The 288,358-nt window shown below is 46.7% G+C and overlaps 4 protein-coding genes across 23 annotated transcripts in view; 1 reads left to right on the forward strand and 3 right to left on the reverse strand.

The window, feature by feature from the left end:
• The window catches only part of MB (myoglobin), a 4,914-nt gene extending 3,650 nt beyond the window's left edge, over positions 1–1,264 (reverse strand). The window contains exon 1 of the mRNA XM_009944031.2: positions 1,098–1,264. Within this exon, the coding sequence (XP_009942333.1) occupies positions 1,098–1,192 (95 nt within the window). The 5' untranslated portion in view covers positions 1,193–1,264. The remainder of the gene's footprint in view (positions 1–1,097) is intronic.
• Positions 1,265–24,641: 23,377 nt separating this feature from the next.
• Positions 24,642–196,021, reverse strand: RBFOX2 (RNA binding fox-1 homolog 2). 18 transcript variants are annotated; one of them, XM_075428508.1, is made up of 15 exons: positions 195,580–196,021; positions 160,146–160,196; positions 85,588–85,812; positions 75,209–75,352; positions 62,146–62,199; positions 52,856–52,948; positions 50,076–50,136; positions 47,644–47,697; positions 47,405–47,497; positions 46,157–46,289; positions 40,810–40,849; positions 35,718–35,794; positions 33,214–33,302; positions 32,142–32,214; positions 24,642–30,975 (listed from the first exon to the last, which is right to left on the reverse strand). In XM_075428508.1, exons 1-15 carry the CDS (start codon positions 195,772–195,774, stop codon positions 30,921–30,923), a joined length of 1,437 nt encoding a protein of 478 aa, XP_075284623.1. In that variant the 5' UTR covers positions 195,775–196,021; the 3' UTR covers positions 24,642–30,920. The 18 variants fall into 18 exon arrangements, 14 of the variants coding, with proteins under 14 accessions (XP_075284623.1, XP_075284622.1, XP_075284627.1 ...); XM_075428507.1 differs by having other exon boundaries at positions 75,209–75,355; XM_075428512.1 differs by lacking the exon at positions 35,718–35,794.
• Positions 136,699–148,800, forward strand: LOC142362188 (uncharacterized). Of its 3 annotated transcripts, XM_075428524.1 has the most exons (3): positions 136,699–137,022; positions 139,783–140,006; positions 146,279–148,800. In XM_075428524.1, exons 1-3 carry the CDS (start codon positions 136,908–136,910, stop codon positions 146,492–146,494), a joined length of 555 nt encoding a protein of 184 aa, XP_075284639.1. In that variant the 5' UTR covers positions 136,699–136,907; the 3' UTR covers positions 146,495–148,800. The 3 variants fall into 3 exon arrangements, 2 of the variants coding, with proteins under 2 accessions (XP_075284639.1, XP_075284637.1); XR_012764783.1 differs by lacking the exons at positions 139,783–140,006; positions 146,279–148,800 and adding an exon at positions 137,771–138,544; XM_075428522.1 differs by lacking the exon at positions 146,279–148,800 and having other exon boundaries at positions 139,783–144,202.
• A 13,547-nt stretch (positions 196,022–209,568) lies between the features above and the next one.
• On the reverse strand, positions 209,569–281,369 carry MYH9 (myosin heavy chain 9). The gene is made up of 41 exons (XM_075429445.1): positions 281,216–281,369; positions 266,161–266,513; positions 260,251–260,407; positions 249,799–249,826; positions 248,914–249,007; positions 243,642–243,734; positions 242,884–242,947; positions 242,237–242,335; positions 241,195–241,338; positions 238,858–238,953; positions 237,653–237,771; positions 236,403–236,555; positions 234,391–234,564; positions 233,426–233,599; positions 232,733–232,847; positions 230,161–230,354; positions 229,706–229,827; positions 229,262–229,331; positions 228,150–228,310; positions 227,320–227,428; positions 226,217–226,348; positions 225,397–225,603; positions 224,745–224,882; positions 224,137–224,260; positions 223,162–223,333; positions 222,378–222,590; positions 221,773–221,917; positions 221,036–221,242; positions 219,965–220,069; positions 218,119–218,271; positions 217,509–217,757; positions 216,800–217,012; positions 215,877–216,089; positions 215,366–215,527; positions 214,539–214,667; positions 214,107–214,195; positions 213,781–213,904; positions 212,492–212,700; positions 211,947–212,055; positions 211,458–211,630; positions 209,569–211,078 (listed from the first exon to the last, which is right to left on the reverse strand). The coding sequence occupies exons 2-41, from the start codon at positions 266,491–266,493 to the stop codon at positions 210,961–210,963; spliced, it is 5,883 nt and encodes a 1,960-aa protein (XP_075285560.1). The 5' UTR covers positions 266,494–266,513; positions 281,216–281,369; the 3' UTR covers positions 209,569–210,960.
• Between the last annotated feature and the right edge of the window lie 6,989 nt (positions 281,370–288,358).

Consider the following 288,358-nt stretch of genomic DNA (forward strand, 5'->3'; position numbering starts at 1 on the left):
GCCATGATAAAAAAGGTAAATAAAACAGCTCTCTGCTTTGGCTTGTCTTTGAAAAAGCTTTAAATGGACAGTGGATTTGCCCAGTGGTGTGGGCTCCTTCCTTTAGACATGCTTAAGATGGGGCTCCCCCCCAGGGGCGAGTGCCACATCCCCACTGCTCTCCTCAGTGCCCATACCCTTCCAGCACATCGTACTAAGCACAGGCTGAGGGGAAGATCTGGAGAGAGTCTCCTCCAAGTCTGCATTCCTGCTGGTCTTTAAGGACAGGCTAGGATCCAATGCCCACCCAACGTTGTTTCCCACTCTGCAGCCCTGAGATCCCTTCCAGGTTGCATTTCTGTGACCTGCTGCTGGTGCCCGGGGTGTTCCCCACTCAGGGGGCCAGGTCCGCAAGCATGGGGGCAAGGGTCCTCTCAGATGGAGACCTCACGAGTGCTCCCACTCTGACCCCAGAATCACAGAGGAGGGAAGCAGGGGGAAGGATGTGTCTTGTTTCACACCCAGACCCCCAGTTCATCATCAGGAAGAAGGCAAGTGTTATCACCCAGATTTCTGGCCAAAAAGCAGGATGGGCAGGGCTCTGCCAGGCAATACTGAGGTGGGGAGAGGGAAACACTCAGGTACTTCACAGCTAATTTTACTGAAATCATAGATTCCGAGAAAATTGTCACAGAGGTTATTTTCCTCTCCTCTCCTTCCCTGCCTCCCCAGATCCTTGCTGCAGAGCATCTGAAGACCCAGGGCACACAATTCGCTCCAGAATTTCTCGACTGGGTGCTTGGGCCATGAGGATCCAAAGCAGAGCTTTGCCAGCAGAAGCAGAAGGAGTGACAAAGTCCCATCGTCTTTTGAGAGCAGCACTGGCCTGCTTCTGCACCCATAGACAGATGGAGAGACAGAAGCACGGCCGCTTTACACAGCGAGTAATTTTTAACCCAGAAACCATAGAAATGGAAAACACACCACGCTACAACAAAGAAAACAGACTGTTGAAATAAACACTGCCAAACACGAGCCCCCGTACTAAACATACACCTTCTTTGGTCTCTCACCAAAAGCCCTCAGCTTTACCCTCAGGACGGAAGCTTCTTGCCTACCTGATCAAAACCGCGTGCCCGTGGCCAGGGAGGTCAGTCTCCACCTTTCCCCAGATACTCAGGACGTGCTGCCATTCCTGATCACTGAGCCCCATGGTTCACCGAAGGCAGGTCCCGAGCCCTCCCCGCAGCCGTTTGCCTTTCCCCAAAGGGTGGCTGGAGAGCTCACCCGTGGCATTTATAGCCCCTGCTCACAGACCTACACCTGTTAATCATCAGCTGGACATCTTGGTCTCTTTCAGGCTTGTCTAACCTAATCAGTCTTCCTATTTTTTTCTAGGAAGCTATTTTGGGTCAGGTGCTATTGTGGGTGCCACTGATGGCATCATTTCTGCTTTTCGTATTGGACTGGCGCATGTCCCACTCTAGACAGAAAGGGCACTGCCGAAACACAGTGCCAGGAGCCTGTCCCGGGTGCCCAAGGTCCCGGAGACATTGTCAAGCTGTATGGCAGGAGATTCCTGAAGAGCACTGTCATCTGCAAGGCCACTCCGCCTCCCTCACCGCTGGCCTGCCAAGGGCAGGCAGGAGAAGAGGCAGGCATTGCTGGTAGCGTCGGCTCCACTGCTTTAAAAGCCTTTTCTTTCCCGTGCTGAGCTCACTCTCCTTTTCTGCTGGGGTAATGCGCACCGTTTACTGATGGAGAAGAGCACAGGGCTAGAAGAGACGCGGCCTTAAGAGCTAACCATACCCAAAGGGCCCAGGCATCTCCCCAGCCTCTGCAGGAGGGAGGAAGCGGACAAAAGCTATAAGGGAGCCAGTCACCCCACACCTGCCCACGGGGTCCTTCTGCCTGCCTCTCTGGGGAACGCTCAGGTTTAGCCGCTGGCTGAGCCTGGATACCGGGGCCAACAGACGTACAGCTGAGCCAGGAGGGCAATTTCCAGCAGGCCAGAGACACAAGGACACAGCAGGGCTTCACTCAACATGCACCCAGCCAGGGGTTAAGGTCTCTGGCTGCCTCTGTCAAGCCAAACATCAGTGGCAGGAGGAAAAGCCACCAGGCTGACAGGCAATGTGGGTATGTTTTGGGACACCTCCCAGCCTTTCTCCTCCAGCCGTGTCAGGACTGATAACTTCCTGGCACACTAACGGGGTGATCAATCCCTTCCAGGGGGTGAGCACAGTCAGAGCGCAGCCCGATAACAAAGCCCAGCTCGTGCTGCTGTCCAGAAGCAGGTACCTACCTCTGGATGTGTCCAAAGGGGCAACACACTGCGGGCCTTGGCAGGCATGAGTCATCACAGAATCATTTAGGTTGGAAAAGACCTGTAAGATCATCAAGTCCAACCATCAACCTAGCACTGCTGAGCTCACCACTAAACCATGTCCCTAAGGACCACATCTACACGTCTTCTAAATACCTCCAGGGATGGTGACTCAACCACTTCCCTGGGAAGCCAGTTCCAGTGCTTGACAACCCTTGTCAAGGAAGGGCTGAAGACACCTGCCTCGGGGGAACAGCATGCAACCCCACCACAGTGCTGCAGGACCTGAGGTGCATCACTGCCTCTGCACCCATCCGCTCTCTGCAACGTGGGAACAGTCTCCCTGCTCCAAGCTTGCAAGGACAGAGAAGCGCCCACAGGCAAGGGTAATCAGGCAGTGAGGAGGACTGAAGCACAGAGCCTCACGCCCCTTGGGAACACACAGGTTTAAGGGGAATAGTTTGGGGTAAGAACGGTGGCAAAAACCAAATGGAGGTGTCTGCTGCTGTCCAAGCCTAAATGTAAGGGAATTTCGGCCATTACGCGTTGCAAGCGTCTGTCAACCAAGTCAGCCTGCAACCCTACAATCCTCCCTGTCTCTCTACTTCACGCACCAACTTGCTTCACATCCAAAAATCCACATCCTAAACACTTCAAGGCCAAGATTTCACCCTGATTTACCTGTGCAGACACCAGGGCACTACCAATTACCCAAACTAAGCTAAAATGATGGAAGAAAGCTTGGAACTCCTCTGAATCATTCCTTGTGTTGTTCTCCACAGCCCAGAGCTGAGATGGCAAAGATCGCATTCCTGCAGCCTCACTACCCAAGGACTTCTAGCAGTAACCAAGCATTTGCACCATCCCAGGCTTGGCCTTGGGCAGGATCCTGAATACTGACCTTACTGTTTTACACGCATTTTGGACGTGACAGGAATGTGCTCCTGGTACATGAGAGGCTGCTGCTTGTCCACCGAGCTCTGTCATATTCCCCAAGCTGGAACAGCTTATGGAGTTGCCATAATAACTTCATCTGAAGTTGGTCGACTCTCTGCTCTCTGTAGCTTTCCCCAGGGCTGTGAAGTCAACAGTCTTGGTAGGGACATAAACATTAAACAGTCAGAAGGCTTAAAAAGAGTATGGGATTCCATATCGCTTTGGATTTTTTTTACAAGTGAAGTAGTAATGAAATGAAATCATAAGCTCTTCTCCCTAGAGCTTAAATAGATAGTCTACAGAAATACTAAAGGCTTTATGGAACACCAGCCCTGCAGCCACCAGAAGGACGCAACATTTCAGCATCTACGGGCCTCTCCTCTCCCCCCCAGGGCAAAACCCGTCGGTATCACCCGCGTAACCACCTCCACAGAGGCAGAGGGTTGACGTGTTGGCCGCCCCGGCTCACGGAGAAGGACCCGTCACGTTTCGGACAACGCTGGCCGCGGCAGAGCCGAGCTGACACGCGTGGCCGCGCGTGAAGCGGGGCCACGTTTTGAGGTGCATCGCTGGGGTGATGCGGGTACAAACCCCCCCCCCCCCGGGCGGGGGGGACGGAGGCCACCCGCAGCGGGTACGCGCCCGGGGCTGCCCCCGCCCGGGGCTCCGTCGGCCAGGGCTTGCTACCATCTAGTGGCCACGGGAGAGAGAGCCGAGGGCCGGGGGCCGGGGCCGAGCCGCTGCCGGGGGCTGGGGCTCGGGGGAGGGAGCGGAGCCCTCGGGGGCGGGCGGCGGGGGAGCGGGGCCGGGGCAGGCGGCGGGGCCAGCGCGGAGGAGGAGCCCGCAGAGCCCCAGCCGAGGAGCGGGGTGCGGCGGGAGGAAGGCTGCTGGCCGAGGGGCTGGTTTCTGCCCCAAAATGTCACCGAAGGGGGCTTAGGAAAGGTCTCCCCGCCTAAGGGGCACCGCGGGCAGGGGAAGAGCCGTCCCTGCCACAACGGCGGGTGCAGTCTCACCGCTGCACGGCTCCTCTGTCAGCTGCTGGCAAACCTTCCCACGGGCGTTCACCAACCTGGACCGTGCCACAGTCCCGCGAGTGGAAAAACATCCGCTGGTTTTTCGCATTCCAGAGGAATCAAAGAAGTTCTGCGACTTGCCGGAGCCCGCAGACTCACCCGTGAAAGAGCAGGGCCTGGCTCCCGCGTGTGGCTTCAGAAACACCAGCAGTTTGGTGGTCCCTAACGCGTGGCACGGCCGCCCAGGCAGAGCTGGGAGGCACGGGAGGAATCGCACACGAGCTCCAAGTCTGTTTGGCCACGTTCGATGTTTTCTTGGAGTATCGCTGTCGTGGAGAGAGAAACTCAACCCTGGCCTGTAAGATGAACATCGGAGAGCCCAGCGGTCCCCCACGTTGCCCTGGCAGTTGGTGTAACGAATCACGACAGGTTGACCATGAGCCAGCAGTGTGCCCTGGCTGCCAAGAAAGCTACTGGGATCCTGGGGTGCATTAAGAAGAGTGTGGCCAGCAGGTCGAGGGAGATTCTCCTTCCCCTCTACACCACCCTAGTGAGGCCCCATCTGGAGTACTGTGTCCAGTTCTGAGCTCCCCACTTCAAGAAAGATGAGGAGCTACTGGAGAGTGTCCAGCGGAGGCTACGAGGATGGTGAGGGGAGTGGAACATCTCTCCTAGGAGGAGAGGCTGAGGGAGCTGGGCTTGTTCAGCCTGAAGAAGAGAAGGCTGCAAGGGGACCTAATAAATGCTTATAAATATCTTAAGGGTGGGTGTCAGGAGGACAGGGTCAGACTCTTTTCAGTGGTGCCCAGCGACAGGACAAGGGGCAATGGGCACAAATGGAAGCATAGGAAGTTCCGTCTGAACATGAGGAAGAACTTCTTCCCTCTGAGGGTGACGGAGCCCTGGAACAGGTTGCCCAGGGAGGTTGTGGAGTCTCCTTCTCTGGAGATATTCAAGACCCACCTGGACAAGGTCCTGTGCAGCCTGCTCTAGGTGAATCTTCTTCGGCAGGGGGGTTGGACTAGATGACCCACAGAGGTCCCTTCCAACCCCGAACATTCTGTGATTACCAGTGATCTTTAGCCCTGTCTTCTCCACAGCTGGATCTGCTGCAAGTGGGGAAACAGGTACCCGAGAGAGAGGCAGCAGCACAAATCATAAACATTATTTTCATCTGAAGTAAGTTTGTGGAATAAACTTTGCAGCAAGGAGGAGAGATGCTCCAAAAACCAGTCTGTTTTCCTCAAAAAATAACCTAAACCATCTTGTGCGCTCACACAGCAAAACAGCTCAGAGGCACCAACAGATCTTTTTTCGACCGCGGGAGCCTTTCCCCCCGCAATGCAGCCGAAGAACCCCTGGGAGCCGCCGAGGGTGCCGCGGCTGGGGGCTCTGCCCTGACCCTGGCTTGCAGAAAGCGTGGCGTGACGCAAGCGCGGTGCACACCGCTCTGCCCCGGAGCCGGCGGCGGGAGGCCGGCGCTCCGAAAAAGCCGGGAATATTATATAATGCCAACTGACGTAATTAGCTGTTGCATAATGGCGGGGAAAAGGCCCTCCACGATGCAGCTGTGGGCTCTGTGGCGTCTCGCTGGTACGTGCCTGCTGCTAAGAGGTTGATTTGCACGTTGTTTCAGGAGCCTGCAGCTCAGTCCAGGCAGGCAGGAGGTGAGACCCCACGCTCCCGGCAGCCTTAGCTGGAGAGGTGAGGGCAACAGCGACTGGATCTTACAGCCCCAGCAAGGCAAGAGCGTGGGGTTTACTGCGGCTGTGCCGGTCACTTCAGCAGCCGGCGGATCAGAAGGCTGTCGGAGAAGAGCACCGAACGAAGCTGTATGCATTGCTTATAGGAAACAAGGTGGAGTCTCAATGGTGGTGGCAGTGGCCAAACCCTTTGCGGGCTTGCTCCTCTCTCCCCTCCCTCTTAAACGCTATTCTTAGCAGTGCCTCCAGGCAGGACTCCCGCATACTGATGGATTTCAGCAGCTGAGAGATGACCCCAGCCGCTTGCTTAAAAGGAAGAGGAAGGATTAGGAGGAGGAGATTTCGGCACCAGGACAAGATTTGGGCTGTGAGTTTACAGAGCTGTGCTATGTACTTACCAGTATCTGGGCATGGATTCTTTCAGGGATCATGCCGTAAAGTAAGAGGTAGCTTTACCTTCGGTTCAGTGCTCACAGGATTCAGCCTTTGGTGACTATCTGACAGGCAACTGTATGACTCAGTCATTTTGTTTTCACAGAAGGTGCACAGGATAATGCAGGCATGACCCACAGCTCCCCTGCAATCATCTAGGCATCTCACGGTGTACTTGACACTGCCCAACACCCAGGCAGAACATTTATCTGGGCTAAGCAGGACGCTTATTGCAAGCCAGTACTTGGATTCGGTGGGAGAACAAGCAGGTGAGCAGCGGGGCAGTCCAGGGCTGGAACATTTAGGCTCCACTACAGAAGCTGAGGCTGCCTCTGAGGCTGCATGAGCTCTCTCTGGGGATGCAAACCTCCTCTGAAGGGCTGGGAAACCAGAGCACAAAAGGGCTGAGGATTTCTGTGGGAAACTGGGAGTGCAGTTAAAGGAAGGAGGCGTGTGATTAGAAAACAACAGGCAAATATTAAAGCCTTGCCCATCCCAGGAGCAGAGGGAGGAAATTACTTTTTGTAGGTAAGAACACGGATTATACCAGTGAGACCCTGGAGATCTGTAGGAGTCAGTGGGAAGACAGGAAGGCACTGTGGCACGCAGCAGTCCCTTCAGGTGGATTAAACTTCGTAACACCACAACGGCACACAGGGATTTGTGTACCACGTACCGAAATAATAAAGCAAGAGGGGAATTCCTCCCTCATCCCTCACAACCAACAAAATACCATAGCTAGAGCCTGCCAAGGGACAACTAGGAAAGGCAAGGGCCACAAAAACACTTATGGGCAGAAGAAGTCAAGCGATCAGCGTGCATGCAGTATTGGGTGTCTGCCTGACACCCTGAACCGAGCAGCTCACAGCCGCACGCAGGGAACTGTAACAGAGATGCTTGCGGCGTGGCTGAGGCTGGGATTTCATGATCAGGTTGGACTCAGATCCAGGCAGCTGGAGGGGGTGACTGTTCCCAACAGGGCCTTGGGAATACAAGTGCAAGGGGTACCTTGCAAGGTGCCTTGCCTTGCAAGAGTGCAGGATGCACTTTGGGCATGGCTGGGTGCTGCCGGAGAGGGATTCACACATCTGCAAAGGCAGCAGCAGTCTCAGCATGGTCAAGACCAAAGCGAGAGCAGCATCAAAGGTGATAAAGCTGAGCCCCCATGCACACAAGCAGCCTTTCTGCAGCCCAGCCGTCCTTGGGACACACATACACACGTTCCCAGAGTCTGCAGGGAGCTGGCAGTGCCTGGCTGCTGGTTAAACTGTCTCAACAGTGAAAACTTATGCCCTTCTGAGCTGCTCCTCGAGGAAGAGGAGTTAACCAGGCCACAATGCACAGCACACAGCTCAGCTCCGGGCTCTCAGGCTCCCAGAAAGGTGTGGGAGAGCCCATTGCTGCATGGTAGAATCGGGTGATACAGCTGCCAATCGCCTTGCCCAGCCTCAGAGGGCAGGCAAGTAGCCCTCAAGGTACCAGCAGTTAATAGGAGTCTGTATATGTTTTTAAATTGGATTTGGAGGTGATGCTGGCAGAGCCTCCCCCACCCTGCGATGCTTGCACAGCTCTTTATGAGGGCTTGATATGAACTGGCTCAAGGAACTGGTCTGAGTTTAAAGTAAGGGTGTTTGTCTTTTGGTGAGTTTATTTCTAAGCCAGATCAGTTCTGCGGTGTTGTTTATCACACTGCCGGGCCAACACACGCTGGCAGGGAGGAAGGGGAGGCAGAGTCACTTACTTAGGCATCGTTTGTGAAAAAAGCACCCATCAAGCCACCCCCCCAAACCCCCAGGCAGCGCTGCCTAACCAGTGGCACAGCACACGCAAATCAGGGTTTCCCTTTGCCTGAATTTGGTGGAGTGAAATGCAACAAAACAGGCACAATTTTTCATTCCCTTTGCCTGCAAAATGGCCTCTCAACCACAAAGCAGGGAGATTCTGCAAGATGAGAGCCCATGGGGAAGCCAAGATCTACCCTTCATTTTTATTGATGTTTACACTTGCCTTTTAATGAGGTCCAACAGGTTCTCGCTTCCAGCTGCAGTTGGCCCTTTTCAAAGTTCACGGTCTCGTTTTGCATTATTGTTCCAACGCCAAGCGCTTCCTTAGGGAGGAGAGAGACAACCAAGTCTTCTTCTCTTCTGAGAAGCAGCACCAATTTAAGCAGTCCCTAATCCAATAGTGCTTTCTGTGCTCCATGAGTCTTATGGGGAACACCTGCAGGGAAACTGATCCCTCTGCAAAAAAATACGTGGCAAAAAAAGGTGTTTTCTGCAAGCAGATCAACACTGGGTGGCAGTGAACACCCTGAACACAGTCCTGGTGGCCCGGTGCCTGAGCAGAGCTTTTACCACTGAATTTGGGATGAGGTCTCTGTTCTGCATCTCTTCCCCATTGTTGTCATTCTTGCAATTTCATCTCACTTTCCGTGCTGTGCTTGCAATCAGATCTTTTGACTTGTCCGGTTTAGGCTCCTGCTGGCAAGACAACCACAGTGGTGGGGCTTGATACTGGCTACAAGAAACTGGCCCAAAACTCCAAGTACCGGAAGATTTCACCTGCGCTGAGAATCCTGGTCCTGTGGTTGCTTTGGTAGTGGTACAAGTATAATCACAGAATCACAGAATGTTCGGGGTTGGAAGGGACCTCTGTGGGTCATCTAGTCCAACCCCCCTGCCGAAGCAGAGTCACCCAGAGCAGGCTGCACAGGACCTTATCCAGGTAGGTCTTGAATATCTCCAGAGAAGGAGACTCCACAACCTCCCTAGGCAGCGTGTTCCAGGGCTCTGTCACCCTCAGAGGGAAGAAGTTCTTCCTCATGTTCAGACAGAACTTCCTGTGCCTCAGTTTGTGCCCATTGCCCCTTATCCTGTCGCTGGGCACCACTGAAAAGAGTCTGGCCCCATCCTCCTGACACCCACCCTTAAGATATTTATAAGCATATATTAGGTCCCCTCGCAGCCTTCTCTTCTTCAGGCTGAAAAAGCCCAGCTCCCTCAGCCTTTCCTCATAGGAGAGATGCTCCAGTCCCCTCATCATCTTCGTAGCCCTCCACTGGACTCTCTCCAGAAGCTCCTCATCTTTCTTGAAGTGGGGAGCCCAGAACTGGATGCAATACTCCAGATGGGGCCTCACTAGGCCAGAGCAGAGGGGGAGGAAAACCTCCCTCGACCTGCTGGCCACACTCTTCTTAATGCACCCCAGGAAACCATTGGCCTTCTTGGCAACAAGGGCACACTGCTGGCTCATGGCCTCCCTGCCAAATGCTCAGCCTGGCTATCCCTCTCAGCATTTTGGGGTCTAGGGTTGCATCAATGGATGTCCCAGGCTGGGCACCTTCGGAAACCTCGCCTGTAAGCTTCTTACATACACAGGATCCATGGACAGCTGGAAGTTCATCTAGCCTCTTCCCCCAACAGCACTAGAGGCAGATGCCCAGGAAAAGTGTAAGAAGCAGGAACAGTCCTACTCCATCACAGCACCTTGAGGCTAAAGGACTTCCAAGGTTATATTTGCATGCTTGCGTTTAACAGCCTTAGGCAGAATTCTGCATGAGTTTATAATTTTTTAATCCTCTTATATATGCTCCTAAAAACATATTTCAGACATGGCTGCAGCCTTACTAGGTCAAACTGTTGAAAACAGCCTGCTGACTTGGTGACTCTGTAACAGATTAACCAATGCGCAAAGACAAAAATCTGCTAATCGCTTTCTAACTGTTCACAAACGGTTTCAAGGCATGCTCATCCAAAAAAAAAACCCAATAAAAATGAAGCACCATTACCCTCAAAGATCTCTCTACTGCGCAGGGGTCCCACCTCTGGCGCCTTTTTAACTCCGAGTTCCCCAGACACCGTGATTTTATTTTTTGATCTTCCTGCTTCTGCTAAGCACTGGTGCTGGTGGCTCAGCTGGTCAGATCCAGCCGGTCTGTGGCAGCATCTGCCTGGACATTGCTTATCTTCGCCTGCAGTCCTTGTATTTCCCTCCCCGTCAGCTGCAGCAGAGAGCTCGCTGCATGTGGTGGCTCTCTGCTCTGGATGAATCCACGCTCCTTCTCCAGGTTTCGGCATTAGTTTTCTGTCTGTCTATGAGTTTACAGCAAGGGCCAAATTACACTGGATTTATTCTGCTCCTGAGCAAGAGGCCAGTGTTTATCTGCTGCTCTTGCAGACCTGCAGCTCATAGAACTGAGAGAGGTGTTTTGGCCCTCGCACCAGGACAGACCCAGCCTCATCTGTTTATTGGGGTAGAGAGGGTCCAAATCATAAAAAAAAAAACCAAACACACACAAAAACAGGGAAGGTCCAACACTGGGACCACGGATCAAAACGTCAGGAGAAGAAATGGGACTGCAGACAGACCAGAGGAAGCAGGCAGACCTTTTGTGGGAAAAAACAGGGATTACGAACGTGTCGCCCACTGAGCATAACCTGGGCTAAGAGGGAGTCACTGGAGTCAGGAGGAGAGTGCAGGTGGAAATAAAGGTGGGAACATGGTCAAGTTTTGGTTTTTTTGGGGTTTTTTTTAAAAAAAAAAAGGACTGACCTGAGCAATGTGAGAGGAGAGCAGGGAAGTGAAGTCCTGGCCAGTCTGACCCTCAAGGCGTGACCACGGGACGTCATCGATTCAACATCTCCGCCCTTTTCAGGACGACGGGTCCTGTTACCTGGTGTTTCGCGTTACGGGCAGAGATATGCCCCTCTGCTGGGCGATGAGCCCGATGCCAGGGCACTCCAGGCGTCAGCTCTGCAGATCAGCCCGCTCTCTTGGCCTAATTTGCAGGGATATTTAATAGTGGAGCCATTATGAAACGTCGCATCCAGCCATCTCCTCGCAGCTCACGATAAAGCCGTCAGAGGTTCGAGGCTGGTGGCAGCACGGGCAGCTACCAGGCGCTGCGCAGAGCACGGAGGAATGTCCACAAGAGGGAGAGTCGGTGCCAGTCTCCACCGTGGTTTTGTGATTTTCTGCAAACGGCGCTTTGCTGCCTGGCAATTGCAAGAGAGCTGTTCCCCTTGCTTTGGTTCCCCCAGCAGACATGATTCCTTCCCCTGGTGATTCCTTTTTTCCACATTATTTTCCCACCTGCTCCTTCTCCAGCTGAGCCAAACAGTATTTCACCTTCTTTGCGTGGGGTATGCCGAAAGGCCACACCACACAGGCACTAGACACGGTGCCATCAGAAAGGCGCTGTGATTAAGACGGTTTCTCTGCTCTCGCTGCTGCTTTGCCCCCCTTTACCCCACTTGTTGTGCCGTGCTGGAAGGGCACCCACACCAGCTCCAGCACAGCCATCCCCTCTGCTTGCCCAACCTGCCGCTCGGAGGTGGCTGCTCTGGAGAGCCCCATTAGCCTCCATGGCCACGCATACAGAACACCAGCTGTTCCTGCTGGGCTCTGTGCTTGGCTTTGACACCCCAGGCCTAAACCAGACTCCACTGCGACGTGGCATTTTCCATCCATTTTCTGAAAGTAGTTGATGGCTACCAGCAACAAGAGCCTAGAGGTCTCTGAGCTTCTGCAGGACAGAGCTTACTGTGAGGAAGTCCTGGAAGACACCGGTGGTGTGGAGAAGATGCAGGGTGGGATGGACTGGGAGAGGCAAAGCCAAGAGACTCAATGGCCAGAAGAAGTTCCTGCATACGCACCGATTTTTCTTCATGGGTCAAGGCTTGTGTATGCAGCCGCATCCAAAGAGGGAGGGAGCAAGCCCCCAGGATCATGAGATGACTAATGTGAAGTTTTTTGCATCAAAGATGGTTTTCCAGGGTAAAAAAAAGAAAAGTGACAGTGAGCTCATGTGGAAAATCGGGTGTCCTGGAAGCTGCCTGTATGGTTTAGGGTTGGTGGAATTTTTGTCAGGTTCACATGGGTCTCTAACAACTGAGAGAGCAGCAGCAGCTATGTCCAAACAAAAGCAGAGCAGTAAGCGTGATCCCCACCCAGAGCTGTATTTCCTAAAACCTTCTCTTCATCAGGCTTTTTTCCAAATGCTGCCCTGGTGAAATATCCATGTATAGAAACATTTTGGGGGTTTCAGGTATTGCATAATTAGTTGGACAGGTAATTTTCCCTCTATCTTTATTGTTCCTCTCTATATGTTTTTCTCCTATTTTCTTTCCCTTGCCTTTTTGCCCTCTTCCCTCAATCTCTCTGGTAATGTCTGGAGCGCTGATTAAATTAGAATCAGAGAACAAGGTGAAGCACCAGCCCTCCAAACCCATGACCTCCCTTCCAGCCCATCCTGCCTCAGAGAGACCTCCAGCCTTGGCTTAGTTTCCACCAGCTGGTGTGGGCTGGGGGCACCATGACACACTCTGGCAGCAGCTGATCCCTTCCCTACATGCTTCCAGCCATCCTCGCATCCTCATGGGAAGGAGGCACAGATCGGTGGCTCACCATGTGCAATAGGGGTGACCACCTGCCTGCTGCAGGTCCACGCCACGCACCTCTCCCTAGCCCCTGTCCATACATCCTGCTCTGTGCAGCCTTTCCCGGGGTGAATCCTCCACCCTGAACAGGCAAGGCTCCACGTCACCCTCAGCTGATCTTGCTCTTCCCAGTTCTGCCCTGCTCTCCCTCACTGGGGTTCTAGGGAGACCTTCTCCATTCTGCAGCCTCTCTGGTTGGAGGGGCTCCTTGGTGCTGGCGCAGCATGAGCACCAGCGGGGTTTTCCCTGTGGGATCATCCCACCAGCTCCACAAACAGCATCCCTAAGCTACCAGGTCCAAAAGGTTTCGAGATGATACATTTCAGTTATTTTTTGGTTAGTGATTTAGCAGAAACTGTAATGAAGCTCATAGCATTCCTGGGGCAGTTTCCTAATCCGAAAGCTTAGAGAAGTGTATCCAGAGGAGATTCACATGAACCACATTGCCAGCATCACCCCAAAAACCCCAAGCATGGCTCCCAGCGCCTTGGCCACCCTCTGGCCACCGTTAGCCTCTGACTGCCGGATCAAGCCTTGCTCGTGTCCAGCTGGCCACAGCGTGGTGTCAGCAGCAGCCACTGGTGTTTCTGCAAGCACGTAGGAGAAAGTCAGCTTCAGGGAAAAGGAACAAAGCAGGGGAGCTGCCGGCAGAGAGGCGATGCCAAACAGGGCTGCTGGCTCCCTCTGGAGAGAGGGATTTCCAGCCTGAGGAACAAAGCTGTGGATGCTTCCTCTGAAGCACGTTGCTTCTGCTGGTGTTAACATTTCAGGCATTGCATACAAAACTGCCCTGGAAGGAAGCATTGACATGCAAGCTGATGAGCTCCTCAGTCTGACCACTGGCCAAACAGCTCACCGCTGTGGTGAGCACAGTCCATAGCCCAGCCAGGGGCACTGCGCAAGCAGGGCAAGGACAACTCTGCCATGGCCAAAACAAGGTGATTTATCAGCCCGCCCGTGGGACCTGCCTTTGACGGCGTCCCTACCGTTGTGAAAGATGCTGCACATGGATGGGGAGGGAGGGAGATGCAAATCTATAGAATACACTGCGGGAGCAGAGAGAGATGCCAGCTTTACTGTAAGCCAAAGCCTTAATCGCTCTGCTCCAAATTGTAACTCTAGGACTGGGAGAGCTGATGCACCCAGCCAGCCCTTTAGAGCAGCTTGTCCCACCCAGCGGGTGCAGAAACGCACAGTGCGAAGAACCAGCACTGAATCCCAGCTCCTGCAGCGGGTCGGAGCGTCTCGCTCAGCGCTGCCTGCTCGTACAGGGTAACCTGAGCAGACACAAGAAGACAGCAGTGCAAGCAGCGGCTTAGCAAATACGTCTCACTACTGCAGGCAGCGTATTTTGACTTGGCTTTAGGCATGCTGACAGGGAATAACATAACCCAAAGACATCAGAGGTGAGAAGGTGAGGAAGAAAGAGACAGCCCACCCCTTGGCAGCGGTGAGAAAGCGAGGTTATTTACAAAACAGCCAGTGGATATATGTCTTACTTATACAGGATAAGAAAAATAGAAGTCTCTACTGATAGTACAAAGTTAGCTTATGTTGAGTGGGATCGTTTAATAACATATAATTACTTCATACAGATTAAGATAGAAGTAATTAAAAGAAAGGTTGTGCTTGGAGGCAGAGTTCCTCTGGCACTGAACTTAGGTCCACAGGGAAGCTCTCACTTGTAGACGCTCCCAAAATCAAATCCCCAAACTTCAGACCATTTTCGCTGGCAGCTAAGCTACCTGTTGTGTCCTTTGAAGTAATATTTTAGGTTTAAATTTAAATCTTTATCATCCTTTCTTACATTTAATTTCTCTCTAGTTTATTATCCACACACCCATGAATTTCATAATTCCCTGCCCTCATTAACATGCAAACATCCCCCAGTCTGTGTTATACCTTTCTTCAGTTGGAAATCTAGAGGCAACAGGATCACCAAGAGCCCGGTTTCACGGGGGCAGGGTCCGGGCGAGGGTGCCCCTGGCTCTGCAGTGTCAGGCAGCCGGGATGCAGCCACCACGCATCCCTGGCCGGTGGCTCGCTCCCCACCCTGATGCCGGACCCGGAGGTCCGCGTTCAGCGGTGTGTTCAGGGTTAGAAGGAGACCTGCCCTTGGGACCAGAGCTGAGAACAAGGTCTCTGAGGAACCAGTTTCATCCGAAAGCTAAATGCAACCACGTAGGACCCCCTGATGCACCACACTGCCAGGATCTCTGGAGGCTTTTGGCTTGTCAGGAACCTAAAAGAAATATTTTCCAGCCTGAGTGAGGTTGACATCGACATTTTCTTTCTTTCCTGCCTCACCATGAACTCACAGTCAAACCAGAAGGTCACAGTCAAACCGCAGTTCTGGTCATCTCGAGAGTGAAATTAACAGCAGCAGCAAATGCTTTTCCAATGCCTCCGTGAAGTACAAAACTTGCTCCTTCCTTTCTGTCTTTGCTGACGTGTGCCTGCATGATCAGGCTCCCTCCGTCTCTGCAAGAGCACCACTTTAAGTACTTTTGCAGCAGAAAACCACTATATTAGCCTCGGACCTCTGCCATTTTTCATACCTGCGCAGCACACGCGGGCCATGCCATGGGCCAGAGATGCCTCCAGCACCGCCACAGCACAAGGCGCCGCGTTGCACCCACAGCTGGGGGGGACCCAGACAGCATCCGTGGGCAGGGGGATGCTTTCCCTCTCCTCCATGCACACAGCTGCAATATCCTCAGCATCTCCTGGCTCAGAAACCAATAGAGGAAATTTTCACAATGCTGAACCCGGGGGAAAAAAAGAAAAGGAGAGAGATTTTGTGAAGGCTGAACACCTACACCAGCTTTACAGAAATGTTTTCCTCTCTAGCCATATATTCCCACCATGCTTAGGCAGCCTAATATTGAATTCTCATTCTTTTTTTTTGTTTTTGAGAAAAAAAAAAAGGCATTTGAAACAAAACAATCTAATTACAGAATAAATATTTAGCTTGAAATGAGCAGACAGACATTCAAAACCATTTTCTGACATGACAGATGATCTGAAAGGAGCTGCGCTGCGGGCATTGTATGCTGTTCAAACCCAATTCAAAAATACATGGCACGGTAGCAAAACTAGACATGACCCCAAGCACAAACATGGCCACGCAGACCAACGTCTCCTGTAAAACGCCGTCGGTGGTTCGCGTGGCAGCCGAACCCGGCAGCAGCGTTGCCCCCCTCCGTGGGCGCTGCCATGATAAACCCGTGCGAACACCACTGCAGCAACGCACACACGGTCCCCTAGCAGGCCATGGCTGGCTGCTCCGGTTTGGGGATCCCAGACTGGGTCCCAGCCTTTCCTGAAAACCTAAGGGAAATTCCTGTCCCCTTACGCACATGACCTGCCCTCCAGCCCTTGGTGTACTGAGAGACACTCAGAACGACTCTTGCTACCAGATCTAAATCATGGTGACATCCAAATGACAAGTGAGAGCCAGGTAGTGGGGGAAAAAAATAACCTTTTCACCTTTAAACACTGAGGAGCTTGTGTCCAGGCGTTCACATCTCTGAGATGCTGAGGAGCAGGGAGACGCGGGAGCGACAGCACCCCTGTAGCAGCTCCGGCTCTGAGCCCACATGGCGCACCTGGAGATGGGCCTGCTCCAAAAAGCTTTGCTCAAGCCCTGGTGCTCCTGAAGCAGCCCTGAGCTCGCAGCAAAAGGAGATGGAGGCACGACCCCAACGTTGGCGAGAGGGGCTGGGAAACAGGAGCTCAAGGGCTGCACTCCACCCACGCAGGGGAAAGCCACCCCTGAGGGGCCAGAGGGACCTGTTCTGGGTCTCTGTGGGAGCAGAGGGGTACAGCTGGACGTATGTATGGCTCCATGTGGGAAACACAGCTACCTGGTGCAGTCCAGAGATGAGGGGTGTGAGAGACTTCTACAGACCCACCTTGCTACCCACACTCTGCACCTGGGAGACCAGGAGGGCATTTATGGGTGAAGACACAGAAGGAAAACCCTGAAGGCAGTAGCTGTGGGACGGGAAAACACGACTGAGCAAATCACACAGTACCACTGAGCTGCTGTGCCCACACCCCGGGAAAGACATTAACTGAGCACCGCGGTGTCTCCGTGAGGTCATCCTGATGTCTAACGACCCACACGTTTTGATGTCAGAAATATGTAAAACCACAGTGACGGCAATGAAAACACAAACATCAATGGCTCCTTGCAGAAATGTTCTCTAGAGCATGAATATTAATGAAGCCCACTTCAAGCATGATGTTCTAGCCCCACTTTTCAAATTGAAGTGATGAGCAGGAGGCACCAAGCAGCCACGTGTGCAGGAGGCGGCAATGCCCCCACCCAGAGGACACAGCCTGTGCCCCACCTGTCCTTCCATCCAGCCTCCAGCCTCCTCCCCTCAGCTGTCAGCAAAGCTAACAGGGCCGTCCCTGCTCTCCTGTGCTTCAGCTCTGGGATGAAACTTCACAACCCCCTTCTTCCTGGTCCCTCCTGGAGGCCCCAGTGCCAGGGTGCCTCCCCAAGGCTACCCCTGCCACTCTCGCCAGGCTATGTGGTCCCTGCATCCTTTGGTCACCCCTTTGACTGAATTTTTAGCATTAGGACCACGCTAACAGTCCCTGTCCTCCAGATTTCCTCCCCCTCAGGGACTTGTTCTGTTTGCATGAAGCAGCTGCAATCAACTCACCACCAGTGGGCCAGGTCTGAGACTGGGTCCTGGGTTTGCTGCTCTTCACTGGCTGATGACTCTTACAAAGCCAGAGAAGAGGAGAAGCCAGTCGTGTTCCCAGTGTGACCGCAGACCCTCAGCGATGCAGCACAGCTCTGGCTCTGGAAATGGCCTTCCTGCACATGGAGAGCCAGGAGATCCCCGAGATGTCACAGACCCGGGTGCCTTGCCATGGCTTGGGAAGGTGAGGGCTGACAACTCCAAGCTCTCGGGCCTCTCCAGGCTGTTTGCAGAAACACTAGTGAAAGAAAAGAGGTATTAAAAAAATAAATTGTAAAAATTAATGGGAATAATAACTGTTGTGGGTAGAGGAATCCCAGAAACCTCAAGGCCGTGACTGTCCCGGTGGGTAAGACACATTTCAGTGTTCAGGGCACTGCCAAGTCCTCCAGCCGCGGCGAGGCAACCCGCACGCCAAGCCAGGTGAGAGGGGATGGGCTGCCTCCTGGGAGGCTCTGCTGGTCCTGGCTTCTCCTTTTAACTTTATCCACGTGAGCAGACTGTTAAAATACCACTCAAACCCTGCCTTTCTGCTTTCACTGCCTTGGATCACCCTGTCTGCTCAAGCCCTGTTGTCCCTGCGGGTCATTCCTCTGGGCACGCTCATGGTGCGCATTTTCTCTGACCTAGGCGGTGAAGTGGCAGTCTTCAAAAGCACTCCTGTTTCCCCCAAAGCCTGGAGTGAGATCGAGGCCACAAACATTTCTGGGCAGGAAATTTGGCTCTGGGCAGATTAGGGCTTTGTCGTGAGCGTGTTGCTTGGCTGAGGGAGGGCAGAAGTGGAGGGTTTGGAAGGGAGAAGTCCCACTCTGCAGCACATCCCCAGCAGCCACCTACCACAGAGCCAAGGAGCTGGGGCAGCGTAGCAGAGCTTGGAGCTCGGGACCTGATGATTTGCAGTGCAGAAGGGAGGAGATTCACCCACCGCCTTTTCTCTCCTCCTGGCGACTCGCATTGTGTTTTGGGCACAGATGCTCAGACTCAGTGCTGGTAACTCATCTAGAAACACGTGGCCCCAGGAGACCTGCAGCGGCGGGGACGGAAGGCAGTGGATGCACGTGATGAGCAAAATCTCCAGGGTTCACTCCAGGGTTCACCGTAGCAGCATCTGGCTGTTTTTCAAGATGTGCTTTCCGCAAGCTGAGGTGCACTGTGGGCGTGCAGCCCCCTGGCCGGGATCTCGGCCTTGGCAGTGCCCGGAAGGATGCCGGCACCCTGCCTCCATGCCTTCGGGTCCTCTCGGCTGCAAGGGTCCCCACTAAAGGCTCGAGGGGACACGAAGCCACACAAGGGCACCGGAGAATCAAGTATCTCACCAAGGAGACCCAAGTATAAACCCACTGAGCATCTGCCCAGCTACATGTAGGGCTGGGTGCCGCTGCCCTGCAGGGACAACTGGGCTCTTGGTTCTGCACCACGGCCGCTCAGGACTTGTCCCCAGTGCCATCGTCCATGGGCGGGGAGAAGGACGCTCAGCCAAGGTGTTCCTCATAGGACCCCATTATTTTTGTCAAGGTGTTTCATTTCTAGTGGAGAGGCCGGGTGAAAAACTGCCGCCAGGGACCTGCAAGCAGCATGAGAGCATGCCAAAGATGGGCAAGGCTCCAGAGCACTCATTTGTTCTTCTGCCCTGGCGGGAAAGGGGCTTAGTTGCCTTTTTCCAAGAAAAGAAACCAGGGGAGGCTTGCCACTCACCCCCAGCCACAACTCAAACTCTTCAAATGCTTTTTCTCCCCTCGAAATAAGAAATACTTAAACTCATGGGCAAAGAATGAAAAGTGGTGAACAAAGCTCCCTGCTCACCAAATGGTGATTCACCACGACCGAGAGAAAACCTGCCCGGTCCCCTGCTGCAGCACTGGGTCATGCCTGGCCTGCAGGTCATGGCAAGTTTTCTCCAGGTGCTGGGTTGTACCCCCGAGGCACCTCCTGGGTGGCTGCTGTGGCCCTGAGCACCCCGGGCTGCTACTGGGTCACTGCTCCCACCACCTGAGCAGCTCCAGACAGCCCCTGGAAGGAAATTCGGCCCAAGCCTCCTGTTCGTTGTTTTGAGGGCACCGTTCTGCAGGGAATCGCAGTGTGCTTGAGACCCTCAGACTCCAGGCTCGGCCACAGCAAAACCAGGACCCGTCCCCAGGGTTATTTATGATGCCCCTCGGTCCTAGGTTGCCTTACGCTGCTCACTGTAGGGGGATGATTGGAGCAAGCTCCCTTAGATCTACGCGTGGGGTTTTTGTCCAGTTTCGGTGTGAGGACGCTGGTGACAGCGAGGAAGCATTTCACCGTGCCCCACAGCTTGCCAGTAACGGTGGGGACCAGCAAAAGGCCCCTGGTACTTACTCGTTGACAAGTCCTGAGTCTGAATTGCAGGAGGTATTCAACACCACTGAGAAGCCGGTAAGAATGGCACGTTTCACTCTGCCCTGCGCTTACTCCAGGTATTTGCTCCTTTCAAGTCAAAGCTATTTGCGAGTGCAGAGCTGAAGAGAACTTTTGCACAGCCACCCAGTGACCCGAATCACCAAGCCGGGCTCCGCCTGGCCTCCCCCCTAGAGCTACCAACCCTCTGACCCATATCAGCACCTGGATCTTAACCGGGGATGAGTCGGCTTCACCACTAGCTGTCATCTCCGTTGCTTCAAGGCTGAGTCTCACCCAGTTTGACCCTGAGGAGTGTGTTGGACTCGTCTCTCCGGACCTCTGGCTGCTCCGGCTCTCGGCTCAGCGTTAATGGCAAGCGAGGGTGGGTCAGACCCGCTGCCGCACCACTAACCCCGTCCCCGGTCCACGGAGGAGAAGTGAGAAAGGCTGTTATCTCCAGGTCGCAGCCCTGCAGTCAGCTCAGCCCCCTCCCCAAGGCAAGCACACAAGCTCAGCAGCCACCACCTTTTCCTAAACCCCAAACTGTTTATTTTCCCCCCCAAACTTTTGATTCAGCCCCCCCACGATGCAGGCGTGGAGCTTCCTACCACCTGCGCAAAGTTTTGCATGGGATGGCGCTGGTTTCCCCTTTGCCCTTCTCACCCCCCAAAGCCCCGCAGCCCAGCGGGATGGCGGAGCAGACAGCTTTCCCCGGCGCCTGCCCACCTTCACGCCGGGGCAAGCGGAAAGCCTTCCCTGGGCCTCCCCTGCTCCGGGTACCGGCGTCTGTGGCCGCCCTTCGCTGGGCTTCTCGTGCTCAGCGAAAGCGTGGGGACAGCCAGCGGCACCTCGCCCACGTGAGCTGCGCTCGGCCGAAAGCCGGAGCCGTTTCTGGAGAGCAGCTTCCCCTGGAGCAGAGGCGGCAGAACCGGGGTGCACTGACCGAAAAAGGAAAGCCCCGGCGTTTCCAACGCAAAGCGAGGTTTCCCAGCCTCCGGCCGGGGAGGACGGGCAACATCCCTGCAAAAAGCAGGGCGGACTGCTCCACGGCAGGAGGGCTCCGGAGGAGCGCGAGGGCTGTTTCCATAAAACTGTGAACACGCCAGACCTGCTGCTCTTGCAGAGCTCCGTGAAACCAGTGATTTCTGAGCAGAGTTCAGATGGAGAGCGCTGGTGCTATAAAAAGCAAAGTGACTTTGGGCTTTGACGCTTCCTCCTGACACACAAAAAGGTGATTTGTGATTCAAAAGATGAGGAATTTATCATCAAAAGGAGCTGGGACCAAGCTCGGTGTTTACACATGGAAGAACAAGACGGGCACCAAGAGCAGATGTATTTATAGCCATCCATTAATAAAAGAAGCAAGTCAACCATACCTTTGAGCTAAAGTTAGAGCGCAGCGCTCAGCGTGTCCTTAAAAAGGCAAGAAAGTTTCCGCAAACTGGGACAGCTGCTCCCGGCGCCGGCTCTGCGCATCCCCTCCCCGGCGCACGCCGGGGCTCCCGGCCAAACGCGGCGAGGCTGCTGCAGGCGAGCAGGCGGACTCCGAGCATCTGGTCACGGGCTGGTGGCCACCTCAGGAGCCAAACAGCCCCTGCTCCGCCTGCGGAGACCTGCAGAAGCAGCCTGCCTCTTCACAGAAACCAGAAGCCCTCCGGTTTTGAGTCCCGTACCTTGTTTGCTTCCCCAGCCAGGAGCCGTCACCTCTGCTGCAGAAGAGATGGGGGCACGCTGGTCGCAGCTCGGGTGGGCTGGTCCTGTGGATGAGGGCTGGGTTTGTGGGGCTGTCTCCATCACCCAGCAGAGGGAAGAGGAGAAGCACCCAAGGGTTACAGATTTGGGCTGTCGCTGGAGGGTCCGTGCGAGCCCAGGGTGAACAGAGAGCACCCAAGAGGGTGCACCAAGAGGTCCTGGAATCTCCTGGGGTAGGATTTGATATTTAGAAATGCTTCAGAAATCACTAATGGCAGCAAGTGCCGTAACCCACCGGTAAGGCTGCTGCTGTCTGGATTCACCTTCCAAGGGCTGAGGTGCGTTACAATGCTGCCAGGTGGGAAAGTCCTAGAAAAGCCAGATCTTTGTTCCTTGCAAGGTGCTTCTAGAAAGCAATTAATTTTCCTTCTTCTTGATGAATAAACAGATGAGCTCTGGCAGCCATTTCCCTGTTTCTCCCCTCTCCCCCCCACCACAGCTCCAGCCCCTGAACCACACTGGAAGCTCTTTGCTGAACCGCTCCCGGCACATCTGGAGCCACAGGAGCCAAGCGCCGGATGTATTATGCCAGAAGTGATCATCATGCTTCAGGCAAACCGAGAGCAACCACAAAAAAATACATCTCACCTGAATCAAAGTTCATTGTGGCTTTTCTTCTCCACACCCCAGCGGAAGAGCCACAAGAGACAACCACCCTGGCCTCTGCAGGGAAGGAAACAGGGCTGCGGGCAAGCGCAGGAGGCAACGGGGCCATCTCTCACCTCCCAGATGTGCATTTCACTTCCAAGCTTGTGCTGAAGATGCTACAGTTACATGAACTTGACTGACCTTGGAGCAAGAGGTGGGACTAGACGACCTCCACAGGTCTCTTCCAACCCAAATTATTCTACAACTTCATAATTTTCTGTACGAAGATGGAAAGGAAGCACGTAGATAACCCTCCCTCTCACACCAGCTGCTAAGTGTTCTTGTCAGAGGGATCATAGAATCATTAAGGTTGGAAAAGACCTCTAAGATCATCACGTCCAACCATCAACCCAACACCACCATGCCTGCTGAACCATGTCCCGAAGTGCCACATCTACAGGTTTTTTTAACACCTGCAGGGATGGGGACTCCACTGCTTCCCTGGGCAGCCTGTTCCAAGTCTTTCAGTGAAAAAAGTTTTCTAATATCCAATCTAAAACTGTCCCTGAACCAGTATAGTCAATACCAAACCAGCAGCAAAACCCCAAGAACAGGGATCGGGGCTTCTTCCCGGGCTTTCGTGCTCGGATCTCCCGATGCAGCTTCTCAGCGCAAGACTGAGACACAGCCTCAGCAGCCTCACCCTTGAGCTCTTCTGCAAATTCAGTCTGAGTTCATTTCAGTACGATCCAAACCACGCTTTCCAGCAAACGCTGCCCTTCACTGCCGAACCCCCCCCACGCAGCTGCCGAACACGGCCGCGTGGCACAGGAATCCTCGCTCAGCGACCACGTTGGTGGACCTCGGGCCGGCATCCCGGTTGTTACCAAACCTTTTCCGGAGCTCCTTCCCGACGCGACAGCAGGACCCTCACTGCACACACCGGAATGTGCGCTGTGGCTCGTGATCAGCTGTGACTGACTGACGTGATTTGTCTGTTATTTATTATAATTCTTTACAGCCTGTAGCAGGGGACTGTACTAAGCAGCATTCGCTTCCTTCGCCAACTCGCAGTCCATTCACAGAACCCGCACCAGCTTCCTCTGGCCAGCTTTCGACAAACCCCCTGTTGAGCAACGCAATAATAAATATTACAGCATTTTTAATGACTTGTTAGTGAATTCCAGGATCAGCCATTTTACGGCTTTGCCTTGAAACGAAGGGAGGCTGAAGACCGAGAGCGCCTCTGCTTCACTTTGGAAGCGTGCCTCTGCACCACCCTTCTCCCAGCACAGCGGGGCTTTGTTTGAAGACCTCTCCCAGCCCCACCGACGCAGAGTCCTTCAACCAGCTCTTCCACAATTATTCAGCCCTCATTTACAGGCATCTAATTTTAGCGCAGTTACTGTTGAGCATCCTCTCGAGTTATTGTTAGCATGAAACGAGGATCATCTGACAGGAACACGCCGCAGCTCCCCGGTAAATACCGGGGAGGGATGCTGAAGGAGCGCGCGCACCTTGCTGCATGATTAGCGGCAATCCTGCTGTCCGGGGACACTCCGCGTGCCGACCTTTTGTTCCCGGTACCTTGCAATTCCAAGAGCAATATGAAACCCCTGTGCTGGCCTCCACCGTACTAGGCTTATTTCACTGCACCGCTTCGCTCAGTTATCAGTTTCCATAATTACTTCCAAATTGGCCACAGGGATTTATTATTCATTATTTTTAGGATCATTTCAGCAGAAAAGGCATCTGATTATATGGATATATATTCGCGTGACATCTTTCACTGGAGGATCTCTAAGCACTTCGCAGAATACGAATGAATCTCTGCCCGGCTGCAGTGACAGTTCTTTTCCAGGCAGGACAACAGGAGCCGTGATTAAAAGACATGTCCAAACTCCCAGAGGAAACTGATGCCGAGCACAGGAACACCGGCTCCCAGTTGTGTGCGTTAGCTATTCAGCCTGTGCGAACACAGCCAGCGGCAGCTGGCTACGCAGGCATTACAGAAAGCGCCGACGCCGTGATGTGAAACGGTTGCCTCTCTCCGCACACAAACAGGTTCAAACACAAATTAGGCTCGGAGAGAAGAAAAAAGGCTTCTTCTCAAATACCGAACAACTGGCCCTTTCCTACTAATAAGGAGCGATGGGAAAGGACGGCAGGGAGGGGCGCGGGGTTACGGAGAGCTCGGTGTACCAGCAGACAGGGCTGGGATTTTGTCAGCATGATGCGCCGAGGCTTCGCCCCTTCTCGCTGTGAAGAAGACCCCATCTCCCGGCCCGCGCTTCAAGCCAGCTTCCCCCTTCTTCGCGTCCTACCTGCCAGGGAGGTGCACAGCGAAACCCCTCCGGATGCACTGAAAAACAGACAAGACACGGCAACCAGCGGACTGGTGTTTCTCTCTTTTATTTAAAAACAGTGCTTCATTACCATTTGCAAAGGGTTAGGAAGGGTTTCCCCCCTTGCTTAGAGTTTATAAAAGCCAGCAACATGATCAATAATTTATACACATGGATAGTAATACAAAAAAAAAGAATAAAAGCTAAAGATCTAACTACTCCGACCTTCACAATTCCAGCTACTTGATAATAATAGGAATAACCCAATGAATACTGTATGGTCTGAAAGCTACTATACAATATGATACTTAACGAGGGAGGGCGGGAAGTTAGAGGCTGTCACAAAGCCCTGGGATGCAGATACTGCTTCTCCAGAGTCAGCAGGGAAATGGGACCCTGGGCAAGCGGCTCGGGCGTCCTAGGAAATGATCCAGGGGAAGGGAATGCGTCCCACTGGGGACACGTCCCGTTCCCCAGCGGTACCTGGCAACGTGAGGTGCTGGGGAGACTGCGTGAAGGGGCAAGTCCGTCGCTGCCGTTGGAGGTGCTGCGGCATCTCAGCCTTGCACTGAAAATCTCCAAGTCTCAAGTAGATCAGCCTGTGAGGTCAGTAAAATACTCCACCAGCTCCGTATCGCTCTACAGCCCTGGTTCTCATTTGCTATCAGCCCCACGTTTTAGCTCCAGCTATTTACAAGCAGGATTTATCATGTATAAAAAACAAAAAAGAAAAAAAAGCTAAAAAGAAAAAACCCAAAACCAAATCATATCCCCTGGGATAGAAGAGGATTATTTCGTCACTTGGTAACGCAGCCAAATCCAGCTGCCAAAACTACAACACACGCACACACACAAAATACCGTGAACAGAAAAAAAGATAGAAAACCATGACCAAAACGGAGACCACTCATGTGGGAGGCCTGATTTCTGTAAGGAATTCACTCCTCGGGGAGGCAACAAGCCCGTCCACCAGCAGAGAACTGGGAAATCTGGCAAGAGATTTATTGAATCACCTCATGGGGGGGGGGGGGGGGGAGAAAAAAAACAATAAAAAAGAAAAACCATTCCTAAGATGAACTGGCATTCTGCTGCCTGCCAGCCAAAGGAACACTCAGGTGGACGGCTTCAGACACCAGCGGTCTCCTGGCAGAAGCAGGCCGGCCTTTCGGCCGATGTGCGCTTGCTCTCCCGCGAGCCGAGCGGCAGCACGGGACGCCGGTCTCCTGCGCACGCCTGGACCGGCCGCCGCCGGCCCCCCGCAGAGGACACCTGCCCGCAGCGCTTCCGACCACCGGCACGGAGCTGCCTTCCAGGGGCGGCAGTGGCAACGGAGACGGGACTCGGACAGCCCGGGTCCCGTTTTGGCTGCCACGGAAGCGCGCTGCAAAGGCACAGGGGCTATCCTGCCAGCTCCTGGCTAGAGCAAAGCGTACTGGGGAGAAACCCCCGAGCCGACTTGAGAAGGGCCCCATTTCACGCTCTGGCTATCAGACTCCTGCTTGCCTCGTGGACTGGAGTTTTCATTGCAGAAGAGTAGTTTACCGGGGTTGGAGGGCAGAGAGGGCAGTCAGTAAGGTGGGGGAGGAGGGAAGGGGCTTTTCAGACATTAACATCACCAAAAATAGTGTTTTATGCAACAAAGAATCAAGTCTCACTGGTGTATACTACAAAATGTTTGACATTTTCCAAGAGCATGACAAAATAAAAACACAAAGAAGTTTACATTGGATGTTCATCTTGTTCACTAGGTTGGGTGTGGTTCCCCCCCCCCCCCTCCTATTTTAAAACAGTGCAAACAGGTAACACACTTTCAAAACATCACCCCTCTGCACCAAGGACAGCATTCCCAGCCCCTGCCAGGCCGGAGGGCCGACCGCCACGCTGCCCGCCGGCTGCCCCTTCGGAGCCAGACCCAGCAAAAGCGCTCCCCAGAGCTGTTGTTCGGGTTTCCCTTTATTGAATTCCTAAGCGCTCCCCAAGCCTGTTCTCCACCTGCCTCCTCCGCCAGGGCCGGGATGGGAAGATACAGACAGGGACGGGACGGGGAAAAACGCGGGTCGGAACCGGGAGGCTCTGCTTTGCGTTCCCCGCTGCCGAAGCTCTGGGTGCTGGCACTGAAACCCCAGCAGCCAGCGCCTGGTCTCGTCTGGGGCGAGGAAACGGCTTCATTAACCGTTTCACACCTAGCGCTCAAGCCAGCTGCTCAGACAGCCCTCCTCAGCTCCTGCTGCGCGCTTCACACCCGCGGATCTCAAAACGGGTGAGAACAGGGGGTAAACTTTCACTTCACGTTAGGGAGGGGGAAGCTAAGTCTGGAGCAGTGACAGGACTGCTCCATGGCGACCCTTGAGGATCCCTGACAGAGGCCTGCCCAGAACACAGGTCTCCGACTCCGGAGCTAGCGCTCTCTCGCCGGGCAAGTCTGCTCGCTCTCGGGCACCGAAACAGCCAAGCCACAGCTATTTCAAAACATGGCTTTGTCTATCTGAACTCATGACGCAGGATCCACGTCACCGCTGAACCGGGGAATAGCTGGCTACAGCAGGCTCATCCCCAGCTCCCCGCTGTCTCCAGGTCCCATCATGGCTTTTCTCAGAAAAGCTAACCCACCGACAGCAGCGCAGCCTCCCGAGCACGGGGACAGCGACAACCGTTTGCTAACATGCTGGGCATCAGCGTAAGTTACTCCCGGTAGAGAATACGCTATACCAGTAGAACTCATCTTTGTACCAGCACAACTGTACCCAGAAGGAAAGACAGACCAGCACATTAAATAAAACAACTCTTCAATCCAAAATTTTATCAGTATAATATCACGTGCTTGCCAGACCTATTGCAAGACAGTACAAACAGCAACACTTAAAGAAACATCTTTTCCTCTACATCAAGAGGAATCCTGGATGCCACCAGACCAGAAGGTGACAAACAGCAAGCTATTTGCCAGGCTGCCCGTGCGGTTTCCCTTGGAAAGCCAAGCCCTGCTTTGCGAGGGACCTGTGACTGCAGACCCATCTCGGGGACAAGCACTAGCTGCCATCAGTCAAATAAGCCAGGGCCCAGTTTAATTCATTAAGTGTACTTAATTTTGCATAGGGAGATATAGGCTTTGTCCTCACTTCTTCAGAAGATGGATGTAGCCACGGCTTGGCTACTCTGAACGCATCTCAAGCCAGTTCATAACACATCCGAGTGAAACCAGAGCTGTTGTTTGCCAAGAGGGAAGCAAGGCTGAAGAGCCCTCCTGCCACGGCACAACACTCAAGAAACCTCGCTGCAAAATTCCAGCTGGCGTGCAAGTTTTTGGGAGGCCTGGAACCAGCGATCTACCTCCGTCCCTCAGTCGCACAAGTGTCCCAGCGTCCCCTCTGCAGCTCGCTGCTGAGAGCTGGAAGCCGGGCTGTCAGCGAGCTGCCTCAGCGGGAATCCTGCAGCATCAGCTACGGGTTTGAGGAGGCAGCAGCTGGTCAGGGCACCGGCAGAGCTGGCAGGGAGCAGCTGGAGCGGGGCTCGGAGAGAGGAGGCATCAGGCTGGATGGTCTATAGCAGGTATTACTCGGAGATCACACAGCAGGGGACCGCGGCCCCGCAAAGGTTGGGCGCTTCTGCACTAAACCCCTCACTCGGACTCCCAATACACTCGGGCGGGCTGAAGCTGCCATGCATAGACTCTGCGCGGAGGCAGAAACGGGGCTGGCCTCCCTACCTCCAGAGAGGCCAAGTGGCAGGGGGGGGATCGCTGGGGTCACTGCCAGGGCAGGGGAGGGCACTCGGGGAGGGCGAACCCAGCTTTTAGGAGCTGCAGTCAGAACCAGCTGAACTGAGAGGCAGGAGAGGGGCAGCGGGGCGAGCAGCTCCCCGGCCGGGCTCTGCCAGCTGCGCTCCTCTCGCTCGCAGCCGGCGGAGCCGCTGCGTGGGGAGCTGCCCGCGGGCGAGGGAAGGGACGGCCGCACGCAGCCCCTCTGCCCACAAGTGGGTAGAACAAGGCCAGTAGGGCTTTTGCTGCGTCTCAGCTCCAGAAGTCCCCTGGCTGCCCTGCAGTGGAAATGGCTCCCCTTCAATACGACTCTTTCGACCACAAGTCCTCCCTCTCCTACCCCAGCTCAGGCAGTAGAAGCCCCCTGACACCCAGAGTCCCCCTCATTTCCTAGATTTTGTGAAAGCCCCAACACCCTGTTCCCCCCTCCCCATTTTCAAGCTAACTAAAATATTTATATACAAACAACAAAAAAATTGTCATAACAGCAACAAACCAAACTTTGGCTTGGGAAAAAAAAAAGTTAAAAACCAACAATAAAACCAGAAAAAAAAAAAGGTGGCCAACAGGCTGGCAGTTTGGTGTCCCCTTTATCTAGCTATTCCTTCAGAGAATCAATAGCTTCAGGGTCTCTAGCTTAACTAATGGCTCCCTGTTTGAGGTGCCTCCTCTCTGCGGTGCACGGAGAGGCTACGTGTGTCGCTGGGGAAGGGCGAAAAAACACGCGGCTGGGCCAGGACACCTCCCTGGGAGCTCTGCTTGTTGACTTCACTTAGTGTTAAATGCAGGAGGTTTCCTATCCTGGAGTCAACAGTGGATGGAGAAGCCGGCGTGCGGCAGGAATTGGAGAAGCTCCACCAACAAACCCCCACTCCAAGCAGCCCCTCCTGGACATGGTGAACTCACCCCAGAACCAACCGAGGGAGCTGAGGCAGCCTGACAAGGCCACGCTTCTGCATTTCTCTAACACGTGGTTAGAGAACCCACCTCTGATCACTGGGGTTACTGGGAGCACTCTCAGAGCCAGCAGCTGAGCGGGGAGGTCTCGAGAGCAGCGACCCCTGCCACAGCGCAGCTCACGCAGTCATCTGAAAATGCTGACTCTGAAACACAGCGAAATCACTGTACGTGAGAGCAGAAGGGAGGGGAGGTGGTCTCGAGAGTTATGGAGCCCTCCCCGTAACAGTCTCTCTACTTCTAATATGTAGTGTCTATACGGACTCAGCAGAACACGTGCACAACTTTCTATGAGAGGCTGGGCAAAAAAGACCCAGGGGCTCCAACGCAACTATGGAAGGGCCTGAAATAGCTCATGGTGGGAAGTTCCTATGAATTCAGAGCTTGCACAAACTGCTTCTGCCTCCCTTCAAACTCCTGACTGAAACAAAACTACTTCAGGATTACGTTTAGATGTAAAAGACCCTCTTCCCCCACATAAACCCACGCGCTTGCCCCTTGCCTAAAGCAGCTTATACGTGACTTGTTTTTCCTCACTCGTGTTCTTCAAAACAGATCACTTGCCGAAGCGCCTAAGCGGCTCAGTATGAACAGGAGAGACCTTGCACGCTGGACCTCGGAGCGCCCGAGCACGGCACTGATGCATGGATCTTCTGCCAGCTTTCTTCCTCTGCAAGGCTGCAAGCGCTTCACCTCTGCAAGCTTAATCGCTTGCTGTCCGCAACAGAGGTACTCTGTGTGATGCTGCACTGCATCTGCCACTCCTCGAGGAAAGAAGGGGAGGAAAGGGACAGCAAGGGAGAAAGATCTTGAAAAGGAGGAAGGAAAACTAAGATAATTACAGCCACCAGCAATGGACAACAACCAGCTAGAGTAAGTTGTGTGTGGGGTGGAAAGCTCATCCTCATCAAAAACTCCTTTCAGAGTCTTGTCCCCTATACAGCAGGTAACAGCCAAAGTCTCTGAGCAGGTTGAGGAAGTCTTCTCTTGCCAAGTCTAAAATCCTGACACTGCTGAAAACTGTCCCAAACCTGTGCGCATCAGACGGTGATAAAAACGAGGAAAGTCTCTGCATTTCCCCCATTTCCAAATGTAAATGACTATTTCCCACCAGCATTTAGGTCCCAGCCACAGCCAAAGAGTGCTTCCTTCTGCAGACCAGAAACACGGCAGGTGGAGACTTCTCCCTCACGTCCTCCTGTCTCACAGGCACCAAGCACCAGACCCAGGGAAGTAACTCTGTCTGCATGTTCCTGATTAATTGCATGATATCGGTTTCTAACAGCTTTCCTTATCGCTAATCGCCTTTTCCGTGATTGGTAGGATAAGCTATGCGCCAACATACAGACACGGAAATGCATTATTTTTACCACAGTTAAAAAAAACCCCAAAAACAAAAAACCAAAAAAATGCACAATCTTTGGAACAAAAGAATTAAAGGCAGAAATTTAAAGGAAAAAAAAAAAATACATATTCAAAGAACATAGTGAGGTATAAAAAAGTATTTTCTCTTTTGTTTTTTGTTTTTCCTCCTCGTCTTGCTATAGAGTTCCTCTACTAGTAAATATTGCAATAGCCAGGCCTCATGAACTGGGGGGGCTGTCCCACTCGCAGGGGGCTCACGTCACTTCAGTAGGGGGCAAATCGGCTGTAGCCACCTCGGTATAAACTCGCCTGTAGAAATTAAACGAGAAAAGAAGAGGTTGTTAGGAGGTGAACTGTGAAGAAATACTCAGGACAGCACCCCAATGCTCTCAGAAGGACTAAAGGACACATTCTGGCACTGACCCGTCGCTACTGGCACCTCTAAGAAGCAAGAGAGGAGAACCTTGCCTGCAGAACCAAGGACACAGCTCAGGAGGGGACACGCTCATGACTAGCCAGCTGGATGTGAAGTCTGGCAAGTCTCAGTCGAAGGGAGTTCAGTGACCAGAAATGGGACTCATGAGTCCTAATCTCTGAGTCAGTTGTCTAGGCTGTCTGTACAGGCAGCAGAGACCAGCCCTTCGAGGATGCTCCTCACCTCACCCTGAGGTAAAGTTTAAAACGGACACAAGGACCGGGTATCTTAGAAGCACCTGCGTTTCCTCCACTGACCCTAAAGAGAATCCACATGATGAGCCGAGGCTCGGAGGTGCTATGCTGCGGATATCTGTATTTAAGTGTCTCTTTCTCTGAACACATTTGTATTCCAGCCTTTGCAACACCTCAGATACTGCGCTGGCTAGCAGCAGATGGGTAAGCACGCCTTTTCAGCAAGCTGCTCCACTCCCCTCCGATGCCAGCATACCTCAATTCCTGCCCTTGCGCAACTACTGCTGGCAGGCAGGACACCACATCCTTCCACTAGTGGAAGACAGAACCAAGTGGAGCAGCTTTGCTGCAAGATGTCACAAGAACAACTTACTCCCTTGCTTCCCAGAACCAATTTCTCAACATCCAAAATGAGCCTTTAAGGTTAACCAAAGTGGCAAGAAAGGGTGTCTTGCACCTCTAACTATGGCTGATTTTTGCTCTGTATATCACCTTGATACAGTTCTACTGATTCACCAACAACGTTCTGGCTCCTGACATTTCTGGTCACTCTTCTGCGATCTCCTTTGTACTAGGGGATGTGCAAGACCAAGTGACAACTGGTCTCCTACAACCTGGCTCCTTCCCTAGTGCACGCACACAAACATACAAGTGCAGAACAACTGGGAACCCAGCACTGCAGCTAAGGACCTCCTCAACAAAGAAGTATTTCTAGGTGAAGTTTTATTACCTGATACCCAGTGAACAGCTGTTCCCCATGCTGGAAATGAGAAATGAAAATGCTGGAAATTAAAAATCCCACTTACCACAGCGCCAACTCCGTAGCTAGCGGCAGGGGCAAGGGCATGGTAAGGATCTGCTGTGTACACCCTGCCATAACTGAAGAGAGGGAGAGAAGATATTAAAAAAAAAAAAAAAAAAAAGAGAGAGAGAGAAAAAAAAGAGTCACTTTGCAGGGGCAGAGACCAGCCGAATGACCACAGGCAATGGAAGAAGCAGCATGCCCTCCTACACACATGTATGCACACATGCACACAGGCAGCCCCTCTTCGAAGAGATCCTATGGGCATGCTGCCATGCATCGTATGAGGTGGACGACAGAACGGCCTGCAAGGAGGAATGCGGCAGCGCCCATGAGTTCAACCTGTAGGAAAGAGGTCGGCACCTTTGAAATGACAGCCAGCGCATCCCTTACCTCGCGTGATGCAGTTTAGGAGAAGAGTGACTGCTGGCGCTAGCGCTGCTGGCACAGTAACAGCTGCTAAATGGGAAGCAGTGAGGGATTCTCCAGAACGAAAAGGGAGCATAAACTTTAATGGTCTCGCATGCGCTAGGATTAAAACATGGCCTCGCTGCACAGGGGATGAAAAATCTTAAGGCAAGCACTCTGACAATGATAATCCTTTGCATCTATACAGAGCTGCACGTTCAAGCATCCGACAGTAGTCTATGAGCTGAGCAATTTTTAATTTATGGATGGGGAGAGCAATACACCCAGTGATTAAACAACCTGCCCAGAGTCACAGAGGAAGGAGCTGGCAAGGCAAGCCAGGTCTTTTGACTCTGAGGCCATAACCACGCTGCCTCCTTTGTGCAGAGAATCACCAGGACAGGGGAGAGGCCAGGATCTGTGCCAGCTCCAGGGAAGCGGCCAGGATCTGTGCCAGCTCACACACACCGGGGTGCGACACCGCCCAGGAGCAGAGAGACAAACCGTGCGCTCAAGTCTTTCATGTTGGGTTGTGCATGCACGTGTGCGCATGCGAGCGCGAGTAAGACAAAGAAAGGGGAAGAAGTAGAAGTACTGTCATGGATCAATGCTCCTTGAATCCCTGAGCACAGCAAGCTAGCCCCCACGGCCGCCTCCCCCTTACATACCCATCGCTGTAAGCTGCTGCAGCGGCTGCAGCGGCCGTGGCTGCTGTTGCAGTAGCAGGCTGTGCATATCTGTAGGCTGCGTATCCACCCTGCAGGAGAGAAGAGAACTGACTTTACAGATACCTGTCCACCCACGCAGAGCGTAAAAACTAAAAATTAAAAAAAAAAGTCACACACATCACAAGGAGAGGAAGTGTTTCAAACTGCATCAGCTCCCATGTCATGTCTATCGCAAGCATTGCCCATTAACTCGTGTATATTCCTCTCCTCAGGAGGACCAGGGAGGTCCTCAGGAGGACCTTAAGCAAGTCTGATCATGGTTATATCCCCACAAGAAATTAAATTTGGCATGGAGGAATTGAAAACCAGAGGAGAGCTGAAATCTTGCATCCAACATAATTTTTATGTCCCTTTCCTCTTCTGCTGGGGACATCACAGGCGGGCACTTTCTGTGAAGTAGGTATTTTAGAAAGGCGACCCATTCGTAGAAATCCCTGGTTTTTTTCCCCCCTCTATCTCTTTTTTAAGCCTGGGAAACCCAAAAGGCTAGAATTTCATTTGGTCCAGATACATGAAAGAATCAGTAGCCAGAGCAGCCAAAAAGCAATCAGAAAAAGATGGTCAAAGACAACAGTCCCTGGCAGTCTCAGCGCTGGCAACAGCAAGATGACATCGATACCAACCAGACCGTTTCTCCCCTCCTTCCATGTAGGAAGGACACAAGTTGGGGGAAATTAGGCCAGAACAGTCTGCATTGCCACTGCATTTCTGCCCACGCTATGCACCGGTAGTAAAGGTCTTTACAATGCCTACAGTCATAAGAGGTATTTACTAAAAATGTACTTACATCTGGGTTGGAAAAATGTGAATCCCGACCCAGAGGAAGACCTGGCTCAGGCAGGTGGCTCTGCACACCCTGCAGTGATGACAGACGGAGGCCACCTGCCCTTCAGACCAGGGGCAGAGGCTGCGTGGCAGGCAGGCAGGCAAAGAGGGCTCTGAAGCCCAGGTTAGATCTTTGTTGTACACTTCAGAACACGTTTTTGTTAACTTGGGGAGGAGGGGGGCAATGGTCAATGAACCATGGCTTTGATTTTCTAGAAATACAATAAGCCATAGCATTAGAAAACCCCAGATTGCTTCTGGCTTTCCCTGCCCCTTCCTCCAACTGACATTTCAGAATTTGAGGGACCAGAAGGCACACTTCCGCCCTTTACCTTCAGAATCAGCTCAGCGTACTTCTACCACTTCTTCCCTATAGATCTTTTGCCTGTACGTAACTAAGAGTACAAAATCAGCTCTACTACAGGACTGCGTGTTTGCTCAGCAGTGCTCAGTTTTGGACTCGGTGCCTTCTAAATTAATTATTTTAAATTAATTTTGGTTGCTTTTGCGGGGCCTGCGTTAGCCCCACAAAGGCTAACGTGCTGTCCAGACCATGCCTGGGGACCATTTCCTACTCCGCAGGAGAAGGACTTACAGACTCTTCAATCTTCTAGTTAACAGAAAAAAGAGAGACACAGATCTACGCCTCTGAAACATCACCGCACTGTCTGAAAGAGGTGACACATTACAGTTTTGCCCTTTTGATCTCATCTAGCTGTTTCGGTCCTTACATTTTGGATTGATGGTTTGGGGAGGTTTAGCTTGTTTTTGGCATGCTATCCTTGCACCACCATCATTCCCACCTCCAAAACATGACAGAGACGAGAGGAATGAGGTGCAGCAGGAATCCAGATCAAACCCTCATCAACCTCACCAAACTAAGACAAAACTTCATACCAGTTATCATCAACACCCTTAAGTTTACGAGCTTCCTGAACTCTTGATGGCGTCTGTCACTTGGGCACAGCGTGTGGGCCATTTTCACCCAGCACTACCCTCCACACGGCTGCCGGCTTCAGCACACACCCAGATTCCCCCCCACCCTGTCCCTCACCTGCCAGCCACATTTCGGATCAGAAACTATTTCAAATGTGCCTGGCAAATACTCTGAACATGACAGCGAGATGCAGTTGGAAACCATAAAAGGGTTATCATGTAATTCTCTTAAGTCATGTCTCTCGTAAAGGAAAACGAAACCAAACCAAACCAAAAAAAAAAAAAGAAGAAGATAAGAAAAGAAGGGTTGGAATCAGGTGTGGGAAGGGGAATGGCGTAACATTTATTAATCAAAATTAAAAACTAAGCATGCTGACATCTGGAGCTAGAACAACCAGCAAAGTCACCACGTTCAGACTCATATTGGCTAGTTCTATCCATCCCAGCATTCTCTTGGGACAGCAGTTCGCCCTAGGCTCTACCACAAGCTCAGTGAAGTACACAGCCTCAAGTACTAGAGCGTGCAGCCACAACAACCTGCTATTACGGAAACAGTCAGTCACCACTGGAGTTAACATTCCAACCTTAAGGACTCCCGCAGCCTCCCGCCCTCGCCCCCCAAAATGGCTCCCACCCTAGCCCTGTCCCACACCACAATGTTAATAATTATAACAAGCAATAACCCATCTGTTATATCAGAGAAGGGAACAGAGACTCCACTGAGAGATTTAGAGCGGGATGTTAACATTTCTTCAGTCAACTGCACAACAAACAAAAAAAACAGGAGAAATAATTCATTGGAGAAATGAAGTTAAGAAATAGCTGACATGTGTATTGCTTTTTAACCATGCACTGATGCAAAACTGAAGCTACTGTTAATTTAAAAAAAAGAAAAAAAAAAAAAGGTCAGACGATAGAGGTACACACACACAGGCAGACCCGCTCGGTTCAAAGTGGTCTGCAAATTCTACTTGTGTGTACGTCAAATAAAACCAAAAATGGGGATTATAATGGCCATGGTACGTTCCTGTCATAGGAGCAATGAGTGTGGACAGCTGGGGGATTTCTGACATAGGGATGTATTTAGCATGACCAGCAGGTCCAAATACACCAAAACAGGGTGAAGGAAAGAGGAGGAAAGTTGCGACTATTACTCGTTATTTTGTAAATGCTTCCACCAAGCTCTGGGACCAGCACAGAGCAAAGGACACGCTGTGCAGGTTGCTTTATCCAGCTGATGCTCCTGTTTTCCATAACCCAGGACCCACCTATAACTCCATCAATGGGTCTAAAGCCCTGCTCAGCTTGTCCAATGCACTGGTTATTTTCTCCTGCTATTCTTGTTCACACGCAACTTTAATTGGTACGCAGAGCTCATCCGTAACCTCAGCTTCATGGTCCTACCACCCCTAGTGATTTCTGATCCCACTCACTTTGGGCACTCTAGTCAATACAAACTGTAACAGTGTAGAGCATCTTCAAACATGAACAATCATGCTTCTCAGTGAAAGAAATAATAATAGTAATTAGAACAAAAGAAAAAAAAAACGCTCTTGCTAGCTGTACCACACTCCTCCAGTGCCACAGCCAAACTGCAACAGCAGACACCATCGAGTGGCATAGTCCCTGAAACCCAGGACAGCCAGGCAAACTCCCATGCCACCTATTTAAGTGAAGTGATTCCACAAGGACAGATTTACCCACCTACGTTCAGTTTTTAAAATTTTTAGCCTCATCTCAAAAGAAATGAGCGTGGCTGAGCTTCTGGCTAAGATGTTAAGTCAGAGACGCTTCTAGGAAAGGGACAGTTTAAACACTGCCTCGACACGGACACAGGGGAACTAAGGAAAAGTCTTATATATTTTCACTGGGCAGTAACAACCAAAAGGACTGCCTAAATAAAGATAGGTCCTTTCTGGTACAGTCTTTTGAATTGTCTGGGGAGCATGTGAGAGATGAACACAACCCTAAGCGTTGCGTATCTCTTTCTCTGGATATCCTGCCAGTGTTGCTGGGGCTGTGCTAAACTCCCTTCCCCATGCGAATGTGTAGCGCTTGAGCCTACAGATCTCAGCTGTCAAACAACCTTATTTGCTCAGGTATTCACAAAAGCCCAAATTTAAAATGACTCTTCTGTGATGTTATCATCTTTGGCTCATCAATGAAGCAAGAAAATATTTTCTTTAAATTCCTTCTTTAACATCAGATGACACCTTTTTCATTATTGTCATATATTCTCTGAAATCACACAAGCATAGCAAAACAACATACACAGGAAGCTGCAATCCCAACTAAAGCAGCATTCCAATTACTGAGCATGTCAATGCAGATAAATGAGCACTTTACAACTACACAGTTCAGCTCAAAATAAGTCCGTCTTCTCTTCCACTCTTCAGGTCCGTATTAGGTGATCAATCCAACGTGAACATGAGGAAATACAAAACTACAGCTTACTATGTCAGTGTGTCCCATGGTAAAAGCCTCCCTTTTCTTTTTCCCTTGCTGCCTCAGACTTTGTGTGTTGCTGGCCCTCTTTGGACTCCAAAGAGTCATCACGCCACTAAGACACAAGCGTTCCCATATCCCTGGAGAAATGTGTAATTCACAGTACCAGTCAGATACGTTTGACCACCGCCAGGTTTTGGCAGCGAGCCCAGCCCAATTTTAGGATCTTTTATTTGTCGTATCTCAAAAGTGTCTTCTCCACCCCCAAACTGCCCTGTAACAGAAGTTAAGAAGCAGAAAGGGCTAGAACTGTTTCCAGTATTTCTGTATTAGAAGGGTGGCATACGTGCACCAGGAATGAGCATGAATGAATTAAAAGAGGTGACAGGACAACAGTGTCCATTGCAGCAGGTGCTTCTACATGGTAATGGGACAAGCATGACCTCATTAACCCTTCCATTGAATTTACGTTACTGTTTTTCTTTTTTAACAGAATGCCACTCGCTGTGAAATCTGGACACACGCCGCCCTGCTACAGCGGTGGCTTGGATCACACGTGAGTCTGCGCTGCCCTAAAAAAGCCTCTGTTCCCATCTCTAATGTGGTGCTGGAATGGTTAGTATAATTCAGTTTTTTCCACTGCAATCCACAATCTGATCGGTTGGCAGGTCACACTGGCACTCCTACCTGAGGTATTTTAGCGCTAATGATTGGTTCCTGTAAGACTATTCTATAACAGAACACAGGAAGAGCAGTTCAAAAAAACACAGCTGTGGAAAGAAACAATCATACAAACAGCCCGCGGCAGGGCTCACCAGCCTTTTCTTTCCAGTGGATGCAAGCACGCTTTTCACAGGCAGGAGCAGTCTTCGCACGGGTGGGTTTGTTTGGGTTTCCCCCCCGCCACCCAGATTAACCCCCACTGTAGAAGAAAGATAACCTTTCTTATCATCCAAAATGAAGCCCTCTGCATCCTGGGGCAGGTTGTTTTACGAATTCAGGTGTCTTGCCAGAGTGGGACGAATCCAACAAGAGATGGAATGCCCTCTTCACAGAAGAAATGGCTAGCAGGATGGTTGCCCCAGGAAAGAAAAAAAAGGAGTGAGGAAAAGGAGGAGGAGGAAAATGAGAAATTGGTGCCTAACACGTATGCAGAAAAAGCAGCCTGAAGTTGGGACTTTTCCCCTTCATCTTGCCTAACCACTCCCTGCCAGCCCAGCTCCTTTCCACCCTTCCCTGACACAACCCTACGGACTCAGAAGACCTAAGGGAACCTCAGTTTAACTCCCCCCCGAGTCCTAACTGAAGTGCCCTCTGCCATCCCTTCCACAACCTGTACAAGCCTTACACAGCAACTAGAGGGACGTCAGCACCGCAGTGAAAGGCATGACAAATCAGGGGGGCACAGCGACACTGTAAGCATTCCACCTGTGCCAAGGAAATTGTTTGGAAGGGTAACTTCATGTTTGGATTGTAACCACTTTTTCCCTGAGCTCCGCTGGAGGGCTCCGGGCAGCAATAACATAGGAAAAAGCACCACCATCTACCTTGATGAGTCCCCTCTTCTCTTGTGCTGCTTTCCAACAGCGAGACCAGAGCCACCAACAGCAAAAGTGTCAGCAGTCCACCTAAACATTTCTAACCTGACCTGGGGCTTGGTTTTGTGCTACATGATGCTACCGCACTGCAGCACCAATTAGTTACGGGGATTCTTCGTTACTGGTCTCTGTCCTTAAAACGCATTAAGTAAGCCTCTCCTACCCACCTGCAATGGAAGCTCTGAAGGAGCTTTCTCAAAAATAACCCTGACCAGGCTTCGCTTTCAGCATGACCACCTCCTGTATGCTGTACTCTGAGGGAAGAGGCACTAAGCATTGGTCATTTGCTTGCTTACTTGCTGTAGCAAAGTCAGGGGGCCGTAAAGCTGGTGTTTCAGCAGTGAGGCAGGAAAAACCAGAACCCTCCATAGTCCTTGACACAGTTTTATAAAGGAACACTTGAGTAGGCAGATCAGTTGTTAAAGCACTGTGCACACGACAGTGTATGTAAAAATGAAAGAATCCACACAGTGTCTCTATGGTCAGATAGTATGTCTTCCAACTGCTGTAACCGTGTTGGGAAAAGCACTTTTACAAGACTTGACCCTCCATATAAGACAACAAAATCCAAAAGCTAATTCCATCCATTATCTTGAGTCTAACTCCAGGGTGCTTTTTATAAATGTCAGAGGTAGCACCTTCAAAGGACTGGGGATGTGAAATCCATGCTGACAACTGTGCCGCTACCCAATACAAAACCTCCCCAGCTCCAAAGAGCTACTACCTACACCACCACGAAAGGGAACTCTGCTAGACCTAGGCAGGCCACAAGCTGCGACAGCAGTAGCGGATCTGAACTTTTTGGCTTTGAAGGGCGTACTCCTCCATAGCTGCTCGGCAACAGCTCTCCATCGGAGAGGAAACCGCTTTTCTCACTGGCCAGTCGGAATCCCTCCATCCACGACCCACCTGCCTATACACAGACGCCTGGGAGATCTGCGATTCCGACTGGCTCGGTAGGACAAAAACAATGACAGGACAAAGTCTCCCATGGTATCAGCGCTAATTCCCAGGCAGGAGGAGGCTGCTGACTCTTCTAACCGAACATCTCCACATATTTGTACTTTACAATTCCCCAAGAAGGCGAGAGAAACTAGCCTATTTAGGTACCATTTCTACCAGCAAAATGAGATGTCAGTTTTCACTCTAGCATCTCGGTCTCCATTTTTAATCAGTCCCAGCGTCTTCCCCAAAGGGATAATCTCCACATCCCAGTGGCACATGGAACATTTTTAAACATACAGCTCGCTTGCTTTAGTGTGGGCTGCACAAATCAAACCTGAAAGGGCCCCAAGAGGGGAGAGAGAGGGGAGGGAGGAGGGGCAGAAGGAAAGGGAAGGTCTGAGGCTAAACCAGTCCTGTTCTTTTTATATCCGAATTATGTAAACGAGAGAAGTGTTGAGAGAAATTTTAATTCACTAATCATCTCTCAGGCTGATTAGTAGCAGTGTGCATGTGGGGGACAGGACACCCAGTAAACTGACCCTGGCAATGATCAGGAAACCCAAAGGCTTAGGTCTTGCACCCAGGGGCAAGCGCAGTGACAGAGAAGCATGCTTGCATTCCTAAATATATAAATATATATATATATCCACAAGGAAGAAGAAAATTAAAGTAAATGATATTTAAAAAAAAAAACAAACCAAACCAAACAAACAAACCAAAAGAAAAAAAAAAAAAAGGCTGGCTTGTCAGGGGTTGGGGACGAGAAGGCTCTGGTGTGTGTACTTACATAGAGGTCAGCACCGTAAAATCCGTCCTGGTAAACCACACTGCAGAAAATCCACACAAAAACAAAAAAACAAAAAACAAAAAACAAAAGAACAGAAAACACATTCCGGTTATTGAGGACGGCAGCATGCACATGCGTTTTACACAGGCAGGTGATGTATGAATCCACAACCTGGGCTTTTGGCAGGAGCGAATCAGCGAGAGAATGTGTGTGTGCGCACGCACGCTAGACGGCTCCAAGTCATCTTCCATGGCATGCAAAGGGGAAGGGGCGGGCAGAGGGGGAGACAGTATGCGAAGGAGAGAGGGAGGGGAACCACCATCTTGTACAATAAAAATAGGCTCAAAAAGATCTGATGTCCTGAAGAAGAGAAACAAGGGTTTAGAAACCTCCGCTCTGCTTATTCTCCTGGAACGATTTTAGTTACCCCCCTAAACATATGGAAACATTGGCTTCCTGAAGTGGGCTTGTGAAATCGAGAGGCCCCTCAGCAGGCATCCCACAGGGGCCGGAGTCACCTATGTCAGCAGCACGTTTCAGAGGGTTGTGTATGATTACGTATTTCGAGCTCCACAGGGCTGCGTGACTTTGTTTCAGACATCCATACATCACCTGCTTTTACCCTGCACATTAGACATGCGATAAGATTTGGCTGATCACACAAGCATGCAAAGTATTATTATTCAGCATCTTAAAGAACCAATGCAACACCTCAGGAAAACAAGTCAATCAATTCTGATCAAAGTAAACACAGAGAAATGTAATTAAAAAGAAAAAACCAAAAATACCCACAATGCATTGCTTTCACAAGCAGAGATAATGAGCTAAAAAGGTTAGGTGACTGGTCCAAGGTCCGAGAATTGAAAGGTGCAGTGGGAGTCCCTGGTAGTAACGACCTATTCCATAGCAGAGAGGAGCAACTGGAAGGGTTTCCATGGGATGGTGCTTTTTCTGCTTTAAGCCATAGTTTTCTTTCTCTCAGAACTTCAAGCAGGAAAACTGTTAAATCGGAGCCTGGGGTTCTGAAGCAGCCACTCTTACCAGAGCACTCACTAACGTAGGACTACGCAGCTCGCTTTGGGGACAGGGGTCGGGGAAGGATGAGGAAGGAAGAGAGGGGAAGCCTCCCACCCGTTCGAGTTCAAACTCGTGTGCTTCATACCGAGGAATTTCCTCCTGCTTTGTCCTCTGAATAGCTCCACACAGACTCGCTCAAGGCTTTAAAAAGCATCAGCCCCGCCATCTGCAATGTTCATGGATCTGATGTGCATGACTTACCAGTAGCATTAAGGAAAAAGGAGGTATGGAACACTAGCTTTTCTTTCGATTATCGTTTTTAACTCATCAGATGGAATGTGAAATGATGCCAAGAGCCTGCCACCCTCAGACACCAACCTATTGTAAGGCACGCACACACACAAAAAAAGCCCAGCAGATCTTGCCAAAATTCTGCATGCTATTACCAAAAAATGAATTTAAAAAAAAAAAAAATCCGTTGCAGTGTTAGCTACCGCTTGAATCATTTAGTCTTGCTGTCTTCCCCAGGAAAAGTACACTCCATTCCCAATGGACAAAGTTACTACAGTCTCCAAGAGCGCTGGGAGCAGATATGAAGATAGAGACCCTTGTTAGAGGAAGAGGGGAGCCACTTCAGCAGGAAGAAGCAGGCCATAAGATCATGTTTGTTGAAGCTGAATTTTTACAACCGCATAACAGAGAATTTGTCTCCTGGGGCAGTGACTTACATTGCTGGGTTCTCTATCTAGGACCAGGAGTGTTTTAGCAGTGATACTCCACCTGCTCCTGCAGGAAAGGCAAACGCATGACAGAGGAAGTGACTGTTGGTTTACGAACAGGTTAGCAGTTTTAACAGTTATTCCGAACACAATCAGTCCTGTTCAGAGTATAAGCATTACCACATTGGATCAGGTCACTTAGAATCCTGTCAGCAAGAGATGCTAGCATCAGCTCTCCAGAGAAAACTGCAAGGAACACTAATGACAGGTAAGAGTAAGGCTTCCTGGGTCCAAACAACCAAGCACTCGTGAATCCTCCGTCTCTCCTTCAGTTAGGTCTTGACTGACACCGACTGCCAGGGCTGAAATTTAGCAAGGTTTATTTATATGCTAGAAAATCCGTCTTTGTGATTCTTAATGCTAGCAAAAACTGAGAGAATTCCTTCATCTGAGAATCACAGAGAACATTCTGGTTATGTAGACTGACCAGAAGCACGTAACAGCCCAGCAGCCCATCAAATCTCAGCGGCATCTGCAAAAAGCCCACTAGCTGAGCTAAAACACATCCATGAGAATCCACCAACAGTTGACTTTGTTGTAAAAGGAACCAAAAAAACCACTCTAAACCCCCAAAGCTCCCTACTGCCTTTTATCTAGTCCAACTTTTATCCACTCTTGGCTTCGAGTCAGTGAATCCTCTATATATTTACACACCTAGACTACATTATTCTTTACCATGGCAGGCCTACTCTTCATATAGGTACTTAATGACCATGAACAAGTCAGTGCCTAACCTATAGTTTCAGAAATAAAACTGATCAAGCTTATTTCAAGAGTTTTGCAGTAGGTAAGCTTTTTCCAGACTGACTTAATTCTTACAGCTTTTGGTCTGAAGTATAATTTGTCAGCATTCTTGTTTAGAAAGCATGGCCACTACAAATCAGGACAATATTCCAGCACAGGTTTTACTCCTGCTATATATGAGAGGTTATAATGCCTCCTTACTTCTACTGAATGCCACCTCGGTTGTAAATTGAAGGTTGCATTTGTATTCTGAGGGCAGGTTCAGGTGACTATGTAACGTTCTTTCCAATGGTCTGAGCAATTGCTTTATAAGGTATGAATAGCCTTCCCTGGATAAATGTCCATGTCCGTATGTGTGTACATTCCACATATGCATTAGTAAATCGCGGTTGGAGTTCTTGAAATAAATGTTATAACTATTAAGAACAATATGATTCTTTCCTCTAGAGTATCTAGTGCTAGACACTGCCAAAAGCTTACTCTAACCTGAATGGCCCTCAGCTCTGATGCAGTATGGCAATTCCAACAAGCTTTTATTAATTTGCATTCTGTATTTGTTGAATTCGGCTAAGCTCTCAAAAGCAGTGATGCAGTTTTGTAACTTAAACACCACTGAGGTTTGCGAAAACCATTTCCTTCTAGCAGGTTTGAGTTAACCTGCAGCTTACTTTACACTGTCGTCTTCCACATTACTCACTATGTCTTGACCACTTGTATTGCTGACTGATCTTACAGAGTTATCTCTCCGCTGGCCAGGAAGAAAGCAGATGATGCAGGGTACAGTGTTGGGAATGTGTGCCTGCCCCGACTCCATGGAGGTCAACAGTGCCCAGATGGAGCAGTGGCTGTCCTCCAGGGTACTGCAACATGGAACTGAATAGCACATTTTGTATTATTCCTCGAGGAATCAAATTCCCTTGCAGAGATTCAGACTAAGATGACAATAAGCACCAGAATTAGTTAATTACATCCCAGTCCTTGGGACTAGGGACAGTTCTGGGCCATTTGTGAACCTTCCTTATTTACTGCTGCCCTGCAAATATTTATTGGGTAGTAAGCTGCTCGTGAAGACATGACATCAGTCAGCAGGGTCAGACAAACTCAACGTAATGTAAGTAAACACAGTCACGAGACAGTATTTGGAAGGGATAATCATTGGAGCCTGGCCCATATTCCAAAGGGAAATAAACCTTTACTATGGGACTCTGGCTGGATTTATATCAGACAAGCCTAGAGTCCCTCCCAGCGCGGGACAGCCTCGTGACAGCCTCTTGCTAAGAATGCTCCAGTCGTTACTGCCAAGGATGAAGCACATATCTCCCCTCCCTGGTGCAAGTATTTCATATTCTGCTAGACAGCAGCACTTAGCTCAGCTTTGCTTCTCTGCTTCTCTGTGCACTGTTTGTGGTGCACTTCCTAATAAAATCGGACTGGGTCATTTTTAGAACACCACACAGACATGTTGCAGGTCAGAGGCTATGGTTAGAGGCTGCAGAACATGAACTAGGAGCAGTGGCAAAAAGAGATGGATCTGGAAACCCAGAAGAAACACTCTGTTCAGAAGGCCAACGTGTTCAGACAAGAGGTTTCTTTTAAAGTCTTCTGGTGAATTAAATATAAACATTACCAGATTTGCCAGAGAGCAAAGGTAGACAGATACACAACCACTGCAGCTTGCTTCCTTGAGCGCTACTTTAAATATTTATCTGGACTCTAAAATGAAAGGGCCACAGTAGCTCTCGTCACTTAATCTGCTACAGAAGGTGTTGCAAGCTTATCCAGCATATCAGGCCAGCTCCTTGCACTGATGTGTGTGGCTTCTACCTCTGTTTTTAATAAAAGATTTATAATTAATTTTCTTCCCTTTTGGGGCTAGTCTAAAGGAAAAAAGGGTCAGTCCACATGTCTGTGTTGGAGGATTCGTTCCTACTCCTATTCTTACTGAGAACGTTGCCTGGAAAATACAGCAAGGAAAATTCCAGAGACAGGCAATATGAATAAAGCATCCTCAAAATCAGAATAAAAAAAAGACAGTTTGGAAGGGATTTGCTGATTTATCTGTTGTTCCATCACATTAAAACAAACAAACAAAAACCCAAAACAAAACTCACATACAAACTTAGTTCCATGTACTTTTAAACAGCAGCACACTCTTCTGTAACAGCATCTGTTCCACTGCATTACTAGTCAAAAGCCAGAGGGTAAAGAATCCATTCACCGTTGCTTCATACAACAGAAGAACACTGCACTTTCGTTCTCCTTATATCCCAAACACTCCCAGCTTTAAATTAATGGACTTGATTAATCTTTGTTTTAAACCTTTTTAAACTGTCTCCAACAAAGAAAGCAAATCCATTGTGGGTAACTGGCTCTTCTGTGTCCTACTGCCAGATGGTGAGGCATGAAGGTAATGGATAATATTCCTCATTCCTGGGTATGAAAACACAAATGGAGTGCAAAGAGCAGAACCTTTTCAGAAATTTTAGACCTTCTCTTTGCGTCCTTCTCAGCAGCACTGTAGCATACTGGGACAATGGATGACAAATATGATGTAAACAAATTGAGAAATTATGAGAAGGAACCCATCAGCGCTTTAAGCTGTTGCAAGTGCTGAAAATCGTTTCAGTCAAGAACCTACGTGGAAGAATTTAGGTTTGCCCCCACTGGATGCCATCGTGTGCAGAATGCTCTGGCACTAGCAATATCCTGACTCTCACCATCCAGACAATCTTAGTTATTTTTTGGTTAACCGATTAGCTATTTGACACGGTTGTGCAGAGCACTCTGCTCTCATGACCAGTGCTTACCCTGGGTAGGCAGGGATGGCTGTGGGAGGTACCGCCCGGACTGCCCCATACACTGTCCTTCCTCGGCCCCTCAGATGGGCTCCCCGAAATGCGGCTGCTGTGGTGGCGGCAGTTGGATAGGGGAAGCCTGGAACTGTAAAGACAGACAAGGCGGAGGGTGAAAAGGATCCGAGCTCCTGCCCAGAGAACAACCATCTGCTTCAAACAAAGTGACACAATAGCTCCACAGCGGTGGGACGTTTTGCATCAGTCCTGCAGAGGGGCATGCTTATAACCCAGCAAGCATCCAACATACTTCCTGCTACACCATGGCCTTTGGGGGAAAAGGGGTTGCAGAGAGGTTTGGCATGCAAGAGGTTAATGCTTTGGCATGCCTCACCCATCACAAACAGGGTACAAATCCCCCCGCCTTTTGACACCGCCATGCAGTCTGGTTAGAGTCTGAGAAGCGCAGAGAGTTACTATCAATACAGCAGGCGGCTCTTCCAAAACTGCAGAGGCTCTTTAAAATAATTTGTCAAGAGGCCCTTAAAGTCAACCAACTTACATCAGTCTCTTCCCTCCTTTCCCCTCCCACTCTTTGCCACCCAATCCTCTGTATGTTCATTTTAAAGCCTGAAAGACAAGATAGCCCATATAACAGCAGCAGAAATTTCCCCATAAAGTGCCAGTTTACTGAGAGCCCACCTTCATTTAACAAGTGTGACCAATAACTGGCTCCACGTACAGTGAGGCCTGCTTTATTACGCTTTATGCTCGAGTAAACTGGCTCGTGATGAAATGATGTAAAACCTCAGAGGCATCTGCAAACCCGTAATAAACAGATACCGAGAGGGAAGGAGTCCCAGGGCGTAAACCCAACCCAGCGTGCGTCCAGGTGCATGCCACTAGGGCCCTGCAGATTGGCGGTTTAGCAGCTTGTATAATATGTACTTTAGGGATTTGTTTGGTTGGTTTCTTTGATTTCAAAAGGGGGAGGGGGGCAAGGGAATGGTCTATTCCTCACACACACCCTCCCCTTGTTCTGCAGCCTCCTCATCGCTCAGAAAGACCCAGGTGCCAGTACAGAAACACACTGGAGATGAACAAGTTACAGCCACTGCACAGTATACTTTGGCTTGAAGTAAACTCATTCCCAGCGAGACCCATCCTTTCAAGTATATATTATACAGACTGAAGAGAAGAAGGGTAACAGGTCATCGTTAACTCAAGCACAGTAATAATATGGGGCCAACGGGGGCTACTTACTGATTAAAGGAATGTAAGTGTTAATACCCCCCCTTCCTGACAGGGGCACTGCGGCGTCATTGCCCAGCGAGACATCTGCTTGAAAGCTGGACGCTAATTTAATTTTAAAAAGAATAAAAAAAACAAAAAAAAAAAAACAAACAAACGTAAAAAGGTTATAAAGAAACAGCAGATTGAGAACATAAACAAACACCACTGCAGTTAAATGGCAGAAGTGGAAGTGTCTACTTAAGCTCTACCTGCATATAACTCAGGGCCGTACACCGCTCCAACCACAGGACTCAACTTCCAACCTGAAACAACAAAGACCGCAGTGAATGCCAAAATCTACACCAAGAGAAGGAGCGGGCAGCGTGGGTAGGGGGAACAGTCTCTTGCATGCGCCCCAGCTTCACATGCACAGCTTTTTCCAATTTCTGCTTCACCTCAGTCCCCCTTGGTGTAGATGGAGGCCAACTGCCTTTTGCTAATGTCAAGTTCTAGGTACAGGTCACTGTATCGGAGGGAACAGCAAAACATCAGCTGATCCGCAGCACGGCAGAGGTGCCGCTGAGGGAACGCCAACTACCTTATATGCATATTCGCCACGAGCACTGTGCGACCCTGTGTTCTCTGCATGAACCTTGCTGTCAGCTCCTCCAGCTCCTCTGTGCTTTCACCGGGAACGCTGCAGATCAGAAACCTCTCTAAAGCCACCAGCCCAGGCTGTCATCCCGGGCAAGCCAATTTCTAGCCTTAAATTCTCAAAACACCCTTCTGTCTCATTTGCTAGAGATCTGTGAAAAAGCAACAGTGTCTGAATTTCCTCATTAACTCAATTACACAACTGTGGTGCAGAAAAGCAATTCGGTCTCTTCATCTCACATTTTCTCCTCTCTGTTATTTTAGTATTTCCTGTCTTCTTTACGCTGCTTTTCAGGCGAAAGCCTTCCCCGAGAATTGATTTTAACATTATCTGGGTAATTGGCAAGAACTGCAAATCATCAACACAAAAATGACAAGAATATAGTACTTAAAGATGTCATAGCTGGAGTATGAAGAGGAACACATTTCCAGTGAGATCTAGAAACCTGTCTGTCCTCACCCACCTTTCTATCGGGGGAGAGAAGAGGTGTAAAGCTAACAACATGAACTGGGCTGGCTTCCACAAAGCTTTCCTTTCAGGAAAGATCTCAGCTGTTCAGCTAGCAATCACACAGGTATTTTTATTTAAATAAATCCATACCCTCCCTCTGTCTTGAAGCCCTGATGCACCTACTGCCCTTTAACACCTCTAACCAGCCTAGAAACTGTATGAGCAGCCTTGTGAACTGCAGCCCACCAACACCATCCCTTCCTCTGCTGGCAGAGTACCAACGAGCGATGCAACGCACGCTCCTCTGCGAGACTGGGCACGCTGCTGCTGCGCTGCCCACCCTGACGGCAAAATCCTCACGTGAGCGGTGGCAACGAGGGACGGGATCAACCCTCAAATTTAATAAAAGTTGTACAACCACTCATCAGTATGCCTCAAGCCTGGCCTAATACTAAGTACCTTTGTGTACCTTTAAAGCTGGATTTAAACCCCTGGCTGCAAAGCAAAATATTCCTGCCCATTATCGGGGTTTTACAAGTAAGCCAAGTTTTGTTACCAAATAGTCATACGCATTTTCCGCCCTTGTTTTCAGGACAACATAACACGGCTGCGTTGCCTTCTGCTACAGAATTCTCCTGGTTCCTTTCAGACACCGAGACTCAGAATCGCAGCCTTTCTGCCTGGCCCTGTTTCCCCAGTTTCGTAGCCAAAATGAGATTTACTTGCCAAGAGCCACGCAACAAGTCAGTAGCAAAGCCACAACTAAAATTCATATCTTCTGACTTCCGAGTCTTACGCTGTAATCAAAGTGGATTCTCACACTAGCAACTACCTATACGCAGCTTCCTGCCTCGTTGAAGCTGTCTGGGAACATTTTCAGACCAAAAAGAACTTCTCTGCCCATTGCAGGACAAAGACTCAGACTCAAAATCACTATTGAAGCAGCATTCAGTTCTGTGGGGAGAAGAACGACTTTTTATGCTATATATACCTATGCAATAAAATTACTGCACAGACAGAACCACCAAGATGTCCCGATAAAACAGGATTCTTCATTACCAATACAACTTGGTCTTTCTCTATTCAGGCTCATTGGAAAATGACTGAACACAGGCAGTCTGTAACAAAAAGCGAGCAAACAAGCAGCGCAATGCCTCTGCTTTCCCGGCTGCTTGGGGACAGCCGTACTTTTACAGTTAGAACCTAAAACTGAGACGTATCCAATTACATCTCTTAAGCTATGCTTCTGCAGTCATATTTAGGTATCTACGCGATGGCAAGGAGACTCAGGAGTACAGCACATCCCAGTGCACAGCATCAGCTCGCAGCAGCGGTAGGCAACCCATGGGTCTTTGACTTCCTTACCCAGCTTGGCCATACTGGGCATGTCACTACTCCTCTCTGTTCCCACTTCTCCAGCTGTAAACCAGTATTCCTCCATAAACCCTTAAGGGGGTTTATACTGAAGAATAATGCTATGCATTAGGGTTTGTCGGGTTTTGTTGGTTTCTTTTGGGGGTTTTTCTGATCTTGAGGAGAGGTCATGACTTCTCCCTTTTATCTTTCTTCATCGTTAGTACGAACAGTCTCTCTTACCATTTGCGTACGGTGTGACCATCTTCTTATTGGTCATCACTCGCGCAGTGGCGTTGTTAACCTAGAAGTAAGAAAGGGGAGGGGGAGGAGAGGGAAGGAAGCACAGCATATTAGGGAAAACAGTGGAAAATTCTCAGCTACCACACACACACACACACACTATACTTCTCTGAGCAAAAAAAATTAAACAACTAATTTTACAAAAATGCAATCTTTAAATTACTTTTAACAGTTGCCATTTAAATATAGAAGTTACAGCTAAACATGGCACTTTAAAATTATGCATTAAACAAAAGGCCAACGAGAGTAAAGTGCAGATTCTCCACCGCCCTGCCACCCCTTGGCACGTGCGTATTTTCAGCTCACTGATCGAAAGGGCAAAACTCTGGAGGTTTTGTCCAGGTTCTGTTCGAGAGGCAACAATAATTTCTGCAGCTCAGGGCAGGGGAACTGAACCAGGTGATGCACAAGCTGACTTGTTTCTCCAGCTCACCACTGGGATCAGGGCCCGGCAGGTCGCTGGCAGGCATATTTATTAGATAGAAAAAGGCAGCTGGGAGTCCATCAGCTTTAGATTTGAACTCCCAAGGCTTGAGATTTCTGGAACGCCACCAAGCATTCGGACACTCTACGTTCACCCATTTCTTCCCCATCATTTTCAAATCTTTTTCCAGATTATTGTTTCCTTGCCACAAGTATTAGTGACCAAAAAGAAGAAATACACAGCAGCAGACCTGGGTCTTTATTGGATTTTATTGTGCCCTCCACCCTCTTTACAGAGCTCTGCATAGTTCCAAGCAGTTTGATTGCTCAAGCAAGTGGGGTGTTACCACAGAGATGGTGCCGATAAAGAAAAGATGGACCAGTTTGGAAGCCAAGTTACTGCAGCCCCGTGTCAGACAGCCTCAAAGTTCTTGCAAGGAGGGTGAAGTTTTTATACAACATCAATAATTTATCAAAACCCATGCCAAACAGGAATTGAGGCCAGGGTGAAGGGAAAAAAAAAAAAAAAAAAAAAGGATATCAAAGCTGCCTTGGGCTCTTGAGATTCATGGATGGTGAGAATACGCAGGGTAAGGAGTCTGGAGCTACATTTACTCTCGTTTCAGCCCCAAAACAATAGAAACATTACACATTTAAAAAGAAAGAATGGGAAACAACAATGATGAGACTGAGAGCATGCAGTTAAACACACACAGATAAAAGAAAGAAAAAAAAACAAACCACAATTGATTCAGAGGGTGGGGAGGGGGGGAGGGAGGAGATAGGGTCTCACAGACAATCATTAAGATGGAGCGAGTGCCTGAAATCAGCTGCTACAGCAAAGTGCAACACAAGCACTTAAAGGAAAAATTGCCAGAACCGATCAGAAACCACCAGTCAGCAAAGAGACCAACAGCTGCATTTAATCGAGTAAAGAAACAAACCGGGGAAGAGGGGGGAAGAGAGAGAAAGAGAGAAAACAAACAGTAACAGCTACAAACAGGTCTCAGAAAGAGAGAGCAGCAGAAAGAAGGGGCAGGAGAGAGAGAAGAGGAAATGGGTGCATTAATAAAAACCAGCCAAACTGGAGTTCAGTAACTCTGAGTAAGATGTGCAAGGGGAAATCACCATGAAGTCAGTAATCAAACAGCTCAGACTGCTACAAAACGGTATGTACATCCAAAATCCAGGCGGCATTACTCAACAGCATCGAAAATAAAAGGGGGAAAAGGGGGAAGGAGGTGGGTGGGGACAACAAGTCAAATCACATTTCGTAGTGTTAATGTGAGATGGCAGATGGATTTTTTTCTTTCTTATTTAATTTTGGTTTTTTGTAATTTTAAGAAAAATTAAAAAAAAAAAAGCTTCTTCTCTAGCGCTTTTGTTTCACTTACCGCCAACTCGTACCATCGCCAGCATTGTGTATAGTTACCATGGAAAGAGTGAGTCAAGTGAAGGGCCCTAAACGCTAAACCATTGAAAAGGGAAATAAAAAAAACAAAACAAAAAAAAGCAAAATATGCAGACATCTTACTCAAAAACGGCGGCTTTTTTGTTTTAATAGTTGTACTTTTTTTTTTTTTTTTTTTCTTTTTAAAGAAAGAGGGAGAGAGGGAAGACGCCAGTTAGCCTTCAACACAGTGGAACACCAAACTGGTCAACACCAGGCATGCCCAATACATGGCCACACTGGCCAGCCAACAATTAACCCTTCACTCCCCTGCGGTGAGAGCTAACAACTTTTAGGATTAGCTTTCACCAAGCCAATTCTTGACCACGGGTAGGTCAAGAAACCAACCCCACTCGGGGCTTCTGCCCCGAGTCTCCCCTCCCCTCCCACCACGGGCATCATCTCACACTTGCGTGGAGGAGAACTGGCCTCAGAGGAAAGAGAGGATACTGGCTGGCCCCCTGCTTTCTTTTTTGGACACAGAGTTAGAAGTCGGACAGTACTCTTTCAGTTAGTTTTGTTCAGGCCTGGTAACAGGAAATCGGAGCCTCGCAAACTGAAGCAAAGGAAAAATCAAGACAGCAGAAGGGCAAAAATTTGGAGTGGGTAGGAAAAAAACTTAATAAAAGAAGAAAAGAAAAGAAAAACATACCCAAAACAACAATAAAAATATTCCATAAGGGGTGTAAACTTTTATACATTTCAGTGCAGGGAGGTGAAGGACACAGACACAAACACACACGCACACACGAGACTGGGATCCAAATGTGAAATAAGTGAGGCAAGACACAAAAAGAAATCAAAAGAATAAATATAAAGAAGAAATTGAATTACTGAAGACATGCACCTCGATTTTACGGCCCTCTACCACGGTGCCGTGTAATTTCTCCCTGGCCCTGTCTGCATCAGCACTATTCTCGAAAGTTACGAACCCGAATCCCTGCATGCAGCGGGAGAAGGGGGGAAAACATGCACATCGTTATATATTGAAATACTGATCTCTAGGTAAATAGAGAAAAAATATCACAGTATGAAATCGACATCAGCACAACTCAGCAATAACCTCCTAGAGTCACATTGTTGGTTCATGCATGTTTCATAAATGAAAGAAATTAAAATCGATAAAATAAAAGGAACTGTAATCATAATAAGAATAATAAGAGTAATTAAAAAAAAAGAAAACATAAAAGCAATTGAGGCCAGACCAAAAAAGAAGTACAAAGTTACTCGAGACAATTTTTTGTTTTGTTTGTTTGCTTAAAAACATTAAACCCTGCTCCGACACAGGCAGAATGGTCAAGCCCAAGCGGGGCTTCTCTCCCCTCTGCTAAGGAACACGCATGCTTTGCAGGACCCCCGCCCGCCCCAGACACAGTACGGGACATCGACACTGAGCAGCACTTCGTTCTCTTGAGAAACTGCTACGAGAGCGAGCAGCGATCTGAGTTCACGCCTGGCACCGGGAATTCTGCGCAGCTTTTGGCAAATCAAACACTGAACCTTGCTTTTCCCACCTGTAAAATGGAGACAATAATAATTACCTACCTTAGGAAACTGCTGAGAGGAAGGGCTGTTTGTAAAGCATCCCTTGTAAGCTCTTCAGGGCACAGCTCACGTCTATTCCTATGCCTGTAACTTCCCTAGTAACGCACAGGGCCCTGAAAGTGAGCAGGGCTTCTAGGTGGCACCATCAAATAAACGCTACTTTGCACGAAGGTTTAGAGTAGCACATATTCTGGTTTCAAAATTTTCCTATCTACGAGTACTGTGTTGGACCCGAGTGCAAATCTAAACACTTAAACACCAGTTCATTGGTCAAGGCAGGTTTTGTCTGACACTGCGGACCCACCGCTACTTCCCTCCCACCCTGCTACCCATCTCGCTTGGCTTTGTTCTGGGATGGCAACCTCTGTGCCACGGACAGTACCAAATCTCTGCCTCATCACACCATGAAGTTGGAGAAAAATTGACGTGCCCTGCTTGGAGCAACCACAAAGGCTCGAGGATGGCTAAAATGTCCATTTAGTTAGATTAATTTAGGCTTACTGTGTCCATGCAGGCACATGCAACGCGCCCATCATACACGCTCATGCTGCTGCCAACACATGCAGTCGTCTAACAGGGTAGGGTAAGAGATCATGCTTCCTTCCACAGAGATGAGTGCACTGACATTAAAACAGAGCCAACACAACTAAGTGAATTAGGATTTTGACTAGTAACAAATGGTCTCTTACTACAGACAACTGTGATGAGCTGTTCTTCATGCCATTACAGCGAGTGGAGCCAAACAAAAAGCTTTGTTGCATTCTGCTTTTAGGGTATCTTAAGAACAGCAGTAACTGGCTCCTGTGGCAAAATAGCAGTTTAATGTAGAGAGACATATCTCTGCTGGCTCCAATACCCTCAGGAGCAGGAAGAACAAAGCTTACATTTGACGCAATGGAAACTCCTGATACTCACTGGGGAGTGAGGTGATGTGAGCGATCTACAGCTACGCCTTGTCAGGGCAATGGCATGCTACCCTCGCGGCCCCCTCCGTGCAGCTCAGTACGCAGGGACTAGACCGCCCAAAAAACCAGCATCTCGATTTCTAAGCACTGTTAGCAACAAGACACAAGCAAGCCATCATTCTTCCAGTGCTTTCTATAGGTCTTTACAACATTAATAATCAAGCCGTTTGCACATGCTGGCCTTTATCATCCACAGCTAGGTTTCCAGCACAAAACTGGTACACATTTGTAAAATGCAGGGTTTTGGTTTTTTCTTTCTTCCCCCCCCGCCCGAACAGCAATAATAAAAGAACTTAGCCAAGTACTGCAATGTTGAGATCAACGAGAACGCTCCTTCGGGCTCCAACCCAATAATCTAAAGCTTCAGGTAATTTCATTTCTCCAGCTACAAATAAGAAGCTATATAAATAAACCGATGCCTTTTTCAGAACAGCGTAAGAGTTTTCTATTTAAATGAATTAAAACTGGAGCTACAAGAGATAGGGGCTAATAAAACAGCCCAACCGCATATAACTCTCAAGTACGTTGCAGGGAACCAGGGGGGGTGCCGGGGGTGTAGTAGCAAAGCCGATTATGCAGAGATAGGGTATCGTGTCTGCTTCAAAGAACCCCTACAGAGAAAGGCAAGACTGAGAAATAGAGCAACACCTTTCCCTCTGGTTCTATATAATGGGGAAAAAGCATCTTTAAAAGGCTGGTGGAGGAGGGGAGGCAAAGACTGCAAAAGCAATCTCTATTTCCCTCTTCTCTTCTTACATTAAAATTTCTGTTTGTTCTAGACAAGCCTGTGGAGATCGAATGAAATTTCTGTCTTCTGTGATGATGTGAACTGAAAGCAGGAGAGCAGAGGGAAGGTAATGTTTTAGACATTAATCTGTGCAGGCTAGAACCAAACTAAGACTATTTTAACTCACATTTGTTTGCAATTAATGAAGTCTGTATGGGATTTTAAAAACCACATTATCATTACATATCTTTAAACTTATTAAAAATATTGAAAATTCCTAATCAGTTAACTCAAGGCAGGGTACAATCCACATGCAGACTATATGAAAATAATTAACAATGTGAATTAAAACAGAATTAATCTGATTCTGAACATATGTTATTAACCACAATTTTTGTTTTACTGACAGATCAGTCCTTAACTTGTGCAACCCTCTGAGAACTATTTAATGTCAATGCTGAATTAATGCTTCACACAGCTGACTACGGCAGAGTCAGTATTTGTGCCCCCTTGGTTTGTTTTCTTAATGCACCACTCAGACATTCAAATTTTCATCAGGAAAAATAGGTGAGCCACGCTTGACATTTTCATTATTTTTAAGTTTAAAAACTAGCAATTATATATACATATTTTTGATGTGAGAGAGAAAAAAAGCACATACATATATTTTTAATTCCTTCTCACAGGTGACCTGTAAAGAATAGGGATTAATTTGTACCTAAATACATATACAGCAAACAGTTGTTGGTTTTCCCTTCCAAGGTTGTCTTGCCCATGAAAAAAAAAAAAGAAAAAAAATTTTAAAAAGAGGCGGCAGATGTCCATTATTTACCAGCTTAGCTTTATAGCAGGTACTGGTTTGCTCCATAGTAGTAGGTATGGAGCCAGAGGAAGGGAAGATACAATCCTGGGTTAAAAAAAAAAAAAGACTTAAGGTTTCTAAAATTTAGATTTTACAAACAGCTTGGGTTTAGTACTGCTGTTATGATAACAAGGCTGAAATTTTCAACAATTCTTCTCCACCAGCAACCGCTAGGATCTTCTCCCAAGCAGAACTAAGTTTAAGCCTAAGAATACCCAGCAAATGCTAAAATAACCCCAGCAAACATTTTTAGGACCGGTGAGTAATCTGCAGTGCCAGACTAACCCCTTTTTACCCACAGGTTTATTCAAAGGGCCTGAAGAGACCGAGTAACTGCCACCCTTTTAGTCTGGCCTCAGACTCTGCAATAAATAACAAGCAACATGATGAGCAGTGAAAAAAAGTAATAAATGTATATATATAATAATTGAACGTTTCCATCTCTGAAGAATGAGAAAGAAAATTTACCATGTAACCGTAAAGGGAGAAATCAAAAGCAGACGGTTCTCCTGGGTGTGGCCAGAACACAGAAATTAAACAAAAAAACAACAAAAGTAAAATAAAGTAAAATAATAATAAAAAAAATAAAACCAAAGGAAACTGAACAGAGCCCCTTGAAATCCATGCATTGTTAACTCTTCATTTTGTCATGGAGTTTAGACCAGTCACCTCAGCAGCAGCATCTTTGCCTTGTACCACTGGAGCATGCAGCCAGAAACCAGCCTTGCCATCATCTGCTGCTGTGCTCATTTTTAACCAAGTTTTTTCTTGTCTTTTTTTTTTTCTTTTTTTCTTAATTCCATAATAAACAAACTTTTAGGAGCCTGAAAAAAATGGCCAAGGAGACAGCAGTTTAGGCTGTTTGCTTCCCAGGCTTTTGGAGAGAGTAGGAGGGTTTCAGCTATGATCCACCTGAGATGAGCAGCACTGAACGCACCGACAGAAACACAGCACGAAATTCAGAAACACGTTCTTGAACTCACAGACACAAACGCACGCTTCACATTGGCGAGGGAATTGGTGTAAACCAAGCTGTCCCCACTCCAGCGGCTGTTCCAGCTCCTCCCTGCCCCGTGCCGTGCTCCGAGTGCACCAAGGCACGCACGTGCACAGCAGCCACCCGCGTACCTGCGCAATCTGGCGAACCAGACGCAGGAATTAATCTGGCTAAAATAACCAGAAATGTATCTTCAAAAAAAAAACCTGCAGGGCTATTTTTAAGCTGGATCATTTCCCCAGCCCAGCTTGTTGCGTTGCTCCGCTGCCAATCCCTCCCGCAAAGCGGAGGAGGGGGCAGAGGCCGGGAGCGAACGGTGGGGGCCCGGCCAGCGCCGCTGCTCAGCGAGGGCCTGGGGCTCCAGAGTGGCTCCAGCCAGCTCCGGTCAGGGGCTTCACGGCCCCGCACTGTCGCCGGCTGCGTGCTGCTCCTCCTCCCCTCGATCAGCCGTGGCTCTTACTGTGTGGTCTGCGAGTTCAGCTGGTGAAACCGGCAGCAGACAAGCTCGTTTCTCTCCCTCTCCATGCTGCATCAGTTGTTCACTAATTGAGCACCCTGGATCCAGCTCCCTATGCACCCAACCGAGCACCACTGGGAAGGCACTCCCACAGGAGCAGTAAATCAGCTTATACTATCAAGGCATCAACTTCAGCCTTAATTATTCAAGTTTAAATAAACCAGTTCAGTTTACGGACTAATTTAACTCATTAGTTTAGTACCACACAGTTGAAGGCATAAAACTGTACTTCACCGCGCGGGGATAAAGGGACACAGGTCACGTCTCCTTCGTGCCACTGGCATTATAAAGGGATTTGCTGACCTGAGAAAGCAACACTGGTCGCTGGCACTTTATTCATTATTAAGCCTCTTTGTGTTAGTAACTCTGTTTGTATTTCTGGCTCAACTGACGACATGTGAACAAAAATTATAAAAATAGAATTAAAATGAAAACAAGACCTCTTATTTATTTTATGTAACTGGGGTTTGTATCTATTTGACTGAGTGGAAACTAAGTCCAGAACAAGAGTGGCTCAACTGAAAGCAACTAATCCATTCAGAGAAGAAATAAACACATGAAAACATGGTCTTGTAGGCACAGTTGTCAAACCCTAAATTGAGATTCTTCTCTTAACCTACAGTTAATTGCAAACATAAGAAAACCCAAGTGTTTCCAAACAGCTTTCTGCACAAAATTTTAGTTAGCACAGGTTTACTTACAGAACTCCACTCACCAACAGAAGACAAGCTGTAAGCTACCATGCAACCATTTTTTTAATTCAATATGAAGCGCTTCTAGACACTTCCGTCCTATACAAGAACTTGGAGACCCGGGTCTTCCAAGTGGAAGGCAGTGAAGGGACATAAACTTACACTATCCTGAAATCACGAGCTTGCAATCTGCACCGATATGAACCCTTACCACTTCAAATTTTAAAAAAAGCTCCCTTTTCAGCCAAGATTTTGCTATGTGCTTACGCACTCTTGGTCTCAATGTCATCGAGGGCACATCTTGGAATGCCACACAGTACACAGCTGATGAGCAAAGAGCTTGGATTCCCTTCCCCTGCAGCTTTATGAATGCCACAGGGTACTTGTCACGCTGGCAGACTGCATTAATTCTGCAAATATGTCCACTTGTTCGGCTCAGCGCAACAGTGCCAAAATAGCATCTAGAGGATGCATCTCCACTAACAAAAGGAGCAGGAATCCTCTATCTCAGCTTCCTCTGGAGGTGTTCTATTCACAGTTCAGTGAAGTGCATGGTAAACTGCAACCACGAGCAGAATGCAAGGCACTTATACAGGTCAGAACCAGAAATGTAATGGTAAACAGCATAAATGAAACAAACGCTAGTTTCCTGGAAGCAAGCAAAAAAACCCAAACACATCAAGGGAAGACTGATGGCATTCTATTAAACAAGAACAAAACAAAATGAAATTCAAGGCATGTTTAAAGTTTGTATCTTGTTTCTCATACACAGCAAAGCAGTATCAGTGTGACGTCTACCAGGACCCATATAATCCTACTGAAAAGATTGAATCTGAGCAGAAATCGAGTTAGGAAACAAGAATTCACATTGCTTTGAGCAGAGAATCAGCAAAACTAACTATTAGGTGCCTCCTACTCTGCTGTCGTACAGAAAGTCAACAAATAACATTTCCTAAGCCAAATGCGAGAACCTGAGGGGCGCGGTGGCTGCGACGGGCACACGCTGCTCTCTCTTTGGTCCCCAAACTTCCTAAACACACAGAGATCTTGAAGACGCAGCCAGTTTGAGATAGCTCCCCCAGGTTCTCCTAAGAAAACTGCCTGCTCATCTCAGGTGGATTCGAAAGGAAGAATGCAACCCGCACGCTTCCTCCAGTCCCTCCTACCAACCAGCGCTGGAGCGATCCCAGCAGAGATCTCCTGCCACAGCTCGGCAGGGACAAAGCGCTGCTCAACCCCATCGCACACTGGGTGGGGGCCAACCCAGGGCAGTTTGGGATTTACCACTGTACCTTTCAAATATGTACAAAACATATACACAAAACTCTACAACCCTTAGGAACCCGGGGAAGGGAAGGGAGCATTGAGAACACAGCACAAGGCAGGCAGCAGGAGCATCTGCTTTCGGATTCCCAAGAGAGAGGAGGAGGAGAAGAAGAGAGAGAGGTTTCATATAATTAGATTAGAATGGAAACCACAGGGCAGGAAAATGCATTCAGATTTTTTATTTTTCCTAAGGTGGAGGAAGAACCCAAGAGTGAGTGAGTGGCCTCCAGAAAGATCCATTTCCTTTGCTTCACCATCAGACCACCAAACTGTTGTTTTTCCATTATTATGTGAATACCAGGTGCTTCGTGCAGCTACACCCCACTCAAACACTGGGGCCTCCCATTTTCATGCTAAGCAGGAACAATCTTGCATTCTTTTTAAAACAGGAATTATTTTGCATAGAGGAGGATGCAAAGATACAACAAAATTACTCTTTGGGTGTTTTCTCATTCTGTTCAGATTCTGCCCCATCCCTCAATACGACTATCAGTTTTACAACTGCTTTTTTTTTTTGCTATAAGATGACAAAAAAGCAGTAGAAAACTGCATGGTCAAGGACTGGAAGAACATCTCTTTAAATCGTTTTCTTTTTTCATATATTTATTAAGGGTACAGGATAAAATTCACCAAGGAGCTTTTCAGCAATAATTCTTGTTTTAACTGAAAACCAGAAGCCTTGGGCTTTAGCAACTGCCCAAGAAAGTACTTTTCAGAGTCATAAATCAAGTCTTCACAGAAAGCCTCCAACATTTGTATTGCCTAGAAGGGAAAGGGCAGCCGTGGGCGTTTAATACAGGGCTGTATGGATAGGGGAAAGAATGAAGTTCATGTGTGGAGAGCAAAAGACTGTTCTGGAAAGCACAGGCAGTGGGGGAGATGAAGGATAGAGCTCACCACTTCGGCAGGCCTGTTATTTTTGTTCTTTCTTTTGCAATTACATCCAAACAAGTAGGGATTTGATAGAGGCCAGAGGCTATTCCCAAAGCCAAATAGAAATGACTAAAATCAAGACTAATTCACAGATAGCTGTGGCCTATAAATATCAGAAGAACAGCAGAGAGCAGAATAAATATTTACAAACTCAGCATAGCTGATTGTTTTGGTAAAGCATATAGATTTTTTATCCACACAGGGAAGTAAAACTCTCTAACTAAGCCATATAAACATTTACTTGTTCAGACTGTCTTATTAAAAAAGAAAACAAAACAAAACCAAACCATGGTATTAAGCACAAACAAAGGATGGGGAAAGGGGTAACGCTCTTTTCTTTTGTATACAAATCAACCGCTTTCTGGTTTCCAGCTAATACAGAGACTGAAGAATTTCAGAATGCATCTTGGACAACACAGGTGGAAATTTGCAGAGGGCTCTGAACATGAACATACCCCGGAACATATGTTGAAGCAAAGAGGCCACCTTAAAGACTGTGAACCTCAAATCCAAGCAAAAGGCATAGACTCTAAACCAAAACTGCTTAGCTGAATTGCAACTTCAAAATCTCTTGTGTGCATGCACACATGTGCACACACGTGTGTGGGGGGAGGAGGGAAATTTTGTTTTAATTGAAAATGGGAATCTTAGCATTGATTAAGTCAAGCAGAGTATAGACATGCACTGTGCAAGCTTCCCCCACAGAGCTTTGGCAATGCACCTCGCTCCTGACCTGCAAAACTCCCTGCTATTCCAGTGCTGAACCTCCTGGGCAGAGAGAGAATCACATCAATTTGTCATTGCGGTGATACTGGTTATGTGATGAGAACCAATTGCCAATTAGGACAAAGATCACTGAATCTCTCTGCAGCTGACCTGAGTAATATTTGAAATCTCATCTCCAGAGAAATAAATTACCATTAACCCTCAACAAAATCTCCCTCTTGATATATCTGTAAGATGAAAATAGGTGTGTGAATGCAAATTCAGTGGGGAGAGGTCCACATGGGGCAGGACAAGTGGAATGAGGATGCTTGCATTAAGCATCAACTATCTCAAACATGAAAGGTCAGTATCTCAGATGTGCCAAGTAAGTCTTCAAAATAGAGTAAATAAAATCCTTTCACATATGAGATATGACAGTTATTCTATAGAATTACTTTAATGCAATGAAAGTGTGTGTGGGGGGGGGATTTAGGCTTTGTTCTTCCAGTCTCCCATCACACAACACTGGTGTACCTTATCCTGCTTTCCCCACAGGGACCCATTGCCAGTGCAATGGGAACAGGTTGGTATGAAGGCTCTAGTGACTGACTCCTTGTTTGTTCAAAAGGATGGGAAACGTAGCCCCACTTCACAGACAGATGTCTAGGAGCATTTGTACATGCTGCCCCGAAATGACCATGCTCAGAGTGTGGAGTCAGAGGGAACAGGAGACAGTCCCCAAAATAGCTTTTCCCTTCCCCCATCACACTAATTCCTGCTGATCTCTACAGAGTGTATTCTCTAGGCAATGAACTGCCTTTTACTCTGCCATCAAAACAAGAGAAGCGGGTACAGAAACAGGACTTACCTTGGAGCCACGCTCATTAAAGATTATCTCTACATCAAGGATTTTGCCGAATTGCTGCAGAGAGACAAGGGGGAGGAAAAAAAAAAAGATTTATTTTTGGCATTCCATTTTTCCTACCTTTTGAGGTCTGGCTTGGCGCTAGCAGGAAGGTGAGAATATTTCCATTTCTAGCATACAGGCAAAGGCATAAAATCCCAGTGACATGACCCAGTTCTCTCAGGTTAGATCCTCTTGGTCACACACCCCAGGTTTTCTCACAAAAGTCTAAAGGAAGAAAAAAAATCTCCAGAAGAGTTCCAGGGATGTGAGGCAGCTTCTCTTTCTCCCCTTTTAATCTAAACAATTCTTTCTTCCCTCATTCTACTATTTCATCCAAGATGTGGTTTTATGATTTCCTCTCAGACATCTAACGTCTTTTCTCAAATGGAATTCAGCATTTCATCTTCCTCCTGAAGCGGCTATCGCAAAGAGAAACTTAACAGTGATGTTGTTTCTCTGGAGGGGATAGTCACATAAGACTCCCAACCTCAGGGATTCCAAACTCTAAATCTCCTTCCCTCCCCCTCCCTTTACTTTCCAAAACTTCAAGTCCCCAAAAGAATTAATGGCTGATTCAAAAACCATGAAAATGGCCAATGCCCAACAGTCTGTTTTTCAGAAAAAAGATCATTCAACTTTAACCTGTGACATACAGCAGGCTGTCGTTAACCTATGCAAGTTTAGCACATATGATAGAATTCTGATCTCTGCCTCAGCCTGGAGACCCCAAGGACAGCAGGGCCCCACTACTCCGCACTGTTTCAACAACTGGTTCCAAAGAACTCCCTGCTCAGCACAGTGCAAAAATGGGAAACCAGCGCTACAAGATAGGAAGGAAAATTACCCCACTCTGTGGAACCACAGATGGATCACATCCTTCACCTTAGAACATATTAAAATATTTTTTATTGAACTGGCCAGATTCAAACCAGTAACCTGTAGGTAAAAGCATCACCATTTCAACAGAGCCCCGCAACCGCTCTGTCCTCTAGAAATGTCACTGTTGCACTTCCAGACTGGAGGTCTGCTCTCCAGAAACAGATCTACGATCTCATTTCAGGAGCATACCACACTCAGACAAATGCTGTATCTGAGCATTTTTCCTACCCTATTATTTACGAAAGCTTCAATCAAAATGGTTTTGATTGCAGAAGATTACAAAGGTGGTAGAAAATGAAGGAAGGGTCAACAACAAAAGACAGGATGGTTTCACAGTTAGGAAAGATGATTAACGTAGCCTCCGGGCACTGGGACACTCTCCACTTCGCCACAGTGCTCTTAACATGATATTCGCCTTTTTTTAAAATTACCATTTCCATTCTGAGTCAAATGGGTATAATGCTCATTTTGTGGGTGCCCTGCTGGAAAGACTTGTGGTCACATTTGCAAATATGGAACATTCACAACAGTGAGCCATGATGGCTGAGGAGAAGCTCTGAATACGTAAAGCAATAAAAAGCTATTAAGTCCCTTGAACAAGTATTCCACCACTGTCTTTATGCAAACAAAGTGCTTTCAACAATTTTAGCTATAGTTTCTGTCTGCTTCCATTCTCCATTCTTAAAAAGGAGACAGTTGTATTCTTTTACAAGTGTTGGTTCACAGATGTTGTTTTTACTGTTCTATTGTTTAAGGACAATACTTGATCTTCTATTCATCCCAAGAACAATTGAATTCACAATATCCGACGTTACATGAAGTTTGAATAATGCTAATGTAAACATGCATCTTCCTTGAAACCTCAACATCTCAACAGCTTAGGCTTGATCCATGCTGGATTATCTTTTGACCACTGTCGTGCCAATCACAGCTAAAATACATTTTCTATTTCTATCCCACCCTTGGCGTGGGCTTGTCTATAAAGGAGATTAGCCGCTGATTGCTTCTTGTTGTCTTTGTTGCATTTGGCTCGGGGACTGCCATGAAAGAAATCGGTCATGATTGCTTTCTTGGTAGACTATTTCAGTGTCGTTACATGACAGGGGCAGAACCAATTTAACAGCTTGTGGCTGCTGAAGGGCTGTCCCTACTCCCTTGTCCCTCCTTGTCTGGTCTCACCAGCTTCCTGAAGCTGTCCTCAGTTTTCATTCTCACCTGTAGATAAACTGATACAGCTCACCAACCCTGCAGAAAACTAGCCCAACAAAAGGAATAAACATAAAGCTTTTGGCAATTTACTGATCTGAAGCGGCTTAAAGGGTCAGGTGAGCATCAGGGCTCTGAGGAGCAAAGGGGAGCGGAAAGCAGCACACCCTGCCCGAGAGCAGGATCTGTCCCTGTCAGAGCAGCTCAGCTGCCCAGCCTTGTCACACACGCTGGAACAGCCAGGCTCTCGATAAATGCAAATGCCAAATTATTTTCAGAATGTTCAAAGCCATCAAAAATCACCATTTTCTACCTCATTAGAATCATCTTGAAAGAGAACAAACTGTGCAGCTTCTGGTGCACAATTACGCCGTGCCATCTTCCCCTTTCTCCACACCCAGCTGGGCCTGGATCCTTGGGTATCAGTGCCAGCGCTGCCTGCCAGCCCCGCTCGGCTGAGCTCACCGTGCAGGGTTTCCACACCAACAGCAAAGCCTGCCTTGGGTGTTCAATTTCTTGTGGCTGACAAAAAGCTGGCGGTAACACTGCATGTAAGTGGTCTGACCTAGCTCCATGAGAGGGGGCAGGGCTGCCTCCCTGTCCTGTCGATGACGGAGGTACGTCGCTTCCTAGATGACAGAACTAAGATCATCAAATCCCGTGGCTGCAGCAAGCACATGCTTGACACCTACTGTAAAGAGCCACATCCATACACGCAAACCACCCCAAATCTCTTTTGTACCTAGGAGTTGTGGGTGTCTGAAAAGACAGGAGGGAAGGACCTGCTTGGGAGAGAAGGAACACAGACAACAGGGGCTAGCTGCTGAACTGAGGTTTGCTGGGGAAGGGCTTCCTGCTCCATGAAATTCCCTGGAAGAAAGCAGCATGGCTGTGAGGCAGGAGGACATGCGCTGGGTTCTTCAAGACTCTGCTGTGGCCGTTTCCACAGCTGCTATGACAGCTTGTAACACCAAAGCTCTTGTCCTCACTGCCGCAACGCTTACAGCAGGTCCAGCACTGGAGGCACTTTTTTTTTTCTTCCTGGTAGCGTGCCAGAATTTTCCTGAAGAATGAAAGCAGGAAAAAAAGAACGAGTTCATTTTAACAGTTTATATCTCCTTCAAAGCTGAATCTAATTTAGTGGAACATAAAAAGGCACTTTGTTCTCTGATGGTGCTTCCCCTACCAAATGTCAACAGCCTACTGCAAACAATGGAAGTTTTAAGAGCTCCTTAGCGAAAGGTCACAATTTTTGTATCGAAAATGCTACACTGCCTAAATACAAGGGTCAACACCAAATGCCCCCATAGTAATTTTTAAAAATCATGTATACAGGCATGTTTGTTTTGTCCAGCAGACAGAGGGTCTGGCCAAATAAAACAAGATCCATGCTTAAGTCATCCATGAGGACTAACCCTCTAATCTCTAACCTTGGAGACATGAATCACTGTTCTCAGAGACCCGATTTTTCCACTCAACAATTACCAAGAACTTCTACTTACAACCCTGCACAGCAGCAGGGGAAAAATATCCTCAACAGAGTTCACAGCCTCTGAAGAAACATTGCAAGACTACACATCTCAAATGCTCCCCACTATGACCTAAAAAGCTTACTATGTGACCAAGCAAGCAGCATCCCCAATCACGTCAGGTCGCGCAAGAAGCCTCCTCCATGAACTGCTCATGGACACATCTGGTGATGGATAGATACACACGCACACACTTCCACTCATGCCACAGCATAGGAGCTACAGCATCTTGTTTTATCTTAGTGCTCCATTCCCTAGAGTGACCTTGTACCAGCTTTTAGTTATATTTCTTTAAAGCAGGTAAAGGAGAATCATCTCCTCTACAGCGATAGCAGGGGCTGTTGGAAATAACAGTTTTAAGAGGCATAACGATATTAACAGACATCAGCTACGACCAGAACTCAATTTTCTTGCTTGAACATGACGTACCTTATCATAGGTGCAAGGGCATTGTGCAAGGAAGGGCGTATGCACGCTGTGTATTTCTTTCCATCCAGGTGACATGAAGGCAGCAGCTTTTTCCAGCAGAGGCCATAACTACATTATATATAATAAATTTGAGCAATCTGGCACCAGAGAGCTTTTGCCTTCCAAGGCACTGACAGTTTGGTAGGGCCCCTCCTGTATGCGCTGTTCCAGCTGGCCCTGTCTCCTCTCCCTGTCTAGAGCTTTCAAAATCAGCTCTAAAATGTGCCAGACAAATAAAACTTAACCCTAAAGATGCAAACAATGGGGAGTACAAGGCGAATTCTCTAGAAATCACGGAACAACAAAAGGTAATATGAGTCACCATTCAAGAACCTGACATTCCTACAAGAGAATTCTGTATGCTCAAGCAGCTTTGCGCTGGCCCTACAAAATTCACTTGGAGATGAGTGCAGTGAACTAGCTAAACCTTGAAGGTACCAAACAGTCCATTCTCAAAGATGGTCGATATTCAAAATAGTCAGGAAACCAACCTTCTATGCATGAAACCATTTCAGGTCTTTGGGCTGGAGGTGCATGAGCAAGACCATTTCATATGCAGGACAGATCCATGCTGCAGAAAGAGCCCTTACCCTAGCCCCCAGCTTCACAGGATTCACTTTCAGCTGAGAACAGCTAGCTCCATCACAGTGCGCATTATTCAGTGCTTAAGTTATGGCAGCATGGGGTCTGCCAGAGCTACGCTGCTATCAGTACATGACCTTCCCAACCTAAAGCTGGGTCACATCTCTTCAAAATAGGGGGGCCAATCCTGCTACAGTCAACCCTGTTCAGCCAAGTGACACCAGTATGCTTTGCTGAAGGTGGAAGCATCAAGGATTGATAAACCAAAGCACCACCATCGTTTACCAACAGAACATATCATAAATAAGCACCAACAAGCCCTTACGGGGGCTGACCTGTTGCCCAACAAAACATGTGTTTTCTAAGAAACCAGACTTTAAAAGGAAGCCACATAAAGACCACAGATTTCTAACAGGATTTACAGATCGCAGCCATCCCAGCAAACAAAGTGACGAGGAACTTAGTTTCTCAGTCATTTATTATCCTCCGACTCACAAACAAAAGATTTTCACACAAAACAGTGAGATGGGGGTAAACAGTACTGCAGGGTACCGTTCCAGAGATCTTAACACCAGGCCAGCTTCCAGCTCTACACTTCCAGCTCCTTGTTCCTGCCTTGTGCCATCCCCAGAGGTCTGACAGCACCGTAACCTGGTACTGCTGCCACGGAAAAGGCACTTGGACACATGCCCACAAAAGCAGCATACGTTCAAAGCTCAGTTCGAGAGAACTCACACATGTAGACTGAATCCATGTCAAACTGGGTTATAAAAGACAACTCCATCAAATTTTACCCAAGCCTTGTATCCAAGCAAATCCAGCTACAGCACAGCACTGTTTCCTAAACGACATTCAGCCCAGTCTCACTTCGAGTAACTCATATGAAAAACTAAACAAATCCTAGATAACTGTATGATCTGTCATCGCTGCCTTCCACCAGACAGTCTCTAGATAAGTTTGCATGTCCTGTGGCGTCAGCACACAGTTTTTTTAGAGCAAGACAGACAGTGCAAGAGCTGCCGACAGAAGTACCGCAGTCCCCAGCGCAGCCACGCAAACAAAGGAGGATGCTCAAGCAGCGCTGAGCACACAAGCCCTTTACAAAAGGCGATTCCAGAAATCGCCCTGGTGAAACACACTATAAACAGCAGCACCTCTTCTAGCTCCAACCAACATCAGCAGGAACAAAGCCCTGCCCTGTGACAGGGCTCGAGCTTGCTCTCATTGCGGGGAAAGTTTGGAAGCAAGAATCGTCGCAAAGAGGCCACCTTGTGTCAGAAGGCTTCTTCTCCAGCACGGGCATGTAGGACTTGTTACATGTGACTGGTGGCCAGTATTAGTCAAGAGATGAAGAAACTAAAATACATCTTGATATCCAGAAGACAGTATTTCCTTCAGGTGTCCAATCCACTCGGAAAGCAGAGTTCCTTTCAGCAATATTCCTACTGCTGTACTTCAGTCCTCACTGCATCAATACCTGCAGGTCAGAGCTTGGACCACCATATTATTTATCTACTTGCCTTAACACCTAATGAGTAGTTTTCTGCCATTGTCAATACTTCTGTATTATGAATTACTTCTGTATTTAAATTTATTCACTGGTAAATACAGACTTAAAATTCTACCAAATTCTTGGTGAGAAAGAGCTGTAGTCTAGCTTGTTACTGCTTCAGGCTCAAACTATAGCCTCATGGAGGTGTTCTGCACTCTTGACACCAGAATGAAGTTAGATGAGAAACTATATCTACTGAGATATTTTAGGAAGTGCAAAGTGCCAAAATTTTTCCCCAGAGGCCAAGATCTGAAGGCTACAAGAGCTTCCAAAAATATCTGAGCTCCCAGAGCTGTGTTTCTGGGGTCATATAAAGCAGCGGTCTACCACAAACATACACCATTAAATTATGCTTAGAGAAGGAAAGGGATAACAACATTACCTGCCTTAAAATCCAATGTTAAAAAAGTAGGTACCATTCTGTCACACTTAATAAATGAAGTTATTAATAACTTCATTAACTGAAATTATTAAATGTGACAGAATGGTCACCTTTATATAAAACAGTTATGCATTATTACTGCTGTCGCTGATTATGCACAAAACCCCTTTATCAACTGGGCTGATGATGTTCCCCACCAGAAGCAGTTAACAGCCTACAAGTAGTAGCCATGGAGTGAGTATGTTGTAAAAAAGGCAATGTCTCCATCTGAAGCCAGAGGCTGCGAGAATTCACACCCTGTACTGTGCTATCCCACCTTCACCTATAATCATCATCAACGCAGTACTTATTTTATGTTACACTATCTCCTTTTTTAAAAACAGCTGAAGATTCTTGAGCAAAGAGCTTTTCACCACCCATATGAACTACCAAAACGATCCACTTCGCTTCGTTTTGTGGAGGCAGCTCATGATCCAGCTTGCAAACAGACGAATTTTCCTCTTGCAGGCAGTCCAACTCGGCCTCCATCTTCCCCAGCAGACTCTGAAGTCCAGAAATGACCAGAGTATCCCAGCCAATTTTATACTGGGAGGAAAATTGTTTCTTGAAGCCTAAAGAGGGAAGGACTGAAGCTATCAGCCATGAGGCACAAGCACAGACATTATTACAGCACAAAGTTGAAAGGATTGGAAACATGTCGCGGGAAACATGGGGTTTTCTTCTGCATATGTAGTCCAGTAAGAAAGGGGACAGCTTACCAGTAATTAAGGAGAAGATGACTACCATCGTGCAAGAGTCCTTACACACACTAGCCAAAGAATGTCCCTCAGAAACTGGATAATAAATTCTGAAAAGATTTGCTAACTTGTTCTTATCACTGATGACAACTCTTCTACTCTCTGGTAAGTTGTTCCACTGTTTAAATTAGCCTAAATGACTAAGAATTTTTCTCTTATTCCAAGGTTAATTGTGTTAAATCTCAGCTTCCAACTGGAAAATCTTATTACGGCTGTAAACAAGACCTAAAGCCCCTATTAGTAGGTATCATCCATGCATAAGCACCTGTACAGAACAGACGTGTCATCTCCCAACCTCTCTTTAATAAGCTGAGTAAATCACATACCCAAGACCTTACGCAGTTAACAGGCCACTCATCTTCCAAACCCCAGATTATTTTCTTGGTTCCAAACTGATCTCAGAACTGAACAAAATTATGCAGTCACAGTCTTCTCAACTTTGAACATGAGCAAGATCACATCCCTCCTTCAGCCTGATTATCCCCTTTGCACTGTTGAAGCAACTGTCTTCAACCATCACTAGTACTCTCCCAAACTGGTGTTTTCCAAAGCAAGCTTTCCAACCTACAAGCACAGCCCGGTTCCCACGTACTCGCTACTCTGCGCTGAGCTGCATCAAACATGTTTTGATGGACTTATCAGTTAACCAGGCATTTCAAGTAATTCTCTAACAGTAACCTTATCTTTCTCTTTCCTCCTCCTCAAATAGTTTTTTAACTGAAAACCTTACCGGCAAGGTTTTTATAGTACTGTCTCCATGGGTCGATACAGATAGTGAACAGGACTGTGACAGAAACAGATCCCTGGGGAAACTGACACTAGAAACAGTCTTGATCACTGATGTCTCCCCAACAACCACCACGTTTTATTACCTATCATGAAAGAAGTTTTTAATCTCTCTAATGTGCGTTGTTTTTATTTGAGTATTCTTTTTCTTAAAAATCAGCACTGGTCACGTGGACAAATTCAGCTGGTTGAGCAATGTTCAACTATATCAGTATTGCTTTGCACAATCTTGTCAAAACAGACAAGACAGTGTTTGTATGCAAAGATGTGTATTACCTTATACATCGTCACACTTAATAGATATTAAACAATTTCTTCAGATTCTAATGTTTTTTAAAACTTTCCAAAAGTATTTTTGTCTTGGATCAACATGTGGATAGATAAGTTTGTAGCTCTTTGGGTCACCCCTTTCAATGTTTTTAATAGTGTATCCCGGTGGGCAGTATTCCTGCCTTCTGCAACTCCCCTAAGCTTACAAGAAATGGCTAAAAATTTATATTAATGAAAAAAAGAGCTCCTTGCTTTGGCTAGTATCTTTGGATGTACCTTATATAAATCTGCTGGCTTTTAAACATTAGTGAGCACTGTGTCATCCTCCTTTGTTATAAATTATATACAAAACCAGATATGGTGCAAATACCTCCTCTTAAATCATGAACACAGCAAGATGGGGTTTTTTGTTGGTTTTTCTGTTTGTTTTTTGTTTGTCTTCTTCTTACTGGGAGGTTTTTTTCCTGAAAACACTCAACTACTTCCTAATTTTATACTGTACCTACACCCAGAACTTCTCTCCTTGCATGTAAAAAATTGATGCCTTCACCTCTAAACCCACATCATCAATATCTCCATGATCAGCACATCTCCTTTCTCACCCGCTTCATTGTTTAAGTTTGCAACTCTATTTGCTGCCATTTACTTCCTCCTCCTCTTCATCTCCCCTGCCTAACGTGCAGCATGCTTTGTGTTTTATTTACACAGTTGCAGCGACTGTGGAATCATGCCTTTTTGGCCATCAGCATGATTTTGTTGAATACCTTACAGTTTCCATTAACACTTCCCTTTTAAAGGTACCTTCCCTGGCAGTTACCCTGCCAATTGTTTAAACTTGAAGAAACAGACTCTTCTAAACCTCCTTACATTACTGCCTGATGCCATATTCTGCTTGTACGAAGTAAATACAGACAAATAACAATCACTGGTACCTAGGCAACCGTGGGATTTCAGGTCAGCTATTAACTCTTCTTTATCTGCTAGAACAAGGTCAACTATTGATTTATTCCACAGTGGGTGCGGTACTGTGTGCATTAAAAAATGACCTATTCGTTCTAGAAGCTTTCTGGAAGTCTTTTTATTGGCATCATGAAATGTCAAGTAAATATTACCTGTTTTAAGCAGCCTATCTTATTTGCCTCCCTATAAGAAGCATATACATAAGGAAATGTTTGCTCCACTCCTGAGGATATCTCAGGGACCTGTCAGAAACACGTAATAGGCAAGAGATGGTTTAAAACCCAAATAACTTGAATTTGTCAAGAAATCCTTATGTCTGCAGCTCTCACAAATGGTGAAGGTTTAGAAAGTGTTATGTAATATCCATTTAACCACACATGGGACAAGTCCACCTCTGCTCAAGTCCGGATGAAAGCATTAGCTAATGTTCTGCGCCCCAGGACTGGGCTGACCTCTTGCATGCTGTTCCATCCTCAGGGGACGACTTTACTGCCTCCCTACCATCACATTTATTTCTTCCTCCACGGCTTTGCTGTCTACCCAATTCCTCTCTTTGTATAGTAGCTCGGGAGAATCACTCCAGGCAAGGATTTTGAGTCTCCCTGATATGACGTTGAGGAGATGCGACCTGACACACAGAAGGGAGAGGGAGAAGACTGGGGTTACAGGCTAGCCATAGCTGAAGACTCAGACAACTATGAGTTTCCTGGAGGAGAAAGGGTTGGTTTCAGCGAGTCACCCAAGGGAAAGCATCCTGATCCTGAAAAAGAACTAGGAACAAGGAGGATTCAGAGAAACGCTCTCCTGCTCGAGGCTCTGAGCAGGGTGAGAGAAGCAGCACTGAGAGAAAAATGGAAATGTGCAAGAACCATTGATTATTTCCTTAGCAAAGCAGCAAAGTTCTCTATTACACGAAAACAGCACATGTTTTTTTGGGGCCTAAAAAGACAAATGCTCTTCTGGTAGGCATACCTGTCGGCAAACACAGGACCAGGTGAAGTAGCAAAAGGTTTTATAGGGAATATACTATTTATCCCAGTTAAAATCATATCACTGCTGGAACTTGAGATGATGTTTAGAGAAAAAACAAACTAACAACAAATAACTTGAGGAACAGAAGAAACCAATTCATATAGCGTATTTCCACACCCCTTCTGTGTACAAGTGGCACCACAAGGGCCCAAAAAAGGACAGGAAACCTTAATGGAAGCAGTTAGGCTGCATTTTCTGCAAGTCACTTCTCAGGATAGCAGTTCATTCAAATTGCCTAGGTCTCACAATCTGCAAATCAGAAGTAAGAGTCACCAGGACAGGGACATTCTTGTCATTTCCATCTTATCCACGTCCCCCACACCAGGGGCACAGTTAGGAACAGCATCAAGGTGAACGAGCATGAAAGGGGCCGGCTGTCAAGCCAAGCACCAGCCCCAAGGGAAGGGGCAGCAAAAACGTGGAACAATTTATGTAAGCGATGCAGCTCCCAGGAGAGGAGAGCAGCAGCAGCAGCAGAGCAGGACGTGCTAAATACAGATTGTAGCAGGTGGTCTAAGAACTGGCTGTGATTTCAGCAACCGGTTTACCCAAACCGGACGGAACTGCCTACCGCATGGCCCTGCAACAACAAAAAGCAAGCTAAAAAACACAAAAGCAGAACAGGCAACTGAGAAGATTCAGCAATCACAGATTGCCAGGAGATGAGTTTCACCCTGAAAACATTTCCACAGATGTCAAGAATGTGACAATCTAACATATGAACAACACGGAAGCAAACCCAGGCCTCTTGCAACAGAATCACAGAATCATAATTTTGGCTGGGACCTAGCTCCAGAGGTCATTCAGCACAATCCCTGCTCAAAGCAGGTCTAACGAGGTTGGCTAGGCTGTGTCCACTCAAGTCAAATACCTTCACGGACGGAGGTTCCACACCCTCTCTGAGCAACATGTTCCACTATTTACCCCCTCACAGTAAAAAAAAATTATAAAAAAAAAAAAACATCTTACAGATACGTAATTGAAACTTCCAACGGTCCAACTTGGGTTTGTTGTCTCTCATCTCACCATTACACACACACAAAAAGAAATCTGGCCACATCTTTTCTGTATCCTCTGATCAGATAGTTGCAGATGACAAAAATATCCCCCCTCTGCTTTCTCTTCTCAAAGCTGAACAGTCCCAGGTCTCAAGACTCTGCTCATACGCCACGTTCTCCAGCCCCCTGACCATCTTAGTGGTGCCCACTGGGCTTGCTCCAGTATATTTCATTTAGATTAAGTGCACTTCTTGCACTGGGGAGCCCAAACTGGAAGGCTCACTCTTGTTGAGTATCTCAAGATTCCTGTCAGCGCATTTCTCTAGCCTAGCCATGTCCCTCTGAATAGCAGCCTTGCTCTCTTGCTTTTTGACCACTCCTCTCCGTTTTGCCTCATCCACGAAACAGCTTCTTACGGACACAAAAAGGTTCAAGAACAAGAAGCAAAGATCTCTCACAACATATAGCAATTGGAACTCTTGCTGAAAACCATCAATGAAATTTTTAACATTTCTGCACATTTCGTTCACTTTGTGCTGTCCAAGCTGTGAACAGGTAAGCCCCATTCTTCTCTCATTTACAGCAGCCTAAGCTTGAAGTCCATGAATTTGACACGTTTACAATACTGTAACACCACTCTCCATGTGAGGAGACATACATACACACCCACACAGATGGCTCAAGAGATGCAACAACTGAAACAGGAATACTGCAGAATTTGGAGGAGTAGCCGGCTATGCAGTTAGGACCAAGGTACATGCTCAAAGCCTAAGGTAGCAAGAGGAACCTTAGTTTTGGTCTGTCCTGACCTGAGTCCTCTGCACTGCATCTTAAACAAGCAGCAACTGTTAACTTTATAAATAATATTTCTGAAGACTTTAAAACATGCTACCATCAATAAGTCAAACATTCCTGATGGCGATGATACATAGATAACTTCACCTGAAGGTTAGGTCACGAAGCACCTAGCTCATTTCTCTCTGTGTTCACATGGAATGAGTCACCACCCATACTCATGTGAGCGAACTCTTCCTCAAAGAGCTTATAAATTGAGAATGATGAATAGCTGAGGAAGATTAAGGAAGACAAATTATTTGGTCAAAAGAAACAGAATGTATATCATACACAATGTAAAATACCATATGACTTGCACTAGCTTTTCCACATGCAATTGCTGTGGAATTTTTCATCACATGAGTGGATCATGAGGAAAGACATAAATATTTCAACAAGTTTCTAAGCAACTGAAAAACAGTGCTTTGCGAGGGATATATTAAGTCAACGTTTAATCCTAGTCTTTACTAGGAAGTAAGGTGAAGCTTCGTTTTGTTGGGTTTTTTTTCCCCCTAAACCAATTGTTAGGTTACACTGAACATCTTGATATGAACAATGCAGTTGTAGTTTTCATGTGTATTTACCAGCTGAGGTAAACACTACCAATTGTCCTAGTCCTGCAAATATTTTACAGTGTGCTGACTAAATTGAGGGGAAGGGCTTTTTATTCACATGAATACACCAGCACCACATGTCCCACCTGTGGGAAAGGAGAATCTGCCATGCCTTAAAAGGCGCTGGTGACTTACCCCAAACATCTGCCGAAGGTCAGGATCTCGAAAGCGGAAGGGAATGTTAGACACATGAAGCCGTTTTGGAGTGGATTTGCTCTCGGTATTCTCACTGCTCTGCGTCTGTGATTGCTGTCCATCTGTCTGTGCCCCTCCTTCTGTCTGCTGAAATCAGAAAGACAAAAGTGCGTGCGTGAACAGAAACCACACAAATTCCTTCCACATGCTTTGCCTGTCTCTTTTTAGGTATTAGTACTACACTTGCAATTGTGTTATCTAGCACCTGACAATTATTTTGATAAAACCAGTAACAATTGATCTGTTGTTCTTCCCCTCCCTTTCTACGAGTAAACAGTAATGAGATCTCAGCCTCCCTCCCCTCGTATCACCTTTTAGCTTAGCAGATTTGCCTTTGGTTTTCTTAAATTGCTTCTCTCTTTTCGCCCGTTCTTCCTCACTTCAGCTACCACCATACGAAAGCTCTAATGAAGAGGCGGATCTTTCACATCCTGAAGCTGGGAGGTAGTACCGCCACTCTAATCTCATGTGGCAGGATGTTCCTGCAATCATCAAAATCCCACAGCTGAAGTGGCAGCTCTTCACTGGGCCAATACCAGAAATGCATCCCCAGGCAAAACGGCATCTGCTCTGTCAAGCTCCCTTCAGAGAAACACTACCCCAAAAGAAGATCTATAATTAAATAGTAAAATCCACACATGAACAGCTTACGGATGTCTTTTGTAAATGTACAAGAAAAGTTAATCAGTCAGCCCAGGGACAGGAAACAGCCATTACCACCGCAGGACTTCTACAAACTCCAAGCGTTGCTTTCTGCTACCAGTTCCACAACTAAAACAAAGAGAATTTGTTCCAACATTCCCAGGTACCGACCGGTACAGCAAAGCCAGGTCAAGGGGTTGGCCAGGGTTACTCGTGCACAGAAAAAGTACAGCAAGCAGGCAGAGGAGTGAGGCAGACCAGCGTGCCAGACAAGAGACCCAACGCCCCCACAGAGATGACTGGCAGGGGAGAAGAAAGGAAGAGAACCTCAGCCACTCACAGTGGGCTTAGACCAAGAAGTGGTAAAATTTGAGCACAGCACTAAACAGAAAGGCAAGGCCCCTTTCCAAAATGGCTTGATGAGAAAAATGGTGCATTTCACACTTTAGTCAGAAAAATGACCTCAAAAACTCTGAGGTACAGAACAAAGCAGGCTACAATTTGGTCAGTTTTCTTGCTCTGCCCCTTCCCAAGAGCACGCTTTGACAGGCCAAGGTATTCAAAGAGCACCCACCCACTCATTCTATCTCCTGCTGCTTGCCTCAGCCTCCTAGCAGTCATGCTTTGCCCACCTGTGTGATGCACTTTAAGTGTCATTTCATTTCTTTAGACACCAATCCGACTCCTTCCTTAACCCATCAAGTGAAAAGAAGTTCTGTGAGAAAGCAAGGACCATGTAATTGCTAGTCAGCCTTTTTTAGGCACCTTCAAGTACACATGCAGGCCTTAAAAATCCAGATTTAAGAGTAGGTGGAGGGGTTTTTTCCTGTTTTGGAACCTTTTTTTTTTTTTCTTTAAATACATAATTTGTGTACCAAAGAGGAAAGAAATCTCAGGGGAGTTGCCCACACTGACTCCCCAACCACTGACTGGACTTGCTAGACTGCTCTGCACATCGTTCAATACACAGCACTTCACGAGTATTTGGAAAGAAACCTCTCTCCACAGACTAGAACTAAACTAGCGACATCCAGAGAGCTGCTTCTGGCCAGAAATGTCTCTTACAGACACGACCTTGAACTTGCATATTGGTTACGAAGCACTGGCAAGAGCAAGCAAACAGTAAGCACTGGAGTCTTGTCATGCTGAGCAAAGCAGTGGCAGCTTTCCATTCTATTTTAGCAGGGCTGCGCAGGCAGCACAAAACATGTTTTATCTGGTTAATATAAATACCACCCTGTGAATATCTCTACGTCCCACAGCCATGCAAGCTTCAGGAGAATCCTAGCAGGATGAAGTATTTTTATTTGGCTAAGACTCCTCCATCCCCCAAACATCACATTTTCAAGAACCACCTCAGACACTTCCATTCGATCATATCTCAAAAGCTGCCTCCCTCTCTCCAAGTTCCCCCTCTTCTCCTACCCTCACCCCTATGCCAAAATGCATCTCCAAATATACAGAGAGTGCACCCCAGGGGAAGAATCGATGCAGCTGGCTTGTGATTAAATCACACCATGCTGTTTGGTGGTTTTATTTTTATGGCTCCATCAGAGACCTTTGCTCCTCAGGGCAAATCTGTCCAAGAAGGACAAAACACCGGAGGAGCCCATCCATCACCACCATTCACAACACCTCCAAGTGAGTGCTCCAAAATAACTCCCCCAAATCATCAAGACTCCTGCCAAAAGGGATCTCTACAATCCAGTTTGGAGCCCTGCTAGTGCAGTTTGACAAACCCTATGTTTTCTAAGGCTTTGCACGGAATTGGCAAGTGGGCAACCACCCGTGCACACAGCTACATCCTAAAACACACACACTAGCGCATCTTCCACAGCGAACGAGGAAAGGCATAGATTCTGAACAGTGCTGACAAAAACGTTTTAGTCTTTAAATTCAAATATAGGCTGCACAGGACTGGATCTGCCACTTCCACAGAGGAGGAAGCCGGGAGGTCATCTGCACTCCTCTCCCATCCATTTGTTCGCAGGCAGAGGGCAGAACTCCATTCTTACCAAGGGTGCGATGTATCATGTGCAGAGGCCTGCTCAAAGACACTCACAGCTGTTCCTGCATATGGCAGAGTGCTGCTGCCACGCAGGAGCCGTTCTGCAGCACGTGAGATGCGTACAGCAAGCCAAAGGCTTCACAGAGGAGAAACAATAGAAGGAACAGGGGATCTCGGTCCACTCTTAGCTTCTCGACTACACTAAGAGTCCCTAAATGCTGTTCAGGCTTTCACATAGCCTGATTTTTCATCAGTAGTTTAACATTAAATACCTTCTCTCTCTGGATGCTGTAGCTCCCTCATTTCTATCATCCATGGCCTTAAGGTAAGATTTGAACTTTCAGCCACTATAACATTATCTCAATACATTTGTCTACTGCCACACATTCACCTACAACATAAATGAAAGAAATAGTCTCCTCAGATCTTGCCTTTTTTTTTTTTTCCTTTTATAGTTATTCCTTGTCTTAATTCATTACGAAGGAGATGAAAGGAAGGGCCTGGAGCCTGTTCTCAGGCAGCACATAATGGAGACTGGCAGCAGCGCTACCCTGACCAAGCCAGATGATAAAAGCCCGCATTTCATTGAGTGCCCACTCCCCACCCCGACTCCTTCCCCACCCCAAGTTTCAGCTCCTTATTTCTGGCCTCACATCAACACTTCACAGCACAGAACCAGCCCTCTCCCCTCGCTAACAGCAATTCGGCTGCGAAGGGAGCTGATACTTGTTCCCCTGTCATCAGGCAACACAGAGACATGCTGCGGCAAAGGTCCTGCATTTAGAAACAGTATTGGATCCACCTTACCCCCTCAGCACAGTCTGCGTAACATATACTTTGCAGGTGATAATGTCATTCAGGCCCACACATGCAAGCTTTGAGCTCTGCTGAAGGTCACAGAGAAAAGCATCAGAGCTCAGGACACGTGCAATCTGCGCTTCATTTTTAACTACTTGCTGCCTGTGCCAGCTCCTCCCTTACACCCGATGGCTGTACAGAAACCCTAAGCAAGAAGCGGCAGCCGCAAAGAGGAGCATGGGTGTACACATGTGAAAGGGGAGAAGGACACCTGGCAGCACGAGGATGTTCTGACAGGTTTGAGGGCAGCTCTACAACCATCTTCCCACCTCTCGACTAGACTCTTCTGTCCTAAAGCAGCTGGTGAACAAGCAATTGCTGAGGCTTTCTCCTCGGTGGGAGAGAGGCAGGGGCTCCAGCATCACCTGAGCTCCAAGCAGATCTCCATCTGTGTGGCCAGACAGAGGGCTACCTCCCCGGCGAGCCAAACACCAGTGCGACAGGCCAGCACAGGGACTATTAATACCCAGCACATTCTGTTTCCATCTCCCACTTGCTTCTAGAACTGGAAATGCTTCAGGTCCATGCTATAGAAAAACAAAAAACAAGCCCCCGTCCTCTCCCCCAGGAAGCAGGCGGTCCAAAACGTTGTGAATCATAATGAGGAGGTTAAGAGCCATAAATCACTGCAAAGAAAATATTTACAAAATACAAACTGTAACTAATAACTATATTTAAAAGGGGACTTGGGTGGCTTACAAAATCTGGGAAACAGACTGTGCTCACTCTGCTTCTAGACCAGTCTTGAATCAAAAAAAAAAAAAAAAAAAAAAAAGACCTTGTTTGGCTCAAGAGCTTGAGGAACTGTGTGACAACAAGGACTGAAAGCTATGACTGGCAGAAGGCTATCTTCCCACTGCAAAGGGGAGGGCAGACAATGCAGGAAGATCTCTGCAGCTTCCAGTGAAGAACCCCATGCCAAAACAATCAATCACCCATCAACGAACAGATACCCACTGAGCAGCTTTGGTGGAAAAACGAGTGAAGAATTAGGCACCAGACACAACCACTCTCTTGCCCCACCACACTCCACCAAAGTAGGACTGAGGTCCTACACACCCCAGAGCAAAAGGCATGAGAACTTCTGCTGCTTAAACAAGACTTGTTTAGCAGACAGGTGACTGCAGGGCTAATAATCACCTTTCAACAGCAGCAAATATAATTTTAGAATTACATTCATGTACTTGATTTTTCAGAGGTGCCAGCAGTGTTATATTAAAAAATTTTTGGGTTACACTACAGGCACAATTAACCACATGCCCAAGTACTTTGTATGCCAAAAACCAAACCAAAAAAATTGCAAAGGACGTACCAAATAACTTCTGCTAGGCTTTTAACTACTTTCAATAGTCAGCTTAATTCAGGGCATGTTTTTTCTGATTCTTAGTCCTCAGACATACTGAAGCTTAAGCCATTTTGTTCACTTTCCTCATTAAATAAAGATATACCCCACCTGAAGTGAGAACATAAACCTAACACAGGAAAGCACATAGGAAGCTTTGCTACCTATCCTGCACAACAAAGACATCTCTGGTGTGTCAGCTGACATTTCCCATGTAGTGACGTTCAAAGTTACTTTGTTTTTCTGAGCAGTACTTTTTACAGGGTACTTTGGTGTTTGTTTTTTTTTTTTTTTTCCTTTCAATGAAGTGGTGAAATGAAACCCCCTGAAAGGCCTGCTCTGCTGGTCACAATGTCAAACCCTTTGTGAGCAGTTCCAGCCCGTTCCTCACAAAACAGGGATACCCTCACAAGGGGAAGGAGGCAGCAATGGAGCCCCTGGACCACTCCATTGACAGTGGCAGAAGAACAGCCACACAATGACAAACTAAGATTCACCCAGCCCACTACCTTTTCTCTGACAGCGCCCAAATCTGTGGCATTTATGAAAGAATGTAAGAACACGGTAAACATTTGGTGATTTTTCTCCAGCACAGCCTCCAGCGAATTGAGCCAGCTGGTGTCTCAACTTCCAAAGCATCCTATGGACACGAGTTCCAATGCCAAATTCTTCATTATATGGAAAAAAACAAGAAACAAAATCCTGTTTTTTTCATATGTGGCACCCCATTATTTCCTGTGTGCATCCTAGTAAATGAAAATTGGAATGTTCCCTATTTTACTTCCCACACCATTCAAAATTCTATGTACTTGTCATATGCCTTCACTCCTGTCAGCTCTTTTCGTAAGTGAAGACTTCTTCTCATAAAGAACCTTCCACATCCCTTTCATTATCACTATTATCCTTCCCTGTACTACTCTAGATCTGCTACAACCTTTGAGATATGCTGAAGTACCACGGCTGTATACTCTAACATAATGATATCTGCTGATTTATTTCCTGTTTCTCTTTTGAAATAATTTTTAAATCTGCCTCACTAGACACAAGTCTACAAGTGCTGACAATAATCTGCCTCAAGCTCAAAATAATAAAATAATCTGCCTCACACTCAAAGCAAATTCCTGATGTTAAATGTCAGAGTTTGCTACCCCAAGACAGCAATTTCCAAGCTGAGGTGGCCAAACGATCAGCAGCTAGCTACTTATTTGAAGCTCGTTCTTCCTCATGTCTATCTGCTCAGCAGTATCAAAAGATAGGTGAGGACATTCATTAAACATATTCTTCACCTGAAATAACTCACACGAGCAATTGCTTTAATTACTGAAGTGATGAAAAATAATTACAGAGGAAAATTCTGCAATCTCAGACTAGGCAAGAAACACCCAAGGGAAAGTCATTATTATAACATTATCCATGTGTTACAAAAGTCAGTTGAGGAACTCTTGGTGCTGTTGGCTCCCTTCTTTCCAAACTCTTGCTAGGTATATGGGGCACAGCCAGATGACCGAGCAGCTTCCCTGTCTTGCTTCTGAACATGACACACAGGTGTTCCCACCACAGATGTGTCTCCTTTATAAAAATCAGAAAGTCAATATCCCTTGACGGTATAGCAGATGAGTTAAATATGCTTCAGTACGGCACATCGAGAAGCCAAGAGACACGATTCTCTGTAATTAAATAATGCTTTATATTGGTTCATGACAACGTAACACCAAGGCGACAGCACCTGCCATTTTCATGCAAAGTAATTTACATAAACTTATTCCTCTACTTCTACACCTCCAGCTGCATTCCATAATTTATACAGACACACAAATTCTTCCCTCTGACATTAACAAGAGAAATGAGTTGAATAATCAGCTCACAGTATTAAGTGCATTGCCTTTACTATCAAGCAAGCTTTTTTAGTTCAGCGGATGATTAATCTTCCCTCTGCGGGTAGAGTACCAGGAGATGCAGAGAGCTGACAACTCTCTCGGCTTCTGGCCATGCACTCCATACGCTTACCTTGCAACAGCAGCATTTGCTGGATCCCTCCAAGAGCTGCTCTAATTCATTAACCCAGCAAAAGAATTGGACAGCTTTCTGCCAGGTCAGTGAATTAAAGTGGCTCACGTAAGGAATGCCAGAGCCAGTAAACAGGAGTGGGAGTTTGCGCTTGGAGCCAGATCTCTCCTTTCTGACAGCAGTGAATCTTTAGATCAGCTCAGCTGCCAGAGGTACTGCAGCCTAATTAGCATCTCCGCTCGCAGCTATCTGTGCTGGGTGTCTCCATCAGGGAGAAGGGCACTAACGTAAACCAAGAAGGGGGAAGAGACCGGGCGACCCAGCACCATAAGAAGCGAAATGCAGAGCGCCAACGGTTTAAGAGACAGGCTGCAACAGGCAGACCGAGTAGGCCAAATATGGTCCAGTACCTCAGTCTATTTTTAATCCAGGTCTTTCAGCTGTGCTTTGGGACAGTATCAAAAGAAAGGACAGATGCCTGGAGATGAAGACTGGGAGACCTAAATGCCAGGCAAGAAACAAAGCCCCACAGATGAGGCTCGATCCTAAAATAAAAAAAGATTCCAAAATATTAAGCTGTTTGTATTACACCACCTATTGTGCCAATTTCTTTTCCATACCCCTGCTCTGAGAGCTTTGAATGCTTTCCGCTACACTCAGACCTCCAGAACCAAGCTCATCTGTAGCTGATGACACCAACCAGCCATTCTCCTTTGCTCAGGGCTTTTAGACTGCATAGGAAGGCATGGAATTTGACTCTCAAAGTTTATTTTACTTCACTGCTGCTGTGTGACCTCAGGCTTCCAGACCACCGTCTGTTACCTCAGACACCACTGCTCATCTCTAATCTGACTTGCCCGCCAGAACCTGCCAAGTTTCTATGAAAAGGTGCTGCCACCCAGCGTGTCAGGGACCCCATTATAGACCCCATTACGTTGCTGCATAACATCTTACCAACCGGACAAAACTCTCCTTTCCACGAGGGACCTCTAAGCTACCCCCATTCTTTGTTACTTTTGGGATTATCCTAAAGGCTACCAGTCTGAAAAGCAGGGAAGCCCCACCATTTGAGCACACCTTTCGCTATCTTGCTCTGTCCTGCCAACTGGACCAACCACAGGCCTTGTTCTTAAAAGCAGGGAGAGACCTTATCTCTCTGGCTGAAGGAATTTCTGAATCATCCCTTGGGAGCACAGGCTTCAAGTCAGCAGCTAAAAAATCCACCGGCTGTTCGGCCTGGGGTATCGCCTTCACACACATGACAGCAGCTGCGCTTGTCTGTCGCAGGGATGGGAGGGAAGGATCATACATCACCCACAACGATTTTTTGCTCTCTTAAAAGTTAGCACTGTTGTTTGAGCAAGACAACAAAAAGGTGAAAGGAAAAGATGCCTGAAAGCACAGCAGTCTCGTCCACGTGGACTGAACATGTATGTCAAACAAGTAATAACCAGCTTATGTGATGGACAAGCTGCTTGACCTTAGCTGTAGATGTTCAAGGTGAAACCACCAATCTCTTTTGCTGTTAACTTTAACAGCATGCTTTAGCTTGAGTAACTACTGTGGCTTCTTCCTTCCCCTAGTTCCTACATCATTAATCAGCATACTGAGAAGGAGAAAAGTTACAAGCACTTACATCCCAAAGCGGCCCACAGAATCAAAATAACTTCACAGAGAAGGAGTCCTAGACAGAAAGATAAAAGGGACTCATAACATCCAGGACCCTGCGCCTGTAAAAGTCTGGCACATGAAAAGCCCTTGGCTGAGGCGCCTTCCCCCTCCCGCCGGATTTCTCCATGTGCCACCATCTGGGATCCTCTGCGTCCGATCAGTCCCAGCCGTAGCAGGCGCAGCAACGCGCTCGTCTGTGCCCTTACCCTTTCCCAGCTAACTAACATCTGCGAGCCCGACTCTGCACTCTCAGCTCATGTGTCCTTAACCACATCAAATGGTCAGACCAGACGTGCCCACCTGTTCCCAACAGCCAGCACAAGCACTATGTGTTATTCAGCCTGTTTCTTGGATAACCCCTGCCAGTCAGGCTCCCTCCACAGCCTCCTGGCAACACCGCTGCCTCCCAGCAGTCTCCCAGCAACGCTCCCTCCCGCACAGATGGGCTCCCAGTCCCTCCTCGCAGGCTAGTCAGCCTCCCTGCGCGCTGCGGGCTCCTCGGAGCCGGCATCAGTTGATGAAACACAGAGCTCGGCCCTGCAGTGCCACGAAGATGGCTCCTAATATGGAAGTGGAGCGGGAGGGTTGGCAAGAGCTTACATCCAAGGTCAAGGCTCGCATCATTTCCATTAAAAAGAAACGCTCTTAAGCTCTGGGAAAGGATGGGAACAGTGAAAATACATGGGGAAAGCCACTGCCCTGTTTTATTCCCTGTTACCAGCTCTCCTATCCAACTGGCAGTGCTCAAGATAGCTGTTCGCTGGAGACGGACAGCCCAGATCTTACACGTTGGAAGGACAGAGGACAATTGGGTATTAAAATGATGACTTGCATTTCTGCACGCTGCACCTGCTCCAAGTTTTATTTCCAGTCTGGTCTCTTCACATCTACATTTGTGTTTGCTCAGAAAGGCACCTGAAGTTCCTTTTACGCACTATCAAAAGTGCTTTACCGTGTTTGCATTCTTTTTCTTCTTCAAGGTGCTAAAGTTGGGGTGTTGCCAGGATGAACTCAAAGATATCTCATCAAAGCCATAACTGGTGTTGCCAACCATGCAGCCACTGCCCACTGCAGGAACAGCAGCGCCGCATGCCAGGAACCATGCAGACTTGAGCTGGCACTATCAGTTCTTCCAATCATTGGCACCGAATCCACTCAGTACGTACGGGGGGAAAAATATCATCTACGAGCCAAACACCCAACTACAAGTAAAACTGAAAGCATTAACAGATTAAATCCGCCCCCTGAGCCCCAAAGGCTCTCACCATAAGGCTCTTTATTAGGAAGTTAAGTCTTAACAAGTGGCTTAAGGGGTGGATAAAGCTTTTCCTGGTATTATCTGCCAGCGTGTTGCCCAGTGCCTGTTCCAGGCCATGGGAAGAAGAAAGCAAAAAAATAGAAGGTGAAAATCTTTGTTTGGCAGATGGATGCCCAGTAGCTGAGAGGTCCTCTCCTATCTTTGCCCCATGAAGCTTCCTGCCGTCTTCAGAAAGTCAAATAAAAGTATTTTTCTACTCTGTGAGCTTCCTGAAAACAAAACCACATTGGGATTACACCTGCAATGCATGTGCTCACCCTAAAACTTTGTGCTGTCAACCTTCCAGAATTTGCCTCCATCACATTCACCTGAACCATTCACCAATTAACTCAAAGTTTTGTTTATAATTCTCTCCTTTTCACAGCTACCACTGATTCACTGCATACTTAAGAAACAGTCAGCAATCTAACCAACGGCTGCTTTTTCCCAAAGCACTGTGCTGCTATCCTGGCTCTGCACCCTTCTGCACTTACTGCAAGAGATCCGTTCTGCGTGCTGGCCGTGTTCGTGCTCTGCTCTCCATGCGGCTGCGTGCTTCCGTAGAGCGTCAGATTGTGCTCGCTGGTCTGGCCTGCATAGTCCTGAGTGTGTGGCACCCCATACTCTGTGGGAATCCCGTTCTGTGGGGGTGGCGGAAATGGGATTGTGGTGAATGGCTGCACCATTGCATCAGGAGTTGCTGCTGGCTCCTGGTTACCCTGAAAAAAGGCACAAGGAGAAAAAAGCTTTACTACACTACAGCAGAATCAAAACATCAGCCTGAGAAATCATCCACATCATCCACATCCATGCTGCATAGAGTTCATGTAAATATCCCACCTACAGCCACCATAACATTGCACAGTCTTCTACTACCTTCTCTATCAAAAAGAGCACGCCTTGCTCCTCTGAGCCATGACATTGTTTTCTTCATCTTTTTTTGGAAATCTTCTCACTACCGGGTGGCATGCGAAGAACAAACTAGGGGGCTTGCAAATTGCATACCCCTGTAATCCCACACAAGGCTTTACGCACAGTAAGGCATTATTTCAGAAGGGGCAAGAGGCACTGAAACGTTGCAATGGAGAAGGAAACACAGACAGAGTAACAGGGTTCTTTAATAACCCTGAAAGTACCGTATCTGGGTCCATCTCCTCCAGCCTGATGCTCATGGCTCTGCTCACAAGCAAGCATATGGTGTAGTTCAGAGCACTTCTCTGCTGTGTTACAGTAACAGAACAGAAGTACACTCTTCAAAACCCATTTGCGCAGCAGACCCATCCTTTGCTCTGGCAGCACTGAGTACAGAGCATGGGTGCTCAGGTATCTAGTTGCTGGAATAGCCCACTTGCTTCTTGCTGGCTGTGCAGACAACACTGAAGAGCTATGGGGAACTGAGTTTAGATCACAAGCCTGGAGCATGCTCTCTCTCTCCCAGTCCTGAGCATCACTACCATCACACAAGGCATTAATTACCCACTCCTCCCTCAGCTTAGGGTATCTCACAGAGACCTCTATGCTAGGGCAGTGGACTTTTTAGCAGCTTTCAGCACTGCCTTAGATGTAGTTGACACCAACCAGACGACTTGGAAACAGACAACTGACCATGCAAAAGATATCCCCAAGAAACACTAAAAATTCTACCCCACCATGCCTGAAAACCACCCGAAGCAAACACAAAAGCATGCAGCCCTGCAGCCACCGCAGAGATCTTACCGAGGGGAGAGCAGGGAGCTGCATTCAGCCACCTCGGGCAAAGGAGGACAGCCTTGACATTGAAACCCAGCCCTGGGCAGCCCAGGCTGCTGCACCACTCCTACCGCTTCCACTGCCGCAGCAGAAAAAAAAAAAAATCCACAGAAAAGATTTATGATAGGAGGGCTGTTTGATTTATGTGCGTGTCAACAGACTAATCCTGACTTTAAATTTTGGCTGCTGTTCCAGCCCCGGGTCCTCCCCCTCAAAGCCTGGAGGTGCTCGAGCTCATTCTGACACCAGCATGCTTAAATCAATGGAGTAAAAGCCAAGCAGACCTTCCCCCGCGGATAGGAAAGGCAGAGCGGGAATTACCAAGCAGCCTTTCAGCAGAGAGCGTGCAGGGGCTGACGGACCTCCAGCGAAGCCAGACCAACCTTGCAGCCCCTTTATCAGCCTACCTGCAGCCCTCCCTCCCGGGCGAAGGAAACAACGACAAACGCGGCGCACCTCCAGCCAGCACTGGGTCATTCAGACGCTGGCTGAATCCCAAATCTGCTCTGACATTAGTCTCTCTGGTCTGCCTCCCCTGGGGCCCACGTGGCCGCGCGTTCCCGCAGCTGGGGAGAAGGAGAGCGAAGGGCGTTCAATACCACTTAGCGGGGCCGAGATGCAGCCTTGGCCCGCGCCGAACGACGGATGGTTTCATTAGCTAAAGTCCAGCCGCTGCAAAGCCTTGCTGCCTGCAGAAACACAAAACTCCGCAGCCTTATTGGAGAAAGAAAAATTGAGGCAAGCATGCCAGCCACGGCCAGCACTTGGTTCCTTGCACACACTGCCCTGAGCAGTTGCAGCCCTGTGTCGCGTGCTTAGCAGCTCTGCGGAGGGGTTTCTTGTTTGGTTGGTTTGTTTTTGAGCACATTTTGTGAAAGCAGGACAGGGTATTTCCCCAACCCCCCCCAAAATAGGAGGGCAGCTCCACCAGCCCTCCACTTCTGCTCACTCCCTTGCTATCCTCAAGCTCCAAAACCGGGAGCTTCTGACCAGACCCAAACCATCATCAAGATCTGCAGGGCGAGTTTTACAAGCGGGAGGGAGGAGAGGCTGGACGGTAGCTACCCCACTGCAAACCAGGTATCAGCAACCCCATCGCTCACCTACTCGGAGTACTGACCCCCTGTCAAAACAGCTCCGCTCCGTCCGCATACTGCCTCCTTTCCAAGCTCTTTGCTTACAGTATTTCATTATATTCCATTGTCTGTGTGCTTTCATACAGCCCACGTTGTCTGCCCATTTCTTGTGTTTAAAATAGGAGGTAAATATGAAACTGATTTTTTTTTATTTCAAAAATTGGTAGGGCAAGCCCAGGAAAGCTGCAGTAGCAGAAACTATTTCCAATTTTCTTTACAAGCCGCTAGTACCCCTGATAGGAGGAAGAGAATGCTAATTAGCCACAAACAAAACCTATTCTGCTTTCCTCACCACAGTGCAGGGCTGCTCCCCAAAGGACATACTCCAGCGTTTTGTTTCATCTCACTCTTAGACTACTAAAAATGCCAGCCCGTAAACCTTACATCATCTTATTTTCAACATTTTTACCCTTCAGTTAATGCTGTTCCTTCCAGTTTAAACACATTTCAAACTTTTAAATATTTCCTCTCCCTTCTTCAATTATCTACAAATGTCTGAAGGATGAAAAATGCTTGCTCTCTCTTCTGTTACTTGTGAGGTTTCAATAATACCTATTTATTATGAGCTTAATCACACCTCACAAGCCAAAACACCCTGGTAACTTTATTTATTACTTCACTCTGATCTTCCTAAGATTTTTCAAATAAGGGATTTCTGGTGCAGAATGAAACGTTTTTAACACCATTGTCACTTCCCCCCCTCCCCCCATCGCACTAACATGCAAAAATCCTTTTACTATAAATGTATCCTTAATTTAAAGTCTCAGGTTATCTGTAGATCTATCACCATTATGCTTGTCCAGCTTTCATCATCCCATGGAGTATCTGTATCTCAAGTTATTTTTCTCTTGATACGATTATGCACATGTTTCCCGTCTGGGTTTTTTTCTGTAATTTTAATTTCCTTTGCTGCTTTAGAATTACTTCCCTTCTGTTTCCACTAGTGTCTACAGAAAAGGACTCCTGATGAGATCGCCGCACGTTTCACAGCATACTGATATCCTCCAAACCCAGAGGAGATTCTACCTCTTCTGTCATTCTACCAAATTTCAACATTTACAGTACACTTCATATTTTCAAGAACTAACACACACCAAAAAAAAAAAAAAAAAAATCCCATTTATCCTCAAACACAGAACCTGAACTCCTTTCCCTACTTCTAACCCACCAGGGAAAATCCTGCAGTCAGAGGCACTGCTTTTCCCACTCCTCTCAGGAGGTACAAAGAACATGGAGAAACCCCCAAACTTCCTGGTGAAGGTACGTCAGCAGCAGGAGAGACTCAGCCAAAGTATTTTATCTATCCAATCTTGACCACATACCTCACTGCATTACCAGTCCTGCCTGTTCTACCCCATGAAATTCTCTTAAACATTGACACAAATGCAACAACAGACCAAGATGGGTATGTCCAAGAGCAGTCACCGTCCCCAAACACAAGGATGCTATTATAGTACTAGGAAAGCCTGCCTTATTCCAATTCCCTCCATGAGTTTGTGCTGCCATGCACCGACCACGCTAGCTGCCATCCCACACTCACCAAACTGGGAAAGGCTGTTCAGTGCAACTGGAACTCAGTATAATTAACACACACTCCTTAAAAAAAGGAAAAAAAACTTCAGTACAATATATGGTAACCTATAGTTCAAAGAAAACCAGTAATTCCTACATTTTGTCCTCCTTCTGTTGCCCCACTCCCACAAAAATCACTCAGCCACAGCAGGCAGGAATTCAAAGCAGCTCCCCTCTTGCAAAATGTTGACATCTGAATCACCAGCACCAAAGCCCTCAGGGCACAAGAGGGATACCGGATACTCCTCTGGGCTCCCCTTTCAAGCCCCTACTCTCGGCCCTACTACGGTCCAGCCACGTCCTTGCAAGTACCAACTTCCTTCCTTAGGCCAGAGTTTTGCTTACACAGCTCAGTCCAAACTAATCCCACATTTTGTTGAAAAAACAAATTAGCTAAACCATGGAAAAATCCCTAATGGGGACAGATTACTAAATTTTTTACTTCATTAACAAACTTTGTAGCTCCAAGCTAAGCAGAGGAACGGTAAGTAACCACACGCAGCAGTACCTTGCAGAAGGGTGGGAGCTGGGGACGACATCTCAACAAGCAGCAACGTGGTTCAGCAAATGCAACGTAGGATGAATTCTTTCAGCAGACAGCAGGTGGTGATCCAAGATCACGGCACCGGAGCGCCAAGCACGAACACCAGACATGCACACAAAGGCCTCCTACTTCCATAAAACCATCTGAGATCGGTCTGTTTTGTGAAGGGCTGGTTTTGTTTTGCTCATTAGAAAAACGGGTGTAATTATAGGGATATGAAAGGAGCCTTAGAGCAATGCAGCTCCAGACCCCTTCTGTATTGGTACGCCAATATATGGACTGATATTAAAGCATAACCAACCAAATAAAAATTATAATCCTGGTAAAGCTACATCGGTACAATCTCTGTATAGACATTTGCATGCCAACTGCCATGAGGTAAATGGTCTCTGCTGTCCATAACCCTGCTGCGAGTCACAAGCATCAGAGAAAGGTGCAGAGAAACGCTACAGCACAGAATTGTCGCATAATCTCTTAAATATGCCTTTCAGCTCCGGTAATCCCCAAATCATTGGGATGGATGCGAGTATACGCCTACTAGTGGAATGGGGTTTCTAATAGCTATGCCTTCTCTGAACTCATCTTATAAAACCTTGAAGCAACTGACTTGCAGCTAACGGAAGGCAATTAACCTGTTTGTGGAGACCAGTGTGTTCCAGGCAACGACTGTTTGCTCTCAGCACTAACCTAATCCCTTTCGTACACAGCAAAAATGTCTGTAGCTGGGATCTGAAAAGAGTCTGGCGCAACCATTCAACCTGGAGCCGCTGCCTGCCCTCAGCTCTCCGCATGAAAGGGATCCTTGTGAGCGAGGGGGACACGGGGACCGCGCCGTGCCTCCTCCAACCCAGGTCACAGCCGCCCATCAGGAAGGCAAACGTGACACGCCGCTCCAGCAGAAGAGGCCAAGCACCGCTCCCCAGCTGTACGCAGACAAGAAAGGGCCCACCATGCAACGCTGCTGCCGCAGGTCCAAGAGAACAGCAATAATAACAGTAAAGAACATGGGCTGGGTTTTTTTCTCCCTTCTCACAGCTGAACACAAATTCAGGTTGCTGCAGCAGGCTCCCCTTCCAACACAGCCTCCTCTCGCAGGAGCCCCGGTGGGACCCAGGCTCCGGAGGGGCTCTGGCCAGAGCCGTCACCGTCCCATCGCCAGCTCTGCACTCCTGCCCTCTCCCCCTGCCAGCCACCGCCCACCCTCCGCTGAGCCGCTCCAGCACATCTCCCAGGAAAAAAACTACTCGCTTTTTATCGCCAGGTTAGTTCTGTTCCCAGTTAGGAGTGCTGAAATGGCTTGGCAAGGAGCGGGAGGAGAACCAGAGCCAGAAAGCAGAGGGGGTGGAGGAGCTGGGGAGGGAAGGGCCATGGGCAGCAGCTCTTGGATAAGCTCAGGCTGCCGGGAGCTGCAGTCTCCAGCGTGCAGTAACCCTCTCTCCAGGCAATCCCACTGATGATAACAAACGTATCAGCAACCAACTTCTTTAGAAATGGGAATGGATACAAAGCAGCGTGAGGGATGCTGCAAGACCCACCAGGAACTCCAGCATCATCCCTTCTAGGAAACCACAGGCTGGGGCACTACACCAGAGACAAACCCCAACCTACGCTGGTAGCTCTCACAGCACACGGAACCTAAGCCTTGACTTTCAAAATCATGCTTCTGCTCTTTAGAGTCATGAAGGTACCTGAACACAAGCCAAAGTGATGTATGGGATGACGAAGTGATGGCTTTCCAGCTCCCCAGTCATGCCAAAACGGTGACTTGGCCATGCTAACTCTACAGGTGCCCACAAACATCATACAAGCTCTTTACACCAAAATGCAGTAATAACACTTTCTACATTGTGGCCATTTCATTACTAATTAGTTTTGGAATGGGAAGAGTGGGTAAAAAGCCTACGGAAAGGAAGTTTAGAGGTGAAAAGGACATACAAAGAATATAAACACCTTCTCATGTTCTTAATCTTTGTACAAACCTTCTCCCGGATTCAGAGGGGTGTGTGACCCTAACCTGACACCCACAGCCACAGTCTGCACTACAAAGGCATTTTTGTTACTCCAGAGAGGGAGACTGGCATGCCTGTCTGTCTGGTGACCCAGACTGATAAAAATCAACACCCTTTCTCTTGATGTGGGTTGATCATAGAAGCACCTTGAAGAGGATCACAGTAATAAGGGGGTTTGTATTTCACCTGCACGTCTCCAGCTTGATCTTCATTTGATCTATGACATACTGGGATGGCAATAAAGGATGCTGGATTTTGCCTCTACCACCATGGGCACAAGAGCAATTCCTCCCAAATCCTCCAAAAAGCAGCACTCCACCTACAGGTAGTTTTGCGAATGTTTGGTGGAGTTTTATGCTAGTTTTGTTAAAAAGGAGGAAAGTTTATATGTAAGTGTTCTTCCTTTGAATTTCGATCGGATGCAATCATTTTAGGAAACGCTTTTTACACTGGGTTACCTTCAGCGTAAACAAGCTAATCGTAGAGCTGCACTCCAGCCCACACCTCGCGAGCCATTTAAAGGCATGTTTTCTTCAACTTCCTGGTGCAGGCTTGCACTAGATTATCTAATCTTGCCCTTCCTTCTCCTAGATATGTAAAGCAAGGGAAGAACAAGTTATCTTCCAATATACTCTCTATCATGCCAGGCCACCAAAAACTGTTCCATAAAATAAAACAGCTGGCCTTTTTTTTTTTTTTTAAATGCATTTAAGAACGAACTTTACAGGGAAGAAGGTCAAGCCTCTCTTTTGTAGGAAAGGATGAAAGAAAATTACAGTCTTATCTTACTCTTATACACAGGAAGCACTCACTCATCCCCATGCTGTCATTATTTCCAGTAATGGTCAACTTTTGCTCTATCCCAATGCACAAACGCAGGCTCTCAGGGCTGAATGTATACACACTTAATTAAGAAGCCCCTGGGCAACCTGCAAAGAGCCTGCCTGTCGGATGTAGCCAAAGCTTTAGAGTCACGCAACATCAATAAGGCCACATCTACTTACCAGCCTAAAAGATACCTTTCAGATTTTAAAAACACCGATTTGCTGCTCCTGAAATCTACATTATCCTCCTTCCCCCCGCCCCCGAAAAAAAAGTTACTGGCATGAAGGCGTCCCAACAAACGCTTTCAATCAATTCACGCTCTCTGGGGTTGATTAGGAGGAGAGAATTGTGCTTCAAGAGACGACATTGAGGTCTTAACATCTGTTTCCATTCCATATTAGGAATGAAACTACCTCCGAGAATTATTGGGGAGAAGGGGGTGGTGGTGTGGAACAAAGGAAAAAAATCACCAGGGTGGAATACATCCTCTGCAGCAAATCCAGAAGTTAGAGAAAGGCTCAAGCTCAATTTTTTGTTCCAGATCGGGTCTTTTAGCACCTATCCTGGCTGTGTTCTTCCCACCTCTGCAATATTCCAAGTGAGTATTTTCCACTTCACACTCGTAGTCAAACGTTCTTAGGAAAAAAGATTTCCATAAGACGACTAGCTTTCAACAAATCAGTATGAAAGTCTCAAAATATTACGAATCTAGTCATGCCTTCATCCAGTGGGCACCCAGAGCGGCAGAAGCATCTCCCACACAAGTGAGACTACTTTACTCTTGGGCGAAGAGGGTTAAGTTTCTTCTTTTGGACCCGAATTCAAATGAATCACAGCTAAGAAGCAGTGTGCTGCAGATGTGTCACGTATGTTTAATCCAAGCTAACCGCGATTAGCTTTCCAGCGGATTAGCAAACCGATCACACTCACAGCTGCATCACTGCAGATCCTCACGCAGGGAGGCAGCAGGAACTAGAGGCTGGTGGTGGGGAAGGGGTGTGGGAATTGCTCTTTCAGGAGTGGCCCATGGTTGCATCAGGGCACCTGGGCACTGATGTACATGACACTAAGATGGCACTGAGGACCCACCTGCGCTTGTTTTCTGCTTTACTCCTGACCACTAACCAGTGGTTCCTGGTGCTGCTCAGTAAAGGAAGGGCTGCAGAACATGGAAATGTAACAGGGAAGAAAATCCCATCTGGTCCTGTGGTAACTCTTGACCGGACCGTCAGGGTAGCATCACAGCTACTGTCACCTCAGCTAGATCTGCCATCAGGTTGCTCAGTTCAGACAACCTTGTTTCAAGGAAGATGGTAGCTCTCCAGGTGACATCGTATTTCTAAAAACCAGCATCTGCTTCTCCAACCCCCATCAGATACCTGAGCTGGACTGATAAGCAATTTTTCATCCCATGTCCCCGGCTCTGCGAACAGACTATCTGCAAGCACATCACCAAATCTTCGTGAGTGCGGAGAGTTGGTCCCGCAAGCTGAAGAATTCAAACTGCCTTCCTGAATGTTTAAATCCTCATGAAGCTCATTCAACCCCGTAGAAAGATTCGTATCTACTTTAGTCACAGGAATTTTTCAAAGCCCTTATTATGCGATGCAGCTACCTGTAACAGCGTCTGCCAGATCTCTCTATATATCCAGTGCTCTTCTAGGAAGGATTTTGCAGATCACTTTTGGCATCAGGCTTCCCTGCCCACCTCTCCCCTGCTGTGAGGGGAATGCGCTGAAGGCAGCACAGAGCTGTGCAGAGGTGCTGCTCTGAGCTGAACCGGCTCCCAGGGGATGGACAAACCTCCAAGCCCCGCCAGCCAGCTTCCCTCACACAGCACTGACACAAGGCCCCTTCAATTCCCCCAATTTCAGAGGCCAGCAGGAAAGTCGTCCTGCCTGCCCGCGCTAATTCCACCACCTCACAGGGAAAAAGCAGCCCTGCCTCCGCTGCCAGCGCAGGAGGAGGAGGAGGAAAGGAGAAAGCGCCGGGAAGGGGAGAGCACATCTGGAATCAATTGGAGAGAGCGCTGAATGCCTTGGAAAGAACTGCAGAGCTGGCAGAAATCATAGCGAGGAGCCGTGCGTTCGGACGTGACTACGGAGCAAAGGTGGGGGACGAGGCGTACGCTGCATACTTAAAGACAAAACCAGAGCTCCTCTTGGGGCTTTTTTTTTTTTTTTTTTAATGCAAGCAGCTAAATGTCTCAACCCTGTCACATTTTCACTGCCACTGGCCTGTGGTGGGTACGGTCAGAATTCAGCACACAAGGCAGGGGATGAGACGTGCACAGCCCCAGCCGAGGTAAGCGGGACTCATCTGTGACTCGAGAGCCAGGAGTCAGTAACGCAGCAACAATATTATATCAAGCTGCTCTCAGGGTGCGGGGCGGAGGAAATCTGCGACTGCCTTGGCACACGCTCAAGAACAGAAATTTAACGGTTTAAAAATGCAGATTTCTTCCCACAGTGACTTTCCATTCCAGCAATGAATTCTCCTATCTCCTACTATTCTTTTGTTCCAAGAGGAGTTTTCCATTTTCAAGGAAGCCTCCACTATGTGTCCCGGAAAGCAGAGGTTCTGGAAAGGAGCAGAGGGTCACAGAGAAGCAACTCACCAGTACAGCAGCCTGGTACAAGGAGTGACTACAGTTGTTCAGATACGTTACCAACAAGTAGGACGTGGGAAGCGTTGCTACTTTGATACGTGGCCTCGGTCAGATGAAAAATAAGACAGATGCTTCCACACACAAATTTTAAAAAGGGAACTAAAAAACTCAAAAGGGAACAGGAAAGAGCCACAGGAATGGCCACAAGATTGGAAAAAGCTACATGGCTGTACACTGAGAAGCTTGAAGCGCCCAATCTATTTTGCTTATCATTTAGAAAAAGAAATTAAGTGGCAACTGATTATTTTGTGAAAGTATATTAATGGTGAGCGGACAAAAAAGTAGGCACTAATAATATTTAATCTAATGAACAAAGGCGTCAAGAAAACCAATAGCCAGAAGCCGAGTCTGATAAATTTGGGTCTGGTAAAAGACATCATTTTATTTTGTTTACTGATTTCTAAATGACAGCCATTAAGTCAGCTGGTGAGAAGGACTCGGTCCATCTCTTCATGCCTTTGTGCTGAAAACATTATGTCATTCAAAACAGAGGCATCTGAGTGAGACATAATGGCCTACAACGCACATATGGCCAGAAGAGACGATCTAAGGCCAGATCTACAGGGCAATATTTTGGAAAGCTAAGAAGAGCTGGCCGAAGTCGACGCACATAAATTAAAGCAGATTAAACTAAGCAGCAGACACGTTTATAAGTAAAACGACTTCACCTTATGGAGAGGAACAACCTCCTGAGACGTGTAGGTGCAGTTCCGTGTACCATCTAATAAGATAAACTACCAACTGGCCTCGGAAGCAGTGGCTCTGCTTCCCGCCCCGGCTGTTGTGAGATCTAGTCATGGTCAGAGCCAGAAAATTAATCCAAACAATAGTCATCTGTTTGGTCATAAACTGAACTGTCTCGCTTTATATCTGCCTAAACACGATGCCCAAAGCGGTGAGGAGGCTGAACATATGGCCAGGGCAGAGAGACGAGGGGGACTATTCTTCTCACAGCAGCCCACAGTTACGCTACATTAAGCGCAACTCGAAAACGCACCTGAAAGCCACTTCATCCCAGAACAAGAGGTTACAGGGACATTCAACATATGTTATTGCCACTACCTGCTTCGCTTATGCTTAACTTCTAGAGTGTCCCCATGTAAGCCAACATAAAGGTGGTTTATACACAGTGAATTCATCAAGTACCTCAGGAAATATTTCCCCTTTCTTACAAAATCCTTTTAAAGCCTCTCTCCCCCAGGCCTTCCAGCTAATGTATGTTTACCAAATTCCTGCTGTAACCATGAACCAGTACAGACTTCTCCCCTACACAGGCCACCTGCACAGCTCAGAGGTGAAGCTCGAGGTCAACAGCGCATTCGACCACCTTTCGATGGCTCCTCCTGGGCTGGGCGTCGTCCCTGTGGCTCCTGTAGTCCCCGTGCTCAGCAGCATCTTTGGAACCATGCTGCTCTCCCTTGTCACCACCCCATCAACACCTTGGTCACATAAAACACGCGTGGGTTTAACAACAGCGATGTACCAAATATTCACATTAAACCACTGCGTATTACTGGTAGTCCCACTTTTAAACTGCTCTATTTTACTGGAGGTAAATCGATAAACCTTAAAAGCTAAACTGATATAAGAGCATCTCATTTCGGTGGCACGACTGTCAGCATCTGCAGTTCCATTAATACATTACTGCGTGAGTTCCCGTGAAATTTACCCCTCGGTAATTCCCAGCAGACCTCCACCTTTCACAGCCAAGTGCACTAAAGGTCCTTTTTTTTCTCCCCTCTCCTTGTTCTATTTCTCTGCCCACACCTACAGAAAGGCAAGAGAACAGGCTACGCAAAACTTCAGCCCTTTCAGCCGGTCGGTCTCCCCTTCTGTACATCCCCTTTCACGCACACAGCGTCAGGCTAAACAAAGCCGCTCGCCCCAGGAGACGGGCTCGGAAAAAAAAGCATTAGCATCTGGCAACCAAGAGCAGCACCCCGGCATACGAGCCTGCGAGCAAACACGAGTCTCCGGCACCAAGAGGAAACACCGAGATGTACGCCTGACTGCTCCTGTCAATCTTGCAGTGGGGGAATGCCCGATTATTTTTTTTTTTTTTTAATATATTTTTATCATATTACTGAAAGGAAATGCCAGGGACTGCTGCAGCCCCTGTCCCTTGAGGCTCTGCTGCTGCCATCAGGCTGTGCTGCCTTTGCAGCGATGAATATTTAAACAGGGCAATAAATATTTCAGAGCACATTCATCCCAGCAAGAAGTCTACTAGCGTTAAGAGAGATGCAACAGCCACGCAGGGCTGGGGCCGCTCCCTGTCCCTGTTCTGCCCCTCCAGCTCCCGCACCGCCTGCCCTCCCTCGGCTCTCCCTCCCTCAACAGGCACCCAAGAGCCTCAAACATTCACGAGCGCAGCTCCAGTTGCCTTCCAAACAAGCAAAAACACCGTGAAGAAGTACAAAGGTGCTCTGCTCTCCAGAGAGGTACAAAACCCAGCTGCCGCGTGCTTTGCTGTCACCTCTTCGGGGGCCTCTGGCTTTGGGGTGTAGCGCTCACGCTCAGGGAGAAAATAATTTGCTTTAAGATCCCGCAGGGTCTTAAACATTTAATCTTGCACCTTGGAACCGCAGAAAACCAAGACCACCAAACCCAAAAGCTCTACGTGAAAAGTGTGAAAGCCTGTCTCCCTCCCCCCCAGCTCCCTCCCTTAATTTCAGCAGTGTGCTTACACAGGCATTTCTCAGTTGCTAGCAGCTCCGCTGGGCGCTCTGTGGGATGCCAACAGATGTACAGAACTTGGCCATCCCTGGCACGAATAAAATCGGCTAGACAACAGGTTTAGGACATACCAGAAAATGCATTCATTTACTCAGCTGTCATCTGCATGTCGTTCAGGTACTGGGGGCTATTTTGACTTTCATAGTGCTAAAAGCTCAGGTTTTTAATTAGGACCTTAGCTACGTTCTCACTTATAAAGAAACTTTTTTTTTTTTAAAGACAATTTCAGGGGGTAACTAAAATTTTGCAGTAAATTTTGAAGGAAATCAAAATCACATAAGACACTTGTTCAGGATCAAATTTACAGAGCCATAAAATCCATGGCCACGTTGAAAACTGGACTTTCGTACCAGCTTCCACCGCATATCTCACTAGGTTCAAAAGACGTAGGATATTTGCTGGTCACACAACTTATGGAGAAGCCTTCAGAAAACAGTTAAGCCTACTCTGAGTGAAGGGAAGCCAAAAAGACACACTCACAAAGAGCAGCCAGCAGCCAAAGGGTTATCCGAGGTGAAAGGACCACGCTAGTCAGCCCCGGCTAATTGAGCTGCACCAGGGCATCTCCTTTCCAGGCAAAAGCTGTAATTAATAGTACATAAGAAGTGAGGCATCTCTGCCTTTCCTAGTGCCCACATTTTAAAATTGATGGTAACTAAACCCCACTCTCAATGCGTCACATGCTCTGGAAGATGCCTCTCGGACTGCACAAGGAGAAGACACTCCTCGTACCTGGATCCTGGCCCAGTTTAAGGTACAAGCTGGGCACCAAATGGTTCAGCCCCACCACAGCTTGGGCACGGCAGGGCGCATGCAAGGGTATGCGACAACTCAGCAAGGTCTGCAGATGCACAGTCTTGGATTAAACCACTAAACTCCCCTGCAGTCTCATTTCAGCTGCTTTCAGACCTTTGAAGGGGAACAGCCGGCTCACTGGTATGCCCAGACAGGGCCCTGCAGCACATCAAGAGTGTCTTTCCTACCACAAACCAGAGCTCCTGCTATTTCATCCATAGCCCTCACGGTCAGGAGAAGAGACCAAGGCAGCATCCCAGCGCTGCACAGCCTGCTCAGGATGCCCTGTTGATGAAGCTCTCTCTCATCCCCCTGCTCTATGGCACAAACTGGCTCCAAAGTGAAGCACCAAAGTGTCAAACAGCAAAACTTCTCTCCAGATAGCATTCCAAGGAGGAGCAGCTGCCTACTGAAGAGGTGGATCGATCCCCTGCCACGACCCTGTGCCCCTTCTGACCGAAGGCTCCTGGAAGAGCAGCGGCATCCCCCCTTCAAGACTGGCCATCAGCCACACTACCAAAAAGATGCTGTTTGTATTAAAAACATAAAATATAAATCACAGCAGTGTAGTTCAGAGAGTGACAACAATCCCGCTGCTTTGCCAGCAGCGAGTCCTGGGATTTTACATCTCGGCTCCTAACCGCCACCCCAACTGCCACTAAAACGAAAAGATCCAGTCAGAAGTTGGACCCAACTTGGCCCAAAAAACACCTTGTACTTTCCTATCCTGTTAACAGACCTCATACACAGAGGAAGCAAAATATCCTGGAAGATGAGCAATTACCTCACCAAGTAATTTAGAGCAGGAGCCACCATTTTGCAGCAGACATCAAAATAACGAGTGCTCTTCTGCTGACTGTGCAGCTCCGCGTTATTCCCATGATGGGCTGCATACCCACACTAACACGGAAAAAGAGGGCATCTGATCCCAGGCACGAATGAAAAGATAGTGTTTGCTACAATACAAAAAGTGTTAGGGAAGAAAACAACATTTAATCCTGTGGCTCCTGAGGTCCTCTCATGACTCAGAAAATAAATGCAAACAGATGAAAAAGTTAATTTGGATCATATCAGCCCCACTGGCACGCAAAGGGCAGAGCAGGCACCCTGGGGAGAGAGAGGGAAAGATTTGCCATAGCTCAGGTTACTACCACTGACAGCTGACCTAAGACACCACAAAATTTCAGCAGACTCTGCCAGTTCTTCTAATTTTCAAAGGTGCAATTGCCTCCTTTACGAGATGAGATGTGTGAAACGCTAAGACTGCAACTGAGGTCAGGGAGGAAGGAGATCCTGCAGCGCAAGTCTAAGCAGCCAAGATGATAATCCTCACTGCTTCAGAACAAGCACGATTAACCGAAAACAAGAAGAAAGCAGAAGTGAATTGTTCCTTTGAAGATGTAAAAGTTTTGATCCAAAGCAATGAGGACTTAAGAAACGGGAATCGTTTCTCATCAGTTTCAAGCTACTACATGGAACAGACAGACAGACAGACAGTTGCTCTGTCCTACAAACACGCTGCTTTGGAACAGATGTCCCTCTGCAACCCAGCACACCCTCGGCTTGGGAGACCCGGCTTGCTGGATGGGCTCCATGCAATCATCCCCCAGATGGGCCAGCACAGCCCACAGAGATGCTTCACCACTGCCAGACCCAAGAAATGTTCTTCAGCACAAGCCCTCAGCACTTGGTTTTAACTTCATCTCATTTGAGGGGATCTAAACCGCTCCGTTCTGCTAGAAGTGAAGGGTAGGCAATGCCGAGAACTTACAGTGCTAGCCAGAACTTACAGTTCTAGCTGAACGCAAGAACAAATCAGTGCTCTGTAACCCTTTTTTCTCTTCTGGGTGATCTTTCCAACTTCATGCATCCAGGCCAGTAAAGCCCATCACACACTAAGCATTATTTGTGTCCTATTAAATATTTAGGAAGAGTTAATGTTCAAAAGTGGCCAATGACAGCATGAGTAGCAGCCCACAGCAGCCAACATTTATTGTTACCTGAAGTACCTTCACTCTGTTAGGCCTTCAAAATGCGCTAGAAGATTCACAGGAAGACTGACACATGCGAAAAACTTCTTTTAAGTCATTTAAGATGAAAAGTGCTCTTATAGCCTCCCCTCTCACGTCCAGGACATAAAGCCTTTCCAGAATCCCAGAATCCCAGAATTCTGCACCGCAGGGTACGATGACCACCCGCATTTTATAGCTGTGGTCGATCTTTGTTGATTACAGAGGGAACGGTTTGAGGAACTGCCTCTAGCTTTGTGCTCTGCTTCCACTGGGTACCACCACCATCACACCTAATTAACAGACTCCTCTCCATGCACTTCAGCAACTGCAGGACTCATACACCTGACCTCGCATGGGTGCAGAGGAGCAGCTCACACCGGCACAGTAATCCATGGCAGAATGTTGGGACAGACACAGCTGAGGGCAGTTCCCAAACCACTTCACAGCTGGATCAGCTGCAGGACACCTGGCCCCATACTAGCACTCTTCTGCTGGGATTGCCAGAATAGTAGCCAGGAGGCTCATCACAGCTCTGCATTTAAATCATGTCAATCAAACGTGGTTCTTTCCTGCCACCAGCTTCTTTTCTCCTAGATTTAGGCCAGATAGTATCTCAGAATAATTGTATGGTGACACACAGAGCCTCACAGCTAACCTAGAGGCCTACTACACTTTTACAAGCCACTACAGACCTCTATAAAACCCCTAGAAGAATGAGATTTATCTTCCTTTACGCTCCTCCAAAACAATAAGAAATTCCTATTACTCAGCTCTAGCTATTCTTCTTCTCTGTGTTACAAATAGCATCGCTCAGAGTTTCCTACCCACCCACTAAGAAAAAGCCATTTTGGCTTTCTGAATACTTCTGCTTTATGCAGAGGTCTGGCTGGGAGACGCGTCCTTGGCCACGTGGCTGAGCTGCCAGGGAGGACCCCGGCCACCCATCGGGGAAGGAGGCTTGGAGCTGGCAGGCTGCAGGCAGGAAAGGCACGGATCTCAATGGGGACAGTCAAGTCTGCAGCCTCTGGTACAACTTTCTCCTGACTTGTGCGCCACACTTGCAGGAACCCCTGCAGCTCATTGTCAAAACCAATTAAGAGTATTCCCAACAACAACCAAAAAAAGTCCTGAGAAATCAAATTTGAGCAGAAAGGGACAGTAACGTCACCGCCTCTCTCACCTCCTCACAGCAGGACCTTCGTTTTGTCTATGGACAAAGTTGCCACCGAGCTGCTTAAAACTACAGTTTCAGACTTGATGAAAAACATGGCTCAGGAATCTTTAATCTGCTTTAACCTGATTTGTTTAGATTCATCTCGTTGAACGAGACAAGGCATTTAGAAGTCCTGCTTTCTGACAGAGTACCGAGATCTCCGCAGTATTTTTTCCACCTTTCCGAATTTATCTGGTAACACGGACTTCATTCTCACACCCCTTGGAGCATTTTGCCCAAAAGAAGCTTTGAAGATCCAGAGTCCCTCGGAAAAATTCTTTTAGGATGAACGTTTGCACCTGGCTTTGGATGACCTAAATCCTTTCTGCCACCAAGAGGGTCAGTCCCTCCTTGACTACACTTCTTCATCAGTCACACTCAGCATACGCTCATTCACAGTCTGTCACCCACGTCCCTGTGAAGGACACCTGGAGCAGGGAACTGTCCCCAGGTCTCACCACAGCCTTCAGTCACCACCTTCCTCATTCCTGTTTCTCACCACACTACATTCTACCACAGATGGGCTCCATCACATGGTCTAAAGTAAACCCCAAAAAACCATCAACACCACCCCCCAACCCAAACTTACATAAGAGGGTCACCTAAAAGTACTCTTCCTCTCCTTCCCATTGCTTTGAGGGAGAAGAGAGCTTCATCCTGGAACGGGGTGGAGGCAGACAAGAGAATGGTTTTGCAAAGCAAATTTAACAACATGAAACAGCTTCATATCACACACACAAAGAAAAGCAAAGGGAAAAGTTAAAGCAAACTAATGCACATTAAGTATCTGAACACTAAGCAACCCTAGCATATCCAGTACCTTGTAGTCCAACCAACAGTCAACAAATGGACTAATTCACTAATTTCACCAAATTACCACACTCTTCCTCTTCTACCTCCTGATTCAGGCTGGAAGGATCCTTTGTATGATAACACAGATATAAAGCTCTGCCTGTTGGAACTCCAAAATCCTCTCCCCTGCTGCTCTATTTATCTCAACAACACTTTACAAAGCAGGAAGGGACACATACTGGAAAACAAAAGCCGTTCTTACTCCTGCTCCCTAATATTCCTAAGTACTTTGCATAATTGTTCAGTTTTGACAACCTCCTTTCATATGCTGCAGTAGCAAAACTAAAGAAAGCTACAAAGAACAACAAATCAGATTAAGGGTTTCACTCTTCATGGAGGGTACGTGAGACAAAGAAGAACTAGTACTATCTAAGAAACCCAAACTCCTCTCCAAGGTATTTTTAAATTGGTCTTTTTCACGTAATTTAGAGCAGGTTTTGCTATTAGGACTGGAGGGAGGCCACAGGCTTCAGATAAGGAGCCTCAGTGAGACCCGATAGGTGAATGATGGACTATGCACTGCACAGGTCAAACTCTAATTATCTAAATCTTGGTTAATCAAAAGCAATTATCTGAAAGTCAAATATGCCCTCCAAGTCAGACAGCTTGGCAAGACCAGGACTTATAAAGCACACAGAAATCCTAAACTCCACAGGACCTAAACTACAGAGACTATGAATTTTAAGCAGGATAACCAGGAGGACAGTTCAGAGGGTTTTAACCGTACTCAAGATTCCCAGCCCAAGGGCAGTCTTCAAAAGCAGCTAGAAGATTACCCTTGCAATTACTCGGACATTTTTGGTGTCTCCATGCACCCTCAGATTACAGGCTACTCAGAGCACAATTCCAGTTAGGTATTTAGAGACTACTCAGGGTGAAAGTCTCCATTACAGGCAGGGCTGGTAGAGCCAGGCTGGCGGATGCTTCCCATTGTAAGACCTGCCTGTAATGTTCATGCTATCTGTATTTGATTTTAGGGTTGGTAATTTTTTTTTTTTTTTTTTTTTTTTTTTTTTTTTTTTTGTTACTTCAGCTGTATCAACCCAACCCAAGAAAGAAGTAGGGGGAATATTTTGTCTCTTTTATGGGGGGGTGGGGGAGGAGAGAAACACCCCACACACTTGAAAAGCCTGCAAGGACTTCATATTTAACAGAAAAATTTGCATTTCAGGGATCTGTATTTAGCAACCATACTAAAAAGCCACCAAAATCTGACCAACATTATAGCAAAACTATGGAAGACTACAGTGCTTCTCTTACACTTTATCAACTAAATCCACTAGTAAAGCCATATATGATGGTCTAAAAAGGCTAAAAACAAGAAAAAGAATTCCAGTATGCAAAATCCGCTGAAAAGAAAAGAACCAACCCATTCTTCATATTCATCATGGAAAAAACAAATGGTGGCAACAAGCTTTATGTTTAATATTAGGGAAGACTTAGCAATGCTCAGAAAGAAAAGGACTTGGATTGTCAAGGCTGGCAGCAGCATCACAGATGTTTTTAAGGTGCCATCAGAATGGTTTAGACAGAGTTTGTTCTAGCAGGAAACAGAGACGCTCTTGAGGGTGGCTGGCAGTGCCACTTGCACCCCATTTTCTGTGATTTCATGCTCTTGTTCAGGGCTCATCCACAGCTTCACAGGCGATACCAGCCATGTCAGATGCAGGTCTGGAGATCAATGGCAGCAGGGAGACGACTGATCTCCTGTACTTTGCACCATCCCCTTTGTAGGGACCAAGTAACATGGAGCACCAGTTACCCGCCTCAAATCCAAAACACCAGGCCTGGAAGTGTAGTGGAAGGAAAGCAAATGGGGACAAAAAGCCTGAGCACCAACAAGACAGACTTGGTGATGAGGGGAAAATGGATAGGTCAGACGAGTTTGACTGCAATAGGAGCAGAAAAGGCAAACTAAATGAGGGGTGCAAGGAGTGGGTAGAGAAGTTAAAAAAAGCCTGCGACAAGGAGACTGTAGTGAGGACAGGGAGGAGGAGGAGAAGCAGAGGAAGAATAAGCAGGCCTAAAAATCAGCTGAGAAAGAACCGAAACGATCAAGGTAAAGAGGCAGTGTGCCAAAACAGGATGAGATGTAACTGGAGAGGAAGGGAGACAGGGACACCATAGATATGGACTTGCATGGGACAAGTTACTGAACAGGGAACATGAGGAGAGAGTGAGAAGACAACCACCTGTCCATCCATCCACGATGGATGGCAGAGGTGAGAGAAGTTCACGCAGGGATGGAAGAGATGGGGAAATGTGCCTACCAGTAGACACTCCCAAAGCCTAAACCAGAGCCCATTATTGCGAAAAGTCACCATTCCTCTGTTGTCAGCAAATATACGAAACCAACTGGCAAACACAGACCAGGCTGGCCTGCACAGAAAATGACGGCTAATTACACATTCAGTGTAAGTGGCAGAGGCCTGGGGGATGCATCTGGGACGGCCAACCCCGCTACCGATACTTGCAGAGGTCATCGTGCTGCCGCATATACTGGAGCTGATGGGGACGGGTGGAGGGTTGTCTGTTTTTTCTTTCCTTTCTTGTGGAAAAAATAGCATGCAATCATGTGATTAAAGACTATCATAAATAGACACAGAAATAAGGAGAACAAATGAAGGTTTCTTTCACAACTTAAAATATGGAAATGCCCCGGAACTGAAGTGCCTTCCCATTACCATCTTGATAACTCTCAATTCAGTTTGTGAATAATATTGCTCAATGGACAGTTTTGCAAAGGAGGAAAAAAAAAAAAAAAAATCAGATATTTTAAACAAAGCACACTGTTGAAGAGGCCCAGCATTTGTCCTATTTTCTTTTACACAGGCAAAGCACACTCTCCTTTTTTCAAAAAAGCTTACAGCTGAGCATTAATTGCTGTAGCTTCCACGAACCTTATAAAGCCAGGCTACACATCTCCAGCCCTCGCTGGTCACAGCACAGTCTCCAGTAGCCCAGCAAAACATCATCCTGCACAGCACAGGATCATAAATAACTCTACAGGAGCAAACCAAAATACTTTTGGTAGGAAAGTTACTATTTCTCTACTCTGATTCCAGGGAATATGTCAGATGAGAAGAATACCCGACTACATCCTTTCAAGTGATATCTGAGAGCAGACCGAGGTAAATCAACCACCTCCTCCCTGGTACTTTGACCTCCGAGGGATGCCCATTAGTGAATTCTGTGACTTTGCAGCTGGGAGACAAACAGGTTAAGAAACTCCCTGCAAAGGGGCAGTTAACTGCACACATCATCTGCTGAAAACGTATCTAAAACAGGAACATCAAACATTTTACCTGAAGCAGTTAATTAGACTAGAATCCAGGTCTAAAAAACATTAGCCCCCTCCCCCTCCCACTGCAGCGCCCTTCTGCACTGGTGTTAGAATTTTATAGTAGAAGGCTGGTCAATACTAATTAAGTGCAATGGAGCCATCATGAATTAATAACCTGCAGGGAAAGATGTTGCTGGTTTTAAGGGTTTCCTTCCTCCTCAACCTTCAACTTTTAGTATTTTTTCGTAGCTCACTACGACCTTTTCGCTAATCTAGATTCTCCATAAATTAATAGCTCTTAAAATAACAATAAAACAGTATGTTAAATTTACACTGCTTTGTCATCCGAATATCACAGCGCGTACTGTGGCAAACTTGGGCATCCTCATTTCTCAGTTCCCAGGTACCTGGGGATTAGTTACCTAGTCACCTGCAGAAGAAATGCATTAGGGAGCAGCGAGGTTATTTCTAGGACAGGGACTTAAGGAAATGGCACTGCCGTATCAAGTTCCCTTTTCAACTGCCATCCTCCCTAGGCAACGCTGAACACAGCTTCTGCCACCCCAAGGCTGCTCTGCAAGCGCCTACAGCGGTTCGCTTCTACTCCAACGCATCTGAAAGTGCTCAGCAAAGGTAATGAAGAGAAAGGGACTTTAAAAACCACAAGGTTCTGACAGACCCCGCTGATTTTTAAACCCTTAAGATTACAGACGCAATCTATAGGCCCACCTCAAGCGACCACGTCCTTACATCAGGGAAAGTGAGCTGCAGATCCATCTTTCAATTCCCGGAGGAGATTCTCCTGGAAAAGCAACAGGCCAGGATCCCTCTCACATAAACCTCTGCTGCTGACACGGTAGAAGAGAAGCAGAAACTGGGGGACAGGCATAGGCACAGAGTCAGGTACCACATAAACAAGCACTGCTTTTCGAACAGCAAAAAAAGCAGAGGAGCAGAAGGCCGTGAACAGAGAAGAGAGCGACCCCCTTCAGACAGCTCATGCAAGTTTGCGAGAGTAACACCAAACTGAGGAGCACACAGCAAGGACACGTGGCCTGAAAGGAAAGGGAGATGCAACCCTCAAAGCAAGGAAAGGGGACAGGAAAGTAGTGGTAGCTCCTAGGAGAAGTCAGAGAGAAGAAAAGGGAGGAAGCCTTCCCCCATGCATAGGAAAAGCTCTTTTTTTTTTTTTTAATTATTTCATTTAGGGGGGTCAGAGGAATCCTGCAGCATCCTGCTTGCCTGGAGGGGAACAGATCCTAAAGCCGACCTAAGGGGACGGGAGGGGGGAGGCTGTTCTGGGCCCCGGTCTCCTTGCAGACAGTTCAGACAAAGGAGGACGGACGGTCTCCTACAATGGGACGCATTGTACATTTTTAGCTAGCACAAGGTGGCTGTCGTGACAGGGCTCCCCGTTTCCTGGCCTCTCTCTCCCCTCCAAATACGCACTCCCTGCACGATCCCAACGCGGAGCGCAGACAAAGATCCATTCTGTCACACCATTACTGTAACAGGAGGTAGAGAAAGATAGGGAAAGGGAATGAGGCAGAGGAACGGAAAGGAGACAGAGAGGCCTTTAATGAGTCAGCCGCTGCTCTGATTTAAATAAGATCTCCATTTAAGGAGCACTGCGTTTGTTTTTTTTAATTAAAAAAAAAATCACTGACTGAGCGAGCAACTTTTGCCTGCACAACGTTGTCTCACAGCTACACACAGGGCCTGGGAGGGAAAGGGTTATGGAAGGGGGAAGGGAAAGGGAAGAAAACCTCTGGAAAAAATGAGGCTGCTTTGCTGGTTCATTTTAACAAGGACATAAATTAGTCTCAAAGCCACAAACGCCATCACCTCCCCGAGCCCTGGGCAGAGCGTAGCAAGTCAAACACGTGCCAAGATAAACGGCGCTGGCTGGAGCCTCCGAGGGGTGCTGGGGGGGACAAGAGGGGGCATGCTGGCAGGCAGGGCAGCAAAGATGCTTCAAACGGTGCCACAAAATGGAGACTGGTGATCCTACAGCCTCACAAAAGGGGACCTTCAGATGTTCCTGCCTACACCCACATCAAAAGCTGGGAACTCCAGATGGAGAAAGAGGGAAGACGGGGTGCTGCAGTCGGAAAATAGCAGCTCTCCCCAGTCTGGCTTTAATTACCACGAGCAACCCTTCCTCCTCCTCCTCTTCCCACCTTGGAAGCAGGCCCGCCGGCAGGCAGCAGCCCAGGTGAAAGGCTCCATGGCCGGCAGGGCAGCAGGGAGGGGAGCAGACAATGGCGGGGTGATTCATTACAAAGGCGTACCTACGTACATACACGCACACACACATGCTCGCTCGGCACTGCCGGCTGCCACATGGGCTGGCGGGACTCCTTAAGGAGGCAGCAGCTCCCTTCCCACTCTCCGAGATGCTCGACACCTTCCCCCTCTCCCAGCCCTGATGGGAAACAGATTCGGAGGAAAACGCCAGCAAGGCACTGGGCTGTCCAAGAAAGGGAGGGCTTTGTGCTCCACGCAAGCCAGCAACCTCACCAGCACAGAGAAAAAGCCTCTTAGCATGTAATTCCCATACACCAAAGACTCTCCCTTTTATCTGCAATTAGCACATGATGTATTGGGTCTCGTTTAACACTCATTTTCACTGATTTAGTATTAAGGGGGATAAGACCAGGGTACTTTCTGTTAATGAATCTGTGCTCTTGCTCTCATTAGCAATTTTGGTTTCCTCTTTTTCAAGCACGATCCTACCTTCCAGCATCTCCTATTTCTTCCCATCACTGTTTCTAGTCTTCCCACCCCACACGCTCCCATTTTGTTTTACCAAGCCCCTCACACCTATAGAGAAGGTGATCTCCCAGATTTCCAAGGAAGAAAGGGTGAACTTGCTCCCTAAAACACAACAGAACTCAGACCAGGCAGGCAATGCTGTCAGGAGACTGAACCAAACAGAGCAAGACACTGTAGCAATGCTGAATTCATACCATAGCAATTACCAGCTTAACATACCAACAACGTTCAGTTTTCTTAAATAAGACGGAGCCCAAATGAAATACGTTCACAGGCTGTGAGTAAGGCCATTCCACTGCTTCAAACAGCACTGCAGAATGAGAATAACGTGGCTGGGGATACTGTCCTGGATGTGCCACGCTCCTTCAGCCCCACAGGCGGCCAAACCTGCAGTGAAGCACTGCGAAGGACCAGCATAGCGAGCCAGATGCTCCCCCTGCAAGAAGCACCCCTATGCTACAGCTGAACTCACCTTCGCTGTCTTCCTCAGCTCTCCATAAAAGGGGTCTCTGCATGAACGGCGATAGCCCAACTGAGACACGGTCCGAGCTCTCCTCCCCTACTGGTTATTTTAATATGCATCCTCTTCAGCATCAGCATGTCAATATGCAGCACAAATCCTGAAAACCTACCCCAGATAGTACACACTCTCAAGACAGTCATAATTCAAGGTCAACCAATACTAATAACGCATGGTCTTGATGCCTCCTTTGCCATGTCTGTAAATTAACAATTTCTGTGGAAGACCGATTTCCCTGATGTCTGTTAGGATATCCCAAGTCTTTAAATGAGTTTATACCCTCCCCTGTTTCGGCCCATGCTCCAACAGAATCCCATCCTTCCTGGCTCTGCCCATCTCCAAGCCAACCGGCCCCTGCTTCAGAGTGCTCAGCCCTAGGCATGCACAAACTACACACACTTGTGTACCAGTGACCCAGGCACCTTTCTGCCCCACAGAGACACAGGCTCTGCACGCAATGGTTGTGGCTGAGAGCGCACTGCAACACCAGGCTGTGCAGAACTGCTCTCCGAAACGTGCCCGCGCCAAGCTGTAGCTCGGGGGCACACACCTCCATCTAACCGGGCACATTCTGGGCACGCAGCAACACACAAAGGCACCCCAACTGCGGAGACACAGCTTTTCAGCATCACTTGCTGAACTAAATATAGGCATGGAAAGCCTCAGGAGATTTCTGCCAAGCTCTGCCATCTCAAAACAGCAAGCGCTGGTCCGGATAAAGAGGAATGGGTAATGGAAGGGACTAAATAGCAGAAGCAGAAGGTGGGGCTTGGGAGCCTGGGAAGATACCTTCAGAGTGGACAGAGACCTGTTTTTCAGCCACTGACAATCAATGCGAGAGATAGAAAGGGTCAAAGCGGGTGTCAGTTCTTGCAGCAGTTTCATTCGGAGCCAGGCACCCGCGACAGCGCTGCCCCGTGCAGGGGGACACGCAGGACCTCGCCAGCGGCTAACGAAGGGGACTTCAGCCAGGGCTAATGAAAGCCAAGGAGACAGCACGCCCCTAGCCTAAGAACCTGCGAAGCTCTGCAGCAGAGCAGCGCTTGCGACGCCCAGGTTGGAAGAAAAGTTCCCTGGGAGCGCCCTTCCCTCCACCCGCCTCGGGAACATCCCCCGAAGGCTGCCAGCTCCGCACGGCACTGCGGGGCATTATATAACGCCTAACTCCGAGGGATGCTGCTCTCCTCCTCCTCCTCCTCCCTTCACCCCCTCCCTCCGGTGGCGACTTGCAGATACTATGCCAAAAAAATAATAAAAAAATAAAAAAATTATAAATCCCAGATCACTCAGCAGCCTTACAAGGCGAGCGCCGTCCGACAACAGCCCCTGGCGAGGTGCGGGAAACGCGACGGCCCCGGGCGCGCTCCCCGGGCAGCGCAGCCGCCTCCCCCCGGGAAGACACGGGCAGCCCCGCACCGACGGCCCCCGGCCGGGGCTGCCCGGCCCTCCCGGCCACCGGGCGGAGAACCGGCGGCGGGGACGTTCACCCCGCGCTCAGCCAGCACCGGCGATCCCACGGCGGGCTCAGCCCAACTCGGGAGCGGGGTCTGCAGGAGCCCCCTCCCCAGGGCGCCCCGCCCGGCGGGGCTCCCTCCCGCCCCAGCGCCCAGCGGGGAGGCGGCGGGGCAGCCCCGCTCCCAGCCGTCCCGCACCGCCCAGACAAAGCCGAGCGGGCAGCCGCCGCGGCACCAGCAGCCCAGCCCGCCCGCCAGCCTTACCTGAGTTACCATTTTCTTTTTCTCCATAAACCAAAATGGGGGAGCCCGGCCGCAGGGGAGGAGGAGAAAAGGAGAAAAAAAAAAAATCAAGAGGGAAATATAAAATAATAAAAAAAACCCAAGGGCAGCAGCCCAGTGGAGGCGGGCGGCGGGTGCCTGCGCTGCGCTGCCTCGCCGGCGCGGTGCCCCCCGAGCCCTTTTTCCTCCCTTTCTTCTCCCGTGTTCCTCCCTCCCTCCCTCCGCGGCCGCCGCTCCCCCGCCGCCCCCCCGCCTCAGCCAGATGGCTGCGGGAAGCCCCGCCCCGAATGCCGAGGGTAATTAATGCGAGCCGGGACCGCCCCCCCCGCGCCCCGGCCCCCCCCGCGGCCGGGACCCCCCCCCCCCCCCCGGGAGCGCAGGGGCTCGGCGGAGCCCGGGCGCCGGCTGGAAACAAAAGCGTGGTGGCTGTTCCCGGCCCGGCGGGACCCCACGGACCCCGCTCCCGCCGTGCCCGGGTCTGGCGGACCCGACGGAGCGGGCGAGGGCAGCGGACGATGCTCGGGAGGGAGCTGCCAGCCCGGGACAGCCACGGCGGGGAGAGCGGGCGGGGGGCGCGGCGCGGCGGGTGAACCGGAAGCAGTCCCGGCGCCGGGGGCCGCGTTTCGCTCGTCGGAAAAACCGGAGACCGCCCGTGACACCGGAGCAGCGCCCGCTCTCCCGGCGGCCCGGTCAGACGGAGCGGTGAGGGGCTCCTCTCCGTTTCTCCCACCGCCGCGCCCGCGGGACGCCGGGGACGGGGCGGCGGGGGGGGGGACGTCGGGTCTGCCGGCCCCTGGCTCGGACACCGGGGCCGTGCTGAGGCTGAAGCGCCCACGGCACCAAGATGGGCACCGAGATGAGCCCCTCGGGTCGCTCCCCTCTTGGCGCCTGGTGCTCAGGAGCCTGCCCAGGCTGCCCCAGCAGCACAGCCGAATTACGGTGCAGCAAGGCCCTGCACCCCCCGCGTTCTCCTCTGCAGGAATGCGCCCAGGTACGATTTACCTTAAAAAAAAGAAAAACAAAAAGCCCAGTGGCTTCGCTTCGCGGGCTTCTGCTCCTGCGCTGCTCTCCAGGCAGCCCGTGCTGACCCACCGCGCTTTGCCTTTTCCCAGTTCCACCCACCGCCGGCCGAGCTCTGGCTCCCTCCGTTCAGTCCCCTTTCTCTCCCAACCCAGCAGGCGGCCAGCAGAAGCGCACAGCCCGGCCCAGCTCGCTCCTCCGGCGCGAAAAGCCCAAGGCCAAGACCCCGGCGAGCCCTCGGGTCCCGCCAGAGCAGGGAGGCAGCAAGCCCTGGGCCGGCCGCCCCGCAGCCAGCCGTGGTGTGGGCTCCGCCGGGAAGCAGCCCGTCTCCAGCGGGAAGGAGCCCCATCTCCAGCACCGCGGCCCGCAGGGCACTGAGTCAGAGCCCACACTTCACAGAATCACAGAATGGTAGGGGTTGGAAGGGACCTCTGTGGGTCATCTAGTCCAACCCCCCTGCCGAAGCAGGGTTACCTACAGCAGGCTGCACAGGACCTTGTCCAGGTGGTTCCAGAGACGGAGACTCCACAACCTCCCTGGTCAGCCTGTTCCAGTGCTCCGTCACCCTCAGAGGGAAGAAGTTCTTCCTCATGTTCAGACGGAACTTCCTGTGCTTCAGTTTGTGCCCGTTGCCCCTTGTCCTGTCGCTGGGCACTACTGAAAAGAGTTTGGCCCCATCCTCCTGACACTTCTCCAAGTAATCTCATCCTCTCTGCTAACTCGCATCTTACGATACTACAAGTTTACAGGCAATATTGCAAAACCAGGGGAAATATTATATTTTATTTTTTCCCCCCTCCTCTATTACAAACCTGAGATTCTGGGTCAAGTGCAAATTCCATTTCAAAGCAGCAAAAAACACAGTGACCTCCTCCTACCTTCGCCACGACAAAGCGCCCGGTTTCGGCAACGCACATCTCATTCACCAGAGCTCTGCAAATCACTCCGGATAATCTCCTTACTCTCTCCGCTTAAATTAACTGCTGCATTCAGTCTCCTCTGCCATGGGGTGGCAGCTTCTTGTCCCAGATCCAGGGCTGTAGCACAGACCTTCAGGGCAGAGAAACGACACGCCACCATCCATCATCCCACCACTGTCAACCAGGACAGCATCGTTTCTAATCCATTTTGGCCTTCACCTTAGGACCCTCTAGAAATACTTGCCATGACATATTTGCCTTTCTCTAAGGAAAAAGAGGTGCCCAACCGCGCACCGAACCCTCACTCGCACTGCCTCCCACCACCCAGTGGGCACAACTGCTTTGCTCATGTGCCAGCAGAGCGGGAATTCCCTTCGGGGTGGTCTCCCTCTTTCATCTCCATTGTAGGCCAGAAAGCATCTCCTCTGCTGTGCTTGGAATTTATCCACCTTTGCTCCTTTTGAGCTAAAGAAAAGCCCCAGTTTCCAATGGATGTGCTTGGGCAACAAGAAACACAGGTCTGCAGGAGCTCTGATTGCCACAAAAACATCTGAAATGAACATCTGATACAGTGTTTCAAAAGCTTCAAGAACACCATGGAAAACATGATCAGACTTCATAACACCTGAGGTCTTTGTTGGCTTGGGCTCTACTGGAGCCCACAAAGCAACACCTGATAATGAACAAGACTGATAAAATTATTTAGTGAATCTGTGTGACCCCCCTTTTCCCCACTGACGGCTGGGGGCTCAGATGTTGTCTCATGGTCATGTGAAATAAGTTTGGTGGGCCTCCACTTCGCTTCTCTTATGTGCAAATCATAGAACCACGGCCCAATTTACCATCACCGTTTTCCACCCTCTACTGAGGGAAACCAAAGACTCAAACTGCAGAGCACGCTGCTGAAAACAGCAGAGACACAAGCGGAGCTGAAGGCTGGAAGCCTGAAGAACACACAGCTCAGAGCCATGAGATCATCCCTTCCTACTTACTGCATTTATTCAAAAAGCAACATATTCAGAACTGCTCTAGATGCCAACACTTAGGAGTTCTCATGGCTTCTTGTGCCTCACAGGCACATATGCATTCAAACTTCATTACCGTGCTGTAGAAGTAGCATTCTGAAACAACTATGGGCAAATTTAACTATCTGCCTCTGCAGAGCCAGGGCACAGCTTATCATCCTTACCATGATGCCAGGCAAAGCTCATTGCTCCCACCTGAGCATGTCTGCACCACTTTTATTTTCTCTTCTGTGTTCATCTGGATGTACAGGATGGGTTTTGGTTAGCGCCTATCATTCCAGTCCTAGTGGAAAATAAGCTGGAGAAGGGTATTTAAGTAGCAGGACAAGGCCACTGAAATCACACTGGTGAGAGCACAGACGAAGAATAACCTCTAGTTTGGCGAGTGGTCTACATGAGCACTTTCAAATGCTTGGGTTAGTTTAACACTCATAGGACTCACAGAAACAGAAGGAGGAGAGGAGGAAGCTACAAGTACTCTGCTTTCAGTGAGTTTCAGGATTTGTTTTCCTTTTTTTTTCACTATGCCTATAATTCCCCTTTGCTGCTAGGGTGGAAAGAAAGCACAGCCTTCGATTTTAACATCCCATTACCTGCATTTCTCTGCTGGCTCAAGTTTAGATGGAGCAAACCTGCCAGCTGGATCAAGGCCAGAGGTAGGGGAAAAAAAAAGTTTCAAGTGCAAAGAACCAATTTATCAGGAACAAATCTTAACAACCAGAAGACACACTTCTGCTCGTGGATTCTATTCATGTGCGTAATAAAAACCCTGGTACAAGGTAACCTAACAAAACACTCTTTAGTGGCTATCTGACATATCTCAGGGTAGATAATCTTCAGCCGCTAGTCTACGTTTCACGTTTTCTGGATAAATTCGGTGCCTGTGAGGACAAGGAATGCTGACACTGAATAGCCAAGGACTGCGCAGAGAACATCACCTTTCACTTGGCTCCGAAAGTATTCGAGTCTGACCCACGGCCTCTGGCTTCTCCAAGACTCCACACGCCGGGCCAGCAAATCTCACGTGTGCTCCAAATATAGCCCCCTCCCCCAGCAGAGGCTGCAATACAGGCTTCGCCCTGCCCCAAGAGCCGCTCTCAAACCCACCAGTTCCTATCGCCCTGGACCTCCACAAGTGAAAAGGTGACGAACAAGGCTTTGTCGGAGGTTTTGTGTGTGGTTTCAGAGACGGGAGGAGGAAAATTGGTGCAGAGCCGCTCCTAGTGTCTCGCCATCCCTGCGGGACGGACTGCAGTCACACGTACAAGTCACATGCACCCGGACAACGCAGTAAGGCACGCAACAACACACTAGTTTGCAGAGCACGGCAATGCTGTCAGCTCAACTCCCCTGCCAAAAAAAAAAAAAAATTAAGAAAAACAAAAATGCAAACCAAAACACACAAGTCTGAAACAACAGAGTCCTCGGAGTTAGTGTCAAACGGTACCGCCCGCGTGCAGGAGCCTCCAAGCCCTCCGCAGAGCCCGTGGGTTGCCCAGGCCTGGGACACACCAAGCCAAGGAGCCCAGCATGGAAGCAGCGTCCTTCTACAAAACCAACACATAGGCTCCAGTTTTGTCTGAAGAACACACAGAACAAACACCGAGACTCTACAAAGTTTCCACTGTCATTCTGCTTACCTGGACGACTGGGTATTGGTAATCCATACAATACACACCATACATAGCCAAAGATCCTCCAGCTAAAGGCCAAATGGACACAGGACTGGAAGCTTCAAACCCGAGTGTCTGTCTTTCAGCCTTGTGGGAAGGACTCTGGCAGCCCTGCGCAGTGCTTGGCTTGGGCCTCTGGGGCCACTCAGGTTGACACTCGCTCAGCTGAAAATAAAAAGGAGCTGCCTGGCTTGGCTCAGCTCAGCCCCTCTCTTCTGGGATCCAGCAAGGCAGCGCTCAACCATAGGCGGCAGAGGCTCCTAAAATTAGAAATCCTCTACTGAAAACGGCCCTGCAAGCCTCGACTGAGGAGCGGCCTGCAGCTCCCAGGCAGCAAACCGAGCGACTGCCGGGAAGAGGGGGACACGGGATCTTCGCAGCCACCGCCGCCGGGGATGGGAGGAAGCAAACGGCATTCAGGATCTGAAAAGAGCATATGTTCTGGGCTCTAGGTGCGTCAGAGGGAACGCTCCCAATCCAGGACAGCGAAAAACATATGGGACTGTTCCTCCCCCACCCCCATACCCTTCTTGCCGTCCTCAGCAGGGACAGGTGCTGGGATTAGCGTAGTAAAACCCTTTGGTGTCAGGGAGGGAGGGAGAGGGGAGAAGCCACATTGATATCTCACACTGAAGGGATCTCTTTCACGAGGGAGTATGCGCCCGTATCGTTTAACGCCTCTCCCTCCCTCCACGCTTGGGGCGGGCAGGGACAGCTGCCGGAACCGGGGCTGGCGGGGGGAGCCGGGCCCCGGGATGGCCCCCACCACCCCAGCCTCGGGCCGGCAGGCTGCCCCCCTCAGCTGTTCCAGTCAAACCGGGGGTGGAGGGGGGGGGATTAACCCTGCCACAGGGGACGGCGAGCAGTGGGGAGCAGGGGGCAAGGCTGGGCAGGGCCAGTTGTCGTGCCCGTTTTAGGAAGCCCATCCTCGCCGTTGTTCCCGGGGAGGAATCCGCTCCCTGACCGACGGGGACAGATGGGGAGCTGCCTGGACAGAGCCCGGCAGGCTCACCCCGCCGGCCCTGCGTGCCGGGCGCGTTACCGGACACCCCAGAGCGCGCTGCAGATTCTCAGAAGACACACTGAGGCTGGGGGGACCGACCTCCCGTAGCAAATCGCACGAGGTTTCACCCCTTGCTACACCAAACCGCACCAGGTCGACGTCGGCCCAAGCCCAGGCTCCCAAAGAGTGAACAGCCCAAAACCACAAAAGATTCGCACCTTCCTCCAAAGGGCAGCAGTGATAAAGCAGCTTCTTCCGAGGTTTCAAAAATAAGGATGTTACAGTGATCAGACCCAGGAAGGGCTACCCAAATTCCAACCCCCCACCCCCATTTAAATGCATACAGTCAGGGTTGCATTTCTAATGTTTAACTTCTCTGTGGTGCTGCTGTGCACCACTAAACAGTGACTTCAGCCTAGCTCTGGGGTAGCAGCTGCCTTCCCAGCGTTACTGATGATTTCCTCCCCCTCAGAAAGAGTTAAGATTTTTTTTTTTTCTCCAAGAGGTTAAATACGTGGATCATTATCTAGCACAATCTGCATGTGTGGCACTTTGTAATTCAGGTAAGAGGTGCCTAATCCGCAGCCCTCTGACCCAGCCAGCCTGGCAGGACAGCCCTTGGCTCATCCTCTGCTCCTGCTGCCCTTTCTTCCCGAGCCACCTCGGAGAAGGACAGCGCGGAGCTGGGCGAGTGGTTCCGGCAGCTGCCGCCCACCCTCACCGTCCTTCCTAGGGCCACGGGGCCGCTTCTTCCTTACAAAAGGAGCGTGGCCAATTTGGGGAGTATAAAGCATGACATTTCCTACATCTAAAAAAAAAGAAAAAAAAGTTTCTCTAGCCATTGTTTCTGTGCGAAGATTTGCACAGAGAGAGACATTAACTGCCCATAAATGGGAAAGCTCCTAGATCTCTTCACTGGGGAAAAAGTATGAGGCTCCCACAACGACCTTCCATCTCCTTCTGCCTCTGGCTAGTTTATTTCACCCCGGACTCTGACTAGCTTTCTGGAGCTCGCATGATGCCGCCTCCTCCTCATCACCTTCAGAGGGCTGTTTGGCCACCTCTCAGCACTCTCCTTGCAAGCCCTGCTTTGGGGCACAGATAGATGGTATCTGGTTTCCTCTGCACGACCAGGACCTTTTTTCTTTTTTTTTAAACTTCTCCTTTCTGTAACGACACGTTCAATAGGTGCCTGCCCTTCATTCTTTTGCATAGCTCATTACTACGCACTCAAGCAATTTAGTATCTCCAATAACATCTTTTTATGAAGAGGCATTAATTTATAAAAACCTGAAGTCTGGTCCACAGCCAGTTTTCGCTACTCAATATTACTGCCCCAGGTTTTAAAACCAAATCCCTAACTAAGTTAAAAACCTTACACTTATTCCACAATTCAATTCTTGTCATTTCCAGCCAGGCCTCAGGGGAATAAAATGTTTCCAAATCCTAGTGCAGATATCTTACTATCTATAAATAACCACCAAATGGGCGAAACAAAACAAGGAGGGGGAGCAGGGAGCATCACCTAAGCTCCTGTGTTGTTTTAACTACAGATCCAGATAGAACTGCCATGCTTTAAAGTTTTTGGTGCAGATTTAAGTATTCTGCCTTAACCAGCATCGAGATACTTGGGTGACACTTTGGTAACAAAGGCTCACAGCTCCTGTGTCCCACAGAAAATTAAATGACAAAACCCATTTTTAAACTCGTATGTGCCAAGATGGATACAGCAGGAGTTTATTGACCAGTAATAAACTACTGAATTTTCTGCAAGGCTGGCCATAATGGCTGGTTTACTACTGCACACTGACTTGCAACAAATATTAGTCAAATATGAGATGGCGCTGCACTCCATAATTTTATTCTGAGATAAAGGCCAAACTGCATTACCATATAACTTGCTGTGCATATGCATTTCCAGTAACACAAGTTAGGTAAGCGTTATAAAATCATAGCCTTGTTCCTGCAACTGCTTAGATATACAAATAATTTTAAAATTACAGAAATATTAAGACTGGAAAAGACCTTCTGACACACAGAATCAGATAAACTGCTAACACACAACATCATCTGATCTATTCCTAAGGTTTATCACGCTACATCTTAGAACCGGGTTCTGCAGCTGCACTACCCCGGCCGAAAGGCTGCTCGGGCACTCCCCACCAGCCAGGATCTGCGTCCATCTCCAGTTTAACGTTATTCCTGAGCAACTTTTGTTTTTTCTTTGTTCTTGTGCCAGTAGCATCCTCTGGCTTAACTGTATTTTCTTTCCCTTACAATTAACCTTCCTCATGTATCTCCTCTCTACCCATCTAAAGGAGCAGCTGTTCTGGTCTTTTGTCACGTGACAGGCTGTCTATTCCCCAGTCTCTAGAAGCCCTTTCTTGCACCTGATCTAGCCTGTGCTCATCTTTTTCTTTTTTTATTTTTAAAGACATTATCCAGAACAACACTGTTAGCTCCTAATCCATTTCACAATTCCAGCACTAAACTGCATCTTCACTAGCCTCATCAGTAGTTTCCTCTGCAGCATCACATCAGATGCTGTAGGACCCATCCACAGTAAGACACATCATCCCATTAAAAAAATGCATGTTATCAAGTTAAGAAAACTGATTATCTTACATAGGCTGATATGGCACAACCCTATTTTGATAGATTTGTGTTGCCTTTTTTTCGCATTTTTCATTTGTGTCCAGGCCTTTCATTAGCATTTGTGTGTCAGCACTCAGCTGAGGCTGGACCGACAGGTCTGTGTTTACTCAGATCATCCCCCACCACCAACAGGGCTACTACGCTTCCAGTTCTCCAAACACATGGTAGCACTCCTGATCTGACAGATTAAAACTTGTATCAGATCTGCAACTTCATGAACTGGTTCTTTTACTTTCAGGAATAGGTATCACCCTTCCCCAGGTAACTCTGCTCCCCAGCCCAGCCTGCGTGCACTAGGGTCTTTGAAACGTCCAACGTGGTTGCTTCTACAGGAGGTTCATGACCGTTACTCATCCTGCCCTTGCTCCCACGATCAACTCTACCTTCAACAACAATAAAAAAAGATTTGCTCAATTCTGTGATCACAACAAGAGTATTGTCATTAACTACCATATCCTCAGCACTAAGCAGCCCCACATCTTCCCTTCTCTCTAATTTTATTTTGAGAAACTGTCACCCATTTCCTTAGCAACATTTGCAAGGTTTAAGTCAGCCTGACTTTTGCCAGTTCTCATTTTATCCCTACTGACTTTAAAGGCACAGCAATCTCTGCTGATAAATTCTCTTTTTGCGCCTAACAGCCATTATAAGGTGATTACGCGTCCAGTTAGGCTGAAGTTTCTTCTTACAAGTTTTTTTGCCTTTACCTACATCATCAAGGATTCATATCCAAACTGCATCTAACAAAAAAAAAACCAAAAAAAAACAACAAAACAACAACACGCCAAATGCAAACCACACACTTCTATATTCAAGTCTGAGTTTTCAATCCAGTTCACTGACTTCATTAAATATTTTGCTTCATGTATCAAAGTTTGTATCGTGATCACCCCATCCAAAGGTGGGGACATGGAGGCTTCTAAACAGCTTATTTTCCTATAATAGTCATAGCACCAATAATTCACTCACTGTCTCAACAGCGGGTGATGATGCTACAATGATGAAATCTTTTGACCTTATTATTATTAACAGCATTTATTCTCCAACCTACATCTAAGAAATTAAAATTTCTCATAGCAATATTTATCTCTCTAATGATACTGTGAATAATATCATTTCAGAGCTTCAAGTTTGTATCCAAATCCAGTCCTATGAGGGATTACAGCAGACTCACAGCACTCCCTCTGGGACCTCTTTTACCATTCTTCCCCACATCAATTTTGACCAGAAACAGATCCTGCGTTATCAGTATTACTTTTCTTTCTTTTTTACACTCTACTGCCTACAATACAGCCTATCACCTTTAACATCTACCCTATCTGAACCACACATAATCTTGAATGCATGTTAAAGCCATGATTACTGTTCTTGCAGATTGATATTATCCCTATAATATCCAGTTTCATGTTCTGCACCAGTAGCTCTGGTTCCTCTACTTGTTATTTCTAATGCCAGGAGCCTGAAAAAAAAACCCTGATATGTTTGCGCATTTACCGATCACACAGCTCCCAGCTCCCTCAACTAAGAGTATCACCCATCTAGTTACTGCAGAATTTTATTATTCTTTTCATAACATTGAATGTTATTCTTTATCTCCTACCTACCCATTGCTTTGCCTAGAGACACTGTTTTACATGCTACTGTAGCAACATTTACCTGATTTTCCTTTTTCTGTGTACTAAGCAAGGAATGGAGATTACACAAGTTTTTCCCAACGTTCTCAAAACCCAGTATTTTGCTTCACATGCACTGCTCTCTTTGATGTCTGTAGACTGAGGAGCATTTTTGGAAAATGCAAGACCACAGCTCTGGGCTTTGCTTTGTCTCCTTTCTCCAGACTGCTTATGGCAAGCATGCTAAGTCACAATTACAAGTACAGCTATAAGAACATACGCTAGCCATAGCCTGCCTATGCTTGAAGTGCAGCCATGGTAGTTCCAGACATTTTCTATGTACAATTTTTTTTTTTTGAATTGCTAAAAACTGTGGTACTGTGTGGACACAGCTATACAGCATGGAGTCTGAGATATCTCCATGCTGCACAGTCATTACACCACATTGATCTTTACTAAGGAAATTACACCAACAGTTTCATTTTATAAACTGAATTTATAAAATCTTTCGTATAATTCTCTGTTCTCCAGACAAATTAATCCAAGCTTTATCTAGTTACTCCCACTAAAGAGCTCTTACCTCCGCTGATTCTAACTCTTCATCGCTAGAAGCCTGGCTGATGCTCTTCCTCTCACCCACCAAAAATGGCATCTTTAACAATTAGCCAATCACTACATCTGCTAAACTGGGTCATCAGGGATCTGATGAGCGGCTTACAATATGTCTCTGCTTTTTAAAGACTGATGTAAATGTAGGAAACATGCCAGCAAGCAAGGATGCATTTTCTGGCTGGGTATGCACTGATTTCCATAGCAGCTAAATAGATCAAGCGGCTCAGCCAGCTCGTACCGGTGTTAGACAAACAGCACACGGCACCAAGATTACATCTTTAGTAAGTCCTATGTCCTGAGCACGAAGGTGGCTTTCGCTCACTCCAGGTGAGAATTTATACTAGAAAGCCATTGTTCCTCTATAGGGCTACATTTTCTGGGCTGTATTGCTTGTTTGGTTCAAATAGGTGTAACGTCTTTCTAAAAGCTGCATGGTTTTTTTCTTCACAGTTTTAATATAACCAAGGACTAGAAAAATTACATATGGTCTAGTTGTTATTTTGACCCTGAAATCATTAGAGATTCAAGTGGGGAGGATATAAAACGTAGGCAGAGCATGCACAGGAAAGCTCAATATTCCAAAATGGCAAGCAGAAGCAAAGATGATAACAAATAGGTAAGTGCATAAATTGATTTTGCTCCCATTTCAGAAACCTGGCAGTTTTACATAGGTGTCCTGATCTCAATAGCAAGAAGACCTGGTGGTGGATAAGCTATGCAGAAGAGCAAACAACTCAGCACCAAGCCAGTGTGTTCTTTGCAAGTGAAACATGTTAAGCATGCAAATGCTGAAGATCAGGAATGAGATGCATCCAGCAGAAATGAAACCAGCAGTTCTGGGGGATGTGGAGCAGCAGCAGAAGCAAACGAGAGCGTGTTGGATTAGCGTAATAAGGACATCACAGGAAAGAATTTGAATGTGTTGGTAAAGCCATAGGAGCCACTGCTTGCCTGAACCCAGTCTGATTAGTTAGTGCTACTGACTCCTCCTGTTCTTTAGGATTAATGCTCCTAAAACACATTAGCACAAATGAAATTACCAAAAATACACTTTGAATCCAAGGAAACTAAAATCCCTCTGGCAAAAGGCCTAGGAAGCCCAAAGCTAGAGAAAGCAGCAAATACCAGGTTACGTGCAGCAGAGAATATAGCCCAATCACACTCACTGCTTCTGCCAAGGAAATACTTCAGGCAGACAATGGAACCTCAAGCCACACTCCAGTTTTCATGCATAAAATTAATGATCTCAAGAAAATTTAAGAGAGAAAAACACCAAAGACAATATTCAATAAACAGAAGCTCTGAAATTGCTCCTGGTCATGTCCTTCCCCCTCAAAGGGCTGGAGATCTCCCTTTTCAATTTTCTTCTGCGACATGTTCTCCAATTGCAAGGCAATTTACTTACGAGTGATGGAGTTCATTTGCATCTGTTTCTACCACTCTAAACACTCCCCAGCCAAGCTCTGTAGTCCTGAAACTCATCTAAAGTGGCTTAACAGCTAGGCACCACGCACACCCTAAATTCTGGACATAAGATACCTGCATCCTGTTACCGCCCTCAGCTCTTCACTGCATCATCTACGCATAGCTATTAAATATTAATGGTTTGTCTAGACTGGAAAACTAGCACAGTTTAAAAGCACAATTACAAATACACAGCATAAAAGCACAGGTCAGAATCAAAAATAACGATTTCTGAAGTACCACTTCTTTTCAAAGCCTCAAACTCTGCTTTAGGGAAGGGCACAGAAAATGTAGGCAGAGCAAGGATACCACGCCAGCCTGCTAAAGCAGCATACTGCATGACCTTTGCTTGCTGGACAACTGCCTTTTTTTTGGTTTGTTTTGTTGAGCTTTCTTACAGCCATCCAGTAGAATGGTAGTACTAGCAAACTCCAAAAACCATCAGACCCGAACAGGACTCATGAAATCACAAGCCTGGATCTTCCACAACCAGAAACCAAGCTCTCTGAGTACCAAATCTATACAGTCATGGCTGTCAAGAGAAATAAAGACTCTCCGTGAAATTGCAGGAGAGTAAAGACTCTGGATCCTGAAGTTAGATCAGAGTAGGCAGTCTTCGTGAAGTTGGAAGTACAGATCCTGCCCACACAACTTCAGCTGCCGGACAAGGACCCGGAGTCAATTCAGGTAAAACTCAAGACTGCCCAAAGTCTGTCTTCTGAAATTATTACAAAGGAAAAACATAAGGCAGCGATGAACACCCATCTGAAGTTTGAAAAATCCTGTCAAAAGACTGTGTTCTCAGAGCTGAGCTTTTACACATGCTAGCTAACAAGCCGGCTCCCAGGAAGGCAACCTTAACAGAACAACTCACAAAACTATATTAGCGATTAAGTTGCAAAAAAAAGCTGGCAGCAGTCTGGATATACCAGCAGCACACAGAAGACACGACTTCAACTTTCATTTCTATCGCAACCCATCGCTTTACATGCATTACGAAACAGGTTTTAATTATACTATCTTGAAAAAACTCCAGCACACCCGAGTATAACACACCAGTCCAAAATGAGCTTCTGAAACCAGACAGGTTCCATCGCCTTTGCTATTACAACAGGCACAGTATAAAGGGGGAAAAGAAAGTACACACAGATTTTCCAGGAAAAAAGTGTCCGTGTGTTGGGCCTGAGCCTCCTTTCAAGGAGAACTGTAAGTGCTTGGCACTGCTTCAGGAAGAAAATAAGCGTACTTTCGGGCTAAGCCATTTGGCAAAGAAGGTGATCGCAGCACAGCTTTCTTTTGGGACCACTTGTATATGCACTGATCTTGGTAATGCTACGTGTCCATCAAAATGCTTTTTGCCTGTTACATGAAAAACAAAAAGGTGTCCAAATGTAGAATTTCAACACCAAAGAAGAGAAGGAGTTATCTCTTGGTAGTTTAGACATCACATGACAACCACACTGCCTTTCTATATTCCTTTGGGGGCAGTGGAGAAAGGGAAAACAGAAAGAACAGAGTGGAGGCAGTTTTTCCTTTGCTACAGAGGCTGCTAGATCTATCAGCCAGCTCCAGAACCTCAGTCAGAGAAAAGCTTTGCCCATTTTGTCTCTCATACTCCCACTCGGTTTTTCACTTCACCACCAGCAGCAGTTCAATTAACTGATCCTTAAGGGGACAACTTTTATACCTAGACGGTTAACGGGGAGATCCGAAAAAGACACTTGACTCTTCTAAAAAAATACAGCAGCCTGAGCCTGAGCATTTTTCCAGTTCTATGGTAAACCTACAAAAATATAAGGTTAATTCCTTAATTAAAGAACTATCTTCCTAAGAATAAGTCACCAGATGGTAGTATCAGAGATACTCTCACTGAGTATTTTTAATTGAATGAATCACAAACTAGGACTGGACCGCACTGGCGATTGCACCCGTAGTGTAAGTATAGCTACGCCCTTATCTCAGGCCCACCAGTGTGTCACCACGCGGCAGCCACGGGGCCGTCGGTGACGCCACACACATTCCCAGTCTATCCCAGCAAAACCGCTTTCCGCCAAGCGTTTGAGCTAACACGTTTTACCTTGCCTTTGCCTGGGGTGAAGGGAGCACATGATCAACTATCGCGGAGTATTTCAGTACATGGCCATCTAGCTGAGTGCTGGCTCCCTAACAGAGACGGTTTTGGTATGGATTTTCCTCCCCACCTCGCCTCCTGGCTTATCAAATTGCTTCTACGTGACAAACTAAAATAGAAAAAGGTACTTGTTCCAAGTTAGAGGGTGTCCACACAATAAATTATACTAGTATCAACTTAAATTTATCCCTACCTTCGAGCAGTGTGGCTTCCCAGCTACACAAACAAAAGCAGAATTTGGGGGAAAAGTTTTCTCAGGCAGCATTTTGTTCTTCTGACACAGGAGCAAAAGCATTCCCTGCCCAACTTGGTTCAACCAGAACAGCAGAGCAGCTGCCCACACACTGTAACAGTGCAAGTAAGATACAAAACATGTCAAAAATATTAAACTAAACTCTTACTTGAGTGGAAGTAAAAGAGAAATAAAAGGCAGCACAGTCTACGTGAGATAGCTGGGTCTGAGACTGCATTACTGGCAGGAACTGAGGAATTGGAGAACATCATGCAGGCAGGACCTTTAGCTGCCGCAACAGCAGGTCACCACATAAATCACAGGAAACCATTTGGAAACAGTTCCAGTGTGGCAATATACAGAATATGACACCTTCAGCGTAAATCCGCAAAGACAATTTCATGATAGAAGAATTACATCTGTCCATTAACTTCTGGAGGCCTCAGTTCAAAATCCCGCTCACCTGGTAAGCTTCAGATGATGAATCCTGCTTTTTCCTATTTCCCGTTTGAAAAAAAATAATCCCAAACTCTGGCAGCCCCAAAGAGATTCAAGAGCAAAATACCAGAAGTGTTGCAGTTAAGCGTTTGGTGCATTTGCTGAGTGCACAGAAAGGATCCAGAAATAGCACGCAAAGCCGAGGTTTGGCAAGAACGCTGCAGTTTACCCTGAAAGAGGAAAGTCAGACATGCTAAATGAATGGTGACAGCAGCAAGTCACGCTTCAATGTAGGGAGTGACCCCAGGGACTACTCTTGTTGGGGCAGAGGTGCCAGTTATTGCTGTGTCCCTCCTCCGGTGGTTTTAGTGGAGAAGTAGCAGGCTGTGGTGGAGAACAGAAAAGGTACGTTGAGCCTGTGACAGCTGTTAGGCAAGTAGTCTTCACATCACGTTCTGACTCAGACTAAGACAAAAAATAGTATAAGGCAGCAAACACCTAGATTTTGTTTGTTTGGTTGGTTTTTTAAACCTATCTATTTCAGAGAAAGCAAGAGTGATCAAAATTCTGGAAATCACCTTCTACTCACAAAGTCCAGAGGCACGGGCACAGAGGTCTGCTATGGGCACATAAGCTACCTGCTACCCACACGTCTCCCCGAGAGCACAGAATAAAGCCAGACGTGGCTCAGTGCGAAGCCTTTTCCGGCGGGCTAGCTTCAACTCCCAGCAAGTTCTAAAACAAGCCACAGCAGCTGAAATCCCTGGACAACAACCATCAAGGGCTTTCTCCAGTTGTACCATCTGCACAATCAAGATACCTGCTCTTCTCAGCAGCTTGCTGTCCTTCACAAAAAAATTCACACACGTTCATTCACCCCAATTTGCCACTATCTGCATCCTCTGTCTCAAAACCAGGAAGCTATAAAGGTCGTTTCCTGGCTCCCATGAAAACCCTTATCTCTGTTTGCTGTCACTATCAAGAAATCTTCACCAAAGACTTGGCTCATGTTCTCTGCACATCTCTCCAGTTACTCTGCAACGGAGCTACTCTCACTTCGTGGTAACAGGACTACCAATGCAAAAATTAACCACAACCCCTCTGCATTATGAGCTTTGATATCAGCAGCACTCGAACTTCAGCCTCTATGGCTTTATGGGTCTCTCAGCATGAATTTAAAAGAACCATTTATCTCAGGCTAGAGATTCGTGCATAGGCCAGAGTTAAAGTAGGGCAATACTTAAGCTGCATCTCAATCTCACATTGTAATGAAGCAAAAGCTGCAACTTCAAGATCTGAAGGGGCACAGCAGGCACACCTCCTGCAACTGCTCTGAATTAGATAGCTTCTGAGAAACTTGTACGAATCTTGAAAACCTAATACGGCTCGACGGCCTGCGACTGAACTGCTTTAGGAGGCAGGTCGAGCTGCAGCATCCTCTTTCACATACATTACCATATCCTCAGTACGGTGCTGGGAATGCGACTCTTTTCTGCAGCAGAGGAACGCAGTAGATGCACAAAACCTGCAGGAAGCAAACTTCAGAACGGCAGATTGCCAAAGGCATCTCTGGGCAAAATGAAGAAAACCGTCACTGCCACCCAACTGCCTCAGATCGTCTGCAATAGAACAGGAAAATACGTAACTGCCATCAAGACGAAAACAAAGAAAATAACAGCCACATAAAAAAAAAACCCCATGCTTTCTGCACATTCTGTTCCTGACTTACCTTCTTTACAATTATGGGACACATTTAATAACAGCCCCTAGAAATCCAGCTGTCACATTTTGATAGCTCACTGATTGCCCACAGAGATCTAATTACCTTGGCCAGTCCACATGCCTAAAACCTCACAAGGGCACGGCCATTCCTCAGCCTCATCCCGCCAGAGGTCTGGAGAGTGGAAGCACGAGCAATGCTAGGATGATCAGATGGTTTTTGGAGCCACCAAGGTCAAAGCATGGGGATGAGAAGAAGGGAAACAGCTGCTCTAGAGCTAGAGACAACAGAATGCTTAAAAACCTAGAAAAATAATTAAACGAACTAATGAGCCATAGTTGGCAAAGGAAGCACAGGTCAAGAAAGATACAATTCCTCAGTGGGGGGGAGAGGTGAAGAAGGGGAGAAGCTCTCCCATGTCAGGGCAGAGAGAGAGCAAATTAGCAGTGCCACAGCAGAGCTGTGACAACGAGGCAGAAAGAAAGTGACATACCAAGAGAAGAGGCGATTTAGTCTGGAGTTTCAGGGCTGGACTGAGCAGTGGAGGATGAACAAAAGGGAATGTCTGTGGTGGATCCGAAGAGGAGACAGGCGTGGGATGGCAATGCCACAGGGTTTCTTTTGTTATTGGGCTTGTTTGTTTTAAAGGGAAGTTAATAGAAAAACACCAGCAGCTTAAAATGCTCCACGCATACAGCCTGCCACTCATCCCAGGTTGTGACAAAAACTCCCGCCCTGTAATGAGAAGGGCTTCTTGGGATCCAGCAGCCCTCCGACTCTTCACCCCCGGCTGGGGAGCGGAGGGGGTTCCCATATCAGCGGCTCGGCAGCATGGAGCTCCCCATGCTGGCACCGGCCGCCTGCCCAATTCAGACCTGTAATCTCCCTCGACTTTGATTTAATGCAGCAATTACTGGTAATGTGGTTTGAAGGAGATAAATGCCCAGTACAGGGCTGGCTGGCACTGACGCTCATTCCGCTCATGATGCGAGAACAGTTTTAATTAAAATCCCCTTTATGATAAAGGAGCTGCTTGACTGGATGTTTCTGTGCAGCCCTGATACGGAGCCTCCTCCAAAGCGGATTAGAAATCAAAGTTTCCCCCTTCTCGCTACTGGCAACACACAAAAATAGGGAACACAGTCACCATGTCACCCCTCTGCAATTTCCTTAACCCTAGAACTGCTGGGGAAATACCCACGCTTGCTTGAAAGCAACTGCCACCTCTTGTCATGGCTCTAAGTGTTTTCCAAAAGCTAAGAATCAGGGACGCTTTAATTAGAATAAACACATCCAGAGTGCTCATCCCCCACGATCCAAAACCGGTTTCCCCTCTATCTGGTTTAAGAGTGAATCAGCTCGGCTGCTTCTACGGCAGACCTGTCCCTACAGCCTGCACCCTGGCAAGGAGGGAAATCAGAGCCGCGGTGCGCTGGCAAGACGGTAGGAAGCGGTGATCTGGCTGAAAGGCTGGAAAAGCAGAAGCCTGTGCTGGGTAAGGCAGAGCGGCATGGACAGGGAAGAGGGAAGGAGCAGCGCTGCAAGATAAAGGCATAACGTTTGGCAGAGCCGTCAGGATCCCAGCACAGACATGTTCCAGAAATGATCTGTCAGCTCTCGATCGAGTTACAGCAAATGTAGGTGCAATTTTGGGTTGGTTTTCTTCCTTAGAGTATAGGAAATACCAGAGATGAATACATTAAGCACAGCTAGTTTCTATTATTGCAAGTGCCAGGAGCAGATTGTCACAGTGAGAAATTGGCCTTGTGCATTACACAGAAAAGGCAGCACTGGGTTTTGAGGCCTGCAGACAGTGCAATGTGAAGATAAAGAGCCTCGAGTCTGAATGCGCATTATTCCTCTCCTTAAGCCACCGAACACACATAAACATAAAAAGGCTGATTTAAGCAGCTGAATTTCTCCATAACCTTCAGAATATATCCGTCGACCATGGGCCTGTCCTAGCCTTCTCCTGGGAGCCTTTGCCTTATCACCCTAGCGCTGTGTACCCTTCCCCAAAGCCCTCAATGCCAGAGTCAATGGGATTCTGCTCCAAAACCCCTTTTTCTTTCTAATTTCTTTCTTATTTTAAAGTCTCTCTCATGTTTCATGATTCCCCGCCCGCTTCAGACAGCAAAATATCAAACAATGGATTAAAAAAAAAAAAAAATCCTGATTAGAACCAGGAGGGACTCGGCACAACAGCGTGACTAGCTGACTCCACGTGAGTCTGAGCAGCAGACACCGGACCACCAAGGGCTGATGTGGCACTGCTGTAATGGTAAAACCAACCTCCAGGAGCACCTTGCTCCTCAACAGGATGAACAGAGGGTAAAAACACCTGGTCAGAGGTGGCAACGTGAAGATTTGATGTGGTTTTGCTGGTCCACAAGGGAAAAAAATGAAATCAAAAAAGGCCTGGTATAATTAACAAGATTAAAGGGGGATTTAGGATCAGGACAGAAAAGCAACAGGCCAGATTGATCCTTACAGGATTAAAGCTGGAATCCTACTAAGAGTCCAGTGGCTGAGAGATCAACGCACTGTAATGGGATTAAATCAACATCAGCTTTTGTTTTTACACAACTGCACCCTAGCACCCGCGCTTTTACCGTTTCGGGTAAGTGGCGGAGAGTTGACTGGTACCTGCAGACAAGCAGTGTGTAGGCCAGCCAGGCGCTTCCCCCTTCAGCCCTCTCACAGCAGAAGGGCAACAGGGACCGCCACTTTCAGAAACAAAGGGCAAAAAAAAAAAAAAGCAGTTTATAATAAATTGTTGAAACAACCAAGAAAGCTGAGGATTTACCAAGGTCTGTGTTCTGGCCAGCTCTAAATTAACTGGTATCAAGTGTGATGGGATCACCCCAGGACCGACGGATGGGAAAGCCGGGGGGACGGTCCCAGCTGCATTCAGACATGCTGCCGACAGGCAATTGGATTTTGATATTGTCTCTTGCTGGCGAGGAACAAAGGACACAGTATACTCTGGGAACATATCAGCAAACACATTTAAGACAAATTGTCGCATGTCCCTATTGCACAACAATATCCAAGAATTACAAAAGTGAGAAAAGCCTCTTTCAGCATCTACAATTTGCATTACAGCTGGTGCAACACATGCAGGCCAGCTGCACCTCTATTCCCCTTTGCCCCAGGTTACCAAGGCTTGCCGGTAATTTGAGTTGGTGGGGGGGAAGGGAAGGAGGGAAACAGGACAAGGCACTTGGTTCTTTCTAGATATGTACGCTATTTTTAAAATTTTTATTCTTGTAGGAAAGAAAAACACGCACGTTTAAATGAGAGGGTATCCATCACCACCCTGCTCAGCTGAAGAGGCAAGGGGTGTTTATCGCACACCTGTTTGCAACAGCTAAACAGCTGCATTGGAGAGCAACACTCCCCACGCAAGGAACAAGCATTAAAGCATCTCATATTTCTACAGCGCTCCTGAGTCCTAAGCGTGTTTAAAAACAGCAGCTACACATACACTATATACACTCCAGCAAAGTTTTCACTGCAGAAGAAAAATTTCCCCAACGCTACAATTTTAAAATGCAGATACCGCCCATTTCTTAAAAGGTGCCACTATCAATAGCCTCACCTATGCTGAATGTTCTTCTTTTCATCTGCTTAGACCAAAAAAAGTAATCGGCCTTCACTGCTCCTCCTCAGTCAAGCAGCAGCCAAAATCTCCGTGTGATAAATGGGGGCGGGGAGGAAACAGCTGAAACTACTGCTGGATCCAACAGGCCTGTGAGCAAAGCTGCTCTGCAGCGTTCCTGAGACAGTCCTGATGGAGTTACCTACCCCACTAATGCTGCCAGATGGGCTTTGCCACCTTCCCGAGAGGCGCTTCGTCCTTACTCAGAAGGGTTCTCCATCCCAAAGGTACATTATGGATGCAAGCAGACGTCACCGTAGTGATTGAGGGTGGGATAAAGAGTGAGGCCATTACAACAGAAATGAAAAGTTGAAAAATAGCAATAGGTAGATCACAGTGCACAATTTCTATTTTCTAGCCACATACACATATTTGAATTTCAACTTTTTTTGCATTTAAACTTTGTTTCAGCACTAGATGATTTACAAATTATAAAAAAAGTACAGAGGAGCATTCCAGTACCATCCTATGGCAGCTCCTTAAAGCATGATGAATAATAACCCCTAAGAATATCTAAAAAAACTGTCATCTGGTCAAAATATTTTCACTTCATCGTTGTCTTAATGTCCAAGATTCAATTAGAGCATTGTGTGGGGGACAGCATGTTTCATTTGAGGCAGGAGAAGAACTAACTGCCTTTGCCCTGGATTCAGCTACAAACCCAAGAACCATCTGGTAAAAAATCAGCCAGAGCATTGTGCAGGCAGTATATTAGTCATGAGACACAGGACTCCGAGAACAATGAAACCTAAATTTAAGGGACAGACAAGGGAAACTTAATTACTTGGTTAAGCTTCTTCACTGCTTTGAGGAATCTTTAACACTTTCAGTAGAAGAATGGAGCACTGGAGGGCACAAAGCACATCCTCGATTGACTTCTTAATTTTCTGCAAGCCCGTTTTCACTTCCAGCATGGAACTGCAGATACAGACAGCAGATCCTCCTCCAAACTGACAACTCCCTGAAGAAAACTTTTTGTCCAACCCCACAACCTGACTCAAACTCCTGCTGTACTCAGCAGGCCTCGCTGAAGGACGAAGGGATCTCTTCCAGCTAATCACACATGTCATCCAGTCAAACTTTTGGTTAAGCATGCATGCATACACAGTTGATACTTTAGTGACTGCTTAGAGCTGCGGCAAAAAAAGCCATCCAAATTCAGATCCACTCAAAGACCTTTCCTATACCATCACTGTAACCTTGAGGGTTAGGACAAGGGTAAAGTTCTGGCACTGCTGAAATTAAGATTGCAAATAAGCACCATGGGAAGTGCAGGAAACACAGATGTTCAGTCTCAAATCGCTATTATCTGCACTCTTCCTCAAGTTTTCAGCTGGAAACCAGGAAGGCTGAGGTTTATTCACTTCTTATTCTCTTACGGTTTATTCTCTTCCTTCCAAGATAAACAGGCTGTTTGGTGAAAAAGTAACTTCAACAGGACCCGGTCCCCATCAGTCTCCCAAGACTTGGACAGGCTTACAGCAAACAGAGTCCCCTGTGCTCATCGCTGTTTGAACAGGTGGGAATAGAGCAGACAGGCAGAAGGGCCACTGCAGAAATTCACACCGACTCAGCCAGACTACATCCCTCTAATTCTTTTGTTTAGACCCAAAAGGGAAGGAAATTCCTGAACGTGATGGCAATGTGCTGGGCACTGATTTTATCTGTTTTTGTACCAATCAAATGTAGCTTAGAGAGTATACTATCCTGATCTCAAATCTCCCTTCTCTGAAGCCAGTACCTTAATTTGAAATGCCTTCTCTTTTTGAACTCCACTGGGCTTTCTTGTCTCAGTAGTGACCTTGGCATCTTTCAGGATTACAGGCCTGCAGGAACACAGAACTGGAAAAGTTCACCTGGATTATCAACTCTAGTCCTCTAATAACACAGGCGGTCACATTATATAATCTCTTTCATAAACTCTTCTTTCTCTGCTTCCCAAATCTCCAAAGCCTGTATAAAACCCTAGATGCAAACAGATGCAAGTTGCTCTGTCACGCTAACCCCTAGGGGAATGCAATGCAGACATCCCCAAACCAGCCGTGCACAGAGCAGCTCAGGTGTGGAAGCAGTATAAAAATGTTCAGAAGGTGCTGCACCAAAGCTAATAAACCTTATCGAGCAGTGGAACTCATTACCTCAGTTGCAGTGCTGGACAAACATTACCAGATTACTTCTGGATTCAAGCTGCTACATATGCATGCCACAGTATGGCACCGCGGGGACTTGCGGCTAGGGAATCAGCTCACAGGCTACCAGCTCGGGGATCTTTGCATGAGCTCCATTTTACGATTTTCCAGGGCTTTCCTGCTCTGGAGAAATAATCCAAAATCGCTGTTTATATTAACGTGAAGTGCCTTTTACCATACTCACAGAAATTCACCCAGACCTGACCTCTGGTTCAGGAAAACCCTCCTGCACCCTCACAGCCACAGTCTCCCAGAGGCTACCACATCCCAACCTCTCTTCTCCCCGGCTGACCACACCGTGCGTGCACCTCTCACACACGGAAACTGCGCGCGCTTCTCCATCCCATCAGAACTTCAGCTGATGGCTGACATGTTTATTTGCCATTCCTACCAAACAGGTTCCAGCCAAAGACCTACAGGCACAGCCAGACTTCCCCAGCAATAGCTGCCTCAGGTTTGGCACCAGAACAGAGCAGAGAGGCAGTTTTCCCTGGATAGCCACTCGCTCTGCTGCTATCAAATGTATGCTTTGAAAGCCACGCCATAATGACCATACTTTTCACTGGCAGTAGCTACTTCTGAGGAAAAAAAAAATCCCAAACAAATAATAGAAAGACGTGGCGTGAGGAAGAGCACATTGCTACAAACCAAGTTTGGCAGCAGAGTTGGGTTTCCTATCCCTTGGTGGTAAAGCTGATGAGCTCGGAGCCTAAAGGGAAAAATTATTCCAGTGAATGCAAGGAGAGGCTTTTCAGCGACAAAAAGGCAAGTAACAGGCAGGTCAGGAAGAAAACCAACAAAAAATATTTCAAAATGAGCTTGGCAAGCTTACTAGCACTATTCTTGCTTGTATGGTAGATAATTAGTAGGTCTAGGTAAGATCTTCACTTTCACAGGGCTCTAGAGAAAGAAATCATTTCTAGCTGCAATAGGCAGCCAGCCCTCTCACAAACCCTCAGCATGCACTCTGTACACGGCTGTGAGAAATGAGGAAATTATCTATACCCACTATAATCTGAGATCAGAGCAATGAATCCAGTGCTCTCCTACCAGAAGCCTAGCAACAGCATGGACCTCCCCTACCTTGGTCTCTCCTGCCTTTGATAGTTTCAGCCGTCTTTGAGCTCAGGAGAAGGATAGTTGATAAATTGCTTGCTAGGGCTGCTGCCCCTTCCTTTCAGCCTTTCTTGTAACAACAGACCTCCAACAAGGCAGCATTCATACATTCAACTCTCAGAACACATCATGCTCTTTAAAAAATACTCGGAATGAAATGAGTCTAGATTATATCTTATGAGTCACAGTACACAAAGATTCATCTGCTCATAAATTAAAAAAAATAGGTCTTTCTCATCCAGCAAATGGTTGCACACTTTTCCCACACTCAAACCACTGTGCTCCTGGCTGTTGCCAGCAGAACGCCTGCCCCCGTGTCATCAGCACACACCTCCCTCCAAGCAAAGACCCCTCTCGCCTCCGCAGCCCACATTACTCCACGTCCCATCCAGAGAACTGACAACCACGAGCACTCCTCAGCAATTCAGGAGCCCAGACAGCTGCAGGCAAACGGGGATGAGTGGGAGAAGAGACACAGATAGACTTAAATGGTCCCCAACACACAAAATACTCTTGCTGTGCAAAAACAGAACTCCCGTATGCACCTGCTCTACCTAAGGCAAAGTACCCACCTTGAGTTTCAACACTGATGATCAGATACATGTGCTCCCAAAGGTTTGCAACATCGGGAAGACTATCGCACTGCCTCTGCTTCAGAACAACTTTATACAACTGCATCCTACACAATAAAAGTGTTAAGATAAATAGCCTCTCTTAATATTTAATTGCGCAGCTAGTCTGCCGCCTTCACTCCCCTCACGACGCCAAGCATTAGGTCACCACGACAGATATTTTAAGTTTCCCACTCTCCAGCTCTCCACAGCCCACAATTCCCTGCAGTCTACAAGGCCCTCATTTAAGAGTATCCTGCAACAAGTTTCACCCGAGGGAATACAGTTCAGCGAGCAGGAATGTCGGTCTGAACCCAGGCCACACCACCACTTCATTTCAGAGACAGCATTATAATCGGGGACCGTGATGCTGCAGGTAACCTGTACTTTTGGGTTCGGAACCCACACCATAACACAGCTGCAGAGGAAGGCGCATTTCTCCTTTTTATTTTATTATTTGTCAAATGGGACAGCATTCAATCTTGCACAGTCTCTTCAAGGCAGGTAATTCTGTAACGTGCACCCCTGGGGGGGGAGAAACATTGTTGCTGTGGGAACCTTCATTCTGGATTCCAGGACTTGCATATTTAAAACTTCAAATTTAACATTGCATTAACGTAGCTTCATGCATCGAATTAAGAAATGACTCAGAACAAATCTCCATGCATCTACTGAAGTCCTACCGTTCCAAGGACAAGAGGCACAGAACAGAAAAAGCACAGCACAGGGAACAAGGAGTGAACGGGGCCGGGAGGGAACCTGCGAGCAGGGAAGCAAGAAACCAGCACAGCCAAGGCCCAGCAAACCAGATCTGCCACTCAGGGCTCCTTGTTCTCACCACTAAAGGTTACGTAGCCCGTCGGGATAAAAAGAGCTTAAAGCAGACACACAAACAGGCACGGAGGAAAAGGTTCCTGGAAAGATCAAGGAGGAGAAGATTCCCTGAAAGTAATAGGGTAACCTGTACTGAGAAGGGAAAGATGATACCCAGATAGCTCAAATTCACTGTTTTTTTTTTTAATTATCATGGCACGATGCCTGGATGATGCCCTTAAAACCCCTGCAGCTATTCAAGCATGTAACACTTATTCTCCCACTCCTCTGAAGTTTCACTGCAACGCAAGAGCAGCAACAGTGCTGCCCAAAGTTTAGGGTGCAGGCAGTAGCCGCAGCCCACGCAGGGGTACCGGTCTCCGTCTGCTGGCGAGCACCCCAAAACTCAACCCTCTCTCAATAATCTGGGACAGCGTTTCACCTTTTGAGCCGAAGCTGGTCTTTAGGCAGGCCGACACCTCTGCTTTATAGGATGACGGTGCGGAGCTCGCAAACCCCTCGGCAGCGGGAGGAGGCGAGACAGCCGGGCAACTCTCCTCCTCCCGGGCTCCCACACTCGCCAGCATCATCCTCCACGCTTCAGCCGGGTAAGGAACATCTCCATTGTTCACTGCTTATCTAAAAATCAGCAGCAGCATGGCTGAGTTACTTCTCCTCTTACCCCACCCACCACACGAGGCGCAGATCTTGGCTGAGCCACAGGGCCTGCCCAGCCTGTCTCCCTACAAACCCGCAGCCCGATTCGGGGTCCCGCACGCCGAGATGCGGCGGGGGAAGAGCGGAGAAGGTGGACATGCCGGGCCCACCAGGCAAAACCAGGCAAGTGTGCTTACCCCAGCGCAGAATCAAGTTACCCTGCAACAAAGATAGTGTGTGTATGTGCAAAGGGGGGGGAAGTCAAACCCTTCTGCCTGGGTTCCAAGGCTCGCCCTGTTGCTAAAATAAACCAGTGTTTGTTCCTGGGAGTGATGGGGAGCCGGACTCTAAAAACAGCAGTAGTGAGAGCCCCCACCTTCAGAGCTACGAACAGATTTTTTTTTTTTTTACAAAAACCAAAACAAACACAAACTCGGGCACTGATTACTCTTCACTGCGCGTATCTAGGTAAGGAACCCAAGGGCAAACTGCTGATCCTCAGGGGTGCCCAGGAGCAGACAAAACTACATGTAGATGACTAACTGAGCAGCCTAACAGCTGACTGCTCCAGAGGAAATTCCAGTCCTTGCTCAAAGGCTGAAAATATATATGCTTTTATATATGCTTTTGCTTTGCTTGCTGGATCTATATAACACTTAACACATGTTTTTCCTGACATGATTTTCCATACTCCACCAGAAACTCAAGTAACTGTGTCACTTCTGGAAAAAGAACCTTGCATCCAACTTTCGTTGAAACAGCTTCTCCCCCTACCCCCAAAGCCCCAAATTCCAAAACTATTCCCTATCTGCTCCTCTCAGCCTTCAGTGACTACAGATCCCTTTCAGCAGCACTCCTCCACTACCTGGCATGCATCTCAGTAACATCAAAATCCCATAAAGCAGAGGCACATGGGAACAGTCTTCTGCATGAAAAATGAAGAAAAAAATATATATACAGGTCTCGGATGGCAGACAGTGAGCAGTACTATACCAAAAATTTTGTCTCCGAGGCACCTGCCCAAAAGTATTCTCTCCAGAGGAACTTATAACCACAGGAAAAGCCTGCTCTATAACCAGTTAACAGTACGTGCTCTAAATACTATTTTTTACAAGGGAGAACTACAGCCCACTGTGTGTAGAGGCTGCAGAGAGCTAAGCCCAATGGCGAAGGCCGCTCCTGTTAGTGCAGAGTCCTTCAGCTTTCCATTCCTTATATGTGCAAAGTGTGCAAGCCCTCACACACGCTTCTCTACTCACCCAGAGGTACATCATGTTAGCCTGGGTCCTTCAAACCCAGCAGTGAGACGATCCGGCAACGCAAGAGGCACTTCAGCAAGATTGTCGAGATCGAGGCTGGTTGATGTTTAAAAAAAAAAAAATAAAAAAAAAATCCAAACGGCTCAGTTTGAGGCTTAGAAAGCGTCTCGCCTCCTCCACCCCCCTCCTCCAGCTCTGGCTGCTCTGCGCTCTTCTCTCGCACTTAATCTCTCCCTGGGAGTTCCCAGCCCCGTGTGTCTGTACTGGCGTGCACAGCACACACTCTGCATTCGCCTCCAGGGAATTTCTCTCTGTCATTCTGCTTCTAAAAACACAATCTCGGCCTCACAAGATTCTTGCAAGAGGCAGGGATGGGTGGGGTTAGTCATAAATGCAGCCGGGCTCCCAGCGCCAGAGTGTGCTTACTTTAGAAGAGGGATCTTAAGATGTGAATGAGGCACAGCGCTGTCCTCCAAGGTCACCGGGAGCGAGGACCGGTTCCCCCCACCCTGCTAACTGCTTCTCCAGGAGTCACCTGCAGATGCAGGTGTGCACAGTACCATAGGCAGGTTCTGCACGTCTTCATCTACCCCATTCGCCAACACCCAAAATTCAGTCACAATTCAGCAGCTGTATTTAATCATTAACCACCGACAGGCACTGAGAAGCACAACTACGGGGATCCTGAAACTAAGGAGCAAACCTGTGGTGTGCCTGCCACCCTGGAGCTCCCGCAGGAGAGACAACCACCGTCGCCATGAGCTGGGGAAGAGAAGCAACTCGCGGATAAAGGGGTTAATCAGCTTTCGCAGGTGGCTCTGCAGGAGTATTTTACAGACCTGCATTTTGCTAAAGGGAGAGCAGCAGCTGGCTCCAGTTCCTCCGAGTGTATCGGGTTCCCACTTGCCCGGAGGCAGCTTCCCCCCAAGTCGGACTGGGGCAGGCACCCTCCCGCAGCCTTGCACTCCCAGCCCCGCTCTCCAGTTTCAGGTTTGCGAAGCTGCGCCGGCGGGGCGGCAGCCCCAGCAAAGGCGCGCTGAGCAGAAGACACTCTCACTCCAGCTACCTCGACAAGCTCCAGCAAGCCCTTCCCCGCAGGAGCGAGTCCTCGTCCCATCCCCCATGCCTGATGCCACAGGACAAGTGTCACCTCTCATCTCATTAATCAGTTAAACGGCTCTTCCAAACTAGGAAAACGGGTTTCTCGCCCCCTTCCCTTCCCACCTAAAAATCAAGAATTGACTTCCCTCGCTGGGCTCCAAATGCTAAGTTAAAATTGGCCTCTTCTCAAATGGGGGGGGGGGGGGGGGGGGAATTAGAAAAAAAAAAAATCATGTTTTCATTAAGGCACCGGTCTCCTTGGAAATGAGTTTTGAAGAAATATTTTTATCTCAGCTAAAGATATGGAAATGGTGCTCTTTCACGTATCACCTCTACTCCCTTTACTTACAGATCACTTCATCGCAATCCAGCGGGCTCGGAGCTCAGCGAGCAGCCATGGGGCCTGCCCCACTGCGTCCGCAAGCCGAGCCCCGTCTCCATGGGGCGACAAGCCCATCTGCCTCCCGTGCAGCCAGGCAGCCATCCCTGGCACGCTCTGCGCTCCCCAGGCTCCCCTCGCCTCCAGCGAGCCACAAACGCACCCCGGGCCGGGACGCGGGCCGGGCTTCTCCCAGGTACGGGCGCAAACAGGCTCTGAGGAAATGCACGACTGTCACTGCAGTCCCACACGCAAACCTAGAGAAAAGGCTTATCACCGTGAGCAGGACACAGCAGCCATGGGGACACGCTCCTTAGAGACAGCCAGGGAGCCGCTCGGCTTTCCAGCCAGGAAAACCCAAGCCCTGCTGCTCAGGGGAAGGAGCAGGAGCCCCAAATTCAGGAAGCTCAGATCTCACAGGGTTGTGCAACTGCCACATCTCTCAGGACTCCCATCTGCTCTCACCTTTTGGCATGACAGGTCAGGACTGGAGGGTGAAAAGCAATGTTCCTAAAAATCACTTACTGCACCAAGTCCTATGCACCACAGTCTCCAAAGAGCGAAGCATGTGATCCATAAACCTGTTCTCAAACGCTCCGAGAGGAGCGAAACAGCGGCAACGCTGACATTTGCATCACGGTTAGACACTTCAGTTAACGTTTCAGCAGCGTGGTCACGCCAGCAGTACCTACCAGTTCAGCCAGCCTGCAGGCTCAGGCAGACATTTCGGCTCCAAATAACCCTGATGGCGTTTTCAAGGTTTTCTTCTGATCCAGAATCCTGATCCAAAAATTGTCTTACTATGATTTTAATGAAAGTTGAGATTCCTTGCATGCAGAGAAGAAAGTGAAAAGACATGTGGACTAGGTGAGCAAACCCAAAATAAATCCCACTTCATGTGCATTTCCATAAAAGACTTGAAAAAGATGAGTACTTAAAACTAAGCTGAAGAGTGACCAACAAGGTCCAAATAAAAAAAAAGGAAAAAAAAAAAACCACCAACAACAAAAACAAAACAAACAAACAAAAAAATGATTAAAAAAAAAACAAACACAAAAAAAAACAAAGGAAAAAAAATTCTCCCCCTTCTTCCCCAGGCTCTCTCATCCTTTAGGCTATGCTTCCATGGGAGAGAAAAGAAAAACTTTCAGACTAAGGCTATTCTTTACTTTCACCAATTGGGACTCATTACAAATCATCCCAACAACTCCACAGCTGGACAGGTCACACTGAACCTCCGAAGCAGAAGACGACCTATGAACCCTCCTCGAATCATCCAAATACTGCCTTGAAATTCATCTGCCACTGTTGCTGCTAGGCCACCACCTCTCCATGGAAGGTATATGGGAAGATTACCGAGAGCAACAGACTTCTGGTGATGAAATACCCTCGTCCTGGAGCACTTTTTGATGAACTGCAAGAGCAGGTTTCCCAACGGTCAATATTCTCAAGCAGCGAGAGGAGTACCCGACGGGTTGGAACTGATGCTACGGGGCATCTCTAGAGACATGGCCGCTCTCATTCTACAGAGCTGCTGCTGCCCAGAGGTTCAAACCAACACTCAGAATATGACTTGTATGCCCAAGACTATCCACAGCTGCAGATAATACTGGTGGCAATGGGGTAACCACGTTAGCCTCAGATTATCAGCAAGAAAAAGATTTACTTGGCCAATATAATTATGCAGGAGAAAAAAAAAAAAAAAATCACATGAGCTATTAGGCCTCCTTTACACTTCTATTCAGATCGTATAGATTTTCAGCTACATTACCTGGTATGCAAAAGGTATGAATAGAAGACGACGACCTTTTTTTTCCTGGAAAATTTACCCTAAGAAAACATAGAATATTCTGTTAGTAGCAAGAGGACAACAGTATGTTAATGAGACTAATTCCAGAAAAACAAAGACAGACATGAGTAAGCCAGGCTTCTGAAACAGGTAGCTAGGATCCCCTGCAAATGCCTTGTCCTAATCCTAACAACAGTGCTTTACAGAATATGTCAAAGAGAACTTGGAAGGCTGCTGTGTGTGGAAATACACATCATCTCTTAGGGATCTTTCCTGTCTCAAAAAGGATTAAAAGCAGAAAGAAAAAGATTTTAAAATGAATACATACCAGGCTAAAAGAAAAATGTTCAGAGAGCTATAGCCTAGTGAAACATTGGTCCCTCTTCTCTAATGGGGAGGCTGTTGTGTGAATCAAAGTGAAAGGGGAAGAAAGAAGTCTGCAAAGATATTAATGCTTGTCAGAGAGGTAAGGTGTTAGCAAGTAAAAGAGGAAAGAGAAAAAAGAGAGCAAGTAACCACCTATTTAATATCATATCAAGGTATTTGGCAAAATAAGAGGCACTGGTAAAACAGAAAAAAAAAATCTACCTGCTTCCATACCAGCATCAAAAGCCCTAATTACATATCAGAAAAATTGTGTCTGCTCAGTTATGTGCGTAAATTCAATCCAAAAATATTGCTGGTATATAAGCCTCAAATAAGCCAAATGCTTTAAAAATAATTTACAAAAGTTCTAACCTATTTAGGAAAGATCTGAGTGGGCAAACGGGGAGTACGTATGGCACAGTTTTCAAACTGACATTATCTGTTTCTAGCTGATTGTGTCTCAGAGGCATATGATTTTAAATGCTCATGGATTAACATTCTAGAAGATAAAGCTCATGATGGGGTACGAGCTGGTGCGTCTGCTATACACTGCTGAAATCACATTAGCACGTAGGATGAGTGGCTAGCTAAGCACCTCTTTATAACAGAGGAGAAAAAAAAATCTGATCACCAGAAATCTCAAATGGAGCGAAACTCACCGGCTGCACTGGGGGGCTAATGCCAAAGAACACCCTCGAAATCTCTAAATTACAAAAAACAATTTCTTAGTTCAAGAAGTGTTACACTGAAAATGAGCAATTCCATATTAGACTCCATCTTGACAGAAAAGAGCAATCAATCGTAGAAATAGAATTAGCAGTAGCTTAGGTAAAAATGATTGTGACAATCACATTTTGATATGTGGAAGGAGAAGAGAGACCAAACCTGTGAATCTATGGACGTAACACTCAGCACTTGAGTGGGACCAGAGGTACACCGGCATATTTTTCCTGGACAGACAGATTGCCTATTGGGCTTCCCTGTCACATCCCCACACTTCAACACTTGTATGTATTCTAGCAAGTGAAAAAAATAAATGCTGAGAGGAGGAGGTAGAAAGGAAATTAGGAAGAGGGGAAAAAAAAAAATAAAATTACAAGGGAGTCCTAACAACAGGAGGCAAAATCCACAGTCAGAGCTGGAAAACAATAATGAGTTTTTCAAAGCTTCTCAAGAATAGCAACCCCAGCAATTGAGCTGACCTGCTCCTATGGGGGAAAGGTAGAAACATCCCCAATACTGAAGAAAGAGCCAAAGCATTTAACACGTATTTCTGTTCTATATTTGGAGAAAAGTCAGCTGTTGCAGTCTGTGATAACAAAATGCTTTCCATTCCAGCAGTAACTAAGGAAGATGTTCCAACAGCCACCCAACAAACATCACTGTCGTCCTCTTATCTAGCTCGAGCTTACAAACAGAAGGGATGTAACCAGAAAACAACTGGGTTTTAACCAAACTACAGCTGTGAACATATTCAGGTGCAGACACTCGGAAAGACCTGCAGTCTGCACCGAACGGCATGGCCTGCATTTGCAGCTCTAACAAGCCCTAACTACAGTACTAACATTAAACCTGCTCTAAGGCCAAAAGCACAACCGTGATGCAATGACATCCCCAAATGCAGGTGTTTGTTGGAGCCCATATTATTAAAGCCCTGCTGCTGTTAGCTAAGCTCGGCCAAAAGATTAGAGCTCTGTCAACACCAGAAGACTGCACCAGGAAAGCAGTGCTACCCGTGAAGCCACCAATACCAATTTTTGCAGCATCTGAATTTTCCTAGAAGCATCTAGGTTGGAACTCTTCCACTAACAAGAGTTAGTGTTTAAAATAACACCTCAGTCCTGAGCAAAGCGAAAAATGAAGTGGGGTCTGATAACAGGAAGTTTGCAGAAGAAAGATGCAGGTGGAAAGTCTCAGATAGGGGAGTGCAAATTAAATTGTGCACATGAACACACCTGGGAGAGTGTTTGGATTCATGAATGAAAATACTGACCATAAAAATATATGCTCCTGATGTTTAATACGTCTTCCTGGCAACCTCTCCTGTAAAACCAAACCGTAAACTAGTTTTAAAAAAAAAAAGCCTGAACTCTAAAATAAGCTGAAATTCTTTTATGGTTAGTAAGTGCTACTGAATCTATGTGTTCCTCTTCACTGTGCAGTTCTGCTTGGCTGAAAACCGGGAGGGGAGGTACTCTGAGTTTGGGGCAGGCTGAAGAGGGAAATTTCACTTTAAACCAAAGGAAAACAATTGCTTTCACAGCCAAGAGCCAGACCAAGGTTTCACGTTTTATGCAGAAGCTGGATTCTGACTGAGGACCAAGACTTGATCATTGTCCCACGACGATGAACACTTCAAGGACCACCTACAAAAGGTCTGAGTGGAGATGGGAAGGGAGACATGCTCTGCGGCACTCAGAGGGAAATTTCTCTGACTCAGTGGCTGCTGATCTGACTCCAGCAGAACGTCCCAGGCAGAGAACAGGGGAATCGGACTCCTGCTAGTTGTGGGGTTCGGGTATGCCTTGTGTCTTAGGATTTTTTATTTGGTTTGTTTGGTTGCTTTTTGTTTTGTTTGTTGCTTTGGTTTTTTTAAAGAAGATTAGGGATGGGGCTGGGAGCTATCTGGGGAGAGGCACAGAAGGCAGCCCTAGGCACACATGCAGTTCCTGTGGAGATAAGAGGATCTTCTTTGACATTGGTTTACTCCTTTTGGTGCCGCTGGAGACTACGCTGGTGGGAGAGTACTGCTCATTTGTGAAGACTCCCTCCACTCAGGACCCTGGCATTATCTCTGATTATCAGAATTTCTGAACCACAAGGTAGATTTCCTCTCAATATCCAAAAGGACTCCAGGAAGCCTCTTTCTGCGTTATCCTGTTTGTGAAAGGAAGCAAGAATAATACAAAGTGCATACAATAAATCACCCAGAAAAATACCACAATCCCTTTTAGATGTTTTGCCAAGCAAATAAGCCAAACATTGGCATGTTACAAGAAGAAAAGCCATTTTGTTATAGAGCAACCCATTTCATTACTGGAAAACTGGATTCCCTGTTCTCTCGCCTGCAGGTACGGTTCAGCTACGCAGCAAGAGGCTTCTGAAAAGAGATTACTTATTTAAAAGCAAACTATCAAGGGCTAGTTCATTTTCCACAAAAAGCAGAAAGCCTGAAACAATACAACACCTTGACATGCAAACAAAACCAACAATTTTCAGGGACTGTCCAGTTACTGACTTCACATAGTAATTAAGTCTTTAAACGAACTTCAGAAGGTCTCAATTCACAGGCTTACTGTTCAAGTACATAGCGAAAAAAAAAGAAAACGGGTACCAAGAAAAGCTTTTTAGACTTTGTTTGGGATTTTCCTCTCCTCACAAGTAGACTCGAGAGCACTATTCTGGAAGGCACTGCCAATCCTTCAAGAGAACCGCAATAAGCTCAGTAACTAGAAAAGGTACACTGCTGAAAACGTGTTCCCAGACAAAAATAAACTTTTAAATCAAAACCAAGAACACCCACATCAACAAAATTAAATTGTGAAGCCAGAGAATTCAGAGTTTAACATTCAAGAGCATGCAGACATTTAGATATAAGGAATTCTTATAGCTGCAGTATACTGGTTTGGGCACTCATCTGCAGAAACAAAATGGTGATGCAACTGCTCCCAGGACACAGCAAACATGAGTTTGGGCAGCCAGGTGGGAACTTTCATGAATTACACCTGTCAGCCTTACTATGGCAGAACAGGAGGGAAGTCTGCAATCCTCCAACACCCTCTGAGAAGAAGCTAGCAAGCTTCAGGTCCACAGGAGAACAAGCGCCTCTGCAGCTGTGTTGCCACCCCAGGCTTGGTTTTCAAGCTGTATCTTCTCCATTCTACCAACTTGGACTGAGTCTGAAGTCCATACTGAATTGGCATACAGCAAATATATTTAGGTACTTGGAAGAGGGATCAGAATAGGTTCTAATGCTGGTATTTCAATCTTTAGGTTTTTTAAAGTATAGTTAATGAATAGCTGTCTTAATATCTTCACTAGTAATGTCCAGAGAATAAAGTTTGATCTCCCTTCAATTTTTCCATGAAGTAGCAGCAAGTATGAGACAGCAAACTCTAGTAAAAGTCTACTTTTAGTATCAAATCAGGAGTACAATATCCAATTGAACGGATAAGGGGCAGAAAGATTCTCTATGCCCTAAACTTCTATGTCAGTGCTAAAGAAGATATTTATTTGGTTGCGGATTTTGAAGGGGAAGCCACAGATAAAAAAAATGCAACTCAGCTCCTAACTCAACAACTCGTCTCTTACAGTTCACAAGGAAAGCCATGCCAAAGGATGAACTGATGGCATCCAAGTGTTATCCCATTCAAGGCGTGAGACTTCAGATGGCAAGCGAGAAATGGCTTCAAATACCTCATCGATCGAGCTACAGCATCATTACATCATTTTCTGTCTCCACACTTACCACGTCAAGTGGCTGTACTGCACCAGCAATTCAGCAGCGCAGCAACAGCCCAGCAAATTAAGCAAGGAAATGAAGATGAGACTATTGCAACAGTTCAGAAAGGAGAAGAAAGGGCATAACTCTCTTCCCTGGACCACACAGGGTTGTTTTTTTTTTAACACGCTGAAACTTTGGCTTAGGCCTGCTGCTGATACAGGGGAATACCAACGGAGAACACAACCATCCTGCAGAAAGGGACTCCTCCTGGCTTGTTTGTGCAAAGGAAGGTTAACAATGTCAGCAAGTTATTCAGGAAGTAATGGATACCCCATTGCCCTGAGCAAATTCCTTTTCAATAACAGTAGTAATTTCCTAGGCAATACAGCTACATCAAGGTATAATGGCTGCTATATTTATCTACATAGGCCCTGTACTGCTGGGATCCAATTTACTACGGCGTAGAAAGCAGTTTACAAATCCTGGGATAGTAAAGTTGCTACAGACAGGAATAAAATTCTATCCTGAATCGCTTGCAGACTGGGTTTTAACATCCCTTTTTAAGAGTATAAAATGCATTCCCTTCAACTTGGAAAGACTCGAAGACTAATAAACCCCAGAAGTAGACTGCAAATACACCTATGAGAGGGAAGAAACCAGCTTAACAAATACTACATTGTGCACTTTTTTTTATGCTTATTGTCACAGCTGCTTCATTTCTTCTTTTATTCAAATAACAATCTTTCATTTCACCCTCTGAGAAGAAAAATAATCCGTGACATTACCTAGAAGCCCTATGTACCTAATGAAGACAAAATATGTTAAATCTGTGATGTTTTTGTTAGCTGAATGCCTGAATACAGCTTCAGTATGAGAAATGGCACAAGTAAATAATCAGCAGACAAGAACAGAATGACTTCAGCTAATGAAGAGGTAACACCAATAAACACTGAACACCATCTCCCGAGAAACAACAAAACTAAATTGCTAAAAGACTTTGGTGGAACACAGCACCAACCTGTGATAAGTAAGGGTGGGCGGAAAGAGACCAAACACACGTGTCAGGGGACTGCAGATACTTCCGTTATGTAACGGTGGTAAGAAAATCCAGGTGAAATCACCATTAACAGAACTAAAAGCAAAATATTTCAACAGGGTATTGGCAGTTATCAAACCACATAAAGGAACAACAGACTGTTCAAATGTAAAAGGCATTAATAAAGCATAAGATAAGAGGGATAAACTGATACAAAATATAGAGGAAGATTTCTAGAGGACAGAAATGGTACTGGAAAAATTTAGTTATAAAATACAATATCCCCAACTTCAATTCACAATGATCAGCAAAGGTCAATTGTCAGAAAAGCAATTCTGCTTCTGATCTCATTCTGAGAAAAGCAGTCCTTAACCATACCTGCACCACCACTGTCTAGCTGGATTATTCTCATGACTGCAGCAAACAGCTCCCTCCATCTGACTGGTTCCTCAGGGAATTATGAGCATCAGACAATTTAGAAAAGTGTGTGTATGTAAAGTCTAACCACGCTACTTGTTTCCTGCCTTTTAAGCAAAAGGTAGCCCATTCTTCAGAGTCTTTTTGTGTATATATTTAATATGGGACTTCCAAGAAGGTGTGCAGATAGATAACCTACACATATCTTTTAATAGGGCATCTCTCCATTCTGCAGATCTCGCATGCAGTGAGTACTGGAAACACCTAGAGTTTGTAAATGGGATGTTCCAACAAATTCAAATGTGTTTCTCGGCACCTACGTCAGCTGGCATACTTGAATCAGGGGGACTTCGGCTCTCATAGGGGCAGACCAGCTATAGATCTGGTCATTAGCATCACTGCAGTCTGTGGGGTACAAACATACTGTGACCCTCAAACACCTTCAGCTGAGCTCGTATTGTCTGTTCCACCCTTCCTTCTTTCTCCCACACCCTGCCATGACAAAAAAAGAAAAAATTTACAGTACTGTAAATCCCATTCTGATGCCTTTTCTAATCAAATCGTGGCAAAAGTACACTCTTCTATTAGAGACTGATTGCTGCTTCCTCACTCTTCTGATCCCTTTCTATGACAGACATAGTGAATGAATAGCAGCTTCCTCACATTCGGTTTAGATGAGATGAATGATATGAAGTAACTATGGCCCGTCAACATGTGCAGTTATTGTGCCCTAAGTCCTATGCAATACATTCTCATCTCATCTTGATCCAAATTTAAGCTTTGAAGTGTAGTTATACTGTCTGACAACTACTGTACCCACTAGAGAGGCTACTCAGTTTGGTAACAAAGCAACCAGCAACAACGCATGAAATTCCTCCCCATTCCCAAATTCCCAGAAAGCACCAGTGACCAGAAAGCAATCTGTTTCCATCCTTGTGTGACCTGAAGAAAGCATGTTTCCTTTCAAATAAAGGCCTCGCTATGGTTATCTAATGCTAATGTCACTACAAACTGGATTAGAGACGCCCAGAAACCTCGAAACATGTACATGGATAGTCAGCTGTATCCTAATGCTAAGTCTGAAGGAAATCAAATGCTCCAAATTGTGCCTAATGTAGTTAAGTTTGCCCTTTAGGTAGGATAGACCAGTAAGAACATATTACACAGTGATTAGATTAATTCTTGAGTGAAATTCAGAGGGCTGTCTCTATCTGTGTATTGTGCCAGTATATTTCAAATTATTTCAGAGCCCAGCACTCTTCCCATGCTCTGCTCCACAGCAGCAGCTGCTCAAGAAATACAGCAGTTCTCTGTCTGGGGTGAAGTTGGCAGCAACTGGGGACAACACTGCTGTCAGAGTTCAGCTCCCAGTTCTGAAATGCCATTCTACTGGAAATACCAAAGAGCCTAAATCCAGCTACATATATTGTGGGATGTAAAATATCTCCATCTCAGCTTTCAACAGAAAGCTCTGGAGTCTCATGACATTGACTCTTTTGGCCCCTGTCAGTCTTCCTCCAGACCCTGCAAATAATCGCAGCTAGCTGCCGTAAATAGTTGGGAAACAAGATGTTCTCCGAGCACTTGGAATTGAGGAGCACTGTTTTTGCTTAGGGAGACCACGGTAAGGAGCCAGGGTGACAGGTGCCCCAGAAACAACGATGACGATCAAACTGTTGCCAACATTAGCCACCACAGTCCTCCTGGCCTGTAAGAAGGAAGGATGGACCAGAAAAGGCGAGAGGGCCTATGTCTGCTGGCAGTACCTGAAGTCTCTCCTCCATAAAATCCAAGCGTGAAGGAATTGCAACGGGTCTCATTAGATACAATCCTACCGGTAAACTTCTGTTAGGCCTGGCAGCAAGCACAGCTCAGTGCTGCTGTGACATCAGAGTGCAGGTCGTTGTGATCCACAAGCACCAAAAGAGTTAAAAACGCAGATTCCTGCTAAAACTGCCAAGAGCTACAAACCTTCTCCTGCGTGGGCAGCAGCAGCAACTAAATCTACTCCCAACAACTGGCTGGCCTGCGGAAAGAGGCAGGTCATGGGGGACAGCCCCCCAGTCAATAGCAGCACAGCATCTGCTCAGGTTTTCAGCTAAAACCGGTGAGACAGTTCTCTTCATTTCATCACCAGCCTCTCAAGACATCAGCCTCTGACCTTTATCAGGAAGAGCACCCTTGTCCTCTAATCACAGACTTCCTGGAAAATGCAATCTAGCCAACAATTAATACCGAATGGAGGAAACAAAAAAAAACCCTTCATAACATCATTATAACCATTGCAAGATTTTTAAATGCATCCCCCATCAAAATGGCAGAAGAAATCAAGCATGTTCTCACAAGCCATCTCGCTCCACTAACATTATTTAACAGTACTTATTAAAAAGATTTTCTCTCACCTCTCCCCCCACCAAAAGAAACTGCCCCCCCCCCTCCAGGTCTTGTTTTGCAGATGTTGCCTGCAGCAGCATAGCTTCTTGCTGTGAAAGCTTCAACACAGGTGTGCAGAGCGTAACCTGGGCAGAATTACATGTGCCATTTCCACTGGGAAATCTAAGAGACTTATTAAGCCAGGACAGTGCCGATTAATCTACTAATGGAATGCATCAAAAGTGTGCTCCTGGCCCTTTCCCTTTCACACCCCACAGCCTCGGGGGAGCCAGAACCATCTGGCAAATGCCTGCTCCGAGCAACGTTTTGCTACTGCTGGAAATACCTCTCCCTTAATATTGAAAAGAATGAAACCATCTTCTATAAACCAGCTATTCTCAGGAGCATCTGCGTAGTTTGCTGAAGTAGCCTGCTTGCACACAGCATCCTTCCCCGGGCAATGCAGAGCTGCTCACTCACCATGCAGGAGAAGTCAGCAGAACAGAAAGCGATCCCATTCATTTACTCAGGGTCCTGCCGAAGCAGCCGGCACGAGCAGGGCGGTGAAGCAGTTACTGCGCTCGGTGTAACACGCACAGGCTGCCCTCCCGCAGCAGATCCCAACTGCGGGCAGGCAGAAGCACGCTCCCTGCCCAGACTGAGGAAATAATGCTCCTGCTGAATTCTCTCAGTCCTCTCTTCTAGCAAGGTGAGCTACAGGTAGGGCAGCAAGAAGGTGTTCGTTTATGTTAACTGAAGAAAAAAAGAATCTCCCTCCTCTAAGGCTCGAAATGGAGATCTGGCCAGAGCGCTTAAAGGGAAATCAAGATATCAAACAGCTCTAAGGTTCATACATGATACATGTTGTTACTGTGAGACAGAGGGAAGGACTGACTCAGAGATGCTGAACACCCCGCACCCTTCGAGTAATAAGCAAGCTTAGGAAGAAACAGAGCTATGAGGCAGCTGTCACAAAGAAAGGATCTCTGGCACTTTTGAGATCATACAGGAGCAGAGGAGCCTCCTCTCTTACAATTTAGAAATAAAAAAAAAAAAGAGAGAAAGACCCAAGATAACAGCAGTCTTACAGCTGTGGAATTATGTAGATGGTAACAACTGGCTTTTGACTGTCACAGAGTAACACAAGTACAGGGCAGGGGAAACAAGAGGTCCTCCATGCTCAGAGGCAGCACAGAACATGTTTAGACAAACATCCATCAGGAATTGCCCAACTTGTTATTACAAACTCCTAGAAACAGGAACTCCGATCCCCTAAATTACCATTCCAGTGCTTCACATCGAATCACAAAATGTTGGTTTACCCCATAATATCCAATTTAAGGCTTCCTCAATGCAAATTAAGCTGCTTTCAATGGACACAGTAAATAACCAATTCCCATCCTCCATACTTCTCTACTCTTTCTTTTTTTAAAGAAGGAACAAGCTCAGTATCTTCCTCCTGTATCGGGCTCTCTGAGCCTCCTTTTCTTCTTCTTCCCTGGACATTTTCCAGATTCTGCCTGTGTCTTCCCTGAAGTGCCTAAAACTAAGCACAGTGCTCCTGTACTAAGCTCTGAAGAATAACTGCCTTCTGCAGTTACTTAACACACCTGGAAATGCATTCCAGGTTTTCAAGATCACAAAAAGCAGCACCACATACTCAGTTTGTTATCTTCTATTACTCCAGATCTGTCCTTCTGTATTACTGCTTAGCCAGCTATTTCCATTTTATATTGCATATATACTTCCTTTTGTTAGCACAGCTTGGTTTTGTTTAATTGCGCACTGTCAGATTTCAGACCATTTCTGAAATTTACTGTGATCTTTCTGACGCCTAAATCCTGCGTTCCAAAGGCTGTCAGCCCCTCCACAAACATATACACAGTCACTATTTCATTACCCTGATGTTGGATGAACAACAGTACAGAGGAGCAGAGCAGCCAGGGCAGACCATGTTAAGACTCCAGCTCACCCACACACATAGAAAAGCACAACAGAATTACTCCAAATACGGTTTTCCAATGAGGTGCTCAGCCCCTTCTTAATTTCACCTTTCATTAGCCTAGTTTATGTAAAGGTCATGTGGGACTAGGTCCAAAGCCAGTGGCTTTCTCCATCTGCCAGGCCTGCTGCCATGTCAGAGGAGAAAATTAAATGGATCTGACGTGATTGGTCCTCAGAAATGAGCAATGTATGTCTGTTGTTGCTTTCGTTTCCTTTAGTAAACGAAAGGCTCTGACCATAAGCAGCTGACCTTCTTCAGCATCTTTCCAGGTTCTGTAACTACACTGACCAGCTGTATTTCTTGGGATCTCTAGCCTCCTTTAAAAAAAAATAAAATAGGATGGAAGAACAATATTTATTCACACACACACTCTCTCCCTCCATTCACTTGAGAGCCGTAAGATTTCATGACACGCAGAGCACACACTGGAGACAACCGCTCGCTCAAGCACAGTGACACAGGACATCCCCGAGCCCTCACGGTGGGCCATCGTGCTCTGCCCTGTCGGCAGCAGCGTGCTGCGCTCCATGCCTTCAAGCCCGCCTTCGGACAGAACGCTCTCGGGCCAGGAGCCTGCCGGAGCCGGGACAGCGCGAGAGATTGCCTACCCCTCCCCCCCCCCCCGGCTCCCCCTGCGGCCTCAGCTCTCCCGCCGAACGGCCCGGCCGCCGGCCTGAGGCCAGGGGACAAGGCCGGGGCCGGAGGGGCAGCGCGGCCCCGTGCCGGGCCCCAGCGCCGGCGGGGCGGGGCGCCGAGCGCTGGCCGTGGGCCGGCTGCCCTCTCCCGGCGGCCCGCCGCCAGAGCGGCCCCGGCGGCCTGCTCCGCTCCCCGGGCGCGGCCGGGCGGGACGCGGCCGGGCGGGACGCGGCGGCAGAGGCCAGGCCGCAGCCCTGCCCCTCAGCACGCGGCGTATCCAGGGATTTTTTTTAAAGCAAAGGCGTTATGATCCTTCAGAAAAAAAAAATAAAAATAGACTAAAGGCACACAAACTACTTAAATTTTCTGTTTGTTTTGGGTTTTCTCCCCTCAAGTCAAGAAAATCCTCACCCAGCAGTGCAAGCTGAGGACCCCACACCCCCCTCATCAGAGAGCTTTACAACCGCTTTGGTTTCGAGTTAGCTGTGCCCGGAACAACTTTTCTCCCCGTGAAACATACCTCAAGCGGGAGGAGACTCGCTGCGATAGGATGCTGCGGGTGCCACAGGTTTGGGCAGGCTCAAAAACCACTTAGACAAATTCAGTAAAGAAAAAAAAAAAAAAAATCTATCACGGGTGACTTTAAAAGCAAAAAAAATAACTCTACAGCCAGGAAATCCCAAAGCCACAGGACTGCTTGAGGAGCACAGAGGAGGGGAAGTATCACTGAACCCTGGCGCTGCTCCCTCTGCTTGAAGCGCCTGCCATGAGACACTGCCAAGGCCAGACCACCGCGAGGCAGAGACCTTCTGTCTGACCCAGCAGAGCCGCTTCCACGTCCTTCACTAGGATATCACATCCACCAACAGGCTGTTGTCTCCCAACCGCCTGGTTTTGGTCCTCCACCCGATCATTCTACAGAATACTCCGAACGCACACACAACGCTCTCTGGTGCTCGTCTAATCGTTCAGAAGGCGAAATCCAAACAAGATGCTGTCCCCCTCGCTAAAATAACGGAGGGGCCTGGGAGTCTCCAAGACTCTTGCAGACATCGGGTAACGCTTCCAACGGTCAAAAAGTACAACATAGGAGAAAAAGTGGTCTCCTGGTCCTCTCCCAAGAAGGATGACTCATCTCCTCTCTCTAACCCCAAGCAGTGATGAGGAATTGCTTGAATCAGAGGACTCAAACACGAAAGGAATCTGTATGACATCACCCAGCCCGTTTCCTGCCAACGCCTTACAACCCCGAGCCTTGGCTGGACTATTCACCAGCAAGGTAATCGTTACTCCCCTTGAGAAGCGCTTCACAGGACTGAAGGACCTGACTGCCAGGAAGCCTTCCCACGCATCTGAATTAGACGCACTCCTTAAAAAACTTCTTCTCACACAACTTTGCTCCACGTGGTTATTTCTTCTCTCTTGTCACTGAGTAACAGCGAGGCGTGCATTGGTGTGGAGCTCACTGGAGGTGTTTATGAAAGGTATCCCAGGTTCTGTAAGGGAAGGATTCCCTGCCTTGTATTCAGAGAGGCTACAAAGGCAGCAGACGCCAGGGAAAATGGGAATAAATACACGGCCAGGGTGATCTGCTTGCAAGACTTGTGTCAACTGCAAGACACCGTGCTTCCTCTGTTATTCAAGGGTTTTGACGACAGCAAATTAGCTAAACAGAAAGGAGAGATTTGGGGGAATGTGGCCAATGTAAGCACAGAGACTTTGTTCAGAGTAAAATTTCAGAAAGCAGGTTTATAATAGGCTCGGTTTTAGTGGTGTACGTGTTATAATTTATTCTAATCCCAATTCCTGAATCCTTCCCTGCAGTTTCTTAGGGATGTAGTTTGGGCCTGAGCAGAGAAGGAACCACTTCCTGGTGCTTCAGGAGTTCAACCAAGTGTCTCACCAAGACGGTTCTGGATTCAGGTGAGAAGTATTACCAGTCTCAGTGGATCTTATAGTTCCTCTTCTAACCATCCATGATTGTGGACATTTTTGCCCAGATCACGATTGCTGAAGTGAAGCTTGTTATTTTCTACCGGACACTGCAGTTAGGTCAGTAACAGAACATCCCTTCGGTCCTGCCTAGTACAAAGTGGAAACATCTCACTGCTTGCCTGAAGAGAGGCCGTGGAAGCCAGGAAGCATTAGATTTGGCAGTCTTAACCCTAATTCACCTCATTTTAAACATAAGGAAGAAGTTTAGAACAGTTCCCCCTCATTAGTTTGCTCCCATCCCAAATTTAGGGTTGTTTGCTTTCAAGCAAAGAGGCACTCCTCAGAAGCACCAAGAACACCAAGCCTGGTCTTCTCCATTTCATTCAGAGGACCTCAGACGCTTCCTGATCTTTGTCCTGGCTATTCACTCAAGGAGTAAGGCATTAAAACTTTAAGGCCTTTCTAGAACATCCCTCTGTCTCTCAGTTGTAGCATTTGCATTAAATACACTCTGTTCAAACCAAAAGTCTACATAACAAACAAACCAGAACCCCACAAACAACCCCCCTTTCTATCTCCTGAACAACTGAACACTTCCACTGCCACAATCTCACTGGTTACCGAGCTGGTCAGCATACACACTACAGGGTTTATGTTTATGGTCAGTTACAAGCAGGAAAACAAATTAAAAACCCAAATGCTTTTCAGGAACACTACTTGCAGACTTCAACTCTTGAGACAGGGAGTTTTTGTTCTGAGACCAACAAAGCAGGGCACTGGAGAGACTGTGGCTGGTGCTATCACGGTACAAAGAAAAACAAACAAGTGGCCAAACCATTTTCCTCCAGGTCACTCTTTATTTGTTTTATGACAACAGCATCTCAGTCTGTTAATACTAAACCAAGAGATTTTTGTGGATATCCTAATCCATGCTGAACCACTCAGCTGCTAATCAAGTTGTGGCAATATCCCCAAAGTCACACTTCATCCACGCGACTGAGAAGGAGGAGATAGGTGAAGGAGCCTCAGACCACACGGACAAGCGGACAGCGGTTTCCCCACTCTGAACGCTCTGCTGAGATCCCCACTGCTCAGAGACCACCAACGGAAGCAGCCCCTGACGGGGGCAGCGGTGCCTCTGTGCCATCAGCTCCCACAGCAAGCCCGGTGACCTGCTGTCCTTCCTCCCCACGGGAGCTCACATCTCAGGACGAAGGGCTTCCTTGCCCAACTCCCCGCGTCGAGGAGGGGAAGACTAGGCAAAGAAAACAAAAGGGGAGGGGGGAAGCAACAGGGGAAGCTTCCTGTTCTCACAGACTGCCACCACAACGTTCACTTCACCCAGACCAGCTCATGGCCCGGGAAAGGGAGTGCACACAGCCGCCTGCTGCCTACGATGCCCCAACAGATACGGCACAGCAGCAAACGAATAAAGACCCAGGGGGACAGGCTGACAATTGGAGAGAATTTAACAGCATTTCACCTTAAGCTTGAACTCAGACCAAGGGGATAGTGGTAAAGCTGTTCCTAGCAGTTGCCATGGGCACCCACGCTACCTTGGGCTGCAGGCTCATCTACATACAGGAGAACAACAGGTCAGGCCTGGCGAGTGCTCAGATGGAAATCCAGCCACCGAAATTAAGTTGTTGAAGGAAGTGTCACTTGTGATAGGTAACGATGTTTCCACCACATTAGTACTGAGCCAATGGCTTTAAGAATTGTACTCAAGGCAGTACAAGCTTTTAAAAGACGCTTCAAACCAATATCCTAACCCATTGTGATAGCCGAGGATCACTTTCCATAACAGAAGAGGCGTAATAGCTCTAACATCCTGACCCAGTTCTGGTGTGTGCAATTACCTCCTGCTTCCATAAACTCTCTCCTCCTCTCTTCCATTCAGTGGCAGCTAAACAAGGTGTTCTTGCTCATTTTGCTTCCTGTTGGGGAACAGAATTTATTCTGTGCAGCTGCCAAATTCTGCCACAGAAGTACCAGTATTCAATGCTCAAACAAATTCTAGATATCATGTCTAATACATTTCAACATGAAAAGCACTAGAGCAATATGACATAGGCCTTGGCTATATATAAAACAAGCTGGCCCAGTTAGCATGGAATAGCTTTCTGGAAGCAGAGTATTTATTCTCGATGAGTTTGTCTACAGTAAAAGTTCTATTAGTATAGCTGTACCGGTCATTTTCCATGTTGAGATCAACTCACAGTACCTCAGAGCTGTTTGTCACAGCTTGGGAAATGAAGCAAGGAAGTCTTGGTTCACTGCATTTTAGGCAGGCGCTCATGTTACAAAAAAAGAAACACCATTTTGTTGGCAGGCCCAACAGAGGGATAAAGCACTGAACAGTCCCCAGGGGATAAGCTCTCTTCACCAAAAGACTTGGTTCTCATCTCAGTTAACAATGTTACGCTAACGCTTCCTGTATTTTCCCTTTACTGAGGGCTTCATTTGTGCCATCAGCCTAGCTCTGGGTAAAAGGAGGGGCATCCTGCCATTTCTGTATGTGCATTACATGTCCACAGAGCAAACCTTGAATTCTTGAGAACAGTCCCAGAACGCTCTCCAGCTCCTTACAGGGCAGTAACATAGCCCCAGTAATGCAACACTTCAGCTACAGAAAGCCTTCTCTTTTTAGGCAACCTTATACCGTAATGATTTAGCACACACGCTCCCCGAGCCCTGTCACCACAAAAACTCCAGTAAGACATCACTCTGGCAGGGCAGGAATGGGGGACCTGCACAACAACCCAAAGCTCTGGGTTATCATAAAGCAACCACAGAACACCAGAATTAAGAGGAACACAGCCTTGACGTGAACCCATCTCATTTGCCTCAGTGCTGCTGCCCATGCATGATGGTGACAGAATGCTTAAAGATTTGGGAAGAAATGATACAAAAAAACAAAAAAAAAACTAAAAAAAAACCTCATACTATAGACATAAGCATTCCCATCTGGCCAAAGCCAAGACTCAAATCAATCACATATTTCCACTGGCATGAAGATAAATGACAATAATTTGGAACATCTGGGTATGATTTAACCACTAGAGGGTGTAAAAACAGCACAGTGAAAGGTTTGCAAGTGAAGAAGTAGGATGCTACCTAAGGTGAAAGAAAGGGCAAGTTATATCCACAGAAATTCCAGCAGAACTACTGTGGTCACAGGACAAGATGCCTTGAAAATAAAACTCTGCTTTGCTACTTCTGCTAAGTAAAACATTGTGGTAAAAAGCACAGCACAAGTATTTACAGTAAAAAACTGCAATGGGAAGGTCCAAGATACAGAGACTTACACTCACCTGCTCAAATCCAGCTCCTAATGGGAGGAAATTTGACACAATTGCTCCTGAATCTCCTAATTACTTTGTTACAGGGTCAGGATTGCTACACATATTCCCACATCAGTTCCTTCCTCCTTCCCCAGTGCAGAAAGGCAGGTGATGGATCAGCCACTGCTGTCCCTCCCACACCAGCCCCAGTCTGTGGCAACAGAGGACTTTCTTCTATGCTGCGATCATGTTAGTGGCTCCCAATCAGATTAGCTAAAAGCCTTGAAACCCCATTAGTGAAAACCAAACCTGGATTTAAGCTGCTTCAGGGACAAAAGCAAGATAGAAGGACAAACACCTACCACAAATCAAGATGTTAGCAAGAGCAGAAAAAAAAAAAAAACCAGGCAAAAAAGATTTTTACAAGTATTTGTTACAATGAAAACACTCAAGTTAAACTGCAGCTGCTGTTCCACTAAGAAATTTCAGTCGAATCATTTGCCATCTGAAACACACACGCACGCTGGCTAATATACACTACTTCCTGTGCTCATCCACACAGAGCCCTCCAGGGCTGCCCAGGCTGTAATTCTCATTTCACGCCCTGGCTGCTGCACAGCTTCCCGTGCCCATCTCCCCTGATCTGGTCACCAGTCAGCAACACCAGTTCTGGACTTTCAAATCAGAAGACTTATAAAGGGTTGAGAAAGAAGAAACCAGTGAAGTGGGACATACTGACAGTCACGAAAATGAAACACCCGAAGACACCCCTAAATGGGTAGGTACAGTGAAGCGCAAAACAGGGTGCAGAGGGTGCCACCAGAAGGGTAAAGCCACAAGCGGGTATGAACCGCTTTGAGGATCTGGGACTGGCTCTGCCTGCCAACCTAGCATACCTTACGTAGCCTGGATAGAGTAGGAACACAACTCCCACAGCATCCCAGCATGTAATATTTATTTGTGCTGGTTAAACAGTTTAATATATCCCAGTAGACATTCTGAATAATTTCCTCCTGTATGGAAATTCATACACACATTACAAGCACTGAAGATTCAATCTCTTCAATTGCTGAGGCTGCACTATGCCACACTTCCTTCATAAAAACACCTCCCATTAAGCTGTTGTTGCATATACCCAGGCCTCATCAAGCTATGATGAGACTCACTTTTTCTATATAGCAGTACCTGAGAGTATTAAAGAATTTGATTTTGGTTTTGTTATTTGCTCATTACTGAAATGTGCTGCTTTATTGATTTTCCGTGCATATTAATTTCCTGTTACACTGGTTCACATTCTGCTTTGCAGAAGCACTGCAGAACACTGAAAAATCTTCATTCTAAGAAGGGAGATTTAATGGGCGACAGTTGTATCTTACAACCCATTAAATTTCATTTGTTCCAAAGCATCTCCTCCTTCCGTCGTGCAAATTCATCAACTGGGATTTCTCTGTCTTCTGCTAGGAGGCAAGAGAATGCTTAGAGATGCAATGCACCGAACAGCACCATCTTTACTGCTGTAGGAGAACACTGCATAAGAGCAAGGGGCAGGGGCCCTGCAGGACTTGAAAGGAAGGCAAGACAAGTTCACAGATACTAGCACCAACGCAATGGGACGTGTTGTTCCCTACTCACCAGCAAAGCAGACTCTCACAAAAACGTGGTGTTGTTTTGCTCCCCAGATGCTAGAATTACAGCAATAAGTATAAAACAGGGCCAAGCACGCACTGGCACTGAACATCTACATTCACTAATGTCGAGGAGATATAGCAGCAGCTTAGGACAGGGATTTTAAGTTATAACATTTTTAAGAGTAAAGAATTTCCTGAGCGGTTGGTAATGTGGATCATGTTTAACCCCTTGCCAGGCACGTTGCCACATACTGCTGGAGGCCATAAAAACATTCAATTTACCACATATATCTCCACAAGCATTCCACAATAGAACAAAACAATTTCCACTCCATAACAAGACAGCCAGGAAGCTGTCGGACAAAACACCCATAAGTGTACAGAGACGCATGCACACACATTTACCGCAATCAGACTCTTACTTGATTGTCTCTTGCTGGGTATCCATGATAACCTGAAGTCAGAGTCTCGTTCTGCAAGACAAGAAAACAGAGTGAGTGTAGTGGTTACAAGGAACTGAAACCAAGGAATTGTACGTCTGTCTTAACTCAGCCGAAAACAAGAACCTGCATGGAATGGGGGAAGAATGAGCTAAGATTAAAGTATTCTGCTAACTTCCTATTTTCCACGTAAGCCAATACACCTAAGATTCTTTTTCAACTGTGTACGCCAAATCATGCAGAAGGAAAAGAAAAAAACCAAAGAAATCAAAGCCATAAAATAAGCATAAACTAATCCTACCTTAGCCCCTGTAATTTCAGTTGTGTATAATTTTTGTAATTTTCCGAAGAATTTTTGTATGCAAACTTCATTTACCATCATGAAAACTGAACAAAACAGAACATAAAATTACAGAAGCTACTGCCCACCTTGCCCAGTCTTGAAGAAGTGTTTCCCTAAACATTAGCCATAAAGTGTCAATTTTCTCCTTTCCAAAACTATAGTAATAGTTTAACATGAACTTACAAAGCACTCAGTGTAATTTCAATCACAACAGTAAGCCTGAGCAATACCTCACACAGTCCCAACAGGAAACCAATCCTCTAGACTTTCTTCCTTCATCCCAGAAGGGACTCTGAGCCTACATGTTTTGTGTTATTGGCAGCCCCATCACCCTGCTCTGTGGCAACACACGAACCTCCAATACTTTTGGAATTTCTCCACAAAATTCCCAGACTCATCTCTATTTTAGCAGTGCAGCGGGGATTAAGATAACATACTTCACGATACTTCCTAAATGCTTCTTTCTGTTTCTTGGTATATTTTCTGTTACTTTCCCTCCAACACCACCTATTTGAAATGGGGAGAGGGCGCTCACACATGTTCCACGCGTGCACCTTTCTCTCTGTACAGAGAATGAACAAAACTAGACAAAGCCTACACCAATTCCACCCTGGTACCCCTGCGTGTTCACGAGCAACTGCCTGCAGAATGCTAGGGGGAGGAAAAGGAGGCAGCCACCCTCCACAATCAGTTTTTAAGTCTGCTCCTATCTCTTGTTATGACTTGGGAGGAGGAACTCCTAAGCCAGCCCGGCACTTTCTCCAGCAGCTCTTGGGTAAACGGGGGCGGGGAGAGAGGCCCAAGGGGAAGACCCTGACAGAGCACAGCAAAACAATCCCAGATTGTCAAAATCAAAGACATTCTGGGCATGAAGCTGACAATGTACGATTGCTGTAACAAAGAATTTTTTCTGAGGTGTTTTGGATTTTGTGCTAGGATATTCTGTGATATTCGAGTTAAAATAGGCCAGCTCCTACCAGAGAGAGGTCTTCTGCCCTACACAGGGCATGTGGCCACTGACACAATTTCACAGTTTACACACGGACACATTAACACAACTTCTGCTAAAAAGTAAGGTGCTAATAACTCAATACAGGGATTAGCAATGCTATTTTAAGTTCATATTTGCCCTTCCTCTCTTCCTCTTTACCTCGAACCTACCCAGGGGATTCTCCATGGACACTTGCCAGCAAACATCCAGCCTCTCCTCAGGCTCTCATGCTAAAGCTACAGGAACACGCACAGTATGAGAGCTTCAAGGACAACAAAACTTCTGGCAGCCAGTTTTGGGGATTAACAGTAATTAATTAGGTTGACCACCCTGTGAGTACATTCTCCTCAAATACTAACAGCCAGCAAGAAGGTAAAGCACGAAACTCCACAAATAATACAGAAACAGAAGGAGAGACACAGAAGTTGGAAGAAGCAAGTGAAGACTGACAGCTACAGCACCACGGTCTCACCAAGCTTTTGGGTTTTAACCGCAAACTTAACTAAAACCCAAGCAACATCCTGATGAAAACGCACAGCTAGTACTTTTCTCCCCCAACATAAGCATGTATTTTGATTTGTACTTTGATTGCATTTTCTCCCACACACTACAGTTTACCAAGTTAGGTAAGTGCAATCAATGTCCACCTTGTATCATGAGATATGATCCTCTCCTGAAAGACCATTCCAGGTATGCTTTTAACAGTTCTTATACGCTCACCTGTGAGGTCTGTACATCAAACATGCTTGGATGCCAGTCTCTCAACACCTTGGAAACCAGGAAGATTTCCACACAGAGAATAAGGAATAAACAGAAAAGTTACCACTGCAGATACTAAAGATATGGGCAGGGAATACAAGCAGAAAGTTACAGTTAAGAAAGGAAAAAGAAATTGTTATCTTGAGGATGATGTTCTTCACATCAGGGACTAACAAAAGAGAGTAGCACCATGAGGCTGTGGCAGAAAAGAGACAGCAAACGAACTTTGTGGGATTTCCTGAAGTCAAAGGACCGGCATGCCCAGAAACCATCTCTAGAAACAGAATGGTTTCATAAGTAGAAGCAAGTCACAAGAGTGTGAAAAGGAAGAGAAAGATGATTACAGCGATTTGATGGCAGTCCTCAGTACATAAAAGGTCAGAAAAAAACAAGAAAAATTGAGCGGAGGGAAAAAAAAAAAAGCCACAACACTACAGCCAGCAATCTCCACTTTGTTTTTTGGAATGCAAACCCCACAAATCAGACTAAAAGTCTGAGGGATGTGGTTGCATCAGAAGGTAAAAGAAGAGGTGAGAAAGAAGGTTCCATTAGGAAAGCGAGAATTTGGAGAAAGTAGAGCTTAGAAAGAGAGTAGCAGCTGGATCATTAAGGTCACAAAAAGGCCAAACATATCTCTGCCTTTCATACAGCAACGCTGCCACCAAGTACTGAACTCTTTGCAAAATCCCCGCTGTGCATATCATTGCTCTAATTGAACTTAACTCTCCAAGAGAAGGCAGGAAGCGCCTAGGGAAACCGTCTCCCGCCAATAATCTCCAGCGCTGCTGATTTTACAGGTCACTAATGGTGAATCCAGGGCCTGTTGCATGATTATTCCATACGGAGTTTGCTTTTGTTGAAAACTAAACAGAGCAAGAAATGACAGCGTTGGACTCCTGCGACTGGAACAGGACAGTCCAGCAATGTCCCAACAGAAATCCCCTGTTAGTTAGCAGGCAATCTGAGGCAGCAGAGGCCAGGGATACAGCTCACTCTCCTCCTCTGCCTGCACACGCACAAAACTAATCTCACAAAATGGAAGTGAAAAGAGAGAGAGGGAAGAAATAACACAGATAAATATCCTGCCCACAAACAGAGAGGGACCCTGCCTTCTGGCAGCAGCCTGGTGGGAGAGGGAACCCCCAGATAACTCGATCTCTGTCATGGCTCCCTCCTGCCAGTTACATTTCTCTTTCGATACCAACATGCAACCAGACATTCATACAGAAATTGAGTTAGGCAGTGCAAGACTGCAAAATCAAATCAAACTGCCACTGGGATGTTTCATTACTTTGTTTACCACCGAAAGGCATTTCTCGGGTATTTGCGATTTGCTTCAGAGCAGGGAGAAAAAGAAACAGAAGCTAATACAGCACATCAGCTTTCTGCAACACATATTGGGATTTTACCCAAATGGTATCAATGATCTCACATGTGGGCTTCCACACTTCCGTAGGATGCGTGAGCATTGTGGTTGTACCCCAGCAACAGTCTCTGTGCCAGCCAGCTGGATTCAACACGGTGAAAGTCACAACTCGGTCAAATCCACTCAGCCTTTAACACGCATGCACGCACACACACACACACACACACACCCCCCCCCATTTACTTCAAACTTTCGCCCTTCTTTCATTTCCAAGCTGTGCTAACACAAGTTCTTTTCCACTGGCATTTGCAATAGAAAGGTCTGCTACAAACTGCAAGCCGCAGGTACCATGCTGGGTCACAAAGTAAACACAGGACAGCCATTTACAGATGACTGAAGAGCGAAGGAGATGCTCCTGCACTAGCAGAACTGCCAGGCTTTAGGGTCGTTGGGTTTTTGACAGCTCTCAGTTTGATAAATTTTAGAAGTTGCTGAATTAGACACATCTTGAAAACACAAAGAATTGTCAATAAACCAGGACACCAGTAAGAAATGCTCTGCAGGTGCTATTAACTTATGAAAGGCCACAGAGGACTGGAGTAGGGTCAGTCCTCTGGAGGAAATGCCACAGCTGTAACACATAATAGAAGGTCTGAAATGCCTCCTACCCTTTTCTTAAAAATAAAACTCAATCTTAGCTTAGAGAGGCAATAATGCTCCTTGACCTAACCTGATCCCAGAACAAATTAATTTTGCATCACGGACTTGCCATTTTTGCCAGATGCAAAAATCAGTGAGGTCTTGATTAAGAATTATTTTTTGACAGCCAAACTAAACCTAAAGCCTGCAGATTAAAACTCCGCTGGTAGAAACCGATAGCTTGGTGAGTTCATCCATATGTCTGCAGTTGGAGAACCAATTCCTACCAAGTCCAAGCTTCAGCTTGAAGTGCCGAGTCATTTCAGTTGCAAAGAGAACCTCAGAAACACGACCAAGCAACCTCTCCTCCCTGGGTCTGAGGCACGCCTGCTTTCCTGGTGACGCTGGGAAAAGGGGAGTGAAGTTAATGCAATTCTTTCGAGTTTCACAACCACCTCCCGGGTTCTGAATAACAGCAGTAAAGCCAGCACGAGAACAGCTCATCTGCCTCTGCTCCAGCTGCCGTCGAAAGTTACCAGCGGCGCAGCAGTCTGGTGGCATGGACAGAAGTAGCAAGGGAGCACCCCAGCTCCAGAAAGCCAGAAACCCCTGTACTACTCAGAGCAATGAAATAAAGACAACAAGAAATTACTTGTTCCTCCTGAAAGCAAAATGGGATTTTGAAGTGGTGAGATAGCACTAGCTACACACTTATCAGAAACTTGTGCTAGACAAACACAAGCCGCTTTTCTAGAACACAGAGAATAAGATGTTTACCAAAAAAAAAAGGTTGAAAACACTGACAACTAAGCTATTAATCTGAAAGTGACAGTTGCAAAAAAGTAAAGCTCGCGAGTCAGACAGAAATCCCAGCCGTGTTCACCACAGGCCAGTGGTTTCACCATCTTTTTTGCTTTACTTCTTACATAGCAGGGAATGCAAACCCTGTGTTAGCTTGAAAAAGGCTTTTTAGTACTTTAACTGTGGCAGAGCACTAGTAAATCTGTAAATGTCTTGACATTATCATCTACCAAGAAAATGGGTAATTCTGCATTAGACCCTTACTTGCACAAATTTTTGCATATATGCAAAAAGGAAACACCTGTTTCTTCGCCCAAGTGTATCTTTTTTTCAGCCTGCCTTCCTGATTGTGTGTGCCATCTCCCTACCCCAAACTGTCTGTGGACAAAATTAATGGGAAAAGCAGCATCTAAGTCTGAAATACTGATTATTAATGAAAAACTGAAACAAAGTAGTTTTAAATGGATCTTAACGTCACCCTTGTCCCTCGATACTTACCCTAATTTGGTATAGAGCTCTTGCTAATCACTCTGCAGTTCCAATAACTGAATCTATAGTGTGGGATGCTTCCCTTCAGCTGTCTTCACTTTCAATTAAACTTGCTTCTTGGCTTTGGCCGGTTTCCAGACACACAGACGTCATCTAGCAAAGGACTTCCATTTAGTTGTTTCCTTGTTAGTGTCCTGACATCAACAACCTGTACGATTTTCTGGACGCAAGCGACAGGACTTACATTTTACTCCTTAGTCATTCTTTTTTCCTTTTTTTTTCTGAAGTGTATTTGGGGACTAAAAGCGCAAGATTTTGATAAAAGGCACCACACCAAGTACGCTGCCTGAGGCCGCCCTTGATGGCGGGGAAGACTTATGCTGGCTGGCACGGCCCCGGCTTCCCACACCCGCCCGAACGACTGAGGCCACTTCTTGAGGGACGGAAAAGCAGAGGTGCCGCTGCCAGCACAACGCTCTGGCTGTGGGGGGCCCGGCGCCAGCGGCTGCCCCTGCGCGAGCAGGGAAGCGCCCACGGCCTCCCCGCTCTGGGGCCTGGCGGAGGCCGGGATGGAGGCCCATCCGGCCCCTCTTCCTTCCTGGAATTCTGGCCCCGTTGCTGCGGTGACGGCAGCCTCCGGCCGGGCCCCCACAGCCCAGGTTTCCCCTTCTCCTAAAAATATCGTGTTTTCATGATTCGACATCGGACGCGTAGGACGGGAGAGCTCCCGCGGCAGGCCTCCCGCCTCTTCGCAAGGCCCTGCATCCCCGAGGGGCAGCCATCAGGGCTCCCCACCTCCGGCCCCTCGCCTGCTCCAGCCCCCCAGCACAAGGGGGTCCCTGGAGCAGGAACCTGCACCGTCCCCAAAGCTTTGCCAGCCCACGGCTCTCCAAAGCAGGACGCCCGCCTCTGTAGCAGCAACATGGAGGCCCACGGCCCCAGGCAACTTGTGGCCCGCTGTGGGGCCTGCAGCCCCTCCTCTCGGCCACCATTAACGGCCAGGCCCGCCAGAGGCTCCCCGGGCGGGAAGCCCAGTCACACAGCGAAGACGAGAAAGGAAGGTGATGTCAGATGAACAAAAATAGCTTTCTGCCCCGACCAGAGTTTGAAGAGTTTGGAGCATTTCGCCCAGCCCATGAGGTGGCCAGCAAGACAGAACCCGGAGACTCTGAGGGAGGTCGTGTCCCCGTCAAACTGAGCTCCGGTGAAACTGCCCAAACACATCGGTGCGATTTTCTGAGTTCGAAAAACGTTCTTCCCTTATCGCCAATCTCCTGCCCCTGCTGTTTGGAGAAGCCCTCTATATACTACAGGAACAATCATTAATTGGTATAACAGAAGTTGCAGAACTGTATATACACAAATATGTATCTGACCAAGGCTCACAGGAAGATGGTATTTAAGCTTTCAGGTCTGTTAACAAATTTAGCATGCAACAAGTTTACAAACATACACTTCAGTTTTAAGCTGACAGCATCGATACGAAGTTACAATACAGATGTCTCATTTTGCAGACAGAAGGGGGGCTTCCATACACAGAATGCATTCCACAGCTAAAACAGAAGAGCTAAAATGGAAGTATTCTACAGAGATTCTTTATAATGATGCAGATTCTTCCCTGGCTTTATTTTTTTTAATAATGGAAGTAGCTTTCTAGAGGTCAGAAGCAGCTTTCCACGAACCGAGTTTTTCATTTTCCGTATCAGCCAAGGGGTGTTTTCAGCTTCTCAAAGGGATGAGATGTCATTAATTCAGCCTAATTTAAATGTGCAAAACATACACTTTTTTTGGACTGCATATGGCAGCATCCTCATACTGCTCCCGGCATAAAGGAAATACAGCCTGCCTCTGCTGGTCCATGACCTACGCAGGCAACAATAGATCCAGTGCGAATTAAAGCCCCTGGGAACACTGTGCACAGCGTGACATCTACGATCCAGCAAATACAAGGACACTCTGCATGCACAGAAGTCAACAGCACAGAATATTGATTTCCCTCCTCTTTTAGTAGGCAGAAGCACTTTAAAATGGCAGCTCTTCTTCACTTCCGCTCTTACTCAACAGGAACAGGACAGGGCTCACAACAAGGCTTTAAAATCCAGCACTGGAGGCACTTTCAGATGCCATAATTGTTACATGGGGCTGAGGAATCATTTCACACGTAATTCACGCTAAGCCACTCATTACAGGGCAACATGCTCATGGCGTGAAAATCCAGCTTGCTCAAACACGACGGCTACAAGCTCTCACAAGGTGCAGAGGACTACAGTGTTTTGCCTTAGTAGATGGCTTCATTTCTTCTGCTTTCTCAGAAAACAGGATGCAGAATACGGGAGAGAACAGGACAAGGGAGATGACAGACCTCATATCCAGAAAGGAAGTCAGTTGATCACAAGCTTCTTGGCTGATTTTACAGGTATTTATAGGCTGTTACTCAAACATTAAAAGGAAAGAAGAGTACTCCTACTTTTCAGAACGAAATTATACTCGTTATATTACCTGCAGAAGAGAAGGCTAAAACTAATCTGTTGGTTGGGTGTGAAGAGGCTGTAATATAAAATTAAACCTTCCTTGCTTTTAGGGAAATTGGCAGGAGAAAGAGAGAGAAGCACAACTGCACATGATTCTGATGAAATCATGCTGTATATCAAGTGCTGCAGGCAAATAGGTGCGAGAGAAATCTTCTGTGCCCTGGACATGCTGGCCTGATTGCATAAGCCGCCCCAGATCATTAGAGAAATTATTTTCCCAGGTTCATGTTGCAAACCAGCTTCCCTTTCCCCAAAATCATTAATTTCTTCGAGCAGTCTAGCCAAATGCATTTTCATCCCCGGCGCACTCCAAGTACCCGCACAGCCAGCGTGCTGGCCCCGGAGAAAGGAGAGAAGCGAGGCGTGCAGGCTGAGAGGCAGGAGCTGTAACGGCAAGGGGCTGAAGAGCCCGGAGGAGGGAGAAAGCATGGGGCACAGCGTGAAGAAAAGGCAGGCTTCGGGAGCGCCTGGGAGGCCAGGGCTGGTTCTGATTAAGCCCGCAGGATTGCGGAGCTGCACAGGAAGCGCCGGGGGGGGGGGGGGGGGGGGCGGGCTGAGGGTCTCGGCCGTCGCCATCCCAAACACACTGGAAATCTTTGTCTTCCAGCAGCACCATCTGGAAACAGTTAAGAGAGAAACAACTCCCAGGCCTTCCCTCCCCAGAAAAAAAAAAAAAAAAAATCCACTCTTAAGACCATTAAGCCTGGCCCCTTCATCCCCCTCCTGGAAAGCTCTTCTCCCTGCAACAGCGGGGAACAAAAGGGCATCTATACGAGGGAACAAACCCCATCCAGTGCTGCAAGGGCAGCTTGTGCAGCACTGCAGCCCCTCTGCTCATGAGGGGCATCCCAAAGCAGCATCACAAGGGACAGATAAAAACCGAACCCTCCATCTCCTGGGCAGCACACTGGTTCAGAAGCAGCACTGGTGAAAGAGCATCCAGGACACTAACTGCACCTAGTAAGACCAATATGGGGAAAAACATGGATAGCGAGTCCATCCATACCTACAATATTCCCAAATAAGAGCCGTGTGGGTTTAGGGCCCACCTTGAATTTTGGCCCCTTGGAAGCTCTCATTTCTGCACCAAATATCAGCACACAGATGCAAGAGAACCCACTCCAGCAGAGACTGATCTTCCAGACACATGCAAGAGATTTAATTCTATTGTTAAGAGGATGGAAAGACCGCAATGCGAAGCACATCATCATGGTAATGCTGCCCTGCTGCCTCAGACATACCAAGAATCAGCAGGGCGACAGAGACTGATCCAGCCTTTTCCAGCCCCTAAAGGGCTCCTTCCGATAAGGACTGGGACAGCCCATTAGTGTATCAGCACATGTTCTGGAGACAAAGAGGGTGTCTGTCTCCAAAATGCCATTCACTAGTATTTTAAAAGGGAAAAGGAGAGGTCATGACTGTTGAATTTTACCAGCATAAACCCCCATGCAACAGTTTATTGGAGAGGTACCTCCCTCGCAAGGATTTCTATCTCCATGAGGAAGTAAAGCCTGCAGGGCTTTTACCCTTCCCTCCTTGCCTTTACCTTTATTCACCTCTCCTGCACACATCAGTATTTTTCAGAGTTTTTCTTCTAATTAGACACCCAAGTGCTACACATTTGCCTACAAAAATGTAGAAACATATCAAAACAAAATCAAAGCTAACCTTTCAACATCCCAATTAAGCAATTACATATGGAAAGTACCGTGATTCCTGCTGTAACACAATGCCATTCCACTACAGATAACACGCCTTTGCTTTTCTTCTTAAATCCACCCTGTAACTGAGTGTCATCTCTTTATGGGCCACAGACAGACTGGATGGGATGTGGCCCCACGCCAAGGCCCTCTCTAACTATAGAAACCCTCATAAAAATAAAAGTCTTAAAATAACAGGTTTCCTCAGCCATTGACCACGGACTCCTTGGAATCCACTTCTGTTACACAAACTTCCTCACTGCCCCTGCAAAGCTAACTACTGCTAAACACGATTGCCCAGGAGACGTCAGCATGGCAGCCACGGTCACATCTCTCTACCGATACACGAAAGGAGAGAAGCCCTGCCGAAGCTACCAGAAATACCCACCCTAGACAAACTGTCCAGCATGGCAGGCTATAGCTGATGCCCCAAACTAGCCAAATAACTTACGCGGGAGGAACAAAGCATCCCCGTGCAGGCAACAGTCACAGCTAGAAAGGGGTTAAAACAGGGAGGAAGGGAGCACTAATCAAAGACTCTCCTTCCCTCCCAAAGGAGGAACAACTCCTCTCTGGAATAGTTCTGAGAGGAATTTCGGTACGTGCTTTGTTTTGAAATTTTAAGAGAAAGGAAGAAAGACCTGCCCTTCATTTGGAAGGCTGCATCCCAAAAGTCGTGAGAGTGCTCTGCAAAGAGAGGAAGATTCAGAACAAAACACCACCCAGCCCAGCTATGGGGACAAAATGAGGCATTTACAGTAAGTTACTGTTTCCATTTCGTTGCACACAGAAGCGAGGCAAGCCACTCTGAACACGATTCTGAGAAAGATCGTGTTACTGTGGAGAGCAAAATTATCCAGGGAGGTATCTGTAAGTGGTCTAATTCTCCAGTCTGGCCCAAATGGGAGTGCTAGCCCTGCTTATAGGGGAAAAGCTGCTGCCTGTATTCCACTCAGGAAGGCCAAGAACTTTATGTCTTGATGGAAAAACGAAGTGAGAGACTGCCAGCCGTCTCAGGCAGTGGATATTCTTATACTACTGCACATCCCGTGTTTAAATATGGCCATCAACGACAAAAATAAGATTGCAGTTAAACAGCAAGAGGTCACAGGAACAAATCAGGCCTGCAAAAAGTCAAGAGAGGTGCCAGAGTTCCTTGTGGTGAGCGCGGCATTAAAGCACCAGGCTGCTGCACCCCAGGCACCGAGGGGGCTGCAAGATCCGGGTCTGCCGAACGGGCAGGAGACGGAGCTGCTGCCTGCAGCATCCCGCAAGCCTGCAATGCATTTCTCTCATCTTACCAGCTTCAGGTTTAGTTCAAGCCCAGGAATTCCTCAGAAAAAAGTGGACAACCTCCTCCCAGAGCTTCAGTTCCACCCTATTGTCTTCAGATAGTCTGAAGCCACTGGAAAAGACCCACAGGCACCCCCACAGCAGATCTCCAAACCCCTGGGACTGCACATTCCTGCCAGCACCACACAAAAGCATCAAAGCCCCTCCGTCCCTGCCTGCAGACAATGTAAGAAACAAGCTGCTCCACCAGCAGTGCAACTAACCGAAACTAGTTCCCCGCATATTTGTACCCTCTGCCCGCCGGCTGCTTCTCGTCCCAGCCTCCCGCAGCTACAACCACAGCCCTCCTCGCTATGTCCCCCACCACTGTCCCACCGGGCAGAAGGGAGCACACGCCATGCCCAGACCAATCCAGATCCGGTGGCTTGATCCGTACGGAGCGTGTAACCCACGAGTCTTGACCGCCTTGCCCTCCGTGGGGCACCCGTCTGCATCCCTGCCCTCCCACCACCCCATCACCATTCTTCATGAAGCTTTTCGAAAGGAAACAGCATTACAATTCTAAAAACTTTTAAATGTGATCGAAATTACCACTTGGTTTGTAAGTGTGCAAGCGTGGGAAGGGACTGTCACAGCACATCCACATAAAACTTGTTTCCTTCACAATTTAGGCTAAAAACCACTTCTGTGTGCAATCCCTGGAGGCTTCTTTGCATTAGCAAGTCACTTTTCCCTCCCTGAGCCTACAGATGAAATGCAGAACAGAAGAGATATAAAAACACTTTGCTCCTGAAATTACACCATTGTGTATCTTCTTATACGGCACATTCAGACAAAGAAAACAGCAAAAGGAGCCACCCTCCCACTGAACACAGAAACATCTTGAAATAGGTACAGAGAAACTGGCTGTACAGCAAACTCCTGAACTGGAGCAGACCAAAGGCACCGTGGCAAACAGCAGGAAAGAGTGCCAGTCAAAGCTTCAAACCATGCCAAAGCACCACTGCCTTTTTTGTTTTATTTCTCAAGGTTTCTTTGTTAACACAGCCAGCATTTTCATTGAAAGCTCCAGACAGTTGCAGCGCTATAAATTCAGTTCTACTTGTTTCTTCCTTCTACACACTCGGTAAAAACTACTTGGCCCAAGTATAAAGAGATTAAAACTCAACTCCCTTGAGCTACACAGTGATACGAAACACCTTCTGAGAGAATGGTTTCTAGAGTCAGATTAAGCCAACCTCAAAAATCACACTACCAACAAAGGGAACTGCATATTTTTCCCCTCTTGCTCCCAAGTGTGCATCCCTATCTCACCTCTTGCATGTGCAGTAGGGACCACAGAAGAACAAGGCAGGTCAGATCAGCTTGCCGATCCTCCTGGAAACTAAACCCTCAAAAAGGAGAAGGATTAGTTTCATGAACAAAGGTGGTCACTACAGGCCACGTAATCCCTAACACCTGTACAAGGGAGGGTGTAGGACCATGTGGTTGGAGCCAGGGAGAAGGCAGGGCTCCTCTTTCAACAAAAGCATAGTCTTGGATCAGCTTAAACCAATGACGAAACTGGAACAACATGAGCTTTGCTGATAAGCTTCCTTCTTAGAAACTACCAATCCTTGACTTCCATGCGTTTCAGAGCCTTTTACACAGGCATCTTTAACACTGCTTTAAGATTCAGAGTTTTTACTCCCTTGAAGAACTGATCGTAAGAAACATCCAGCAGTTATCTGAGGCAGCAGAAGAAAGTCTTATTTCTGATCACATTTCGTGGCTTCCCTTCCTCACACCAAAATGTCTCCAACACCGTATGGTGATTCACCAGATATGGGTGATGTCTGCTCATACTTTTCTCCCTTCTTCATCCCTCAGAATCAGGGAGCAACTCAAGTCTGCTGCTGCTCTACCGAAGAGTGGAGGTGCTAAAGTGAGTTTTCATGAGCAAAGGGATGCTCTATAGGTAGTAGCCATGGGTATCCAAAACCAATCCATCGCCGTCGTGCTTGTTCTGTTAACTATTTACAGAGTTGTGAGAATCCAGGAGGAAAAAGGCATTTTTATCAATTAAATCTATCCACACTCTGTAGTTAGTTTTTTGTAGGTAACTGGGGAGGACGCATAAAATCAGACGCTAATATTTTTTTCCCCACTGGATTTGCAAAAACACACACAGACCCCTTCTGTTTTCAGCGCTTTGGATTTGTGACCTCCACGACCTTCAGACAAAAAGCATTACCCTTCCCTACAGGCCCATACACCACTGTCACAAAGAGATATCAAAGATTTGACAAAAATCAACTGCAGAAGTATTGACTGACACCAACTCTAGGGACAATGCTGATGGTAGGATGAGGCACAAGGAAGATTTCACTCTTAAACATCCTAAAAGTACGTATCCTCAGTCATCAGAGCTATCCGTGTTTTAGAAACGTTCCTGCTTCTCTGCCTGACGCTACAGCCTCCAATCTGCACAAGTCCAAGAGCCGCACAAATCCAAGAGCTGAGAGACTCTACATCAATGTGGAATCCACCCTGGCTTCAAAGATTAATGCTTTCATTACCTCTCAGTTGGACTAGACCATGGTGACACAGTGACAGCACCAGACTTCAGTTTCTGTGTCATTTGGAGTTTTCTAAAAGCTGAAGGCGACAATTTCATGCCTTGAAACACTGCAGTTCTCCATACAAATGGCTAAGCATACCTCAGGGTGAACATTTACACAGGACATACTGCAAAGCACGCTACTCTTGAAGCCAAGGAGCATTGCAAACCTCATAACTTTCTAGGAGTAGTAGGCACATGCTCATTTCAAACTCGAACAAAAATATGTAGCAAAAGCTTACATCTACATTAAAAAAGTGAACAGAAATCTTCAAAAAAACCCCAATGCTGAAGGAGCATATAACGCTTTTCCTGAAGAGATCAGGAAAGCACAAACATCATCTGATGATATTAGTCACATTTCTTAATGTATTACAAGAAAACACCTAAACTATGACTGCAGAAGATAAGGTTTGTGTATATAAAATACACACTTGTACACTTTACACTTATCTATATATGAACCTGACCAAAACTGAAATGTAACAGATCCCTAAACTCTGTAGGCAATGACCAACACTAGTGGGGATCCCGCAGCACTAGAACTGTCACAGAAAGGAAGACAGGCCCAGAAATTTGCTGGATTTACAGTGCGTCTTCCTAGTGCCAAAAAGCAAGTATTGAGGCACCAACGCTACCACCGGCAGTGTAGAACTGTCTGTGTCAAAATGACGCTTGTCACCCTCCCGAGTGAAACACCGAACCCCCCAAATCCCATCCCATACGAAGACAGCATTGCATCAGTCAGAGTCTACTGAAAGGCAGTGCTGGTGCCTGGAGGATCACCTACAGCTTGCAAGCAGCAGCAGAAAAAGAAGAAAAAAAAATCTAAAGATGCTGGAATTTCGCACAGATGCTGCTGCTGCATGGGAAAGCTGTTATCAGCTGGACAGAAAGGCACTGTACAGATTCAGGGCAGCAGGGCTGAACACATGCAAATCAGACTGAATGAGATTGCTTCTCTCCCTCACTGCTCTTCAATCAGATCAGGAGTACGAGGGAAGGAGCCGGAAACCTGCTCCCTTCTGGAAACACCCAAAAATCTCCTGGGCTAAGAAAAAGAGAGGGAAGGAAGAAGACCAAGTTTTCCCTTTCTCCTGCTGCCATTAGTAAAGACGAAATGAGTATAAATGAGAAGATCCAAAACTTAAAATCTCTACTACACAAAAATAATATAAAAGCGTACGGTGCCAAACTCTGGCGATGACAATTCTAGCTCTCTCCTGCGTCCTAGAAGCCACATATTACAATAAGGCTTAGCTTCTCAGTGGACTACACGTAGGCCTCGCCATTCAGGAGTCCCAGTCCCTCAGCTTTTGTGTTTACTTCTGGAGGGGCTGAATGCTTTTGCCCACAAACAGATCTGCCAGCCCTGTGTGCTAATGAATCACAGAATCACACAATGTTCGGGGTTGGAAGGGACCTCTGTGGGTCATCTAGTCCAACCCCCCTGCTGAAGCAGGGTCACCTACAGCAGGCTGCACAGGACCGCGCCCAAGCAGGTCTTGAAAACCTCCAGAGAAGGAGACTCCACAACCTCCCTGGGCAGCCTGGTCCAGGGCTCTGTCACCCTCAGAGGGAAGAAGTTCTTCCTCATGTTCAGACAGAACTTCCTGTGCTTCAGTTTGTGCCCATTGCCCCTTGTCCTGTCGCTGGGCACCACTGAAAAGAGTCTGGTCCTGTCCTCCTGACACCCACCCTTGAGATATTTATAAGCATTTATTAGGTTCCTTCGCAGCCTTCTCTTCTTCAGGCTGAACAAGCCCAGCTCCCTCAGCCTTTCCTCATAGGAGAGATGCTCCAGTCCCCTCATCATCCCCTCGTAATGGGGAAGCGCAGCCCCAGACCTTCTCCCGGTTGCTGCACGAACTTCATTGCAGGCTTCACACCTTCGCAACTTGTTCTCTCCCTTCCACTCCTCCAGCTTTAAACGCAATAGGAGGAAGCTTGTTTCAGACATTCCCCTCTCCTCTGCTCACAGGGAATACTATACTTCTCTCCGTTCCTGCCTGTACAAAGGACAAAGCAGGTGACTTTACCCTCTGTTCCCTTTTTGAGTCAATAACCGGTCAATGCTCATGGACACATGCAATGATCTGTGCTTTCCTGAGGTCTGTTTTGCTCCTCTCTTCGTTAAATCACTTCAAGTCCCTTCTGCTCCTTGCTGCAGAGAAGCCACGACAAGCGATACTGCAGCCGTCACTCCAGAGGTAATGGCATCCTCCCTGCTCCAGGGTTAAGAGTCAAAGGGCGGAAAAGAAGGACAGGACATTCTTCTGAAAGACTCTGCCTTTGGCTGAGCGGCCGACGTTCGTCAGGAAAAGCTTGCCACTGGCCAGCAGCAAGGTGCAACCCTCCAGTCTCCAGCATCTGCTCTGGTGTGAAAGGACTGGGTTTCTCTCTGGAAGGGAGCTCCGTTTTCTCCAGCATCTGTCAGACCCTAGGGACCCCAAAGCACTTTATCAAACACTAAAATCCCAGAGGGCTGTAACAGCACAGGACTTAAAACAGAAAAGGCAGCCCCTGTCGCTTTGTACTCAATCATTTACATATCACCTCTACTACAGAAATCAGTTTGTCAGGGAAATTATTGGTCACATTCTGATAATCACACCTATTTTGCTTGTCAGATACACTAGTTTTTAAATATCAAAACAACTACTAAAAAAAAGTTCAACTCCACGTCAAGGCTGATTTTTTTTATCAAAATCACCAGAAGGAGATCCTGGACAAAGAGGACAGGACAAAGCAAGGGCTGATTTACATGATCCAATTAGAGGTGAAAAAACACTCCTCCGTGCAGCCAGGAGGAGGACCTGAAACTCCATCCGACCCCATCAACTGGGACCAGAGAGCACTCCGGTCAAAGGAAGCTTCCCCAGGGACCAGCCACCTGCTGTAATTGCTTGAAAAAGAAAATACAGAGGAACAAAGCAGAGCCGGGGTCAACACAACGACGATGGTACCAAACACACATCCAGAAGTTCTTGCAAAGAGAAGTGATAGTCTCCTCCAAAAGTGTAAAACGTCCCTTTAAGTAGCTTTTACAAGCTGCAATAATGTGAACACTAGAGATCTTTTAAACGTTTAACAAAAAAATTATTCTCATTAGTAAAGCTAACATCACAGACAAATGGGAAATGGTTTCCATTAGGACGATAAAGGAAACATTTCCTCTCAGAAAATGCAAAACATGATTGCTTTTTAGCACCACCACCCCTGAAAACTGTGTGTAAGAAAATAAGGACGTTGTCTGCAGAGAACTCCACGCCATGGAGACGAAACACAGATAAGATACCAGATACCACATATGGAGAGATGGCAGAAAAAGATTAGGACCCAGGAGCCCGGGCAGACCTCAGCACGGCTGCAAGGCAGAGACAGACACAAACCCACGCAAACCTGCCAACCATCCTGCCAGCAGCGAAACGGCTGGCGCCCACCTATGCCGGGGATGGAAAGACCGTGGGGCAACCCGGCACTCACCGACCCCCCCTCCCCGGCCCTGCTCCCCCGAACCCACACGGCGCAGGGTGCCCCAGGGGCAGACACAGCAGCGAATGCATCGCCGGGTGCTGGCAGGGTGCCCCGACACCGGCAATTCAATAGCAACAGCAGGCCGAGGAGGAGTAAATAATTCAGGCACGCTGCTCGCTTACACCCCATCAAGGAAAGATGAAGGCAGCTTGCATCGCCCTTGGCCACCCCGCACGCTTACGTTCGGTGCCAAGCCAGCGTGCGAGCGAGCCCCATGCTGCCCGGGACAGCCGCCGGCTCGCCGAACCGTGCCACATTGGCAGGAGCCGGCGCTACACAGCACCGCTTGTTCCCCACGCACACAGCTCCCTGTGTCCCGCCAGGAAGGAAAAGCCACCGGGAGGGTCATGTGCTCTCTGTCAGCCCGGCTCCCATAGCTTAGAGCAGAAGAGGACAGAGGCTAATCTCCTCTTGCAGCCACCGCTCTGCCCTAGGGAAGGCCAGCGTCGGACCAGTCTATCAAAACTAGGAAGAGCTCGGGGAGGGAAAAGTGGGATAAGGGAGGACAATAGTAAAGTGTTGGTGATATGAAAAACGTTAACCTTCAACGCGACAGGGCTACTGACTCAACATTGCATCATGCAGCAGAGGAAACAGGTTTTGGAAAAAATCCTCTGCGCTGGTCAGCAACGTCTACAGATCACCAGGTGCACACAGAAACACTCGGGAGAGTCTCCCTCTCCGCCACCCAGACTGGGGACAGACAGTGATTACAACTCAGCACACTCCAGGAACACAGTTTCTTCTTGCCACCACTAGGAAAGGGAAAACCTTAGGAGCAGAAAGTATCTCCGGATTTCTTTACTGTCCTTTCCACAAAAACACATCTACTGCTGAAACTGTTCTGCCAGACCTCGAGTTTCAAGGCCAGAAGAGACCTGGCAGATCAACCCAGTGTTCTGGGTGCTGCCATTTTTAAGGCATGCCTCCCCCAGCACATGCTGCAACACGGCAAAAAAATGCCTCCAGAACACCATGAGCATGCTCCCTCCTCCTCCAGCCCAGCAGCCAGCTTTGCCCCAAGACCAGGTACCCCATGTCATCCCACCAGCCGGGACAAAAACGCACACCGAATCGGCCGGGGCACGAACAGAGAGCGGTTACAGCAGCCGACGGCAAGATGCAGAGCCTCACCGCATACCGGGCGGCTGATAACAGCACCGAGTCAGTCCTCACCGTGAGGAGTTCTGCCCATCGCTCCTGCTCTCAGGGACTTGCCAACCGACCGACTCGGGGCCGAGCACTTCACACAGCGGCGGCGGCACCGTCCCAGCGAGCTGCGCTTCCTGAGCATCGTGCTGCGGCTCACGGACACGCTCAAGCAAACAGCGTGTGCGATGGCACCGGGCGAGGCTGAGCAGATGGAGGTAGATTGGGCCCACTGTGCTCAGTAGGAGCCCCAGGGGGAAAAAAAAAAAAATAAAAGTATCTCATGTTTTGTGCACAGACGGACAGGGCAAGGCATCTTAAGGACAGATGTCTGTCCCATTACAGATCTCCCTGGGGCCTGACAGGACTCAAACTGCAGTTCAGCAGACAAAGAATCCCAAACCGAACATGAAGCCCCAAGTAAATCCTCGCAAGCCTGGGCTCCAGCAGCAGCTGCTTTATCTTCACTCCTTTTTTTTTTTTTTTGGCACTCTACTAACTGTCACAAAGGTAATGTTTGGAATATACAAATCTGCACCAAAAACTGTGCAGAGAGAAAACCTTAACAACTATATTTTAGCTGAATACATACTTAGTACACGGCATATTTAGATCAAGCCTTTTGACACTTGAGCTCATACTGCTCAAACGCCTGCAAACCAGTAGCTCTCCTTCTGTAAACAGAGGTGGGACGAGAGAGAGGGGGGAGGAATACGAAGTCCATCTCAATCAAAATCTCTCATTCCTTTTAACAAACAGGAATTACTGCATCATTAGGTTTAGTAGTAGTACTTAAAAACAAATCAGATTTGGTGAGAGGAAAACAAAGCCACTCCCGACTCCTGACGTCTGCAACTTTGAGCGTATTAGACCAGCTCCTCCATTTTTATTTAGTACACCGGTGAAGAAAGCAGCAGTCTCTAATTAAACAGACACAGCATAATCTTTACCGAGGGATCAAACACACCAGAAACCTTCCCCTTCCTGGTGCCACGGCTCCCTGGGAAGCCGGGCTCTCGCACGCTGCGGAAGCCATCCCAGCCGAGTGAGTCACCGCCGCTATCCCAACGGGGCACGATCCCGAGGGCAGCTGGGAAGAGCCAGTTGGGAGATCGACCAAAACAGGAAGAAAAATTCAGACAAGGTCCCGATTTTGCCCACTCCAAAAGGACTGTTCTGTTGTTCTCACTTTGTCTGGACCTTAAGCCTCCCCCATGCCCTCTGGGACTGTCTCCCCACCAGAAGGGGCCACAAACATCATTTTAGCTGCACTGACACTATGACGGACTCCAGAAGCCAGAAGAAACTCCAGCGAGGTGCCTCTTGCTGGCCTTCTGGAAGAGCTGTGCAGCGAGGTCTCAGGCCATTTCCTAGCGTGAGGGAAAAGGAAAGCAGCACGAATTGGAGGGGACAGTGTGTTGAGATTTCGGGGTGCAGGGCTCTGTCAAACATTGACAAAGCAGTTTTTTGTAGCCCTGAGTTATAACAGAAGCCACAGTCTTCAAGCTCTCACCCGCCCCCATCTCAAATCTTTCCAGGAATTTATTGATTTCCTACAGGCTCTTCACTCTAAAATGTTCCCTGTTTTTCCTTATGTTTACACTGGACACAAACAGCGCTGGCACTGCTCTAGCACACACTGACACCAAAAGTCAGTGAACAAAGATAAAGGATGCAATTTTCCTTCAGCTTCAAATTTACTACGAAGAGCATGAAAGTCCAGCATCTGTCCTACGACCACACGACACCTGGGGATACACAGGGGTCTACATACAGGTCAATAATTGCAACGTTCTGGCCTTCTGCTGGAACAGCGGAGCACACAAACCAGCAAAGCATCCCGAAACAAAACTGACCTCAGTTTTCGTAACCGACCCTCCTCACTCCAAGAAAACTGGAGTTGTTTTATACCATGACCTTCAACCTACAGGAAACGGCAAAGTAAGAGACAAGCAGGAATATTTACAGAGAGGAAACAGCTGGAAGGGGGCCAGATGAGCTTCTTCAACGTGTATAAAGTTTTCCAGCTCCTCGTTTCAGTTTCTGGGCCAGCTGAGAGTCACCGAGCCGCACTGCGCTGCGCCCAGCTGCAAACGTCAATCTCAGCCCCAAGACTCCCCTTGACAATCAAAGGAAGGGTGGGAATCTCTCAATGAGCCTGCCCAGGCGGTGGAAACACAGCGTAGTTGGCCAAACCTCATTACAGGGCATCTCTGGCCTTTCTGTCCTCCGCTGCTTGCTCACCGTGACAGCCGATCTATCAGTCACACAGCTCACCAGCACGCAGTCGCCTGTCCCCCCCCTGCCCACACTCTCCCCGTACGCTCCCCGGCATGCAGCAGTAATTGCCTTTCCTATTAGCCCACAGCGACAACAGCTGCCATGGCAACCAGCAATGATTTTAATAAGTTTGGTCTGTTTTCAAGGGCAGCACGCGCGTGCTGGCACATGAGCACGTTGCGGACGCGCGCGAGGTGAAGGAGGGCCCGCCGTCAGCTACAAAGACAGAGTTGAAAACGTGGTTAATCGGAGAAACTGCAGATGAACAAACATTTATTGCCCCTCCTCTTCAGGAGGAGAGGACACCCGCTGTCCCCTAAAGCCGTGTGGGCGTGAGAGAAGTCAACAGCGGCGTGGTGGTACTGAACATGCAAAGGGATCTCCTTGCGCGAGCCGCAGATGCTGCCCAGGCGACAGCAGCGACGTGCAGCTGCACTGTGCGTACGGCGTGCCATGTCAGCGCACGCACTGCTGCTCTCCGCACCGGAGAGACGGGCACGGCGAGCACTCCACGCCACCTTCCCTCTCAGAGGGACAGCAGAGGCAACCCAGCTTCTTCAACAGCTTTTCTTCCTACAGCACTGCCCAAGTCTCCTCTCAGGTCACGCCCTGAGTCTCCCAGGCTCCAGAAACGTCAGTATTAAGGAGAAAAGTTTTGCCATCAAAAAAAAAACCAAAATCCTGCTGACTTCACTGCTTTACTTCAGCCCCTCAACATCTTGGATGACCTGTCATGGTCCCAGCTACAAGCACCTCCCACCCTCCTCAAACATGACCTAGAAGGCAGCCAGCCATAACATCCACCACAGCGGAGTCAGCTGGATTTAGTGATAAAATCCCTCTCTTTGGCATTACTCATTTTCTATGAGATCACGAAAAAGAAACTTGGAGCCAAATGGAGAGCAGAGGGAAAGGAATGCTTCTTTCAGCAGCTGTTTACCCTCAGATCAGCGGAGCCTCAAGGTAAGGTTTCCCACCATGGACCCCACCACAGGGAGTCACTACACAGGGGCTGTGCCTACTGCGGATATCCCACGGACACAAGCCCTTGGTGGCCCAGAGCAAAGTGGAGTTATTAATCAGACCAGCCTACACAAGGTGGTCTGACACTGCTTAACCCAGCAGAAATGATAAACATTTGCAAAGCATAAACGTAATACTACTATTTTTTTTTTCAAAAGCCTTTTGAAAGTTTGGCTTAATCAGCTGTTTGTCATCCACTCATCAGCTGCTATAAAAGGACACCTTCCACTATGCAAATTGCACCAATACCTGTAAACTCCACGCAAAAAAGTTGAATCCAACAGACAAGAAAAGCAAGTGTGGCACAGTGAAGCCCAGATTTCCAAACCAGCTGCGAGACTAAGCACACAGCATCATCCCCGTCTCACAAGCTACGCGTGCTCATGAGAGAGGGCATTAAAAAAAAAAGAGAAATCTGTACAACCTTTTCCACCATACCACTATTTTGCACAAGCCTAAAGAAAACATGCAACATCTCTAACAACAGTTCCATATACGTATTTAATTTTACATGAATTTTGGTGCTAGGGAAAGATGCTGCAGGTACAGTGCTGCAGAGCACACCTCCTGTTAATAGAGCAAGCTGATGCAGCGCAAGATGGTAGCAGCGTGCAGCTCGCCATGCATTCCCAGCACCCTCCAAGGACCAGCCTTAGACGGAGTGGGCAGCAATTTAGTGAGGAGCCTACCAAGTTCAAACTAGGGGAGGAAGGATGGCCCACTGAACCCAGCGCTCTGAGATTTCTACTCCTCCGCAGGTGACCCGGTGGAATTGTTTCACTCCTCTGTGCATTATCTTGCACCACACTTTTCTTCCTAACACAAATGCTATGCAATTACATGCACTAGGATTTAAGAAGGGCTCAAATCCATTATAACAGAGGCTAGGCTAAAGAATACAGGGATATTTAACTGCTAAAAACAGCGGATTAAATCTGTGAACAGGAACCAAGAGGTCTGTTTTGATTCCTGTAATGCTATCTGCCTTGAACAAACTCTGTGGCTACATTAGTCTCTGGCTAGCCCAAACACGACAAAAAACCCAACGCTACCTCAGTCACTCGAGTGGCTGAGCCATGCTGGAAGTGGTGGAGGAAAAGGACTTCTGGAAACCTTCTCTATTCCTTCATCTGACATCAGAGCTGTGACTGCGAACCTCTCCCCCAAGCAATAACACGACTTTACTTGGCTGTACGTTCTCCCTTTCCAAGCAGCACGTGAAAATGATGCTCCGTCCTTGCCAGATTCATTGCTGCCCAGAGGGTTAAATACAGCAGCAATGAATTGACCAGTCTTGTTAATTTAATTCAGCTACATGGGAAATCTGTAAACAGCAGCAGAAGCCATGACACTACTATCAGAGGGCTCTGAACACAGCATCGTGTAATTTGCTTTTGGTTATCGCTGCGAACAGTGCAAGGAAGAAGAAATTTTCCTACTGGACATTTCACATTTTTACTGTTCAAGCTCTTCCAGGTCAGAAGAAAGTTTCCTGCAGGCACACCTTTTTTTCTGCCCTGCCGATTAGCTTCACACACACACGCTGAGTTAGCATTTGACAAGGGGCACTTCCAGCAGCTCCAGCCCAGGGCTAGTTTACCAGCAGACGGAGGTGAAGGGCTCCATCCAGGCACTGGGAAGGCAGGACCACCTGCCCTGGCTCCCCTGGAACAGAGCAGCCCTCAGGAGATGAGTTGGGACCACCTCCCATCCTCCCTTCCCGCTCCAATCTCATTGCCACAGTGCATCTGTTCAAATCCAGCGTGTAAAAAATTAATCGTAATTTTTTTCTAGCAACTTCGTGGAGATAGTTGCCTGCATGACAAGCACTACGTAGTAACCATCTGTAGATCGTCCTGAGAGTGAAGCTAACCATCCAACAGTCTCCACAACCCCAGGAAAATACATACAAGACAGAAAAATACCTACCTAGGAATTAAAGTTGAGAAGTACTCCACTACTTAGTGTGACTGTATTCATCACCAAAACCCTGCCCAGGATGTCAGAGGCAGAGAAAGCCTTACAATGGTAGGAATTCACCCTTGGAGGGGGAACAATGCCACATGTTTACTCCTGCCCAAAGGGCCCAGAGGTTTAGGGATTGTCTTTAAAATCCTATTCTGGAAACGAAAGTAAAAATTGCTAATCCCAGAACCAACCAGACAAATCTACAAACCTCTGAATCTTAACTGCAAACCCCCAAGAACTCAGGCATCAAGAAATTGGTGACCTAGAATTAGAAACTGCTCGGGAGAACGGACATAAAAATTGTATTTCAGAATAACCTTGAGGATCAAGGAAACCACACAAGCCAAACAAAACATTTGACACTACTGTGTCATCAAAGGCTGGTCACTTTGCCCACTGTACTACACCTTTTCCAGAGTATTCATATCATCTCTTTATCAAGCACCAAATCCAAGAGTAGCAACCCCACATAATGCCTTACAATAGACACGGGAGCCCAAGCACAGAGATTTTGTGCTTAAGAGACAAGCGTAGACTACAGAGTTCATAGAGCAGCTTGCTAACGCCTTATCAGCATCAGTGATTGAACAGCCGAGACCAAGCATCTTGGACAATTTGAGCACACACAGGAGTCAAAACCGCCCATCTCCTGCTGCACCTCCCAAGGATGCTCAGGGACAGGCACTACTTTGGGCAGACTATCACCACGTCCACGTAGTAGCCAGCGGGTTCCTCGTTGCGAGGGGACAGGACCACTCTCCCCAACCTGCCTGCAACCCCCACACCAACAAATACTAAAACTCCACAGAAACAGGAACACTTTTATCACAGGATGAACCAGGCCTAGCGAAGCACTACCCATTCCCCATCTACATGTTAAAATACGCAGACTGGCTAGTCTTTTTCCCTATACATAGAGATGCCTCAGATTTTCGGATGCCAGCATGATAACGCAGGAGAACCAGATCACCAAAGGTGACAAATAGCAGCTGGTACAGAAAGCATGGAACAAATACAGACAGGATGAACAAATGCTATATTGAATGCTGCACTGCAAATCAAGCCAATCTCCCTGTCAAACTCCAAGAGAGTTGCCAAACCCTGCCCCACGAAGCTACCAAGACTGTAAGCTACTTCTATGGTAAATCGCTGCAGTAATCATGGGTTCCAAAAATGAAACAAACGCCAAGCTGAAAAAAAAAAAACCTGCAAAAACTATCTTCCTGTGTTCACTGGAAAGGTCATGCCTATTTAAGGAAACCTTCCAAAGCAACATGGACATGCTCCATCTACATCCATCAACTAAGAGCCCAGAGTTAAGTGTAATCACTCATCAAAAAATTCCTACTCCTTAGAGCAGTCATGGTCCAAGCTGCAAATCCAACCCATGCTCCTCCTGGCATGCAAAGCAGTCACGAATACCTGATGCCACTCAAGATTAAAACATCACCTCATGGACCAGCAGAGGAGGAATCCTTACTCACCCCTTTAAGCACTGAATAACAGGAGGAAAACACACACAAAAAGAAGAGTCTCACAGCACCTCCATCTATTCTAGCCAACACCTTTCCCCATGGGAAACATCTGTCCCCAGGAGAACTTACACACTGCTCACCGTCTGGCTGAGAGACATTCAGATATGTTCTCAACTCCATAGACAGAGAGGTTTCAGGACAGAACATCAAGCATCAGGAATTCTTAGTGGTGCTAATTCGTGATTTATCAACAGAGAAAAGTTATTTTTCTGAATCTGCAGTATTTGGCATTGACCATGTGATGCTCCTGCTGAAAGGCAGCAGAGATCGGGCAAGACGGTGAAATGTAGCAAGTCTTTTCTGGAAGGATGCAATCAGCAGACAGAGAAACGCACAAAAAAACAGACCTAATCACAAGCCTCAATTCTATTTCCTGGCATAGACACACACAGACATATATATAGACACATATTATTAGGTAATTGGTCAGACAACATATACTCAAATCACAGAATCATAGAATGGTAAAGGTTGGAAGGGACCTTAATGATCATCTAGTTCCAATTCCCCTGCCATGAGCAGGGACACCTTCCACTAGCCCAGGTTGCTCAGAGCTCCATCCAACCTGGCCTTGAACACTGCCAGTCTCAGTGCCACTCACCACAATGCCAGTCTCAGTCTCATTCACCACATCTAAGCCCAGCACAACAGTCCAGTTCTTGGACAAGACTAGCCCACGGGTCAGAAGTGAGCACTGGAAGAAGAGATGGACAGATGGAAACACTGCAAAGAGTCAAGTCCCACTGTAACCCTATTTACTTGAAAATGAAAATCCACAATTGGTCCATTTCCCTTTTTCTTCCTCTTCTCCTCTTCTGAAGCTTTCTCCAGCCCACGGTTGATGTTTAACCATCAGACAGACAGCACTGTTCACAAACGCCACTATCACCTGCTGCTGAACCCATCCCACCCTGGCAAACAACAGCCTTGGCTCCGCTGCTTGTGACTGTGACCTCTCAGCCCAGTTCTCACAACATGAGGCACTCAGCATGCAGACCACCACTCTCAGGGAAACCTAACTAGCCCAGGAAGTCAGAAGTTACCAAGGAGTGCTTAGGTATAAAGGTGATACAGAGGAAAAGCTGTTAGATACAGCTGGTGACATCAGCACATGCCAGGTCTCCACTGGATTCACGTGAGCACTGGAGTGGCCTCCATCCTCATCTCCTCTCCTCACTTCAAGGCAACAAGAGTTCCTAGAACACACGCTGAGGCACAAAGAAGGCATTGCCACACTGGTCTTTACCTCTTCTTGGGAAAAAGCGGCGGGGTGGGGTGTTTTTTCCTCCCCTACAGCTTGATACTACTTCCAGTGTCACAGTCTGACAATGCCGGCAACAAGATACGTCACTTGGTCCAAAATCCTGGTCATCTTTCTCCAGAGCTCTCTGCAGATGACAGAGACCCAGCCGTACAGCCCATTTCTGGCCCCCTCTTTTCTCAGCGCTGTACTCAGCTAAGAAGCAGAGAACAGAACACCCATGCAGAAGCAATAAGAAGCAGGCAGCGAGGGGATACATCAGGGACGTGTACCAAGTCCATGATCACCCAAGTGCTTTTCCCTGAAGACACCTGAATGCCAAGCAGCAGGCTTGTTTTGCAGCCCAAATGTGTTACAAAGCCCACCCAGCAAAGCCTGGCTGAGTTCGCCTCCCTCTCCTCCCCACTAACCCCACAAGCACCCACGCCGAGACCCGTGTCCCCAGGAAGGGGGAAAGGTGCTGGTCCCCCACGCAGCCAGCGCAGGGAGCGGGTCGGGAGCCAGTTCCTGCCTTTCCCGTCCCCACAGCAGCTTCACACTTGCTAACAGACCAAAACGTGCTTTTAACTCAGAAGGCAAGGTAGCTACATTCTTTCCTAAAACAGCATTTCAATTGCAGCAGTCAAGGGCTGTGGATTAAAAAACACCGATTACAGCTACCCGTGCAACTTCCACTCTGCTTCCTCACGCGCAGGGATGTTACAACAAATCAAGCTCACGTGCTATTTGTTCCCGACTCTCTCTCATTCCAGCCTAGGAAGCGCTGCCTTCTGCGCAGGAAAAAACGTCTGCAGAAACCGAAAGGTAGGCGGTTTTGTAGTTAAAGACAAGCAACGTCCCTTCTACTTCAAAAGTTAAGATTCCAAACCTCGTCTTCCAAGTAAAGTTTCGCTATGATGATAACCGAGTTACTTAATTCAAGCTTTTCCATTGTTTTTTAAGATGAAGACAACATCACTTTACATTTGCCAAACATGACACACTTCAGGATCACGCTGTGGAAGTGGCAGGTATTCGCTGCTGTAGATCAAGAATCTAAACATTACCAAAACACTACCAACTACAATAAAAAAATACAGATAAAAAAATAAATCAGGCTGCAAGTGTCAATGGGATTTTTGCAAAACTGGTCTTATCACCAGTACCTCAATTCCCCATTTCTACAATAAGGGATAATGTACCTTTTCCACCTCTCGAGAAAACTGCAAAAACAAGGTAATGAGTATCTGTGAAGCACCCACACTACAGTGGTGAGTATCACAGAAGAGACCATTAAATATCAATAGGTCTGCATTCGGTGCAAGGTTTAGCTTTTCTGCAGTAAATCTGGTTTGGGGTCACACATGAGATGAAAAGGAAAAAAAAGAAATATTGAGCAGCTCTCAGCCCAAAGCCTGACCTGACACCCATTTTAACTGATAACAGAACTCCCACTAGATTTAGCAGCACCTCCGTGAGCATTATCCATTTGTTGCACTTACGGAGATGAAGTCATCTCTAAAAACATAAAATGTATGACCACATAATTAAGACCTCACACAGTGCCTTCCTGTCACATCCTCCCGCTGGGCACTTGCCGGGTACAACCTCTGTCCCCTACCATGCTGGATGCACCATGTAGTAAATCACCGCCGGTCGCAGGCCACTGCGGCGCTGGTTCCCACTCTGGCATGTTCTCGGGTCTCCTCACCGCCCCACATTGAGGAGACGGCGCCCAGCAGTCTCAGACCACCCACAGCAAATGCCAATTCCCAGAGCACCGCCGCAGCGTAACACACCTCTTCCTAAACGGGGGCATTGAGGGCATTCTGTGTTTTCACATGCTTCAACTTCCACTCCTGGACAAAACAACTAACAGGAGAGGTGGGAGCTTCAGAAGTCAACAGATCTCTCCTGCGGGCTGCCTAGGAGACGCTCAGACCTCACCAAACCAGCAGACACACTCTGCCCTGCCCTGCCTTGCCCTTCCCTTCATTTTTCAAGAAGAACTGGTGCCTACAGGCGAGGGGAAGCAGCTACAAAACATACTCCATCCTGGTCCAGCTTTGCTCCAAGGCTATACAGGGCTTCTAATGTGAAACAAGGATAAGCAAGAGGCCTCTGATGAACCTTCTCTCCAGGACAGGAGAGTACCAAGGGCAATGGAGAAGCCTTTTAATGCGTGCACTTCCCCTCGTTTCTTCTTCCTACAAAATGGAAGAAAAGCCACAGAACAGAATAGCAGCCAAAAGCCGGTCAGAGATGGCTCAGCAGCCCCATCCCGGAGCGGCTGCTCCGAGAGTCACGCCTGGCCACGCTGCCTGCGGAACCGGGCCCCCGGGAGCAGGCGCCCGGCCTTCCCCCGCCCGAGGGGGGCAAGCGGGCTGGAGGAAAGGCGACCTTCCCGCCCTGCTCCCATGAAGGGAATGGCAACCGCAAGCAGCAAATTACAGGCCTACGATCCCAGCTACAGCCTCTCCTCAGCCCATGCAGTACTAAATCAAGGCTTTCAAGTGATGCCTTGGTGGGATTTTTCTTCCCGGGCATCGCCCCCAATGCTGACAACCACCCCGCGCGTCTGCAAGAATCTCCTAGGGAAATAGCAGGGGAAAAGCTGCGCAGAAAGCCTCAGCTAGACAAGCACGCTCTGGTACCCTGAAGAAACCTGAGCTGGGTCCAGATCCCAGAGCCTCAAAGGCCTCTAGGGAGAATATTTTGATATTTGCAACACACAGAAATGCCACATAAGGTTGCTTCTTTAGCGCCTCTCACAAAGGAAATCTAGCTACACACAGCCAGAGGGCAGAGCGCTGGGGTCCCCCCTTAAATGGAGCAGGTTCTTCCTCATCTCTGTACTAATATTTGCATTATTGCTGAGGCAATTATGAGCAATTATGAGCAGAGCAATTATGAGCAGACCTAAGAAAGTCATACAGAAAAAGCAACAATTGGTTCTAGCCCACACTCTTTGACACAAGAATCCGATCCTTCCATAAAACGAGCTCTCCTAGGCAAAGGCAAACACAAGCGACGGCCCCAGGAACGCAGAGCCACTTCAAAAACACGGCAGACCGAATCCCACTGTCCTGCCCAGGAGATGCAAGTGAAAGATCTCATGACCTCTCTTCTAACAGGTATGAATCACGAGCACGCTGCCCACACTCCAAAGGTTAGGAGGTGGCAATGGCATAGCTGACTGAACACCGACGGCGCACCAACTGAGCGGGCAGACACTGCCACAGCTCCCTGCTCTGCCCAAACGGATGCTGGATCCAGCTCAGGTTCAGCTGTTGCCCCTCGTTAAACAAGAGGGCTTTTGTATACAACCTCTCCTACTTTGCAGCTACTTAAATACATCCTATCTTTGCTAAGGAGTCAGCGTCCCATTTCCTTCAGTCCAGCAACAGAGCTGCTGCGGGCGATTTCGATAGATGCCGTACGCACGTGTGACAAGCAAAACGAGAGAGACCGGAATGGTTCACAAGCCTCTTCCCAAACACCCTGGAAATCCCCTGGAACCAAGCACGCAGGTTAGAAACTGCTGCCTATGCCGGGTGCTTCTCGGCAAAGCCCGGCAGACAGCAAAGCTTTCCTGCAGGAAAAGAGAGGTGCCCTGGCACGGCTCGGTGGGACAGCTCGGCAGAGCCCTGAGGAGGAACGTGGTGGGTCAGGACAGTGGCACGATCCAAGCCTGCTGAGGACTGTTTAATACAGCCCCTGCCACCACTGGGCTTGGCTCCTGCAAACATCTCAAACTCAGCCTGGAGAAAAGGAGGTGCATTCAGGAAAGTGAAGCAGAGGCAGGGGGAAACATGCTGGGGAAAATACATACACATATTTTAAACTAGCATTTTCCTGAATTTAGAAAAGATTGCTGGCAAAATTAGATTTACTGAAGAGTAAAGGGAGTTAAGGCCCAAAATGCAGTCAAGCAGCTCTAATCCCTAAACATCGGGATTATCTCATGACAGCTACACTCCAGCGTCCACTCAATACCACTGTAAAATGTACATCAACAGAATGCTTCAATGAACTGGAACTCGTTACCTCTAATTGCTTCTCTCACTTCGCTTCTGGATGTTCCTCCGATCCCCCAGCCACTGCATTTCGAAAGGACACACACACAGAAGGTCAAGTAATATCTGAGACAGGCAAATTAAACGAGAGGTTTCCAGCCGCTCACAACACCTGCCCTCCTTTTTTGCTTCGTATGAGAACTAAGGTTTGCCCCATGCCACGAGACAAATCAGCTGCACAGAGCGATGGGTTTTAAAACATCTTCAGCCAATGCAACTGCCAACATTTTCCAAGGGGCAGAGGTTCCTGTGCAGCAGACCAAAGGCTGCTAGCGACAGGCTTTATTTTTCCAAGCTGACAGGGGTATGTCCTTCAGCAGCAGTCGCCGGGGGGCCGCGGACCACACACAGAACCCAGCTCAGGTCCGTCTCGACTTCAGTTCAGCTTCCTACCACTAGTGCAAATGAAACAGTTTTTTAATTTTATTATACTGCTGCTTCCTTTGCTTCTTCTGTGTTCTGGTACTCCTGCTGCCACCAGCCTCACTGCAGCAGAGCCACTCACTGAAAGCCCTCCGCGCTGTCACGATAAAGCATGAAGCCAGCGCAGCAACACAGCTGCTGAACCTTCAGTGACCAGCACTTCTCCAAGACAGCCTTGAAAACGGAGGTGTGAACTCCCGAGGCAAAAAGGGCAAGGTGGGAGCCCTTCTTGCCAGGTCATGGGAGGAAAAGCCAACGGAGGGTATTTCAGAGGGCGTGCCTGGGAGAGAGGCACGCTGCTCCGAACTCAGCTAGGTGGGCAACCTTTCCAAAACGCAAGGGAGAGCCCAGGCTTTCTGCAAAACGCCAGCAGGCTAATGTTTCTAAACAGGAATTCTGAAAAGGAAAAATAAAAAGCATATGTCTACAGCTGGTACACATATGCAGAAGGAAACTGTCTCCAGTAGAGCCAGACCTCTGTTCAGCTTCCAACCTCACAACTGTGGCTATCACCTTCAAACACAAACCTCTGAAATCCAAAATGAAATACCGACAGAGCCTGAAGGGGTACTAAAGCATTTAGAATACTTTACTCAGGCTTTCTGTTTTCCTGCATACGGCAAGAAAAAAGCCAACATTAAAGTGCTCGCAACATCTCTAAAATCCCAACTTTCAGTCTGTTTGCCAAGCGTTTTCTTTGAACTGGAGATTTTCTAAGTCTTCCCAGACTGTGTCAGGTCTAACTCATAACAGTCAAATATTAAAAAAAAAAAAAAAAACAAAACACAAAAGCAAAAGAGAAATAACAATAAACTTAAAGGTGATTCATCATGTCTCATCACATCAGCAACAGTCTGTCCAAACAGCATCCTAGGAACCTGCATCCTGGATCCAAGGCAGGGGTCAGCTCCTAAAACTTGGAACTCCATTTCTTTTCTAGAGTATCTTGTATCCCCTGTATTGCTCTGCATCTCTTCATGAAAATAGCCATGCAATGAATAATAAGAGGGAGGAAAAAGCTAACTGGATTATAAAGCTTTTCCACAACTTACTGGAACTAGATGTTCTCTTCTGTAGGATTTAAAAATACAGATATCCACAGGGTTCCTCATAGCACAAAAGCTGTTATTCACCAGACCCTTCTCCATTATGTCCCAGTCAGCCCTCTAACTCGTAAAACCCAAACCTGTCTTTGGAAATTATCAGCAGATTGATTTCTTGCCCTCTTCTGGAGCACCACAAATGGGCCACTCTTTGAGCGAGGACACTGGCTGTCACGAAGCACCAGCAATGTCCCTGCTCTCCCCTTTCTGAGGCATGCTGCCGTTCGAGGTTCCCAGCCTTCGTGCTGGAAGGAGTCAGGCTGGTAGAGCGTGTTACAGATCATCTTCTGGCTCGTGGTAGGAAGAGAAACCGCGGACCTTCTTGCGGAGAGAAGACTTATCGTCTATAACATCATTATTTAGTCACAGGGGACTGATCTCAACGCCACCCGTCATCTTTATGAACCTACGCAGACGCGCCTGAATGACAACACAAAGTCACCACTCCTTGCTGCCACTGAAAGTTTACGTGGACCGGATAAGGTACAGACCACAGCTGCATTAACTGTCTTCCCTATCCAGTCGCCTGCGCCTCGGTTGTGGAAGAGTAATTCCCCCAAACACTCAGGGACCCTGAGCACACAAGTCATTCGTGAAAGCGGAACAAGGACCAGCTCTGTTCACACTTTGCATCTAATTCCAACCACATATTACCTATACATATTATTTTCATTCACTAAACAGCCTAGACCCCATAAAAAAAAGTTAAATCAAAACTCAGCTTGGTGACCGAATGAGGAGTTGATTAATTCATTCAACCCCATGCAAAGCAACCGGAAGATATTTTCATAACTTTCTTCAGCAGTGTAAGCTGGCTGGTACACCTCTAGCACCTCAATGGGGAAGACAAACACAGCCCCTGGGAACTGCACCCTTGTCCACGGCTCCGAAGAGAAAGAAGGGACGCTTCCCAGCTCACCACAACATTTCTCGTCTTTTATAATGGGAGGAATGGAGAAGGAGAAAACTTATTGCAAGGGTACTTTCTCTTCCATCTGTGCAGCAGTCAACCTCTTCTGACAAGCAGCAAGTACAGCTCCATCAACAACTGCATTTCAGTGCAGTTTCCCAAGTGACTTAAGCCAATATAACTTTAATTTTTTCCTCCCCTCTGTAAGGGACTGTTTTTACCCAGATTATTTTGCTAATCCAAATTATTCAACTCATCCAAGCCAGCAAACAGAGAGCAAGCTGGTTCCTAGCTAGTATTTATACAGTTAAAAGCAGCAGTACCTTTGGGGCCCTTCACTTCCAAAGCTTACAAACATATCCAAATACTTCCAGGAGACATTCCTGGCCGGTGGCGTTTGATTTTTGCCACTTATGGACCTGAGGAAGCTAAAAAGCAACAGTCTGTGCTGGACCTTTTCCTCCCACGCCACGATTAACTGAAATATGTCCCAGCAGCAGATAGCAGCCATGATCCGATTTGTCCCAATCCCAACTCAAGCAGCTTTACACCACCCTCCTAACGAGATCAGCACTGGCCAAACACCATTTATCCAGCCTGATCAGAGATGGATTAGATAATGAAACCCTAACTGCATAAGCTGTCTGAGCATGCTGGCCTGAGACTGCAGAAAACAAGAAGCCCAGTAAACATAAGGGCTACTTTAAGATTTAAGGCACACTTTGCCCCCAAGTTCTTCATAACTAGCTACTATCTCACCTTGCTGTAGGCCAGTTTTTATCTTTCATGCTAACAGACACAAAAAACAGCTATTAGTTTTACCGTTGTATTAGTAATTTCTACAGCTAAGTGATTTATTTCAGTGTTACAAGCCATGTTCATATCCTGAACCATCAGCAGGCAGCGGTTATGCAAAGAAAAAACTGTGGCGAGTGTGGCACCCCAGGATTCCTTGCTATCAGCCCAGAGACACAAGGTCACCAAGTTTACATGGCAACAGCCTGTGGCTCTGGAACAGGAAGTAGAAAATTGACAGGATCTGCAGGAAAAACAAGGTACAACAGTTGCTGGTGTTATTTCCAGCTTCCAAAAAGTCTCTAGCACATTGGGGGTGGGGGAATATCAAAGAATAGGCTCTTTATTCCTCTTGTAAGCATTACATACAGTTAAACACAGAGAATTTACTAAAAAGAATCCGCTATTCTAAAATAAGGTACTTCAAAGGAATACACTAACTGAACAGAAACCCTCATGAAAGGCAACCCTGTGTTTTGACTTATAGCTAAAAAGATATCGAATTTCCCAAATCTTAAAGAACACGTTTTCCTAGCTCTGACATCATTTGTAAGTTTGGCTTCAAATTTGGTATTTCTTGCTTACAACCACGTGAAGCCACACTCTTTAACAGTGAAACAAATCAAGGGAAACTTCTGGACATAATGGTATATGTGTGTGCATCTACACATACATACAAATATAGATGTTTATTTTCATGTTTTATGTTTAAATTTTGTATTATACAGGGAAAGATTAAAATTACACTACGAATAACTACAATATGGGTATGAATAGTTATACCGACTATTATAAACACACTTAACTTTAAAACTGGACTCTGCTAGTTGTACTTCTCCACCTAATTTCTCCACTGTTTGCCAGCTCGATACGGAAGCAAAACCCAGCTTTCCGCCGAGACCCGCAGTTAACCCCTGCCACCACCAGCACCACACGCTGCTGCGCGCGCTGTCCTACCCCACGGCTGGACGCTGCGATCCCACCACCTTCTCCTACGCACTGAACAGGTGACAAACGCTTTCCTTCATATAAAGTGGAGCCTTCTATGCATAAACAGAAATTGTATTCCTGTGTAGTAAAAAAAAAATGAAATTCAGACCATTTTGCTAAACCAGCTCAAGTCCCTTTCCGGACAATTTCAGCTGATTTACCACCGGCTCACGTCAACACCAGCCAGCCTGACCGCTGGCTGCAGGTAAACCGGCAGGTCCCCTGCAGCCGCGCAGGCCCTGGTGCCTGGGTTTGACCCCCCGGAGCTGGAAGGGCTTCGTGTCACCGCGCTCACGCGCTCATTCACAACTCCCGGCGAGACACGAGGTACGACCGCTCCTTCAACGCCGAGCATCTTCCTCCTCACGGGGACACGCACTGCCCGAGCCACGCTTGACACCTACGCGCGGGAGCAGACACTACTTCGGGGAGTGAGCGAGCGCGGCGCGGTGTCCGCCGGCCCCTGCGGGACCACGGGCGGGGAGCTCCGGCCCCAGCCCAGCTCACACCACAGCGACGCTGCGAGGCGGAGAGCCCACCGCAGAAAGCCGAACCAACCCCTCCCCGGGCACGCAACCTGGAGACGGCCCCGGGTACCGGAGAGCGAAGGCCTCCGGCCGGCGCCCAGGTGAGGGGCGCGGCGGAGCGGGAGGCGCCGGGGGCGAACGGGCGGCCCCGCGGCGCGCCGCGGGCAGGGGACGGGGCCGACGGAGCCCGGCGCTGCCGCCAGCACGCAGCGCCCAGACAAAGGAGCGCAGCAACACCTCGGCGGCATCGCCCCCCCCCCCCCCCGCAGCGCCGAACGCACCTGGGCAGGAGCAGCGCTGCGGGGACGATCGCGGCGGGAACGTGAGACCCCCCCGCCCGGCCCGCTACCTGCATGCCGCCGCCGTCGGCCTCCGCCTCCGTCCGCAGCCGTTTGCTGTGGCTGCCCTCGGCGCCGTCCCCACCGGGCATGGGCTGCTCCAGCTCCGGCTCCCGCTTCACGCCGCGGGCGGCCCCCCCGCCGCCGCCGCCGGCCAGGAGCTGCGGCTGTGGCTGCTGCTGCGGGGGCTGGCCGCCCTCCGCCATCCGCGCCGCCGGAGCCCCGGCCGCCCCCCGCCGCGATCGCCCCGCTCTGTCACCGCCAAGCCCGGCGCTGCCGGAGGAGGAGGAGGAGGAGGAGGAGGAGGGCGAGCCCCGCGCCGCGACCGGAGCAGCTGGCTCCGACCCACCGGAGCGCCTCGGCCGCGGGCTCGGCGGCGGCTGGGGAGGGGCCGAAGCCCCTCGGCAATCTCCGGAAACGCCGGAGCCGCGCGACCCCCGCTCGGCAACCTTCGGCGGAGGGCGGGGCGGGGGCGGGGCGAGGGCGGGGGCGGGGCGGGGCCGCCGCGGGGCACAGGGCGCCAGCCGCCGCCGAGCCGCGCGGGGCGGCGGGAAATGGCCGCCAACCGGCCCGGCCCTACCGCCGCGCCCCGCCCCGCGGCCTCGGGCCCCGCCGCGTCCGCCGAGCGCCCGCAGGTGCCCGGCTCCCTCTTTGGGGCGAGGTTTAGGCGGCCCTGCCCGCACGGGGGTATCTGGGGTGAGCGGTGCCGCCCCGACCCCGCGCTTCGGGAGCGCTCCCGGGGGTGTGCGGCCAGGCCGGCCCCGCCGAGGGGGTGACGGTGCCCCTGCGCAGCCTCCCTCCCCTCACAGGTGCCCACCCCGGGGCTCGCCTCACGACTCTCGAAAGTAGTCTGGAAGCCCTGGCAGCTTGATGGAGAGCTAACCTGCAGCTCAGAACGCAAACCTGCGGTTGGCTTTATTGCGGGGTGGGAGTGGCACTCTGCCTCCCTCCGCTCTGGAGCAAAAGGAGACACCCAGGAACGGGGTGGTCCCTGTGAGTCAACGCACACAGGAGGGAGCCCTGCTTGGCTTCTCGAATATCACCATGTGTGACGAAGCCCGTGAACCCGTTGGGTTGTCTTGGTGTGTCTTTACACATCTGCTGGTTGCCCAGGGAGGCTGTGGAGTCTCCTTCTCTGGAGATATTCAAGACCCGCCTGGACACGGTCCTGTGCAGCCTGCTGTAGGTGACCCTGCTTCGGCAGGAGGGTTGGACCAGATGACCCACAGAGGTCCCTTCCAACCCCGAACGTTCTGTGATTCTGGTCTTCTTTGGTTTTGAGTGGCAGTTACAATACATGACTCCAGTCTTCCCTTACACCACGTTTTTCCTGATCCAAAAATAGTTTTCAAGGCCACGTTAAAAGCTATTTTAAGTGGTATGTTTTGTGCTGAGGTGCCAGCTTGTCTCCTCCAGCGATGGGGAAAATCTCTGCTCAAAATGCTCGCAAATCCCCGTGGAGTGGCAGGCACCCAGAGGACAATTACATGCAGCTTCTGTCTGCTCACCCACCATCGGTAAACACGTGTCTCATTCATCTCGACCGGGTTCGACGAAACGAGCCAGGCTGTCAAACAGCACCGGAGGAACTCTTGGCTCGAAAAGAAGCTGAGATTCTCACGGCTGGGATGCTACTCATGCAGAGGAAAGCAGCATTTCTGTGTTTGTCTTCCTCCTAATTTTAATGAGGGGTTCTCAGTGAGGGGTACGGGTTAAGGTGTTGCCCGTGAGGGGCTGCAGAAGGCTTCAACCTGAAGGCAAGCTAGGACTAAACAGTCTGGAGACAGGTCTGTGTGTGCACTTGGGAGCGCTCCTCTCGCCGTGATCCAGGCGCCTGCCTGACACTCCCCTTGAGGGATGTCGAAAGAAGGGCTTGCTCTGCAGTGCCCAGCCTCCGTTTTTCTCCTCATCTCCCCCTGACCCCATCTCCACCATCTCCTGCCATGCGGGTGCCAAAACTGCTGCCAGGTCCCACCTGTGCCGCCGGCAGGTCCCTTAGCGAGGCGTTTTGGCCTGGCCGTGGTCTGCAGCCTGCCAGCGGGGCAGCCGGGACCGCCGCGGGGCATGGTGCGGGCGGACGGAGCTGAGCCCGGGTGCTGCGCCCTCCCTGCCCAACGGACCTGCGCCTGCCGCCGCCATGCTCTACGCTGTCGTTTGCTCTCTGTCACTGCTGCCGCGGTATTTCATGGTGTTGTTTCTCTGCCTCTTTCCACTTCCACTTAAAAAAGGACTGATGAATTAATCTTCACGGCATGCTTGTGCGATAGGTGTTATCCCCGTTTAACAGACGGGACGTGAGGCATTCCTGAAGTCACAAAAAGACTTTTGAGCTGGGACTACAATCTTAATCCGTCGATTTCCTTTCACACAACCCAGCTGCCTTTTAGGTATTTGTGTGTGACATTGGAGACGCACTGAACAGGCAGCTGCCGCCTCTGTTAACCTCTCCACTGCTGCCCAGGGCTCTTGCCGAAGGCTCCTGCGTGCCAGGGTTTTGTGAACACGTTTGCAGAGCGCTCACCAGTGCTTCATCTTTGACAGATCAGCGAGAGGCAACTGTAAGAAACATTCTCCTTCCAGAGAGCTCCCAGGAGCTGGTCCAAAGATTATAGCTTTCTGAACAGATTCATGTCCTTTTCGAGTAAAGTTGGGGGGGATTCCCCCCAAAAAAGACACCTTCTGAAGGGATTCCTTGGAGGAATGTGTGCTGGTGCTCCCGCTGGGCTGGCATCAGGACGCCAGGTGTGAAACGTCTGTGGAAGGACAGAGAGCTGGGTCCCACGAGGTGCTCGGGTGGAGCAGAGGCAATGACTCACGTGGGTGCTGAGGCACTGGCACGAAGCGAGGCAGAAACTCAGCTGTTAGTCTTTGACCCGAAGGCACAGAAATCGTTCGGAGACGGTTCAAAGCAAACCTCTCCTCCCCACCACCACAGCTGAGCACGGTTTCTTGCTGCCTCCACCATCCAAACGTGATGTCTCATCCTGCTGACCGGCTCCCCCTTACCCTCGCAGCCTCCCACGGCTTTGCCCCTCTCTGTCCCCACGGATTTGGTCTCTCTGCTCAGCGGGTCAGTGGAGGTTTAGTGGCTTGCCCAGCCCTGCTTGTTCCTGCTGTTTCTGTCCCACCAGCTGAGCTCCTGGAGGCAAACGCTCTTCCTCCCGGCAGCAGTACTCCGGCAGGTAATGAAGTGCCACCGAGGTAAAGTTTCAGCCTGCACTTTGGTCCTGCTTTCGCAGGAAGCAGCGATGGAGCTTTCCGTAGCAACGCGCGCGGGTAAATGTTTCTCCCTGCTTATCTGGGGCCAGCCCTTTGCTACAAAATTTTATGAACTGAAGCTACCTTTTCTTGTCACCCCTTAGCACACAGCCAGAAATACGTAACCTATGTCAGCGAAGCCCAAAGACCTCGTCACCTGACTGCAGCCGTCGGCCGGAAGGGTGCCAGTCCCCAGGCGGTGGCAGGAGGCCCAGATCGACGTGCCGCTCTGACGCAAGGGTGCTGGCAGCTGCCAGTCAGTGGGCCAGCACCCGCGACGCACCCGCTCTTTTCCCGGTGCCACCTCTTGCGGTGATGCCAACAGCCGGGGTTCAACCGGAGAGCTCGGGGCAAAACTCCCCTGCCTGATTTTCCGTTGGGCTTCGAGCCTCGCCGCTGCGCGCCGATCGCTGCTGATTGCTGCTCTGCCTGTGGCTCTGCGGGGTGTCGGCGTGCACGGAAGCTGTGCCGTTTCAGGTGTGCCGGTGCTGCTGGAGCGGCACAGCGCCTGCAGTGCAGATGCAGCTGTCCGCGTGGATGCAGTTAGCATAAAAATGCCGTCTGCCTGCGCTGCTTAGGCCTGAAAGGATGGGATAAAGCAGGTCCTTCAGCGCTTCTAATATGAAAGGGCCTCACACTATATCCCCAAAATGTGTAATAATAGGAAACTGTGTGAAGAACGTCTCTGGGAAACGAAAGGTTCTTTGCTGTTGAGGCGGTGGGGCTGACCAACTCAAGACAAATAGCGCGAGCCATGGAGGTACCACAGCGAGCACGTGGGGATGCAGACCAGAGGACAAAAAAAACCCCATGGTCTCTCCCCCCACCCTCCGGGTGCCAGAGATCAAGGAGCGGGGAAGTACCTGGCATTTATTCCCCTTGGCTGCCTGTCATGAGTGAACTGGAGGCTGTTGGAGGCTGGAGTCTGGCGTCAGCGGGCCAGCAGCGATGGCTGTCGATGCAGTCCTCCGGTAGCCTCGCTGGAGCCACGTCCCTGGCTGCGCCTCTGAAGTCGCTCCGGGCTGTGCCGCCCTCTCCTCCCTCAGACACCAGTCCGTAGCAGCTGAGTGGCCGTGACGTTATTATTCAGCCTACGCGGGCACACAGGCAGGCGGTACAGGTCGGTGTTGGCAACCGCTCGTTGCCAAACGGGCTGGAGGCTGCGCAGCTCCAGCCGGGCAAATGCCCTGCCGCAGGCAGCGCCCGGTCCCGGTGTGACAGGCGGACGGAGCGAAGGACAAAGCAAAACCCACGCTGCGGTGGCTGAGCACGTGGCGCAAACAGAACGGGCGTCAGCACGGAACTCCGCTTTCAGCGAGGCACCGTGTGTTTTAGGGCCCCTTAGCTACAACCCAGTTTACTACATGACTGATCTCTGGGGTCAGGGGTGATTCTTTCCCCCTCATCGGTTTATTAAAGCGCATCTGAAAGCGCATTGTTGTACACAAAATGCCAAGCTAAGCTGGTCCTTAACACAACCCAACTAGCAAGAGGAGCTGCCTCCCAGGGCAGAGAATAGCTTGTGGATATTTCTTGCAGCGGTCCCTGTATCACCTTTCACTTCTGCGACTGATGCAGGGGTAAAGAGAGGGTGTGTGGCTGAAGCAGGCCCACACCCTGATGGTTCCCAGCTGCTCGCGCCTTCCCTGGGGACGGCCGCCGTCTGTGCGGATTACAACAGCGTGGATTACGCCTTGGGATCCAAGCCACACGAGTGTTTCCAGGATTGCTCCAGCTTTTCGCTATTCCAAACATTTCGCAGGCCCCTCCTCCTCTGCTGCTAAAGTTTTAGCCCTTTGTGTTCTCTGCGCTCGCAGAGTTTTCCAGCTCCATTCCTCATATTTTCCTTGGTCTCAGCTTTCAGCTGAGATTTCCACGTGTCCAGCCGTGCTCACCCAGCTGCCCAGATCGCAGCACACGCGTTAGAGATGACTCCATCTGCTGGTTAGTCAGCGGCCCAGCGCTGGGGCCGGAACGAGACGCGCACTACTCATTCGTATAAAGATGGTCACAAAATCCTGCCCTGAGGTTGTGTGTTTGCTGCAGAAGTTTATCTGTTTGCCTTCGCACAGAGAAGTGCTGTGTGAGTTCATGACAACATCGTCCCGATAAGCGCTTGCAATCTGACTTCACCCTCTCACGATGCTGTTCGTTGCCGACACAGCACACATTTCAAAGAAGATTTGAAAATATACTTCTTTCTTTTTTTTTTAATGTGGTTTCTCCACTCTGGAAACAGTTACGGCCTCTTTGGCTTCAGATCCACATTAGAAATGGCGATAAAGCACAATAAATACTCTACATGTGAGCCAAGAGGATATTTTCAAAGTTAGGCAAATCCCAATTTGTAAAGAAAATCCCCATACATGCTACATCTGCATAAATACGAAGAGTTCGCGTCAAAACCCACCGCGTGCCCGAACCAGCTGGCAGAGCCAGCTAGGTCAAGAGAGGCGACTCCGCGAGGGCGCGAGGAAATCCTTTTCTGGTGATTCAGCGTGACATTTAAGCACTTGCTTAACTTCAAGCGTGAGAACTATCACTGCGATCAATGAGGTTATTGATGCACTGCCGGGCACGGCGAGCACGCCGGTGCCGGGCTGAGTCGGGGCTGCGCCTGGCGTGCACGGTCAGAGGGGCTGCGTAGGCTGGGGGGGCTGCCCGCCTCTGGCTCGGGACATGTCCCTCTGCCCTGCCTGTTGCCGGTGCTCTCTTATCTCCAAGAAAATGAAATTATTTCAAAAGCAATTTGTAGCCCCCACTGGGAAGAAAAAAAAAACACGCTAACCCTCTCGCTTGGAATCATCCAAAATCCAGACAACGCATAATCCGCTGCAGGAAATATAAAAGCCTAATGCAATTTTATAGGCAGCTGGAGGGTGCCAAGTTTGCTAGCCCAGACAATAGGCTGCAGACTTCTCCATGGAAAACAACGAGGAAAAAAAAAAGGAAAGGAAAAAAAAAAAGGTGTGGGGGGCTGGACTGCAGCTCTTCTCGGGGTGCGCCTCAAACCCAGGGATCTGGAGCAGTGGCGGCTGGCAAGAAGGGGCCGCTAACGCCGCGGTCTGCAGCACTCAGAAACGCAGCCATATTTAGTCATGTTTTCCAGCCCCTTCTCCAGTTCCTGCCTCCCGAACAGCCACGTGGAAAGCGAGCGGGGCTACAAATTCAAACCAAAAGAAAACGTTACCGGCCCGTGCAAAATTCGGAAGGGGATATCCGCAGCGCTACGCAGCCGGGGATAAAACCGTGGTGGAAACCCCTGCCTGGGTGACACCGGCGCTGGCTGGGGACACCAGCCCTGCACCGCAGGGTCTGGCTGACCCAGAAATGGGCTGTATGACCCCGGATCACCACCGCCGCGCTGGCCCCGCTCCCTCCAGAGGCTTGCCTTTAACAACACCACTTCTCTTTGCACAGGTTGCCCTCGGGTGGAGTTAAGGTGGTTTGGGTGACAGGGGTTAAACATGGAGCGGGGAGACTGCGGTGGTCTCCCATGTGCATGCGATGAGATCAGCCAGTTTAGGGCGGAGGGGAAGGCTGGGAGCAACCTGAGCGTATTCTGCAGCAGTGGGAACGCACAGGTAGGGCACCTAGAGAAACGTAACTGCGGTATCAGGCTATAACCGTGTCATTCTGGAGGAGTCCCTTTGGTTTTACCTCCCGGACTCGCTTGCACTGATTTTTTAAAGACATGGTGTCTTTTTCTCCCCCTTATTCCTATTCTCCATCCCTCAGCCTGTCTAGGTGCCTCAGCTGCACGTCTCTTACCCCAACGCCCTTACCGAATACACTTCGCGTGTGACCTCAGCACTGAGTTTCCCAGTTTGCCGTGTGTATTTCGAGGTTAATTACAATATTCACGTGATGGACTTTGCCCTGGATACCATCCCAGCCTGCTGAATGCAGACGTACGTGCGCCTGTTTCCAGCCATGTAGAAGCTGATGTGTACTCGTACGCACACACAAACAAGTCAGCGCTCAAGAAAGCCTCAGCGCTGCTCTCTCCTACCCCTGGCAGGGGGCTGCTCCGGGCGCGCAGGCCTCTCGCCCCTCACCAGTGCCTCTCCCGGGCCGATCGATCCCGCCTGGAGGGGGATGCTCTGGCTCCCCACCACCGTGCGTGGTCCCAGGGGAGGCCCTGGGCTCCGGCTGTTGGAGGAAGGTCGCTGGGGATCTGGAGGCACGTCCTCGACCAGCACCCTCCCGTGCAGCTCCCCACTGGCCTGGACCGATGGGAACTCAAGCGTGGGGGGGTTGGGGGTGCCCACCCCCACTGCAAACCCCTTGCCAACACCCCTACGTCCACTCCAGGGGTTGCTTCCACCCCTGCATCCCTCAGCCCTCCGCTTCTGTGGTTTTTTCTTTTCCTCTCTTCTCTGCAGCAGGGACTTTCCCCTGGGAGCCGTTAGCAGGGGAAGGGAGATGAGCAGAAATGCGAGCCAGAGGTTCAGATCGTGGACAGGTACAAACTCGCCCCTCTGCTGCCAAAACCTCTGCGAAGGCTCCAGAGCTACCGGGAGCGTGAGCCCACAAGCCGAGGGCTCACTGCCCTGCCCCTGCTCAGCCCTCTCTCCCTCAGCACCCTCCGAGGTCTCTGCCACCTACCCAGAGCCCCTGCTCCTGCTGCCTGGGACCATCCTGCGCCACTGAGCCCAGAGCCCTGCCAGCACAGACATCACGCCAGGTAATCCCTCTCATAAACTGCTCGAGCTCCAACTAAAACCTCTCTTAAAGCGGCTTTCAGCTCCTCTACTTCTGCGGGGCGGCTGCTCTAGAATTAGTTTATAGCAAATCTCTCCATTTAATACAACGCTGTTATCAAGCCATTGCTTGGTTTTGAAGAAGACCACCTCACGCTGTCAGCTCTGCGCCCTGACAAAACGCCAGCGTAGGTGTCACGGCACCAAACCAGTCAGAAACAGGCCAAAGAAAAAGAATTTCCAGCTGAAATAATAAACTTTAGCACTCCCAGGCTAGCCGAGAGGCGTGGGATCCCCGACCCTCTGAAGCAGGCCGCTGCTGCTGGGTGCAGCCGGCAATCACACCTCATCCCGGCGCAGACAAATTCCTTCTGCACTTCCTCTGCGCCGCCAAGCGCAGCACGCCCGCCCGGGAGAGCAGATTGTAATCAGGCTCAGCGGGGCTCGTAATCAGCACAGGTAAGTACACACTGCGCCTGGCTGCGCCGCGGAAAGAAAGAAGGCGACCCCTGTGCTCCTGCTGCGCCGTTGATAATTCATGCCCTTCCTCCGGCTTTCGACCCACGAGAAATTTCTTCAGCTGGAACCACTCTTCGTTAATTTTCCGAGATACTTAATTTTTAAACGCATCCCAGTCCGTCAGTCACAGCCAGGGTTCTCCATCCACAATTTCCACATCATCCTCTAAGGCTGTAATTTAGCAGCAGGACCCTACCAGATCCCCACGTCCCCAGATTTTACCCCACAGCTTCTGCGTAAGCCTACACCCAGCCGCAGACAGGGCTGTGAGCATTCGCTAAAGGCAGGGTTTATATTTTCACCGCTGGTCTTTCTCCCATCAATATTTTTTTTTTTTTTTTTTTAATAAAGAGGACAGAAGTTCAAACTGCAGAGCAGAAATTGCCACAAGCGCTTCTTATTTTCTGTGCAATGTGCTATGACTGGCTCTGGCACCAGAGCATTTGCTGGGTAGGCCAGAGAGGAGAGGAGAGGAAGAGGAAAAAAAAGAGAAAAGACAGTAGAGGCCCCATCAGGCAGGCGGGGGGGCTGCTGGGAGCAGCTGGAGAGGTATCAGGGGGTCTCTGACCTGTGCTGGGGGAAACTCGGCGCAGAAGGGAGCCGTGGGCTCTTCTGGTTGGCCGCGGGGCGGGTGAAGGTCCCACCAGCCCGCTACGATTCACAGGGCGCGCTCTGCCTCGGTGGGATGGGGCTGTTCAAAGCTCAGCTTGAGCCCAGAGAAAGGGCGTACGCGGGCAGTGCCGGGAAGTGCAGCCAATGTCGCGTCGCACCCTGCGTGGCGTGTACGCCTGACCCTGCAAGAGCTGGGCGGGAGGGTTCCTATCCTTCGAAACACACCTGGCCCAGGGACACCAGCACAGGGCTCAGCCCTGCGCCCCGGCAAGGTGGACTGCGGCCGAGAGGAGCCCCACGGGCTCCTACCCAGGCACCCCTCTCTGCCCACAGCACGGCCGCGGCCGGGAGGAGAGCCCCGGCCTTTCCAGCCCCGGCTCTTCCTGCTGCGGGGTGTCTCCTTCTTCTACCCCAGAGGTCAGAAGGACTTTGTTTGACAGGGAGATGCGATGGAGAAGTGGGTCCAGGCAGCCTCCCACCACCATCACCCTCGCCTGATCCTTCCTAGGAGACGAAGGAGTCCAGCTCACGCTTTTTGTGTGGCATGAATGTCCCGTGACAGCTTATTTTAATCATCTTGCAGCTTTTAATAGTTCGTGGCAGTGTCATGAGGCATCTCCTGCTGGGCGAGCCGTAGGCGCCGCAGCCCTGCGGAGAGCACCGCTCGCAGAGGTGGTGGGGGGATGTGGAGGGAAGGTTTTGGGGGACTGCTCTGTCAGAGCCTGGAGAGCAGAGCAGGGAACAGCTCCTCTCTCCGCCCAGGGGACCGAGACCTTGAAACCTGGCTTTGGAGAAAGGCTGTTTCCAGACAATCCTGGATGACAATCCTGGAGGCAGCTCTGCCTGTGCCATGCCCTGTGTCCACGCAGCAGGTGCCCACCTCCTGTCTCCATGACATGCTGCTTTGCTCCTCGGTTATGAGGCAGGAGCCACAGAGAAGCTGCAATCCAGTCCCTCTCCATGATTTTCTCCCTCACTTCATCGGCTGCCCAAAGTGAACAACTCTGGTCCCTTCCTGGGGACGTGGTGCCAGGCTTCGCTCATCCTCAGTGTCCCCCCCAGAGCTACGCCGGGGCCGTGCTACGCCCTGAGAGGGGGGGACCAGCCCTGCAGCCCACGCCGCAAGCAGCACCGCATCCTCAGTGGCCGGAGGACCTGCACTGGTCCCATCCGCGTCCTGACTGCCCATCGGTGGCAGCGGGGACGCGTGCCCGGCGCCACTCAGCCCTGCGAATTCAGGTGCTGGTCCCCAACCACTCCATCAGCTTTCCTGTCTGAACAGCTCTGGTTCTCTCACCTTCTGCCCAGAGAAGCAGCGCAGGCGAATGACCTGGGGGGTAGGTGAGGTTTTACTCATGGTGTGGATTTCCTCCTCCGCCGCAGAGAAGCTGTACGTTGCCCTCTCCTGGGACAGGCCTGGCCGTTTCTCCTCTGACTCAAACTGCCCGGCTGCAGCGGAGAGGTGAGCACGGCCCTTCGCAGAGGAGAGGGGATGCAGGGCAGACCAACTCCCTTCAGCATCAGAGCAAGGGCCTCAGTGGACACGGACGGCACGAACGCGGCAGCTTTCCCTCACATGTGGTCCCACCGCAGTTCCTTAACCGCAGATCCTCGCTGAAGCATAAGCTGTGTCCTCGAAGTCGCCTCCAAGAAAATTCCCAGGTGAGAGGGAAATGGTGAGCCAGGCTTCAAGGAAAAGCTGATCAAGAGCTTTATCCGCAAGGACACATCAGGGCGAGACAGCTGGGTGTCTCCTGTTTCCCAGAAGGATGAGCCGGCGAGCTGCGCGCCACGCAGTTACGTCGGCAGCAGAAAGGATCAAAAGCCGGCACAGCAAACCGGTCTGCGTGTTGTTACCTCGTTAAAACCTCTTTTGGCCGCGCCGATACCTCAGCTTCAAAGCCCGCTGCAGCTCCTAGCGACGAGTGCTCTGTAGGCAAGCCCAGAGCCTGGGGCTGGAGCCGGTCCCTCCTGGGGCGGTGAGCCCCTTGCACCCGCAGAGAGGGGAGGCTTGGGGAGGGTCCGAAAGAGCCGGCGCCAAGCTGGGATGAATTTGGCAGCAGAAGCGTGGTGCCCACAGCCCCTGTGCCCCTCTCAGCCCCCACTGGGGAAGTGCTGAGGAGGAAATGAAACCAGCAGCTTCCGACACGTGCCTGCTGGCTGCGGGGCAGCCTGCATCCATCCAGCAGCCTGCAGGGCTGGGGGGTTTTGCCAGGGTCCTCTCAACACCCAGGGACAGCCTGGGAGTGAGAAAAGGGTTCTGGGAGGGAAGAGCCTGGGCTGGGGGAAGGATGCTTCCCTCGCTGCCGAACCAGGAGTGCTCAGTGCCAGGAGCTTGGGGGAGGAAAGGTGAAAGGTGGGCTCGGCTCTGGTGCGATGCTGTTTCTTTATAAGGCAACACGGGGAGATGTTTCCCTGGATACAGCGGGAACGAAGAGCAGGAAGCAAATTTCTTCGTCTCCAGCAGCAAAACTTCTTCTGGCCACAGAGCCCCGCTTCAGCCTCAGCCTTACACGAGGTCAGGGATTTGAGCGACGGCTCCTCTCCCAAAAAGGAGCCGAAGGAAGCGATCCCTTTACCCCAAGCGATATACCCTGCCGTAACACCCTCTTCCGTGGGGTTCCACGCAATTTCCATCAAAAGTCAATTAAGGCTGCAGTGAACGAAGCCATTCACAGTATAATTCCAGATTAATTCGCAGCACACAAGCACATTCCGAGTAACGCAGCACTGTGAGGCCGGCCACCCCATCACCATCAGCTCTCCGCCCCCTCCTTCGCGGCTGGGGAGCTGAGCAATAGCGAAAGCCCCAGGGCAGGCCCTTCCCGTGGGGCACGCGTGTGCCCGGGCAGCACCACGTCCTCGGCCGTGGGCCTGCAACGCTCCTCGCGCACAACAACGTGGTCGCCCAGGCCAAGGAGTCGCTCTGCTTCCACCTCAGCGACTTCTAGGTGTCCTCTGCACATTTCACCCCGATCTCGGTGGGGCAGGCTGCCCCACCGCAGGGAGCCGGCTCGAGAAGGGACGCCAGCACCAATCCTCTCACGTGCCAGACGGTCATCGCTTGAGATGTTTCACGCTTTCCTCTTCTTCTCGCTGCACTGCTGGCTCAGCTGCTTGTTTTGCTCAGCCACGCTGGCTCTAAAGGGTAGTAAGGACAGGAGAGTCACAGATTTAGGACTGGAGGGTTTGTTGGGGTTTGTTTCTCCTTTTCCTTCTGCTTTTGCTCTGGAATCAGAGGAAGAAAAGAAATAGGTCCAGACATACAGCAAGGAGTTCTATGCTAGTATTAGCTACCTGTCCGGGAACTGGGAATATTATCTCTGGCTGAACTTGGAGACGAGGTTCAGAACATCGTGTCCATGGCAAAGTCCAGATCAGGGCTCCCCAGCGAAGGCGAGGCAGCTGGGATCTCCCCTCAGACCCTTCCAGTGCCTACTGGGACCAGCAGGCAACAGACAGCTCCAGTGCTGACTGCCAGGAACAACTCTTTCGCAGGGCCTGCAGATCAGGTCCCACTTCCATCTCTTTCACTCCTGCTTATTACAGCACTTGCAACCGCTCACCTGCTCAGGCCATCCCCAAAGTCTCAGCAAAGCCTGTGCGAGGCATCCGGCAGCTCTGGAGATCCACAGAGCAAAGCTGGGGCCATGAGGAACAGCTAGCTCAAGGTCACGCTACGCCAAGTGGAAAATGCCGTGGGAGACCGATCTCTGGCCTTCCAGGGGGATGCCCGAAGGGTGGAAAGTTGAGGGAAAGCACGGTGCCACTGGAAAGAGACACACAAGTGTCTCTCCCCCTCGCACTGGGCCGAGCGGCACCCAAGCAGGACGCCGGCTCACACGTGGCAGCGCAAAGGGCACCAAGAGCAGCCGGAGCGCGACAGGGTCTGCGTGCAGGTTCTGCTCTGCACCACCGCCCTGCCGGGCCCGCTGGCCTTGGATCGGACCACGATACGACGGGAGAGCAATTTCAGTGTAATTTAAAGGGCAGGATGTTCACAAAAATGCCCTACGTTTTTCTGCAGGACACTTTGGAAAAAGTATTTTTGTAATGAGAAGACTTTTTCCCCGCTCAGCGTTTGCTCAGAGAGAAATCCCACCCCTGGGGAGCGGCAGACACGCCTGCTCCCTCCCCGCTCGCTGCTTCCCAGCACCGGCCTCGGCAGCAGCGCTCGCTGGCTGCGCCCTGCCCCTCGCCGCCAACACCAGCGCATCCCTCCCCAGCGCTGCTGCCCGTGGCCTGGCCCAGCCCCAGCTGCACCCTTAACTGGGACGTCCTCGTCGAGGTTCAGGTCTCTGCCAGCCAGGATGAGAGGGACGAGGTTACAGGCATCGGGCGCTGGCGTCACGCTCAGGTTTTTGACGCTGTGGCTGTAGCACCCGGGGCAGTCTGAGGGGCCAAGGACCGGCAGATGAATACAGCCACAAGTTCCTTATTCGATTTCTAGCAAAAACATACCAAAAAGCAGATCTTCTGGAGACGAGCTGCAAGATGAGCGAAAGGCAATTTTGACAACCCATTGATCAGACAGACTTCTAGACATCTATCACCTCCTCCACCAACCTCGCTTTCCGGCGACTCCAGGGACTGGAAATAAAAGCGAAGAAGAGAGTTTGTCCGCACCGTTGTTAGCTACGGGCTCAGAAATACCATCTTCAGGCCAAGAACAGAACTAGCTCAGCTCGAGTTCCCAGCCTCCCGCTTCGAACGGGTAACCCTCCGGAAGCACGCGAACAAGGTGTGTTACCTTCCTCCGAAATCCCCGGGGGCACGGTAACGCCCCATTTTGGCTACGGAGAGCGGCTCGGTGCTCTGACACCACGGGCACTGCCTCCGGAGGGGACACGTCCGGCCTTCGCTGCGCCGAGGGAGGGAGGGCGGGCGCAGCAACACACGCACACAGACTGCAGCACATGGATAATCTTTATTGGTAACATCAGTGGAGCACCAGTAAACCATTACTGACTGTAGTGGTGACACACAGCTGAGGCACATGCTAAGGCACTTTTATTATATATATATAAAAAAAAATTTAATTTCTTCCGTGACAGCAATTGGGACACGAGGCTCCTGCATTGAGTGCTTCAGGCATACAGTATGGCGCTTCATATTTAATTATTTTTACTTCGCTCATAAGTAGGTCTAAATGCAGCATATACAATATGGTTAATAATACAGGTAAATCCAGCAACCAGTGTACGGTGTAGAAAAGTAAAGACTATCTATATATAACCATGGTCCCAATAGAAAGGCAGTGATAAAGACCTTTATTTTTTTTTCTTAATTACTTATTACGAGAGATACAAAGGCCTTACATATATCTGTGCAGATTAAAGGGTTTTTAATATACTCTTAGTCAATGGTGCACAATAACTAATCCCAACCCCTGGTTACAGAGCAGGTGCAAGAGGCTTGGACACGTCAATAAAAGAAGGATTTCCCTCCCCTCACCCCCCCCCTCTGCCCACGACCCTGTTCAACTCCCCCAGATTCTGTCTGTTACCATTAAATACACTCGGTCCCCCCGAGATTCCGAGACAGGCACAAGGACATTATTCTGCTTCCCCAGCCTGTCCTTAGCGGCTGGTCCACGCTCCCTTAGATGGAACCGCTCAGAGGCAGAGACGCTAACAGGACAGCATTGCACTTCAGAGATCTGGCCAGACAGCACAAGTGAGAAAAGAAAAAGACAACTTTGGCAAGTCCTCCAGGTAACTGGCCCCGAGAGGAGCTTCCCTCTTCACCCCTCCCTGGAAACATCTGAAAGAAGAAAGGGCAAATTGCCATGGCCCAAGCACACCGTTTTCCTGAAACTGCTCCCAAACCACGTGGGTGGGCAGATTAAGAGAGGCAGAAGTCTGAGGTCACTGAACATGATTGCCGAAAGCAAACAAAGAGGGCGGGGAAAGAACACAGGAAGGAGCTTCCCTGCAGCTAGAATCGAAGACAAAAGGAGATTTACAGCAAAAATAATCTTTCCCTAACCCCGCTCCCTCCAAACTGTGTAAGGATTCACCAGCAGACATGGCACGGACAGTTCTGCAGGCCTTTGTCGTGGCCAAACTGCTGGTCAGATTTCAGACCCCCGACTCTTTGGCATTAAATACAAAGAGGATTAGGAAACTGGAAAGAGGAGGAAACTAGGAACACAGATGCCCGATGGCTCCAGATACACAGAGCTGGGCTTGCTCTGCAGATTCCCAGCCAATTTAGGAGGAGAGGGTTTGCTGAAAGTCCAGTGGGAGAGGGGAGGGTGGATGGGTCACTCCACGTGTAACCTGGGTCAGATGGGAGGACTTATTCAGTAGCTTTGGCATCACCAGCATCTGCCTTGCCGTCCACTTCCTCATCGGAGCACTCTCCGGCACCCTTCCTGACAATTCGACGTGTCACGACAAACGGCAGGTCCCCGCGCCTGGGAAGGGACACACAGTACATCAGCAACACAAGACTTCACTCAACTCACCGGAGAGGGAGGGCACTGGGAAGAGGTAAGGAAGCCTTTGAGGGTGGTGAAGCACTGGAACGGGCTGCCCAGAGAGGCGGCAGATGCCCCACCCCTGGAAACATTCAAGGCCAGGTTGGACGGGGCTCTGAGCAGCCTGCTCGAGGTGCAGATGTCCCTGCTCGCTGCAGGGGGGTTGGGCTAGATGACCTCTAAGGGTCCCTTCCAACCTGAAGCGTTCTACGGTTCTGTTCCAAGTACCTGGCCAGGCTGTCTGCTGTGGGCAGCTGCAGTCAGACTACGCCGCAGTGGCTGCTGCCAAGGCACTGCACCAAGCGCTCTGCCTTACCTGAGTTTGCTCTTCAGGGAGCTGACCTCTCTGTTCATTGCATCAGCTGTTTCAGTGGCATCCTCCAGCTCACGCTGGAGCTTCCGACGGGATGCATTGGCTCGCTGGGCCTCCTCTTCCGCCTCCTCCAGCTGGCGTTTCAGCTGCTTCAGGCGCATGTTTGCCTTGTCCGCCTAAGCATGTGTGGGGAAAAGGGATCAGTGTTTCCCCAGAGTGACAGCATGGGAGGTAGAGCAGCAAAAAGCAGTTTCCAAAGCCCCCTCTTCCCTTTCTGAAGGGAGCTGCCCATGAGTTGACAGCCCCTAGCTCCTCCTTAAAAACACTACATTTTCACCTGCATCACCTTCTAACTATCACACTGAGGGAAAAGATGACAAATCCACAGTAAGGTTAATGCTAGAGCCCTCTTAGGTGCAGACGACACCTCGGTCACAGGAGGGAAATCCTCCCACCAGAAGGCTCACCGACACTGCAGGTAACTATACACACCTGATCTTTGAACTGCTCAGCGTTACGCCTCTCATCATCCACCTGCAGCAAGATATCTTTCAGCTTCTTCTCGGCACGGCGCACCTGCTTGCTGGCAGCCTGGCGCTCCCTACACAGAAACACAGAGATACTCGGACAAGAACGTATCTCCCCTTGTCCCCAATAAGACGACCTGACCTGGGCAAGTTAGAAACAAAGACGACAGCAGAAGTCCTCCTAACTTAGAGACAAAGGGGACAGGAGCCAATGTTTCCCAGAAACGGCCAAAAGGCACTGGTATCACACAGATGTGACCCTTCTTGAAGCTACAGAGGGGCAGCAAGTGTATCACAGCTGCAGTTTTAGGAGTGGTTAAGTCTGGACGAAGCTAGCAGTCTCTGCAGTGAAAAACAATGAAGGTTTGCCAAGATCTTACTTCTGTGCTACCCAGAATACCTAGAATGAAGCCCTCACTCGGACAAATCAGAATTTCTTCAGAAGAGTTTAAAATGCTGGATTGGGTGGAGGCTTGCAAAACAGACAGGGTGTTTCTACTAGGAACGTACTTTGTCTCCATGTCCAACTGCTCTTCCAGCTGCGCGATCTTTGCTTCCAAGGCCGTGATGCTAGCCTTGTACTTGGACTTGACCGCACTCTCCATCTCCTGCAGTTTGAGCTTCAGCTCCTTGTTCTGGCGCTCCATCTGCTGGCGAGCGTTCTCATTCTTCTGCGCGTTGCTACGCTCAGCGTTCAGGTCCGCATTCATCTGATCAATCTGCAGAGAGAAGTAGTACTCAGCATATCGAACACTCCAACCTGAAAGGCTGATTTATTTCGCAGACACATGCTGACATGCAAAAAAAAAAGGACCCTCAGGGTGAGCTGAATACCTGGAATAACTCTGACACAGAGGGAGCTCTCTCTGGGCAGGGCATTCCTCAAAGTATCTTCGTTTACTCAGATTTTCAAAGTAATTCCTTGAATAACAGGTTTATCAACCTCCTCTTAGGGCTAAATTTGCCAATCAAGTACAACACACTCTGGTGTGAAGGCCATGGTTTGGCTCTTAACGCAGTAATTATCAGCCTTAGTGAATTACAAAAATCCCAAGGCAAGTGGATCCAATACGTGTGCTTTACTTATTTATCATTTATTTGCTGTCTGTCTACTTCCACTACAAAGCAGCAGCTTAAAAATACTGACTTTCAAAGGCAAAAGGGCATGAACTCAGTCCAATTCCAAGCCAGGGCTCTAGCTGACAGTCAACCAAGTAGAGAACTGTGCTCTCACCCATCAGAATGAACACGCCATTTGGGAAATCATCAGCCTAGCTCCTTGGTTTTGGAGCGCTGAGAAAACAACATGCCTGACTCTCAGAGGCAGACAGATAAAATATGACAGAGAACAGGCAGATTAACATCATGGTTTCTATAGCAGCCTAACAAATTCCATATGGTTAGTCCATTTGAAAAAGCATAGAACTGGCAGAAAAGTCATTTTCCAAACATACTGTGGCACTGTTCAGCATGCCAAGTTGGAGCAGCACGCTGCAGATCATCTTTCTCATAATCCGTTAATACAGAAAAAAACAACCTTCCAGACCCTTTTTTATGAACTTGGGAGCTTGTTCCAGCTACCCAATGATTTAAATGATCAAACCCAGTGAGTTAGCATGAGGTCCGACTGCCCACCCTATTTTCTCTCTTGTGGTATTCAGGTGTTTCACCTTGCTCGCATCTACAGGCCTCTGAGGGCCGGTACCGTACACAAAGCAGCAGCTGGCATTACTCAGAGTGCAGTCTGACAATTTACAGACTAGAGGGCCCCTACTGGCACACACAGCCTGAACAGGTACCTGAAGATTTGCCTTCTTGAGCCGGTCATTGATTATCTCTGTGTTGCCCTGTTCTTCTTCTAACTCCTCCTCCAGCTGAGCTATCCGGGCCTCCAGCCGTCTCTTCTCCTCCATGGCCAGTGCTCTGTAGGATACAGAATTAATAAAGCAGTGTTGGTGGCATTAATGCCTCAGGGAAAACCTGCGGCTTCTAATTTTACAGAGTAAGCTCAGTCTTTCAAGAGCAGAGAGGATACAGCGCACGCTGCAGTCTACACAAAAGTAACAGCCTGCAAAGTATTTTCTGAAACCAGCTCCTCCACCCTTAAACAAGGAACATTACTCACCCTTTACCACTGTTGTTGGCAATCTCGTCAGCCAGCTCATCCCTTTCTTGCTGGGCCTGGCGCTTGGCACGCTCAGCAGCTGCAAGTTCCTGGAATGAAAACGAGACGGTCAGTGATCCAGTGGGAAGCTACCAATTAATGCAGCACAGGAAAAAGTAGCTACTGGTAACTGGTGGTATGGTCTCTAGCTAGATCCAGACTTAATTATAAGACATGGTCTGTTCCCCTCCCACCCCACAGGTTCCTTTGTTTTGCACACTCCTATCAAGCTGTCACAAAAGGGCCAAACTCTGCATTTTGAAGTGGACTTTGTATTTGAGCAGAGCAAAAAGCACAAAAGAAAGCAAATAAGCACTCCAGCTTAGACTGCTACACTTAGTTCTTGGCCAAAGAAAACGAATAACCCCTTAACTTGCATGCATGTTCTATTACCTCCTGCAATTGGATCATCTCTGCCTCCATGCTCTTCAACTTCTTCTCATTTTCTTTGGCCTGTGCCAAGATCTCTTCTCTGGAAGTACGTGTGTCCTCCAGTTCCCGCATGTAATCCTTCATTTGTGCCTGAGATGGGCAAACAATAAAGGATGAGTTTCAGAGCATCCACATTAACAAATTGGGTTTGTTTATCTTACGGGAAGCACAGAGAGGGAAAATGGAAACAGGGATTCGTTACTCTTCAGCTACCAAAAAGGCTGCTGCAAAAAGAAAAGGAACCATCCTTTTCCCATTTAACAAGTAACAAGGAGAAACAGTAACGGAAGCAAACGGGAATGCTTAAATTGCAGGAAAAAAGAAAAATTTGTCAGATACAGGGAGGGTGGGAAGAGAGGCTACAGGAAGCTTTCTTGTGAAGCCATGGAATGGACAGCTGAGGGAGGATGTGGAGTTTTTCCTAGGAACAGATCAGACAAATACCTGTAGGAATTACAAAGGCATAACAGAAGTGCCTTGGGGCAGGAGAAGGTCTAAGTGATATTGAAGCCCCTCTAGCTTTGCAGCTCCACAATCCTTTCCAAACCCACCGATGTGAGGCAAGCACTAGACCGGACTTTCCCTGCAGCTTGTCTCCCAGGGAGCTAAACAGGCAGATCGGGGTTAGAAGGATGTCTGAAACGCCAATACATCTTTTGTGGCAAATCGCTACAAGGCCCTGCTGCTCCTGTGACACTGATGTATGGTTCTCATGAGGTGAAACCTTGTATCTTATTTCCCTGGGTAAATGCTCTACACTGACAGCTAGAACAGCCGCAGCTTCTGACCTGCAGTTTGCGGAGCTGCTTGATGGCTTCTTCACGATTCTTGTTAGCAGTGTCTATATGGCTTTCCAAATCCTTCAGGTCCATCTCTAGCTTCTTCCTGGCAGCCACAGCAATGGAGCGCTGTTTTCGTTCATCTTCCAATTCCACCTCCATCTCACGCACCTGTATGGAGAAATCCAGGCATCAGCATTTCACCTCCTTGACTTCCCAAGAGCCAGTTTTCACATCCCCCTTTCAAACTGTACATAAGCGCAAGCATGTGACTTGTTTTCATTCTTCCTGGCAGGGGGATGAGGTTAACATTCCTCGCTAATAAAGCCACACAGGTTCCTTTGATACACAAAGGCTGTTTGAACAATCATGCACACAAGAGGGAAAGTCTCTCACAGCTTTACAGCGCTGCCTGGAGAGTTACCATTAACAAGAATCTGGATTGGCAGTGTCTGTCTGTCTGCAGACACAAGTGCCTTTGTGTATGGAACGCTTTCAGGATTTACAGAGCAATTCTTACTTGTCTAATCAGCTGTTTCTTCTTCTCTTCATTCTGCTCATCACGTCCCTGGAGGTCCCGGTCAAACTGTGCCTTCATGGCCTGTTGGTTCACTTCTAGTCGCAGTTTGGCATCTTCTGTGGCCTGCAGTTCATCCTCCAGCTCTTCCAGCTGTGTCTTCATCTCCTCCACCTGCTGCTCCAGGGCTCGCTTGGCCTTCTCCAGCTCATGGACCTACAGCACAGTACCACATGTGAGGTTTCCTCAAAAAGTGCAGACAATTTCACCTATTCTAAGAGCAAAAAAAGTCTATGAACAGCCAATCACATAAGACGGGATACAAGAACACTGCATCTGTCCCCTGTATGAGGGCAGAGCTACCCCTCAAAGCCAGCTGCTTGCACACTTGCAAGCTGCCAGTGTACCTACTGGTTATGGTCATGTATGCATGGTGGTGAGGGGAAAGAAAAAAAGCGTTTGTTAGCCCAGTCCTGACTTACTGCAGACTTATCAGAGCTGGACACCTCCAATTCTGACAGAATTCAAGAAAACACTTTTCAGCCTCTGAACTTTTTCTTTTCATTCCTGCTTATAATAATGTGTTTCTTTTTTTGTCATGAAATATTTGGGTTACTGTCTTCCATTGCCTAGCTAATCCCTGTATTTTACGTATCAGGCTCACATCATACCTTTATCTCTGCCACAATGATATCAGTTAATTTTCAGTTTGCCACTACCTCATCTGGGTCATTTCCACACTCTTTCCAACCCATCTTTCCCATCTACTAATGTAATACAAACATAAGACTCACAAACTCACAATGTGTCCAGTATTCTCTGCTACATTACTCTGTGTTCACACTAGCATAAGCTTTTTGTAGTATCAAACTAACAGTATCACCTGTGTGACATCTCCTGCCCAGACATTTTAACTTCACACTTACGCTTTTCCCCACATCATCCTTTGAACTCATCAGGTCTTCCATCTCTGCGCGGAACTGCTTATTGATTCGTTCCAGCTCGGCTTTCTGCTCTATGGCTTCTTCCAGGGCTCTGGCCAAGGAGAGGGCCTTAGTCTCCTTCTCACGGGCTTCCGCCTCAGCACGGTCCCGTTCTTCTGCATACTTGGCAGAGATGTTCTTCTCCTCTGCCAACAGCTAGAAGAGCACAGTATCAGTATTCTGCGAAATTACTGACAATTTTCTATCAAGGTAAACAAGCATCTTTTTGCTACTGAATTCTTAATAGTGTTCTGCCATGGACAGAACAAACCAAGAATATGGACCTTCAAAGAATGAAGCATGTCATCCCACCTTTAATAACTGTGCTGACCCCAAATGAATACGATTTTGACTCCCCAGGCCTCCAATCTAGTACTTCCAGCCTTCTCCCAAAGATGATCTGCAGACAACACTTTGAACTTGATCTTTCTCTTGATATTAACGTTACCCCTTTGGGAAAAGGAGCATCACTAAAATTTTGATGCATGGAACAGAATTAATTTACTTCTATGAAAGCTTATTTCTCCACTCTGTATGCTATGCCTCAGATCAGAAATAAATATGCATTCTCCAAGCAGTATTGCTTATGCATTCTTAAAGCAGACCTGTCAATAAGATGCAGCTACTGAATGCCCAGTGACTGAAGTCATACCTGATCAAACTTCTTCTGCTTCTTCTCTAGATTGGAAACGATCTGCCGCTGATGATCCAGGTCCACAGCGAGGTCATCCAGCTCTTGCTGCAGGCGGGTCTTTGTTTTTTCCAGCTTGTCATATGCAGCTGTTTTCTCTTCATAACGCTGGCTCAAGCCCTCCAAGTCCTTCTGCAGCTTCTTCCTGGCTTCCTCTGCTGACTCAAGGCAGCCCAGACCATCATCCATCTTCTTCTTTGCGTCTATTGCCTGAATGAGAGAAAACATCACACATGACGCCATGCCACAGATAATGCTATATATAGTTTCCTGGCACCAGAAGTTGAGGAAGTAAGTCTGTTCGTTTCTGAAGGTACTATTAACCCCTCAAATAATACTATATGACAGAATTCCCAGAGGAATTCCTGGATAGAAATCCGCAAGCAGTTCATATGATTATCATCAGAGACCTCTTCATTTCCTCTCTCACCCAAATCAGCAGGATCGCCCTTTCCTAAGAAAAATTCTGTTACTACAAGTCAACTCTGCATTTAGATTTTACTTCCTTCAAGACAGACCTGCACCAACGCTTCCTCTCAAAAGTCATTGGTTTATGGGATGCAGACTGTACCTGTTGCTGAAGAATAGAGATCTGTTTCTCCAGGTTTCTCTTTGTCTCCTCCTCCTCTTCCAGCTGCTCTTTGAAACTGTTCTTCTCGTCCTCCATTTGCTTCAGCTTAGTGCTGAGGCTCAGTTTTAGGCGAGTCTCCTCCTGCAGCAGCTCCTATAAAGCAAACACCCCAGTGGAATTCAGCACCACTCCTTGGCTTTAAAGGCTCACAGTCCTCACCCACTCTGTCTCCAGAATGAGTACTTCTGAAGTTGAGTTTAAGTATGCAACTTATTTCATAGATATGACAGCCAAAGCCAGAATTTAAATAATTGTCTCCCAGTGAGTCAGTATAGAAACAAAATATTCAGAAAAGTCCTGTTCTCTCATGCACTTTCATGATTACACTACTTCACTACAGAAGCCATCCACAGTCCTTTCTGGAGTTCTACGAATAGCACACAAAGCATTAAAACCTTTCCCAACAATAGCGTGACTATACTCTACTACATGATTTTCCCATATTGAAGTATCAAAGAAATAGACAACAGGCTAAAATGATTTAGCATGGTTAAAAACAACGTTGGTCTTAGCAGGACTGTAAGACACTGGTCATTTACCAACAACATGCACTGACTTATGCTGCCAGTGCTTGAACTGAAGGATCTGTAGAGACTAATAAGACCAGTCTTCAAACTAGTGCATAATTTTTTGTGTTCTCCACTATCTTTGAGTCTGTTTTTTTTTTTAAAAGAGTAGTAAGTAGACAGATCATCAATGACTGTTCAAAGTTACTTAGTATCTGAGGTCTGTCACGCTCTTCCTTTCCCTTCCAATCTTCTGTTTGGTACTCCATTCTGTACCAAAACAATCATATTAACTATTAACCGTAAATGGTTGTTTTATCCCAAAGTATAAGACTAAACATGATTTTTTCCTGAAAAAATACCAAATTATTTGAGTATCACTTCCTCAACATCCACTGGGATATAAAATTTTCTGCTTGACTTTACAAATTCACCAGAAATCACACACACACAAAACCCCTGTCAAACACTGACTCTGAAGATCTCAAACAAGAACCTAGTCTTCCAGTGCAGTTCTAGCATTAAAGAGCTCTCAAGCAGAAAGACCATATAGGAGGACTTCTAAATCTAAGACAGGGCAAGTTACTTATGTTCCACATACTGAGGAAGTGCAAGGAAGATAAACAGCTATTTTCCACAGAAATGTTTTCAATACCATGCATTATAACCCCTTAGCAAAAAAACAACGCTAGAACCAATCCTTTGAAGTGTTGTATATCCAGTATTTAATGGTGCCCAGAGTGATTTCTCACTTTAAGAATTTGTAGCGGACACTGTGGCTGCACCACACACAGACACCTTGGCTTCCAAAGTTCTCACAGAATCACAGAATGGTGGGGGTTGGAAGGGACCTCTGTGGGTCATCTAGTCCAAACCCCCTGCCAAAGCAGGGTCACCTACAGTAGGCTGCACAGGGCCTTGTCCAGGTGGGTCTTGAATATCTCCAGAGAAGGAGACTCCACAACCTCCCTGGGCAGCCTGTGCCAGTGCTCCATCACCCTCAGAGGGAAGAAGTTCTTCCTCATGTTCAGATGGAACTTCTTATGCTTCAGTTTGTGCCCGTTGCCCCTTGTCCTGTCACTGGGCACCACTGAAAAGAGCTTGGCCCCATCCTTCTGACACCCACCCTTCAGATATTTGTAAGTATATATTAGGTCCCCTCGCAGCCTTCTCTTCTTCAGGCTGAACAAGCCCAGCTCCCTCAGTCTCTCCTCGTAGGAGAGATGCTCCAGTCCCCTCACCATCCTCGTAGCCCTTCGCTGGACTCTCTCCAGTCTCACCTGTGTATCCTGAAGCTGTGATTCCAGAGCAGAGAAGTCCTTCGCTAATTTAATTGATTTGCTGTCGGACTGGTTCAAAAGACCTGTGACATTGTCCAACTCGACCTGAGAGAGATCAGATTATGAGTTATTAAATGTATCAGCAAGCAAGTGAAAAAAAAAAAAAAAAGCCAGGAACAGGTGAGCAGCTACAAGACTCAAAAGTGAAAACTGAGGCACCTCTCAACAGTAAGGCATGTGTATAATCTCTCAGGGGAATGAATGCATCATTTCCAAAGTCCCAGGGATGAAATCTGAGAGGTCGAAAGGAGATTTTTACTTAGGTTCACTTCTGTTGCAACAGCCTGTTGTTTGGTTGGTTTTGGTTTTTTAAGACCTATATGAGATTTTAGACAGCCTGGCAAGAATTTTAAAGACTTCTATTAAACTAATTATCTTCTATTTTATACTGTCTGCTTCAGGATTATATGTAGAGTCTCAAAACTACATTTGCACACTCCAAAAGATAGTGCACACACTGGCAATGCTCAACTTTTAATGACAGCCCTCCATAAAAGGAGAAAGCAGAAGACAATGCTCCATGTGAGTCAAAGGGATTTGTTGTTCCCTTGAAGAAGGAGGAGAAAACCCTAAATTTCCACATTACCATCACCATCAACCACATTTCAAAGCTTCAAGACACTGTCTTCCAGAATAGTTACCAGTCTGTTTGTGCTGCTCTAGGTCCACAAGCAGCTCAGTGTTTAAAGAACCGTACTGTACAGACCGCTGCAGGCTGAAGGGAAGCAGACATGCTGATACTTTAAGGCTTACAAAACTCCAGTGGCAACTGGTTATTTCACCTTCTCAGCACTACTCATGATAAGCGACATCGATCCAAGTGTCCTGCCCTGGCAATGAGTTAAGGAGTTTGCACAGTCCTTGTGAAGCAAGCTATAATTTGCTTTTTCTAGTAACTTTATCCTCAGGAGGAACAAAATTTTTGATCTAGCTATGCAGAGGTACCATCCTACAGCCTTTTCTCTCTAGCCTGGCGTGAATCAGAAGCTAAGGAAAACCCATGCCACTCACCTGCAATTTGTTAACCCTCTCAGCCAGTTCGGTCTTCACCCTTTCACCTTCTGTAAATTTCACCTGCAGTTCTTGGAGCTGAGCATCTACTTTTTTCCGCTTGTGCTCAGCATCCCCCTTGCCTTGCAGAAGAACCTTCACCTCATTGGACAGTTCAGCCCTCTCACTTTCCAGAGCTTGTTTTGCTTTTTCAAGATTTGCTTTCACCTGAAGAGAAGACAAAAAAAAACCCAGCAAAACCCTTTAGATATTAGACTTCAGACATGGCAGGATCCTTCCACTGAGTACTTTTTCCCCTCCCCCTCCTCCAACAAGCAAGCTGATGTTGCATGTTTAGCAGCTAAGTTGTAGACTGCTTACTCAGAAAATGCAATGTGAACAGCCTGCCGCTGATAAGTAGGAGACAATGTAACTACCAGAGAAGACAACAATACAGGAGATCATACTTCCAGATTAAAGGTTGTACAAGTCAACAAGTGCTAGCAGTGAAAAGCATGTCTTGGCTATGCAGTATAACATGCCTGATGGGAAAAAAGAATGAATGTAACTACGTAAAACAACTTCATGTACGCTTTACAATGAAAAAAATGATTTACCAAGGAAAGAAAAGCACACATATCAGCAGCCTATTACCATGAACACTTCATGTTCTTCTGCACCGTTAAGACATGGTCATAGAGCAGCTACCATTTCAGGGAGGCTGACCGCTTTGGCCTTGTGTTTTCTGTTCCACATACCCGTTTGGTTTGTTCTAACTGCTCTGCCAGCTCTTCAATAGCTTGTGAATGTTTCTGCCTCATCTCCTGGATTTGAGCCTCATGAGTCTTTGCCTCCTCTTCAAGGGTCTTCTTCAAAACCGTTACTTCTTGTTCTCTCTTTGACCTGCAAAATTCACAAATTCCATTTAGGTGCCGAGGAGAGAATCAAACAGAGGTGTATATCCACCAACAGCATCTCCAATGCAGAAAAATGCTAATGTCTGTTTAGCCCTACAAGCTATAAAGACATTCTTCAAAGTTAGAACTTAGCATTGCACCCTTCTTAAGCACAAACTGGCAATATTACTTTCAGACTAAGAAGTAATAGCCTAGAAGTATGAATACTTCAGGGGTATCACTAACGCTATGGTTAGGGAGCAAATTAACTTTCTTGCATCAGGTGAAGTTATGCAGTCCTGACTACAGCTTGCACACTATCTCCTTATACAGTCACTGAGGCTGCTAACCAGCCTACCCTGATAAAGACAAAGACTTGCTTTGGTATGAGACTGGATACGGCAGTATTTATTAATAAAGTCAAAACCAAACCCAAGTAAGACAACACAGCAACATGCTAGAGTTACCTGAGCTCTTGCTGAGCAGCTGTAGAATCTAGCGTGTCTTCTAGCTCTGTTTTCAATGCTTCCAGCTCTTCTCCCAGATCCCGCTTTTGCTTTTCGGCTTTATTCCTGAAAGCTCTCTCTGACTCCAGGTCTTCCTGAAGCTCAGTGATCTGGGATTCGAGTTCTCTGATCTTTTTCAAGGCCATGTTCTTCTGAGCTGCCTCTTCTTCCACCCTGTGGTTCAATATAGGGTTCTGGTTAGAGCCAGATTTAAACTGTATGTAAGTTAAAACCACCTGTCCTACCAAGAACAATCAAGAAAAAAGCTGGTATTGGTCAGCTCTACAATATTACACTCAAACTTTGATCCACATATCATCTACAAATTCTAAGTTCTATTTCCCAGTACTTGAGAGAGCACGATTACTTACCTTAAAGAAGGGGACAGAGAGAGACTGACAACAGAAGAAAGCAGAAAAGAAAGCACCATTTTACATTGGAAATTGGACACTTTACTGAATAGATGAATATAACAACTACCAGAAAGACAGTGTGTTGCCACTACTTTTTAGCCCCCTTTGAAATCTTACTGCAGTGCACATTACATTCACAGCCTAGCTCTGTGCAGAGAAAGCAGCACTGAGCAGCAGCCAAAGAACTCTAATGCCAAGGAGATGAATCTTAACAGTTCACAGGCTGAAACACAACAGCCACAGATTCCACTCAGTCCCTGTTCCAAAGTGACACAAGCCAAGAAATACTTCACAACCTGGTGGTCCCTGAACCCCGCCGGTCAGGTTCTCACCTAGCTAAGGCTGCCTGCAGCTCCTCTTCCTTCTTGGCCAGCTGCATTTTGAGTTCTGCAATCTGAGCCTGCAGCTCAGCAATCTGGTCATGCAGATCAGTGGAGTCCCCTTCAAGTTTTCGACGAGTCTTTTCCAATTCTTGCCTCTGCTTTTCTTCACGTCGCAGACGTTCTGATGGAGATGGGGACACATAAGTTACACCAACAACACATACTCAAAGAATGTTGTACAAGCAGAGAAAACAAAACTATTTAAGCAATAGTTTCTTTCATAACAACACAACTGTCCAAACTGTAGTTGGAGTGCATTATTCCATCAAGACCTACACATTCAACCACCCCCATGTTTTGCCCTCAAAACACATCTGGGCAATTTCCCTTTCCCTCATCTTACAGCCAAGATGCACACTTTCCCCCTTTTACTGTAATAAACAATGCCAGTCTCTCCCAACACCCACACCACACAGACATTAAGTGATGCTGAACACAAGGTCTGCTCTCCGTTTACTGAAACTAAATAGGCTGGCTCCTGCTGCGTTAACCTGGGCAGTCTCCAGATAAAGTGCCTCTAGCTTGAACCCTGAAGAACTTGTGCAAACAGGATATCAGAAACAGCACTAACCCTGACAGATTGATGCTGCTGGAAGTAGAAAAGTGGAGACACTTCCACAGCGGGAGAAGAGAGAGAACCAGCCTCTCTTCTCCATTGGCCTGCTGTTTTGGAGAGGATTTTTATTTAGATCAAGGGCTCAGCTGACAAGGCACATAACCTTCAGCCAGCCACTGAACAGCTCTATCAAACCGATCAATAGCATACACACTATAGACTAATTTTTAACCCCTCAGAAACTGGAGAGGACTACAACTCTAGAAATGATACTGAAGTTAAACAAATTTTAACAAGAAACCACATAAAACTAAACAGGCCGGTCCTCTGCGGGATCTGCCTTCAATAAAAAACAAAACCAAAACCACCTTCAAGGTCTGTGATCATGGCCTCATGCTTATTCTTGAGTTTGGCTAAACTCTTAGATTTCTCCTCTTCCTCTGTCAGGTTTGTTGTAAATTCAGACATTCTGTCTTCCAATAGTTTCTTTTCCTGCAGAATGAAGAAGGCAGTGTCAAAGCAGTTGCTGGAATTACATGAGATTTTTCCAGACCTGACTGCTTAAAGATATCAATGTCATGGGTGCTTACTCCTGCTACAAGGAAATTTGAAATGAAAGAAATCCTTTAAGGATTACAGATAGTATTCAAATAAATACTTACAGATTTGTATTTGATAGCCCTTTCAAAGCTGAAAGGGAAGACTGCATATGAAATAACTTGACACTGTTTGGCATAACAATGTAGCAGAAAGTGTTTGCTCATGGATGGTTCCTTATAAAGGCTACTTAAATATCATAGAATATAGAATACAGGCAGGCAGGTAATTTCACAAATTCAGGTCAGAGTTGTCAAAGACAAGATCGAATTCATTCAGAAGTTTCCCCTTAATTTGGGAAAGGTCAACCTTTGGTAGGTGGCTCCAAGAGAAACACCCATGCATCTTTACCCTGCGTAAGAAGCTGCAGGAGTCTTACCTTAGCCAGTTTGAGATTCTGATCTTCCAGAACTATCACATCTTCTTCAAGTTTCTTCAGTTTGGCCTCCGTGGTCACTTTTTCTAGCTGCAACTTCTGCCTTGCACTTTCCTCTTCTTCAAGCTGCTCTTCCAGTTCCTTCACAGCACCCACAGAAAAGCAAGGCATTTGTCAGTGCTGCTCACTAACCAGTGTAACAGCACAGTAGCAATACTAGAACTTGGAAATTTTCTTTACCCTTCTTTCATGGTATTATTAGTACTTTCCAGAAGTGACATCTCTATCATGACTTTATGCAACACACTGCATTGTAACAAACAAGTTTTCTAGCAGAATAAACAATGCGATTTTGCAAAGAAGAATACTACCATTCCTAAAACACCTGGCTTCGACAAGTCTTTGCTTAATTATTTGACAAGTGGCCACCATCGTCATCTTCGAGAACAGAACAGCTCATTCCAGATGTCTGATTGAACGCTTCAGGCTCAGCACCAGATGTGCTGTGTTCTATTGCTATTTCCACAGATAGATTCTTCTATGCTTTTTTCTTTTTGTTCTCTCTCTCTCTCGTTTTCCTCCAAGCTGAGACAAAAGAACGACTAACCCTTACTACCCTCTTCACTGACAAGAGACAACATTCCTAAGGCATTACCTGGATATTCTGTTGCATTTTCTTCTTTTCAGCCTGCAGATGTTGACACCGCTCTTCCTCTTCCTCCACCCTTGCTTCCAGGTCATGACATATCTCCTCCAGTTCTTGTTTCTTGGCTGTCAGGCGGGCTCTTATCTCCTCAGCTTCAGCACAGAGTTCAGTTTCTGCTTGCAACTGTTCCTGCAGCTGCATCTTCTCTGCCATTAGCTATATTGGACACAGAGCCAGAAATAATACAAGCTCCAATTTACCAAAGCACTTAGCAATCTGCGTTAACTGAAGTTACATGCTTCTGTGTTCCACAGTTACAGTCTTAATCATTGCAGCAGTCTCCTGCTGCTAACCAAAAGCTAAGTATCAAAACATAGTTTTTAAATGTTTGTTCTCCTTCACAAACCACACACTGAAACTACATATTATGTTAGCCTTAATAAATTTCTCAAGACCATATCCATTTGAAATAAGGAGATTGTCTAGTTTTCCCCTGCTGTCACCTTCTGCGTTCCAAACAAAAAGGATTCCATTAACGATGATGTTGAATTCAACGAGCTTGCTATAACACACAGCCAAAGGAGACTTTTTCTTCACATAATGGCTATAGAAGGGCAACAAGGTGGTCACAGTACAAACTGACCTGCTAGAGGAACTGAGCTGGGAAGAAGGGCAAAGAAAATTGAACAAGATGGCAGCCAAGTCACATATTCCAGCAAACTGGAATCCTACAGCTTATCTACCAGATCAATTCAGCAAAGGAGGAGGTCTCAAGCAGTTGGGCAGGTAGAGAAAGAATGACTTTTACACATGAGATCTGCAAACTCACCTGGGCCTGGAAGGTCTCCATCTCACTCAGCCTATTTTCTGCAGCTAGCTGCTTCTCCCTGACCTTTACTAGTTCTTCTTCCTTGGCTATCATCTCCTCCTCCTGTCTGCTTACTTGCAGAAGGGGCTTCACCTGAAAGGGAAACCAAGGGAAAGAGATGTGTATAAGGAACAAGCAAAACATGAAAAAAAATGCTCTTGTACTTGATAAGCATTGAACAAAACAACATTTTAAATACGTGTCATATTTGAAGGACTGACCAATTGTTTTGTTGTGAACACTGGGAAGATCAGAGGACTAGATTTCATCTACTCTGCCAATAACACATTTTCTGCCTGCCCAACTTTTCCTCCAAGATGGGATGCATCAGAAAAGGATGGGGTAAATTCCAGACCCTCAAGGGCTAAGCAGCAATAAGCAGGAGAAAGAAAAAGTTGCCATACAGTGGGGAAATTCACAGGTAGGTCAATGTAAACAAAAACCAAACACCACTCATCTCTGTACTCCCCCATAAAAAACCCTTAAGAAGTCATTTCATAGGAAAGAGAAGAAAAGTTTAAACTCTGCTCTCAACTCTCATTTAGCCATGAAGTCTCATGGCTAAAAAGCAAGCAATCCCACACATTTAGAAAAGAGGCCATTTCTTCATGCAATCGTTGTCTTTACAAAGGTAAAACATCTACAAAGTCTAACAGCAAGATCAGACCTCGGTGCCTTTCCTTTGCTCTTACAACCCTGGAGAAAGTGATGGCAAATCATCCCTGCATTAACAATTTTTGTCTAGCTAAACTGACTAGCCATGTAGCAAGTGACTCTTTGAAGTGCCATACCACCAAACCAAGTGATCCTCTTAAGCTTCTTAGGCATCAAATATTAAAAGATGACTTCTGTTTTTCCACAACATTACTTGGATATAGCCTTGCACTTGGTTTATGGAGGCATACTGCATAGCTATAAAATATACTATGATATTCTCAGCCTAAACGAATCAAGGCGTAGCTGCAAGTCAGCTCAATGTAGAGGAAGTAGGTTTTATGCTCTGGTTCAACCCAAGAAGCTGAAATTGCAACCAAACTGTCAAAATGCAAAGGGAAAAATATTACCTTGGTGAACAACCTCCACCATTGCCAGTTCCGCAGTTTCAAATAGGCAGCACAGTTCCTCTGAAGCACTTTCATGGCTGTCAACTGCTGCTGCCGCTTGGCAAAGGCTCTGCAAGATTAAGTGTAGGTCAGACAAAGAAACCCACAGCAGCACGCAATTCTCTCCACCAAGCCCTTTCTTAGATTCCTGTACATTTTTACTTTAGATGGTTCCCTCCTAAAACACTAGCAAAATTTCCAGTGAACTTCCTCTGTCTTTTGAAGTTTTTTTTCTGCTCAGGCAAAAGTGGTTATCCTTTCTTTTATTCAGTTTCCTATTTGATAAAGTTTTTCCCTTATCTGTTCTAATCTGAAAAGCCTCACTATTTTCACTTCAAAAAAAGGGAGATCTGAAACAAAAGTGTGTTTTCCTGTCAATCTGACAGACTACTTTTGCTTTCAGAACCGTACCATTTGCAGTACTACCTAATAACTTAAAGAGAAATCCTACATCTCCTGGATCAGTACTGTACTAAGACCTTTTAATTTTCACATTTGCAGTTTGCAGAACTTCTGTCAAAAATATTGCCTGCTGTATAGTATTGCTATAGAGAGGAATGGACTCTGCTCTGGTAGTATGTGGGATAGCACCACACGGAGTATGGTGTACCAGACATCCAGCATTACAGAGCTCAGTAAACCCTATAACACCATCAACTCTTATATACAATAAATAAATCACGGCCCTTCTAACAAAAATAAAATTCTAGTCAATTGTTTTTTTTTTTAAAAGAGAATCTTGTACCTGAATGGGAGAAATACACATTTACTTTACAAAATATAGTCCTTACTTTCTGGCCAGGTAGCCTCTGCAGCATGCTTGGAAGCCAATAATAACATCTGTGATCTTCAGGTCTCTCTCTTCTTCAAGATGAGCAAGGACTCCAGCTCTGAAAAACACTTTACTCTGTCCAATCCGGTAAAGGTTGGAATCCAGCTCCAATGCTTTGATCTAAAATGAAAGAGAGAAGAATTAATCTCCTGCAAAGACTTTTTCACGTGAAACTTCACAAAACACATTTGTGTTTCATGGCTGTAAGATACCCCTTCCCTACAATGAGTCACTCAGGCCAAAGTTTCCAGCTCCCAATAAAGTCCTGTCCCAGTCAGGGGAATTTGAGCTCAGCCAAGCACAGCATAAAATGGAGATAAGCAGAGACAGATAACATGATAGAAAGTATTGTTTAATACAGCACCACATCAGGTACCCAGAATTACAAGGATGCTGTGAGGAACATATGCCTAGTCCCAAGAGCCCTCTTCCTTTCCTAAAGGAAACACATCAGTTGATCCTTCCTATTTTTCTGCCTCGGTCCTAATCTTTGTCAGAAAAAGGCATCCCAACAAACTTTCCTGTCCTTTAAAGAAATTGCTGTCAACACTTCTACTAGTTAAGAGGAATAAGGTATACTTCTTTAAGACAGAAAAAAAGCGAATCCCTTATAGCCAAATCCAGTTCAGTCTCCCGTAGCTTTCCAGAGCCAAAGCTTTTCCTTTGAAGCAGACGTTCTGCAGAAATTCATTGGAATTTTCACTGACAGCATTTGTCATTGGCAGGCCATTACAAAAAGTTCGTTGAAGTTGATAGCTTAAGCACGTGCTAAAGATAACATTAATGCTTCTAAGCATTTTTACTCCATGAATACTGCTGGTATCTCTAAGTGCATGCATCTGTGGAAACAAAGGTCCTCTTTGCCTAGGATTATTGAACCTCATGCTCGTCAAAAGCCTCCATCTGCAAAACCAAGAGAAAGCTTCTTGCATCCTCCTCCTCTCAGACAAAACATTTGACTTTGGACTTTTGCTCTGTGAGTATAAGATATACTTAACGTGCACTACTCTGATTTCCAAACCACACCCATGAAGTTTATTCATTTCAAGTAGAGTTTCTGGGATGTCTTACCATCAGCACGCAAGCTTGCTTTCCATCCATAAAGCCTTTGGGAATTGCATTTGGAGTTAAGATTTCATATCTGAAAAGGAGAAAGCATTGGACTAGTTACACAAGAATATTTGAAAACAACAACAAACAATCAATAATGTGTTCCTATGGCATTATGAGTTTGACAGTTTACAGTCTTGTTAGAAAAAAAAAACCTGCATCTCTGGTCAACAGAGTATGAAGCTGCAGTCTTAGATGGGGTCCTCTATGCCTCACCTTAACTACACGTTTACTAGAGAAGTCAAAGATGCTTTTGGGAGGCTTTGTGTCAGGAAATACCAAGGGACAAATGTGCTGGCTTTGAAAACAGCGGCAATCTAATTGCAATAAAATACTTCAATTTTTGCACTTAGGTCTTAACTTTGCCAGGGTAAAGACTGCTTCAGATTCTTTTCTAGGCCTTACCTTTGTCTGAACTCCTGGAATACAACTCTGTTGGGGAAACCTTGACGACAAATACGGATTCCCTCCAGCACTCCATTACAGCGAAGCTGGTCAAGGACCAAGTGAGGATCTAGTTTTCCAGCCTTGTGAGGAAAAAGTATATTTTATAAATACCACAAAGCTTTTACAAAATCAGCTTACCCCCTTGACTCCCCTTCTTTTTTGTAACACATCCAGTTCTTTCTTTTCCAGTTAGCAACAATTGAAATCTTTTATGCCATCTTAAGAACTGCAAAGATCAGTCTCCAAAATTCTGGCAAGTATACAGTTATTTAGGATGACCTTAAAAAGACATCCTGAGAAAACAGGACCTCTTTAAGATCTCTTGGAAAGCCTGAGAAAAGATAGCAACCCAGCGACATGCCCCAGGAAGCCCATGTAAGACTGCATGGCTGTACCATTACAACTGTCTTTACCTTTTTCTCATGGTTGGGGATAATGCAACGGACAAAGTTGGGGTTGGTGTTCCTCAAGGTAGCCATCAGTTTAGCCAGCTGTTCTTTGTAGAGCTGTCCCACTGTTCGGAACATACCCTTCCTGGTTTTAAAGGCCCCTGGCAATGCTGTATCTGACATACCAGCTACCTGATCCAGTCCAACAATACGGTCAACTAGAAAGAGCACAAGAGAGGGTTAAAATTCTGTCACAAACAAAGGCAGCATTGGAATGTACAAATAACATCTGGGTAGAACAGGATAAATGAGAGGAGCTGCAGGATCCTTTTTGCTTCATCTCTACACAGATGTCGACTCCTGTACAGAATTTGTGCAGGGATAGGAGCAGGAAGGAAAAAAAAGCAACAGCTCACTACAGGCAGTTTGAGTGATGGAGTCAAACCTACTCCCAAACATATTCTACTGATGCTCTGGATGGCAGCTCTGGAAGAGCAATCTACAAGTGAGTTTCAGATGCTTCTACTTGCTTAGGTTACAATGAAAAACAATAAACCAAGATTTCTAGCTGCTAACCCAGGAGAGTCAACTATTAGTTAACTCTGACCCAGAAGGGATCACACTTAGAGAAAAAGCCCAGCTTTGCTCTTCCATTCCAGGCACTACTGGCATGACCGGTGATCAGAAAAGCCGCATCTACTTGTAAACTGAGCAAACATAGTAAAAGGCATGACAGAAACCAAAGGCCAAGATACCACTGCTTGAGTTATTTTTGGAGTACAAGTATTCTAGGACAGACACATGAACAATACCTCCAGAAGAAAGTCAGAACTCCCTGCCTCAACAGTTTCTCCACTATGCCGCAGTGACATCCAAGCACTGATGAAGCTATCACCTTGACAGGTGTACTCCACAGATCCTTTCTTTCAACGGAAGCCAGCTAGATCTGAGATTAGCAGGAGCAAGAAGAAACTAAAGCATTACTTTTCCCATTGCTCTTGTACATGGAGATAAAAATTTACCCTCTCAATCAAAACCAACTGTATCGCTATAAATTTCCACACCCCTGGCACATTTTTATTAAGGGCTTCAAGCTCCTACTTGACTTTATCTTTAGTGGTTGGCCGATACCTATACTCAGGCTCCCAACACTCACTTCAGAAAATACATCAACTTGTGCTCAACTGGCTTCTGATTAAAAAAAAAAATGCTAAGAGAAACACCTACAAAAGAAGAAACAAGAAAGGATACTCTAATTTATGGCTAATATTAGTTTGGAACTGCTCACTTCTAGAGCAGCTGTTAGTAGAATAGGGTCAAGGTTATCTTATCAGAAAGAAAAGAAGGTTATGTTACTAGACGACGTCACAGGGAAATCCACAGAAGAGCGTCCCAGATAGTGGCTGGAACAATCCTCTTAAAAATCTTGAGCCTTGCAGTCCACATCAAGACAGCAAAAACGACAGTCATTTGCAACAGAAGATCCAGCTAAGAACAACAAATGAGAACTGATAAGCTGTGGTTCAGCTGACATTTCAAGTCCAAAAGGAGTCTCACACAGCAAAGGCCTTGTTAGGCACAAGTTTCCGACAGCCATTTTTCATGCAGTGCAAGTTCCTTTGCCCAACTAACTTTATTTTAAACGATCAGCAGCTGAAGTCAAATCCCAGCACTAGCATCAATGTTAAACTGGATTTCAGTTTGAAGGCAGTCTCAGAAATCTTCCTTCGAAACCTCGCAAGAAATACAGCCTTGCTAGCTCTACATTCAAACAGTTGTCAGGGATTTGCTTTTAGCTGTTCCTACGCAAGTCTTGCAAGAGCAACCTTTAGCACCTGAATATGTCCATATTTTTCTTTTATCCACTTGCAAGGTGAGTTTTGCTTTTGTTTTAAAGTCCGTGAGGAGCTACTAGCACAAAGCAGAGGAAATGAACAAGAACGACAAGCAGGTATGACAAAGGGACAAAGAGAAGTGAACGGAAGCGTTTCTTGCATGGCTCTAGGATGCATTACACACACGACACGACAGCTGGGTTTCTCAGTCACCTGGTTCTAGATGAAGAATAGGAAAGTGTTGATAGAAATAGGCTCTCTGAACGTTCTGCATCTCTGCAACAGACAGAGACATCAAGGAAAACCCACCACAGAAAGTGACAGCAACAGTAAGACTCAAAAGCAGATAAACCCAGAGAAGGTAGAGTAAAATACTGAACAACACTGTAGAAAGAACACACTAGTTCCAGGACTGAAAACAGAGATTCAACCTCAGATCTTGTGTTTGTTGTAGCTATGCAAGCTGCTGGGACATAATGATGCATTCATATTTTATCCTGGCATTCTTGGTTTCAAGAAATAATTGCTATATATGCAGCTAGCTTAAGGTGAGTTGATGCAAGTGAACCTTTCTCTTGAGTTACAGTGAACTGTTAATGCAATTCCATGATCTAAGCAAAAGATGTTCCAGATAATGCTCATCTTGGTGGCTTAATATTCAGGGAAAAGCACAACACAGCTCATCACAGACTTCTGATGATCAAACAAACTCTTCCACATAAAACAAGAGAGAACAAATGAGATTAAGCTTAATTACATACCATCTTTCCACAGCTCAGACACAAACTTATCCGATGACTGGTGGAGAAGAGTAGCAATGTTGTCATTCAGCGGATCCATGTTCTTCATCAACCACTCATCTGCTTTATAATCCACCTGGAGAAGATAAACATGTCAAGAAATGAGGGGGGGGGGAATTTTCTGCAGCACAAGATGCAACAAGATCCTGCAAAGTCTATAAAAGTAGCACTGAGGTTTGCGCAATCAACAACAGATTACCTAATCACTCATGGATTTGCCATCTAAGCAAGCATACCTACAAATTTCAAACCCTAACAAACAGCTGCATGTTCTGCTCTGTCAGTAAGGAGAATGGATTTGCAATGCCAGCTTGCACCACCCAGAGTGTGACACAAAAAAACTACTGCATCATCATTTTTGGTGATGAAGTCTTGATGCAAGGTTTCTGAAAAGTACCTCCGATCTCACCAAGTCACAGAGAACAAATTTAAATTGGTGTCAGTTTGACATGTCTTCAACTATACATACATAACTTGCAGGCAAATCCCCTCAGGCCCGCTAAGGTCCACAGCAACGCAACAACTTGTGAAATCTTCTACGGGTTTCCCATAGGCAGCCATTCTGGAAAGTAGCTATTTCTAAGAAGCAGTCGTTATGCATCAGAAAATGCAGCAGACATTCCAATGTTCACATTTTAGCTTCTAATTCTTTACCTTGCCAGCATAATGTATGATACAGAAGTCGGCTTTGTCTTTCAGCTGTTTTGGCTTCTGAAATTTGGGGTGGGTGCCTTGTTCTTGTACAACTTTTTCCACAAAGCTTTTGTCTGTTGCTTTTGGGAACCAGCACTCTTCATCCAGTAGGGCCAGTATACCGGGAGGCCCAGCCTTAAAGAAAAGAAATGTCAAAACATCATTAAACACATGACTACACCAATAGTTAACACCTTTAGATGGCTAGGAAAAAAAAAAGAAAAGGATACCTAAGCCTGGTCCCCATCACCTTCACCTGTTGTGTGGTATCAGTTCAACTACTTCCAAACTAACAGAAATTGCTAATAATTCTTCAAAATCCTCATCTGAATTCTGAACATTTGTGAGAAGGTCTGTTCCATGACATTTGTGTAGGTTCTTTTACACAGCCAAAAAAAAAAAAATCTTTTTAATAGAATGAACACTATCACACTGTTCTCCAAACACCCAGGTGTCTAAATGCAGAAGACCATAGCAGAACATTTCACAAACTAGTCCTTACTATTTGAACATCTACTACGAAATTTACAAATTTCCAAGTTTCATTACAGCAGAATTAAAGCAACACAGATTCACAGCTTCTCATCACACTTACAGTTACGTAAGAAAGTTCACACTACTTATGGTAAGACACACACATGTCTAGCACCACACAGATCTACAGAAACCAAGACAAATTTTATGAGAGGAAAAAGTGGCTGACTAGATCTATTTTTATGCAATATTTCCTACAGAACTGATACTAACAGATATATTGGTGACTTTCAGACAAAGAGGAAACTGTTTCTTCTAAGCATACCACAGTGTCAGTAGAAGATTATAAAAGCCAGAAAGCTAGTTACCAGTCTACAGGTAGAGGTTACATGCTCAGTGACAAAATCAGTGCAGCCATTTTTTGCTGCTCAATGGTAGAGGAACAAGCTTACCGGCTTCTCTATGAGGTCAATACAGGGCTGCAGATCCAGGCCAAAGTCAATGAAATTCCACTCTATGCCCTCCCTCTGGTACTCCTCTTGCTCCAGAATGAACATGGTGTGGTTAAAGAGCTGCTGCAACTTTTCATTTGTGTAGTTAATACACAACTGCTCAAAGGAGTTCAGCTAATGAAGAAAAAGGTAGAAAGATGTTTGAACAACTGCTTTTGAAGACACACTTACTATTCTCTCAGCACAAAAGCTCACATTTATAACTCAGGAATTTAAGCTAGTGTTCTGTGTGGGGTGCACAGCCCTTTGTCAGTAACCCCCAATTGCTTATGAACTGCCTTTCCTCTCATGTGCCACTGCATCACTGCTGCAATCCCCAGGGAAGTTCATACACACCGTTCCTCAGACTTTGTAAAAGAACGTTCAGTAGTAAACAGCAGAAGAATTACTGAAACTACTTAAGCCAGGAACAGAAAAGACTCCGGTTTTCTCAGACTCAGAGCTGGCAAGTCCTCTTCATAGCAAAATGAAGCAACAGAAGCCTGAAGACAAATTCCTAAAAGCGTGTGGACTGGACAGTCCCTTTTTAATCCTCATATATAAAATCAGACCAATGAAAGGGAGGGAAATTTCATCAACATCTCCAGATTCCTTCAGATTGTAAGGACAAGGCTAATAACCCACAGTGCATTTTCATGTTAGACTACACTAAATATAATGCAGCTGCTAGAGAGAAAGGTCCTGTTCTACTTCCTCCATGTTTCAGTAACTCCTAATCACGTACTTCCACTCCCCTCCTTTACGTAAGATCCAGCAATCACGAAACTAAAGGTAGACTGATCAGAGGGGGGAAAGGAAAAAAGGAAAAAAAAAAAACAAACCAAAACAAAAAAAAAACAAAACCAGAACAACTCTTCTGTATCTTAGTTTTCCATTTCATGAAGGAATTGGTCCAATTCACTTTGCAGCTGCATGTGAGCTAGATCCAGCACAACACAAGTTGATAAAACCTGCCTGGCTGGGATAATGGAAGGATAGTTCTTTTCTGATGGCAGCCTGTGGTTGCTTCAGACTAAGTACAATGCAAAGCCAGACTCTAAAATTGTGGTTTCACAGACATAATGGTTTGGTCTAACAGTTCGCTGCCACCTCTTTTCCATCTCTCCCTCAACTTCCCTTCAGCTCTTCCTCTCCTGTGTTGATCTTGCATCAGTTTTAATTCTCAGATTCCCATTTGCAGACTGATTCAACTATAAAACACCCTAAGAAAATATTTTCCACAAGGCTAGAAGAGGTGAACAGCGCAAACACTTGCAGCTGGGAGCAGCAGAGGGCAAAAGGAGTAAGTTCACTGCTTTTCTGCATCAAGGAGCTGCTGTTACATCTGCTTAGCTGTATGTGAAACCACACTCCGATCCCTGATTTTTCAGGCTTCTTGCAGAAAGGAGTATACATAGGTTAGAATTTATGTTGGATCTGATTTGGTCTACCCTGCCTTTGTCTTCTCCAAAACTCATCAGCAGGAAGAAGAAACCATTTCTAATAATTTTTAATGACACTAATAGGTTTCGGTGGGTCACTCCTTGAATGTTTTGCGACAGACTAATGGGACACAAAATTTTAAGTCCAGTGGTGATCCATAACTCTTTACAAAAATTTCAAAGACTTTTTTGTAGGTTAGCAAACTCTTAAGATGTGACCTATAAAGAATCAAGAACATTTGGAACTGTGAAATTAACATAATTCTAATGCACACGCCAGAAGGGATGTAAGCACCAGAATATACAGCAATGAGATAAAACATTTGCAGAATATGTAAAATACTAAAGAATGAACCACTTAAGTTACTAACTTATCTGACAGCTCACAGCAGCAGAGACGTCAAATAACTAAAGTGGAATACAAATCCTTTCCAAAACGACACTGTTCTTTTCCCATGTCAAAGCGATATCCTTCAGCAGTCTTTGTTCCCAGTAAACTGTGCTGAGTGCAAGGACCTGATATCTCCTTACCTCAAAAATCTCAAAGCCAGCAATATCAAGGATTCCAATGAAGGATGCACCCTGTCGCTTGGTCTTATCCAATGCCTTGTTGATACGCATAACCAGCCACCGGAACATGCGTTCATAAGTGGCTTTAGCCAGCGCTTCAATGGCAAAGTCAGCCTAAACAGAAAAAAGACAAAGATCAGGAGTTACATTATAATCAAAGGAAGGCACAGATTAGAATGCTTCAGCATCTAATGGCCCAACTGTAGTTCGAGATTTTCTTTCCACCACCAAATTCAGTGAACAAAGCTCATTTCAGAGGTTATTCCCAATGAAAAGTAGCTGGCACAGCGATAATTCATAAACAACAGCAAAGAATTTGTCTAACTAAATTAGTGTGTCAAAGCCACATTTCAGGATCCTGCCTGCTGGAGAAACCAATGCCTGGTATTCAAGAAAGAAAAATTATGCCCAGTCACCTCCAAAGACTGTAGTAACATAGCATGTTTCATAGGCCTAAAGAAAAGCATTTAAATTCTTTTGTGATTTAGGATTTATGAAGCCAAATTCCTCTCTCCCATGCCACTACCCTACCTGTGATTGACACAAAAATACTATATACGGTAAGGAATTAAATATCAAAATTGAAAGGCAGCACATGACTATTTCTAGACTTCACTCTCTTCCTAATGCCTTCCATATTATGGGGGCATGTTTATTTACACTGAGAATAAGGATGTGTTCATAAAGAAGTTGTGCAGTGAGTAAACACAGGGGCTTTGCTTTGCTCCATTCAGGAAGCCATTAGCTCCTAGGTCAGGTTTCATTTAGAGCACAACCTGATTCAAGAGCGTTACAAAATTTACAGTTTCAAGGGTGAGCAGCAAATTCTTCCACCCTAGTAGCCGACCTACTCAAAAATGGTGCTTTCTTTATCACAGCAGCTTGAAAATGTTATCCTCGCATACAGCACTGAAGGAACTTACTCCCTTGGGACAGCCAGTCACCAAAATTAGGGGAGTTGTGTTGTCTCTCTCTTTTTTTTTTTTTTTAGATAAGAAAAGGTGCAATAGGGTCAGGGTGATTTTTATCTTAATGTATATGAAGTGAGCAAATACTAGAAGCAGTATGAATGCTACATCATTCAAACGGGTTGCCATACACTGCAGTCAAAGATGGTTATTAAATGCTACAGAAACCTCCAATACATTTGTTAGCGTTGTGGTGGCATGATTAAAGACTAAACTACTTGTTCATTTTTACAGAATGCATACCTGCTCTTTGGTCTGAGCTTTCTGGACATAATCTCGCCCAACTTTGATGCGAGGAGTCAGGATACCTCTAGTGAAATCTGTCACGTTGATACCCAAAAGGTGAGACACTTTCTGAGCAGCTAAAGACAGTAAGAGGAAATAACAAAGAGGTTAATGTTCTTTTGGGTTTCCCACAGAAAGCAATAGAAAAAAAGTCAACATTCCTGCAACTGCCTTCCCAAGAGAGTCATGAAACAGCTTATAAAAATGTTAAATGAAGAACAGGTTGATGAAAGGTATCTTCAAAACAAAAAAAAATCCCTCAGAAACTTTTGCAAACCATACTACAGGTTAACGAGCTTCTCCAGAAGCCACAAAAGTAAATTTGAAGCAATACTCTCATACCACTAAGTCATAATACGGAAGCTTTACAAAGCTCACAGTCTGTAATCAACTTAAAGATATGTCAAGTAACAGATTTCTTAATCAGGCTAATTGTTCTGTCTTCATCTACTGGTCAGTCTTTGAGGTAACTCTGTATTTCAGATTCAGGATCCAAAACCCAAATGGTTTACCCTTCTCCCCAAAATGCCATTTAGAGCCTATTTTCCATAATAATAATAGTCAAAAATATAAACACTTAAAGATAAATTAGCAACCTCTTATATTTCTGCAGTACATCTATAATGAAGGTCTAAGAGTCTTCCAACAGACAGCCTTCTATCATGTGAGACATGGTACTATTTACACATGCAACAATGGGCAGTGCAATTAAAATACGTACACATACTTTATACCCACCACAAAACTACCCACCCTACTCTTACAGTTACCAGCCTACCTACAAAGTCAGCAAAGAACATTCCTTAAAGTCTGATAATATACGTTTGTAGGAGCAACCATTCCCAGCTTGGTTAACACACACACACACACACACACACTACATATTCTAGCAGAATAATGATTTTCAGCTGGTTGTCATGTGTACTCCCTGTCACAAGAACAGTGCCACATTCCCGCCCATGGGTGGCTGCAAACCCACACCTGGCAGAACAGAGTGTATTTGTATGAAGCAGAATGTCAGCTCCTTTGACAAGTAATTCACCTTATAGAAAAACAGGACTCCAGCATTCTCTACATACTGCAATATATTCTTCCACTTGCAAGAACTTCCTGTATTCTTTTTTCTGCATTTTTCTTTGTGGTGGGAAAAAAAGATTGGTTACCTGTATTGTCTGGCATAGAGGCTTGGTCTGTATTGCGCTCCTTCTTGAAGACTATGTTGCCAAGTTGAAGAACACCTGAGATAACCTTCAGCAGACCTTTTAAAGTAATAAAAGCAGCTTAGTGTCAGACACCACCAAAAGCCTTGATACGACCCAGTTACCTTTCCTAACATGGTTAATAGGCCCTTCCCAACATCCCAAAGATCCTTCTGCAATTTATGAAAAAGCACCACAGGTAATTCCTCTGCATGGCTCTCTTTCAGGACACAGGACTTTCCCCATCCCTCCTATGCAAGACTACACAGCCTGGAAATTTACTCATTCTCGATATCACTATAGTAAAGTGGAAGACAGAACTGAGGGTAACGTGCCATCCTACAACATCTATGTTTTTTGATAAAGCATTTGTTCTCTGTCAGAGGGCCAAATATCACTACTTTCCTCAGTCACTACTGTTAAACACAGGAAAGAGACAAGAGTACAAAGCAATGAAGAGAAGTAAGAGTTCCTTTAGCCCCGTATCACTTTCAGCTCCCTGTCCAAGGTCTGTAGTCCATACAGACACACATCATAATGCATGAAGGGCAGCAGGATTTGGGCGAAAGTGCCTGTACGGTAACTATTACTAATTACATACTGAAGCACCCCACCCATTGCTCATGATATATTCATACTCTTCAAGTGGTGTGCATCACAAAAGCAGCATCAAATGCTAGGACAGGAAAGACATTTTTCAATGCCATAGCATCAATTCAGTTTTCACTACGTAGCAACCAAAGCTCATTGTACAATAGCTTCTAGTTGCATTAAGCAGAGAAAACTGACAGTCACTTGCAAACGGGATCTCGTACCAAAGATTTTTTTCATCCCCTAATTTCTACCTGTTACAGAAACATTTGTTTTAAAACAATATCCTTTTAATAACAGAGCAAACAAAGGCTCCATATATGCTACATCAGGACTACAGAAAAGAGACACAGATGTTCCTAGTGGCATGTTATGAAATCCAGCGGTTTGACAGCTGAATCTGGAGTCTTGGCACTTGGACAGACAGCGTGTTTTGATGTTGTCTCATAAATCACGAATAGTTGTTGTTTAGACTTTACATCAAAACTAAGTAAGCCTACCATCCAATCAGCTACTGTATGTATCATTCTTCTAAGCCTACAAGGAACATTAATGCACTTCACACTTTGAACAGCAAGTGCAAAACACTAAAGCTATCTTTGCTGCAGTGGCTGGAACCAATAGCTCATCTACGTGACAGCAAAGACATGCCCTGGAGCATACATTAAAAATCCAGCTCAAAAAACCGAGCATAAAAGGACATCCTGACAATAAATTAGACTGTCAATTCTTTTATTCAGTTTAGGTAAACTTCTCTTCACCTCCATTTAGCAGTTCCAGCCTCAGATGATGCAGGATATCAAGAAGTGTATTAAACTGTGGATAATGACAGCCTGGATTTATAGCAGGCTGGACTATGAAAAGCAGTAGCTAAGGCACAGACACATATTCCCTACAGCCACAAGAGCTGCAGGCTCTATCAGAGGAGGTGGTGACCTCAACCCACCACAGATGCTTGCTTCAGCATAGAGAAAAAAATGTTCTCGTTTCAGAAGACCTTATAAATTCAGAAACTGAGATTCTGCAGAACATTGGTCCCAACCAGTGAGGCAGATCACGAAGGAGAAAGCACAGAGCTCTGGTGAATATGTATCACTGCGCTTTGTGCCGGCTGCACGCAATTCTAGCTTCACTGTCATGGTACTGTGCTTCCAGAATCAGACAACGTTAATTTCTGATCAGCAGTTCAGTGTTAAGCTGGAAAGAAAGGAACTGTGACCAGGCCATTCTCAAAGTACTAATCCAGCAGTGGCTGGATTAGATACTTCAAAGCCACTGCTTAGGGATAGGGGGAGCACACAAGCCATGCATTGCACAAGAGAATGAGCAGATTCTTGTATCTTGCATGAGTTATTTATAAACTGGATATATAGCCCTCAGATTGGGAACAAAAACAGCAAGCAGAAGCATGTTTTCATTAGCTGCTTGACTTCTAACCTTAACTGTATAAACTGAAACTGTGCTGGTAGATCCTGAGATGGGTCACTCTAAAGCCACTATGTTTATTACTTGCACATTGTTCACTTGGGGCCGGGGTGTGTGAGTGCATGTGTGTGAGTGCACAGCCACCAGACAAAACAAAACCAACAAAAAATCCAAACCAAACTAACCAACCAAAAAAAGAACCCCAGAACACAAAGCCTCCAGAAAGATATGATCCGTTTCCTCTTTCATCTCCTTGCATTTTCAAACCCTTCAGAAGATTCATACCTATTTGCTCCTCATCTGGGATGCCCATGATCTTCATTGCCTCCATGGTCTCCTGAAACATATCTTTGTCTTGCTGACCCGGGATCGTAACATGCCCATTAGAAAGGAAGCGATATTTGTTGTAAGGCTCCAGCAGCAGATCAGCTTAGGAAAGAATTGAGAAAGAAGTTACTATGACTGTGTGTCTTTTGTTTGTTTGTTTTTTGTTTGTTTTTTTGTTTTTTTTGTTTTGTTTTTAAGACAGACAACAAGCTTCCACCAAGATCTAATTTCTGACTTGCATATGCTAGCAGTTGCTGGATGAATCTGGGAGTAAGCCCACTTTTGTTGCAGGCTAAACATTTAATGTATTTTAGATAAAATTGGAGGGGTTTCTGCCTTATTATTTCTTCCTCCAGACTACTCCACCAAAGCAGTACTGATCATCATTATGCTCTACATCTCTAAGAAGCAGGGATTAAAGGCACATTCACTTTCAATTTCAGACACCTCATTTGTTTCAAGTCAGGTGAAAGTTAATACATAGCTCTTGAAACAGTAGCAACTATGAGAAAAGTCCTCTCCATCTGTCCTTCCTCCAGATCAATTTGCAGCTCTCACACAACACGGACCCTGATTACTAGGCTGAGCTAGTTGCACTAGGATCCTAGGCTTCTAGAGCTGCTCAGGGGCCAGCAGCTTTGCTCCGTTCGGTTAAATGCCAAGCACATCACAGCAGGACCATTCCTGCACTAGAAGAGTTTACATCATGCAAGATGAGACTAAACACAGGACAGCGATTTTAGATAAGGAAGGGTGTAGAGTCATTGCTGGCAAGGAGACAAGTGCAGGAAGGAACCAGAGAAGTAAGTCTTCGGGAACTGAGAGGTGCAGGGGGACAGCAGAGGGATGTATGAGTGTATGGAAGAAGTGGAGGAGGGGTGACCATATCTAAGAGGCAGGGCCAAAAAACTATGAAGGAACAGGTCTTAGCCTACATGTGTTTTGGACCTTCCATCATTGTGATGAGGAAACTCCATAACTACAACAAAATCATACTTACTCTTCAAATGCTCGCCTGCTCCAGACAGCAGGTAGTAAAAGATGTGGAAGGTTCTCTCCTCTTTGGCTTGACGAATTGCACGTGACTTCTCCAGTAGATCTTCAGAGAGTCAAGGCATATGGCAGGATATACAAATCACTTCGTATTCTCCGGCACATCATACTAGCTGATGTTCTCCTCATTGTTAACAGGGGTACTGATTTAGCAATCATTATCAGTCAACAACCCACTGAGCTTATGGTCTCAGTTCTGCCAGCTTCTGAATGATGGCTATGATGACAGACTTCACTGATAAAAACCAGAAATACAGTGGCCATCCATCTCTGCTTGCCTTGGACAGAAGTGAAAATGGCTTATAAAATTCCAAAGCTATTCATCTTATCACAGTTTATGCTTCCATTTCAGCCTCCTAAGATTAGAATTCATTCATTTAGAAAAGATTTCCACCTTGATCACAAAGGTCACAAAACACTGTATGAAGAAACAGGAGACTACAACAGTAATCTTGCTTAGCATAAATTTAAGTGCTTCCTACCACTATCTCCACCTGACAAACAGAAAGTCAGCCGTGAACAGATTGCTAGGCACCGTTATTGCCACCTCCGTAGCCTTTAACTGCTCTGTTTAAGTGGTTACAGAAAGGATACAGGTCTCAATATTGGCTCCAACAATGTAGCCGTTGACATCAAAGTTGATTCTGATGAACTTGCCCTGAGAGGAAGATAAGAGGCTTAAAATTAGCATTCATTCTACCTGGTAACAACAGTAAACAGCAAAGGTAAACCTTCTCTTTTTAATCTGGGAAAGGAAATTCAAAACAGGTTGGGCAGGTTTTACGCAAAACATAAGGTCAGCCAATAGGCAATGCCTGCTGATCACAACAGCGATTTAACAAACAAGACACCAGACACTTTCAGACATTTCTGACATCCAGACAGCCTACAATTCAAATCATTCTGTTTCAGCCTAGATTTCCCACAACCAGAGTTCCTTCAGCTTCATGTGCTATATGATCTGGACAGCTCCACCTCAACATCAGCTTAAACCATTTTCCTTCAGTTGCAGCTCTAGCTCCCCCATCTGCCTCTCAGACGCTGTCCATTGCTCTCCAGAGCAAGTAAAATAAGGACCAGTATTTGCTCTCCAGAATAAAACTGATTGTAATAAACTTACAATAGAAATTGGCATAGATGACCCTGGCACAAGGCCAGGTTCCTGTATTCCAGGGACCTATCAGATCCACTCTGGATAATTCAATGAATTAAATTCACTTCCCAGATTAATTTGAGGGAAGTCACTCACAGACAGTTTTCCTATCCCTGACAGCAAGTGAACCAAAAGCAGACCCAGTCTTCCCCCTCAAAAGTGTAGAATCCTGTCACCAATGACAGATAATAATACTCACAAATCTTGAGGAGTTGTCATTCTTTACTGTCTTAGCATTTCCAAAGGCCTCCAGGATGGGATTAGCCTGCAGCAACTGCCTCTCTAGTTCTCCCTAGAGAGAAATCAGAAATTAATAAAGTAGGCAGCAGTTTACTGCATTAACCTTGGGTCAAATCAGCACTGAAGTTTCAATTCACACTAGCTTGGCATCTGTTGTAGAGAAGCCATATGAAACCTTAGGAGACGATCCTTAAACCTTCAAAGGAGACTCATTAGTTATATGGGTAAAACAGAAACATTCACAAATATGCCTTATTCCCTTCCTCAACACAAGGGCATCCCAGTGCTCTTTCTGTTAACAAGAAGCCCTTCAAAGCCACTGGGCCACCACATCCCACAGACTTCCCAGGATCAAAGCAAAACACCGTATCCATGATCAGGCCCTCATCCCAGAAGTGTCTTGCCATCTAGGCTGGAAGAGTAAGGAAAACCCCGTCTCGCTACTGCAAGACAGCCTTGAACTCTGCTACTAGTAGGTTAAGAAGCTTGTTTTTTTTAAAAAAACAGAACGACAAAATAAAAAGCTTGCACTAAGAGTCTACATCTTCCAAAATACAAACAAGCAAAAACCTCCTTTGTAAGGATGCACACAAAAAAAGAGAATTAGTGGTATCCCACAAACTGCATGATCGCTTGCATTCTGCTGCCATATTCGCACACTCCTCCCCTCAAGGAACAGAAAATGCTGGAGCTGTAGAAAAAGAAAGTTCAGAACCTCTATCCCTGCCAAGTACTAGACCACTGGAGCATATACACCTTTCCCTGCAGGCTCTAGATATATCCCTAGCTGTCTGTAAAAATTGCTTGTCCTCTGTGCTAAAAGCATGGAGTTCCATAAATTTCAAGATCACCTAAAAAACTTGTAGAGACAGAAAACGATAGTTTTGATTAATGTTTCTTATTTTAGTAGTTATCAGTAAGTACTCAAGACTTGCTGTGCATAACAGATGGAAATGAAGTTTGATTCACAAGAACTGGAATTTATGGGCAAATTATTTAAGGGTATCTCTAAAGGAAAATTGTTCCCATTCATTCTGAAAGTGCATTATAAACCAGATTAGTCCTTACACAGTCTCTCTAAAAATACATGCAACTAAAAAACAAAAAAAAAAAAAAAAGAGGAGGATACATGAGAAACTGTACAAAGAACTACAAGTCTTCATTTCTTACTTCCACAATCACTTCACTTCATGCTTGCAAAGTGCAAGGCCAGATAAGACCCTCAGTCCCTGTAGAACTGCACATACACAGAACGGGCAGATGCTGCAAATGCTTTCATTCACTGTCAAGTACATCTAAGAAGTGGCTTCGCCCTGGGAAGGGAACCTGAGCGGGGAATTCCGCTCTCTCACAACAGAGCCAGAGTGTGGCTTTCTAAGGAGAAAACCTTGAAACTAGGGTTCAGTCCTTGAAACTCTGTAGCAATCACATTTCCCCTTCTATTCTGCACATGTACTGAAGCTGGAACACTCCTCCCTCACCCCATTGCTCCTACCCATCCTGCAGTGAAGTCCTAGGCCTCTGTGACTGCAATCTGTGACTATGCAAGCGAGACACGCCAGCAACACAGCATTTCAACTCAACTATGGAACAAGGAGGGAAGACATTTAAAACAGACCATTTTTATCTCTAAACAGAAGTCCGGCTTTGGCATCAAATCTATTTTAATTATTTGGCTAAAAATAAAACTAAGGTCACGCTTAGCTACACAAAGATCAAAAGTTTGTAGAAATCCATACTACAGATCCTCCTGTTATTTAGTACCTCAGGAAAAAAGAGTCATTAATGTCATGTAGGTGTTGGTAAACCGTGGTTTAGAGGCAGTCAGGTCTCTTGAACCACCAAGGTGGCAATACAGCAATACATAGCTGCTGGGAAAGGAAAATGCTAAAGAGTTGGTCAAGTCAGTTGGCTCTCAAGACTTGCCTTAGCACCATGATATAGAGGAAAGAGCAAGTTCTCAGCATGCCGTGGCAATGGCACACAAGCAGCTGCAATTACTGCAATGTGTCCATTCCTCACCAGCACGCACTGTACACTGTCTTTGTTTAAGAAGACAATCCTTCTATCTTTAAAATTTTAAATAATTTTTTGGGTGGGGTTTGTTGGGTCTTTTTACCTTAAATTTTGACAGTCACCTTTCACTGAAGGAAGAGACTTCATTATTATTATACAATGTGTAATTTTGCAAAGCAAAAAGAATACAACACAGAGCTGTCCGTCACAAGCTTTCTAGAAATTCTAAGGTTCCTATCATTAAGATGCTGCCAATTTTCCGACACCTGTAGCTGTCACTCCTTAACCTGAAACAAGTTTGTTTAACACTTGGCAAGCATTTGAATTATGTACAATATTCCTCATGAAAACAGAAGCGGCAGCAGCCACTGGATCTGTTAGCCTGTTGCTGGGCAGTGCACACTCTTCATTACGCTCTCGTTCTACTGCTCTGAAGTTACATCAATCTAAAGCAACTAAAATCCTCAACATCTATCTTGTACTCTGAATTTTTTGCATCTTGTACACTTTTTGGAATGATTTGTCTGCAAGGTAGAAGTTTTGCTAGCCATTTATTCTTCAAGACATATGGATAAAGGTATATAGAATCACAGCTATCTTTAACAGCATGCAATTAAAAAACCTAAAAGATAAGGGAGGGTGTTTGGGTTTGTTGTCTGTTTTGGTGGGATTTGTTGTTTTGGTGGGAATTGTTGTTTTGGTTTTTTTACACTTTGGGGATTTGCTTTTGTATTCTTCTCTGCAGTCATGCAAGAGATTCTGAAGTAACTGAATCCCAGCAACAGTGGGTTGGATGGAGAAAGGAGAAAGATCATCAGTAACTTAACCTTCACTACAAATATTTAAGCATTAGCAACCCATGAATTTCTGATCAGCTGCAAACATTCTCATCTTGAAAAAAATGTTACGTGATTTAAGGAGTCGGTAGAGAAGCAGAGACTAACATCGATCTCAACTTCCATGAATAAAGCTTCATCAAATGAAAAAAAGTGTTTATACAATTAGATTCAGTAGGGTCCAAAAGCGGCCTTAACGTGCTTAGTAGTCACACCATGCAGCTAGAAGCTCTTTAGCTGAATATACTAATGCACTTGGATTGGTGGAAGGTGACACTACCTCCAAAACAAGAGAGCTAGAGTTGAAGCGCATGTTTTATAAATCTTATTTTGCCCTGATACTTGGAAAAACAGAGGTTTACATCCAAAATTTCTAATAGGTGACAGTCAAGAAACCTTCCCGGTGGACAAAGCACCACTACGTTCCATATTATCAATAGTTAAGTTCCGTGCCTGGTCTTGCAGCATAAAGGTTTAATGCTATCATATTCTACCCTAAAGAAAAAAATCTGCCCTGATCAGTATACCTGAGATCCTAAAAAAATTCAATGTATTCATCTTCAGAAACCCTTATAATCTGGTTCCAAGTTTAAGGTTTGTAAAGAATTGTTGCATATCACACTCACTCCCAATTAACATTCAAAGACTCCAGTTCTAAATCCTCTCTGGTAAGGCCAGTGCTAATGTTTAGTCACAAAACTGGAGCAAAATGTGAGCTGCAGGACTTTTTGGAAGAATCAAAACTGGGGGGGGGGGGGGGGGGGGGGGGGGGGAAGAATAAATCTCAAACTTGGGCAAGTCAGCAACCAGTCCAGCTTAAGGCTGTTTTATTCTCCTAAGCAGACTGTCTGTCCTGCTTTAGTGGTTGAAATTTTGCTCAAGGATAAGCAGTGGAAGAATACTTAACTCAACCCCATGATTCTATTTTCCACACTTAAAAAAAGAAAAAGAAAAAAGGAGAACGTTTCTAAATACAGCTACTGACAGACCATGGAAAAAGCCTTCATATGTCTGAAAGTTTGGCACACAAAGTTTTTTTTTTTTGGTTGGATTCCAGAAGTTATTTATTACTATGTGTGCACACACATAGTATGCCTGCGTGCAGAGATGCCTTCTTACTCATATACTCTACACTCGTAAGACATGCCTACACATTAAGCTACTACAGGAAAACTCTTTTTTAGGGATACAGCGGACACCCTTAGCATCTGGCTTTCATTACACAGCTCACCAGTGAACATTTCCAATGTGTTCAGCTCTGGCTAACAAGCTCACAGTCCTGGAACACCCTGTCTGCAGGGCAGCCTTCCCCCCGACCTTCCTTTGCAACCTGCAGCCACAGCTGACTGCAGGGAATAGAAAGCTAAACACCTATCCACATTTGTCTTACTAGGAACACCACACACACTAGACGCTTCTGGTTCTAGGAAAGCCTGGTCCAGTCCCATTGCCCTGGAGGAATACTTCTTTAATGCTATATCTGGGAAAATCCTACAAGAAAATCCTTAAATGCAAACTAGTATTGAGCACAGAACACAAGTATTCTTGATGTTACTTTAGTCTCCAACTGAACATCCTCACAAAAAGATTACTGTGCACCACACACAAAAAAAAAAAAAAAAAAATTGTGAGTTGTCTATGGATTTGTTTTAGCTGCAGAAAGTGATATTGGTGTGGAGTGAAAAGCTGCTCAAAAAAATCACACAATGGGACAGAAAACGCATTCCTGGTGCAGAACGTGCAGTAAACGTGCAGCTCACCTACGAGGATACAACTGACGAATTCGGCAATAGTCCATCGGGGGAGAGGGAGGGGGAAAAAAATATAAGTGAGACAACTTTAAAGGCCTCCCACCATCATCACCACCCTCCTTCCATGTGCTGCTAACACTTGGCTGTTTTCCACCCTTTTAATGTTTTCCAACAATTTTAAAGTTTTCAGCTGATGTCCACTAGCCCATCACTGTATTCTCCAGTTTTGAGACAGTACATATAATAGCCAGACCTAATCTATACAGGTTTTACACTGCCTGGACTGGTTTTAAGCAACACATCTGTGTGAAGAGATCAGTACGTGTAATGCTTCATTTATAGCATCTCCTGCCCATGCACTTGCCCACGAATTCAAGAGGTTGTGGATGAGTTTATCTCCACTGTAGCTCCACTGAATTCCAAGGAGGTATGACTTAGAACAATGTTCCCTGGCTTGCAATTTTGGCAAACTTTTATTGTTTCATAGTTCACTGTCCTCCTCAGTCCTCTGACAGATGTTAGTATCTATGCTTTTATTGAGCAATACAGCTTTCAGGAACATCAGCCAATATATATTTATTGTCCAAAGCCAGCACAGCAATAAAGCATCATTAAACCTAGGTCTTACCTGGTCTTTTTTAGACTTGTGTGAGGAAGCAACATGAGCCAGATACTGAATCACCTTCTTGGTGTTCTCTGTTTTACCAGCTCCCGATTCACCCCTGTAAAGAAAATCTGCAATTCATTCACAAACAAGAGGTATGGAGACATACTCATATTTCTAACCCCAAAAGGGCTACAGAGCTCCTTAACTGCATTCTGGCCATTGCAGCATCTCCCTCAAAAACCAAGAAAAAACAAGTTGTACTGGTAAGCGGTAGCAGTGCAGCCGGACTGCAGGCTAGCCCTCAGCCAGTGTGCCGCTGGGTACAGGTTCCGTACGTGCGCGCAGAGGAGGGAAGACAATAAAGAACTATGCTTTCTAGCCACTTGGTCATGAAGATTGCCAAGTGGCTGAGGAATAATTCAGAGGCTGTTGTAGCAGCAGGGGTGAAAGGTAATGAAGTGCATCTTTCAAAAAAGAAGCCTCCTGACTGCAAGAAGAAACGTATCAACCCCTTAAGCAGAACTGAGGGCCAATCAATTTTGCTGTGTCTAGAAGAGAAACTGCTGTTTCAAGCCTATCTGTTTCTGTATCAACCTCATCAGTATGAATGTACTTAAAACATAACAGCTGCATCTAATCTGAAGGACTTCTACAAGCCTTTTTCTGTTGACAAAGCTGTATTTCTTTAGGAGTCTGAGCACAGGGGCTGTTTCAAAATCTCCCTTCTTACGAAAATTACTCTGCAGAAAGGATTAAATATATATTGCACAAACTGTAGTGGGACCTTCCTTGACTCTCCATTATTACCTGATTTACTGAGCCTACCCCCAGCACTTAGAGTCCTCCAACTAATAATTTAAAAACAAACTCTGACATCCAGAAAAGCTGACAACTGTAAATACTCACGTGCAAAGGATGGACTGATCCTCTCGATCTAGAATGAAATTTTAAAAAAGTAGTCAGACTAAGACTCTAAAATTACATTTCGGTGACAGAATGAAATCAACACTGAAGACAAAACCAGGAACTACTAAACTCTGATAAGTATCTTCAGAAATATGGCCAGGTAACCCCCTTCTCCAGCAACAGACCCCAACCTCCCACCATATGCCAAACTATAATGGCACCAAATCAATTTAGTTTTCTTCATCCAGAGAGAATATTGTTTGCACTACAATTTTTCCACAAACAATACAGAAGTCTCCAACTGAACGTTTGTTTACCACAGAGCTATAGTTTGATGTACATCTAATTGTTCTTCAGCCTCCTCCCCCCTATTACACTGGGCCCATGCTGACTTGCAAGAGTTATCTGCAGTGGAAATGGAAGGGGGAAGTGGGACAGGAACCCTTACAAATCCCAAAGTGCCAAAACTTCATATCAGACAGGCTTTTGCCCCCAGAATGAACACTGGAAGCTCAGGGAGAAATTTTTGTTACTTATTTTGTACAGAATGGACTTTAAAACTACAACACTGAGCAGCAGCCTAAGCTCTATACAGCTGATTTGTTTGTGGCACCATCCCCTATTGTATTAACACAGCAGCTGGTAATGCCAGAAACCTTTTCTTTTTCACGTTGACATACCAGTAGACATACTAATTCCTGTGTTCAATTCCCAGCTGTGGATGATAATATCTTTCCAGCTACAGCACTTACGTCACCCAGCCTATCCACCATTATCTTCTCCCACATCTTTAACCTCCTTTCAGCTTTCACCTACAATTCCACTTCCTCATACGCAGTCCTGATGAGTCCTTCCACCATGCCTTCATCTCACTGCTCCTCCACTATTTCTCTGTGAACACACTCCCCACTTCTGCCTTGGTTTCACTTTTCATCCACCCCTCCACTCTATCCCATCCTCATCCCGCCCCCCCCGCCCCGGTCCCCTCACATCCCATTCCTCACTCCCTCATGCCGCCAGGAACCAGCTGGGAGCACTGGGCAGACTTGAGAGTGCCTGTGCCTACACCAAAACAGCCTTAGTAGCTTGTTGCAGTCATCACAGGCGCAGCGAGACCTGATCAGACATAGAACAGACTTGGGCACAGCAAATCATTCACAGACAGTCCACAACAGCTACTGGGGCACTCGCAGAACAGACTGTGCCACCAAACTCAAAGTCCCCATTAGTTCGGAAGTTTTCCATGTGGCTGTGGGTTCTTTTTGGTTTCGTTTGGCTTTGGGTTTGTTTTTTTTTTTTAACTGAAGATCAAGACCAGAAGACTATCCGATCATCCAGCCTGAGAACCTCAGTAACATAGCAGTTAGATTTCATCCAGTTACTGCCATTCTTTCCTTTTTCCACATGGAGCCCCAAATTTGTGTTGGACTGAAGTCTAATCTCTAAAGAGAGAGAAAGCAAGCAAGCCTCAAACATCCATGAGAGCATAAAATTCACTGGATTGCTCTAATAAATTATTTTAGCATTGGTAACCTTCATCAGTAGGTTTTTGGATGTGACTGTCCCCATGTTTTAGCTACTGGTTCTTTCTATTCCTTTCTCCAGTAGCTTAGAGAACTCAAGTGCATTCAGTATTCTCCCCACCAGACAGCATTTAGACAATAATTGAGTTACCATTCAAGTTGTTGTGTGCAAGGTAAAGAGACTGAGCCGTAATTAAGGAAGGCTTTATAGTCAGAGTTCAAGTACCTGAAACCACTTTCTATATCCTTAAACACTGCTACTGCAAGTGAAATTAGCATTCTAGTCCTAACGTCAATGCATGCCATATTCATAAAGAAAAATCTCTTATAAACTCAGTTTTATAAACAGAGAAGTATGTCTAGCCTTTGGACACATTTTTATGGAATAAGGAAAGCGGGTAAACCTACCATAATTGAGATTCTATCTTTTCTTAAATTATTCTGAAGCCAATAACGGAAACATTAGGTTCACAAGCTACAGATAGGCAACTCCTGCTCTTCAGCTTCTTTACTGGAAACTGACTGTATGCAGATGAGCACAAAAAATTAGAGGAAAAGAATCTGTTTTATCCCTGTTATTACTGTTCTCAGAAAGAGCTGATCAGCCCTAAGACTGGAAGAGCAAGCAGAAGAAAATCACTGCTCAAATGGTTTTAGCTTGGCAAATTCTTAAGCATTCAAAACTAGACACTGTAGCTTTACTAGCATTGCATATTCATTTTTCAAGTGCTGAATTTTACTAATTGCCTTTAAGATATGCACCCCTTTTGCTGAGGGACAGGCAGAGCACATGCTAGCCAGCTCCAAAGGCCCCACCCATTCAAGGTTCCCAGTGGGTCAAGGGCTCAGCAGGGACACGCCAGCCCTCTGCGTGACTGGGCACTTTGAGGGTGGATCAGGGGAATAACTAATGACTCATTCATGGATTGCCTAAGGAAACATATTCTTCTGTAGTGCGACACCTGGGTGCAATTCTCCATCACAAAGCAGCTATGTGAAAGGACAAGATTGTGTCTCTGAGTAACATCTGACTTCAAAAAGCTTGACTATAAACAAGCAGCCCACTTGTCCTAGAAAAGGTTATACTTGCATTCACGTACTACAGAGGCTCGTCTAAGAAGCCAATTTGAGAAATAATAATAATAATAATAATAATAATAATAATAATAGATAACCCTAAGAAAGGTGCTTCCTATTCCTGGGAGCCAGCTCTGGTCTTGGACTTACGAGCTTCTCAAACAGGCAATGGAGCCTCAAGCACTTGAATAGCACATGCCTTCCCATTCCCTCTCTTCCAGAAGATCTTTATTCCAGCAAAAAGAACCCAAACATTGGTAAGCAGACAAACCGATTGCCCAACAGAAAAAGAGATGATTAACATCAGATAACACTAAGAAGCTCTTTGGCACTGAAGATTTTTTGATAGTGACAAGTTTTGTTGCACTGAGTTGAGCAGCTCTTTTGGAGCCTCATTCCAAAGAGACAGGGCAGCAACAGCACCCTGGAGCGACCTGAGGAAGTCCCAACGGGGCAAGCACGGGATTCTTCCACGCCTTAACACAAAGCAAGGTGTTGAAAGGTGCTCAGGCAGGAAAAGGCTCAGACAGTGTTCAAAACCCTCTCGGCACTCCGCTTTCCTCCCCCGACATACTTTCCTGGTGGCCCGCTGCAGCTGCGTTAGTCACCTCTGCTTTAAGCCAGCAGGAACGTACCTGCGAGTGCAGGCAAGTCACCGGCAGCCTGCAGACACTGCCATAAAAGGCAACATTCCTGTTTGCAATCCGGGGGAAATTCTTTCCCAGGACTGCAAAGCAGCAGTCATTGGGATAGCTGGAATTCTTCTAATTGTGTACAGACAGACAACTCGAATAATGAGTTGAGCAACAGGAAACTGGAGCCGACCAAAGGGCAAAAGAGCTAACCCATACAACGGCATAACTCTTAGATACACTTCCAATTAAGAATTACTTTAAATGTCAATACTAATTCTCCTACAATACTGACTTGTGCCATCATGAATCAGAATTCAGCTGCCCAGACACAAGGCCACCTCTAACCCCTCTTTTTTTGGGGTTTTTTTTTTGTTTTTTTGTTTTAAGAGGATCATTCAACCTAGGCGTACTGCACAACTTCAGTCAGCACTTGCCTTTACTCCATTGTCAGTTGTGCAAGCAACCTACTCAGCAGAAGAGAATGTGCTGGGTACCATAAACTCGGTTGCTTATAATAACACAATCAAGAAACGCCTGATTAAAAGAAATCTGCATCTGCTTTTTAATCCTAAACAGAGTCACTTATTAAAAACAATCCCGAATAACAACTCATTAGTTAATTATAGCAACAGTTCTGCATTTCAGACCAGCTGGCAAAGAAAGCTTTTTATCTAGGCTCTTCTTTAGCTCCCATCACCACAGTATTCATGTGATCATAAGCAGCAGCAGCTTCAAGCATCCAGAAATTCAGGAAGTAAAACATCCTTCAAATTTAAGCTATACAGCTGTATGGTATCATAAGATCAGTAAATTAATTTTATTACACAAAAAACATAATATCTAACTCCTTATTGACTTTTTTCAGTCCAAATATAAAAGACTGCACTTTAGACTGCTTCCAGGACCTTCAGCATACATTAAAAACTTAAATAAACCAAAATTTGTTTTCACAAGAGAGACAGCTAGTACATAGAAAGTCCTCAGCCAAATGTTCTACTGCAAAACAACAAATCTGAATGAATGCTGAACTGCTGTGGCTGAATAAATTGGCATAATTGATCAATTAATAGAGCTCCAAACTATCTGAATTTTGTTTTCAGATGTTTTGGGATGGGAGAAGAAAAAGGCTGGGTGGCTAGAAGAGAATATGCAATTTAAGCTCCACATCTCAGTTACAGAACATCCTAGGAGGCCTTTATCACCCACTTCCTCTGCATGAGTGACTTCAGTTTCAGGCCTGTTCATCTCCATAAAAGGAGAAGTAATATAGCATTCACACAATGGTGACATCATCTTTCCAGCTAAGAGGAAGTGTAGCTGAAAGGCAAAGGCTTGGCTTGCAGTCCCCTGCCTATAGCTGACTCATTAAGGCTAAAAGCTTAACCATCGCTAGATAGTACCACCCACCTCCTAACCACCGAGAGCCTGGCAGAGCTGCGCAGCCTGGCCCTCCAGGTTTCCATTACTATTCTGCTCCCCTGGCACCACGATGAATGCCTGGAGCCTGACTTAGGCAACTAGCTGGCTGACCAAGTCAGAGAGTTGACCTAAAGCAAGAATCGGTCTGAAACGCACGTAAGTGCTTCAACCATGCAACAGTTTCAGTTCTTCAGTCCCTCCTCAAACTTCTCTTCTGACTTCAGCATAATCTTACAACCAAGACCCTTCCCTCAGAGCTCTAACGCAGGAGGAGCCCCAAGCACCTGACACTCTGCTACTCGGAACAACCCCAGTGGCATAAAAATCTAATCTAAGATGTTCACTGGGGTGCTTTAACCTACATGCTGGTTTGAGTAGGATCAAAAACACTCCAAGGGAACACCAGAAGAGAACCCAAGAGCCTAATTTTGCATTATGATTTAAGGAATGCATTAGAGAGAAGTTTCAAAATGCTAATAACCTATCATCATGTACTAAAAAAAAAAAAAAAAAAGAGAGAGAGAGAAAGAAATCAGATGAAGAACAAACACAGCATATCCAAGATAGCTCTCAACAACAGAGCTTCAAGATGTAAAAAAGGAGAAAAACCACTTGAGTTGGCAGGAACACTGCAGTGCCAAGATTCAGCTTTGCATTATCTGGAATTTGAGGACACTCATGAGAAAAGTAAGTTTCATTTCAAAAAATGAAATATATCCTACTGACTCAAATGCAAATATTTATTTCCCCAAGCGCTTTTTTGGACTAGAGCCCATACCCCTTTTCTCTAGCATTCCTTAACTGAATCTGGAGAGAGCAAAACAGGAAAACAAGTTAGGCTGTAATTTTATGATACACAAATGTTTATGAAGTTCTAACAGGAAAGAAAAACTGGTATATAGCCTGAATAAGCTCGTGCAGCTCGTGATACTAAAACAGTGAACTGCAGGGAGACTGACAGCAAGGGCTGAACCATTACATAAGCAACTGCCAGAGAGCTCCTGCTCTGGTTTACAGGAATGAAGCAAAAAGGGTGGGGTAACTACTAAAAAACAAGCGGGCAATGGACTTTTTTTCGCTCCTTGTTCTATTGAAAACCACGTCGAGACACAGATTTTGAGAGATGCATTTAGAAATCCCAAATAATGCAAAGCATGTAAAACATTTCTTAAGAAAATCAGAAACTATGTACATCTTTTCCTGACATTTGTACATAAACACTATCAAAAAGAACAACCTCCATAATTAGCATCCAAACTTAGCGTTGCCCTTTGCATCAAAAATTTGGACACATCTTGGAACCAAACTAGTGAAGCCACAGCCCATATTCTTTCAGGGTTAGCGGAAACAGAACTTGACCTTTACACGCAACTTAAGAGACATCTGTGCCTCTACATAATCTGAACAGCTCTGCCAATGAAGTATCCCTGAAAAGGTAAGCACGCACAGAATATAGTATAGAAAATAAAGACGCACTTTGGGACAGTGCAATATACTGTGCAGCATAGCAGACCAATGCTAAGAAGCAAGCTAAGAAACAAGACTTGAGACCAAGGAAGTTAAAACAGAAGTGTTCTAGTAGCTTGGACACTTAAGAAATAGGTAAACATCTAAGAATTACAAATAAAATACTTCAAGGTCATGTTCTATACAAGCAGATCTAGAGGACTGTTTCTTGTGAAAATTACAACTGGGCCTGAGGTGCACGTGAAGATCTACAACAGCGAGTGATTTGTCTTATAATAGCTAAGACTGTTTCCTCCTTTAATGTAACAAGGACAATAAAAACCATGAAATTACTATGCTTCAGAATTTTTTCTTTTAAACACCAAACACAGAGACTACCTAACTCCCAAGTGAATACCAGCAAGGTGCTGGCTGCACATGCTCCTTTGCAGACTAATCCACCAAGGTCAAGGAGCGTTTAATCACTACACAATGATTTTAAGAGTTCTGTTCAGTGAACCGTTAGAAGCCCTGCGCCAATATGTGGAGAAACTGGATAAGAAAGCAGGTGAAGTATGTCCATTAGCAATGTGCTGTCTGTTCCCTCTCCTACCTCTCTCTCAGTTGAGCTTTGGAGACCAGAATAACCACACTGCTAACTTATTACAGAAGTTTCAGACACTGGCATTAAAACAGCTATCATGCTCCAGACACCAATGAAATTTCTAGCTTCTATCAGTATTTGACACAGAAAATTCCCTATGTGTTCCAAACAGACAAACAGGTGCTGTTTAACACCTTTAAAATATGTTTTTCTAAATAGATCCCCTGGAGACTATGAACTAAGGTAAAGAATGTAGCCCTTCAGTGTACATCTGCTGCATTAGAACAATGATTTGTTTGCTCAAGACACCACTCCACTTGCAGGCACTGTGCTTCAATCATCAGCACCAGAAGAGTAATTTTTCTGAAAGCAGTCAGACCTGAGGCTTCTGGCATCCAGGTTACCCAGGGAACAGGAACATTAAGAAAAACGGTTGTCTTCTCAGAAAAAAAAAAGTTACACTTTGTTCAGAGTTCTGCTCTTGAAGCACAGGAATTCTCTCCAAGTACCGTGCAGCAGAATGTTTTCATCTCATTTCTGAGTCTTAATGTCTTGGGTTGGAAAAAGGAGGAGAAAAGGAAAAAAAAAAAAAAAATCACTTTGAACACGTTCTCTATCATGTTATTGCTTTAAGGAAGTACTTCTGGTGACATTTAACAAAAAGCAATTTAACCTCTTGGAATATATAAATGCCACATGACACTGTCGTGAACGGAGTAATCGGGGTACACACAAAAAGCAGACCAAGCTCACCCATAGTGCATCAGCACAGACGCCTGAAAAGGGTTAAACAGTTTCTGGATTAGCAGAGATTGGAACAAAGCTCTCATCTTCCTCTCCCTTCCCAATTCCTTTCACAACCAACGTCCCTTTGAATGGCCTGCTTATTAGAATACCATAAATTGACTGAAAACCAAAAAAAAAAAAAAAAAAAAAAATCAGAGTCCAAATCAATTAACATGCAAGGCTTTTCCACTCTGTCAGCTTAAGAGATCACTATACCCCGTGCTGACAGAAGTCAGAGTCAACAGCTTGCTGTCCTTCTCCAGACAGGATTCCCAGTCCTCAGGGCTCTGAAAGTAACCTAGGGAAGGCAGCCTAATCCTAAATGCCTCCAGCTCATGTGGAGCACTGGACCCCTTTCATCTTCTATTCTCTCTACAGATTCCTGCCATACCACTGGCCGCTGCACGGAGCCTCCCCCACTGCTAAGCAAAACTGAGGAAGTGGAATAGGAATGTTGCCTTCCATTGCCCTAGAGGCTAGCCAGGGCCAGAGGCACTGCAACAACCTGCTCACCTTCACTCCCAGTGGCAGACATTGGAATGCTACTGTTACCCTTTGCAAAAAGGAAAGAAGGCAACAAATAACGTGAAAATGATCTCTAGGGTTCATGTTAGCACACATATACACACGTGAAGCAACACACAAAAATCTTTCCACACCTAGTTAAACAGGTCAAAGCAGGCTAGTTCAAAAGCGAACTGGGAATGATCTTCACATCCAACAAGCGTTCACTGGGAATATTCACATCCAACAAGCATTTCAAAAAGACAGCGACAAGGTATCTCAAACCAGGCAAAGAAGAGCGGGGGTAAACCTCTACACTGTCAATACTGCTGAGAACACTGCATAGCTAGAATTGTTCTGGGAAAGGTAAACACTCCAGCAGAGCTCACAGCAACTTTCCTGTGCTAGGAGAACAGAGGCAGGGCTCCTATTCGTTTTAGCTTTGTACACCAAAGCAATTCAAATCTGGAATTTCCAAGTTTCAGACATCACTCGAACAGTGGTCTGGAGACACCTTCTCTTTCAAAAGGAAAGAAAATATCCATGCAGATTAATCACTAGCTCCGAATCAACATCAGACCAGGGAAGGTCACCTGTCCCTTCTTGCAGAATTGCAGCTCTCTGGATATCCACTGCCACATACTGATAGATCTGCCAGGGATGAAGGACAAGACGCATGCAGGTGCAACTCCAAATACTTTAATTGTTGTCTGTAGAGGGAAAAGAACTTCTTCAGTCTCCTTACAACAATGCCAAAGAAACTGTTTCTCATTCTACATAGAAAAGATTTATTTTGTAGGGAGCAGTAGCTCTGGTAGGGTTAAGTCAACAGCTTGTTCAAGAAAAAAAATGTATGTTGGTACTTGAGCTGACAAGGAGTGGGCAAGGGAGAGAAGGAAGTAATAAAGGAAGTGAAACAGTGATAAGAGGTTTAAGGACAACCATTCTGCCAGGATTAGTATAGGCAGTGCACGTGTCCTTGTCCTTCATGACAGATCCAGTCTTTGTCCGAGGGAAGTGAAGTCCTATACAGGTCCAGGTCACAGGTGTCTTTTCCTCTGGATACAGCATTCCTTCCACAGGAACACATCAGTCTAGCTGTACTTCTTCAAGAGCTGCCACATCTTCAACAAATTGCATCTGTACCCTGCCAGCAGTCCACTGCAGCATGCCTCTATGGCTCACCCTTCCCCACCCAAGATACAAATATAGCTTAATCAATCCATCATGTTGGCTCTCCCATGTGCTCTGCTCTGCATGGCACCACACTTCAGCAACATTTCTCAGCACTCTCCACATGTAAAATTTGTTGAAAGCCACTAACACAGGTAAGCGGAAGGGGTTTCTCTTGCTCCCTTTCCACTCTGGGCAACAATATCATTATATTCCTTCTATGCTTGGAGGTGGCAAGTGGTAGTGAGGGCAGGGGAAAAGCGGAACTCTTTAAAACTGAATCTAATTAGAATTTTAAAGCATGATTTTATTATGTCTGGCCTTTGTTCAAAAAAGTGAGGCTGATGACAAGACCTAGGAGAGACAAACTTCTTAATCATTGCTAGTCATCACAAAATAAAAGGAGTAACCAAATTCATACAAGCCACGCCAAATCAAACTGTCCATTATAACCTTTAAACCTTACAAAGCATGCCTCTTCATATAACCCATCTACAAACAGGAAGAAAAGCACAAAATACCGCCACACCTGGACACTCTCCAAGCATCCCAAACACAAGCACTGACACTGTAAAAGACCCCCTCTCAGCAAGGGGGATATGCACAGGACATTCACAGCTTCATATTTAAAAATTCTCAAGTAACAAACAAGTAGCAGATAGTATATATGGTTCTTTACTTCTCATTTGTATACACAGGGGGGACACACAACAAATTGCTTGCTTTGTTTTATTCTATGAAAAGCCAACAAATGTATTTAATATTGCCTTCTCATAAATTTTATTCTTAACAGAGTAAGAATGTAACCAAGCAACTCCTGATCAGTAAAACTAACACTGACCACCACACTTCAAAATGCAGGTTATACTAAGCTTGTTTCATCCATCCATACTGTATGACTGGATTTTAAATACTTTTGTTACAAGCCTCTATCAACCAACACACATACTTGTCCACCTACAGCTATCATTCCACAGACTGATCACTGAGAGGGAAAGTTTACTACCTCAGCTCTCCTTGCCCGCTTCTCCAAACCCCGTGCATTCACATCAGTCTGTTCTTTCTATCAAGTTTAACTCTTGCCAGACTCTTTGTAAGGTTCTTCAGTCCATCAGAGTAGGAGACAGTGACTGACCTGAACACAAAAGCTGGTACCAAGTAGGTGTCAACTGTCTATAAGCCAGGGCAGCAGAGGCAACTCTTTGATAGCAGTGAGTTGCTCTCCTACAGTGTATTGACTTGATTTGTGATTTCGACAAGAATCATTATCTCAGTCAGCACTCACCTTGCATCATACTCCTGTAGGCTGTGTCTGTGATGGCATAGATATGAGGGGGCATCTCATGTCTCTTTTTGCCTTTGTACATCTCCACTATTTCTTCCGAGTATATGGGCAGGTTCTTGTAAGGATTGATTACCACGCAGAACAGGCCTGAGTAGGTCTGGAAAGAAAATGCCCCAGCAAATAAAAACAGGAATTAAAAATGTTGTATGCTTGCAGATTTTAACAGTATATTACTTGGAAAGATAAACTAACCAATCAGTCCTTTTTTTAAGCGCTTCTTCCAGTGGTGCCATGTGAGATGCTTCCCACTAAGCCATACTAGAATCTGAGCAACAGCTAAAGTCTTATCAGCTTGACTAGTATTCAACTCTTCCAAGTATACACACAGCATCAACTGACACATTAGTCACACTGATATCAAACTGGCCTGGTCCCTGGCTAATTAACAGTCCACTAGGACTGGCTTTTCTTCCTTTCAGATTTCTTATATTCAAGTCAAGTGTCCATTTCATTACAAAAGGTAGGTGCTAAGCTCCTAGAAATATGCATTTTATTACGTTCTACCTCATGTTTGTTATGGTTTTATCGAGTAATTGATCAACTACAAAGTAATAAAACTTCAAGCCAAAATAGTCACTAAAAGTAAGACCAGTATACTCCTTAGAGGTTTCCAAGGCCACCGGACTAGGCTGAACTCAGCATTGACCCTGCTCTGAACAGGAAGCTGGATTAGATGGCCTCCTAAAGACCCTTCCAGCCTGAACACTTTCATGAGTGCCCAGAGAAGCTGTGGATGCCCCCTCCCTGGAAGCGTTCAAGGCCAGGCTGGATGGGTCTTTGAGCAGCCTGGGCTAGTGGAAGGTGTCCCTGCCCATGGCAGGGGAGCTAGAACTAGATGATCTTTAAGGTCTCTTCCAACCCAAAGCATTCTATGATTCTATTATTTATAATGTAACAAGTATAACTAGAACTAGATTCAAAACTAAGTAGTATAGTTCTGAACTAGTCAACACAGAAAACAATTCTGAAGTATTCCATGCTCAAAGAGTCAGCAACATTTGGCAAAAGCTTACTTCCAATTCATCTCAAACAGTTCATTCACCAATCTGTAACAGCAAACCTCCATCTCTCAATTGCTTTCCACTGGCTTAAATTCTATAGTTCTAATGCAAGACAACTGTAAAAATACCTGTAGTGAAAATATTAAGCTTCTTAAAAAAAAAAAAAAGAGATCTGAATAGTTAAAAAAAAATAAAAGCCCTAACATTCTACTTGCAAAAGGAATAGGGTGAGCAGAGTCTTGTTGGACACTTCCTAGATATTCTCAGAGTAGCGTCCCAAGTCTTGCTCCTGGGGTTTAGAGCTACCCTAGTTCCCCGTCAATTTTAGGGGCAGGTGTTTCAAACATCTGGAGAGGAGCAGCTTGCTACAGAAACTTGCAGTGCTACTAGAAGACAGTACATTTGGGACACTGTTTCTGTTGCTACCATCTCTTCTATTGTTTGCTCAGTGAAGAGTGCCTGGGAGTGGTAAAGAGATCTCCACAATGCGCACAGAGTATTTAATCAGATTTAGCCTCTTTAGTTAGATAAAGGATTAGACTACAGTGATCAGAAAGGTGAAAATAACATCTACTACACAGTCTGTGGTCCTATATCCAAGTTTTCTAGGTGCTGGCCTAAGATTAAGTAACTAGCCCACACCTCTATGCAGCAGATCCAGATACAGCTTTCACAGTTTTCAACCCTATGTCCCCAGAAAGCTAAATTTTTGTAGGTATTTAAGGTTTCTTTTCCATATCCTGGTATAAACTATTAGGATATGTTTCCAGGCTTACTTTTTTTTTTTTCTTTAAATATTCGAGGAGTCTTTGAATAGCTTACAGAAAAATACTAAACCTCTTTCCAAAGCAAGAAACTATGCAAGTTGGCTAAAACCCTTTTAGTATAGGACTTCTAAAGTTCCAGGAAGCTAAGCTTCAGTGAGACATTCTAGTCAGGTTAGGTTTGAGGTAGTGCTTCCAAGTTTAAGAAGTCTGCAGAAACCAGCTTGGCAATGCTAGTTCCTTTTGCCTCAGCCTCAGTTCTCCATCACGCCACACAGTACTTGTACAGCACAGAATAGCAGCTGAAAGACTGGGTCATGTTTTCCTGACCTTTGACCATGCTAGTGGAAGAAAGAGTAGGACCAAGAGATAGAAAGAGTCAACTCAAAACTAGCATGTTCACAGTACATGCAATACACCTTTTACTTATACTGGCATGGAAATAACTGACACTGGAGTCAACTGAACTGTTAGAATAAAATCTGTAATTTTATCAGAGTTCTGGAAAACAAGTAAACAACTGCCCTCTAGGCTGCCAGTTCTAGCTTTCTACATTAGCAACCATTTTGCCTCAAAACCCATGGCAGCAGCAACATACACGTAGTAATCAAAAGAAGAGGCCCTATATAGTCACAGTTTTGTTGCAAGGGGGAACAGGAACTCATGCCACAGACCAAACCTACTTCTCCTCTGAAGACGTTAATAAAGCTAAATGACTGTTTGCTGCTTTTGAAAGATTAGAAGTGAGAGCAAAAGTAAAATGGTACCAAGTACTGTGGTAGTACTCCACAAGAAATGCAAAGTTTTCTTGTCTGTATTTGTGTGACTTTTTATGGCCATGTTTGCTGACAAATTAGAATTGTCGCCTTTGAAGTAAAAATAGTTTAAAAGCCTGAAGCTGGACTGAAGCAACCTTATGGAGGAGAGCAGCAGTTTAGAAAATGGAAGACATTAATTTCAATTAGAGTGATGAAGCCATGAAGCAGGTATGCAGGAAGAAGCCATCACCTTCTTCCAGCATTATGGCTGCCAGGAGAAACACCTAAGGGAAGTTTCCTTGCAGTATAACGATCTCAGACAGATGTGTGAGGTGATATTTCGTCTAGTAAAGAGGGGCAACTAATTATGGCTGGGATAGGCAACTGAGCAAGACCACCATGTCACAACTGCTGGTGAAGCACACTGATGGAGTTTGTATAGGAAGCGAGCAGAAGCTGCCAGTCCTACCACAGAGAAGACAAGAGTCAGATTCATCTTTTTAAAGTACAAGTAAAGATTTATATGCATAAATCCCTGAATTGAACCCAAGGCTCCACCTGAAAGGCTAATCCACTACAAGCACAGTTGACTTGGAAACCGTACTTTGTTTCAGACATTACTATCTCAAAACAGAATTCTGGCACTATGTTTCACTAACTATTTCAAGTGAAAAACGGGCCAAATTGGAATTAATTTTATTTTTTCCTAACTGCTAAACTAGCTCTGAAGAGCTGAAAGAACTGTCTGCAGCATGGCACAAAGCTGACAGCACCAGAAAGTTTATTTTCCAGCAAGCATTAACTTCAATGAAATTCTTAGAATACAGAAGGTTGAGTTTTGAGTTTCACACTGAATACAAACAAGGCAGTTCAGGTAAGCAATATCAGAGCTGAGAATGATCTTCTGATCATTTACAATTTGAATTGAAATTACAAATTGAAAGGGTTAATACGAAAGCCAGTCTATTAGCAAGTCACCTCAATGCAGAACCAATCAGAACAGGAAAACAGCAAATTGGTGTCAAACTCAAGCTCTTAGTTCTTGAAATGTCTGACACTTTCATCAAAATTTGTCTGCACCAGCAATAAGATTCCCCCCTTCCTTTTACAGGATGGGTAGACAGAAAAATAAAGTTAAAAACCAAAAGAGCCACAAAAACACACAGCCTTGCTGGTAAAGAAGAGAGAAAGGACAGGAGCAGAACTAAATTATGCTTATGATCTTTCCAGAGATATTTATGCTAGAGATACATTGCGTGTGTTCTCTTTCTTCAAGTGGAATATGATCAACTAACAGAGACACTCCAGTGAAAGTATTTTGCATTAATCCCCGACTTGCTGAGAACTGCTGACAGGTGAGATCAGTCCATTTCTCAAGTGCACAGAAACACAGTTTTGGCGAGACTAAGATTCTGTAACAGAGAATTACTATGCTAGCTTTACTTGGGCGGAGGGTGTGGGGATTTTTTTTTTTTTTAATACTTCTTACAATGCAATTAGAAGAACTCAATTTATTACTGTCACAGACTATGTCTGAAATTTCAGAGGATATCTTGCAAGATATGCAAAACAGCCTATTGCATAGTGTGCAAGAGGCTTTGAGATACTGCCGAATTATTTTCAACAAATTATGACACAACCTACCGATGTTTCCTGTTCTAAAAAGGTTACACACGATCCTGTACATCCTATTTCATCTCAATACCAAGATTCTTCCCTCTGAGAACAAATTTTGACCACTAGTCAGAGGAGTAACTGACTACACAGAAAAATTAACTGCATTAACCTCCAACCACATTAGCTCTCAAAATTTTGACATCAGACAGTGAGAGTCAGACTAATTTCTGCAATAGTGAAAGGCTTTATGTGCCTTCATGTCACTCCAGAAGAACAGTGGTCACAGCACTAGTCAGAGTTTCTAGCTTGTGTTCACGCTCCTTAACTTAGAAGGCAACAGTTCACAAAGGTTTCCACCCAAGACGGATAGCTAGAGTGAATTCCTGTTGCGTGGTGTCTTAGATACCACCAGTCCCTATTAGGGTAGAAGAGATGATCTATAGCTTGCCACATAATATGACTACATAAAAGACTACACATCTATGGGTATTATGAAGTAGTAAGCATTCAAAAAAACCCAAAACATACAGATAGATACTGCAGAGAGTTTTTACTTGTCCTGTCTTCTTCATATGACAAGAGAGGCAGCTTTTGGGTTTTGGCAGCACAGAAAGGGGGGGCAGGGGACATCTAGACAGACTTTCTTCAAGGACTGTATGAATATATGTATTCACATATGAAATTTATTCTTTAATACATTTTATTCTAATGGATCTACTGTGAAGAAGACATCATAGTTCCTAAAAATACTGAACATCCAGCATTTCTACATCCCTCAGGATTCCATGCCAGGCAGTCCCGTTTTAATTCTGTAAGCAGAGGCTAGTCTGAGAACAAATAAACCGAGAAACACTAGTTCCTGCTTTAACCAGTCACTGCACCCAAATTTTACATGATTGCTGAGTTTAGCCTTTCATTCTATAACTGCAGAGTATTAATAAAGTAGAGGCTATCGCAACCAGCATTCGCTGGCTAAACAGAGGCCGCATGCAGAGGAAAATCAGAAGAGAACTGAAGAACCAGGTCAAGGTTCCAAGTTCTCCTTCCTCACCCTTCCCTATTTATTGCTTTTGGTATTCAGTGAAGGAGTTGCTGCATGCTTCTTTAGGTATTACCTTTTGTCCCATAAACGGTCTCTTTGTCATTTGCACAGCTGTAAGAAGCAAGAATCTTTGCTCTTGTCCATTTTGGGATGGAAAGAAAAGGAAATATTTCCTATGTGCAAGCACATGCAGGCACACACGGGCCTTCTCTAGTAAGATACTCCAAGATCCAGAATTTTTGTAACACAAAAAGCTTGGCATTCTTTCCTACTGAAGGTCCAGACACGGGAAAACGCAAATCAGATGTTAGGTACATTAGGACTGTGTTTTTATTATTATTTCGTTCTGTTCAGATCAGACTCCCTGTTTAGCACTTTCCAACTGCTCTCAATTCTTGCTAAAAGAAAGTTAAATGGCATTCAAAACATCCTGTAAACGAAGACATTAAAATGTTAAAGACAGATTTACCACGACATTCCTTGAAATATTCAACATTAACTGGACTGGGATTGGCACAGTTTAGTGAAACAATTTTAAGCAGAGGGAAGAAGTTAAGTCACATGAGAGTTGCATACAGGGGCAATGAAAGGTTAACATACACATTTTTCAAAGCAAAGTGATTAAGTTCACACACTATGTAATCAAGACAACAGACAAGACTACTTACATAGATCAGTCCTGAGTAGTATCTCTCCTTCAAGTTGTGAAGCACAGAAGCCTCATTAAGGCATGTCAGCTCCGCCATATCTTCCACTTTAGAGAATTTGGGAGGGTTCATCTTCTGGATGTCATCCTTATTTATTTTCACTTTCTTCCCATTCTCTGCCAGTTCCACGATGGCCTCATCTCCTACCTCCTCCTTCAGGCTAGCTGCCTCAAACCCATTCTTCTCTGAGGGAACCCACACCAGCTTCTTAGCTGCCCAGTCAGCCTGAGTCAGGGGGTTGTTAATGATGTTTTTGTCCACATAAAGGTACTTATCTGCATCTCTTTGCGACATTGTGGTTTAGAATTGAGGATCTGTAAAAAGAGAGGAAGAAAGAAAAAAAGGATATTTTTAAAGCCTCAAGTTGCCTTGCAGATTCCTAGAGGCAGACAGGCACATGCTAAGTACTCTGAGTCCTTGGTCATCAGAGCATGCTTCCTCCTCCTCCTCCTTTAGTTTCATGTTAGCAAGCACTGGTAAGTTGTCAAACTTCCAATAAGGTCAAGGTTTTGCTTGCCAAGAGGATGAACAGGAAAAAAAACAACAACTGGAAAGCAGTTGATAAAAAAAACCTACAACAAAACACTGACCGTTTTGCATTTGGAAGCCATTACTTGGCAGAAAAGAGAAAGCACATTAAAGTGGCAAGCATCAAACAACTGTAAGATACGCCCACACTCACAGCATCAGATACTATGTCAGTAACATTCAGGTCAAGATTAGCCCTTCACTGCTCTACTTGTTAGAGATATTAGCTCAGAAATACAATCATAAGTGTTTAATCAACACTTCTACTTCCTATCTCCTTGTTCTGATAATCTACGAATCAAATACCACAACTTCTTAAAAATGCCATATACCAGTGTAGGCAACACATGAGATGCACTTTGCTTCTAAAAGATATCATCGATAATTTGAGGACACCAGTTAAGATCAACGTTAGATACTTTCCATCATCAGCGTAGTAGCAACACCCAGCCCACTAGTTTGTATCTTTTTTCTAGATAATGTTCAGTAGCAAAATACCTCCAAGACAGTAACAGAATAAACCTGTGGTCAGGAAATTTTACAGCTAAAAATCCTCCATTGGGATCCTTCTACAAAGCTGTGATTGGGTAGGGGAGAGAGTACCACCCCTACAAGTGGGAGATTTAGGCAGCATGCTCAGAAAATGGCACCCTAGATTTAGTATTTCATCAAAACCAGAACAATACTGCCATGGATTTTCCAGTTTACAAGGCAGGAATTTTATTGGTGCTACTCAGAAATCCTTTCAATCAGAATAAAGAACTGCATGTGTCAAGGCTCATTAACCATGTAACAGCAGCCTCTTTACAAGGTCGCATAAACATTACTTCTTGGATCCTTCCTCATAAAGATACCAATGTCCTCAATATATGTTTTTCATAGCTTGGATAGAAGCTAGAGCTCTTTACCACCAAAAGAACAGGAAGTGAAAATACCAATATTCATGTCACAGAAGGCTGTCAGGATCTACAGTGATACTTTTCTACAGAACGTGTCCGTATTTACAAACCAGCCTGCAAATCAAATAGGTGAAGTCTGACCATAGATACCGCAGACGAAAAGGTATTGAGAGCACGACAGAAGTAGTTTAACTCCCAAACTATGCATGAGAGCAACAATAGATGTTGAGTCCCAGCATTAGCAAGCAGTGAATGAAGCCAGAAAAACATCAGCTATAATAATGACGGGCACAAATGCCCACACCAGTCATTTGTAAGCATGTAGGGAAATTCCTTCCAACAAATGCATCACTGTAGGTGGTATGCAACTTTGTGCCAGAGACTGTATGGATAGCTCTATATTCACAACCAAAAATTCTTCAGCAAACAAAGAGAAAATTACTCTATAAATAACCATTTCTATTTCTTTGTCTTAAGCCTTACAGAATATGCCAAGCAGCTATCCCACACTTTACCCCATCTTTTGTTCCCCACGGGGTCACTTGACACTTCCATCTCAACGGTGATTCTCAAGCAACTCCTCCTCCCTGGCTTCCCATATTTTTATTGAAAATCCAGATTTTAACAGGTACACAATGAAGAAATTTGTTGCAGAGAGAAGATGTAGCAAACAGGAGGCTGCCATGCAAAATTTGAGCTGCCAAGAGAGCTCCAAGACCACCCTACAAAAGCTAGCCTGACTGAGTACGTAGGAAGTAGAGAAGGCTAACAATTCAACAAAAGATATTGAGACTCCATGACATTGCAGAGTATCATCTGCAGGTTGTGGTCAAAGGGTTAAAAAAAGGGAGTGGAGGGAAGAAGGAGGAAAACCCAAAAACAACAGAAAAACCCAACACATAACCAGCAAAAAGAAATCTTCAATTGTGTTCAGAGCTGTATCAGGTTTGGCAAGGCAACAGCTGTGCGCTACCCTCCATTACACAGTTTCCTGCCTATGCAACTCCCAGAATCTAACCAGTTGCCTTTTTTGGCTATAATCAGGCAGGACACAGAGGCAGCATGCTTCAGCTAAATTGAGTTTCATCATTTCCTGAGGAATCCTATGTAACCAGCCATCTGAAGTGTCCTACGTTACATTGAAACCTATTCCTCACTTCCTTACTCTTAGAGTACATGCATTCAATACACCTTGGAGATTTATTCTGGGATAAAGACTAATTCTTCTGCATAATAAATACATAAGACCACAGGAAATTTTTCAAGGGGTATCGCCAGCCAGTTCTAGATCTGAAGAGAACTAAGGAAAGAAGATAGCTACAAAGAGGTTCATCAAATTCCTCGCAGGAGAACACCAAATTATCTCACGTACAGCAAGACTGCATTCTCCAGCCAGTACAAGGTCTTTCTATAGCATCTGCCCCTTCTTATTCCCATGACTGAAAACAATTACTTTCACAGTAGGAAGAGAAATAGCCTAACATGGCTATTCTAAAAGTCTCACCAAACACTAAGGTTTTTACGCCAGTACTATCAAATCATGAGGAGATTCAAAGATGATCTGCACCTCAAACTTTAAGCAGACTTGAAAAATGCCCTATTGCATGGCAGCAGCAAACAGTCTCATTATCACCATCTCAAACTATTTTTCATACGCTCCAGAACAGAATCATCAGGTACCAAAACTAAAAAACTGGAGGATTTTGCTAAGATAACATGGCATTAGTGCTATTCTCGAGGCTAACTTCTAACCCACAGTGCCTCTAAACTAGCAATACCACAAACCAACCATTAATTTGCCTTCTCCACAAGAACAGTACCAGAGGAATCAGATTCAGCAAGTTCCATCTCATGGGCTCCAAATCTTCTCTTCCTAGCTTATGCTGCATTTCACTGGGCATTTCTAAAAAACCTTAAGTGGTCAAAAAAGTAAGCCTAGCAAGCTCTTGCAGCCTTACAGTAACTCACAACAAATGCAAATCATTACCATTTTAGGAGCAAATTAGGAAGCAATTTGTCTGCCTAGTAGTTTGCATTTTGGGTGTAGATAATTACGTGGGGCAAAGACACTTATCTTTACATGGCTATTGTGCAACTGTCAGATGAGAATACCGTTACCAATATTCTTTCTGATGCAACACCAGTCTCTAGGTAAGACCAAAAAAATACAGAAGGAAGACAGACCATCCTTGTTTTGAGTTTAAATGCCTCCTTCCTAGTATTGTTTCCAAAAATGAAATATTACAGTCACTTCCCTGTTAACCCAGTATGCTCCCTTCTTGTGGTTCGTAGCAGTCTGAGTAACATGCTGGTCAAACATTGCCTATTTTCCACCATTTTAGGTGCCAAAAGACATTCTTTCGCCATTTAACTACCTACATAGTTGCCACAAAGATGCCAGCCACAGTTACAGATGGAGGCAAAGCGATCTCTACAACAGTCATGAATAGGATGGGACCAAGGCATTAATAACATGTAGTCCAACCTTAAAAAAAAAAATATTTTTCAAGAACCCTTTACATGCATATTTCCCTGCAGATTCCTTTGAGATGAACAAATTAAACACTGGCTTTACGTTAAGATGCCACGCGTTCCCTTTGAACCAGGCAATTACCCCAAACCCTCATTTGGATACAATCATATGGACAGAAGTTTGCCTTAGCCTCCTACAATTTCATAGCCTTAAGGCTTGAATTATGAGACACTTCACACACTCCTCTCCCTACTTAAAGCAACAAGTGCTTCCCAAAAACCTGGAAACAAACACCTGGTCTGGTTTGGAAAGCTCTAAAAGCTGCCTCTGCTATAAGATCCCTTCCTTTGGATTACTGTATTTTGCAACTGGTAAAAGCATAAAACGTTATCCATTTGCAATTTAATTTTCCAGAACTATTTGCTTTATCCCCCCCCCCCTTAATGTTTACTCTGTCAAGAGCCACAGAATTGTTTCTGGGACCAAGCCACTGAGCAGTAAGATGGGCTTGGGCTATGCTAAACTATCCAGGTAACAGCTGAAGAAGTAGAATTAATAGAAGATCATCAATAGCAACAGTTACAGCATCACACTTACTAACTAGTATTACAGCACTAGCTAGGCAAACAAAGCACTTCTAGTTTGAATTATCCAATTCGCCATTAAGGTACGGATCCCCACATTGTTCTTTTCAGGCTTCAGCTTCATCATTAGCAAAGATGCATTACTACACTGGAATAGACAGCTTTAATCGCAAACCATTTCCCTACTTCAATGAATTATGAGAACTCTGCAAAATACTGGGCTACAGAGAACATAAAATAGCCAGATACATGTACTGTATACTTGCTGATTCAGATCACCACTTCAGAACTTTGCTATAAGACTGAGCCTGCATGAAAAGGGTCATATGTGGGTAACTACCAGAAGTTTTCTTGTGCTTCATATCCACCAGTAAAGCACTGTTACAAAAACTTTCTGTGATTTCACATGAAATGTGAAGCTACACGGTTTGTCTAGCGGCCTTTATATTAGCAGTGCAAGATTAACTATTCTAAAGATCAGGGTGACAAAAAAAAGAACAATAAATAGCAAACACATTTAGACTAAAACAAGTTTATTTCCCTTTGTTTATACAGGTCACATTTTAAAAGTATTTCAGGAACACAATTCTCTGGCTTACCTTTAGCAGGTTGTGAGAGAATGGTACAAAAGACAAAAGGCCCTTTCACAGAGCAGAAGGAATGTATACCATTTCTACAGGCAAGACAAGACTTTTACACTAGAAAATTACAGCACTCTCAGTCACTTACAGTCCCATTTCAGTTACAACTAAATGGTCCTCAGTGAAGAAACTTGATCCTTTGTTAATACACAGCATTTAAAAAATAATCTGACTTTGAGAAGAAGCTAATGATTCAAACTAAGTTTGGTCAGTAACCTTCATATGGCAGGAATCCTTGTTAAGTATAGAATGCGAACAGCTAATACTTGCGTTATTTTTGCAAACTCAACTATTTCACTTTCCCCAGCCAGCTGAATACAGTTCATCAAATCAACAGAAACAGTTGCATTACGTGCAGCTAGAAAACACAGTAAGTAGACGTTAGTGGCCAGACTGCCTACAGTGACCATGAACTGACAACATTAAAAACCAAACCTAACCCACCAAAAAACCCTCCCTATAATTCCCCTGTATTCACGAAGAAACTGTTCAGATTTCATCTGTTTAGGACATACTAGGCTGATACTTCACAGCTCCACACGCCAGAATGTTTACGGGAAAGAAAACTGCACAGTTTGTTAGCACAAACTGCTCCAGTTCGCAAGTAATACCCATATAAAAACTGAAGTCTGAATCGCTATGAGCGAGAAATGCATTGCAGGGGGGAAGGGAAGAAGGGGGAAAGCGAGCAGGAAGCTGAACTGATGGACTGGTTGTATCTGCTTGTTTCTCAAGTTCGGTATATTGCGACACACCAGTGCCTGATGCTTCAGACAACTAAAGAATCATGAATTACAGTTATCTCACTAGAGCATACAACATCAGGCAAGTACATGAGTTTGCAATTAATACTCACTCACAGACAGCCACCAGAGCTGAAGGCATTCAGCTACACTTACCCTTTTTGTTCAGAATGCCGTGCTGCCACACAGACTCATTTCTTCTAGTTCAGCTTTATTTGGGATTCATAATGATGGCTATTAGGCTTACTGTAGTTCACTGCTTTCCTCTCTAGTCAGTCTGACGCACACAATACATTGTTGAAAGATTTATTTCACAACTGGAATGTAGATTGCTGGCAATTATTGCTGCATATTCAGTTTGACTGTAGTGCTGCCCAGACTTGCCAGCTACCGTGTTTATTACTGCACGTTAAATGCAAGGTAGAGCACTAAAGTACCTTCCCTGCATGCACAGGGCTCCAAGAAACAAGGAGGATTCTAATTATCTAATGTATAAATGATACCTGTATTACACAAAAGTGATCTACTGACCAGACTACACAAACAGAAGAAAAAAGTTGAAGGGAATTCTGTGTCTTCCAGGTGGCCTAATGGTACCTGGCATGCATCCTCAGAACAATGAGCACGGAATAAACATTGCTTGGTTTCTGCATGGCCAGCTCTCTGCATCAGCTGTCAAGCACCACTTTCTGGTATGTGTGAAGCAGCACTTGTGCATTCTACTCCAACACCTGACACAGAAGGTTTGCTCTGTGAAGCTGGGACTTTCCATGGCAAATTGCAAAGGCCACAAAGCCACATGCAAGTAAGACGTTATCTTAAGGTGCCACTCAGTATTCTCTCCACTGGGTTCAAATGAATAGCAAGGTTGGGAGAACATGAGCTACAAACACAGCACATACAGATGTAACATAAATTAATGCCAGTCTGAAGAGGCTAGTTTTGGGTACCAAAGAGTGAAAACGGGACAGTGCAGGCTTCACCATGGGCTATATAATTACAGAAACAATCCTGGACAACTGCACTGCATACCATAAAGAAACTAACCACTGTCAGTTATGGGGAAATTTGGCCAGGCATAGCTTCCCTAAGTTAATGCTAGGGAGGGTGTGCTTGCCCCTGTTTTAATTGAACCTTCTCAGTTCAGTGAAACAAAGACACATTACCATGTACATGGCACCAATAAAGTTAATCAGTTCTGTGAAGCCTGTGCACATTGTTTAAACACACCAAACGCTGGTTTAGGGAGGGGGAGGGTAGCCTTCTGTTGATTGCAAGTCCAGTCTTTAGCATGACAAAGCGAAGGCTGGCTGCCACCCAACCCCATTCAATTTGAATAAATATTCAAAGTTTACAATCCTGCATAATACACTTTCTGCAACTGTTGTTTCTCATTAGTGCGCGCACAGTACATGCCTTCTCAGCAGAGGAGAGAATTCCTCATCCAGAGACAGTATGCCCACAAGGAAAACATTCCAGAGGGAGAACACATTCTCCGTGACCACTCAGCAAAGTAATCCCACTTAAGGAGACAGCTGTAGTTCAGAAAACTGCAGCCCATCCCTGCTGTTCAAGCTGTTTTGCTGGAAGACTTGTTTTCAGGAGGGATAATGGGCTGCAAAAGTTCTGATCAGGCATGCAGAATTCCCTAAGGGCATTGCATGAACAAGGGAGGAAGAGCTTGGGAAGTTTCAGCCTGTCCTTGTTATCTCAGGGTCACTTTTCATCCCTTCCCTAATATTCTGATTTAAGGCTAAGAAGATATCTGCCAAGAACTCTCTGGGGCACTGAAGTGTAAAGTAGCTCTTCCAACATACAGTTCTATATCAATTAGCACTCCCTATCATCTTTGCCAACCACAGGTTTCATTTCACTGCAATAGGAACAAGGAATAAAACATTTACACCTAAACACAGAGAAGAAAAATACAGTTCTGTTCTACTCTTTTAGAAGCAGATATTTATCATATACATGGCTAAGATAAAGTCATCTTACAGGAGCAACTCGCTTACGTGAACTGAGAAACTGCTTTGATCTCAGCATCAGTAATACTAATTTACTTCCAGCTGATACTGGAGAGAACCAAGAATCAGTGCAAAAATGCCTGGCAAATCATTTTAAAAAAAGCTTCTTTTCACACTGCAGCAGGGAACCATGTTTCTCTAGACACTTACAGCTCAACCTACTGTGCCAAACTATGGCCATGTACAAACAGCTTTCTGCTGTATCTTGTATTTTCATCCTCATTTCAAATAGTTCCGCTCCACCATTAACAGCAGCTATGGGGATGGTAGGCAAAAACTCTGGCACAGAGAAGTCTACCACCTTTACAGAGTCCAAGTTTGATTCTCAACTCTTCCAGCTATACATAGGGGTTCACGAAGAGGACCTACCTCTGTTTATGAAGGTGATCTTGGAGGCGGGGGGCAGGAGGAGAGCGACTCTTTCTGGATATGAGAACAACAGCAACTCCTACGCTGAAGGAAAAGCTACATAGCCTTAAGCTCCAGGATGTATGAGGAGACCAGGTTGAAAACAACCTCGCAGACCACAAATATCAAGTTCAAGATGGTCTGAAAAGCTTTGAAACATTCCAACTGTGACATGTCCCTGTTACATTCAAGGTCTTGCACAGCTTCGTGGCTCCTTACTTCGCTATCCATTACAACCAACGATCTGGAAAAAGCCCCCAGCGCAGCAGAGCACACAAGGAACACTTGCCTGGTCTGTACACCTCAGCCTCATGCTCGCCTTCTGGTTGGCTTGTTCTTTTCCTAACCTATGCTTTCTTCCCTAAATGTCAAATGTATCAATCTCTAAAAAGAAACAGCATTAGGCTTCTCTTATTTTAGAATTCACCCAACCATGTCCTCCTGTCTGGATCTCCTGAAGCACTGATTTTTATATTAAAAGGAGAAGAAAGGACTCATCTTTCAATTTGAAATGAGTAAAAGTAAGGGCACTTGAAGTAGGAACCTTGTCTGAACTGTTACAATCATGGCTATAAGACATATAAAATTTTCTCTATTCTGGCATTGCAGACAAAGACTTTTTTTGAAAAAAGTAAAATTATGCTCTTCTACCATGACGTTCCACAGTCCCAATACGAGGAGACAAATATAATTTGGAAGTTTCCAACAAAGTTTTGCTTTTTGGCATAACAGGATAAAAAACAACATGAGGAAATACTGACCATAGAGTAGCAGAACTGTTCTATGTGCTTCCACCACAATTACCAACATTCTCCACAACCATATATACTACAGTGCTGTGGCAGTGAGGCACTGGCACAGGTTGCCCAGAGAAGCTGTGGCTGCCCCCTCCCTGGCAGTGTTCAAGGCCAGGTTGGATGGGGCTTTGAATAGCCTGGGCTAGCGGAAGGTGTCCCTGCCCATGGCAGGGGGGCTGGAACCAGATGATCTTTGGGGTCCCTTCCAACCCAAACCTTTCTACGATTTTATGCTATTCTTCTCCTTATCTACACAAGCAAGAGCCAAACCATTACTACAGTTGTACTTTTTCCGGGTAGAATGGGTATAATACAGTGTGGTAATACTTATCAGTTAAATCTAAATTAAGTTTTTAGAGCACTGAAGAACTAAAATCTGCGAAAACCTAATAGTTCTGCCCATTAGGAAGAAACTTAGAATTTGCCATGTAAAAAGACTAACTCCCACTATGTGGAGGAAGAACATAAACTGTGCACATATATATGCCAGTGCTATGCCGACAATATGTAGATACTCAATTTTTAGAAGTTGCACCGTTTGTCTAATAAGTTGGCAATCCCTTTTTTAAAGAAAAAATTATAACTAATACATCTTCCTCATCACACTTGTGCGTTCTCATTTTACATTTCCCATCATATACTGCATTAAACTGCAAGCTCAAGTTCATTTACACAAAACTTTGACTTAGGATGGGCCATTAAAACAATTCAGAATAATTTATTGCGTAATGAAAGGTCAAAGACTTTAATATCTGCTATAAACACTCATACTGCAATATAACCGAGACAATAAAAACTACTGACACAACAGTTGTTTTAAGTCACATTTGGAGAATAAGATAGAAGCAACCAATATTAATTTTTTAATTGAAATTTTCCTATAGGTTGAGTTCACTGTTTCCATTTTTTTTTTTCTTGGATATTTCAATTAACTCTAAGTACGTCAGTAAAACTAGCTGGACTGAGTCTTCCCCACAACTGACTTTAATGCAAGACTAATCTACAGCACCTCCAAGGTTGATTAAAAGAGCCTAAATTCAACTGAACTGGTGCAGTCTTGACCTTAAAAGAAAGCCACAGATGAATGTACTCTCATCACTTACAAACAATAAAAAGGGAAGTAAACTATTACAAGAGCACGTTTGAAATCTTAGATTTTAAACAGGAAGCTGCCCAACAGGAAAAAAAAAAAAAGACTGCACAGAACTGTCAAAGTTGAGCTGTGAAATTTCTCTAAGCCTCTTTTCTTACAAGTTTGTATGTCTGCTTTGCTTTCATTCGAATCAGAACTCCAGTTCTTTTTGAGGCATATATCACAATGGATTTCCTGCTGAGACTCATTAAAATAGTAGTTCTTGATGAACAGAAGTATTCATCAGTTAAGAAAACTTTACGATACAGATTTCCAAGTTAAGTTTCCCTCAACATGTATTAATTCTTAGCTTGAGTTTACTGAAATCACTCATCCATGTGGTTTTATTTACTACTCTCACTAGAGTCAACATACATGCATTAGGAGAAATTTAAATTTCCAGTCATGAAGACAAGCAGAATCCAAACCCTATGTGCAAAACTCTAGAGACGTAAATTTCATTAAGAGGTCATGGAGTCAAACCACAGTAACAGAGTTATATTTCATTATACCTCTCTGCATCCAACAGCAATACATCTGTAATATTTCTATAAGAAATAATTTGCAGAAGACAAGTATGCTAGATCAAGTCTACAGCTTCCACTTCGCTATGTTTACAAAGGACATGACCTAGCAGTACTAGCTTCCGAAGTACCGTACAATTAACTCAATCCCAGTTCCATCACTGCAAAATGGTAGACACTACTATTGTTTAGACGTTTTAGTACGCTCAGAAAGGCAACATACCGTGCTGAAGAGTAACAGGCCAAAGGGCCATTAACTGAAAGCAAGGACTAGTCCATTACACTGAACATGACTGGGTTGAAGTGAGGTCAGATGTTAAGCCACTACAGTAGCCTAGGACTGTGAGACAAATCAGTATTGAGATTATTACTTCAAGCACTCAGAACAAGTTCTCACAGCTGCTAAAGAAAAAAAGTGAAGCGGCTAAACCATAATTAAGATGAACTTGTAAACTGATGCATTTCATTTCATTGGACAACACCCATTTGCATTAGCTTCCAGGGCAGAAGTTGCATTTGTGTTTTTGTCTCATCATACTCCACTTAAATCAGGTTGGTAGTTTCCATCTCTTTCTACACTAGGAAACTCAATTAGAACCATGGTGTGCTTAAAGTGAAAAGAAATTTAAGGTACAAGGTCACCAAGCCACCACTAAGCTAGAGCAATTGCCAGCAAAAACATTGCCACTGTAGGCAATCCTGTGCTATTATAGTTTTGTTCCAACCCACAGAAGACTTATCGTCAGGCACACAGTTTCTTTACTTAACATGCAAAACAGCTGTGCCTCAATTATAAACCAAGAAAACAAAGACTAATAAGATACTTACACGAGAAATCAAAGACAACAATGGATGTTAGAGGGCACCAAGCATATTATTGAGTCAAACGAACAAAAACATTAAATCATACACTCAGGATTAAAGTTTTGCACACATTTCAGTAGATACACACACTAACTCTGGGCCTCTAAAATACACTGTAGTCATCAGTTGGCTTCAGCACGTTACCCAATAACCTGAAGTTACCATGCAAGAAAGCAGATGTGGTACACAGAGGTGGGGGATAAGACAACCTTAGCTTTGACTTCCCCTTTGGGTAAACCTTGCATTAACCAGAAGGGTTCCTGTACCTCCAGTGGGTCCACTTATAATCTCACCCTATTCTAGTGTCTACCAGTTCATGAGTGACATATATCCGGGCAAGACATGGGTTTAGGGATGTGGTGGAAGCAGAAGATTCAGCATAATCAGCTCGGAAATCACAACACCCATGACATGTCCTGTCCCATCTGTTCAGTATCCTGGAGATTAACAGAACAAAACCTGAATTTTTGGGTATAGACAGACTACTTCAATCTCCCAGTACAAGTGCAGTGTATTTTCACGTAGTTAGTAGCCATGCCAGTATACATACGCTTCCTTGTAGCTGCATGTGAATAGTCTGACAGAGGACTAACCCGTGAATTATTAGTCATGATAAAAGATTAGTACATTAGATTTCAAGACCTGCCAAGATAATAATGGTTCAAGTTTTCACGATAGTTTGTTGCAGTGGTAAACTTAAGTCTCTGCATTTGCAGTAGAAATATTTGCAGTGCCAAGTACTGTTGCAAAGAGATTTAAGCACCTGTGGCATCTGCCTCCACCGCAGTTTTCAGCTCAAAGATGAGTATTAGAGCTACCACCCACTACACAGTTTGAACACTGTCCAACTTTTTTCATAATACCAAAATAATGTGCTGAATAACACAGATTATTTCAGCCTCCTAAATGAGAAATTCTTCTAATCTCTTTCCTATAACCTTACTGGACAAGTAACTTTTTTTTTAATTATCATTACTACTCATTCATTACTGATTCACTTAAAAGATTATGGTGTAGCTCTCACAACCTACTTGTCTTCTTAAAATGTTCTGAAGCATATCAAAATGCACCTAGAGGAAATAATGAAAAAAGCTTATTCCTTCTTTTTCTCTTCAGATGAAAATATCACCCCGGCAACTCTTCTCTTACAAGAATAATTTGAAAGAAAAAAAAAATCCCAGAACTATGGCAGTAATATCGTAACAATATATGCAAACAAAGTCCTGTAAAAGGCCTTCAGTTTCTACACCCATTAGTCTGGGACAGACAGAACCTGACTATTTCATCTTCCTGTTTATACAGAAACAGCCACACGCTACCTGGCAGAGCCAACTCTGAGGTCGAAGTCTCCTCGCCAGAGAACTTCCAAAATCAGATCTTGGCTATACAAGTCAAGCATCCAAGAGACAACACCTTATTACAAAAAAAACCATGTAACTCACCAGCTCGGTGCTGGTCACACTCACTTTGAGGTTCCAGGTCAGTAAATACTAAAAGTTCAGATCCTCGTTTCTATCCACTACTATCAATTTTGCAGCTGCCTTAGAGCTACTGAAAATTTTACCCATCCATCTCCGGAAAGACAGTGACTTATTCACTATGAATAAGTGCAACAAATAAAGTTATCAAGGAGAACACGTCAATTTGAACAGTTACACCTGACATGGAGCTTCACGGAACTGTTGCATGATTCCACTCTGGTTATTTTTACAAGGTCAGATTAGCAGCACAATCTTGTGTTTATACAGTTTTGGCAATTGTGATTAACAACTTCAAAACTCTTTTGTGCTAAAGGCAACTCCACTTAGATTTATCAATTGCCTCCCCCTCATTATAACTTTCTAGTTAACAAAAATATTTGCTTATCTCAAGCTTTGGAAGAGAGCACTACAGTTGCAGACAGTGCATCTATGAGTCAATATATATCTGCACCATGATTTGCCATTTTTACTGGAATGCCACGGGTAAGTGAACTTAGTCACATTGTCACCCAGTGACTAATTTCAAAATCATCTTTACACAAGCAGTAACTGATTAGAACGCTGTTACTTTGCAGTTAAAACTTTATCGTATCTAGGCTTATGGACAGGAGATGTATGCGAGTTAAGGATGTGTAATTTAATCTTTCAAGCCATGGTTCAACAGCCTCCATGAAAATTAACTTATATTTCTTTATAGTGCAGGGCAGAAGCACAGAAATCAGAGTCTGCAGGCCAAAGTCCATTTACTACAATATTTCTTCAAGTTTGAAGCACAGATTTCTTCTGAATTTCTTGACAGATTACTCTGTTTAGGACAGACCTGCTCACTTCGAAAAAAGCTTAGATTCTTAGTCCACTCTGATGCAGCGTGGCTCAGGGCATTAAGACACAGGACAGACAAAAAAAACCTGTGGAAGAAGAAAGATGAAGAGCACAAACAGTGTTTCAAGGGAAAAAAAGGAGGAAGGAAAGGAACCGTAAGGAGGAAAAAAAAAAAGGGGGGGGGGGGGGGAATTCACAGCCACTGCACGAAGTGCTTCCCGACCAACACAGTTTACTTCTGAAAAATTCCACTTTACTACCAGAAGCGTGATATCGCTTTCAAACTCGTTGCACCCTGCGTTTAGGCAAATCAGGAGCAATCTTTATTAAACCCACTGGGCACACACCACCCTCGGGGGCTACCCGACTCGTTACCCTCCCCACCTACCAGAGACCGGCTGGCAACGATACCGCTAACAGCCGGAGAACTTTTCCGGCACGGCTGGGGGTGATCCCTGAAAGCACGAGCTATCTGCAAGCGCTTCTCCTGCAAGCTTCGTCTTGCCCCGTCCCTCCCTCCTCCCTCTCCGCCGGCTTCCCCGCACAGACCAACGCGAACGAGGAAGTGGAGCTCCGCGGGCGGAAGCCGAGCCCAGCGCGGTGCCCGCAGGAGGATCGCCGGCCCGTGACTCAGGCGGCAGCCCTGACAGCTGCCCAGCGGTCCGGTCCTCCCCTGCCCGTTACTTCCGAAAGGGCCGGACGCCGGGGGGGGGGCACAAGCACCGGAGGGAGGGGAAAAGAGGACGGTCCGGTGGGGGGGGGGGGGGGAAGAGCGCGAACAACGCCGCCGCCCCACCTCCGCGAGGGCCGGTTAGCAGGGCGTGGAGGGAGGAGAGAGGCAACTCCCCGGGCCGGCGAGGGGGAAGGGGACGGCGGGGGGGGGACGGGACACACACGGGACGGGGAGCGCCCCAGCCGTGCTGCCTGCCGCGGGGAAGGAAGGCGGAGGCGGGAGAGCGGCACCCTCTCGCCCGGCCGGACAAAGAGGCGCGAAATCCGTGAGGGGAGAAGCGCGGCGCCAAACAGGGGGGGGTACGGACACGACACACCCGAAGCGGGGCCACCCGCGCCCACCGCCCCACCCGCCCGGCTTCACCTGAGCCCGGCGGAAAGAGGGAAACGCCGCGGCGGCGGCTGCGCTCCTCGCGGCGAGAGACTGGCGTTCTCACGCTGCCGGCTCCTCCCGCAGGCACCGCAACCGCCTCTCGCTCACCGGCACTGCCAGGCGCCCGGCCGGGAGGAGCCGCCGCGGCCCAGCGACGCCGCCGGCCCGCCCCTCCCGCCCTCCCCGCGCCGTCGGCCAATCGCGGAGACGGTTGCGGAGAGCTGACGGAGGCCGCCGCCAATGGGAGCCGGCCGCAGGGCGGAGGCGAGCCGCTGAGGAAGCGGCGAGCCGTTGAGGAAGGGGGCGGGTTAGCAGCGCCCGGGCGCGCGCGGAGCGCCGCCCCTCGCCGGGCTCGGCCCAGCCCCGCGGCCGCTCGGGCGGGGCGGGGCAGCGCGGGTCGGCGGCCGCGGAGGGGCTCGGGAGTGGTCGGCGGCGGGCCCCTTCCTCCCCCCGCCGGCCGCGGGGTCCGGCCCGGCTGCCGTGCCAAGCCGCTCCCACGACCCGCCGTGCCAGGCCGGCCCCACAATGCCCCGCGCCGGGCGGGCACCGGCGGCTCGCGCCAGCCGCGGCCCGTCCGGAAGCGGTGCCTCGCTGGCGCCCGGGAGGGCCCCGGGTTTGCCGGCCTCAAACCCCGGCCTAGCCCGCAGGGCCGGCAGGAGGGAACTCGGGGTCGGCCTCCGGCAGCGGGGCGGTGGGCTGCGGGCTCGTCCGCCGGAGCCGTGCCAGAAGCCCTCGGGAAATCAGCGTCGGACACCGAGGTGTCGGAACAGGAGGGTGGGAGCGGGTTGGGAGAGGCATTACGGGACAGGCGAGGTGCGAAGAGACGGCGGTGATGTAAAATCTGCCGCTGCCTTCACTGCAGTGCTCTGCAAGGCCGAACTTCAGGACAGGGGCAGGGAGAGAGGAGGAGGCGGCAGCCGAGACACGAGGCAGAAGTCCTGCTGGAAAGGTCGCGGCGTATCGAAGTGCAGATGTCAGATCCAGCTGTGCAGATGAGGTTTGCCGTGCGTTTTACAAGAGTGCAGAAATGCAAGGCTCCCTCCCTTCGGGGCTTCCTGCGAGGAGGGCAGGTTTGCAGGTGTGGGTACCGGTGACAGAAAACGCAAGGTGAAGTTCACTGATGACAATATCAAAGTTAGGAGTGGAAGAAGCAAACGAAGTGAAAGAGGCTTGAATAAAGAGAGAAGTTAGCAAAGAAGTGTCTTGAGTAAGCACCTCTCCTGCAAGTGAAAAACTTCAGGCTTGGAAAGATTCACTGCCGCAGTTTGGGAACAATGCTAGGCCTTTGTATCTCGAGAGACAAAAGGCAGTGGGAGAAATCACTGAAAGGTTTGTGCAGCTGAGGATCAGGGATACAGAGGTGTCATTGTTAAAGGCAGAGATGAGAAATGTCAATACAGGTACAAAACAGAAATGAGAATTTAATTTGGCAGTGAGAAGAGCATAAGGGATAGGTCTTTGCTAGTTCCTCAAGGCAGAAAATGAAAGGAAGCTGGAATTGTGACAACCAGAGATACCTACATAACCGGATACCTTAGACGGTGAAGCAGTCTGCAGTATCCAGTGGCTCATTTTGATCCATGGAAAAAAAGTGACCAACATATGGAAAGGATATTTACTGGTTGAACAACAGGTTTTTAAATTCTCCCATGAAAATGAAACAGTGAAAATAGTGGAGGTAACTACATATATCAAAAGCTTTTTAAGAACAGGAGAGGCTGCCTCTTCAGCCAAGTGGCTGAAAAAGGAAAGTGAAGAAAAGCGGACAGTATCAAGTCTCAATAAAGCTTCTAAAGGAGAAAAATAGCAGATCTTAGCTGGAAAACCAAATAGAAAAGGCAGAATGAACTGACAGCAGTAGTAATGTGGGAAATAAAAGGTGATGACTATAAGCATGAAATGCAGACATAAAAAGGCTGCCACAAAATCATTTTTGAAGAGTGTATGATACTGGACATTTTAAATTTTTTTGACTCTCATACTTTCATATGTACTCTGCTCTTCCTATGCTAAGATTAAAGTCTAAGGTCAGACTGGACTGTCTTAGGATTTGGCATTTTTTTTCTTTTTTTTTCTTTTTAATTTGAGAACTTTGTCCCACTCCTGTTCAATCCATATAAAAACTTTCTTGAATACTTCAGCAGTAAAGCATCAAAACTGAGCTCACAGCAAAGGTTGCTGCAGGTTTACACCATCCTTTCCCTTAACAAAAAGTGTATCCCACCTCTTTTGAAAACTGTGTATTATTTCCCTCATGGCCAGATTTGTAGATGTGTGGTAGTTGAGGCAAGTCAGTTTTGAAATGTCTGTTTTCCGTAGCTTGATTTCTTTGAAAATAAGTGCAACAGGTTTTTGTGTTGATCGGGTGGCAGGAAGTTACCCAGGAAGGGAGACACACCTCAGAGAGAAGCAAGTATGACAAAAAAAAGCTATCATACTAATTCTACACATCTGTTACTTTCTACAAAATCACAGGATGTTTATTTGGATCCTTCTGATCAACTTGACTCACATTTTCCATCGATGTTTGCAAGCCAGCATCCTTTGGAAGAACAAACTTGTAATGATCATTGAATTCTGAAAAACAGCATCTCAACAGCAGACAGATTTACCAGTTTGGTGGGAGTAAATTAATGGTACTGTACTATTTCTAGAGGGAAAAAAAAATCTACTAAGCAGTGAGCATCCAGAGATGCTGCTTCAATTTGCCAACCTTAACTGCAGACCAAGCAAATGCCCACTTTGCTAACTACAGTGTTTTCCCCTACACTGGTCTAATCCAAGACAACCTGGCTTAATTTTGTTGGCAAACATCAGTCCCTAGGAGAAGCCTGCACTTCTGTGATCTGACAAACAGGCAATGTGACTAAATTCATTTTGGTGAATATTTCCAGTGCTTTGCAAGGCAGAAGAAGTCTCTTCCAAAAGTAGTTTCTTACTGACAAGCTTGAGAGAGTGAAACAAGAAGGGTGATAGAGACAAAAGGTGTTTACTTCATCGGAGAAGTCACATTGCTAAATGCTAACCACAGCGGCTTTAGACACAAACCGCACGTGTGCAGATCTGGAGAATGTCACAATCTGGTATTGCTAAGAAGCATGAGCTCTGCTTTTGCAAAAGCCTGAAATATCAATAGTCTTAGTGCAGATTCATAATTAGCATTTCTCAAAAAAAAAAAAGCAGCTCTGGAGTGGCTTTAATTTGTGCACCCATACAAAGCAGCAGCTATAAATGCAGATGAGAACTTGACGGGTTTCACGTACTGTAACAAAAGGAAATGGCTCTTTGGAGGTGGTCTGTAGAAGAAAGCCACATGTGCGTGGACTTCACGCCTATGTCACCTGCACAACCTGAAATTTGTCTGCAGTTCAGGCACCATCTCTTAGCATGTAACTTCCTTTTCCCCTTGTGCCAATTCTTTATTGTTCTGCTCCCATAACAAATGCTAAATCCAAACCGTGAGACTGCAGGAGGCAGAAAGACATGAACTTCAGATGTGGAAGGAGTGAAAGCAAGTGATGTTTCCACTGTGGGGTCAGAGCTTACAAATTTAGTGACTAACCATTTAAGCCCAAGTTCCAGCTCTGTTCATCCAAATTCTACCAGGAGCAGCTGACATAAAAGAGTTGCGCTGCAGCACACTTGAGGGAAGCATGGCCCGGTAACCTGTCTCAGAAGCAGCCAGTGGCAGATGTTAGGAGGAGAGTAGCCCTTTTCTTAGAGAATTATGTTACCCTTAGCATAACTACCCAACTTGTGGCGTGGCTTTGGAAAAGGTACGGCTTAACAGGCTCGGTTTCCTATGTCAGGGTGCGATTCCGTCATGCCCTCTTCGTCAGAGAAGCTGGTTTAAGGCGTGGTCTATTTTCCCACTAGCCATTCGTTCCTAGTGCTGTGTCATAGCTTATCACTGCTCCAGTGGTGCTGATGCAGATGTTTCAAGAGCCATATTGTAAACTGGATCACAGAGTTAAAAAGGAAGGTTAAGAAAAAAGATCAGTTCACTGATCTAGTTTATAGGCCCACAGAGAGATGCATCGGCACAACTGCAGGGATTAAACTGAGGCACTGTGGCAGGAGTCTTTCAAATTGACTTTGCTGATGGAGAAAATTTAAGAGGGAACTAGACTTGCACCCCAAGACTGGGAGGAGCCGTACCTGGCATACTCTAGCATTTAGAACAGTTATTCTACTTTTCACCTCTCCCCAACCCTCCACCCACGGAGTCCCGTGGGAACAACCTGCTGAACTTCTGCTCCCTCATTGTGGTTCTTGCTTCAGCCTTAGTAAAAGAGGAACGTGTTTTTACTTTCTTAACACATTAATGACAAGACCTGCAGCTGGAAAACAAAGTATTTACATACAGCATCTCTGCTCGGTTGGGATGCCATTCAGAGGCATAAATCTCTACCCATCGGTTATGTAGCGCAGGAAGTGTATTTATCTTCAGTCCCTCCTGTCAATAAAATGGGAGTGACACCATCTTGCAGCAGGGACCTTTACTGGGGAAGCAGCTTATTGAACAGCTGTGACTGAAGTATCCTCAGAAACACACCTAAATGAAAACTTCTGTCTTCGGCAGAGGAAAACTCTTCTTGGAGCTTTTGAGTTCCTCCAAACCCTGAGAAGGGGTTGCAACTCCATTATGCATGGTTAGAAACACCACATTCCTGATCGCTGCAGCTGTCATGCTTGTGATACTCAGGTAGCAAGCATACTTGCCAGGCTTGGGTTGGGTATTGATAAGGAAAAAATACTTTAAAGATATTGACAAATCCATCTAAATGCTGTTTAACTTATCCTGATAAGGTAGTGTCATGGAGAACTTTACACCACCTTTGCTTGTCTTCCTTCCCTAGGTCTCGGGCTGGGCCATGTTTTCACAGAACCAAGAATTAAGTAGCAGGGTGGCTGTGCTATTTGGAAAACAGGACTAAGTTCAGAGAATACATGAAGGTGATAGTGTTTAGCTATTTCACTCCCCCCCCCCCTCCGTTTTAATTGCTTTTCAGCATCGTTCACCTTTAACGCACCTCTGAACAAAAGGATGTTGGCTCCCCTCTTCCTCTCCCCCAGCAGCTTCCTACAGCAGGAATTTAGTCTCCCCTTCTTTTATTTCTCTTGCTAGAAAAAACTGAGTCCTCCTACTTTCAGCTTGCTGCCTTTCCTGAGGTTACTGTGAGAGCTTTTGCTCTGCTAATGGTGCCTCTCAGCTTACCTCATGTTTGCTGTTTGTTTTTGGGCTCAGCCTGCAATAGTAATCAAGGCCAAATATTTGCTCAAATGAAGTGGCTCTGTGGTTCTCATTCCGGGGAGCTGGCTGAGGACAAAGTGAAACTAGCTTGAAATAGTCTAGTATGCCCAAGAGATGCTAGGAACAAGGGATTTTTCCAGTGCTGTAGAAAGTCTCATTGTAGCTTTGTTGTGGGAACTGCAGGGGAACTAACTCGTTTATAGCCTGCCACAATTAAAGATACCACTTTTGTCTGCCAGAAACCAACGTTGGTCTGGTCAAAGCCAAACTTTGGGACCTTTCTTTTGGGCTACAACCAGAAAGAAGACTCGATTTGAAATTGTGCAAGCGTTCATTCTCCTTGTTCTGCAAGACTGAAGCCCACATTTTTCTGATAAGAGGAGGCTACATCCTTTGTGCTTGCGAGTCAGCGGCAGGTCTTATAAACACACCCACAGATTCTCAGCGTAACATATTGCAAGCTCTGTGTGTCTGGAGCCAGTGCATGCTTTGCTCAACAACCCCCCTTTCATTTCTGCCAAGATTCCCTCCCACATTTGGGACTTTTTTCCTGCTCCCTTGAGAGCCGCTTCAATCCTCCCAGCTCCTCCGGCCTCCCACTGTCAGCATGGACCGTTCTGTACAGCTTTGCTGGTCTGCTCTGCCTTCGGAAACATATGGGCCAGTGCAGGAAGCGGGGTACAAAGAACATCCGCGTGTTGCCTTTATGCTCAGCCCCGTGTTTGAGACAGGTGGATGGACCACAAGACTGAAGTGACAGCACTGGCACAGAAAGCAGAAAATTAGCTGGGACTTACGGAGGCATTAGCTTTGTGGGATGTGAGAAAATACCGACAGAGATACATGAGGTGCCATCACTGCGGGAAACCACCTTTTAGCCGAGGTGCGGATGAGCTCCATTTAATACAGTCACCTTCTTTCCCATTTATCAGAGCATCGTTTCCTGGGATTATTCTGGAGCAAAGAAAGTAACTCACTGGGCACCATACATGTTTGCATAACACACAATTCCTGTCAAAAATCAATACTTCACTGAGGAGCAGCAGGCTGCTGAGCTGCCCAACTGCATGCTAGCACCTGCTCTGCAGTATTTCTCAGCTACCAAGAAACAGGAAAGTTAGAGGAACCAAACCTACAGGACAGAGGTGCTTGGGGGCTTCTTGTGAAATTCCTTCATATGAGGTGGCAGCTTGTGTTGGGCTGGGATGGAAGGAATCCTGCAGGCATTGCTGCCTTCTGCATCGGCTCAGAAAGAAAAGAGGTTAAAAGGTTTGGTTTTTTTTTTTGTGGAAGAGAATATTTAGATAATAGTTGAACTTTGAGTTACGGACCCAAGTGTGATACAAATCAAAAGCACAAAAGAAGATAGCTGTGCTCTCTTCTACCTGGTGGGTCAAGGCATTCAACCCATGGTAAATCCTGTCCACTCCCTCCTTGTCTTTTCTGTTTACGCATGGAATAAAAGCATCCTTAAACCTCTTGCTACTCTGTCATTCTCCTGCTGACAGCTGCGTCTGAGACTGAGCTTGAAACACACACCTGTACAGAAGTTTGCGGCTAATTGCGAGACAGCACAGAGGCCTATAATTCTTTGACTCTTTATGGAGGAATGTACATGTATAAAAGCCTTTTGAATTTTCATAAGCCGCCCCTTAGATGTGGGATAGCAAAACACAAAAAGATGAAAACAAGATGCTCGCCCGATGATTCAGCTTTCCTGCAAAGTTTCTTCTAGCAGCCATCATAACCCTGAAAATAATCATCCCAGCCCCTTTTTCCTGTGGGCTAAAAACACATCAGCGATGAGGATCATAATTTAAGTTTTTTGTTCCCGCTAGGAATGCATGAGAAAGAGCTCTGCTTTACATGGAGAAAAAAGA

The sequence above is a fragment of the Opisthocomus hoazin genome, chromosome 8 (genome assembly GCF_030867145.1).
Source record: "Opisthocomus hoazin isolate bOpiHoa1 chromosome 8, bOpiHoa1.hap1, whole genome shotgun sequence".
NCBI classification, from domain to species: Eukaryota; Metazoa; Chordata; class Aves; order Opisthocomiformes; family Opisthocomidae; genus Opisthocomus; species Opisthocomus hoazin.

What these genes read in the sequence shown, in the direction of transcription:
- MYH9 (XM_075429445.1), bottom strand. Translation starts at nt 266,493, where the DNA reads ATGTCGCAAAGAGATGCAGATAAGTACCTTTATGTGGACAAAAACATC. An exon ending in GGTGGAGGTTGTTCACCAAG is followed by an intron (nt 226,349 to 227,319) that starts GTAATATTTTTC and finishes TTTCCCTTTCAG; the next exon opens with GTGAAGCCCCTTCTGCAAGT. An exon ending in TCCCTGAAGAGCAAACTCAG is followed by an intron (nt 211,079 to 211,457) that starts GTAAGGCAGAGC and finishes GTCCCTTCCCAG; the next exon opens with GCGCGGGGACCTGCCGTTTG.
- RBFOX2 (XM_075428507.1), bottom strand. Translation starts at nt 195,774, where the DNA reads ATGGCGGAGGGCGGCCAGCCCCCGCAGCAGCAGCCACAGCCGCAGCTC. An exon ending in ACCTTCGGCAGATGTTTGGG is followed by an intron (nt 62,200 to 75,208) that starts GTAAGTCACCAG and finishes GTCTCTCTGCAG; the next exon opens with CAATTCGGCAAAATCCTTGA. An exon ending in TTTACGGTGCTGACCTCTAT is followed by an intron (nt 35,795 to 40,809) that starts GTAAGTACACAC and finishes TTTGTTGTGCAG; the next exon opens with TTGACTGAAGAAATGTTAAC.
- LOC142362188 (XM_075428522.1), top strand. Translation starts at nt 136,908, where the DNA reads ATGACGGTGCGGAGCTCGCAAACCCCTCGGCAGCGGGAGGAGGCGAGA. An exon ending in ATCCTCCACGCTTCAGCCGG is followed by an intron (nt 137,023 to 139,782) that starts GTAAGGAACATC and finishes CTTTACTTACAG; the next exon opens with ATCACTTCATCGCAATCCAG.